We start from the raw sequence: 288358 nt of genomic DNA on the forward strand, positions 1-288358 counted from the left end.
AAAAGACAGAAACACCAGCAGCAGATCCTCACCCCCTATAGAGAGTCCAGGAGGTAGGGGCAGAAGCCCCCCTGGAGTCTGAAAAAAGGCACAAAGCTCTTTTAAAAAAAGATCACTGGATCTGTGATCACTCAGAGCCAACCAGCCTTAGTAATAATAGGAAATCTGTGGAAAGTCTTGAGACTATGGAGACACCTCGGACAAACTGGAAACAGACGAGGTCAAGATATGTAAGTATTTATTTTTAATTGCCTTTATTATAAATTTTAACACCACAACAAAATATTTTGGTCTATTTTGGCATAGGATTCCTCCCTTCCTTCCCCTGGGGTTCTACGCAGCCACTACTGGGTTAGTGGCTGCTGAGGTTCCACAGCTCCCCTGCTCTTAGGAGCCAGTGCCTCCTTGGATGCAAAACTGCCATGCCATGTTTAGCCTCAGTGCTCACTAAAACATGCCTCTGTTCCTGGATGAAGTCTGGAACTCAGACCAGCCGAATGGCCAGATATAGGAGCCATACTGCATGATGCATCAGAGTTGCATAAAATGGTGAGAACTGGCAAGTCTCATGATGTTAGTTGGTTTTCTCAAAGCTTCAGCTCACGGTGTCAGGTGATTATGTTAGAAACTCAGCTCTTTCTGTTTTGAAAGTAAGTTTCTAGATCTCTTGGGTGGAAAGGAAAGCTTGAGGCTGTGAACCTTAGAGGCTAAACATAAAACAACAATCGAACAAACAAAAACCCCAGAAGGCAAATAAAGAGAACTGCACATTTATTTAAAAAAAATACCTGACTGTTCAGCCAATCTCATGATTTTGGGGAGGCCTGATTCAGGATTTTGGAATGACTGCAACTGGAAGTGCTGTATACTGCTCATTTCATTGTTTAAGGTCTTCAACACTGGGGGCAGTGTCTTTCTGTTTGACTGACCATCGTTAAAGGAAAAGTAAAGGTGCTGGGCCACCCAGAGTCCCCTTCCTGTCTGAGAACTCCAGTATAGAGCTCAGCCAGTGAGAAGACAGGGGCACTGGGCGGGCAGGGACAGAGACAGAGGAGACAGCCCTCTACCATCAACAAATCCCCTCAGGATTGGGGAGGGGAGAGTCCCAAAAACTAGGGCAGAGAACCCAAACAGCATCACAGGAGTTAAGAGGCAGAATCCCTGTCCCCACCACTTATCTAAAGCTGTTGATAGTAGGAAAGACCCTCAGTCCCAAAGCACAAGGTAATTTTGAACAGATAATACAACAATTGCCATCCCTCTCTCCAGGAGCCACACAAGAATCTTACTGCAGCCTATGGGAGTAATTCTTGCAGCCCAACAGGGGTGCATGCATTGCATGCAAGGTGGAGAGAGAGACAAAGGTAACATTGGGCGTAGTAGGGTGTAGGAGGTAGAGGGCTCATTTACATGAGATCCTCATCAACCTATGAGCATGTCTGTAAATCCCAGCCACAGAGCTCTGGGGCTTTTTGCTGTTTTGATTTATTTGGGTAGTCAGCCAATCTTTCCTCAGGAGAGGCTGTCCTATGTTGCATGGCCTGAAGCATAAGGCCAAGTATATTTTTGGCTGCATAAGGCCCGAATATGTTAATTCAAACAGTTCCCCTGATGCAGTACTTCTATTTTCATGCCGGCACATTTCATTGCTCCCAGTGCACAGAGACTGGCTGTCCTTTTTCTACTTGTAGATTCCATTTGGATGCAATAAAGCTGGCTCTCAACCTTTGGACATTGGTAGGGTACCAGGCAGAAGCACTGTGACTGCGAATCTGTGAACAGACAGGTTTCAGCTTTAGTTGCAAATACCAGCAGGTGTGCGTGTATTTTAAAGTCTGGCAACATTTAAAAGAACTAGAAAGAGAAAATGAAATTGCAGATTGACAGATGACAATTCCAGACAGCCTTGGATATTAGTGCAGTGGGAATAGACACAACAGAAGTTTTAAGCATGTATTTTCACAACATTGGTCCATTCAAGAGCAAGTAAAATGGCAACCTCGCTGATCCATTTGTTTGTCTGGCCAGTTTTTATCAGCCCATGGATGTTTTGAACATAGACATTATGTTGACTGTATGCTTCCAATTACTTTCAAATGCAGCAATGCTGTGAAATGGATGCTTAAAACTTCTGTTGTGTCTGCTCATATTTCATTAAACCTTCTTTTATGTATCCTAGGCTCTCCACTACTGGCATACAAGTGACTGTGATTTCATTACTCATTTTTAACAGGAACATCTTCTAATTTCTGACATTCTACCCCAGAAATTTTCCATCTAAGAAAATAGTTCTCCCTTTCCTCACTTAAAAATGTAAATTTCATTTATTCCCATTTTATTTGTTTCTATATATTATTTACATATCCTCTGTCTCTGCAGTGATTCCCAATGCTCACCCTCAAGAATACCAAAGCTGGCCTCCATCCTATGTCTATTTAATGCTCCTTGGAACATGTGTGGGTAACACTCACCATCATGAAGGTTAAGTTACAGCTACTATTCAAAAACTAGTGGAATGAGAGAGCTGCACTATCATGAATACATAATACATTCTTAAGGATTTTAACCAAAATAATCTGTTTTAATGTCTCTACTGCATAGACAAGCCAAACTGGTTTGGAAATGTTTAAGTACAAAAGGTTTGAATATCAGAGTATCTATCTATCTCTGGAAAGTGAGGGTTTTTTGTGCCTATCCACAGCCAACCTATTAACCCAAATCAGTTTGAGATGTTCAGCCAAACCTATTCTGTATGAATTTATTGTGAAGAAATGATGGGCTGTCATGTTCTCATAGGACTTCTCCATAGTTTGCTTCTGTGGTCTTACTGAATATTCTTCTTTTACAAACAAGCTGTCCCCTCTGCTCTTTATGCTATCCAGAAAGTGAGGTTTTCTTCTTTACTCCATCTTCTTCATATTTCTTCCTTCTCTCTGCCCCTGCCCAGATCTCTTCTCCTTCCCTCATTTCCCAGTACCCTCAACCTTGCTTGGCGATCTTCCTCACTATATAAATCACTTCTTGGCTGGCCCTGCATTTCTAAGGTTCAGCTTCTCTATGGGTACATCTACACTGCAATCGGAGGTGTGATTGCAGCTTGTGTAGGCATAACCAAGCTTTGATCTAGCTAGTGTGGCTAGAAGCAGCAGGGAAGATGTGGTGGCATAGAGTGTGGTGTGGGCTAGGAATGCACGTAGAGGGGCCAGTGTTCTGGGCAGGCTTGTACAGCCCATGCTGAAGCCCATGGTGCTGTGTCCTCACAACTATTTTTAGAGACACTAGCTAGATTAAAGTATGTTATTCGAGTTGTACTCACACCTATGACTACAAAGTAGATATACCCTAAGATACAATGGACCAGACCAGAGGCACCAACTTCCCCAATTCCCAGGGGGTGCTCGAACCCCGCTCCACCCCTGCCCCCACTCCACCCCTTCCCCCAAACCCCCACCCCCACCCTGCTTCTTCCTGCCCCTGCTCAGCCCCCGTCCCACCTCTTCCTACCCCCGCTCGTCCTCCCTCCCCCACAGTGCCTCCCGGCCACCACAATCAGCTGTTCAGCAGCGGGCAAGAGACACTGGGAGGGAGAGGGAGCTGGTGATTGGTGGGGCCTGCCAGTGGGCGGGAGGGTTTGGGGGGGAGGGGGAGGAGCTGATCCACGGGGCTGCCAGTGGGTGCTGAGCACCCACTATGTTTTCCCCAGTGAGTGCTCAAGCCCTGGAGCACCCTCGGAGTCAGAGCCTATGGACCAGACTCCAATTTCTTTTACAAGACTGTAAATCCAAAGTAACTACATCGCAAATAATGAAATTACTCTTAATTTACATCAGTGGGATTGAGACCAGATTTTGGCTCAACAATTCTCGTTCCCCCTGATATTTCTGTTCCCTCACCCGACCCCAAACTCTCACCGACACACTGCCATTTTGTGGTCAGACTGGAAAGGGCAGCCTCAAATCTCTCACATGGGGAGAAGAGTTCCCAGCTGATTTCGGAACAGTTGCATTCCTTCATCCGGAGACATGTGACTCTCCAGAGAAGACGTAAATATGTATGTGATTTTTAATTTTGAAAATCTGGAACTTTAGTAACAGTGAGTAAAGGTTGAGGGTACTGGGAGATGAGGGAAGGGGAAGAGATCTGGGTGGGGGCAGAGAGAAGGAAGAAATATGAAGAAGAGGGAGTAAAGAAAAAACCTTGCATTCTGGATAGCATAAAGAGCAGAGGGGGCAGCTTTTTTAATCCAATTAAGCATTGCCTTGGATTTATTGAGCCCTTACAGTGGAAACAAACACTTTTTGATTAAATTTGTTTCTCTTCCAACCTTCTCCCCCTTCTTCGCTCTCTCATTCTGTGCTGGGCCTCTAAGAGGTGCAGCACACAGTTTATAGGCCGGGGGTAAGGGGTACTATGGGAACTTTAAGACACCTATGTGCCCTTCTGTCCTTGGGCTACTCTGAGTGAAGAGAAGGAGTGAAGAGGTGCCTTTAATAACTTATACAGTCATGGGGGCCTGTCTAAATTGTAGCAGCCTCTCTGGGCTGCAGTGATGCCTAGAACCCCTGCAGAACTGCGTGCTACAGCCTCACCCCTGACACACACAATGTGGCCTATAGTACTTCCCCTTGGCGGGGGTTTGCAAGAGGGTCCTCAGGAGGCAGCCTCCCAGCTGTTCTTCCCCTCCCCTAGCCAGTTATGGGGCTTTGGAGTCTCTTTTCTTTATAAAGCAACAGAGGGTCCTGTGGCACCTTTAAGACTAACAGAAGTTAGCTTCTGTTAGTCTTAAAGGTGCCACAGGACCCTCTGTTGCTTTTTACAGATTCAGACTAACACGGCTACCCCTCTTTTCTTTATGCCACTCCAGCTCTTTGACCCTGCAAAAAGGAGCTGGAGCACCCGGTCTCCGAAAGCGAGTGGAGGAATGAATGTGGCTGCCACCCATCCCTTTTCTGGCAAGGCTGCTCTGTGTGCTGTGTCAGCCAACAAACATTTCACAAATTTACTGGAAAATCACTACTACTATCGCCTCATTACTCAGTAAATAGCAGAGTTGTGCAATAATGTTTAGTATCAGAGGGGTAGCCATGTTAGTCTGGATCTGTAAAAAGCAACAGAGAGTCCTGTGGCACCTTTAAGACTAACAGATGTATTGGAGCATAAGCTTTCGTGGGTGAATGCCCACTTCATCAGAGTATTCATCCACGAAAGCTAATGCTTCAATACATCTGTTAGTCTTTAAGGTGCCACAGGACTCTCTGTTGCAATAATGTTTGTACACTAATCCTCATAGGGATTTCACAACAAACTCTGACTCTGTTCATTAAAGCTCTTAATAAACGCGGATTTCAAGTAAGTTATTTTTAAATTGTACCATTAAGAAGCCATTATGTAAAACAACAATACAGTCATGACTAAGAGAAACATTGCTGCCTAAACCTATGCTACTCAGTAGTACAGTGATTTAATGTAGCTATTCTGAAAGATTGTATAATATTGCTTACATGGCATGAAACACAACACTAGAGGTTATGTTATCATAAGAACAAACAGAGGATCATATTGGTGGCTTAATTTCCATTATTAATGCTACAGGTATGAATTGCCTTAAAGGGTCAAGTTCCTGTAGGTCATCTTGTACCCCTGTTTGGTGACCAATGGGAAATGAATTTGGTGATCTCAGTTTGAGGTTCGCACACACCCCCAATCAGCATAAATTACACTGAGCCAGATTCTGATCTTAGTTCCACAGAACTCTATTGATTACCAAACCTCAAAATTATGGAATAAGGCAAGCAAAGCCAAGACAGTTACTCTGGATTACACCGGGACAATAGAACGGCACCCACTGTCTTTATGATGTACTGAAGTATATCCATAAACATTGCATTTAAAAACAGTGATTAAAAGTAAATACACAGTAGTTAAAAATGTTTTCATTGACAAGAACCAGGGGCAGGATTCTCTTTGCCCAGCAACTTGAGTAGCCATTCACAACAATGCAGAATGAGTGTAAAATAATCAGCATGGTTTTACTCCCACTTTGCACTGGCTTAAATGACCACACAAGTTGCAGTGAACAGAGAATTAAGCTAGGGTTACCATACGTCCGGATTTTCCCGGACATGTCCGGCTTTTTGGGCCTCAAATCCCCGTCCGGGGGGAAATCCCAAAAAGCCGGACATGTCCGGGAAAATAGGGAGGTAGGGCCCGGCGGTGCGGGGTCGGGGGCCGGCGCGGTGCTCGGCAGGGGCTGGGGTCGGGGGCGTGGGGCCGGCGCGGTGCTGGGCCGGGGGTGCGGGCACTTGGCCGGGGGCCGGCGCGGTGCTCGGCCGGGGTGCGGGCACTTGGCCGGGGGCCGGGGGCCCAGCCGGGCGGGAGACGCCGGGGCCAGAGCCTCTTGGCCTGGGCCGGCCGGCCGCCGAAGGGAGCCGCTCGGCCAGGGGGGCTGGACTGAGCCGCGCCGCACCCCGCCCCAGCTTACCTGCTGCCTCCCTGTTTCAGGCTTCCCGCGAACATTTGATTCGCGGGAAGCAGGGGAGGGGGCGGAGTTGGGCCGGGGCCGGGGCCCCATGGAGTGTCCTCCTTTTTAACAATTAAAATATGGTAACCCTAATTAAGCCCTAAATGTCTAGGTTATATGGCACCCTTCACTGTGTACCTGACCACCACTGGAAAGGAGTTAATTTGCTAACCTTTTATTGCTGGAGACCCGGGCTCATACCTAGTTTAGGGATGCAGGAAAATAAAAGTGACCAAATTTAGCTTTGGAGTAACCAGCTGGATCTCCTGTGGGTGTTATGGGACTTACCTTATTGATCCTTCATGATGCTTGGATACAAGGTACTATGTAAATAATAAATACGTACAGTTTCCAAATCATTTGACCCATCTGTATGCAATATTCAGAGCCTTGTAGTCTTTAATCACACAGGAACAGATCCTGTTACTCTATCTGTTTCCTTTGTTGTGGCAGCACAAAGGGGATAGAAAACTGACTCAGCTTGGGAGTCCCTTTGGATTGGGGGTTCCCCAAATGGCATACAGCTGGTGTGGTCAGCTCTACACTCCCTTCAAGTGGGAGAAGTGCTGAGGAACAGACCTGAGTCTGCTCTAATTCACGCCAGGGACAGGAAGCTGCCTGTGCCTCCCTGCTCTTCTCAACTCGGAGTAGCTCAGATACACCTTAGAATGTGGACCAGAATGACTGTGACTCTCACTCTCAGAGCAGTGATGTGGATGTCAAATGTTCTATTCAGAGTTTAAGATCTCAATAAAGCACAGTCATACCTGAACACATTTCCCAGTCGTAGCATGTGTCATATCCACAGAGCTCTTTCTTTGAGCTACTTGTCGAAAGCTTTGCCCTTTCAATGGCCCAGTTCAGGTTGGTGTCACCATGACAGGGGCCAGAATGCAAGAAATGGAGTGGCTGCTCGTTAAGGCATTTTTCAGCTAAATACTGACAGCTGGGCTTTGTAGAGGGACTTTCAGAAACTGCATGTAGTACGCAGACATCTTCAGAGTAGTGGCTGCCAAGAGACAAAAACAAAAATGTTACAGGAGGCTGGAGAAAATGAAGGAGGCATACGTCAAACCCTAGATATTCCAGCAGCATAGAATACATTGACATTGCTACTGTGCAGTTAAGTCAGGGCCATCATTATAACAAACAGCTGCATGTCTATCTTAGGTACTTATACAGCCCCCTATCCCAAAGTATCCGAGCACATCACAGTCTTTGATGTAGTTACTCCCAACAACACTCCTGTGAGGTAGGGAAGTGCTAGTCTCCCCATTTTACAGATGGGAAACTGAGGCACAGAGAGTCTTGGCCCAAGATCACACAAGACATCTGTGGCAAAGCAGGAATTGAACCCATGGTCTTCCATGGCTCTAACACTGGTCAATCCTTCCTCTCTCAAGTGTCTCCATGCCAGTCCACCACACAGACATCCTTATTCTAGCTTGCAAATAATTAGATGCTAAAAATTCTTCAAGATAACAATTTGTTCCCTTGGTGCCTCAGGGGCCTGGACAGCTGATGTTGTGTAAACAGACAGCATTTCTTTCTAAATCTAAACCAGCAGTGTTCTTGGCTTACTTTAAGCCTGGTGCTCTTCTATGCTTTTTGTGGTATGGTGATGTTCCAAAAATTAAAGTTTAGGTCTAGAGTTCAGGGGAATCCATTTTTTCCCCATTTCTTTTCTAAAGTGGCTTGCTCTCCACACCATCATTCCCTGATTTGTGATTCCTCTTTGGAGCTGGTAGAGGCTCCCTGTTCCTGTTTGTCCTCTCTTCCTACAGATGGCTTAACAAGCCCACAGTTATTTATATCTGGGATGGCAGCACAAGTGATTTCCTCCAAATGCAAACAAATGTGGCATCAGAGTAGTTTATAAAAGGGCCAGTAAGTAAAAAAACTCCTGTGACCAAACACATCTGTCTAACAAAGTTCGAGGTGGTTGCTGTTTTTTTTAGCCAGTTAGAATAAGCCAAACTGGATAATTAGTTACACTCAAATTAATCAGTCTGGCAGAAGTGAGCCATCATCACTGGGCCAGTTTCTCAGCTGCTGCAAATCAGTACATCTCCCCAGACCTCAGGGGAGCCATGTCAATTCACACCAAATATGTTTGGGAAAATCCAGAAGGAATACAGGTATTGTATTCATATAATTGACCATAGGAAAATGGGGCAAACTGGTTTGGAAAAAAAAGAAAATCAATCACCAGAAGACCCTTCACTTATCCCTGCAAAAATTCACAGGAGTTCAGCAAGTCTGGCTGCTGACTTCAAATGTGGCACAACCCAGGACTTCCCTGGAGTCTGAGGCCTTCATCAGGTGAGTGTGGGGCAGAATACACTAGAAGTCCCAAACACAAGAGGCATAAAACCAAAGAGCTGACCCAATGGCAACTATCAAAACCAGACCTGGTGAGACTCCACATGGGTAACACAGGCTAATAGGAAAGCTAGGTGTCTGACCTCTTAGAAGTCAGTGGCTGGAAAGAAGTTAGGTGAGGGGGAGGGAAGAAGGGAAGCCTGCGGGTCCAGATGGTGGGAGATGGCATTGTGGCATGCTGACCGCCGGATGCCATTGATGATCTGCAGGAAAACAGCTGCTAGCTCATGGATTTTATAGGCTATAAAAATGGCTGTATTTTGGACACCGTCTTGTGGCTGTTTTGCTAAGGTCTGGAACAGGCTGCAAGAATGCCATGGCTATTCTCATTTTTAACTTTCCCTGTTTGTTCACAATGAATCACTCCACCGTAGAGTGACTGTGGCTTTATATCCAAATACTGTATATACCTTACCTACAATCCTGTGCGGGAGACATGCAAACGCATTGAGATCCAACCTGTTTTTGTCCTGGGCTGCAGTTACCTCTAGCTTTAGTTTGCTCATCTGAAAAAGAAAGACGGTATCGTCAAAGCTACTCCCTGAAATAACTAATAAAAAGATTAACAGAAACTAGAAATCTGCTGTCAAAGCTAGAGTGGGTTTATTTTAATTTAGCCTGACCTCCCATAACAAGAGGTGATACACATTGTTCTTCAGTTAGCAGGGACACCCAGGTGTAATTCCAACATTTAAAAACAATCTTAAAAAACAATGCAAGTGTGAATAGAAATCACGCCACACAAAGGACAGAATTTCAAAAAGTTGAAAGGTGAAGGGGATGGGACATGGGGGGGCTCTGTAGTCAGCACCTACACAGAAAACATAAAAGAGCTTTTCCACACCTAGTTGTAAAGCACAAAGTCAGTTCAGCCAAAAGAGTCTTCCCCTGAGCTGAAATAGTACCCAAATTGTGGTGCCATTTTCCCTTGCTGTTATTATCTATTGGCTTATTTTACAAGACTTACGGTTATTTTTGAATATATTTATTTACATTGTTCTCATCACTGTGGTATTTTTGGAGAATTACAGAAATTAACATGCATGACTGTTGCCAACAACTTGCACAAACCAAACTGCCTCTACCACTCTCACCACTGAACAGATAAAGAAAGCAAAAGTTGGAGTGAACAAGCACGTCTCACAAAAAATCCTCAGACTCAGACTCTGATGGACTGTAGGATAGAGCAAATTCTGAAATGAAAGGCTATCCACTGAAAACGCCCTGCTGCCCATATGCCAGAATTCCCCTCTGGAGAGACACAGGGAAGGGCATTCCAGTGAAACCCAGCTGGCATAAAAAGATATAGGCAGTCCCCAAGATGGCCATGCCTTCAGGTCTTTATAGAAGATAAAATCTTTGAGCTGTACCTAGAAGTTGTCTGGGAACAATTTCAATTCAAAGAATGCAGGTGTCATGCATCTACTCTAGTCTGCACTTCTGAAGAGGTAGGCAGCAGATTTCTGCTGAGTTCAAGATGCTTCCAAGTGGGTTCTTAAGTAGATTCCAAGGTAAAGAGCACATTACAATGGTCTGTCTTGGTAGTGCTGTGAGCTCGATGGATGGAAGTTGGTTAACCTTGGGGAAGGTCTTGAAAGCTTGTTTCATGGGATTTTTTCAAAATGTTCAGGCCATGTCTTGACAAAGGGATAGTTAACCGTGGTGAAGCTCGCAGACAGGAAAAGTTGAAATTTTGGGGCCAGCTCTGCTGTCTGAGAACTACAACTAGGTATGTGCAATAGTCTTCTCCTGTTTTTCTGAACACTGTAGAGCAAGAAATGTGAGGAAGAAGCTGAAAAGTAAAGGGAAAGATCCAGTTCATTTAACCGCTTACTTTCAGAACCTTTGCTACAGCTTCTTTGAAGCCACAGGCAACAGCAACAGTAAGTGCAGATGTTCCTTTGGAATGGAAAGAAACCATTATTCATGGCAGGCTTCCAGTTAACCATATAACTTGCCATGTGACATCTTCCATAATTGCCATTTGGGGTGGCTCACTCTTAGACCATTTTGCAAGAACAGGATGTGGGCCAGGGCTAGGCTTAACTTTCAAGGCTTTAACTTGATTGGAAACAAGTTTGGAAAAAAAACAAATGCACAACTACAAAATGTAGAATAAGTAGCGAGGTGTAGTACTAGTGGAAAAGGATATTGGATTTAGAGTGGATCACACAGTGAATATGAGCCAACAAGGAAATTCAGTTGTTAAAAAGGTTAATATCATTCTGGGGTGTATTAACAGGAGCGTCATATGTAAGATACGGGAGGTAATTGTCCCACTCTACTTGGTGCTGGTGAGGCCTTCGCTGGAGTTCTATGTCCAATTTTGGGTGCCGCGCTTCAGGAAAAATGTGAACAAACTGGAGAGAGTCCGTAGGGGTACAACAGAAATGATAAAAAGTTTAGAAAACCTAATCTATGAGGAAAGGTTAACGAACTGGGCATGTTTAGTCTTGAGAAAAGAAGACTGAGGGGGGACATAATAACAGTTATCAAATACGTTAACGGCTGTTATGAAGAGGACTGTGATCAATTGCTCTCCATGTCCTCCTGAGGTAGGACAAGTAGTAATGGGCTAATCTGCAGCAAGGGAGACTTAGATTAGATATTAAGAAAAACTTTCTAACTATATGGGTAGTTAAGTTCTGGAATTGGCTTCCAAAGGAGATTGTGGAATTGCCATCATTGGAGGTTTTTCAGAACAGGTTAGACAAACATCTGTCAGCGATGGTCTAGGTTTACTTGATCCTGCCTCAGAGCAAGGGGGTGGACTTGATGACTTCTCGAGGTCCCTTCCAGCCCTACATTTCTATGTTTCTATAATTACAGGCCTTATTTCTTCTCCTTTAAAAAAATGCACTTCTAAATATTAGATGTCACATGAAATACCACCCACATTAAATATTAAGAAGTTCAAGGCTCCTCAGCCTGCAAGGATCTGGGTTAGATGTAAAAGAACATATCCTTACAACAGGGTCAGTGGTGATGACGTTCCCTGTTTAAGAAAATAGACAAGTGCCCTTGAAGAGATCGGAAGAGCAAAATGGCGTGAAATAAAATTCAGTAACACAACCCTGTTGGAGAGCACTAAGCACCTGGCAAAGGAATTTGCCTGGCTGAGAAGAAAAGTTGCTGCATGTAAAGAAAATGATGAGCAGTCTGGTGTAGCCAGAGAGACAAAACATAATGTGCAGCAGAGAATGGTGAACCAGACAGTAAGCAATCAGCTTCATAGCACGTTTGCTTTCCAGACTAGGCAAGCTCCATAAGAACACTTCTGGGGATGGGTGAGGATTAGGGGAGTACCACACACCATAATATATGAAATAGGTCAGACAATACTAATGAAAGTATTGCATGGTGCTGGAGACCTTGTAAGCTACGGCCCAGTCTCTAATCTCCCTTTACAAGCAAGCTAATGGAAAAGGTAGCCAAAACGGTGTCAGCTGCCAGTAACCTGTACTCCTCTCAGTCAGGCTTCAGGGCAAGGCATGGTATTTAAAGAATGCGTTGCTGTGGTGGATGATCTCCTCTTGTCCACAGAAGCAGTGGAAGCATGTCTTTGTGGCATTTGATATGGGTGATCGCCACATATGCCTGTACTTCCTCCAAAAAGCTGCAAGGGTGAACCCCAAAATGGCTCAGGTGCTTCCTCTCATCAAAAGCAGAGGGCCATTATGGACAACTGTTCCTTCATCTCCAAAGCCTGCATGTGCACAGTCTCACAAGGGCGAATTGATCTATATGAAGCTACGGGGAGAGCTGGTAAGATAACACAAGCTGAGGTTTCAGCACCATGCAGGTGACATCCAGTTCTACATTTCCTTTGCATCAAACATAAATACCACCATCTCCTAGCTTTCACAATGCCTAGTAGGTACAGTTGAAGAAAAAAAGTCCATCTGCAGCCTAACAACTTCACTGCTAACAAGTGATAGGTTATAACTCAGTCATAAGTATGAACTCGATGTAGGAATAACCGTATGAAATTCTATGGCCTGGTTATGCAGGAGGTCAGACTGGATGATTAGAATGATCCTTTCTGGCTTTAAAATTTGCCACACATCATGCAATGCTCCACAGTTAGTTAAATCTGATCTGAGTTACACTGTTAAAAAAGTTATTGATCCCACCCTGTTATCTGAAATGAAAATATACTAGTCACAGGCAGAACTGGGGTACTAACCTTTTTCACAGGTAAGTGATCTCAATATAGGAGGTGTCCATGATACCTCTTTCCTACAAGTGTACTGCTTTTCACCAGTGACAATGAAGCCAGCTGGGCAGCGTAGCTGGATGGTTTCCCCAACCTTGTATTCATTTTTAAATGGGGAGATTGTGACGCCCTCAGATACTGATGGTTTAGGGCACATTGATGCTATAGTAAAGAGACAATTCAAATAAGTATATCATTTTGTGATAATAAACACGGTAATTAAAGTCGGTAAAATGGATCTATTTAAAAAATGTTGTGACCATTTTCACAATAACGCTGACCTCTCATTTGATATTCTAAAATTTGGCTCTTTTTTTTTTTTTTTTTTTTTTTTTTTACACACAATTTTGAGTTTTGAAAAATTTTGACTTGCTCTCATGGTAACATTCCATATATTACATTTGTCTATCAGTTACTAAAAAGGAACAATCAAGTGTTTATAAAGTATGCCTAATGGCTTAATAAAACTTGTAGAATGCTGGTACAGCATGTTACAAATATTAAAAACAGGCAATTTGAGAATCTTATCAAACTATTTACAATATGTAATTATTAATAAAGTGAATGGTGCTAGAAAGGTTGTAAATCTATTCAATAAGAAATTCATGCTGAAATGTACAACCTGAAGATTCAAATCAATGCAAATGCATTGGGTTCTTGCCAACTATTTGAATCTCTCTCATTGATAGATTCAGAATAAGTTTTAGCTTTACTTGTTGATTACACTGTAAGCACGTCAGGATATGGATTTTATGGCGGAGATTTCCAAAACAGTCTAGGGGTTTAGACACACATCTTCCATAGAAATTAATGGAAAAGGTATATGTAAGTCCCCTAGAGACTGCTTTGGAAATCTCATCCTATGTAACTTGTGTGTCTGTCCAATCCAGAGAATGCTAGTTTGTTCAATCTGATTGTTATAAAATTTACAGCTCACTTGGATAGGTCTGGAAGTGAAATGCAAGTACTGTTGCTGAAGACATTTAAAATCAGACTAGAAAAGGAACTAGAAAGTATCTGTCTTCAGGCTTTCTATAGTACCCGGCAGGATAGTATCTTATTGTTTATAGAATATGCTATAGGAACATTGGAAAGGGAACAAATATGGTGAACCAGTAGGTTTTTGCAATTTCTAACTTCTATCAATCATTAATTTCTTCTTAAGACACAATTACAGATTATTTTATTAAAAATGGAACCATTCTATTGCTTATTACATATATTCTCCTCCTGAGTTTTGTTGTTGAGCCTAACTGTTCTCCTTTTTCTTACATTGGCACTCAACAGGCTGCTGTGCCCAGGTATGATCTGGTAGACACCTGAGGAACTGATAGCCAATGAGATCATATCCAGTCATGCAGGCGATTTCAGCTTCTTCCCCAAATGCATAATGATTCTTTTCATTCTACAATTAAATCAAATCCTTTGTAAGTGGAATACTCACTGACATAAGAAACAGATTCTCAGGACCATAGTACTGCAATTGTCATAATTTTTTTCCCCTTTCTCTGACGCGAAAGCCATGCATCCCATTTGTCTGTCCATCCAGGCGCTAATATTGTCCTGCATTCACCCCATTAGTATCGGCACATTGGTTACAAAACTAGGGTTCACAAAAAATGCTGTGTGAATTGGGTCCTATATCCTTCACCCATCCTTTGTTTTAGTTGTTGCTGAGATCTTTTACAGATCTGTGATTGGGAGAAAGCCCCTACACAAAGGGGAGCCTTGTAGCTTGCCCTCTATTCAGCAGTATGATTGCTAACACAGCAGGTATGCAAGATACAGTAGATCTATCTCTATGTTTATGGTAAAAGGTCTACTGAAGAAACTGTCAGTCAACATAAAAATATTGATCCCAGAAATGTAAATACAATTTTTAGTGCTGCATATGCATGATTTTCTACTACCCATTTGTGGCACATACATGGACATGCATCAGTATTTCAGCAATAGTGCTTCCCTTGCCTTTTAAATCTCTCTCAATTTTTCTCTTTGCAGTAGATTTGTATATTCAATCTCTTCTGTTAAGCTCTTACTGGAGGAAGCAGTAAGTTCTCATCAATCACTCCAACACCTAGCTGATAGTATTCTGCTTCTTGTCCTATCGCTTCCATGTAGCCAAAACCCAACAAGTCCAAAGTGAAGATGAAATATGAATTTAGTTATTGAGAGACAGGGGAAGGGATTTTTAGGAGCAGAAAGAAAACATGGAAAAGAAAATCAGTAGGAAAAAAGCCTCCAAATATAGAAGACTTTGGTGAAAAAAAGGAGTAAAGTTGGTAAGAAAGAAAATTTAAATAAAAAACTATATTTAAAAGTGCACCCACTAATGCCAGCCTAGCTTTTGTGATGTTTTATATCCCAAACAGTGGTACATAATATCAGCTTCTAATCAGTTAAAAAAATGTATTTATTAAATAAAGTGGAATCAAGTTGTTCAAGCTGGTGTCATGTACTAATATTTGGATACAATTAAAGGAAACAAAGTTTTGTAGAATGTGAATTAGTTCTGTGAACCCAGCAAGGAGTTTGTGAGGCTTGTCAAACCTGGAGCTTCTTGAAGCTCTCCATTCCTGCACATCACCCCTTATCCCGGGAGTTACAACCCTCTCACCCTGAGAAATCCATTTTCTGGTGGGGATGGCTTAAGACATCCAGACTCTGGTTCACCAATGAAAACGTCCACTTCCTTTCTTGCTTCATTGTCATTTACACATGGAGCCCCTCTGAAAAATAAGAGTTTGTAGTTAAGGATGCAAACTAAAGAGTGGTTAAAGTAGATTGAAACAGTAGGGAGAGTTCTCCCAACATAAGCCAAGAGGGAGGAGAAGCTGGCAGGGAATACTGCTCCCGCAAACCAGGGAAAGCAAGGGGGAGCTGGGCATTCTTTCCTCCTCCACTCCCCTACTATAACCCATTGAAACTAAGGGAAAGAGTACCATGTGCTGACAAGGGCCAGATTAGCAGAAAGCAGCCCAGGAAACAGAGGAGCAGATACTGGGCCAAATTCTCTGTTGACATCATAACTTCCCTGGACTAGCAGAGAATTTTACCCATTTAATTTTCTTGAATTAGGAGAAACAGGGCAAGGAGGACAGAAGATGGTGCTGAACTGCTAAGAAGTGACTGTGAGCTCAAGTTGTTTGGTCAGTGTTAGGGTTCATCATCAGTTGGTTGGGTCATACGGAAGGTAGTCAAAAGTCTATTCCCTGACTACCTAGTTCAGGCAAGGACTTAGGCTAGGTCTACACTACTGGGGGGGGGGGGGGTCAACCTAAGATACGCAACTTCAGCTACGTGAATAGCGTAGCTGAAGTTGCGTATTTTAGGTCGACTTACCTGGCTGTGAGGACGGCGGCGAGTCGACCGCTGCCGCGCCGCCGTCGACTCCGCTTCCGCCTCTTGCCGCGGTGGATTTCCGGAGTCGATGGCAGAGCCATCGGGGATCGATTTCATCGCGTCTAGTGAAGACGCGATAAGTCGATCCCCAATAGATCGATTGCTACCCGCCGATCCGGCGGGTAGTGAAGACGTGCCCTAAGGAGGCCCCCAGTGCGTGGATATGAGTAGGCTTGGCAGAACTAGATTTTAAATATTTTTTACAATTTGGTGAATATCGATGTTTATTTTAAGCACTTTTTAGTTTTTATTGACTAAATTTTCATAGTTGTGGAAAACTATGTGGGGGAGGAGGGGACACACCTGATGACTATTTAATGGCAGCCATTGAGATTTAAAATGTAAAGCTTTATAACTGTTAAAACACAAACTGTCAGCATCACATTTCAAAATAAATATCCTTAAATCAAACTCTAATAAGTTCTCACATAGAACTTTACTTTGCCTAAGTGTAAATTTTGATTATCACTGATGGGAATTTTTATGTCGGTTTGGGTGTATACGGTGAAATTGACCTTTACTGACATTTACTAATACAAATCTAATCCCTCCAAGCCTAGCTATGAGGAAGCACATGCTATGTTACCTTACTTAGTGATGGAGCTAGGTAGCCAAGGGAGTCTGTATGTGTCCAACAGCCTCAGTAAAGGATCTCCTATATAGTCATTACAACAGAGACAGTACAACTCCCAGTCCCACCTCTGCAGCTTCCACTGATTGCTACCAGTGTTATGACCACCAGAGAAGATGCACCAGTGGTGAACTATGGTTATGAAGTTTGCTCTTCAAGACTCAGCCTTTGAATGAGAAACTAAACCCAGGCTGGGGTTGTATTTATGATTTTACATTGAAACCTTGCAAAATTCATGTTTCAAAGCAGAACCAGGTGGACCACAGTAGTTTTGGTCACATTTCTCTTTGAGATTTTGAATTCAAACCTAAAAGCAAGCAAACAAACAAAGCAAGCAAACAAAAACTTGTGGGAAGAAGAGGCAACATCCAAATTCATGTAGCTCAGAAGACAGGAATGTGTTTGCATAAAGACCCATGAAAAGAAACTGCTGAGTTCTGTATGACGTCAGACAGAGTCATACAAAACATTTAAAAATAACATATTGGTAATGCTATTGGAATTCTCTGGGAAGAAACAACAAAACCAAACCAAATTTGCATCAATTTTCAGACATTTTCCTCTAACAGACCCATCCACAGAAACACAGGCAGGAGATTCCTCTCCACTATTCCCTATCCTTACTAGTCACCAAACAGGCATCTTCAATCCCAACCCATCAGGAAGTGGAAATTCCAGTATACCATCTTCTTACTTGTCCACAAACATTGAGATGTAACAGTCCTCCTCCTGCTCACGTTCACCCTGGCACGGCTTCCCTCTATTCAGTGGTGCGGGGTTATTACACTCCCGGGTCCTTCTTCTCTTGAAAGCAGCATCGCAGGAGCTCCAGGCAGACCAGCAACTCCAGTAACCATCTACTGCAACTAGAACAGATGAAAGGAAACTCCAGCCACTTGACAAATCCACTCTACCTGCATTATTTTCCTTACTCTGTATACAACAGGAAGTCTGGCTGATTAACAGTCACAATTTAAAAGTATTTGCATTGTTTCCTAGCAGAGAAACATGTTATTTATGGGGTTACATTTTAAACAGAGATGGGCCAAACCCAAATTTGAACTTTTAATTTCAGGGGAGTCTAAATATTCCTTTCTTTACACAGTTTTGGTCCCAGGTCATATCCAAAACCAGATGATGCCTATTTTCTAGTTCCACCATATATGCAGCCATTTGGTGATTCCATGAGGCTAGAAATCTTTTCAGACAGCTCATGAGATGTTAGTGCCTTGAAATCCAACTCCTAACCTGAATTCCAGAGCCAAGATATCCCTAATCCCAAATTTACTCCAGATCCAAATCGGAATTAAATTGCCATCACCTTCGCCCATCTTCTGTTTAATTCTTTTAGTTTGCTTTTCCTTGAAACATGTTTTATATGAATTATTAAATCTACAGATGATATCTCTGCAGGCAGTACATGGGGTTAGTGTCTTTTGGCTTCTGTATACCTAGCTTCTAATCCTCATGTGGTCATGAATGAAAAATAAATACAGTAGTACCTTGCTAAACTCTTGTACGCATTTGTCCTTGTCACAAACCCCAAACCCAATTTAGCCCTGCCCAAAAAGGCTGAGTATTGGAATAGCAGAGTTGCAATCAGCACTAAACTGAATTTGCAGGTGGGGTTCGTAAGCAGTAATTCTTAGATCTAGCCAGGGATCTTAAACTTTCACTTGTACAGGGACCACATTTTAAAAATATTATAAATACAGATTCATGTTGGACACCAGATTATTAGATGCTATTATAAACAGGAGTTTGCACACTTATATACACATTTACATATATGTCATAATATAGATTTTCACTTTCAAAATGCATCTTCACAATATGGATATGATTAAATCAGGACATTGATAGAAGCACTTTCCACTAGCGCTGGTAGAAAATTTCCCGTTGGAATAGTTTTCTACTAGAAAACGCTGATTTGATACAATCAAAACATTTCACTTCTGATGGAAGCCAGGCAAGAAGACAGGCTAGCAGGCTGCCTGCTTGATTTCCTACCTGTCCACCCACCCACCTGCGATGGGGGTGGGGGTGGGTGGGAGGAGAAGGTTGTCCACATGCCCACCTAGTAGGGTCCTTGGCTAGCCAGCTGCCAGGCTGACAAATTCCTGGGCAGCAAACTCCATGGTAAGCAGCCTCCCTGGGTGGCTGGCTCCCTGGCGGCTGGCTCCCTGGGCTTCCCGGCTTCCCAAATGGTTGGCTCCCCGGACTGCCCTAGCTGCCCACCCAGCTCCCATGGTTCCCTGGGCTCCCCACCTGGCTCCCTGGCTGGCTTGCCACTGGCCAGCTGGCTTGCCACTGGCTGACTGCCTGTCTTGCCTGATTTATTTTTATTTTTAAATTGGTATTCTAATTAGTTTTGTAATTGGTGGAGTAACCGGTCATTTGTAATGGTCTAGTAATTGGCAACTTCCTATTGTAATACGTATAATAAAAATACAGAATAAAAAATAAACTGTGTATTTTTTTTATTATACACATTACATTAGGAAATACCAAACCACTTCAACACTTTTCATTAAGATTATCACTTACTAATTAAAGAATGCCAATTTATATTCAATTGCCAATTTACAAAATAAAATACAAATATAATTTAATAATATAAAAGTTGAAATGTTCATGAAATGGCATGAAAAGTGTAACATGAAATTATGAAATGTCTCAACTTTCATAATTTATAATATAACATAAAAGTCAAGCCAACAAAGTCCAAACAAAATGTTTTAATCTTATCAAAATGAAACTACTTCCACCTATCGAAATTAAACATTTCATAAAGGTCAAAACTAATTATCATTTTGATTTGTTTGAAATGAAATTGTGGAATTTTCCTCGGTGGGAAACTTTGAAATTTCAATATTTTGTTCTGATGGAATGGAAATGTGAAAGTTTGGAATTTCATGGACTGTGAACTCCAGATTCCAACCAGCTTTAACTTTTAACATTAAATTGTGCAGCTAGAAAGGAGCATATTTGCATCATTATGGTATTACTGTAAATACCTGATTTGTAATCTGGTGCACGCTTCTCACAGTTATCCCCATAGGTTCCAGCCTGACACACACACAGACACTCTGTTCCAGACAACACAGGTCTACCATTATTGGGACAGGGGGCACATTTACAAGGGTCAAATATGTCCATGTATTCAATAAGAGCTCTTCTGAGGTTGCGCCGTTTAGTCACTGCACAGGGGAAGTTCTTCACCAAATCCAGGATGGGGGCCAGCTAAAAGACAAGCACATAGCAGAGGATCATATAATGAACGATAAAGTGAAAATTTCCTTGCAGTACAGAGTTAGCTGTATTGACTTCTTGCTATGGATAGCTGCAGGGCATCAACATATCCCAAATAGCTAAAAAAAAAAAAATGCATCTTTTTTAAAGACATCAGAGCCTACAAAGCTATGTGCATAAGATACTGGGAGTGTGGTTCATGGTGCAATTTCTTGGTATTTAACAGGACATGAAAACTCCATGCATATAGATCACCCATATCTATATTTTCCTCTTCACACGGGTGAGGGCCTAATGGGCAAGTGGCAAAGAATTAGCAATATACACTTTAAAATCATACCAGGTAAGATGGTGTAAACAAAGTCATGGTGATCATGTACGCTCGCAGGAGATGCAGTAATATACAGGGGTGAGCAATGTGATGGGACCAATATTACATTTACTGTTTAGTTACAGTCTATGTTTTCCAAACTAGGAGTGGTTGTGGAGTTTGCACAATGAGGAAGTCAGCTAACTTTCTGCACACAGCTAGTGCATTGCTTTCCTTCTTTCCCAAAACAACCACTTCCTACTACCAAGCTCCAGGGGACTCCTCCTTCCCAATGAGGTCTGAAAATAGGCCCAGTGACTCCCCTCACTCCCTGTGGCTGTCCAGCGCCCTTCAATTTGGACACCTAGTACTAAGAGTTAATTTAACAGGCTGAGGGATACAAAAAGTAGTTCTAGCAAATGTTTACAAAACTCTCTCAAATATTTTGTATATGTGAAATAATCCTCAGTCTCATTCCAGGGAACAAGATGAAAAAGAATGAAGGGCCTTAGTCCAGCGGTTCGCAAACTGTGGGTCGCAGGGCTGGCTTACACTTGCTGGGGCCTGGGGCCGCAGCCCGTGCCCCACCACCCAGGGCCGAAGTCTGAGGGGCGGCGGGAGTCAGGTTACAGGCCTCCTGCCTGGGGCTGAAACCCTTGGGCTTTGGCCCCCACTCCTGGGGTGGTGGAGCTCAGGCTTTGGTTTTGCCCCTGATCCCCTCAGGGCAGCAGGGCTTGGGCGGGCTCAGGCTTGGGTCCCCCACTCCTGGGGTCCTATTGTAATTTTTGTTGTCAGAAGGGATCACGGTGCAATGAAGTTTGAGAACCCCGATCTAGTCTTTGATCCCCTAAAGGATGATGGCCTTTATTTTCTTGCTAGTATTTTTCTTTCTTTTCTTACCTCAAAATCAATCACAATAGGATTGTCCTTTGTTGATTCCACCCAGTCTGTGAATACTGTATGCTCTGGGAAAGACCCCTTTTTCTCCCAGGCCAAAGCTGCAGCATATTCTGCCCTTCCACCTTTTACCAGTGAAATAGACCGTTCAGATGACTGCAAAAATGATCCTAAAATGAGATTAAAATTAAGGTTTTTCAAAACATAACCACAACTTTTCTATTGCATACAATGCAAACTCCAAGGATTGGGGTTTTTTTAAGAAGAGCCAATAGGATTTGCTGGTGACACAGGGGTGCCAAATTATAGGGTAGGGAGATGGTCATCCTTCTTGCTCTCTCTCCCATCCCACTCCCACTGAAGTCAATGGAAAGTTTGCTACTGACAGTGGTAGTCCGATTAGCATTTATGTGACTCTGGCAAGAATGACCAAGGGATCCTTCGTAATTTTCTACTAATACTTGAAGGTGTAAACAACTCAGTGCAGAGAAACTACTCATACAGATCCAAGGAGCATAGCTGGAGTAATGTTATGAAATTAAGAAAGAAAAATGTAATCTGAACACAAAGAAAATATCCCAATGGGGAAATTTAGTAGACTGTGGAATAATCTCGAGGACTTCTCATAAAAGAAGGGGATGAAAGCCTCATCCCTGGAGACATTTAAAACTAGATAGGACATAGTACAATATGAGTAGAAAATATATCATATGGAACAATCCATGCTGGCTAGAGAATGGGCTAGGACAGGATTGTCAACTCTTGCTTTCTTTACACATCTCAATAGTTTGGTTGTCTTTCATATGGCACTACTCACATGAGAGAGGGAAGGCATATTTGGCCTGAGATGATCAAAGAGTTCTTTCCATTTATGCTGGATGCATGACTACCTGACACTTTGAAGAAAATAAACTGTTCTTTTAATATACCTGAAGTACACTAAAAGCACAGGGTAGAGTCTCTGTTGCACCAGAGAAGAGGGGGGATGTTGAGGAGTTAGTTATGGATTCCTGATTCTCTGTCTGATTCTGTGCCACCTTCAGCCATGGAAAAGTTGAGAGCAGCTTGGGGGCTGCTTTAATCTCTGCCAGCTGGTAATAGTCCTCAAATGATCATACACCAGGCGGGCTTGCCAGAGCAGTCCTGACATGTCACCTTCCCACCTCCAGCATGGCCTTACATTGAAAATGTGGAGAGAGGTAGCATAGGAGATGGCTATACTAGTTTTGTGAGAGAGGATTCCTCAGCTGGGAAAATGTGCCAGGATGGAACAAGGGAGAGGATCTGGGCCACAATGCTCATAATGCTTGACTTGGGAGAGACAAGGTGAAAAACTGGCTCCACTGAAATTGATGGGAGTTTTGCCATTGACTCCAATGAAGTTAGGGTTTCACCCTAATAACTGTCAGATACTATCCCCCATGGTAAATAACAGTACACAGTGCTTAGTTCTCATCACAATGACCTTCATGGCGTTCAGTCAGTTTATTTGTGGTGCACGTCGTATGTACTTTCTTTTTCTTTCTGAAAAACACACGCCTAGTTGTTTCTACCCGGACACATTCCGTCGATTCTTGCTGTGTCAAGCCTGGGAAATATTAAACAGCAATGATGGCATTAAGTGCCAAATATTAAACACAAAACACTAAACAGCATCCCTAGTTTCCACATGGCGCCCCTTTTGTCTACATCTATTTAATGGCATTCCTCACCTAGAACACCTCACTAGTTTCCTCCATGTCTGAGATTCTCATCCCGACCAGTTACATCCTGAAGACGACTTAGGTGTTGTGGATTACTTCCTTCACCTCATTGTTGTTTCATGAGACATCCGGCTATTCCCCCATATACCAACAATGTTAGACAGAGCCATATTTACCATACCTGTCTAAGTATGTACTGATGTTGCTGGTATTTCCTTGACGCACCCGACTATACTTTGTTTTATTAACCAGCAGTGGCCACGCAAGTTAACAGTACCATAACTCAGGAGCACAGCCTTTAACCTGAGAAGTTAGGTTTTCAGCTTTTGTAGAATGCTCTCTCCATTTTAATGATTTGATTATCTTTCTAAGGAATTTACTGCCAACAGTAATTGCTAATAATTTTCATAGGTTTATAGCTTTTAGGGCTAGAAGGAACCATTAGTTCATCTGGTCTGACCTGTAGCACACAAGCCACAGAATTTCACCCATTTACCCCTGCATGGAGAACAATAAGTTGGGTTTGACTAAAGCATCTGTTCTAGAAGACATCAAGAGAAGGAGAATCCATCACTTCCCTTGGTAAAGCCTAGACCTACGTAAGTTTGTGAGGTTAGACATTATTTTATGTGAGAGCCATATAGGATTACTGAGTTGTGTACGCTAAAACATGAAAATATGGGGCAGTGCTTTTCTCACAGGCACTATTAGCAGAATGATAGGAATATATATATATACTAAATAGATCATATGGGTTTTTTTCTCACCAAAGTTACATACCTGAATTCTTCAGTTCTTCAGCACTGTATTGATAAAGAAGGTCATATGTGCCACCCATTGATCCAGAAGCGTAGTAATGAGTCCCAAAGTCATCAAAAATTCTGCTATATAAAGCATAGTTGTACTCCAAAGGCAGGTGGTTAAGTGCCTTTAGAAAGATATTTGAAAGCTGCAGATCTGACTGTTTCATTGTGAAGTTTGAAACTGCAATCACTTTATGGACCCTAATAAAGTTGGAATTCTAGAAAGAAAGAAAAAATGAGACACTAAATACCCTTATTCTCTGGTTCACAACAAGAAGCAAAAAGACTGAGAATATGTTCATTTCCCTTTGTATATTGTAAAAAGGGGCAAATACATTATGTTTCTTTGGTCATGGGTAAACTAGCACAAATGAAACCTGAGATCAATCCACTTGAGACTACAAGCACTTGGTTACATTCTAGAGGATATGTCTCATTGCATGATAGACAAATAGACAAAAAGTATTCTTATTAATTATTACTTGTATGATGTTAGTGTGTAGGGACCACAACTGAGCTCAGGACCCTTTCATTCATTCTGTACAAACACAGAATAAGTGACAGTCCCTGTTCTGAAGAATGTACAGCCCATAGACATGGCAAACAGAGCTGGGAGGAAGGAATGTAACATGCAAGCAGAGTGATAGGTGCCATGGTTTGCAACTATCATGTTAGTTCCGTGATTAATTTTAATTTTAATTTTTTCAGGGTGGTTTTGGGAGGTAGGGGATTTGGTCAGTGTTGCCAATTCCCATGATTTTATCATGAGTCTCACAGTATTTGGTGGTTTTTTTACAGCCACAGCTGGAATCAAGACATTGCGTCAGAATCTCGGCTTTTAAGTTTCTAGCCTGTAGGGTGGCAGAGAAAAGCTTGAAACCACAAAGCAAGTGCACCCATAGGGATCAGAAACCAGAAGGCAAAGAAAAAGAAAACAAAACTGGGTTTTGAAAATTTCATGATTCCAAAACCAGTCTCACGATTTCAGGGCACCTGACTCACAGTTTCTGCATGCTTGGGATTTTGTTAGCTAAATAGAAAGACAAAGGTAGGGAGGGAGAGGAAAGCAGGTGCATGAAGCTGAAAAGAAGAGACTTTGAGGGAGGGCGCAGGATGGTGTTGGAGCCAACAACAAATCAGTAGATGGGAGAGAATGTCCAGAGTAAAAAAAAAAACATGAAAAGTGGCACTGATGACATAATCAGAAGCTGCAGCTTCCTGCTTCAGCTGCTTCCCTTTGCTGCTAATTTTCCTCTCAGTAGTTTCTTTTGTCCCTGAGCTCACAAGGCTTGTGATGGGGGTTGTGGGGAAGGGAGATGCGTGGGCCCTGATGACTCCAGATTGGGTTTCCCCTGCACAGACCAAGAGATACTGGGAAACGAAGGGTAACCCCGGCTGGATCTCAGTTTCCCCTTTCCCACAGTTGTCCAGTCACAATTTTATTACAATATTAGCTCCTTTTATAGAGTTTGCATTGAATTCCAGGATGCTCATCTAATGTTTCACATCGCAGTCACAGGGAGATTTGAAATAAATGACCTAAGAGATACCACTTGTATTTCTGCTAAGGACATATTGAGATACTCAAACTGACCCTTGGTAGCACAAGTTCCTATTGAAGTTGGAACTGATCTTGTACCTACTGAATTCAACGGGAACTCATGTCAGCAACTCTGATAATAAGATGTCTCAAGCAGGGCACCCAAAATGAGTGGCCACTTCTGAAAATATTTGCCTAAATGCTGTCAGGCCAAATGTGCATTAATTTCAATGGGAATTTTGCATGATTTAGAACATCAGGATTTAGCCAAAAATTTCATTTCCCTAGTATTTCTTAGGACTTTTCTTGGACTTTCTCTATGGCTTTGTACTATCCACCCATGAATGGCATAGGTACTTTTCACACGTTTCCACTGAATGTTTGCATCTTTGTTCTTACCTTCACTTGGCTCAAAAAGCATATTTTTTCTAATTGTGTCCAATTCAGCTGTCTTTTGTATTGTACATGTGTATCACATATCTGCATTTTCTACTGGTAAATGTATTTCTAAATGCCTGTGACAAGCAATTCTTTGCAGAACAATTTCCCAGAAATTTAATATCTGCCCAATAATTACTACATTCAAACATAGAAAGGCTCAGAATTTTTGGCACTATAAGATATTTAATCATTCTAGCAACTTGGAAATCTTAAATCTAATTATCTTTGGGCAGATGCTTCCCCTATAAAACTGTAGAGATCCTCATGACATCAGTAAAACCTACTTATGCCAGTAGTAAACTTATCCCTTAGAGTACTAAATATCAGCACTAAATATTATTACAAATATTTGTCTTGGTTGGGGTAGACTATTTAATAAGATATTGTGCCAAATTCTGCTCAGTTACATGAATAAAACTTCAATGACTTCAATTAAAGTATACATAATCTACTTACTTGACTGTGGTGTAACCCCAGGCAAGCACAATTGGCCAGTGTGAAACTTGGCAGTTTTGATTGAGAAGGGGATATACAATTTACATGTGGATATTTTCTCTGATTTCAAGCAATACTGTTTCATCCCCCTGAGTTTTAAATAAGGACAAACTCAAAGTGAAGTCAAAACGACTGCGTTTCACCTGTTTGTACATTGAACCCATGAGTTTCACATGATTTCAGCCAGAGACTCCAGCCGGTAGGAGCAGAAGCAACCAAAGCAGGGACTGTTGCCCTGGTGGGGAGGGGGGAAAATGGGTCCAAGTTGGGGCCACCGCTGTCCCCATTACTTGCTTTGGATCAACAATAGTGCAGAGGTGACCCCCTGCACTCTGGGGGCACTAGGACCCAGGTGGTGCCTCTCCCTCCCCCCCATTCCCAGTTTGGGCATAGGAGAAAACTGCAGAGAGGAGCTGGCCAGAGACTCCAGCTGGTAGGAGCAGAAGCAGCCAAAGCAGGGACCTTCAGACATCCAGAGAACTTTCTACAGTTTTGACTGGGCTTTCTGTGTCCTGTATCTGACGGGCTGTTTGCTCCAACCCCCCTGCTCCCCTTCATCACTCCAAATCTTCTGCTCCCCTCCCAGTCTATTTACCAGAGCTTCACTCCACTCCTGCCCCTCATATGCTCTTCTCCCCTGCCCTGTTGCCCTAATTCCTTCCCTTTCCATTTAGCTGCTCCCCTCTTAAGTAACCCCCCTCCCAAATATCCTGGAATTAACATGACACAGTTGCCACCATCACATTGTTCACTGTGCTTGTGTGTTTTACCCCTTTCCTCCCCCTATGTCTGTCTTATCTATTAGACTGCAAGCTTCTTGGGACGGGGACTGTCTACTGCTCTGTACAATGAGGCCCCACTCTTGACCGACCCTTAGGAACTACCATACTACACATGTTAAATTAAAAAAAAAAAAAAAAAAAAAGATTCCATTGTGAAAGAAACTGGCTAGGATTTCTCAAACTAGGTTAAATTTTAAAACTTATGTTAACACTCATGAATCTTAGACAATCTTCTGACAATCTTGTAAGGAAACCAGAAAGCCAGGTAGGTTTCTGGATCCATTGCTAGCATTTTGCACCACTCTAATCATGATTAGAAGCAGCAACTACTGTAGCATATTTAACTATGCTCTCTGTTTTCTCTGTTGTGTACTGTCCTGTTAAATTTCTAAGGTGTCTCTGATCTGCAGAGGCCAGCAGTCATTTTGCATTCAGTTCAATACAGACTGTCAGAGATGGCAAACACACACTGTGTACTCTCTGGTGGGGACTTTACTTCTGTTCTTTCTTGGTCTGTGGTTCTTAACCTAAGATTACAGACATTCTGGCTGAAAAGAAGTGCCTGTTTACTCTTTATGCATGAAAAACCATACAGATACATTCTTATTAAACTCTTCCCTCTCCACTCAATAAGATTGTTGGCAGCTGTTAAGTTATGAAAAAATAATAGTTTTTGGAAGAAGCTTATCACTTCACTGCAGACATTAAAAACAACTATGAATATTTTTTTTCATTTTGGGGGGGGAAATTATCCTTTTATTTAAAACATCATAAGCCACATGTTTTATTTGATATGCTAATGTCAGCATTTTTGTGATTTTGTGTTCATTCATTTTGGATTCAAATACATATATAAGTAGCAAAGAAAAGTGCTACACATTGATAACTACCCTGTATTTGTGGAGAATGGTTTCTTGAATTAAGTAGTTCAAACTCAATCTTAACCAGTTAACGGCTGCCCAGTGTACCAGGATCACCTGTCAAAGCAAATGGGCTTAATCCAAAATCCATTAAAATCAGAACGAGTCTCTCTGTTGATTTCAATGGACTTTAGAACAGGCAGTTATTGACCTGCCAAATACTTCTGGTACATCCTGACAATCAATTGGTCTCAAAGCAATGTTCCTTTTCATTGGCAGGGTAGGAGTTCAGTGATAAAAAATAATGGAAATACTTAGCATTGTATAGCATTTTGAACATGCAAAGAGCTGTGCAGTTATTAACCAATTAATTCACAAGGAATGGTCTTAAAGATATTCTGCTTTTGCCTTTGAAAGCTAGATAACTTTGTCACGGCTCTCCCTAAATTTAACATACAGAATAGGACAAGTAATAAATGTTATGTAATTTGAGAGGGGTCAGAGAAGAGTCATGAATATGATTAAAAGATTTGAAAAATGCTTTATAGAAAGACCCTCAGGGAGCTTAATCTAGTTAATTTTATCAACAAGAAGGTCAAGGGGTGACTTTATTGCTGTCTATAAGTGTATTCACAGGAAATAGAAATTTGATAGTAGCAGGCTCTTCAGTTTAGCCAACAAATATATAACACGATCCACTTGCTAGAAACTGAAGCTAGACAAATTCAGATTAGATATAAGGTGCTATTTTTAAAAAAACAGTGAGGGTAATTAACCATTGGACAATTTACCAGGGATTCTGTATCACTGGAAATCTTTGAATCAAGGTATGCTCTAGTTCAATAACTATTGGATAGACTACCAATAACTTGACAGTTCCAAGACTCTGGTATTATAAGGCGAGAGTAACCAGAGGTGAAAAATAATGTGGATTTATTCCCATATTTTCAAACAGGATTTGTGATTTTATACTTTATTTCCTCTGGGCCATTTTCTCAACCGACTGTGCGGGCTTGGAGTGAGGGGTTGGGTTACCTGACCTGTTAGTCTCAACTCTGATATACTCTTAGAAGAGAGGTATCCTACGATGTTTGACATGGTACTTTTCCACACAGTTATATGTGTTTAAAGGTATATTATAGGTATCTCTTGTGGCATAAGGAAGAAAAAATTCTTATTTATATGTAAGTCCAATGGAATTTTTTGGGTATAAAATGTGGATCTATCTCCTAGAAGTCATTTAAAGGGCAAGGTGATAACCCATGTGTGAAAAAACAATGTTTATATTTCACTCAAGTGAACAAAATTGCCTATTCTTAAACTAAGAGGTAATCTGGGTTTGACAATCATTTCATCCCTGAGTACCCATTTTCCTTTCTCTGATTAGCATAGAAAAGTATTTTGTGCTAGCTTGATTATAAAATGTAATCTTTTGAAGATCTGCCAATCCTGGAATTGAACAGATGGAGAGTGAAATAAATAATAGAATATGAGATCTAGTTTATTATACCTTTTTATATGAGGCTTCAATGGCTTCCCTGAAGGAGGAAGATGATGTGATTTTTACACGTCTCTTTCTTGAGAAGAGACCTGGGATCCCAGAAGAGCTTCTTCCAGAGCCAGTGGATGAACTATCACTAGCAGATTCAGTGTGCAGGGGAATTATATCCTGATAGAAATCCGATGCCACATCATCCTCTTCATTTTCCACCTAGAGAGGCAGAAATGCAAAACAAGCTCACCCAAAGGGTTGTTCATTAGATTATTATTAAATCATGAAGTTCTAAAATTTTCTGGGAGCAACACATTTGAATGTTTAACAATTGACAAAATGACAAAAAAAAGTCCATTCATTACACCAGGGACTGCTTTTAGAAGTTGATGGTTAAAATGTGCAAAAGGTATATGCACAGAAAGGCATTTGGATATGAAAATAGGTCAAATGGGTGTTTTTGCATGCAGTTATTCATTTATATATCAAATACATATTTGAATGTACAAAGTTTCAAGTGCAACTGACGTGTCAGACTTTGAAAATGTGTCTGAAAAGCCTTAACTATTTCCCACTTTCAATATGCTTTTCAAAGCTGTTGCTATTCAAAGGAGCTCAGACCTTCTGCAGTTGCAAGTCACTTCGTACATACAAGGGATGAGACAACTGATTTGCGTAAAATAAGAAATGATCCGCATTTTCAGCCCAAACACAAGCAAATCCAAAATAAAACATTTTGGGAAATGGGAAAAAGTTCAGTTCACGTTAGTTTGGTTGGGTTTTTGTCCATTTCTTGTTCTGCACACTGCTCCGCTCTCTGATTTAAGCGGGGAGCAGGAGGGAAAGAACTGGAGTACTATGGGCAAGGTTATTCTCATAGAATCTCTAGCCTATTTCAAACTACAAAGCACTGGAACCTAAGAGGGAGATTCTGGTCCAATGACCTTTCCAGCCCAAAGCATGTTGTATACGTGTATATATAGATCCAGATATACATACAGCACAAACCTCGAAACCTTCTCTAATTTGCTAATCTCTATTGGTGGATGAAAACTCACTATGTCATGAGGACAGCTTTGCAGAGACATGGAGCAAAACAATTTGCTTCTCCCATAATTAAACATTTCTGCACTCTTCTACACTTGAACCTGGATGGCTACTAAATCTACAAGCTGTGTACATGCAAATCCAGTTAAACTCTTTACATAGCGCCTTTGGAAGTGTGGTCTTTGTGCAATCACACCTCTTGTGTCACTGATAAAAGATATGGCCGCAGTTAGGACAAAATCTGCAATGTGGATCTCATCCATCGCGTGGACCTTGTTGCACACTTTGCCCTTATTCCATCGACAGAGCTGCCATTGATATCAATAAAGATCTGTAGTGATCTGTCTCCAAAGTGATGTAAAGTAACTCCTCACTTAGGGCAGGTCCACACTGGGGCGGGGGATCGATATAGGAAACGCAACTTCAGCTACGAGAATAGCGTAGCTGAAGTCGACTTTTCCTATATCAAACTAAATTTACTTACTTCGGGTCCATGCGGCGCAGGCAGGCTCCCCCGTCGACAGCGCTTCCTCCTCTCGGCGAGCAGGAGTTCCGCAGTTGACGGGGGAGCGCTTCTGGGATCGATCTATCGCGTCCAGATGAGACGCGATAAATCGATCCCAGAAGATCGATCTCTACCCGCTGAATTGGGCAGGTAGTGTGGACCAGCCCTTAACGTCCTCCTGCTTAACGTTGTTTCAAAGTTACATCGCTGCTCAATTAGGGAACATGCTCGTTTAAAGTTGTGCAATGCTCCCTTATAACGTTGTTTGGCTGCCTGCTCTGTCTACTGCTTGTAAGATTCTGTGGAAGAGCAGTGACTTTACAAGGGAACATTGCACAAGTTCCTCTTCTCTGCCTCCTCCGCCTCCTTCCCAGCGCTTCCCCCACTTAGGACTTTCTGGGAGGGAGGGGGAGGAGTGGAGACGCGGCACTTCCCCGCTCCTCCCCCTCCCTCCCAGAAAGTCCTAAGCACCGCCAAACAGCTGTTTGACGGTGCTTAGGACTTTTTTGGGGGTAAGGAGTGGGGATGCGGCTGTTCCGGAGAGGAGGTGGAGTGGGGGTGGGAAGAGGTGGGCCAGGAGTGGAGCGGGGACAGGAAGAGGCAGGCCTGGAGCATCCCCCGGCAAAGTCGGCGCCTGTTCTTCTCCGGGGAAGCTGCCGCTGTGAAGGTGCTTCCTAGTGTCCTTGCCTGTAGCGAGCTGTGCCTGTGTGGAGTAAGCCAGGGACACTTCCCAACAGTACTGTAAAGTATATAATGCCTTTTGTCTGCCCCCCAAAATTTTCCTTGGAACCTGACCCCCTGCATTTACATTAAATATTAAGGGAAAATTGGATTTGTTTAACATTGTTTCACTTAAAGTTGCATTTTTCAGGAACATAACTACAACGTTAAGTGAGGAGTTACTGTACCCTGGTCATAGCCCTTAGGTACTTTTCTTGAGTCATAATCTAGAATATATCACTGCTTAACACACCCATATATCTCATATGGACATCTCATAGCAGAGCTGTTTAGTGGCTTTACTCCTCAGACAGTACCTGAAAGCGGATAGTCTCAAGATTTGCAGGAACACGAAATGATTTCCTTGTGTCATTGCCTTTTACAGTCGTGCATTTTCCTCCGTTGAATGAGTTATCAAGGATTTCTCCTCGGCTCTCTCCAGCCAGAAGATGAAAACTAGAAAGAAAGTAATATTCAGAAGTTAAAAAGACATGGAAAAATAATAGGGCTAAAACCTGGTGTAAATCAACACAGCTGAAGAGAATGTAGGTTTACATCAACTAAGGATCTAATTAATGGATTTTATGTTGATGCTTTGAAAGAAATTCTTCCTACAAGAGTTCCGAACTCATGAAGAATGCATCTCAAAAATGCACCTATACTTTCCCACTTTTCTCTCTGTATTGATCCAGGACCCTATGTCACACCCATCACTGGGGAACTGGAATACCTAGGGCTGTAATGTTTGAAGAGGCTGCACATATATCCCCTCTGTGCTATGCTCTGGGTCTTTGGATTCAATTCTGGATTAGAAGCACTCTATGGCAGAAGAGCGAGTTGCATACAGTCACCCAGCAAAATTGTTCTTTTCAGCTGACAGTAGCAAACAAAACATAACTTTAAATGATGTTGGGTAAAAATCTAATCAAAGAAATTCACATGTAGTGCAGAACAAGAGATGTTTAGGGAAACATTCTCCAACCGACAGAAGGGCTCAGACACAATGTAACTGCACATTTCTGATGTGAGGAGACCAGGCTGCCAAGAGGACCCATGGGGGGGCCCCGACCCCCCAGAGACTAGTGCTTGGATGGCTCTCTCTATTGCATCCTGTTTAGGAAACAAGGCAATGCTGTGCCTCTGTGCTTAATTACATTCTTATAATTTTTTGATATTCTTAATAAAAAGATACCAGGTATTTGGTGCAGTTGGATTCACTAATGTACCAGTGCAGCCTTCAGATAGTAACTACCTCATTTACGTAAATGTTAATGAGATAAAAACCACCATAACCTGAAAAAGGCAAGCAAAAGCAATATACCCATTGCCCATTAACTGTACACTGGGGATGCTCTCATATCTCCTGTTGCACACCGTCTTTATCCGCCGACAGTCCCTTTCATCTGAGTTGTCCCCGCAGTCGTTCTCTCCATTGCACTCCAAACTTTTGGCAATGCAGCGACCTGTTCCAGAGAAACCGCAGAAGCAAAAATATTTTTCATACGATAGCTCTGTCCATTAGAATGAGGGTAAGACAGAGAGGTTTCTAATGCTTCAATAATTAGGGGGTATGAGTCTGCAGGGAGAAAAGAACTCTAAGGAAATAACAGAAATGCCTTCGTTGTTCTAGTTGGGAGCAGCTTCTCTTGTTCTAATGGTCGTCCACATGCAGAATTGCCCTGGTTTAACTTAAGATTTGCCAAAAGCCTATGTGAACATACTTTCTTTGGTTTAACTCGGGCTTATTTTAATTGAGGAACAGGCCAAAGCTAAACCTACATAAGCCACCTTTAAATCTACTTAAGAGTGTCCACCCAGAACTTTGCACTAGTTTAGTTAAACTGGTACAAAACAAGTCCTAAAACTCTAAAGAGCCATGTACACATACAGAGGAACCCATGCAAAGAATCTCTTCTTGTTAGAGCATTGCTGTTCTTCAGTAAACAGAGCTCACGCCCACAATCTGCCCTGGCTCAAGTTTCTTGCAGACACAATGAAGACAGAAGGAAGCAGCACAAAGATATAAAGCTCCTATTTTGCACATAAATGCCTTGGCAATCCGTTCTCTTTAACTTCTTTCCAAAAATCCACAAATGCATATAAAGGATTTGGAGAGTACATACAGCATGTCATTTTTCAAATAAGTAGCCTATTACCTTTATTATTTTGATTGAACATCTGATTTAGTGGTTATGGAGTGAATAGCACCATTACCATTTTCACACTGGAACTTAGTCCTGCAGTCAACTTCCTCTATGTTGCAAAGTTTAGTTGGGAAGCATCTCCGGGAATCCACCAATTGTTCAGTACAGGCCTGTCCCCTGAACTGAGATGGGCGCCGCAAGGACCTCACACGAAACTGAAAGGAAACAGAGGAAAAACAAAGGGTTATTTTTGTGTTTACCTGTTCACTAGCTAGATAGTATTAATGAGCAGTGGGCAGAGCTATACACAGCTGGTTGCTGCTGACTAGAACTGGAGTTGCATGGGTGTAACTCCAAGGTTAGGCAGAGCAGAATCAGACCCACTATGTGTCTTTGTCTGCAGTCAAGATTATGTTTCCTTCTAGGCTTCATTGTTTGTGATTATTTGTGATCCATAACTGCATTACTATATTAACTATGCTGAGTTCTATGCACCATCTCTCAGCCCAAGTCATCCTTTCCAATCATTTGGAATTTATTTAGTCTCATCTTTGTATTTGTTTTGGAAATCACACCCTTCTGTCTTTAAGGTCATTTATATAAAGCTGCCAAGCATCATCCAGAGACCAGAGAGAGATTTGTACAAGGCTGGAGGGGAACGTGTATGAGGGTGGGGTGGAGTAGATTATCAAGGCAAGCCAATTTTTTAGCTTGAAACAGAAAAATACACTGCGTCAATATCTATGTGATTAAAAACAAGGCAGTATTTCATATACATGTTTCTACACAAAAACTGAGTAAACAAGAGAGGCTGAGGGTTCTGTACCATAGGTGCTGGAACTAGGGATACTAGGGGTGCTGCTGCACCCCCTGGCTTGAAGTGGTTTCCAACATATACAGGCTTTACAGCTTGGTTCAGTGGTTCTGAACACCCCCACGCTACAAATTATTCCAGTACCCCTTTTCTGTACAGTTTAAAAAAATGCACAGTGAAGATATGAGTTATTGCTCCCTGAAGCTCCTGGTGTTTGTATGTGGGGCTGCTGCTGTGTTTCTCGATTCCTGCTGTCCCTCTCTGTACCAGCTCTGCCTGGCTCTAGAGAGAAGATGGGGCAGACTGATGGCAGAGCACCTTCTCCACACAAATGCCACTTGAGCTAAATCATCTCCTAAGGAAAACATCCCTGCTTCCCCACACATCCCAATGGGTGGAGCAGTTTGGTAGCCTGAGGAGCTGCAGGAAGCATGACTATCTAAGCACATAGATGTCTGAAGTTCCATAGAGCATACCAATTGCCTAACTGGATCAGCCCCATGGCCCATCTAACCCAATATCCTGTCTCAGACAATGGCAGCACCAGATACTTCAGAGGAAGGTGTAAAATGCCACAATGAGATAATCTGCCCTCCGTGAGGGAAATCCCACATGGCTCAGGGCATCCATGAGATGGGCAAGCCATTATATGCTTTCTGGACTCATGCTGCATTTCAGCAGCATGGCTCTCTTAAAAATTAGCTACCTGGATTGGTCTCATCGGATTCTGAAATACCTTTGAAAATCTGACCTTAAAGATTTAATTAAGTGCCTAAATACTTTTGAAAATCTTGCCTTTAGAAGCAGAGTTGGAATGAATGTTGAAAGAAGCAGTCTTAATTCCCACTGCCAGACTAGGATAGTATTTGCACTCTTTTTATCTTTTTTTAAAATCCCATTAGAGTGGATGATCTGACCCCATCAATGTAATTATTCCCCACTTTAGAATGTATTGACAAATACTGTGGAATATTCATACAGCTCTGCCATTTTGGGGTGACCCAAAGAGACTTGTTAATTTGATGGCAGAATTTACAAAATCTATGGGAGACTTGTTCCTAATAATGACACTACCCCTTGAGAAAGGAGACTTGGCAGATTTGATGCCTTTTTGTATCAACATGTGTGTGACAATGATTTGTGGTATCCCAACATGTTACCTCTCTCTCTATTCTAAGCTGTTTCTTTTAACTGACTCCCTCCTATTCCTGCCCTGATGCCAATTTATTATTGATTTCCCCTGTTCCCTTGGACTGTGCAAATCAGTTTGCCATGTGGTTCAGTATCTGAAATGCAAATATAACAGTCACATTTCCTCACACTCACCCATCAAATTTATTTTTCACCTACTTGTTTTTTAACACACGGGTCACATTCCGACCAAGGACCAAAGTCTCCAAGCTGACAGTTGATAGGACATGCCTGCTCGTTACATGCCCGGGATTCCTGCTTTGTGCACACTTGGTCACAGAAGTTTTTTCTATAATAATCATCCACTTTTATTTGCCTAAAATGTAAAAAGTTAAAATGATTAATTTAGTTAGAGCCCTTTTTAAAAGTGGGAACTGGCTTCAAAGTTTGGATCCAGGGTCGAGCTTCTTCCAACTTTGGGGTGGGAGATATTCACATCTGAAGTTTTTGGGTTCCGATCACTATAATGATTAGGGACAGTTGTGAATTTGGATCCAACCCATCCAAACTTCCTCAGTGTTCAGGGGTTTAATGGAACAGGGGTCTTGATTCGGGTCCATCTCTATGGCAAGGTGCCAGCAGATGCGAACAGAAAAAGATCAGATTTTAATACCCAGAGATAAGGAGCGGCTTCTGTGTAGGAAAGAAAGAGAAGAATCCAGTTGGATGATATACCAATGTAACAAGGAAACCTGTACCTCTGAAGTTAGGCACGATTTACCTTCTGTTGCAGAATTAAAACACTGATGCAGAATTCAATATTTACGGGACAAGCTTTTTTGAGACTGCCAAGTTTGACTCCTTTATACCTGTTCAAAGGCAGTGCATTGCAATGGCCGGACCTTCCAGCCAAGGAGTGCAGTACTCTGTGAAGCTCATCAGTATCACTCCGGAGTTGGCTTGGATGATGGTGTGTCAGTCATATATATACTGCTTACTGGAGCAATGCAGGACTGAACCCATCATTACCAGAATAAATTAATATTGGGCTGTTCTATGTCCTCACTACAAGGTTCGTGAGCAAGAAAGATTCACTTGGAGACATCTCAATTTTTTAAATGTACTTTGTGATGAGATTTTAAACTTTTCATATCTAAAGATATTCATCATCTAAAGACTGGGACAGGCCAACTGTTCTTTTTTCCTTATAGGTTATGGATGCAACAACTTCCAAAAGAAAAATAAGGATTTTTTTACACAGCATACTGCAAGTCCTTGGGTATTTTTAGCTTTGCCAACCCCAAAGTGATATTTTCCTAACAGTCTACCTGAAACAGAAAAGTGAAGAGGTAAAATCAATATGGTAGTTCACACCTACCTTTGCCTGGTCTGGGTTCCATAATTGCAAGTTTTTGAACAGCTTGACCATGATCCCCAGGGGTAATGTTCACAGTAGCATCCCTGGCTGCTCTGAATCGCCGTGCCCAGGAGGATAAAGCACACGAATATACTCTTGTCCATAGTTTGAAGGTGTCCAGCTACACAAAAATGAACATACAGCGCAAGAGCAACATACATTGGAACATACACATTTTTGTGCCCATCTCTTAATAAGAATTTGTTTTTCATTATCTTAATTTTGAAAGTACAGTAAGCGCGAGATCTCATTCAAAATACCATGTAACTGACTGAGACTTCTGGAAAGCGATTATTGTTCAAGGGATTTATCTGTTAATATTTTAAGAACCAATCCTGTGTCACACAAGTCAATAGGAGTTTTGCCATTGACTAGAATGGGAGTAGGATTGAGCCCTAAATGAATATTTATAACACCATTTCTGATTAAGAAATTGTCTAAATCTTCATGTATGTGACCAATAATAATTTGATCCTGCTATCCTTACTCAGGGGTATTCCCAATCGGTATTTTGCTTGAATAAAAACAGGATTAGGAACAATAGTTGTTTCAAATTAAGCCTGAAACAATAGAACACTATCCCCTAACGAACCAAGATCAGATACATTTTGACCCTAATCCTTGGATGGAACTAGTCACAGGCTTAAAATGAACCATTGTGCTTAAGTGCTTTGCTGTATGGGGCCACTGTTTCTACAGCTTTTCCTTGCTACCTTGAGCACCATCAGATACATTTCAATTCCTGTTTTATTTCACTGGGCTGCCTATCTAAGCTACAAACTCCCACTATCCCAGGCTCAGCAGAGAAGGAAGCCAGGGATGAATGCTGGCCCATTACTAATTCCTACATATCAATTAATATGTATTTGATGAGTGATCAGATTACAGAATGGTCCTTGGAAAATAATATTTAGAAAATATACAAAGCTCTTCAACGTGTTACATCAACGACTAAGCCCTGGAAGGAAGGTTGATTTTTGATAAAAGTATTATTCACATTTAACAGATGGAACAACTGAACACAGAAGTTAAGTGATTTGCTAGTGCGTAAGTAGCAGAGCAGAGATTAGAAATTCTGGCTTTCCTGGAGTCCCTGCTTCCCAGTCCCCTACTAAATCCAGTTATGGTACTTCCCACCTAAAAACGACCAAACTACTGAAATTCTTTTCATGTTACTTTGTTCATGCCTTACCTGTGTGCAGATAAAGGCTTGCTTGTTCTGATCTGCTAGAGTATCTATAATAAATACGCTGACAATTACCAAAGTTATATACAGTTTATGCACACTATAAAAGTGAATTAATCCATTTAAAAGAAGTAGACTTACCCTGGTGCTTCACATACACTGAAATCAAAAGCAAAAAAGCCCACTTGGCTAATTTACCACAAGATGGTTGGCTGCAAAGTCGGTCAGTTTCAGTTTTATGTAACCTCAGCCTGGTTTGAAAGGTTTTTCAAAGCCTTTTCAAGAGGTGCAGAGGTTCTGTTTGTTGTAGTTACATTTTAATCAAAGATCCGCTAGTGGTATTATAGCTTTCAGACAAGCCAGCTGACTGTCAGCACCTCTGTGATTACCTTTAAAAATGTATCTTATGCTTTGGTGTTGTGCTAGGAATTCCTCTTTATACTATGTAGACCTTCGGGAATATGCAATTATTTTAAAGTGGTTGTTCAGAAACACACATATGCCCATGGATACACACACACACACACTTTTCCTACAATGTAGGAGGCTGAGTAATGCTTATTTGCATAACACTGTGCGTATACAGAAAGGAATGAACTTTATCTTGCAGTATTGATACATGACCATGGCTGTGGGAAGGCTGATGGGGCATGGCCATCTTTAATATTAGTAGCAAAACCCAGGGAAAAGCAGACATAGGATGATTTATTTAAACAAACAGATAGTCAGACATAACAAGGAAGAAAATATGGCCACATGTCAATATATATATTTTCCTTTAAAGAATCACTTCAAACCTGTCTGGTTAGGTTCTCAGCTGCTCTAAACAGGCATAAGCCTAATACCAATTATGCCAGTTTACACCAGCTGAGAATCTGGCCCTTCATTGTTTATAGTGAGATATTTTTAGGCGGATTTGGTAAAACTGTTATATTTCACCAGTGGCAAAATAAAGCCTACTGTGTGCACTCTTCTCTGGATTTTGATAAAGAAGCATTGAATATTAAAGTTAGCAAGACACATCCTTCCCCATCCCTCTTCCCATAAAGAGACTGTCATCCATTAAATAAACACGGTGACAGCATGACTGGAAGTTAAAGTCTGCTCTTTTCTTTACCCAGAGTTATGCAATGAAACAATCAGCCTCCACATCTCAGAAAAATATCCCACTGTATAGGAACGGGGCAGCAACTAATGCTCCTGCCCATACATGACAGAATAGCTACTACTCTTCTTTGGTATTCCTGGACTGCCACTTCTGTCGTGAGGATGTCAGTTCCTGATTCCTACTTAAGTCAAATTAATGCCAAGTGTTGCAGATCTCCTTGATATGCCTGATGATATCTCAATACAATTCGGCCCCCAATTTGAGAACAATTGGTTTAGGTAGAAAGCTAGTGAAATTCCACTAAGGTGTGACAAGTTCCATAATAAATTGTATTAGTAAACACAAACTATAATACATAAGGGTCCAATCCAACACAGAATATCAAATCCTGTATATTCTCCAGAAGGCCTTGGAGGGAAAGTTGATCTCCCAAAGAAGCCAAAGACCAAACAGGCAGACTACTCCAGGATTGAGATTATTTAAACTGCCTCTTTGCATCTGGTCTTGAACTGCTTCCACTGGACCTTCGGTGGACACAAAGACTAATGAGGGAAGTACGAGGCATGGGTAATTCTCCTTCATGACTACATCCAAGGGAAGGGTAGACTGATGAGTTTTGCGATGGAGCTCTCTATCTGGTTTGTTTAAAGCACAATTTCCTGAGGGAGGGTGTGATGGCTGCTCTGAACACACTGAAGAGATAGGGATTGCTGCTAGTGAACTACCAATAACCTTCATTCCAGACACCACAAACAATAGCTACGTCCTCCCTAGTAGAACCATCACACTCTAGCAGTCATTTAGGGCCAGATTTACAAAGGCACCGAAAGATGCACACATACCTAGTGGGATTTTCAATAGCTGCCCTAGGTGCTTAATGCCCATGACTTTAGGTGCTTAACCTGTTTAGGCACTTTTGTAAATCCCATTGAGTGCCTATCTGCATCTTTAGGGGCCTTAGTACCTTTGTAATCCTGGTTATCACAGACTAGCTCATTCCAGGTCCTAGGACTGCACTAGATTGTAAACAATTTTGGGCAGGGACAGTCCTTTTGTCCTGTATTGTACAGCACATGGGGTCCCGGTTCATGACTGGGGCTCATAGGTGCCTGGATAATAGAACTAATAATATAGAAGAGGTGTTGAATAGTTGAGGTGAGTGTGTCCCATCACCACCAATTGCTCATTTTTCATGGCTCCCTTTCTTGTCAACCCAAGTTAATCTCTGGAATTGAGCGGTTAGCTAGAGAAAAGTGTAATTTTATTGCTACAACCCCTTTGTTGTTTTTTTATATTACAGTAGTGCCTAGATGCCCTAGTTGAGATTGAGGCTCCATTGTGTTAGGCACTATACGAACATAGTTACAGACAGCCCCTACCCTGAAGAACTGTCTGTATGAACAGACAAACAGGCAAAGGATGGGAAGGGAAACAGGGGTACAGAGATGCAGCTTGCCCAAGATCGCTAAGAAAAGTGAGGAAGAGAAATGAAATCTCTCAACTCCCACTCCGGTGCCCTACCAATGAGAGAATGCTGCCATCCAAGCTTCCTTCACTCCCAGCTGAGTGGCAAGAATCTCCCCTCACATTAAAGATTACAGGGCCCCTGACACACATTTCCAAGAAACTGGCAAAATTAAACCCCAAGTCACACATGTATTTGAAAAAACAAAAACAAACCCCACTTGGACAGTTTGCTGCATTTCATTATTTTTCAGTTATGGTTACAGCTTTTTTTTGTTTTGCCTCGGGTCTGGAGCAGTCTTGTTACAGAATTCGAGGATACAATTAGCAAACTGATGTTCTGTTGCCTTTTACCATATCATTATTGCACTGAATAAACTGTCATAAGAAATCAGAATAATTACCAGTCAGCCTGACTGATGACTGGGTGGGAATTGTGAAGTTCTCTGGAAAACACTTGCCTATTCATTTCACAGTGTTTCCTTGACTGATACCAGTTAACTGATAAATATTTGGGTGGCCTACACTCAGGGCCGGCTCTAACTTTTTTGCCGCCCCAAGTAGCAAAAAAAAAGCACCGCCCCACCGTAACACCACCCCCCCCAGCGCCGCCCCGCCCCAACACCCCCCCCATCGAGCGCTGCACCGCCTAAACCCCCCTGCCGAGCGCCGCACCGCCGAACAGCCGCCATCCCCGCCGTGCTGCCGAACACCCCCCGCCCCCCGCCGAGCGCCGCACCGCTGAACACCCCCCGCCGAGCGCTGCACCGCCGAAACCCCTCCCAACACCCCCCGCCGCACGCCATGCCGCTGAAACCCCGCCGAGCGCCACGCCACCGAACACCTCCACCCCCCGTGGAGCGCCGCACTGCTGAAGCCCCCCCCCCGCCGAGCGCCACGCCGCCGAACCCCCCCCCCACACACGGAGCACCGCCGAACACCCCTCGCCGAGCGCTGCGCTGCCGAATCCCTCCCCGCGGAGCGCCGCGCCGCCGAACACCCTCCGCCAAGCGCTGCGCCACTGGAACCCCCCCCTGCGCCGAGCACCGCGCCGCCCCCCGCCACCCCAAGATTGGCCGCCCCTTACCAGGTGCCGCTCCAAGCATGTGCTTGGTTGCCTGAAGCCGGCCCTACCTACACTGCATTGTAAATATATTCTAAGTGTACAACATTAGGTATAGGTAAAACCCCACAAATTGTGAGTCTTGGTTATAACAGCATAATATTTGATGGATAAACCAACACTTTTCATGACTGACTGAGAAACTGCTTTTTGTGTTCTTTTATAATATGAGAACAAGGAGTCACTCCAGATCTAATTTAAAATAACTGAAAGGAAATACCACCTCAGGCAGTCATCTAAATACCTTTAAAACTCTGGGCCATAGTCAATAGAGATGGGACTATGCAGCAGGCCATCTAGTCCACCTCCTGTCATTGAAAGATTGTTCCTTGCAGTGTATTTTCTAGTACTTTAGATTAGAATCTTTTTGTCTTAATTTTAATAATTGTGATGGATTGGACCCCCCTTCTGCGGTGCCACCTGATGTGCTGGGGTCCCACTGATCCCAACCGTTCCACCAGCCTGGGCTCCCTCACCCTGTTCCGCTGTGCCAGGCTCACAAGCCTTCTCCAGCACACAGACACACACACACACACACACACACACACACACACACACACACACACACCCAGCTGCAAATGGACACAGAGATCTGATTCTTCCCATGCAGAGCTGCTTGGTGATTGCCTAGCACTCAAGTGCACACCTCCTTTGGGATGCAAACCCAAAATTATATTGTCTTGCACTGTATAGAGATCTATATAGCATAAGGTCATAAAAATCCCCCCCTCCCTCAATGTGCAGGAAGATATACACAGCTTCCCCCCCCCCTCGTTATGAATTGCACAAACTGGGTTTTGGAATAAACAAAGAACAAGTTTATTAACTGCAAAAGGTAAATTTTAAGTGACTATAAGAGATAGCAAACAGAACAAAGCAGATTACTGAGCAAATGAAACAAAAACATGCAAACTAGGCTGGATACATTAAAGAAATTGGCTACAAAAAGTAATTTCTCACCCTAAATGTTGTTTCAAGCAGGTTGCAGAGTTTCTTGAAGTGAAGCTGCAAGCAGTTCAGTTTACATCTTCAGGGATTCCTTTTACAGGCTGTCCTTTCTTGCCTGGACTCAGTTTCTGTCTCCCCCAGCTTAGTTCCTTTGTTTCTTCGGGTGTTTTCAGCAGTCTTCCTTCTTCAGCAGGGAGGCAGTGGAAAAGATCCAAGATTAACTTACTCCCCAGCCTTAAATAGGCTATACATATGGCGGGAATTTTTTGTTTCCTAGCCCACCCTCTTCCAGTGGAAAAATACCAGCTCAAGATGGGACCCTGTACCAGGTGACATGATCACATGACCTTGCAGTGTCAAAGAAGCATCCCAGGAAGCTTCTCAGAAAGGTAGGAGATTAGTATCTTCAAAGTTCTATTGTCCTTCTTAATGGCCCATCCAGGCTGATGGGGGAATGCCCACCAGACAGTAGGCATTCCCCCAAGTGTACACAGTTGTAATTGTTACATAGTTAATATTCTTAACTTCAGATACAGAAATGATACATGCATACAAATTGGATATTCACATTCAGTAAATCATAACCTTTCCAATGATACCTCACATGACCCATCTTGCATAACATCTTAGTTATGCCATATTAATATTATAACAATATTTTTATGAAGAATATGGGGTGCAGCATCACAATATTCCTTTAATGAACTTCCCCAGTCATTTGGTTTTTCATCCAGAAATGACAAAAACAAACCCCATAATGCTCCCTAAATTCTGCAATAATGCTACTATAAGTAACTTTGCACCAAAGCTAGGGAAACGGTTTCCTGATTTTATTAAGAAAAACACTTCTCAAAGTTTACTAAGAAATGAAGTGATTCTTTGGGCAAATCTAGGAGAGTTTCAGGGTAGTCCTAAATGCAGTGTGGCTGAGAGCTCCTCTCAACAGGCTCTCACCTCTTCTCTCCCACCCTTCATCTCGTTCCACCTACTCAGAGGAGACAGTGTCCTGATACCTCTTACCCTCACCCTGATAGCCAGCTGGCTTGGTCCCCTCATCCTACATGTTCAGGGGGAGGGGATTTGTAAGGTCAGTCTCCTCCTTCTCCCCAAACCCTTCTAGCCCACTCGCCTGCCACAAAATGCTTGAAGCAGGGAAAAGAGAGACTCTTCCAGTCCCACTATCGCTGGCCTTTACATAAACCTGGGATTGAGAGATAGGACAATTTCCTGTGGACTAACAAGGTGTTCCTGGAACATTGCTCTGTCTCTTTCATCCTTTTGCATTAAGACCAGCCAAAATAGCGACAGTGAGAACTTTCCCCAGCTATTTATTGAGAAGACTGGTGTTTGAGAAGCTGGGAGGTAGTGGGAACCCTTTTCTCCAATCTGAGCTTTATGTTCTAGGAGTCGGGCCATATAGCCCAAATGGATACACTGCCAACTCAAGTAGCCTTTCAGTTGAAATGACACACCCTTTTTGACTTCCAAATGCTTTAACCGCCAGAACAGAAACTGTGACTGGAGTTTTTTCTTTTTTTAAATACAGTTGCCAACACTTTTCTTAGTTGGTAGCGGACTACTAAGCGTATCTGATCAGCTATACAATTTAATGGCAATACAATTTATTGTACAATCATGCAAGTCAGTCATCTGTGCAATCTTTATATAAATGACTAATTTAATTTTCCATTTGTACATTGAATATTAGAAAACTGGACTTTTTAAAGCTTAAATCAATAAAACTTTTTAGACTAAGCAGAATTTTTTTAAATGAAGGAAAAGAAAAGAACTCTAATGCCCATCTGGTCAGTTGGAGTTTAAATTTACTATACCATGCATTGTACTTGACAATTTAGTGGGTCTTTTCCCCATTTTTAAATCCTTATGATCCTATGTCCTCCCATCATAAAGTGTGTTGAAATAGAAATGTGAAGGCACCTTTAAGCATGAAAGGCTTTCTGACAGCCTCCAATATTGAAATGTTTTGACATATCCTATAACAGGAAAAGTGAACCATAAAATATCTTATTTATTCTATCCATCACCGGGTCTTCTGCTGACAAGGGTGACATTCTCCCCCGGGCACTGAGAAGGCCAACTTCATACTCTGTCATACTCTAGTCAGTTATATTTTCATGAATTTGGACACACATGCTGCTTTCTCCATGAGATCCTCAGTACCTACAACTGAGCAGAAAGACAATTCATAGCTAATAGAAGGAGGTGAGGGGGAAGCATACATTAGCACTGTCCCCAAGTTATTCATTTGGGGAGGGAAATTTTTATTAAAGGTTTATTCTGCAGGATTCAGATGTTGTATTGTGGAATTCAAAAGCTTCAGAATATAATTGGTGTAACCCAGCCTGGAGGTGTGGCTGCAGTCTTCTCCCTTTTCTCCTCAAGGTTATAGGTCCTGGGTTCAAGGGCACCTGGTGCCTCCATCCAAGGAAACCCCTCTATCACCATGCCTCCATGGGTCACAACTGAGAATACCAAATTCAGGACAAGCTGCTGGGAAAAAAGGGAAGACACACCCCAAAACTGGTGGTTATTCTCCCATGAGAAATACCAAACCAGCAACAAAAGAAAATCTCTGTCTCACCACACTGGCTAACAAGAAGTCAGAAATGCAGATTCCTTAGGTATTCCAGTTCTGGATTCAACACGCAGACACTAGATTTAACGAGGAGTGGTTATTTAAAACCAATTTCATTTAAACAAAAGGGTTCTTCTCATCCCAAAGGACCAGCCACATATCCAGGTCAAGCAAACTATCTTTTGATGGAGTCTCTTCCCTCCCTATGGGGCTGGCCTCTGGACGGTTCTTTGGGTCTCCATTTTGTGATAATCTTTGTATCTCTGTAGTCTGTCCCTGGGTGTTGTGTCTGCCAGCTCATAAGGGCTCCTGTTCCATCAGATCACTTGTCCCTCTGGTGCAGTCACCTTGCATGACCTGATTACCACTGCACCCATCATGATTCCTTTAGTCCACTCCTTCTGCTGTCTCTCTAATGGCTGGATCCTCACAGGGCTGAAAGGTCCTTGGCTGACCTGTCATACTCTAGTGCGTGGTTTCTTTGATTGTTGATCATCTCCTTTTGGCAGAATCTCCATCCTTCTCACTGCAACAAGTGTCCCCTCCTTGGTAGCAGGGCTTTGGTCCTTTGCCCCATCAATGTCCATACTGGACTGTTTTGGTACCCCTGTAAGGGGGTTATGCTGTGTGCTAAAAAAAATGGTAACAAGGGGTCTGATCCACAAGAAACAACCTTGTGTAACAGTCTCTTGGAATCAGAGCGGATTTCACCTTACCATCACTCTGTGGGTATGCTGGGGAGGAGGTCTGATGGTCAAATTCCTGTTTCCATGCATGAAAATTCCTTGAATTCTTCTGAGGCAAATTGGGGTCCATTGTCAGTGAATAAAATGTCTGGAATGACATCTCTGAAAGTGGACCTTCAGTTTGCCAGACACTGTCTTGCTTCTTATATCAGGCAGGGCATCAACCTCCCAAAATTTGAACAGTAGTCCACTATAATCAAGTATTGTTTTCCATTGAGGTAAATGACTCCACTCCCACCTATTCCTATGGTTGGGTGGGCAGCCCATGGTGGTTACATAGTCTCTTTCTGCTGGTTAGTCTTTCTGACTAACACATGACTGGCAGGAATCACACCCTTCTATCAAGGAGTACAGTTGTGTATTCAGTACTGGTCAGTAAACACAAACTGGAACTCCTCCAAGGCAGCTATCAATGCCCAGGTGCGAAACGTATTTTTTGCACGACATCCTTATGTAATGAGGTGGGGACAACAGCTCTCTGTCCTTGAAATACAATTCCATCCTGCACACATTTGAAAATATTGTTTGCTCCTACCAGTACTTGCCTTCTGGCCATGTACTAGTATCACTCTCTTGACAGCCTATAGTTAGATGTCTCCCTGTTGAAACTGGGAGATGAATCCATTAACATGCTGCACTAATGTCCTGACCCCCCCCTCCACCAACTCCCTGATACTAGGTATAAATGCCTTGCTCAGGGTGTCAGCTAATACCAGTAGTTGTCCTAGACAATATCCAATGTCTACCTGGAGGCATGTCAACGTGCACTGCAATCTCTTTCGAGCACTATGATGGGGTTTTGCCATGGTTGTCTCTAGGAGTTTGTGGGCTGATTGCACCATGACTGGGTGGCTATAGATGTACTGATGGAATTGCTCCACTCCAGATACCACAACCATAAGCTCTTTTTCTATTTGGGTATACCCCTGCCTGCTGCTCCTGCAAAAGAGCTACACCCATTCCTTTCTCCAATGCATTACACTGGTGTGTCAGCTTCAATCCTGGCTGGTAGTGCTTCAGGACAGAGGCTTCTGTAATATCATTTGTTTCAGCACATCAACGGCTTGCTGTTGGGAACCTGCCCAGTTCCACTTCACATCCTGCCTTGTGAGCTGACAGATGACTTGGCCTGATGACTTCTTTACCATCACCCTTTTGCTTACCCGGGCTGTACTGGCTTCTGCAGGTGCTATGATACCCCTGTGGTGCAGACTTTTAAGCTCCTTCATATTGGATTATGTAGTACCACTGGAATTCTCTTTCATGGTAAGCATACAGGTTCCACTGTGGGGTCTCCTTCCAGCCACAGCTTTCCTTTGAGGCACTCATTGCCTTTGAAAATATTCCCATGTGCTTTTAAAATGGTCTCTATTGGCCATGGGACTCCATCTTCTGCTTCCTGCACTGCAGCTATACAGTTCTGATGCTGTGCCTTGATCAGATTCAGATGCTTGTATGGTCTGCGGTGCCTACCATACACCACCACAAACTTCCGTTGGTACAGTCTGTTATTTTCGGGTGAGTTACTATGAGGTCACATTTTCTTATGGGCTGCATTATGCCATCATTGCACATTGTGCCAGCGGTTTGTAATGGGTGTATTCAAGTCCAATTCACTCACAGAATCTCATTGCAGGATCAGATCTCATGCCCACTATCCAGCTGAAATTGCATGGGACATTTTCCTATTAACAGTGTCATATGCATGGAGGTTGGAATTGTCCCTTGTTACTTTCCTGTCCTGACAGCCTGAACCTGCTCTTGGACTCAAGGAGAGAGTCATGATGTCATTGCTCTTGTCTGATGTGCCCTCCCCCTCTTGTACAAGACTCACTTAATCTTTCAAATCTTCTGCTCTTGCACACACAGCTAACATGGTTCAACTTGCCACATTTCTTGCAGTGCTGTCCTAGCTTTAGTCATTTCTCCTTTACCCACTCATGCGGTCTCCCTCAGCAAATGCATTTCACTTTAGGTATGGAATCCTGCCACCTGCTCTCCTTCGCTGTAGTCTCACTGCGTGTACTTCTGGAGTTGTTGTGCCGTCTAGAACGTGCATCCTTTCTCTTTATGTTTCCACTGCATGCCTGTGAGAAGGTGCTCGGAGGGCTGGGTGGCCTACAGGTTAGCGCACCCAAACCTCTCCCCCGCCTACGTTAGGGCAGTAGAGGTGCCTGTTCCTGAACCTAAGCCAGGAATCATCTGCTCTCCTCCTGCATCTGAGCCTCAGCCCTTAAGGCTGACTCATTGGCAAAATACTTTCACTGGTCCTACAGCCACAGCTGTGCACACTGGCCATGCTTCAGGAAAAAACACTGCTTCCCTGAATAGGGAAAGTCTTAAGAATGTGCTTAAAGTTAAATATGTGCTTAAGTGCTTTCCTGAAGACCAGAGGGGTAGAAGCAAGGGGGAAATAAAGAAGCTGAAGAGTGCAAATTAATTTTTCAAGGAGCAACATTGACATCTGCAACAGAGAAACAATTGCCCTTAGTCTGTAGCATGGAGCAAAATAAGAAGAGTTAGGTGTTATCTTCAGGATTCCATTAGGAAAAGGGTGTGCGGGGAATAGCCTGCTATGGAAATTCAGAAGACAAGGAAAATTTTCAAAGCAGAATGTCTTTATTCTCTAAAAATATGCCCTCAGGTCACTTGCCCAAGGAGGTCAATGCCAGACCTGGGGAGAGAACTCAGATCTCTTGACACTCAGCCCTGTGCCCTACTGTGTCCCTGGGCAACACTACTTTAAATTAAATGCAGTTAAATTCAAAGTGGCTAAATTGAGCAAAAACAAACTACTCCTCTCCCCACATTCAGGAACTATCAAAGAGAGGCAGGTCTTGATTTGAATATACACAATGCAATTTGTAGCACTGAGAAGCAGACTCATAGATTTTACGATCAGGTGGAGTCATGGTCATGTACATTGACCTTCAGCATAACACAGGCCATAGAACTTTACCCAATAATTCCTGTATTAAGGCCATATCTTGTGGCTGACCTAGAGCATTTTGTTTTGGAAAGACATTCAATCTTGATGGAGAATTCATATCCCTTGCTAAGTTTTTCCAATAATTAATTACCCTCACTGTTAAAGAAAAAAAAAGAAAAGAAAAAGTAGTGTCTTATTTCTCATGTGAACTTATCTAGCTTCAGCTTCCAGACATTGAATCTTAGAAGTGAACATTTTCAAACACTTTCTAAAAAAAGTATTTTCTCCCCCCCCCCCCTCTTTTTTACACCACAACTAAAGGAGGCCTTCCCCCCCCCTCTCCCCAGTACTCTGTGAAATCCTACATCTACTTCACTTTGCAGGTTTAGTGCTCCGATCATTCAAGCTTCAGAGAAAAGAAATACAAAGAGAATGAGACTCCAGCTTTAAGTCTTCCTTAATCTGTAATACTTTCAGTCTCTTATTTTATCCCTTCTTCATTTCACAGATCAAATGGAGTTCAAATTATCTCCCTTCACTTTCAGTCATTTAACTAGATTGTGTCACCACTAATGCCCACTGACAAACCAGCTCAGGGATGAACAGGGGATGGATCAAACTGTAAACAAAGCACTGTGACTTTTCCTGAGACAGGTAAACACATCTAATCTGCCATGGACTGAAGTTCTGAGAAATCTAATTTATCTACAGCAAAGCGAGAAAAATAAAAGTTATGGCAAACCTCAAATTCAATTTACCTGTATTTGTAGGACATTTTACTAATAGATGTTGATGGCCCAATGTTTCTTCAGCTTTCCTTGAAAAGTTTTGATTTTTTCCCCCTCAAAAACCTAAAATTTTGGGTGAGACTGGCTGAATTTTTCAGGTTTGGGGTTTTTTGTTTTGTTTTCTTTAAACAGCAAGTTAAATTTCAACTGAAATATTCTAGTGACAGATTTGATTCCCCATTTTTTGCCACTATTTTCACCTCTCCCTTCGCATCCATTTTCACATAAAACTGGAGGCCACAGTAAAAACCTGGTAGTACTAATCTATTCAGCAGAGATATATGCTAGTAAGGGCAGTGATACAGAATGGGGCTGAAAATTTGGGGGTCAGTACATAAGACTCCCATAAAGGATCAGTAGGTGGGACCAATCCTCTTCATTAGGTGGGGAACAGTGTTTTGGTAAATACCCCAAATGCCGTGCTCTGAGCAAGAGAGGCCAAGCAGTGTAAGAGAGCCAGTGGTTCAGAATGCTGTGATACACCCCTTGTTGTGAGGCAGTGTGTGTGGGAGGACACTCTGAACAAAGGACAAGTGATGCAACTAATCATTTCCTGTAATGGACAACCCTGCAACAGTTTTATCGCTCGGTGCAGAGGCAGCTCTGGAGAGAGAGAGAGAGAGAGACACTATCCTGTGCAGCTGCATAAGAGTGTTATTGAAGTAAGAAATTACAAGCTGCCAGTCACATCTTATCTCTGGGGGGGGGAGGGGGGAGCTGAATTGGAGGGGTGGGGTGGAACATGCCCCCTACCATCTGCTGTGGGTTTATATTAAAGGATTGTGGGTTGGAATCAAAACATGATTTCAGATTTTTTCCCACCATACCTAGAAGCATTTCACAGGCAGTGAACTACCCTTATTGCCCACAAGCCAGCAAGATGCCTATTCATTCTATAGTCTCTGAAAGCCTAAAGCTCACAGAAATAGTGACATGGTTTTTCCCTGACAAACACTCCTGCCAAAGGAAATCACATCCTCTACATTAGTGGTTTTCAATCTTGTTTCATTTGCAAACCCCTAAAAAAAACCCCTTTGAGTGGAGGTGCAGAGCCCTTTTGAAATCTTAGACAGTTTGTGGACACCCGGGGTCTTTGGACCACAGGTTGAAAACCAGAGCTCTACATACTCCATGCAAAGAGATGCAGCTGGGACACTGGGGGCACCTGCCAGGGACAGCAGACATCCTCTTAGTGCTGGATGGTGCGTGCACACACACACACACACACACACACACACACAACAAATATATGTCTAAGAGGAGGGCTGAGTCTCCCCTGTGCATTTATAGAAACAAAAAGGGAGCTCACTTTGCAGCCCTCGCTGCAGATATGGCAACAGTAGATGTGCCTCAGGGAGGACAGGGCATTTTGAACAACCAGAGCTGGCCTTAGAATTTTGGGGAATATTTTCTCCAGCCTCTTTTCCAATATAACCACTTACTGGCCACAATTGCCACATCATGATGTGCATGGCCAGCTTAAGGTTTTTGGAGAGAGTCAGTGAGATGATTCTGGGAGTGATGCTCCAAGCTTTAACCAAGCATTTAAAAGGAAGGGGACAGATCTTTCCCAGTTTCTGGCAGCTGAAGTGGAACCTAGTTGCACGATTTTACAACTTAATCAGTTTCGGCTTTCGAGACTATTTCACAAGGAAAAAGACTGGGAACATATTTTACAAAACAGAAGCTGACATTCTCCTTTGCAGGGCCCAAAGGCTGGCTCTGTTAACAAGGGACTCCCATGAGCTTTCTCCAGCCAGCTCATTAGTAGTAGGATTGGTCTCAGCTTCCTGGAGACAAGCTGGCACCTCTATCTAAAGCAGAGAAGGAAAAGCCCTTTCCTGCTACAAAAGAGGACTCAAAAAAACATCTAATGGAGGACAAAGCATTCAGAACTGATATGCACTCTAAGTTGTTGGCTGTACAAATGGCTGTGGCTGACCCAGTTCAGGGAGTCAGCCTCTCTAAAATTGGAGGAGGAAAGAATGCTGATGCTGTATTGAGTCTGCAGAACAGAATCAAGCTCTTGGAGAGAAGAAGAGTAGTAGTTAGGGTCTCTAAAAATTCATGGGGTGAGGCCCAAACCTGCTCCCACAAAAGTTAATGGGAGTTTTGACATTGCTTTCAATGGGAGCAGGACTGGGACCATGGAGAATTGTGAAAGAAGGAGCAATGTGAAAATAAAAAATAAAAAAATCCCTGAGACTTTAGGGAAAGATATTCTGCACTAACAGTCAGATTATCAGTTAAGGTGCTTAAAGTCTGAATGGACTAGAGGATTTAGTAACAGAGATATAGTTTGTGGGCCCTTTCTCCCCTCTTCAGGGCGGGGACACCACACTAAGAGCCTAGTTATAACATTACATCACTGCCAGCTGTTGAAATGAATGCCCAAACAAACACTTAAAAGGAGATTTTTTTGTATGTATGTGAGAGAAGATCAATCACATAACACCACAGAAGGAAGGTACATACTTTCTATTATATTTACCAAGGGCAAAATCATCAGCTGCTCTCACTGGTTCTCTGCTGAGCTTGGGGAAAATAATTCTGGGTGGAAGACTGTGGAACTGCTCACCGGCTGCTGTTGCTATCCTGAGCCTCAGGCGGCATGAAAGCTAATGCAAACACCACTTGAGTCGCAAGAGATGGGAAGGGGGGCAATGACTAGTGGATACCCTCAAACAAGTGGAGCGTTGAATTCAAGGGTAATCTGCTTTCAAGGGATTTCAGGATCAGGAACTTCGGTAACATTATTGTAAGTTGAAGGGTTTTGAACCCATAGTGTAGAATGTTTTAGGTCTAGTCTACAGTGGAAACGCTACATTGGCAATGAGTCTGGTGAAGATGCACTATGCTGATGGGAGGGAGCTCTCCCGTTGGCATAATAAATCCACCTCAGTGAGAGGCAGTAGTGACGTCGGAGGGAGAAGCTGGAAACAGTTTAGCTCATCTCTAATAACTCCTGCTATATGAACTCACACCCATTTGTGTACAACTGAATGTGTTTGTGAGAAGCACACAGAAAAAGCAGAAGTAGTGGTACAGGTCACATGTCCTCTGCTCTGACACTTCTCACCTCTGCTGAGGTGAACTTGAACTTGCTGGAAAGGTTGCCTCTCAGTGTCTGCGCATGTCATTAAGTGACTCCTTCATGAGCCTATCTTGCAGCACATTTCTGATGGAGAGATCCCAATGTCTGTGCAGAGTCCTTTTCTAATTAGTGGGGTTCCATGTGGGTTTCAAGGTCTGTCTGCCGATCTTGTTGCAGGACTGAGGCCTGTAGGTAAACGTGACTACAGACAAGTGTATTTATTTCACATCTATGGTTAAAGGGATTAATTCATCTCATACTCACCTAAGCCATCCTCCAGCAAGCTGGATCAAGGTATTATGGTTGGAAACTTTGCAGCTAAGAAATATGATCCAAAAGTCTTTCACAAAGTAACAAAAACTAATTTCTAGATATGGCAACCTTCTCATTCAAGCCCAGAACAGCTGCTATAGTCCACTTCCTCTTCCGTATAGAAATTGCATGTGTACATTTAATAGTCTTCAGTCAAACCATTTATTTAAAACATTCAGTTGGGCCTGAAGGAGTTACATACCAATTTATATTGAATTTTAGTAGAATGTGGGTGCCTAATTCTCTTAGGTTCCTCTGAAAATCCCAGCCTTTAAGAACAGAGTTTGTGATTATCTAGGAGTAGCAAAGTTGCAAGTCAGAACCAACGCCTAATGAGGGGAAAGTGCTCTATAAAAATGCCTTTAGCACCATTATTATTTTCCAAAGGAAAATAAATTTGGTGTTTATAACAAATGGAAAAATCTGTATTAACCCCTTTCAGTACTGATCACTACTGCAGCTTCTGTGCCGTGGAAGCATTCAACAGCATAGTTTTGGGCTTAGTTGTGCCTGAGCTGGCTTTTATGAATGTTTCCCCCCTTGCAGATCCAACCTCTACCTTCTTATTAGCACTTACTCAAAAGAGAGCTTACAAGACCCACTTCTTGTGGCAGTCTGGGTGAGTCTGCAAAGCAGCTCCATCTTCATACTGCTTTGAGGCTGTAGAAAGGCAGATCATTCCTCTCCTAGAAATGGAACAGTCTGTCACAACCTGCTTGTTGTATTTGCAGTGGTATCACTATCAGTTAAGCAAATATGCATTGTTAAGAGGCACTGGAGTTCAGGGAACAATTTTGGTCTCACTAACAAACAACTGAAAATATTTGGTTTCTACTCCAGGCTCTGCCAGTGCCTGTATGACATTGGGTAAGTCACATGGAGTTCATTTTCAATCTTCAGCCTACCATATTTGGATATGAAAGACTGTGCACGCCCCTACATCTGCCCATATTGTGCAGGTGAAGGAACTGTACATGCACTTTTAATAAACATACTGCTGTGCAAAATGCTTAGAATTTGTACCCACCAAAATGAGTTTTGCTCACTGTGACATGCCCAGGTACAATCCAGACTAACGATCCACCCCTGCCCTCTAACCTGGAGTGCCCTTTACACTGCTTTGCTGCTGCAGCCTCCAGTCTGGAATCCTCGCAGCCTCCAGCATGCATGGCGCTCCCAGCTATGTCTGTGTGCACTCTACAGCTAGCCAGCCATACCTTGACTCTTACCAGCCTTGGTTATATCCCCAAACACACAACCAGTCCTAGATTTCCCCCCAGAAATGTATTTCCTGTACTGCCCAGCCCTCTCCTGAAAAATACAAATTTGTATAAAGTCTCTATTTCTTTAATAAAAAATTATATGCATACCCTGTTACTGCAAATGGAGTTCCCCAGACACTTCACTTTAAACCCACTTGATTCGATAAAATAAATCACGTTTAGTAACTACAGAGAGAGTAGTCGTCATGTAGCTGAAGTGGGTTTTTCACCCAGGAAAGCTTATGCCCAAATAAATCTGTTAGTCTTTAAGGTGCCACCGGACTCCTCGCCGTTTTTTTTTTTTTTCAACAGAGAAAGATTTTTAAGTGAATAAAAGTAATGAGTAATAAAAATCAACTATGGCATCAATTCTCTTCTTCGAAAACATTTCCAGCTGAGATTGAGGAGACAGAGTCTCTATAGGAAAGGATGTTTCCTGCTGTTTTTCCTCACCCGTTGGAGCTTCTTTTTGTTTCCCTTCCTGCTTGATGACCCTATTTACTGCTTAAATTCAAATTAAACAAAGGAATGTGTGCTCTGCTTGAGACAGACCTGTTTGCCAATTTCAGTTTGGAACATATATTGAGATCACCATACAGGGGAATCTTATAAAACCACAGATAATGTTGCACATATTTTATCAGGGTAATAGTGAACAGCAAGCTATGAGTTTTCAGATGATACCTTACAAAGATTACTACAACAGTGTGTAAGATGTGGACACAGGAGAACATTCTGTCAGACTCACTGCATGCATAAAACCATCTGTGCAACATACTGTCTCCTTGTGCCTAATTTTGTGCGGCCAGATGTGGCAGCTGTGTAAAGGACCTTTTTAAAATACACCTCTATCTCTCAGTGCCTCAGTGTTTGCTACCTGATATAAGGACAATAATGGTAATTCATAGGGTTGTTGTGAGGTTTAAATCAATTACCATTTGTAAAATGCTTTGAGATTTTCAGATGAAAGGTGCTAAAGAATTGCAAAAATTATAATGAATCAAACCTGTCAATGACAGAAAAATATACAAACTGAAAGCAATTCTGGCGTATATAGCATGAAGAATATGCATCTGTAAAGATAATTAACACTGCTAAAATCAGTGTTATTTCAAGTATAATTATACAAAACATTCTGTAAAGCTTCCCCCCCCCTCCACTTAAGCCAAACATTTACACAATTAGCCCTTATAAATCAACTTCCCTCTAGCAATATTCTAGTGCTATTGTAGCTTTAGGTTCAGTGATCATGTAGTATCAGCTCCCTTAAAAAATAAAATGGTAAATCTTTGTCAGAGAAATACCATTTTTTCAATCAGGCATTTGGAGAGTTCATACTGCAGACTGCTGTGCTGTCAGATTAAAGGCTCTTTTAAATGTGGCTTGGGGGAATAAATCTTTAAAAAGCTCTATGAAAACTGTATTGCTTAACACAAACTGCTAAGCCCCTCTCAACTACTTTCTCACCATCATCAGTAATTAAAATCCAAAAAAGCAAAGAGTTGATGAGATTACCATTAGTCACTGGGAGCTTTGCAGAGAGCTTCCTTCACACAGAGCAGAAGTTGAGCTTTAAACTTTACTGAACAAGTATTTGCTGACTGTATTTCAGATTTTCCCTGTACTGCAGCCTGTATTCTTCGCTCCCTAAAATACATCTAACACCAACTCATTGATACTAATTGTCTAACAAGTGGCTCTGGGCTCCATATGGCTGTTTTGTGTATGTCAAATCCATTTCACTTACTAACTTGAATTATTTGTATTTGCCATTTCAAAAATATTAAGTTTCCCCCCAGCAACTATATTTTTGACCAATCAAAAGCTTATCAAGTTCTTCTGTTCTGAGAATAAAATTAAAAGAGTTTGCTTTAAGAGAAATAGATAGTTACCACTTACAGAAGAGTTAAATTTACCCCAGGGTAGAGGGCCCAGAGAATGGGCCCCAACACACCAAATGAGCCCCTGAAAGATGGCCTTCAAAGGAAAAAAAAACCACGGATGTGCCCTTTTTTGTGACTTCTTTCTGCTATTTGCAGAAGGATGGGTGTTCCTCCTCTCCTTGTTTTTTTACATTAAGTTTAGGTCCTGTCTAATGACGGTCATCTATAGAGTCCCAGGTTAAAGAATGAAAATTCAGAGGGGAAGGGATTTCTAGTCAGACTGCTTCAAACTCAATGGTTTTTGTTAATACTTATTTCACTCAAATGCATGAGAAACACCCGGGAAAAAAAGAGAGGGTCCCTCATCATGTCTACACTATGGAAGTTTATCAAAGATTTCTACTGTTGCTAACACCAGTTCGGTTCCACCAGACTTCAGCTTCCTCCCCATGCTCCAGCATTCATAGTGGGGTTGGTGGCCAGTAGGGTTGCCAACTGTCTAATCGCACAAACCCAAAACATCCTTGCCCCGCCCCCTGCCCTGCCACTTGAGGCCCCGCCCCTTCTCCAAGCCCCCCCACTCACTCCATCCCCTCCCTCCATTGCTTGCTCTCCCCTACCTTCACTCACTTTCACTGGGCTGGGGGTTGGAGTGCAGGAGGGAGTGCGGACTCTGGGCTGGGGGGTTCAGAGTGTGGCATGGGCTCCGGGCTGAGCCTGGGGCAGGGGTGCAGAATGGGTGTGGGAGGGGGATCTGGGCTGGGGCAGAGGATTGGGGATGAGGGGTTTGCGGTGCAGGTGAGGGCTCCAGGCTGCAGGGTGGGGCCGAGAGGTTCGGAGTGCAGGAGGGGGCTCAGGGCTGGGGTAGGGGGTTGGGGCTGGGCAGCGGTTACCTCAGGCGGCTCCCAGAAGCGGCCAGCATGTCCGGCTCCTAGGCTCAGGGGTGGCCAGGCGGCTCTGTGCGCTGCCCCTGCCTGCAGGCACTGCCCCTGCAGCTCCCATTGGCCACGATTCCCAGCCAATGGGAGCAGCAGAGTCGGCGCTCAGAGCGAGGACAGCATGCTGAGATCTATTCCGGGAGCTGTGTGGAGCCAGGGCAGGTAGGGAGCCTGCATTAGCCCCGCTGCATTGCCAACCAGACTTTTAGCGGCTTATTAAAATCTCCCAGATTGGTTTCAGTAGCTTTCGGGAGATTGATTCCAGGAGACTCCCAGCCAACCCGGGATGGTCAGCAACCCTAGTGGCCAGTGATGTTGCGGGGGAGGTAGGGCCAACCCCTGACAGCCTGGGAGTGCTGAGGTCTCTGGCTATAAAATCACCCACAATGACTGTGGGGAACCGATGCGGGGCGGATAAAGCACACGACCAATGTGTGCTGAATCGAATCCTGTTTATTACAAGCTTTCTTTTATAGTTTTTCTCAACATTACATAACACAATTAGGCTATAATCACACATCTACCGATTGGACAAGAAGGAGAATCATGTGTTTATCACATGTATAGCCCCACACCGATTGGTTCAACCGTTCCTTACATAAGGCCATGATTTATTACCTTGTTTACCTCATCTTATATAATCCCTAGACCACCAGGGGGCACCTTTGTTTTACAAGGCCATGAGCCATTGCCTGGCAAGTGTCCCATCGTGACCCTTACCTTCTCATGGAACTTTCCATTAGGTTGGCGTAAGGATGATACATCCCCACAAATGACAGTGAGCGTTGAGCAGCCCCCTTCCTTCCCAATACCACAACTGGACAACCCCTGAGAAAAAAATCCTTGGGCAGGAGCTCATATGCCCAAAGACACACCCATCCTGAGGTAAAATCGGCTGAGTCCCTGTGCCCTTCCACTAAACTTCCCTCCCACAAGCACTGTTTTCAGACAGACTGATAGGATTCCAGTGATGGAGGAGGCTGGCTTTCTCCCCCATGCAGATTATGTCACAGGGGCTACTGCAACCCCAGAGGATGCAGCATGTTATAGAAGAGATGCATGCTGTGCTTTCGCATGGAGACTTTACTTTTGTTCCTTCTTGTTTTGTTGTTTCCCTTAGTCTCCGTCCATTTAATTCCGACTTAAATCATAAGAATAACAGGAGTACTTGTGGCACCTTAGAGACTAACAAATTTATTAGAGCATAAGCTTTCGTGGGCTACAACCCACTTCTTCGGATGCATATATCATATATATATTTGTTAGTCTCTAAGGTGCCACAAGTACTCCTGTTATTTTTGAGGATACAGACTAACACGGCTGCTACTCTGAAACCTAACATTAAATCATAAGGTTGCTCTTTATTTAGGGACAAACTCTGCAGTACTCTCTCTGAAGCAGGATATCAAGTGTCACATATGATGGCAGTTTTCTGCAAATGGTTGCCCCCAGCAATACTTTGAGAATGCCAATTGTAAATACAAAATGAAATGTCACTGTCTACATTGGCTGACAAACTTTTTGCAGTTTATGAATGCCAGTGAAACTGTGTTGTGTTAAATATGGCTACTGTTTTCCTTTAAACCATTTAAAATGTATATAATTCTAGACCGAGACAGACTAAATTTAGCCAAGATTTAGCTTGATATAAATTTCGGGGCTGACCTTGCGTGGTGCTATGTGCCTCCAGCTCTCACTGACACCAGGCCCCTATACAACCAAGCTTCAATAACAACAAGATAGGGCTTATAAGGAAACAGGAGCTCCAGTCAATGCAGCGCTGTAATACTGAGACATCTAAATGAAAAATGTCTACACTGTCAGAGTCTTCCTAGTGATCTCGTGTAACAAGTGAGATGGTACTGTAAGAATGCATTTTCATGCTTATACTAACAGCATAAATATTATTCCATTTTTAGTGATACAAATGGAGGTAAGTTAACTGCAGGGCTGTTACCCCATAACATTCAGACAGGAAATGGGAAGCATTTACAAAGAGTAAGACATCTTGCTGTGGAAGTAGGGAAAAGGAATGGGTGAGTGGGGAGGCAGAGAGAACATACTGTTCTCTTGGGTGCAGCTGAGGTTTTCAGTATCTTTATTGTTTAGAGTATATTAAAGGTTTCTGGTAATTCCTTTGCTAGGGTAATTGGTTAAGGTTAATCAGAAGAGATTCATGTGAAGTTCCATTGACAAACCCTTGCCTGATTCTGCTAAAGATGCCTATGTAGCATTTTGATCAGTCATTATCGGTTTGATATTGGGACTCACAGGGCTGTCCTTACCCATACGCAAAGCTCGCAGCTGCATAGGGCACCAGGAAACTTGGGGCACCAAATTTCCTGGTGCCTTGCGCAGCTGCGTGCTGCTCCAGCCCCTGCTCCGCCTCTTCCCCAGGCCCCCCACCCCTGCTCCGCCCCAGCCCTGCCTCTTTCCCATGGCCTCCGCCCCTGCTCTGCCCCAGCCCCACCTCTTCCTGCCCTGAGGACTGCAGCAGGGCCGGGCCTGCACTCACTGGCAGCAGGAAGTGCAGGGACCCGGCCCCAGCCACACCGCCAGTGAGTGCTCCGGGGGTGGTTCCCCACGCTAGCCCCCCAACCCCCATGGAGGCCTGGGGCCTCATCGCCCCCCGCCCCCCGGCCAGGGGGCTGCGTAGGGCCCCAGAATAGCTAGGGACGGCCGTGGGGACTCACTTCTGTTTGAGTTATAGCCTCTCTTTTAAAAAGAGATCCAGTCTTGATTTAAAGACTTCACTTCAGTCCTCAATAAGTTGTTCCAATGGTCATTACCCTCACTTAAAAATTTGCACCTGATTTCTAGTAGAATTTGTCTACCTTCAGCTTCCAGCTGTTGGAACTCATTATGCTTTTTTCTGCTAGATGTAAGAACCATCTACTGTCAGAAATCTTTTCCTCAGGTAGGTATTTGTAGATGTGATGAAGTCATCTCTCAAATTTCTCTTAGATAAACTAAATATATTGAGCTTCTTTAGTCATTCACTATAAACAGGGCCGGTGCAACCACTGCGAACTAGGCAGTGGCCTAGGGCGCCCCGACCGTCCTCAGGCATAGGCAGCTGGGTAGGGCACCTGAAAATTTGGGGCACCACTGGGTCTTAGTGTCCACCCTACTGGTTTTCCTATCCCTGTTCTGACCCTTCCTGCAGGCTCTGAGTCTTCGTGGGAAGGGGATCTAGTAGTTAAAAGAGAAAAAGTCTCCAGCCTGCCAGACCTATTAGCACAACACTGAAACTGTTAAAGAGCCATTCAAGGGGTAATGAAGACGTTTAACAGGCATTTGCCAACCCCCAGGTATCTACTGTCAGTTTCTGAATGTACTGACAAAAACAGTTGTGCATTACTGTAATATTTACTCAGAACAGGTCAGTCTACAGGACCTTAGTTTAAAATTTGCTTTAAAAATATTTCATTAGTGAGTTGGTGAAGATTATAAAATCACATCTCTAAAAAAATCCTTGCATAGATTTTTAGATGCACCATCATCTTTAGCCTTAAATGCTTGGATCTTCAGACATATGGTTTTTTAAATAAATTCTTCGAGAGACCACTCTTATCTAAAATACAAATTTTAATTACTATAGTAAAAAAACAACAACAACCACTTACTTCCAAAGTCTTCCTGTCCTTCCCCCCCCCCCTCCTTTCCTCCCCCCACTGAAGGAAGCAACAGCCCTTTGCTTCCAGATAGCTGGACAAAGAGTTTCCCTTTCTTTGCTTCTGATTATCTGATGAACTAGTTTTAAGCAAAATCAGTACCTTAGAAAGACATAAAATCCTTTGTTATGCCTAAAATCTTTGGAAACTTTTTTAAAGTTGGTGAAATTTCATAAACATGTGTATTGTTATGGAGATCACACAGTAAATTAGTGTTCCCTTTTTCTAAAAGCAATGAACATTGTTATGAACACACTAAACCTCTGTGACTGATTAATTTAAAATAATGTCTGTTTCAGTGAGTTAAATATGTAGTAATCTGGAATGAGCACATTTAAGAGTAAATTTAAAATATAAAATCAGCTTAGAAATATTGATTAAGAAAACGTAAAACAGAAGAGCTGCATCATGTATTCCATAATATTTAATGTTGTATTCAGCAAGACAGCTGACTCACCCTTACTACAAAGTTTTTGCATAAATGTCTGACAAACTTCAGGGCATATCAAAAAACCTGTGACTAACATTTTTTATTCCCAAGTTTGGCCCCATAAATCCTAAGGACGGCCCTGGGGGTGCCAAAAAGCGGTACCCTGGCTCGGCAGGGAGGAGCCGCCTTTCGGAGGCACCGGAGAGCCAGAGCGTCCTGCTTGTGGCGGCGGCAAGCCCCAGCCATGGAGGAGCTGGCGCGGCGCAGGGGGGCAGGAGCCCTGCAAAGGCGGCGGCACTGCTAACGGGGAGCAGCTACGCCCCCCGCCCCTCCTGCCCAGGCTGCGGCCTGGCGCCTCAGGGGACTCCTGCAGGCTGCAGCAGATGCATGCGGGCAGAGGCCCCCTGTGCGCTCCCTGGCTCCCCCCTTGCCGCGCTCGGGCTCTGCAACTCCCGGGCATGTGAGCTGCCGCTGGGGCGCGGGGCCCTGAGCCTACTCCAGGAGGGGCAGCGGCGGCTTACACTCCCGGGAGCCGCAGAGCCTGAGCATGGCGAGGGGGGAGCTGGGGGGCGCACGGGGGCCTCTGCTCGCATGCATCTGCTGCAGGAGCCCCCAGAAGGCAGCTTCCCTGCCGAGCTGCTGCAGCGGCCCAAGTCCGGCAAAGCCAGTGAGTGGACTCGGGGTGGGGACCGCCGGGGTGGGGAGGGCTCACGGGGGGGAGGGGGGGGGCTGTGCACCCTCCAGGGGAGTTCAGGGGGCGGGGAGGGGGGAACCTGGTCTGGGGAGCAGCCCCTGGGCACGGCTGGCCCCTGGGCAGGCTGGCCCCTGGGGTCTATAAAGGCTCATTGGGATTTGCCCCTCAATGAACCGATGTTACGGGGGGCCGGAGAGACACAAGGTCGAAGTTTTGCCTAGGGTGCAAAATATCCTTGCACCGGCTCTGACTATAAAGGCATGTATTTTAACATGCACATTCTTATGCCTTATTAGTTATTTATCATACTATATTGAGCTCCTCTGACCCTTCAAAATGAGAGTGAAAACAGCCTGGATTCACTCAGACTCCCCCACTCACACAATGAGCAAAATGCAGAGATGTTGTGTGTAAGTTACATAGTGATGAGTGGGTATCAGTCTGAGTGTAAATAAGTCTAAGGACTTGTCTGCATTAAAATAATTTATGTACATCAGTGAAAATTAGTTACACTGCTGAAAATTCCCAACAGAGGCTGGATGCACCAACAGAAAGTGGGCTTCATTCCGGCATAGCTTAATTCAGCCCGTTACCAAGTTCAGTGACACTTGGATAAGCCCACTTTATGCTGGTGGCACCCATCTACATTAGGGATTTGCACTCGTGGGGTTAAGTCAATGTAGTTACAACACTGGAAATTTTCTTAATGTAAACAAGGCCTAGGTAAATCAAGAGGGACTGTGGTGGTGATGTAATTTTCGCCTTCCTTCAGTCCCCTCACCATGTGTGTTATACTAACTAAGGGTACGTCTACACTTACCTCCGGGTCCGACGGCAGGCAATCGATGTTCTGGGATCGATTTATCGCGTCTTGTCTAGACGCGATAAATCGATCCCGGAAGTGCTCGCCGTCGACGCCGGTACTCCAGCTCGGCGAGAGGAGTACGCGGCATAGACGAGGGAGCCTGCCTGCAGCGTCTGGACCCGCGGTAAGTTCGGACTAACGTACTTCGAATTGAATTTGCGTACCTTAGTCCGAAGTGGGGGGGGGGGGGTAGTGTGGACCAGGCCTTAGTGTCACCTTTAAATCTGGCCCCGTGTATTTAAGAAGTATGTACAGTTATGTTATAAATTAGAGTGCCCTATTCCCTAAGCTTTGCCTCCTCTCTCAATTATTTCTTGATTTAATAGTGCTCAGTTCAAGGGATAAGCAAAGTTTAAATAAAATAAGAACTGACATTAAGATCTTTTGGTCAATCTCTAATAATGTACTTTTCTGGTCTACCGTGACAACAATTTGTAGTGAGCCACTGAACTCAGCTTTTGACAGGATATTGCTAGGTCACTGGCAAGCCTTTCTACAAAAGGCATATCCAGAGAGATTTTTTTTTAAAACAGAAACATTCTTACTGCATGTGTGTAATACTGAATGAGGAAAAGAAATGGGATTCTCATGTAATAAACTCTCCTAAATCAGCAGAAAGTCATCAGGTTATTATTTACGACACAAGAGAGATGAAACAATTGCCATGTAAATCTTCATGTCTTACACACAATGCTTTATAGAACATATCTATAGTGCTGTAAAGGGCCTGAGGCTTACAAACATACACTTGAATAACTTTATGTCTTATTGAGGAGGTTTAAATGCCTGTTAATTATTAACATATTGGTTGCATAATTCATACAAGGTTATTTAATACAAACTTCACCACTAGGGAGCACCAGCATACAAACAATTTTAGACTTCCCATAACAAAAGCAAAAAAAAAAAAAATTAATATACATCTTGCAAAACCAATATTTTTAAGGTAATTTTAAAAATTATTCATATGGGGACTAGGTGATTCAGGACTCAGTGGACTAGAAATGCCTGTTTATTTGAGGTCGTAAATTCTGTCCAACCAAGAGCTGTGCTGTAGCATCTGTGAAATTAGCTGAAGTTTTCTGCCCAGGTCCTACTGGAGTGGCATCTTTATTACTCTCAGCAAAGAGCCAAGAGTATTGGAAATTGAACTACACTTTCTACCCTACATGTGGTCCTTCTAGGACAGCACAGGACTAAACAGTATATCTGATCTGTAGCTATAGAGAATTTCAGGTCGTTAACCTGGCACTTTTCACGAACAATAAATTCATTTTTAATACAGTTGCTTTTAAATCAAAGCTTGTAGCACTAACTACCTAGTCAATGCACTACATCTCACTGACACCATATATTACAAAATATTTGATCTGGGCAATACAGGACTTTTAAAAAGCCATATAGAGAGCTCAGTGCTAACGCCTTCAGCACCTTGTACGAGATTGTATGGTGAAAATCCTTGTTATTGATAAATATAACTTATACACACTTCCAATATGGTTTGTGTACAATATGCACACTCAGAGTGATTAGCATCTCCAGTAAACGTACCGGTACATTAAGAATATCATGCAAATCTCAGCTAGACCTGATCCATTAGTTTTAAAAGTAGAAGCTATACCCACCCCTTCCTCTTTCTCCTCTATGCTGGAGGAGATTCAGATGGTGATGGTACACCAGGAAAATGTTAAGACTTAACTTTGGAGGATAGGATTATAATTCAAAATGATCTGGACAAGCTGGAGAAATGGTCTGAAGTAAATAGGATGAAATTCAATACGGATAAATGCAAAGTACTCCACTTGGGAAGGAACAATCAGTTGCACACATACAAAATGGGAAATGACTGCTTAGGAAGGAGTACTGTGGAAAGGGATTTGGAGGTCATAATGGCCCACAAACTAAATATGAGTCAACAGTGTAACACTGTTGCAAACAAAACAAAACAAAAAAGCGCAAACATTCTGGGATGTATTAGCAGGAGTGTTGTAAGCAAGACACGAGAAGTAGTGTATATACTTGTTCATAAGCCAAATATTTTTGGTAGTAAAGTGACGCATCAAAGAGTGGGGGTCGGCTTATAAACTGGTCTACACCAAAATTTGATGATTTTAAACTCTATGGAATCATTGAATATCTAATACATAGTCATTTTGTTTACCTGGAGCGTCTGCAGGCATGGAGCCCCTCAGCTCCTTGTGGCCGCGGTTCATTGTTCCCAGCCAATGGGAGCTGCGGGAAGTGGCTGGGAACGGCGAACCACGGCCACAGGGAGCTGAGGGGCTCCATGCCTGCAGACGCTCCAAGTAAACAAAACAGCCAGGCCTGCTAGCGGCTTACCCTAACGGGCCAGGAGCCAAGTTTGCCAACCCCTGAAATATACGGTCGGCTTATGAAAGGGTCATACAGTTTTTGCTATTTTTACCTAACCATCTTGGGGGGTCGGCTTATAAACGAACAAGTATATACGGTAATTCTTCTGCTCTACTCCACGTTAATTAGGCCTCAACTGGAGTATTGTGTCCCGTTCTGGGTGCCACATTTCAGGAAAGATGTGGACAGATTGGAGAAAGTCCAGAGAAGAGTAACAAATATGATTAAAGGTATAGAAAATATGACCTATGAAGGAAGATTGAAAAAATTGGGTTTGTTTAGTCTGGAAAAGAGAAGACTGAGAGGGGACATAACAGTTTTCAAGTACATAAAAGGTTATTATAAGGAGGAGGGAGAAAAATTGTTTTTCTTAACCTCTGAGGATAGGACAAGAAGCAACGGGGTTAAATTGCAGCAAGGGAGGTTTAGGTTGGACATTAGGAAAAACTTCCTAACTGTCAGGGTGGTTAAGCACCGGAATAAATTGCCTAGGGAGGTTGCGGAATCTCCATCATTGGAGATTTTTAAGATCAGGTTAGACAACACCTGTCCTGGATGGTCTAGATAATACTTAGACCTGCCATGAGTTCAGAGGACTGGACTAGATGACCTCTCAAGGTCTCTTCCAGTTCTATGATTCTAATGCCACAAAACTGAGAAAATGCAAAGCTGTGGGTGAAACTCAGTCTTTATCCCACCATTGACCAGATATGTTTATCCAACCCATGTTCAACTGAAACTTCCTCTTATCTGAATCATGGTTACAGCCTCCAACATGAATCCCTTCCCAATCATTCCCCAGTTATCCAAAGCCTGCTTAACCATTTTTGATGTCCCTGAAGCATGTAAATGAAATGAGGCTGTACAAGGTATATCATAATTGCTGTAATACCTAGGCAGAGTGGGATAGAGTTGAAGACAGTTACAGGCTCAAGTCTGAATTTCTTGGGTCATACACATTTTAACTATAACATACATTGTGTGTAGCCAACAGATATAAATCAGATATTTTAAAAATCTCAGATTCTGCTTCCAATAACTCAGAGCAGAATTTAGCCATAACATTTTAGTCCAATGGGACACACATTAGTTGCTACGCTTCATATTCCTTGTTTTCTCTGTCAAGATGGATTTGCAAACAAGACAGTTTTCACATGGAACTCTTTGTAAAGCATCCCCCAAACATACCCTGTGCTAATCCTCACTTTGTGGTTTGACGGTATACCACTCTACATATAATGTTCATGGATATTATTGTCTGTAGCCAATTTCACAAACATTTATTTGATCGAAGCAAATGAAATTCTTGAGGTAAACAGACACTCAATGAGCTGTCAAAATGAGCAGGCTGCAGGAACCAGCAGAATTGATTCTGTTGATATTATATTGAACAGAGTTCTGCTGGCATGAAGATTAGCAGTATCCATGCTTGTTATCATAATGAGCACGTACGGATACAAACAATTCCACTGGCAGCATCAGCAGGACATCTTCTTGTCTCTTCCCAGGGCATGTGGTGTTACAACCTGAGAAATGCTAGCATACAAAGCCACCACTTTATCAGTGGATCCTATGGCAGGACCAATAGCAGCAGAAAGGACAGAGTGGGTGGCTAAAGATATATGGCCTGAAGAGGGCACCACATTAAGGTTGAGTCTGGCTTTCTCTGTCTGTGATGAACAACAAAATAATTTAGTGTCTAGTCTGTGGTGCATAGTTAGAATAAAACACTTCAGTTTCCACACAATAAATGAAAACCAACATCTTGCACAGCATGGTGGAACCAATACAATTAGGTCAACGATGATGATGCCTCTTAAAGGCATGATGATTCAGATTACGCTTCCTCCAATACTCCTCCTATTACTATAATAAATGTGTTCTTTGGAACCAGAAAATGCATAATGGGCAGGGGCACCAGCAAAGCAAGCACGTGCTTGGGGCAGCCCATTTGCAGGGTCGGCAGGGATCCAGCATGGGAGCTGAGAACCAACAGGGGGCCCTGGGAGCTGTAGTTCCTTGGTTAGCTCCCTGCCTATAGAGCCAGCCCTGGAGCAGGGAAAGAACTACATTTCCCAGCATTCCCTTGGCCACTACAAACAGGAAAGAGGGGGAGGGAGTGAGGTAGCTGAGACCTCATGCTGCAGCCCGCTGTGAATGGAGAGCTGCGCTTTGAGTAGGGGTTCCATATTTTAACATTCAAAAAATAGGACACTCCACAGGGAGGGAGGGTAGCCCCACCCTGCCACCATCCACTCCCTCTGACTGCCCCCCACAGAAACCCCAACCCATCCAACCCCCCCTGCTCCTTGTCCCCTGATCACCCCTGCCCCTAACTGCCCCCCAGGACCCTACCCCCTATCTAAGCGCCGCTGCTCCTTGTCCCCTGATTGCCCCCTCCCGGGACCCCACCCCCTATCTAAGCCTCCCTTCTCCTTGTCCCCAACTGCCCCCTCCTGAGACCCCCCCCAACTTCTGCCCTAGGACCCCACCCCCTACCTGTCCCCTGACAAACCCCCGGGACTCCCATGCCTATCCAACAACTGTCTGTCCCCTGACTGCCCCCCCAACCCCCTGACCCATCTAACCCCCCCTTCTCCCTGCCCCTGACTGCCCCCCCAAACCTCCGCCCCATCCAACCCCCCAGCCCTCTTACCATGCCACTCAGACCAGCGTGTCTGTCTCCGCGCAGCGCCAGACACACTGCTGCATACATGCTGCCGTGCTCCCCCGCAGCGCCACAGGCCCCCCCCCCCCAGCACCTGCCTTCCAGATTTGAACACCTCAAAATTCAGGAGTGCTCAAGCTCAGTTTGGGCAGCTGTTACTTCATTTCTCCCAAATCAAATATACTGATCCACTGTAACTTGCTGTAGAAAAAGTAGGATAAAATTGAGCAAGAAATGCTTCCCAGTGGTTATTAGGACTGGAATTGTTATTTTCAACAGCCATTGCCTGTTTGTTTGTTTGTTTGTTTAAAAGGAAGACAGTGATATTGCATTGGCAAATTCCCCATAGAAAGAAAGAGTGGAACAAAAGAATAATAAAGGCACCTCAAGTTTTCCTCATTTATGTAGGACAGTCTTATAACATGCATCCAGATATCCTCCAATCACACAAGCTGAAAATTGTTTCACTTTACTGCAGTTCTGTAACCATATGGGAACCAATCCTGTCTGTGTTCTGTGCACATCTAAAATTCATGCTGAACGACCTGCCGTGGGAGTGAGTTACCAGTGACCCAGGGCTGTGGCAGAAGGAGGGTGCAGGTGGGGGTGGGGGGAGAGAGCCCAGCGCTGGGGTGGCAGGGGGGGGTGCGGCGAGGAGCCCAGGGCTGGGACGGGGGGGCAGCCAACATTTTTTTTGCTTGGGGCGGCAAAAAACCTAGAGCCGGCCCTGATAATGGGATATAAGCCGCCGCCTCTGGATTGGTTGTGGATTATGTTCACTTGTAAAATTACATCTATCATCCCTGAACACACACTAAGGGCCAGATTCAGTGTCGTACTACATACAGCTCGGCTGGGCAAAGGGGCTATTGATGCAGAGACACTATCCTGGGCACTGAGCTGCCTCTGCAGCAGATCTAGAATCAGGAGTATTCTTGGGTGGACCAAGATGGAGCAGTAGGTGGGGAGGGGTGGGATAGAAAAGGGACAGACAGTGCTGGAGGCAGGAAGGGGCATGTTTGAGCTTTGCAAAGTTACATAAGGGCCATTGCAACAGAGGATCAAGCCCTGAGGGCTGTCCTACCCTATGCTGTGGGTGGGTGGGAGCACTGCACCAGTTTCCTGTAGCCCCTGAATAATACTCCCTAGGACAAACATGCTACCCCTCCCCCCCGGACCCCTTTGTTCCAGAGCCAGCACTGGGGTGAACCTGCCTCTAAATGTCATGGCTCAAAGAGTCTGATTCTGATCTCACTTACACTGGTGTAACTCCACTGAATTCAATGGAGATCTTCCTGATTTACACTGTTGTGAGCACAGAACCAGGTCCAGGATGTTTAACTTCAATGTGTATGTGGTGACTGGTTGGTTCAGGGGTTAGTTGTAGACCATCCAGCTATTTACTTAAAGCACCCGTTTGACTCTAATCCTGGTTCACAGTAATTGACAGTTGTTCTGATTCCTGTCCAAGGGCTTACTGAGTGTAGTGGCCCCGGTCCATTTTCCAGCTGACAAATGCCCACATTCAAAATTAACCACCACGGTTACCAATCCTATTGGCAGCCATATCAGGGAGATTAAGGATTGAATAGACATAGAGACAGAACCGAATTTTAGGTTCTCACCCCTTGAGCTGGTACCTCCAGGGAAAACTGACAATGAGGTGGTTTATTTGGTACCTCTTCTGTAGATAAACATGGGACTTCAAATATTTCCATAACCACTGGGGTCCCCACCTGTGGTAGCACTGGCAAATCCACAGGGGTGTTTCCATAATGCAACCCATTGAAGGAAACTAAACAGACATCTTCTTAGAGCTCCATTAGCTTTTCTTGAACTGTGAATTACTTGGCAACAGCTGGGAGAGAAGAAAACAATGCTGGCTGCCAAAGGAAGGTATGAATGTCATGGCCACTTCAACCCCTTCAGATTTTATGATCTGCAAAGTTATAGCCTACTTGAATACTCGGCTTTTGTAATTATAGAACTCATTAGTGGAAATCAGCATATTTGTGCTGCATTTAAGTACATACTAGACTATTGTAAAAATACATTAAAGTGCTTTATAAGAGCTGTAACCATTTTACACCACAGTGTACTGTTTTACACCACTGTGTAACACTAACTTTAGTACTTTACAAAGTAGTCCAGCTTTTGTTCTGTTTATTTTTCTTCACTTAGTAAACAGAAGAGGAAAAGTAAGAATGCATTTTAGTGGCTTTTTAATGCACTTAAACATGTATTTGAAGTTTTCTGAAGGTAAGGGGAGTACGAACAACACTTCATTCACTCTCCCCCTCTATTTCCAGCCAGCTAGTCCACCTACAGCTGTTAGGCATAAGAGTAAATTGGAAGGAGACTAACAACAGTAGTAAGCAAGTGGCAGTATCAGGAATCATCAAGTGATAGTGGCATCTGGAGTATCATAAGCAGCATACTTGCATGTAATTACATTAATTGTATTTAATTACACTGTGACCTGAACATGCTGCTTCTGAGGGATAACACATAATACAGTATCACAGTTTTAAAAAGGAACTTGCAAGTGCATGATTAGCAGTTTATTATCATGGATATGCTCTGAAATACACAAGGTATCTGTGTGTGCCATGAATCACCCATAGGAGAGACAGAGGGACAAGTAGGAGATCCTTCACCACATTAGCTGAAACCTCTTAAAACATGTTTCCCTTTGGTACAAGGGAAAGTTTGTTATTTGACTGCAATCTATGTACCCTCCCCACCTGTAGCATGAAGGCCTGATAACCACCTAGCCTGGATGCCTTACAGTTTCAGCCAGTATAATCATCCCAAAGGGAACCCTGGGTGCAGCCTCACTCACCCCCTTCATGCTCCAGTTGCTCCTCCAGAGTTTAATCACTATGGGGGGAGGAAAGGGGAAGAGAAGCAAAGCAAAAAAACCCAGGCCCTCCCACTCCACCAGGTTCCCAACCTACGGGTTTATCGAAGTGTCCAGCCCAGTTACTGAGCTCCCCCAAATTATGTTTTGCTCACATCACTTCCTACCAGCCTGAAGTACCTCAGTTTGGGGCGTGGTCACCAGCTTAGCAGACTCTCCTCAGTCTCCTAGGATTTGCAATTCCCAAAGCAGTGAATGGAGGGGAAAAGGGGGAATCCAAGTCCCTGCTGCTAGAGCAGCTTTCACAAAGCTGTTGCCATCCTAGCACAGCTCTCAGCATCAGCTTTGCTTCCTAGTGCCACATACAGCATGTTCCCTCTTCTCCTCGGCTCCTTTTTAACTGTTCCTCCACTGGGAACATGCCTTGCACCTGCTGAGGGGAAGGCCCTCCTTAGCCCAGTATTGCTCTACTCTCAGCTAGGGCTGCCAATTTTGGTTGGGCGTATTCCTGGAGGTTTCATCACATGACATAATCTTTAATTAAAGATTAATCTTTAATTCCTGGAGACTCCAGGGTAATCCTGGAGGGTTGGCAACCCTACTCCCAGCCCTGGTTCTGTGTGGGGTCTGGAGATCCCATCACACCACCCACTTCATCTCCATCTCCAGACTTCCCTGTCCTTATAGAAAGATTTCTAGAGGCTATAGACTCTTAGAAGTTAGTGATGTGGTTTATGCCATGGCCTCAGGGAAGGTTCCAAATACAGCTGGTCAGAAAACAGAGTTTTAGTTTTGCAGAAATGTTTTGGGTTCAACAAACTTCCATCAAATTACAGGAAAGCAATGGAAACCTGCCTGTCAGGCTGCTGGGGAGCCGAGGGCTTACAGGATCCATGGCACCGAGACAGCCCAGCCATGCAGACTGCCCCAGGGCTGCAGACCCTGGGTTTCCAGGGTCTATAGCAGCCTTGCTATGCCAGGGCTTCCAGACTCCTTGCTGTGGACCTGGGAGGCCTGGCTCTAGCTGTGGCTCTCAGAACTTCCTGCTATGGAGATGGGAACCTGAAAGTCCTGACAACTATTGGTCTAGAGAGAGTATGAGAATGAGTCCATAGCCTACTGCTTAGCACATCCACCTGAAAGATCCCTTCCAGTCCCTGTTCCAATGACTATTTAAGTATTTTATACAAAGTGGAAATGTTTCAACAGGCAAGACTGAGAGAGACCCACTCCAGAATACTCCATAGCTTGGTGGTTAGATTACTCAACTGGGAGGTGGTAGACCCAGTTGGGTTCAAGTCACAGCTCCATATTAGGCAGAATAGGGATTTGAACCCAGGTCACTCACATCCTGAATGAGTGTTCTAGCTACAGGGCTATTGGCAGAGCCATCCCTTGGGTACGGCGAATTGGGGTGACCACTCCAGGCCCTGCGCTTTGGGGGCCCCCACAGGCCAGACTGATGTGTGGTCAGTCCCGGAAGTGATGGGTCGGTCCTGGAAGTGACGGATTAGTCACTTCTGCCCTGGGCCCCGCACCCCCCTAGGGACGGCCGTAGATTGAATACTGGGGACGGGAACCACCTCATCCTTGGTTTGTCTTGAGAAAAGGATGATCTGTCTTAGGCACCTAACTCCAGGAAAGGGTTCATGGCTATGAATCCTGAGCAGAAATAGGTGCCACTCTTTGGCCCAGTTAGACACCTTACTTCCTTTGAGCGGCAAGGTTTAGGCCACACCCATTTCCTTGGCATTTCTTACTGACTAACTTAGACAGCTCAGAGCACTGGTATAAATCTGGATTTGCACCAGCACAACTGAGATTGGAATCTGACCCCTACAAGCAGCCAGGATGTCTGCCTCACTGCTTACATCCGAGACGACTGTCATTTGGGCATTAATTAAACAGAATTAAAACGAAGTTTGCCCTTCCCATCATAATGTCCACGTCCTTTCTCCACCTGACTACCTAAAGACAGCAATTTATTCACTAATTAAAATAATGATATCCATTCCAGTCTGACTTTGACCATGACACCAGAAACCACCATTTGGCATTCATCAACTAAAGATACACAATTTCATCTCTTCCCTATAACCCATTACATGTTATTTGCTATTAGGAGAAGTGATACTAAAAACCAGGCATGACTCAGTGGCTTGTATAACAGCAACAACTTCATTATAATAATTGGAGTTTGTGGATGGCTGCCATCTTGGCCAACACAGCAGGGATTGGACCCGGGACCTCCTGAGCTAAAAGCATGAGCTACTGCAGCTTGGCTGCCTGTGGCTTAAACAGACTCTCATCCTCAGCAGATCAGGCACAGTGGGAGACCTGTAACACAATGACCAATGGGCTACACTGACCTAGCACTTTTCACCTTCAAAGCGCTTTACAAAACAGCAAAGAACCATCACAATGCCCCTGTGATTTAGCACCATAGAGCAGAGGCAGCAGAAGCTCACTTTGAATGTGGGGTGGGAAGTGGGGTGTCAAGGGCAGCAGGAGGTAGTCAGGGCATCTCTCTTGCCAGAGGTAGTTGCACCCAGCCCCAGCCCGACCACTCTGGTTTTTACCTGCTGCTTAGCCAGGACTCAGAGGCCGCTTGAGTCAAGGGCGGGGCTCAGGGTTAGAGGGTGGTGTTGGGGCATGGCTCAAAGGCAGCTGGAGTGGGGGTGCAGCTCAGGGTTAGAGGACAGGGTGTGTCGTGCGTAGGGCAGAAACATAGGTCAGCTCCCACTCCCACAGAATTCCCATTGCCCCCGCTACCATGCTGGTTCCACCACCCCGGCCTTATAGAAAGGAAAACGGAGGGGAAAAAGTTAAGAATCTTTCTTGAGGCCAAAGTTAGTCATTGATTAGTGCATAACACAAGTATTTCTGGCCTCCAGGCCTGTGCTCAAATCAGCAGTCCACACCGCTGTGTCTAATAAAGACCTAAGCAGCACACTCTGCTCTCGATCCATATTCATTGTGCCATTAAGAGTGACCCGCTGGAGACAAGGACCCAGTTGTTGTGGCTGGGAATTATTGAGCTATACAGCATCATCAACATGATGAATGAGGGGTAATTGCTTCCTGATTAACTCTGCAGACAAGGACAGCCTAATTAGCATTCCAACAGCCCTCAAAAGCCCTGTCATGCTAATTAAGAATTAGATATTCACCTATTTGCTGTTACTACCGTTTTTGGGGAGGTTGTCTTATTGGGCTAAAGCCATCCCAGGTATAACTCAGCTGAAGCCAATGGAGTTATACTAGGGATGAATTTGGCACAGACTAGTGTTATTTTATACACACACGTTATACACATTTATATGCTTTTGATGTAAGAAAGCAACTTCCATTTTCAATTAAAAGGAACAAACCTCGCTTTCTATCTCGCCTTTCCTCTGTCTCGGCAGCGCTGTAAGTGCCTGCTGCTCAGTCAGTCTCCACATATGGAGTTGTGGAAAGCAGGCAGACTCCTAAGGCAGTTGTGCCGACAGCTCTGAGCTGACTTTGACTCTGTCACATCCTTGAGTGCCACAGTGAGATGGGACAGGCTGTGTTGCCTTGTCATCCTCAGTGAAAGTTTTCTATAGCTCACCTTTGATTGTGAAAAATATGCCATTCTTCATGTCTCAGACAATTTTATGCAAGAGCCAGTTATGGTAAGAAGGGGCACAGCTGAGTTTGCTGGCTATCCCCTGTTCTCCAGGGATACCATATTTCTGCACTGAAGTTCACTTGCATACTGAAGGCCTGGTTTTCAGACGTAATTGTGCACACCTAATTTTCATGCACAAATTTGATATTTGCATATACTAATGCCCAGTTACATGCACAACTGGCCACAGACATGTGATCCTTTAACTGATTTGCAAGTGCAGTTATATGATTTAAGTATGAAAACGGGACATGCAAATAAGTGTTTGTGTGTATGTGCAACTGCTGCCGTGTGTGTGAGAGAGAGTGTAAATTCACCCTTTCTTATCCAGGGAAAAACAAATTGTGGGTTATATACATTGCTTTTGACATACAAGGCATTAGTGATGTGCATCAATGCACATAATATGAAATTCAGAATGATTTTGAAAGCCAATTGTTAGAGACACACAAATGATGGGTGCAGAGCAGTGGCAGCTTTAGCAGCAGTTCATGGGTTCATTTGCACCCACAGAAATCATGAAACCAATGGTGCAAAGCCAGGCAAACATACACTTCTCCTGGCCTGATGCAGAGGGAAGACCCTGGAGGGGGGGGGTGCAGTTTGGAGAGTGAGCCCACTCCGCATTCATCTCAGCAACAGCTCCTGTCCCATGGGGCAGGGCCCAGCTCCCACTCTGGACATTGAAACCTGGCACGCACAGTCAGCACCACTCAGGTTTGGCCTGACCACCTCACAGCAGCAGCTCCTGTCCCATGGGGCTGGGCCTGGCTCCCCATTTTGGATGTTGCAATCTGGGGCAGCGGCTTTCAATGCCACTCAGGGAGGGGTGGCCTGGTTGCAATGCCCAGAATGGGATCTGAGCCCAGCTTCACGGAACAGGAACCACTGCTGTATGTGCACTCTGAGGTGGGTTCAGTCGCCAGCTCCTCTCCAACCTCCACACCAGGCCAGGATTAGGGTTGTGGTGCCAGGGCGGAGGGTACTGCTGGGGGTAATTGGTGCCCCCTCAACAGTTTAGTATAATGCGCCCATGGAATCAGGAGGCTACCTCCACCCTGGTTATGGAGGAAGAGTGGCCTTGTGGCTGAGGCATTGCACTCAAAGTCAGGAGACTTGGGTTCATTTCTTGGTTCTGTCACAACCTTCCTGAATGACCTTTGGCAAGTCAGTTAGGGTACGTCTGCACAGCAATTAAACACCCGTGGCTGGGTCAGGTGACTCAGGCTCAAAGGGCTCAGGCTGCAGGGCTGTAAAACTGCTATGTAATCATTTGGGCTTGGGCTAGATGGGGGAGAGCTCCAGCCCGAGCCTGAATGTCAACACAGCAATTTTTAGCCCTGCAGCTTGAGCCCCACAAGGCGAATCAGCTCTCAGCTGCGCTGAGAGTCTTTTATTCCAGTGTAGACGTACCCTTAGTCTTTCTGTGTCTTACTTTCCCACCCGTGAAAGGGGGCTAATGGTACTTCTTTTCTCCCATGCTTTGTCGGTCTTGTCTCTTTACACTGAAACCTTTTCAAGAGCGGGACTCTCTCTTACTCTGCCCATGTACAGCACCTAGCACACTGGAGCGCTGCTCTTAGGTGTGGCTTAGAGCAGGGGTTCTCAGAACAATTTTTTGAGGGGCCTCAAAGTGTGGACACCAGCCCTTGCTGGTGGCTGCTGTGACAATTTTTCCAAGCCCAGCTACCCAGGGCTGAAGCCCAGAACCGGAGCTCAGGGGCTGAAGCCCGAAGCCTGCTGAGTGCACACACTGACCCCATGTATCTGCAGAGGCACTGCCTGAAGCCCCCAGGAGGCTGCATGGTGCAGGGCACTGATCCCTTGTTGGTGGTGCCAGCAAACACCAAGGTAGCCAGGAGTAACAGTAGGGCGCTGAAGGGAGACGCTGCTGCTTTGCCCATCCCTCCCTCCCACCCTGTGGTGGCCACAGAAAAATCCCCTGGTAGCCACATGTGGCCACAGTGGCCGCTTTTAAAAAACACTGGTAGAGGCACTACTCTAATGCAAATAACCTATTCCCAGCAAACCTCTTCCTAAGATTAACCCAGATTCCACGTACCGCAACACTGAGACAGGAAACTGGCCAGCAGATACATCCTGACATTGTGACAGATGCTCAGACACGGTGGGGCTGGGTGGCTGCAAGCAGATGTCTACAAGCTGCTGGATCAGCTGTACATTACGTGTATTAGCTGCTTTGTATAGCCTTTGCCTTGTAAAGATAATCCTAGTGGGAGCTTTTCTAATACTGTTAATGATAGCAAACCGTGTAAAGGAAACTGAATTTAGCACTCTGGCAGCTAGGTCACAGGGTGCCTGCGAAAGCAAATTAAGAATCAACTACAGCAAGTCTCACAGATTTGCTTTCCCATTTTGCCCCCATTCACCCCATTCAAGAAGGTCGTTTAGTGTCTCCTGAAGAATACCCTCTCATTTAATTAAAGGGAATTTAAATCGTTATGTCCAACTGACATTATGGGTTAAATTTTGTGCTCTTAACAAGTGGGAGAATAGCTACTTATTTTAATGATACAGCACTGTAGGAATTGTGCTGTATCATTAAAATACAAAAGGATTGACTTGTTCCATCTCCATAAATTATCAGCCCATTCCTTTGGCCATAAAATTTTTAAAAAGTCAAACCTCATGGCAAGGTCAAATACAGAACATTTTTAAGAAGAGTGGTGAACGCTTCATTTTGAAATGCTTGTGATATTTTTGCAAGGATTGTGTCTGATTCTGCTTTCTTTCCTTCTTTGCATTAAAAGCAAGTCAAGTGAGACGTTTCTCTTTAGATGATTATGACAGAAGACCTGTATGAAGAAAACAGTATGCTGATAAGAGCTGAAATTTTCAATATGAAAAAAGGGATGTGTGACCAAATAAGGGCATCTTTTATAAGCTTAGACCAATATATGAAGCATGTTTAATTGCTCTTTAAAGGGGTGTCTAAAAAATTACGTTTTAGATGTTGCTACGGTTAGTTTACTCTTTTTTCCAGATGAATGAGTGAGCTAAGAATCTGCTACCCTGATCAGATTTAGGACTTTGTGTTTTGAATTTCCAAAGAAAACTCTAATTTTCTCATGGAAGAACACGGACAGCTGAGGAAAAGCAGGACCAATTGTATGAAAAGAAATTAATTATCCAGAGTGTATGCTATCTAATTACACCCATTCCAGTGGATATATCATAGCGGCGGGGAGTACAGGCGTCTCACTTCCAGAGCTCTCACTATCTGATTAGAAAATGTAGAGACCTAGAGCCAGATTTCCGGGGATCTTTTGTTAATAATAGGAATGAAACTGTTTAAAGTTGGTGCCTGGATTCTACAGCAATGTATTTATACTGGTACATATATAATTATTTATGGAGAGAAAGAAAAAGATGAGCCTTAATAACAATGTATTATGGCTCTAGTGTGATATATTCAACAGTGTCACAAATATACCACAGTAAACATTATTTAACACCAATATCAGTAAGTGACTAATTATATATATAAAAGCAGCTTGGCATGCTGGTTTTACTATCTTCTGCCTCACACAGAGCAAGAATGCTGAAGAAGTGCTACTAAAATATTGGTTAAATGTTTAAATATTACTTGCAGCCTAATTGCACTGATTGCTTGGGAATTTATGAAGGTGAACAATGAACAGTCTGTTTCTAATCCTTGGCGAGAACTATAAAACCTGGGTTTTCATTAATTTAGTTGCCGCAGAACATTGTTAGCAACGTTCAGGTACCTGATTTGCATGCAGCACCATCATCCGTGCTATGATAAGGAGGAGCTAGCACTGCAGTTTTATTAGTTAGTCGTCACTGTTCCTTACCAGGCCTAATTTACCCTGAGATTGTTTGGATCAATGATGCAGTATAAATTACTGTGTCCTATAATGCATAACAATATACATTTTAAGTCATAAAAAGACTGAATTGAGTAGCACATTGTCAAAGAGCAAGCCCCATCACCTTTACCAATGGCAGGCAATGGAAACAGTCACATGAAACCTTACATGAGTAGTTAGACAAAAGAAAATAAATAAAATAAAACTATGGGTTAAAAAATCTAAGTGGATTTAGCACTGCATGCATTTGGCTTTTTAGTGCAGGTTCTTTTATAGCTTGCTAAGCTTGACAACTTAAAGTTTTCATCTCAATTTAAATATGAAGCTGTGGAAAGTATTACAAGCCTAAGCTTGATTGATTGAAGAAACTGAAGTAAATTCTATCATTGGCAATCTACTGGGCTACAGATTCATTTTCTGGCTTTTTGGGGCAGTTTCTCATGTTTTGGTACTTGAGCTGTTGCCTCTAAACCCTGCTGAGATTTGGGGTTGCAAAATCCAGATTTGGATTTTATAGACACGAGCCTATTTCTAGAATTTTCTTTTCCTCCATGATTTGCACATGAAAGGGATCTGGGTTTGAAAATGAAGTGACTGTTGGGAAGAGACTTCTCTATGAGCCAGTTATTCCATAATTGTCCAGTGCAAGATTTCTTGCACTTTCCTCTGAATCATTTCCTTCTGACCACTGTCACAAACAGGATACTGGACTCGATGGATTATTGGTCTGATCCAGTCTGGCAATTGCTAAGTCTCTAAGAACTGGGCTAGAGGCACAGGGATAAAAAGGAATGGGCATCATTTTTATTAGCAGTCTCTTGCCAGCTGAATCATAAGATAGTATTGGTGCCAGTTTCAGAAAAGATCACTGGACTGTGCTTTTGGCTAGAAGAGTTAGAAGGCATCTCTTATAAGAATGGGACTAGAGGCGGGCTTGAGTGGCAAATTTCAAACCCACATCCCGATTTTGAACATCCTAGAATTCGGATTCAGTGTTTTGCTTCAACAGAGCACTGGTAACAGCAACATGAGGGCCTGATATGGAGTTGGTGTAAATAGTGTACCTCCAGTAACTAAAATGGAACTACGTTGATTTAAACTAGCCAAGAATGTGGCCCAGAATACCTTGAATTTGGGTAGGTCCCAAATCTGAGTCACCTGGAAGTTTGCTAGTTTCCAAAAGGGTTACAGCTGTCTTCTAATCTTCAGAAAATATTAAAAAATGCAATACTAAAAAACTATGCAGTCTGTCACCCCCTAAGCAGTAGGATTACTGCAAACTCCACATGGGTAGCTTGCAGATGATGTTCAATGGAAAGTGTGCCTTAGCTCCATTTAGATATACAGCTGCAGTATTAAGGCGTCTGTGTGCTTTATCGAACCTTGCTAAGAGCCTGGCAGTCCTAGGAGCTCTGGAGTAGATGTTATCCATAGAGAACAGCTGACTGCACCTGCAAATGAGAAACAATTGTTTAGAAAAGAAAAGGTCATTCCCCTAAAAGATGCAACTAATGTGATTCAAAATGTCATAGTGTAGATGGAATAGCAAAATTCCCAGACTCAATCAGCCAAAGGTAACAGTGGGGCGAGGTAATATCTTTTATCTTTCAACATTTGGTGAAAGAGGCAAACGTTCAAGTTTGCACAGAGTTGTGCAAGCTCAAAAGCTTGTCTCTCTCGCCAACAGAAGTTGGGCCAGTAAAAGATACTGTATTACCTCACCCACCTTGTCTCTCTAATATCCTGGGACTAACACAGCTATAACAATGCTGCAAAAGGTAACTGTTATTGAAGAGCGATTTGAAGGCTTACAAGCTGACAAGAGTATTGTTTGTTTGTTTGAGAGAGGAAAAAAACCTTCCCAGTGTATCTTTTTGGTGTGGCAGGTTTTTCCTCCCTGAAAGGTGGGTATGTGGGTCTCCAGAGGTGCAGAGTATCTAATCTTAGAAAGAGCTGCATTTTAGCATTTCTCATGCACTTCGCATATCCGTAAATAGGGCCAGATTTAGGGGCAGGCAACCCTGGTGACTGCCTGGGGTACCAGTTTTGGGGGGTGCTGAGCTCAGGGTGCTGTACATGAATAAATACAGACGTACAGATCCTAGTGTGCAAATGTATCATCTTAAATGACAGGATAAATCATGTATGCAAATCATGCATCAAAGTCATGAAATGGGCTACAAATGCAATAAAAAATAAGATATTCAAAGGTTTAACAAATGGGGGGGGGGTGGTACCAAAGATGCTCCTCGCCTGGGGCACCATTTGGTCTAGGACTGGCCCTGTCTGTAAATGGCCATACAAGGTGCAAGGCAGCAGAGACCCAGTCATTCATTTTGCATTTGAAAGGTCAGTGGATGCAGGGGATGACAATGTGCAGTAATTTGAGGAATGACAGCATGTGGAGTAATAGTTTTGGGTTCCTGCTCCTCCTCTTCTCAGCTAGCGGCTTCCCAGCCTGTGTAGAATCATAAAACTTAGACATAGAACAAAGACCTATGAAGTCACTTAGCCCATCCCCCTGCCAAAGCTGGGTGATTTTACTATCGTCATTATGTTAGTGCCAAGAGGCCTCATTACTTCCCACTACAATGGTGCACAGATCTCTTTTTGGCAGTGCACGGACCAAGAGAATAGACTGAGGGATGGTCGGGAGCTGGAGGTTAGAAAGTCCCTGAGAGAATCTCCAATTAAAAGTTATCCACAGATTTAGAGTTGGAAAGTTGCGGTCCTAGGATAACTTTTCCTAGCCCTTTTGTCCAGCAGGTCTTTTTTCCTTGCCTCTCAACATAGCAGCTGCACATAGCATATTTTCAACAAAGTCATAAAGCAGAGGACACATCCCCATCTGTGGCCATAGATCTCATTTAGATTTTGCTTTGGCAAAGTTCTTGTTCTTAAATATGTCTGAAAGTATTTATAAGTAGAATAGAGATAAATTTGAAAAGGCATTATACCTAATAATGCAAGGTCCAATGTCTACATTTCAACTGCAGCAACAATGTATGGGCTTCTTCTTTGTTTTGTACGATTTCCTTATTAAAACCTCAGAATCCAGCTCTCCTTTCTTCTATATGTAAGTAAAAATAAAATACTGTAAATATTTTGTGTGTTTTTGAAACTTTAATATTTTGGTATCTGAATAAGAGAATTTACCTGAAATTTCATAAATTTCTCCCATGTAATTTTATATAATATCATCTGTATCTGCCAGTCAAAAATCCATTCTTCCATTGGGATTAATAAGTGCAGACTCTACAGGGCCAACTCTATGGTGTATTTAAACCTGTATTACGATTGTAAACTGTCACTTTAAATCTTCAGGGGTTTCCTGCTTGCAGGCTAGGGATCTCTATAGAGAAGTGTGCAATCTGGGTCTAAGCAGCAAAGAGCCACCCTAGAGCCAGGTGGGGTGAGCAGTGCCTCTTTGCCTCAGGGAGCAGCCTGCTTTCTCTCTCTCTCTCTCTCAGTTCTTGTGTGCTGAGGTTGTGGATTTTTAAACACTAAAGTAGTGTTATGCTGCAACATTCAAGAAAGAGTATTTTAAGTTTTTATTTAACTTCTGCATTTGTATGTCATGAACATAAAAATCTTCAGCGATGTAAATTGGCATTGCTCCATTGACGTAACTGAAGCTACACTGATTTTCACCAGCCAAGAGCCTGACCAACAGTTGGTTGGAATGATTGGCTTGGACACTTATCTTCCATTCCATAGTTCTTATTTGTCTCTTTTCTACAGTTCTCCAGAGGGGCAGTAGAATAGCCTGAAGGCTACTATACATGCAGTCAGAGCTGTGGTCCAAGCGCAATCTGGAGACCAGCAACTCTTAGTCCTGGTCATGCCACTGAATTTTAAACAGAACTGCATCCGACAACATTCTGTCTGTAGCCTTAGGGGCAAGTCAGTTAGAGTTCTATGCTCCCGTTTGTTGGGCGGTGTGAAGGGGAGAACAAAAAGAGTAAAATGGAGCCGAAGGTGTGTTAAGGGGAGGAAGTGATGTTGAGATGAGATGTCATGTCTCTGGGGGATGCTGCTTCTTTCCTAGGACTCCACAGAGGCTTCTCCACACCAACTATGTGCAGCTAAGGCTGTGAAGCTCTGAGGCATATTTTGTACTAACATTTGATTTAGAACTGGTAAAACCAGAGCTGTCAGTGAGAATCTGCCTTAATAAATGCTTAAAACCAGCGTAACTGTTGTTTGGCTGTCTGTTACTTTGCTACATTTGGTTCGATGAGCTAAAGATCTAGCTCAGCAATGCTGAAGCTCTCTCTATAGTATCACCATCATCCGTGGGCTATTTTTTCTTTGGTACAAGATAGGATGGGAAAGGGGGCTTATTTTCAAAACCAATCTACCTTACAGGAGAGAAGACCTTGTATGTCAAATGTAAGAACCGTAAGATGGTGAACTGCTACCCACGGACATCTCATTTTTCACATGGTGCTTGTTATACATGTAGGACTCGCAGCAATAATGGTAGTCTTGATTCACCTTTCATTCACTTCTCATACAATGGTATCTGTGCATTTTCTTTTGTTTTGGTTTTGTTTGGGTATGCCAGCACTATACTTAGAGTCCCTGCCCCATTCTGGTGTGCCAAGAATGTGTCTCTTCATTCAGTTCCCTGCTTAAGAATAGCTTCTTCCATCATAGCCGTAGGGTGAATCAATGACTATATTTCTTCAAAAACTGCACTGTCAGATTATGCACATGCCTAAACTGAGTAACTGAGTTTGTGTGATTTGTCTAACTGCCAGCCTCATAGATTTCTTCATCCTTTCTCCCCTATGCATAGTGTCACATATAATATAAGATTGAATTCTCCAGGGATGATTTTTAAATGTGCTAATTACCCATTGATTTAAATAGATTGTGTGGGTAGCCAAAATCTCTGGGGGGAAAAGAGGCCCTTATTTATTCTACAATGTGGTTAGCACACATCTGGGTGCTATTACTGTATTCTAAAACCAGATTGAGACTAATTCAGATTGGGTGGGAAGTAGTTAAAAGGGGGTGACAGAGTTAGATGGGTTGTATGACAAGGTCATTAATAGCACTGGAACTAGCTACTTGGAAGAATATGGTAATTGACTAGAATTTTGCCCTCAAGTGGTTAAACAGTCAGGTAGCTCTATAACAGAATGGGATGCTACACAATGGTTATCTTCAATTCTATGTCAGCACTGGGTTTTTACACTACATATTTTATAATTTATATCTTAAATGATTCACCCATATTTTTGACCCTGTTAAAATTTGTCTTTTCTTCTAGCATTTTTTCCCCAAGTGACTGAGAGAACCTTTTTTTCATTTTGTTCTGGGTTTTGCGTGTTGAATAGTGTAGCACCAGAAAGGGCAAATTCTGATCTCATTTATATTTGTGTAAATCTAGAGTAGCTCCACCGAAGTTTGCCTTTACTCCAGTGTAACATTAGAATTTGTCAGAGTCTAGGAAATAATCCTCTTCTCAGAGATAAAAAGTTTACTTTATCTATGAGATTATTCAGGCTCATGTCAGAATAGTGCATAATCCTTCTAGATTTGAACTCAGGGATATGAGTTTATTTTATCTTTGTTCTGTGCAACCAGAAAAGTAAAGCCAGAGGGGCTCAACCAATGGGATGGAAGTTTGATTATAATAATGCTCTTTTATGTTCCAAAACAGCATTTTCTCCTACCAGTTCCTGGGTATTGTACCTAAAGCACAACTGAGAGACTGTGAAATGTACAGCAATAGAACAGAAATCCAGTTCTCTTGTGTTTGACCGCAAATATGTAGTTTCTTTTTTAAGCTTTCTAGAAGGCATGGAAAGGTGATTCTGCTTGGCTATTAATATACATAATGAGAAGTGATTTGGTCAGAACAATGGCTTCAATAACAAATACTAAGATTTCTTGACTGCATAAACAATATGGGAGAGAGGAAATGGAATATATTTTGCTGGTGTGCACTAATTAAAACTGTGCTCATTGTCCAATACAAGCCACATAAGTAATTTAAAGCAGCCTTGATTTGAATCTGAACTGTGTGTGACTGAACAATGCAGTACTCACTGCCTGACAGAAACAGGGTCATTTTAAATGTGCACTTCTTCTTCACGGAGCAGATAGCAGACCCAGTCACTGGTGGCACCTTCAGAAGAAACCCTTCTGGTGGGGACGAAGGGCCTCTCTTGTTCTGAAGTTCCCCTCTTTCTTTTGACCTCCCCTACCTCAAAATTTTTCCTGTGCCCCATCTTTCTAAATTCCTCCTCACCAAGGTCTCATTGACCCCCCTTCCCTTTCAGTGGCATCCTGGGAAGTTCATTCTGGTCTCACTTGGAGTCTGGCTACCTCCTTTCTCCTGTTCTCAAAAACCTCTGCAGAGCTGTCCCCTCTCTCCAGCCTGGCTTCCCCCAGCTTCCTCTCTTGCTGGGCCAGCCAGGTCTTGGTACCAAAAACCAGATGAGTGGACTAGAAGCTGAGTGGTTAGCTAGTAGGGTGGTAACTGAGATTCTACCATTGCTCACACTGTACACTCACTCTCCCTCAAACTCTGTGACTAGAAGTCTGGCCCCACTGAAGTCAATAGGCCTTTTGCATGGCATTAGAATTTCACCTTGTGTCTCTGTTGGAAAAGGAAGAGCAAAGGAGGAGGACTGTGCTGAATGCTTGATACCAGCCTCATCCCCCTGCAAAGATTTCCCCCCCTAAAATTTCCAGTTGCTGTGAATAAAAAATAATAATTAAAAAGCCTGAGACTTCAGCTGGAAGGCTGAGGAGCAGGTAACTAGACAGAAAACTGGAGGGCTTGTTTATCTGCCTTGATTCCTGTACTGAGCTGCTCACCACAGTCATGTTATTTCTAGAAAAGCCATTTCTGGTTGATGTCTGACACTAGACAGGAGTTGTGTTTTAATTGAGCTCTCCGATCTAGCTAAAAAAATCCAGGAAAAAATCCTGTTTTATCCATTTCCCCGAGCTATTTTGTCTAGTGACCTAATACATTATCTTCTGGAATTTCTAACATCTGCCTGAGAACTACCTCCTCTGATATTAGGGTTACAATAATATAGGTATTTTTAAAGATTTCTCTGATAGCTGAGCTCTCTCATGCCATCAGACTAGTATATTATTCTTGAACAGAGATATACACACATCCCACATTTATAGTGAGCTAAGGTAGCTGTTGCCACGGCAGGTCCAAGCTGGCCTGGCCTGATGCTCCTTTTACTAGAGTAGCCAAGAAAACAACTGCCCCCCTTTGTAATTAGGAAAATACTCCAGTCGTTCATTTCCTCTCTATAGTGAAGACATAGTGTAGGAATACTGACTCTTGGAGTTAGGGTCGCTCACTCAGACTTGAGAAATTCCAGCAAACAGAGAGGCTGATAGGATAAAAGCAGTGGATTAGTAGCTAACAATGAACCATCTGCACCTGGAGACTCTCTCATTCCCTCACTAGTTTCTGGAGGGAGAGCAAAAACACCTGCTCAGAGATTTAACCCTTTTGTCCTGGCAATACAAGTTTGCAGAATCTTTCTTATTGGAGAGCATGAGACAAACAGGAAAGCCCACAGCATGATGGCTGAGACTGCAAGATTGGCAGCTAACACACCTGTTTGCTCCTAAGACTGTGATTTTGATTCAGTGAGAGACAAGAAGCATAGACCATCACCATGGCATTGTTTACAGTCACTTCTTAGAGTAGAACGGCACTTTCAAGGTATAGTCCCTCCCATTTCTTCCAAATTATAAACTTGTTCAAACAGTGCAGTTGTACAGTCTGCTGAATGAGAGCCATATTCTGGCCTCCAATATACCCAGTGTACCCCACTGATATAACTCAAAGCAGGATCCTGCATGCTTACTATCAAACCACCAAATTTCAAGCTAAATTCTCTCCTCCACTCTACACGGCAAATAGATCCCTTCTAAGTTGCTCTCCCTCAACACAGGTGAGCTCCATACTACCATCAGTGAGAATTCCATGTACATAGGGAGTAAAGACAAAATAATAAGAGATCCTCTGTACAGATGGGAGAGGAAAACAGCTTCTTGTTACATTCCATCACTGTGGAGCCTGTGAGCCCATTTGTCCTCTCATTTACAGTGGTGCTACTCCATTTAATGCATTGGAGACGCACAGAATAACTTACAAGAGAATTTGGCCTGAGATGTGTCTTTCCCCACAGGCTGCTGCAGTGTGGCTTTGACAAGAGGCTCCCACTTCCCTTTTGTTGTGCTGATGTTGGTTTGCCAGGCAATGCACAATGGGGCGGAGAGCGGTGCACAGCCCCAAGTTGGGGGGGAGGGAGGGCTCTAGTGGCTCCCCCGGCTCCCAGTGCTTTTAGTCAGGGAGTGTAACGAATTCCAGCAAGCCACCTTCTCCATACAGGTGTATATGAGGGAGGACAAGGCTCATCCGCTCAGGGGAGCCAGAATGGGCTCTAACCCATTTCACAGAAGTGCCCTGAAGAAGGTTCCATTGTATAATGTCTTTGGTCAGTTCTTTTTGGAAGTTCTTTGTTGCATCTAGACATTGAACTTGTGAACTGCAATGAAACCACAGCATAAGAGTCCGGGTACTAGGGCTTTATTAGACATTTCACTGAATACAAAGAAACTGGGTTTTATGCTTTTTACATTAAATACACATTCTTGTCATAAAAAAATCACATTTGCTATACAGAACTATAGGCAATTTTTTTTTTACACAACATTTATTAAAGTACCATTGACTAGATCCTAAAAAGAGAAGGTACAGCCCTGTGAACCGCTGGTGCACAATGCACAAGGAGCTATATGTCACCAGTGTGACACAGTCACATGTCTCACAAAATGGAATAATGTCATTCCAATGCATTAGCAATCATTTGGAATAGTAAGGCTTCTAGAAAGAGAATTTTAATGGTGTCCGAGGCATTATGGCAATATTGTCAGAATAACTACCTTGCACGCTTCTAAAACTACTCATCTCCGAGGCGGTCAATAACCCAACACCTGCCATGGATTTATCTTCAAGTACATTTCCCCCCAATTTTTATGACACTTAAAACTAGTGCATTCTGTTTTATGTATCCCAGCTTCCCAGGTGGTGTAACACTAATCAAAACAGATTTGTTAATGTAAATACAAGTCACAGAATCTAGATATCTTTGCAGATCCAATTGACTTTGGTGGGACTCTACATGGGTGAAAAAAGTTTGCCCATGTGGCTTCAACTGCAGGATTGAGAACTACGGGCTCAATTCCATCTTGTTGCTAGCATAGGATTGCCCCCACAGATACATTTACTAGTTAGTTATTCATTCGAGTTTTAAATGTGGAGTTACAAAGTTTAGGGCTAAATTATCTTCAACCAAGGAAGGTATCAAAGGGGTAGCCGTGTTAGTCTGGATCTGTAAAAGCAGCAAAGAGTCCTGTGGCACCTTATAGACTAACAGACATATAGGAGCATGAGCTTTCGTGTGTGAATACCCACTTCTTCTTCATGCATCCGAAGAAGTGGGTATTCACCCACGAAAGCTCATGCTCCTATATGTCTGTTAGTCTGTAAGGTGCCACAGGACTCTTTGCTGCTTTAACCAAGGAAGGGTGTACCTAATAGGTCAAGTGTGTGGGTATGCATGGGGACTGGGTGGTGGAGGTGGGGGAAACCTACCTGTGACAGGAGACATGGGTCTCTCTCTGCCTTCTCCTAGCCCTGTGTCCCTTCATGGAAGTTCTTGAACAAAGCTGGAAGCTGTGCATTGAAACCAGCAACCTTCCTGTATCCAGCATGGATGTGGGTTTGTTCACCTCTGCTAGTGATGCTGGGAGGGAGATGAGGTTGACAGTAGGATAAGGCATATTAGTACACATTGAAGGGAGGGGAGGGATGATGGACAGAGGGTAGAGAGATTGCAGAAGGGTGCTGAAATTAGGTAAACAGCACTTTTGCTCAGTGCTTAATTTGTAATGAAAGAGGTGCTGGGACTCAAGCAATTGTTTTACTTTCATAACTGATGCAGCAAGCCCAGAGGTGCTAGGGCTATGAACTGCCAAGCCCGGAGGTGCTGGAGCTCAAGCAATGATTTACTTTCATAACTGATGTGGCAAGCCTAGAGTACTGGGGCTCAGCCCTGGCACAAATTAAGCACTGCGGCTGCTTCTTTCCAAACCAGCAGGGTGGATTCTCACTGGGTTTCACCTCAAAACCCCAAATCTGTTATCTGTTACTTAAGCAGGTTTGACTCTGAAGCTTCCCCCCCACATACACACATACAATAGCGGTGTATCATCTGACTGAGCAGGCCAGCACGCAGCTGTCTGGCTGGGCAGATTTGGAGTTGGACCTGCCTTGTGTCACATATTGGGTGTTGAGGACACAGTCACCCTTAACATCAAGTAGAGGTGCTGCAGGCAGAAACAGGAAGGGGGAACTGTATTTGATTGGTGAGGAGACATGGTTGGCTGATTCATCATATTTCTGTGTAATAGAAAGTACTGATGCTCCCCTTCTTTCTTAGAGCATAAAGCCTTTCAACTCTGGCCTGTTGGACGTTATATCCCTTCTTAGTGAAAGCTGTAATCACTCAAGACAGTAGAATGCTGTCAATGGGCGGGACTGGCCTGAGTACCTCCTTGTCCCTAACCTCCCTCTTCAACGTGTGGAATGAACCTGGATCCCGGGGCAGGTTTCGAACTGTGAACTCACAGTCATATTCCACCAGAGGACATTCTCAGTATTATCCAACACCCAGGTATTTCCCCACCCACAGCTGAAGTACCTTGGAAAATTTTGTCCTTAGTGTCATAGCTACATTAAAATACAGTGCAAATTACATGCTCTCCATTAGATGTGCCCAATTCCCCTTGACATAAATAGGAGTTGTGAGTGTATATCTGAGGGAATGATCTGGCCAATATATGTAACACTTGGTCTTGAAATTTGTGTGCAGTTAATTTGATCATAAAAATGTGCTAATCCTTATTAGCTTTTAAATGAGCTCCGAGTAAGTTCAAGTTTAACTCCCTCTAAAAAGTAAAACAACCCAGTCCTAGAAAAAGCATTCAGAAACCACACAACTTGTTTTGAAATCTGAACTCATAACTATGGGGCTTAACAAAATAATGTAGCTACATTAAGGCAGGTACCATGACTGCCCTTTTCCTTTAGGATAAGTTATTTCTCACATTTTGTACACAACCCCCACCCCCACACACGCATACATACACACACACACACGTAGCCAGTACCTATAAAACAGCAGCACAGTTATAAACAAATAAATAATAATAGAGAAAAATCACTGAACTCCAAGAAACTGGTCATCAATACATTTTACATACTCTACAGCATATTTTATCCTTGTCAGTGGGTAAACGTACAATTCAGAACAATGTTGACAACTGTATATAACACAGAAGCTACCAGTGAAATATGGCAAACACATCATATAAACTATTAGCTTTTGCTTCACTGAAAAGGAGTTTAGCTGTCTAAAATGGTGTTAGCCGAACTCTTGAATCTGCATATAGCCCATTAAGATGGCAATGCTCATCACTCCATGCATTGTATTCAGAATGAAAACCACTAGAGAGATGTTCTCAGTAGACGTCTCTTTTTTGATATTTCTCAGCTAGTCTTCAGAATTTTTTATTTCGTTTCATACCATATACCACACACTGGTCAATTTCTGCTCTCGATTACGCCAGTGTAAATCTGCAGTCACTCCTCTGAAGCTAATAGAGTTGTTTTGACAGCAGGATTTGACTCTGCATTCAGGAGGTACACACACATATTGTACATTCTTTTACAGAAATGAACACTATGATAATTTTAAATGGCAGAATGTAGGTATAAATTACACCTATAAAAATACTGGGGCAAATTCTACTTGCAGTTACACCAGTTGCAATATCATTGATTTCATTACTATTGATACTTCAGTTGGCTTCCATGGGGGTTCACTGGTGAAAACTGAACAGAATTTGGACCTTTGGGCTGATTCTGATCTCACATACACTGGTGTAAGTCAGAAATAACTTCACTGAAGCCAATGAGTATACTGGTATGAAATCAGTGGGCCAAATCCTCATGAGGTGTAAATCAAGATAGCCCCAAGAAAATGATTGGAGCTATACTGATTTACACCAGCTGAGCATCTGGTGCCTTTAAGCTCTTTAATTTATGTGGTGCTCTGTTGTGATAGGTAATTTTTGAAGATCTGACTGAAAGAAAACATGAAGTAGCCATGTCATAACACCCGAAAGATTCATATTACTTGACATGTACACACTAGACTAGAGCCATGAGTGGTTAAATGTGTACAAGAGGAGAAAAAAGACAATGTGTTGGTAGCCGACGAATTAACATTGCTAGCTCCAAAAGACAGTGAAGGCTGCAAAATGCAACAGACGGAAAAATTATGATGCCCAGTATCTTAGGTGGGGTTTTTGCTCTTATGAGTAGATTACAGTCATTATTTCCCATATAGGATTCCATGTGGTATGTGTGCAGAAAAAACAAAGCAGGGTATGTCAAACAACGGAACGTACTAGGACCCAATTCTGGAGTTCTTAAGCAGACAAATTTAATGTTCAAGTCAATTTTGCCTACATACAGATGGCGAGATTGGGCTCTAAGGACTTGTCTACACATGAAAATTAATACAGAGTAAGTGAAGGTGAGAATTTAAAGCAGATTAACTATTCCTGATTAATTCCATGGGTAGTCGCTCTTATTCTGGAATAAGAGTGCTGTATGGATTAAGCTATTGTGGAATAAGGCTAGGTCTACACTACAGCGGGGGGTCGACCTAAGATACGCAACTTCAGCTACGTGAATAGCGTAGCTGAAGTGGCGTATTTTAGGTCGACTTACCTGGCTGTGAGGACGGCGGCAAGTCGACTACTGCCGCGCCGCCGTCGACTCCGCTGCCGCCTCTTGCCGCGGTGGATTTCCGGAGTCGACGGCAGAGCGATCAGGGATCGATTTTATCGCGTCTTCACTAGACGCGATAAGTCGATCCCCGATAGACCGATTGCTACCCGCCGATCCGGCGGGTAGTGAAGACGTGCCCTAAGACACTCATGCTGGAATATAAGCATCCACACATGGAGTTAATTGGGAATAGCTATTCTGAAATAACTCCCTGTGTAGACAAGCCCTAAAACGATCCAGTTGTGTTGCACACTTCCTTTCTGGTTTGTTTGGGTTTTTGGCAGGCATCCCACAAGAACAACAATGGAAACTTTGCCTGTTAGGATGGCAGGATTAAGATTTTTGTCCATCACAGACTAGCAAACTGAACATGTTACTCTATTCCCTCCCCGACAACAGTTAAAGCAAGTTTGTTTATCCACAGCCCTTGCCATTAAATTCTGTTCTTCTTCATTGGGAAGGAGATTAACAGCTGAATGAAAATGTCATTTATCTGACAAAGTTTTTTTGTGCATTTAGCTAACAGTATAAAGATCCCTTCCCTCCCCCACCCTAATGGAGAAACTACATAATTTGTTTATTACCCTATCTTTGCAGAGGACTTTTTTGCTTTGCTTTTATTTTCCAGCACCCAAACAACAAATAGGACACAACTGACAGTAAGCAAACATTTTAACAATGCCAATAAGCTCAAGATACAATGTAGTTATATTTATATATACTTTTTTTCTTAAATACATCGAAACACCTGTTTTCAGTACATATTTATATAAATGAAACCCTTGTGGCATTTTGTGTGTGCTTGACTCAGGGTTTCCAAGAGGAAATCAACATTGTGCCTCTCAGTGGGTTATAACAGAAACCCAATCACAAAATAAAAGCAAATTAGTCTTTTTTCTTTGCTCACCCTAAAGATGTTTGCAATGCTCAGATTGTTAATTTTTTTTAACATATAATATTTATATGCAGTTAAAATGCTTTGGCCACATTTAAATAACTGAAAAATGACAGAAGACATTGAGAGAAAAAAAAGCAATCTGGCTCACTGAAATAATTATGAAAATAGCTTCTTAAACTATATCTCCAATAAGTAAGCAAACAAGTTGTAGATTTATATCACCAGACACACTGTTCAAAGGAAAGGCACTGCCTTGAGAACTGTGCAAAATGTGGCAGTTTCAGTTTGCACGGGATTCGGCAAAACTTACTTTTACATTTCAACTCATGTAGCTCTCATCTGTTGAATTTTCCTTTGAGAGAATCTGGAAACTGAAAACTACGTTCATCAGAACCTACTGAGTTTTGTCTGGCTTTGTGTGAAAACCATATCTTCCTCCATCTCCTATGGGAAAAGACAGTGTTTGTGAACCTCAGCAAATGTTTTGGTCAAGTTTTGGGTTAGTAAAGAAACCAAACTGGCCTGGTTTTGCAGTTCCATTGTGACTGGTTCTCATAGCCCTAACTGACACACAGGAATCGTTAATGAAGGAGTTGTAAATTTACTTTCTACATTCTTTAACCTGTATATATACCTATAGCTAAAAACGAGGGCACAGTTCTGTGTGTGCATGTCTCTGTATTGTGTACATACAGACAATTATACATATAATGTGCCTTTACTGCACACATACATGCATAGACACACACTGGCACATCATCTAAATATAAAATACCAGTGTGTATATCTTTTATTCCACTACTTTGTTAATGAAAAAATATCCCTTCCTGGTGACACCATTTTCATTTTTGTAACCTCAGAACATTGCATTTGCAGTTTCTATTCCTCATGTTTTATTACTTAATGGAAATTAGTAAGGCCCAAATAAAACCATCCTTAGGCCTTACTCAAGCAACTTCCATTGATATCAAGGGGACTTCGACTGAATAAAGATGCCACCTTAACCCTCACCCTTTCAAATTTAAACTATGATATTTCAATTAGTAATTTCCCCTTGTACTACTTTGAAGTCCACATGATTTGTAGAAATTTTACTAAATGTTCTGCTTTCCTCCATTGTCTGAATGCACATCAGTATATATGATTAACTCTAGTAATTTCCAATTGTGAGTTGTTGAAACCATATGACTCTGCTCTCATTTTATTTTATACCTCACCAACTTTTTCACTTATTAGAGTGATATATGTTTCATTAAGAGTAGGGGGACTGGAGGATCTGCTGTTGTAATAGCAGATATTCTAAACTTCTTGTCATGATTTCTTATTTCACATGAATGAAAGGACCATAGGTTAATGTTATTTGCTACTCACTGAACTGTTCCACTCTTTAATAGAGCAATTTTTCACTGTTGAATTGGCACCAATTTTTTCATCAGCAGAAAACTGTTGTTCTGTGTTTATAGCTGCCTTAAAGAGAACTTGATACTGCACCTTCATATTAAACAAGTCAATGTTGCGTCTGTATCGACTTATTACTGCAGAAAGCAAATTTCTATAGATGAGGTCAAATCCTGCTCATCCTACTCACATGAGTAATTCTACTGAATTAGGGCCTGGTCCAAAGCTGATGAATGGAAAGCCTCCCATTGACTTCAATGGGCTTTGCATCAGACCCGTGAGTGGGATTTTTAAAAGTGCTCAGCATTGCCTTAACTCTGCTCCTACTGAAGTCCATGGTAAAACTCCCACTGGCTTTGATGGGATTAGAGTTAGGCCAATGCTGCATACTTTTTGACTTCAGCAAGTGCACAGCACTTCTGATAATCCTACCCCAGGTGAGCCAGGTGATCAGGATTTGGCCCATATTCTGCACAGGCTACAGCCTATGGTTCTGAATATTTGCTGTCTGCTGATGATACAAGAGTTGCAGGCATGACTTTATATTGAATTTATTCCCCAAAGGCCAATACACTGATGACCGCCAATGAATGCAATCAGTTAAGCCACTTAACAGATTAAGTGCATTGAATTAAAACGTTAGGGTCATATACTGCCCTCAGTCTGCAGCAAAACATTCACGTCAGTGGGAATTCCCTGTGCAGACAGAGGGCATTATATGTCCTTCCAGTCTGCATACAGCAAATTGCTTGGCACTATTAATAACCTTAGAAGTAAGACACAGAAATTATATTTGGTACTTTGTGGAAAATGTGCAAGTGGCTTTCTCTAGTCGACCACTAAAGAAATCCTGTTTTGCTCTTCAAATGAAAAACATGAGGGTTTATTAACATAGAAAATTATAATAACCAATGAAAACATTTCCCTTTGCCCACCCACTACTGCCCTAAACACCTCCGTGATTCAGTGTTATAGGAAGATTTGTATGTTACAATATATTTTTTTCTAATACAATTGGGTTTTCTTTTTAAATCTACTCAATGAACAACAAATATATTGCAGTAGTATCAAGTAGTATCAGCTTCGCCTTCATCCAGGATATAGTTGAGTTTTATGACAGTGCTGATAAAGTCACCAAGTTCTACAAAATCAGCAGTTATAATATTGATACCACTTTCTCCTGGTTTCTGAGTTCGGACCCAATGCATCATTGCAGGAAGAGCCCTGAGGAGGAAAAGGAAGAAAAGTTATTTATAAAGAAGCAAGACAAGTATTTTGGGTGGAGTTTTATAAAGCACTTAGCATTGACTTCACTTTGCTCCCCATGGTAAAATGCCCACTGACTTCAATTAGGCCACTGCTGAGCACTTTTGAAATGTCCACCCTTTCCTCCTTTAATTCCCTGTGTAGAATACATCTTGATTATATTTCAGTTTCTTAAGGATTAATGCAAACATTTAATACAGGGGTCGGCAACCTCTGGCACGCGGCTCGCCAGGGTAAGCACCCTGGCGGGCCGGGCCAGTTTGTTTACCTGCCGCGTCTGCAGGTTCGGCCGATCGCGGCTCCCACTGGCCGCGGTTCGCCGCTCCAGGCCAATGGGGGTGGCGGGAAGCTGCGGACAGCACCTCCCTAGGCCGCGCCGCTTCTTGCAGCCCCCATTGGCCTGGAGCGGTGAACCGCGGCCAGTGGGAGCCGCAATTGGCTGAACCTGCGGATGTGGCAGGTAAACAAACTGGCCCGGCCCGCCAGGGTGCTTACCCTGGCGAGCTGTGTACCAGAGGTTGCTGACTCCTGATTTAATAGAAACATGTCATGCAATCCCACAGCAACTGGTTAGGAAGGAGAAATAACAGAGAAAACAAGTCATTGTACATGCTAGGTTGACACATCATAGAAAGCTTTGAGAAACATTCTGCTTACATAGTGGATGTTGTCTATTGTTCTCACACTTCATTCTTCATTGTTTCACTTCACAAAAACAAGACCTTTGTTTCCCAAAAGTTCCATTGCTCCTGATAGTTATTTCCCATCAAGATTTAGAGTTATATTAAATTTTAGTTTGGGACACTGGAACACTGTGCTGAATATCCCTTTCTTTACAAAACTGTATATCACACATTCAATAGTCAAGTCATGGGTTATGTTCCATCATGAGTTTGTGTCTTTATGATTAGTTAGTGGAAGAAAATAAGTGCAGACTTACTGGTTGTTTTTGAGACAGGGTGGAGTTATTAGGTCAGGCACCCAGAGGTGGGATATTGGACTGCAAAATGTATCTCTGTGTGTATCTTTATAGCCTAGAGCTCTCTGTGAAGCCATGAAGGCTATACCACGATCTCTAATAACCTATATATGGAGAAGATTTCTGATACCAGATGACTCTTTAATCCTACAGATAAAGGCATAACAAGATCCAATGGCTGGAAGTTGAAGTTAGCGAAGTTCAAATTAAATAAATGTGCACATGTTTAACATTGAAGGTAATCGATCATTGAACCAAATTACCAAATTCTCCAGTATTTGGAGTCTTAAAATCAAGATTAAATGTCTTTCTAAAAATATGCTCTAGTTCAACCACACATTACTGGGCTAAAAGGAGGAATTCACTGAGTGAAATCTATGGCCTATGTTATGCAGGAGCTCAGACTAGATCCCTCTGGCCTTAAAATCTACAAATCTGTGACTCCCTCCTGGATTGCACCTGAGGTAGTAATTTTCCCCTATGCAAAGCAAGTGTAAAATTCTGATCTGGTAGCAATACCAATCAGGCCCAATGTTTTGAATGTAAATTAATCTATTCCTGACCAATGGCGTTAGGCAAAATAGTAAGAAAGCAAGCAGAATGGGTGAAGGATACAGATTTTACTTATAAGTGACTTAATGACTTTAATTATAAAAGTATTCACTGTTGACACAAAGGTTAATCTGGATCCTATAAAATATTACAAAGAGAAAAGCATAGCACTCCCAGGCCTTGATTCAGATCAGAAAAGCACTTAAACACATGCGAAGTCCACCTCTATTCTTCTTCACACAGTGCACAGTCAACCTGTGGAACTCCTTGCCTGAGGAGGTTGTGAAGGCTAGGACTAATACAGGGTTTAAAAGAGAACTAGATAAATTCATCGAGGTTAAGGACATTAATGGCTATTAGCCAAGACGGGTAAGAAATGGTGTCCCTAGCCTCTGTTTGTCAGAGGGTGGAGATGGATGGCAGGAGAGAGATCATTTGATCATTGCCTGTTGGGTTCACTCCCTCTGGGGCACCTGGCATTGGCCACTGTTGGCAGACAGGATGCTGGGCTGGATGGACCCTTGGTCTGACCCAGTATGGCCGTTCTTATGTTCTTATTCATCAAAGCATAAAATTTTATTGTATTGATTCCAATAGGACTTAAGCAGGTGCTTAAAGTTAAGCATGTGTTCAAGTGCTTTGCTGAATCCAGACCTAATGGAGTATCTTCGTAATTTTATTATGTATAAATCTGAAGAATTTTACTTGGTATTGTTGCATGAAGAACCATGAGAGAGAAACTGTGAAACTGGAGAGAGACCATATTGTGATTCCAGGAACCAACATTTGAAAGGAATTTACACTAATCATAGGTGCCGACTCCATGTGTGCTCCAGGGCTGGAGCACCCATGGAAAAAAATTAGTGGGTGCTTAGCACCCATTGGCAGCCAGTTCCCCCCTCACCCCCGAGCGCCTCCCACCCACCACAATCAGCTGTTTTGCGGTGGTGCAGGAGACTCTGGGAGGAAGGAGGAGGAGCGGGAACGGGGCACGCTCAGGGGAGGGGGAGGAACTGGGCGGGAAGAGGTGGGGAAGAGGCGGGGCAGGGGCAGGGCTTGGGGGAAGGGGTCAGGTGGGCGGGACCTGGGGCAGAGCAGGGGGTTGAGCACTCCCAGGGCCCGGAGGAAACCGGCGCCTATGACACCAACCAGCTTTTCAGGAACTGGACAAATCATAACCAGAGTGACATAGATGAACCAGAGCATGAGGAAACTGATTAAGGGTGGCTCAAAGGGGTTGAAAGCACTCAAAATGTAGTGCCGTATTGAAATGTAAATGATTTTGCTGACCACTGGAGAACTACATTGGGCAGAATTCCCATGGAGGGCATTAAATGGCCTTTCCTTTTAATTCTAGCTTCCTATTTGAGCTCAGAAAGTCTTTTAGATTTAAAAGTGAGGGACCTGATTCTATCTCTAACTAGTTTGATATAGGTTCTTTATTTCTTAAGTACCATCTGCCTTTGATATTTATTTCCACTTGAGGCATAACATCTTCTCTTTGTGGCATACAGACTAACACGGCTGCAACTCTGAAACCTGATGATAATTTTGTAATTCTGTTCCCAACCCAAGAGTTTTCTTATCGTCTAATCCAGTGGTTCTCAAACATATTTGATCATACCCCCCCCCTTTGTTTTGTCTGTAGTAGTTTACGCCCCAGCCACACAGATACATATACTGATAAAAAAAAATCAACATGCAATTGTCACTAAATATTACAAACAGAAATGCATTGATTCAAAACAGAGCCAATAATCCACTGTAATAAGAGCAAAAACAAAATTGCGACTGTGGTTGATACTTACAATTAAATATGCACACCGTGACGTAGCAAACGGATTAACGTACAGATGGCAACGGCTTTGTATAATACTGTGCAAGGTTAACGGAAATCTGTCAAAATGCACAGTACCATCTAGAGTCAAATGCACAGTGCTATCTCAGGACCTGATATGTCTGGAGGAATCAGCTTTGCTAGGTTTCAGAGTAGCAGCCGTGTTAGTCTGTATCCGCAAAAAGAACAGGAGTACTTGTGGCACCTTAGAGACTAACAAATTTATTAGAGCATAAGCTTTCGTGGGCTACAACCCACTTCTTCGGATGCATATAGAGTGAAACATATATTGAGGAGATATATATTCACACACATACAGAGAGCATGAACAGGTGGGAGTTGTCTTACCAACTCTGAGAGGCCAATTAAGTAAGAGAAAAAAAACTTTTGAAGTGATAATCAAGATGGCTCAGTACAGACAGTTTGATAAGAAGCAAGTGTGAAAATACTTACAAGGGGAGATAGATTCAATGTTTGTAATGGCTCAGCCATTCCCAGTCTTTATTTAATCCTGTGTTGATTGTGTCTAGTTTGCATATCAATTCCAGCTCAGCAGTCTCTCGTTGGAGTCTGTTTTTGAAGTTTTTCTGTTTTAAGATAGCCACCCGCAGGTCTGTCATAGAATGGCATCATCATAGGGCCTAATCACATCAGCCATACCATCAGGGGCTCGTTCACCTGCACATCTACCAATGTGATATATGCCATCATGTGCCAGCAATGCCCCTCTGCCATGTACATTGGCCAAACCGGACAGTCTCTACGCAAAAGAATTAATGGACACAAATCTGACATCAGGAATCATAATACTCAAAAACCAGTGGGAGAACACTTTAACCTGTCTGGCCATTCTATGACAGACCTGCGGGTGGCTATCTTAAAACAGAAAAACTTCAAAAACAGACTCCAACGAGAGACTGCTGAGCTGGAATTGATATGCAAACTAGACACAATCAACACAGGATTAAATAAAGACTGGGAATGGCTGAGCCATTACAAACATTGAATCTATCTCCCCTTGTAAGTATTTTCACACTTGCTTCTTATCAAACTGTCTGTACTGAGCCATCTTGATTATCACTTCAAAAGTTTTTTTTCTCTTACTTAATTGGCCTCTCAGAGTTGGTAAGACAACTCCCACCTGTTCATGCTCTCTGTATGTGTGTGTATATATATCTCCTCAATATATGTTTCACTCTATATGCATCCGAAGAAGTGGGTTGTAGCCCACGAAAGCTTATGCTCTAATAAATTTGTTAGTCTCTAAGGTGCCACAAGTACTCCTGTTCTTTCAGCTTTGCTAGTAATTTATTGCTGTGAGTAAAATGTGTGCCGTAAGATTTTTTTCTAAAGCTTCTCACGCCCCGCCTCCTCCTGTGAATACATTCAGTGCCCCCCCCCGGGGGGCCTGTGCCTCAGTTTGAGAACCTGTGATGTAATCTATGTAATAAGGTGCCTATCACCTTGATATTTATAATCAGTGTTCTTTTTCTCTTCCTAGGTTCAAATCAATCTAACATTTACTAAACTGGTATGCTTCTTACTTTTGGTTAGTATTCTATTTCAGGTTCACCTGAGCTGGTGTGCCTTGACATGAGACCCTTTCAGGTTAAGTGCTGGTAGCTAGCTGATTTCATTTAATATTTCAGACTGAACTTGACTGCACCATCCCCAGTCACATACTGTCAGATAAATTGATAAGGATCTTTTGTTGATGGATCTAGAGCAGTGGTTCTCAACTTATTTATGCGGCCCACAATGTGTTACCTGGGCCACAGGGGACAGATGGCAGGGCAGCGGCAACCCGGACCCCCGCTGTGCGGGGCCGGCCGGCTGTCCACTCCGGACCCCAGTTGCACATCTGCCCCGGACCCTACGGGGCCAGCTGTGAGCCCCGGACCTTGCAGGGTGGGCCAGCAGCCCCAGACCCACGACCCCATGGGGCCAGCCAGTGTCCCGGACCCGTGACCCTGCGGGGCCGGCTGGCTGCCCCGGACCCCGCGGGACCACACGCAGCCCCAGACTCCAGACCCCCAACACCTCAGGGCCGGCCAGCAGCCTCAACCCCTGGATCCAGCCATGCGGGGTGGGCCGGCAGCCCCAACCCCACCAGGCTGGGCAGCTGGGAACCCAGACCCCACCACGCTGTGTGCTAATTGGGCCGTGGGTTGAGAACCGCTGATCTAGAGAGCTTGCAAACATTAATCATATGTAGATTAGACTAGACAGCAAATAAAATAAAATAAAATAAATCTTTGCCTAGCAAAGCACAAGACATCTCCATATTAATGCACAGAAAAAAATAAAAGTAGCAAAATACATGGGGCCCAAATTCCGTGCTGGTGTAACTCCACTGACCTCAAGGATTAGGCTCGGGGTATTTTACAAAAGTCTCTTTCGTTAACACTGCATATGATGAGAAGTTCACAGAAAGGGCATTACATTTCCCTCTTCCCATAATGCCACCTTGAAAATGGCTCTACATCAGTGGTTGCAAGAAACTGTGTGCATTGTTTCGCTTTAGTTCAAACACTCACACATGCTAACAGCAATTACACTGCTCTACAGCCAAAATGCTTCTGAAATAAATGTAGTCAAACTTTACTAATTCTGCGTCACTGAGAACGAAAATGATGCTTAAAATTGTTGATTGGCTCTAGTTTTCAAGATATGCTATTGGGTCAGTATATACGACCCTTGACTTGGGAATGGCGGAAGATAAGTGAGTTATAAAGAGAAGGGATCTCAATTTAAACCAGAAATGACTATCCATCTTTGACTGGATCTCAATTTAAACCAGAAATGACTATCCATCTTTGACTGGATCTATGAATAAATCTATGACTGGGTTTGGACAGTACTTGCTTTTTAGGCAAAACAATGAATGATGCAATCTGAAGCTGGTATTGCGTCATACATGATATGAATTGCATCATGTTATTCCTAGAAGTCATGGATGATGCAATCATAACGAAGCTTACATCACTCTGCTGAACAAATTGCCCTATATCAGCTCTAGAAATCATACAGTATCGTGCTCTCTTATTTGTCAGTGTTTGATTTTGCAAAGGGACACATTTCTTTTTAGCCAAAGTGAGCAGAGATGCCTCGTACTTGTGTGAAGAGTGCAGATAACTTCTGCTATGTTTGTGGTGAAGTGACTTTTGCATCACAAAAGCGCAGTATAACCACTATGGTTAAGAAAGCCTATCACCTTTATTTTGGCTGCAAAATTGGAGATCAGGACAAGAGGTGGGCCCCACACATATGCTGCAACACTTGTGCAACAAATCTTCGCCAGTGGTTGAACAGGAAAAGGAAATCTATGCCTTTTGCAGTGCCAATGATTTGAAGAGAGCCAACAGATCATACCAGCAATTGTTACTTCTGCATGGTGCCTCCAGTTGGGAAAGGTGTGTCAAAGAAGAAAAAGTGGACTGTGCATTATCCAAACATTCCATCAGCTATACGCCCAGTACCCCATGGAGAAGGACTGCTGGTTCCTGATGCACCAGAATCACTCTCACTTGAGTCAGATGAGGAAGAGGAAGAGGATGAAACTTCTGGTCCTGAACCATCAAAATGCATCAATCTCCTGGCAGGTGATGTTAGGGTTTCCATGTTCCATGACCGTCAAAAGGATCTTGTCCCATTCTTCTTCATGGAAGGTGATCTTGTAGCCTGCAACAACATCGATGGTGTGATGGCAGCCCTCAACATCGTTCACGATCCAGATGAGTGGAGACTGTTCATTGATTCATCGAAGACGAGTCTTAAAGCTGTTTTACTGCATAATGGCAATGTTTTGCCATCAATTCCAGTTGGTCATGCAGTCCATATGAAGGAAACCTATGACAACATGAAACAACTTTTGAGGTGCATAAACTATGACCAACATCAGTGGCAGCTTTGTGGTGATTTGAAGGTTGTTGCTCTCTTGCTTGGTCTGCAGACTGGATACACAAAGTACTGCTGTTTTCTCTGCGAATGGGATAGTCGTGCAAGAGATTCCCACTACATCAAGAAAGATTGGCCACTCCGACAGTCATTGGAGCCTGGGAGGAAAAGTGTTCAGCATCCACCACTTGTTGAATCAAGGAAGATTTTGTTACCACCCTTACACATCAAGCTGGGTCTGATGAAGAACTTTGTCAAGGCCATTGACAAAACACAAGCAGCTTTCAAGTACCTCCGTGGAAAATTTCCAAGGTTAAGTGAAGCTAAGATAAAGGAAGGTGTCTTTGTTGGTCCTCAGATTCGTGAACTTCTTCGAGATGATGCATTTGACCATGCACTGCGTGGCAAGGAAAAGACGGCATGGAAAGCCTTCCAGTTAGTGGCAATCAATTTTCTCGGAAACAACAAGGCAGACAACTACGGGTTGTTGGTGGAAAACCTCCTCAAGGCATACAAAAGCCTTGGTTGCAACATGTCACTAAAGATACATTTTTTGCACTCTCATCTAGATTTTTTTCCACCGAACTGCGGAGCAGTGAGCGACGAGCACGGCGAGCGATTTCACCAGGACATTGCAACAATGGAGAAACGCTATCAGGGCAAATGGAGCCCATCAATGCTTGCAGACTATTGCTGGACAGTGACAAGAGATGCTCCATTTAATGAATACAAGAGACAAGCCAAGAAGCGCCGAGTAGACACTGAATAGGACTAAACTATGTACATAATAGTTTTTTGCCTTTTGTTTCATAATAAATGGGGGGAGGGATAGCTTAGTGGTTTGAGCATTGGCCTGCTAAACCCAGGGTTGTGAGTTCAATCCTTGAGGGGGCCACTTAGGGATCTGGGGCAAAATCAGTACTTGGTCCTGCTAGTGAAGGCAGGGGGCTGGACTCAATGACCTTTAAGGTCCCTTCCAGCTCTAGGAGATAGGATATCTCCATTAACTATAAAACTATTTATATAACCCTTTTGCTGATTTTTAAAGTGTTACATAAACAGGACAGGTGAAATATTATCATGTAAAGCAACCATAAACACATGAAAAGACCTAGGTTTACAATTTATGATTAAAACTACTATCTACACAATATACATAGACATAAAATGTAAAAACTTAAATATCTTAGAAACAGTAGCCAATCAGTTGTTTTAATTGTCATATTTGAATTCAGCACATCAAAATACATAATAAATAGCACATTTTATCTCTGAAGCAGACGACTTCTCAAAAATTGTAGACCAGTGTTATGGGAATAATCCTGGTTTAATGTTCCTCGGGGTCTCTTTGTGATGGCAATACAAAACTTGTTTACCCTTCATTGTAATTTCCAGGCTCTGCATGCCTCAAACTAGTAATTGTCCTCATTAAGGGTTTTAGTCAGGAAAATGCAGACCATGCTGTGTGGCAGCCACCCACATGTTTTTATGCTCACAGAAACCCAGTAGATACCATAGCATTAGTGTATATTCTCTTAGGCTATGCTACACTACGCACCTTTTAGTGACACAGCTGTGCCACTACAGATGTGTGGCTAAAAGGTGAGCAGCGTAGCCGCTCTTTGGCAGCAGGAGAGACCTCTCCCGCCGACAAAAACCTTCCATCCCCAATGAGCGGCAGTAGTTTTGTTGGCAGGAGACTCTCCCGCTGCCAAAGCGCTGTTCCCACCAGCGCTTTTTGTCAGTAAAACTTTTGTTGTTCAGGGGTGTGTTTTTTTCACACCCCTGAACGACAAAAGTTTTACCGATGAAAATCCAGCGTAGACAAAGCCTTAATCTCTCTAACAAAGTGGATTTTGTGTATGGGCACATGCAATTCTCTCTCCCTATAAACGCACTGCAGCCAACCATGGACCTCACCCTCCTGCAGTTGCATCTATGTAAGCAGATCCCTGTGGCCACCGGGAGTCTGCCTCAAGGGCTTAAATGTCATCCACCTACAGTATCAGGGCCAAGGATTCCTAACCTTAAACTGGAAAGAGTGACAGAATGGTCTGAGAACAGGTCTCAGCACCCAAAATTCACAAGTACTGATCTCAGCTCTGACACAGGCCTTGTTGACACACAAAAGTTGTACTGCTTAAACTATATTGGTACAGTTAAGGTGGTACAACCATTATGGACACAGCTATATCAGTACCACACAGGAAGTGGAATCAGATATACTGGTACAAGTAAAACTGTGTCTACCCTGGGGGTTGTACTGGTATTACTATTTAGGTAAAAAAGAATCACACCACTACTTAAAATAGTTATACTGGTACCAAAACTACGTAGACCAGACCAGTGCTACCTCTCCATAGCCTTGGGACACCTTAAATCTCTTAAACTCACTTCGCCTCAGTTTCCCTATTTGTAAAATGCTGCCATGACAACCAATAATACTACTTGATGAGTAAATTAGAATGCTTGCTTGCTTGCTTGCCTGACAGGACTGTTGTGCGATTTAATTAATAGCAGTAAACGTTCTGAAGTGCTTAGAAGATGAAAAGCCCCATGTGAGTTTGATTGCTGCTGCAAATTAATGGCCAAGTAGTTGAAAGTTCTGACACATGCAAATAAGTTATCGGCACATTTCAAAAAGTTTGGCGGTGCATTTCTATTTGGATAAGCCTTGAAAAGTTTGCATGAATATCTGCAAATTATCTGTATATTATGTCTCCTTTTTTAAATGATCTATTAAGAATAATTAGCTGAGTCTTGCTGACTTAGTGGCTGAGGAATTTGCTATGGAATCCACTCCTTGCAATGGAGTTATGGTGCAGAATTTCAATTTCCTATTTTATTTTTTTTTAAAAAGAAGCTTCTGGGCCTTATGGTTGCAAAAATAACCTTAAAAACATGGGCCACGTGAACAAACTGATGCACTGTTGCCTGCCTTACACTACATACAGCCAGCTGAAATAATAGCTCCGAGAGAGACTGTGCTGCACGATCCAGTAATAGGGTTGCCAACATTCCGAATGCAGAAAACCGAACACCCTTGCCCAGCCTCTGCCCCTACTGTACCCCTTTTCCAAGGCCCTGCCCCCTGCTCACTCCATCTTCCCTCCTTCCGTTGCTCGCTCTCCCCCACCCTCACTCGCTCATTTTCACCAGGCTGGGGAGGGGGTTGGGGTGTGGGTGGGGGTGAGGACTCTGGCTGGGGGTGCGGGCTCTGGGCTGGGGCCATAAATGAGGGGTTTTGAGTGTAGGAGGGGGCTCTGGGCTGGGGCAGGGGGATAGGGTGTGGGAGGGGGTATGGGCTCTAGGCTGGGGGTGCAGGCTCCGGGGTGGGGCCAGAAATGAGGGGCTCAGGGTGCGGGGGGACTCTGGGGGGGGTTGGGGTGCAGAGGGGGTGCGGGCTCCGGCTGGGGGTGCGGGCTCTGGGGTGGGCTGGGGATGATGGGTGTGGGGGGAGGGTTCTGGGCTGGGAATAAGGGGGTCAGAGTGCGGGAAGGGGTGTGGGCTCTGGGAGGGAGTTTGGGTGCGGGAGGGGGCTCAGGGTGCAGGCTCTGGGCCACGCTTACCTCAGGAGGCTCCTGGAAGTGGCCGGTATTTCCCTCTGGCTCCTAGGCTGAGGTGCGGCCAGGCGGCTCTGTGTGCTGCCCTCATCCGCAAAGGCTGCCCCTGCAGCTCCTGTTGGCTGCAGTTCCCAGCCAATGGGAGCTGCGGAGATGGCACTTGGGGTGGGGGCAGTGCACAGTGCCCCTGTGGCCGCGCCTTTGTCTAGGAGCTGGAGGGAAATGCCGGCCACCTCCAGGAGCTGTGCAGAACCAGGGCAGGCAGGGAGCCTTGCCTTAGCCCCGCTGCATCGCCGACTGGACTTTTAACGGCCTGGTTAGCAGTACTGACTGGAGCCGCCAGGATCCCTTTTCGACCAGGTGTTCTGGTCGAAAACCGGACACCTGGCAACCCTATCCAATAAGTGAACAGGAAAGAGAAGTACTTTCCTTCAGTCCCATAAATCTTATGCACTAGACCTCATTCTGACCTGACTCATGCCTCTTTTGCATTGGTGTAACTCCATTGGGATTATGCCTGAGTTGCACCACTGTGAGATCAAAATCAGTTCCTGTAGCAGGGTGCCATGTTGTTTGGTGAACAAAGATGAAATACAACCCAGCTTCCCCAGTACAGGTCTATATTGGTGTTCCAAGAAACAGAAAGAAGGATGCCTACAGGAAGGAAGAGCTCCAGGCTCAAAGGCTATCGTATTGTGTTGAACACCTGCCTGTGAGAGTGTCTATTACTTTGTGTGGTCTGTTCCCTTGTTTTGATTTCAAATTATGATCATTATCCTTAGAGAAAAACCCTTGCTGAATGTTCCACTGTATTATTTCTGCTGAGTCATTCCACCAGCTCAAAAGTCTGCTATAAATAAACACATGCTGCTACATGTCTGTGGTCACTCACTTCTCTCCTGAAAGAGGGAAAACCATTTCTTCAAGTTCCACGCTTCCTGAGAGCTGACAAACAATGCTTCGATTCTCCTTTTGCTTTCACCCATGTAAATCAGGAGTAGCTGGTCTGAAGGCAATGGAGTTAGACTGGTATGAAAGCAAGAGGAGAATCGGGTCAAATCAAATCATTCATAGGCAGTTTTTCAAAGCCGAAGAACATTGCGTAACTTTAAAAAAAACAGAATGGACTAGCATCATGTCAAATCTTATTAAAAAAAATCTCATGTAACTTCAGTTAAGGGAGCAAAACTAAAAGCCCCTGGTACTGCCTTTCAGAACTAAAATACGACAAAGCTAATTGCATTACAATTTGGTAAAAAGAAAATTTGCTTTTGGCCTGTTTTAGCTCAGAGTGAATTTTTATGCCTGAGTCATAGAACCCTGACGATGTGACAGAATGTTAATGATGGCAGTGCTCTATCATGGGGCCTCCTGTGGCGAAACATCCATTCCTCTCAGCACAGCTTTTAAGGGAGGAGAGGGGGAAAAGCAGCACTGTAAACACAAAACAAAAGAGCTGTTCATGCTATTAATGAGAGTTTCATTGCTAAAGGGCAGACACTAGGTTTTCTTTCAGATTATATGGAACCACTACAATAACTAATCCAGAAAGGGAGAAGTGGTTTCATGTACAGATTGCAAAACAGTCTATCAGTAAGTGCCCCGGTTACCAATAGGTCACTCTGAACCTTGAAGCTATTCCATTTGCTCAGGACAAAAATGATATTTACATATTGTGATAGAATTTTCAGTGTCTTTCTTCCCTCTCCAATCCCCATTTCCTACAGGAAATGCTCATTTGCAAGGCAATAATTGATCCTTTGCATCATTGCCTAGTGATAAGAGCACAGGAACTGCTGTTAAGAACTCCTTAGTTCAAATAATTGGACTGTCTGGACAGATTTGCCATGTGAGTTTTAGGCCAGTTTGTAAAAATATCCACTAGTTTTCGGTGCCAAATTGACACACACTGGGTCTAATTTTCAGTGGTTCCAAGCACATGCAATTCAGTTGACTTCAGTGGCATCTGGGGGTGCTCTGTGCATCTCCACCCCATGAATCTCAAATTGGGCACCCAAAAATGGGCACACCCAGAATTAGCAGAATAGTTAGGCCTTAAACTGTGTGGGTGGGATTTTCAAGAATGCTCAGTGTTAGCCGAACTTTGGACCCACTGACGTCAGTGGAGGTTTGCTGGGGCCACAGAGTAGTGTTGCCAACCCTCTAGGATTGTCCTGGAGTCTCCAGAAATTAAAGATTTATCTTTAATTAAAGTTTATGTCATGTGAGGAAACCTCCAGGAATACATCCAACTGAAATTGGCAACCCTACCACAGACGGGGCTCTGCATTGGCCAGTAGGACTCATGCTGTACCTGGTAAACAGATACACCACCAGCAATGCTCTGCAGTACTGCAGGAAGTACTCTCTCAATGCTCCCATTTGGGCAATACCCCTCCACACTCACCCACCCCTACTTCAGGCTTTGGCTTAAAGCTACATTTGAACCCTTCGTATTCATACAGTGCTTTGAAGTGCTATCTATAAAGGCCAATTATCATTGCTATGTACATTTGATTTGTTGTTCCTTCTCTTCTACTGATCTCAGTGTGCAGGGCTAACAGTGGAAGGTCAATTTAATAAAATAATAACTATTTCCACAGTCTGCCTGATCTGTGCAGTGCTATGTAATTTATTTGCTAATATAATTTTCCTGACCAGTACTACTTTGATATGTCTGGAAATCCCTCTATGAACCTTTTGGAGCGGCAAGCACATATATCCTCAGAAGCATTCACTGGGGTGGTAGTCATGAAAATGTCAGCATGCAAAGGGTTAATCTCAGTTCCCCAGCATCTCAGATTCCATAGTTTTTCCTTTGTCATTTGGTAGTACCATGCAAGTCTGCCTAGGACTCCATGAGAAGGGACTGAAAGGGTTACAAAGCTATCTGAAACATGTTAATGGACTGTGCCAATCCTTCTGGGCACTGAGGTGCATTGTATTTTTAGAACACTGGCTGAAATGAATTTGGTACATTATTCAATCAATCTCACAGGACCCTGGTGGGAGTCAGTTTTTCAGGATCTTGAATGAAAGTGTTACACTGTTCATGAGATGGCAGGATGCAGGCGCTGGCTGTACTAACATCCAATAGCCTGTGCATTTATTCCACTGAAAAGCTTATCTATAATTCAGTGGTTTCCAATTGCTGTACACATTTGGTTTCCAATTGCTGTACACATCCAATTGGAAACACATTTAACTAGACTGTGCAGACTAAAATTTTGGGGCCAGATGAATATTTTAATATGATTGATCACAGCACTATAGTCTCTCCAGAATCAATGGGGCCAGTTTTCTTTGTACTTCAGACCAGTTTTTGGTTTTGAAACGAACAGTGTGAACTTAAAAGCCAGCTTTCTGTCTCCACCTGCAAAGGCAGGAAATGGCAACATTTTAGTACACCTCTACCCCGATATAACGCAACCCAATATAACACGAATTCGGATAGAACACGGTAAAGCAGCGCTCCGGGGGGGTGGGGCTGTGCACTCAGGTGGATCAAAGCAAGTTCGATATAACGCAGTTTCACCTATAACGCGGTAAGATTTTTTGGCTCCCAAGGACAGCGTTATATCGGGGTAGAGGTGTAGTATTTACTGAACCAATATCCTTACTCTTGCAAAAAGTGCAATGGGATATTTAATAGCAACAAATGTTGACCCTCTAGGCTAGTGGCTTGTTCTCAGTATCTTGCTTTTATTCCTGATTCTGTTTTTGGAATGTTGAGCTTTTAGAGCAACAGGGAGGCAAGCTGTGTATCTCAGGGTGTTAGCAATTTGCACAGCTAGGAAAGGTTTCAATAAGCCTGGGGCTATGATCATAGAAACACTCATTAAAGCAGCAACTCTAGCCTCAACAAATAAACTCAATTTTTGGTGAAGGACCAAGCATTAATCGTTAGGCCACAGAGCTTGTGTCAGGGGTTCTGTGTTCCAAACCTGGCTCTTCCAATGACTCTCTGTATCATTTTGGACAAGTTGCTTAACTGCTCTGTGTCTTAGTTTTCCCCATCTTTTCCTCAAATGAGGACAGTACATCCCTTCCAGCAGTGTAATGAGGCTTAATTCATTAACTTGTTTGCAATTATTTCATAATTAGCCATTCAGTTAAGAGAGCTGACCGTGAATCAGTTCAGATTCCTCCCATCCCACTCATGGCTCTTTAAACATTCCCTGCAGAGGTATCACTGCACACCTTTGCTCAGGTAATAGTACCTGGTAATTGTTGAGGTGCTTGAGATAGTGATGTGCTCTGGATGCAGTACCTACCTAACTGCTGAAGGAATGTTGATTTTTTTGTTATTAGCAGCAATAATTCACAGAATAGTGGTTATTTTTGGAATCAGGAGTCGTTCTGTCATATTTTACATGGATTTTCACACTCTTTGCTGAGGAAATCTCTATCAGCAGTAAAGAAAATATTTAACTTTTTTTAGTCTCAGTCTTACATTTTCTCTTTCTACTATTTGAAAAATGTTATTAAGGTTCAGTTAAAAACTCAAGCTTTGGAGTTTACTGCAATATGGGAAGTGCTTTGTTGAAGGTGTACAGTTGATTTATTAAATGCAGAAATAAGAACATAAGAATGGCCATACTGGGTCAGACCAAGGGTCCATCTAGCCCAGTAACATGTCTTCCAACAGTGACCAATGCCAGGTGCCCCAGAGGGAATGAGCAGAACAGGTAATCATCAGCTTCTGGCAAACAGAGGCTAGGGACACCATCCCTGCACATCCTGGCTAATAGCCATTGATGGACCTATCCTCCATGAACTTGTCTAGTTCTTTTTTTAACCCTGTTATAGTCTTGGACTTCACAACATCCTCTGGCAAAGAGTTCCACAGGTTGACTGTGCGTTGTGTGAAGAAATACTTCCTTTTGTTTGTTTTAAACCTGGTGCCTATTAATTTAATTTGATGACCCCTAGCTCTTGTGTTAAGAGAAGGAGGAAATAATACTTCCTTATTTATTTTCTCCACACCGGTCATGATTTTATAGACCTCAATCATATTTCCCCTTAGTTGTCTCATTTCCAAACTGAAAAGTCCCAGTCTTATTAATCTCACCTCATAAAAGACAATTCATGTTCTCTTTACTGGACCTTTCACAAACCTGCATTCAACACCATCAATCATAGTACTCTTTTCACATCACAGTGTGAGTTGTCAGGCAGGGCTTTGGCTTAGTAATTTGTATCCTATTTAATGTGTAGGCTGCTGACTGTGGGTTGGTTTACCTTCACTCAACTTTTCTTGGCTGTGTTCTGCCTCAGAGACTTGTGTTAGCACTAGAGAGGGTATCCCCCTGAAGAATTCAGACCTAGATTTAAAAATCCCTGCAGTTTAGTGGTGTTTGGATTCTGGGTTTTGGTTTGGGCCCATCTGTTAATAAGTACCTTTCTCTTTCTACAATTTCATGGTACTATTTGCACAAGGTTTGGAAACAGATTTATCTAATTTTTGCAACAAATCATTAAGATGAAATTTCCAGCTCTACTGTTACGCAGAACCAGTCAGCAAAAAAGGACAGGAGTACTTGTGGCACCTTAGAGACTAACAAATTTATTAGAGCATAAGCTTTCGTGGGCTACAGCCCACTTCTTCGGCTGTAGCCCACGAAAGCTTATGCTCTAATAAATTTGTTAGTCTCTAAGGTGCCACAAGTACTCCTGTTCTTTTTGCGGATACAGACTAACACGGCTGCTACTCTAGAACCAGTCAGAGATCCTGTAGGGCTCCCCCTGCTGGTTGCCAACGAGACTGCTGTGAGAGGAATCTAGTCTCTGGATTCCTGGGTGCTTTAAGCTTCCCTGGGACTCAGCAGGCTGCAGCACTGTTTCATCTCATGGCCTCTCTGGCACATTTCCTGGGCACTGACCACGAGTCTGCTAGCCCTTCAGAGAAATGGAGCCCCTCAGCCCATCTGTCTTGTTCCCAGGACCAGTGTTGACCCCCGAGACACCCCAGTTGCATAAACACACCCTGCTCCTAGAACCGTACCAAAAGAGTGAGCCTTCTGGTTTACCGTTTAACTCTCTCAGGAGACAAGTGGCAGTTGGGAAGCATATAACACACGCAGACACACTTTTCATAGCTTCTAACACAGATCATATAGAATGCACCAAACATCCCAACCACAATGCCCCTCAGTAGCTCACCATTTCCTTGGGGGACCATCTGTGTCAGGAAGGTGAATGGCACCCAGAAGAGCAGCTCCAGGCCTTTTTTACAACTTTTAGCCCCCTTTGTCAACAAGTGACTACACAATCCCACCAGTTGACTTCCTTGCAAAGGCAACTTCTCCCCTGCTAAACCAGCTTTCTTGGGTGAGAGTCAGTCTATTATTCCGAACTATTCCATATTCCACTGCATTAACCCAATGGAGCAGATACTCATTTTGGAGCTGACCTTTCAGCATGAGATGGAGCCAGACACAAACCCACAACCTTCAGGAGTGTAGTTGAGGGTCCCTGAACAGCCACACCCCAGACTGGTGGGAGTTCTTAATGGTATCATATCTAGAGTTCCTCTTACACAGTGCCTCATAGCTTTACTATTTGAATTTTAAAATCTTGAATGTATAAACAACCCAGAAACAATATCTGTAAAGCACAAGAAAATGGTTACAGCAATATAGCATGTAATGTAGACAGACAGTTAGGCTGTGATAGTGAGCCACTGGTCTGAGTTAGGGGTAGCATGGAGCTCCTTAGATACGTCTACACAGAGACAAAAAAAACATAGCTGGCCCAGATCAGCTGACTCAGGCTTGTGGGGCTTGGACTGCAGGGCTTAGAATTGCTGTGTAGACTGTTCAGGTTCATTGGAACCTGAGCTCTGGGACCGTAATTTTTAGCTGACCCGGGCCAGCTACGGTCATGCTGCGGGTCTTTTATCCCTGTGTAGATTCTTACTCCAGGGGGAATTCTGTGCTACTGTGCATGTGCATAATTAATGAGCCCAGCAGATTTTATTTTTTTGCACTGAAAAAAGCTTCTGCCGAAATGTTGCTACAGTTCCGCCTTTTGCCCACCAGAGGGTGCTGTGGCGCAAGAATAGCAGCAGCTCCCAGCAGAAAAAAACTTCTGCAGTTCCACCTTTTTCCCACCAGAGGGCACTGTGGGGATAGAACAAAGCAGCAGCTCCAGGCCAGCTAAGGAAGAGAAAGCCTGCCTTCTTCACAGCACCTGTCAGGCCAGGTCAGGAGACAGGGTCTATGGGGAGATAGATAGCGTGTGATGCTGGGGGGGTCAGACAGGGGCTCATAAGGGCTAGTGGGGGAGGACTGACTGGGACAGGGGCTGAATGGGAGGGCCACAGGAGGGAGGAAGTGCGGGACCACATGGTGATGGGGGAGGGGGTGCAGAGCTACATAGCGACAGGGGAGTGGCTGAATGGGGGTAGAGACACATAGGGACAGGGGGAGGGGTACAGGGACACATAGGGACAGGGGAGTGGTTGGGTGGGGGCACCGAGAGACATAAGAACATAAGAACGGCGATACTGGGTCAGACCAAAGGTCCATCAAGCCCAGTATCCTGTCCTCTGACAGTGGCCAATGGCAGGTGCCGCAAAGGGAATGAACAGACAGGTTATCATCAAGTGATCCATGCCCCGTCACCCAATCCCAGCTTCTGGCAAACAGAGGCTAGGGACCCACCATGGGGTTGGGGTATAGGAACATGAAGGGACAGGGGGAGTGTCTGGGTGGGGACACAGAGACACATGGGGACAGAGGGAGGGGGTACAGGGCCACATGGGATGGGGGAAGTGGGTGTCTGAGTGGGGGTGGATGGACACATGTGGACAGGGGGTGCAAGGACACATGGGGGTTCAAGAACACATGGGGACAGGGGCAGATGTGCCTGACTGAATGGGAGAGTCTAGGGGAAAGCTAACAATCCCTCCCTGCACCCCCAAAAAAACTGTTTCATACTTTCCCCACCCTCCAACAACCCTCCAAGTTCACACCCAGGCTCCTTCCCAGCAATTTACTTCCCTCTCCCTCAGCTCCTCCTTTACTCCTGGCTTCCCCAAGCTTTTGCACTGCTTCTGAGGAGTGTGGAAAATACGGTTCTGTATTATAGTTTAAATGAATTATTGCTCAGAGTGCTGTATTAATATGCCTAGTAAGGAATCTATTTGTCAAAAAACATTTCCTGAATCTTTTTTGTTGTCTGTATTGTTACAGACATACTTGCTGACAGGCATTTTGAAATAAATGACCAAAAATAATAGAAACTGGTGTGATTATATTGTGTTATTTTGACAAATAAACAGGGTGGATAAAAATCAATGTTTTTTTTTTTAATCAAAAAATTTTTTTTTTTTTTATTAAATCAGATTTTTGATAAAATGCTTTTTGAAGAAAAAAAACTATCTAAAGATAGTTTTAATTAAGATACATTATAACTCAAAGATATCTCATCATGGAATAGGGATGATAAATTCTAATTCTGTAGTATGAGACAATATATTCATGTAACGTTTAAGAAAAAATTTGTAAATGAGTCCCAATAGTTCATGGATTAGGGACCCAATCTTATGGGGTTCTAGGGGCTTCTGTATAGATTATTTAGGTTAATCTTTCTATCTACCCAAGGGGACTCAGTGCTCAGTCTAGAAGATACCATCAGAAATGCTTAGTTTTGCAGTTCTCAAACTGTGGATTTGTGTCTCCAGGGATAACATGCTTGTTAACAGCAAAAATGTTTTTCAATAAACTAAACTAACTAACTAAATAAATAAATAATGTATAGCGGTGAGAAATAACAGACCTCAACCCTATTGTCCCTCTGCAAATTTTCGTACACAGAGTCAATCCCTTATCTCTCTCTAAAAGCTCAAAGTTTCCAAAAATTCAATGATTAGAAGATTGTTGGGGGCAGAATAGATCTGGACAAGGAGAAGTCTGCAGATAAATGTGAGAAGGGAGGGACAGGCAGTAGAAACAAAAGTGAAACTGTTTGAGCAGCATATTCCAGAAGTCTTGAGGTCTTTCTGAGTGTAGCCTTCATTGATTTGAGATCTACCATACCGTTCTCTCACTAAAAGGGAAAACCTATAATGGCAGCAGGCTGTAAAAGAGACCCAGCTTTGGGAATATTTTAATGAAGTTCCTCTACCTGTGGGTAAGACAGGCATGTGTGCAAAATGCAAACAGTGCAACAAAGAAATGCAAAGACTGCTTGCCCGAATGAAACACCATCATGAGAAGTGTTCCTTCTCAGGAGGAAGCTGCGTTGAAGATGATGAAAGGAACATGTCTGAACATGCAGGATCTTCAGGTTGGTAAACTTTTTTATTTCATACTTCTTTCTTAAGGACGGCCTGTCTTCCTTCTGGACTATTCTTGAATTCTCATGTTTGAGCGAAAAATATAGTTGTTACTCCATGATACTATCATTTTAGATGCAGTTGTGATAAAAATAAATAGCTGAAGTAGGCAGATCTTCCTTTTACAATTTCATCTTTAAAGTAGTACTGAGTGTTAGTGAATGCAATGAGTAATACTAAATGAGCAGTATGATAATAATAATTAAATAACTGTATTGACTTATTTTGTTTAGGAGAATCCATTCTCAACATACAGGATTCTGAATACTATCCACCTTCAAGATCACCATCATTTTCTATAGTTTCAGAGTTATCTGCCAATGATAGTGTTTCAGTCACATCATGTATGTGTCACAGCCCCAGTATATCACTGTAGCAAAAAGAAAAAAAAATTACCATCATCTAGAAACAACCATAGATAAGTTTGTGATAAGAACCAGCAGATTACAAAAAGAGATAACTGATGAAAAAATTGCCCCGTTTGTTTACACAACAAACTCTCCTTTCCGTATGATTGAGAACCCACACTTCATTAACATGGTTCAGTCATTAAGACCAGGATACAGTCCACCCAACAGAGCAGATGTCGCAGGCAAACTGCTGGATAAAGCGTATGAAAGAGAAATTGAGCTGTGTGCAAAAGGTCTAGAGGGTCAAATTGTTAACCTGAGTCTTGATGAGTGGAGCAATGTCCACAACAATCCTGTTGTATGTGCTTGTGTGACAACAGAAGAAGGGAATGTCTTCCTAACAGAAACAATTGATACATCAGGAAATGCACACACAGCAGAATAGTTACAAGAAGTAGCAGTAAAAGCTATTAAAAGCTATAACAAACTGTGAAAAAAAATTCAAATGTCTAGTACGCAGCTTGGTCACAGACAGTGCTACAAATGTATCCAAGATGAAAAGAAATTATTTAGAAGACAGTGAAGAGTCCCAAGCTCATAACATACGGTTGCAGTGCTCATTTGATGCACCTCCTAGCCAAAGACTTCAGTGTTCCAGAAATAAAGGCTAATGTTGTTGAAATTGCAAAATACTTCTGTAACAACCACTTTGCAGCAGCTGCTCTGAAAAAAGTGGGAGGAACCAAGCTAACTCTCCCACAAGACATGCAATGGAACTCAGTAGTGGACTGTTTTGAGCACTATATCAAGAATTGGCCTATTCTGATGACAGTTTGTGAACAAAATCGTGAAAAAATAGATGGCACTATCACAGCCAAAGTTCTCAACATTGGCTTAGGAGAAATGTTGAACACATGCTGAGTACCCTGAAGCCTATTTCTGTAGCCTTGAACAAAATGCAGGGAAATAGCTGTTTTATTGTTGACGCTGTTGAAATTTGGAAGGAACTGAGTGAGATCTTAAAAAGAGAACTATGCAAAGACAGAGTTAAATTACAAGCATTAAAAAAACGAATGGGACAAGCACTATCTCCAGCTCATTTTCTTGTAAATATTCTCAATACTCGGTATCAGGGTCAAACCTTAACTGCTGAAGAAGAGGAGTTGGCTATGACATGGACATCCAGCAATCATCCCTCCATAATGCCAACTATAATCAACTTCACAGCTAAGGGTGAACCATTCAAGAAATAGATGCTTGCTGATGATGTTTTAAAGAAAGTCACACCAGTGAACTGTTGGAAGTCACTGAAGCACTTGGATTCAGAGACTGTTGAAGTGATAATCTCACTTTTAACAGCAATAGCTTCTTCTGCCGGTGTAGAAAGAATATTTTCTTCCTTTGGACTAATTCATTCCAAATTGAGAAATCGTTTGGGACCTGAAAAAGCAGGAAAGCTTGTTTTTCTTTTCCAGATTATGAACAAACAGGAAAATGAAGGTGAAGATGACCGAGTTAGCTGCAGAAGCCAATATTTAAAGTTTCTCATGCTGACCTGGCTGACATAGTCGATTTAATTTTTTTTTAAAATATTTCATTTAACTATTTTAGTTAAAAACAATTTTAACAAAAACAAACCTGATTTTAAAAAGCTTCAATGTTTAACTAAATTCAAAAATTCATGCTTGTTTTGTTAAAATATTATATGTTTGCAGTTAAAAAAAAATCCAGAATACATAATATCGTTGTTTTAGTTAAAACAAATTTAAATATCTGTCTGGTGATGTTCTCCTCCTAATACAGCCTGGCAAGAAAATCCTACAAATATTAATGATTAACCTGTTGAATTGGAGATATTTATGAAGTCACTGGGAGGTGAACTATCTGCTTCAATTACCTTTGGTAAATGAAATAACCAAACAATCATTCATTTTCTGATATAGCTGTAAACCTAATCTGAAAAGTTTTCAAAATAAACCACTTAAAAAATAACAGAGGGTCCTGTGGCACCTTTAAGACTAACAGAAGTATTGGGAGCATAAGCTTTCGTGGGTAAGAACCTCACTTCTTCAGATGCAAGAAGTGAGGTTCTTACCCACGAAAGCTTATGCTCCCAATACTTCTGTTAGTCTTAAAGGTGCCACAGGACCCTCTGTTGCTTTTTACAGATTCAGACTAACACGGCTACCCCTCTGATACTTGACACTTAAAAAATGTATAGTGTGTACCTTCTAAAAATGAACCCTACATCTATCTTGAAGTTGTGAAGAATATGTATTAAGGTTATAACAACCAATAAGAATGCACTTTTATGTAGGAATCCATAATTAAATAGAGTCTTCTTGACTAGTGATTTAAATCAAATCCACCCTGCAAATAAAATATGCAGAATTTTAAAATATTGTGTGCAGAATTTTTATCTTTTTGTTGCAGAATTTTTAATTTTTTAGCGCAGAATTCCACCAGGAGTAGTAGATGTAGACCCTTGAAGCACATTCTCTCCCTAAGCACCTTGCTGCATAGGGGTATTATACAGAGTGCATCATCCTGTAGACTGATGTAGCCTGTGCCCTTTGGTGTGTGATGGGGAAAAGAGCCAGACACTTTCCTCCCCTCCAATCTCCTCTAAATCCCTAGCAGCCCATGGAGGGAACACTGCTTGAGTACATGGGTGGCTCTTACACATGTGTTGTGCAAGGAGGGGTGGGAAAGGTTTCTTGCACTCTTCTTCCACACTACTACCCCAGCAGCATAAGGGTCATGCACAATCTGGCTGGCCCAAAAAAATGGACAGTACATGATTGACATTGACAGATCTAGGAAACAAGATTAAGTGGCCTCACTAAGAGGTCTACAGTTTCATTCTGAATGGAAAATTTGTTTAGTTTTTCCAAAACTGGGAAAAAAAACAAAAAAAACCCTGGGAAGCTGAATTCTTTCCCCCCTTTCTCTTCCTTTTTTCTTTTTCAGAGTGGCAAAGTTGTAGTATTTTCATAGATTCATAGATTCTAGGACTGGAAGGGACCTCGAGAGGTCATCGAGTCCAGTCCCCTGCCCTGCGTCTCCTTTTGCTATTGTGTAACTTTTCCAAAGGTGGAGAAGTTTTGAAAAGTTAGAGTAGAAAGAAAGAAAGAAAGAAAAATCTCTAGTCATCACTGATTCTATTGTGTTCAGTGGGGTGGGGGAGAAATAGAATGGGGGAGAAAAAAAACCTCAATATTTTTTTTTGTTTTCAAACCCAAACATAAGAATTTAAATTAAAAATGAAACTAAACAGAAATTTTCATTTTGAATTTTCCCATTTATTATAAAATTTTTTTGGAAAAAATGGAATTTTCCTGATACAAATGTTCATTTTTGACAAATTGCATTTTTTTAATAGGAAAATTTCTCAGTTGGAAAATTTCAACTATGGAGCAAGTTGCACTGATGCATTCTGGCAAGATGGCTCTAGATAAGGAGAAAGGAGTGACCCTTCGTGCCCAGCATCTGTAACAGAGAGGTCTCTTCAAGCAAACCCTTGGAAAGGTAAAGAGGGACCCAAAATAGAGCTAGGTGAATAAGTCATTTTTCAGTTCAGTGGCAATTTCAAATAACTGGAAAAAAAATTGTTCAGGTCAAACCAAATGTGAAATGTTTCAATTTTTTTGGTGAAATGAAAGAGTCCTTTTCACATGTGTTCCAGAGGGAGATTTCAATCCTGGTTCCCCCACATCCCATATAGGTGCTTTAACCACTGGGCTAAAAGTTATGGCGGAGGCAGTAGTGGCATTGGCACTGGCACCTCTTCCTTCTCCGGCCATTTTGTGAATTGCTGAAACTATCTGAGTCAAATCTGCAACTAGTTTTTGGGTCAACCGAAACCACATTTTTCATCATATAAACTATTTGTCTGAAAAAATGTGCCTAGTTCTAGTCCACACTAGGAGAAAAGGTGGATTTTTACTATGTGTTAGCTAACACAGAGAAGAATCCTAGTGAAGACAAAGCAGTTTGTAGTATTCACATGTGGTGGCAAGCCAAGGTAAACAATAGCATGAAAGCTAGAAACAGCCTTGTCTTTACTAGGATTTTAGAATGTGTTAGCTAGCATGTGGTAAAGGACACCCCTTTCCCCCTAATTAACAGAAGGTCCTAGTGTGGGGAGAACGCTTAGGCTGAGTTTTATGCTGTTTTGACTACCAATAAAGAAAGCCAAAGGCCAGACAGAGATTAAGCTTGAACTGTGCACTGATTGCATTGTGTTCAGGGCAGGGTGGGAACCTCAACTGTTCACAGCACACATTCCTTAGTACCAAATTCCCAACCTCAATTCCTGCAGCTGCTGGGTATCCACTGGAGCTTTCCCAACCAATTACTGATCATGCTCAACGCTGCTTAGTTTATGAGAACTGACAACACTGCTGCATGAGATGGTACAGCTGCAGGCAGTAATAGATCTGAGTGCCTTTGTGTCTGTTATTTTCTTCCCCTTCCTCCGCCCCTCTTCCTCCAAAACCCCCCACAACACCACCACACACAGAATATGAAGGTTCTCCGGCTTCTCCCTTTCACTGAGAATTAAAAATGCATTGATATCCTCCTGCTCTGAGGTATGTGCATTTGCCTTGATGGACTAGTCAGTGGAAAATTGAGAGCAGGAACAAACTGACATGGCTAACCATATGGGTGCAAAACAGAGCACTGATGTGAGAATTAATAAAACTGAAACTAGCTAGCCCTGGGCTCAGAATGAACATATGTCACTGAGCAATCAAGAGACACGCAAAAGAAACAGCACAGGTGTTTGACATTAGTATACAGAATGGCAATGTAAATGATATGCAAGAAGAGAACAGAGTGACAGTGATAGTAGATAGGATGGTTTATATCACATGATCATGGTCTGACACTGACCTGAAAAGGCCATTTTGACAAGTCATTATCATCATTTTCAAAACACTTATTTTCTCACTGTTTAAAATAATTGTCTGGAACTTAAGACTAAAAAGCTTCCTTATGAAAGTGCTTAGATATTTTGTAACCGCAGCCTTTAAAATCTTACTTCTCTGGTGAAGCACCTCCTCTTTGATAGGAGAATAAAACACCTCCTCATCATGATAAGCGGGAGGGGGATTGCAGTTTGCATATTTTGTGGCCGGGCTGGAAAATCTTCATGACAGCTTTGCACAGCCTTCATTGCAGTATTGCCTGCTCCTGAAATTGTATTGAGAGTCTCCTGATTTTTGGTGCTTTTCTTAAAGCTTCTCAGTTTTCATTAAAAGGGGAAGGTGGGTGTTAGCCCTCGTGGTCCTGGAGACAAGCAGGAAAAGGTGAAGCCTAAAAGGCTCAAGACCCAGGAGGCAAATAAAAAAGACACTCATATCATTTTTATTTAAATCTCATGATTGGGGGGGGGAGGTAATTCATAATTTTTGAATGTTTGAAGTTGGCAAAACCATTACTGTGAATTATTTGTTTTGTTCCATATAGAAAAAAAAATTACAAGGATGTTACAAACACCTATAAGAGGGAAACATAAAAAGATACTTTTGGGTGACATCTAGGTCTCTGCGTATTGATTTCACTTTAACATAATAAATAGACAACCATGGAGGAGCACAGCAGCATGTGTTAGATGTAATGTGGCTGCTCTTTATACTGCATTTCAAGCAGCGCAAGTGGTTCCCTGGCAGGCATTTAGAACCGTAAAGGGAATCAAACAATTGTTTAATTTCTTTTCTGATCCCTCATGAAGAGGGAAGAGAGTCTTACACCTGTATACACATCTACGCTCACATGCCCACAAACACACGCATTGATTTTTCTGGGTGAGGGGCAAAATCCTTGCTAGCTGCTTTGGCAAGTTACCTAATTAGTATCTACAGAACAGATTCCAGGAATGTCACTCTGTGGGTCACACTGAAGCCTAAAATTTCTATTGAATCAGTGTGAAGTGATAGCAACAGCGAATAGCATGTTTGGGAGCTCTTTGTGTTTAGAATATCACCAGGTTCATTAAATAACAAACCAGTGAACGAGAAAGGAATAAAACTTTAATAAAACAAACTTAAGAGTGTCTCTGGCGAACTGCTGCACGTAGCCATGCTGTGTTCCCAACACCACCTTCAGGGCACATCTCCAAATTCCTATGTTCATAAATACTGTCCCTTATGCAGGAGCATCTTGAAATTATAATCTTCTACAAACATCTCTCTATATTGACTTTATGAATTACACCTGTGCCGTGTACAGCAACAGCAAGGCATGTATCTATGCCATGCCAAGAATTCTAGACCATTGTGATATCAGAAGTAACTCAACCAGTCACCATATTTACTGCACAGTTAATTAGTATGCAACAATTTCATTGGTTGTATGAGGGAGACTGAACAAATGGTGGATTACTTTGCCCAACTACCACACCTATGCACCCAACACCCACCCACACAAATCAACACAGCTCTCCCAGAAGAAGCCCCCAGACACAAATCAACACAACCACTCACATAACAACACAACCAGCAGATACAATAACCCCCAAATCCCTTTAGCTGAGAGGATAGTTAAAAAGCACGGAAGGAAGTGTAAGGAAGAGGCTAGCAGAATTCAGGGAAAGTATGATCTCTCCCTGTCCCTGGAGGAATGGCTGAGGACAAAGGAAAACTGTAGATAGAGTTACTGAAAGGGGATTGGGACGGTGATTTGGTGAAGGTAATATAAATAAAACTCATGGAGGAGCCAGCAAACAGAAGGTGTCCAATGCTGTTTGTATGGGATCTCAGGACAGGAGTGGAGTCCTGCTACACTGCTACAGTGTCCTACAGTGCAAGAGAGTATCCTAGCCAGTAGGCTATAGGATATTGTGGTATGGGCTTTCTCAATCTCCCCTGTTGAAACTGTTCTATTGTGTATAAATAATTAAAGCATCATTGGAACAGGGAATTGAACCTGGGTGAGTGTCCTAATCACTGGGCTATAGAGTCACTCTCTTTCCTTACCCCAGTGAATGACTGTGGTGGAAGGAGGGGTCCCTGGGAGATCACAAGGAAAGGAGTTATTTATCTGCTCTAGTCCCATCCAGTCTTGGAACGTAACTCAGCTAACAGTGAAATGTTGAGTGTATTCCTCATTAGTACTATTTTTTCCTTTTTACTGTTATGTTCCACCACCAGTAAAGTGCAGCAGCTAATGGGGAGGCAGACTTTATTTGGGAAACTTCTGGCTGTCTGAAATATTCAATTGCACTGGCTATAACAGCATTTCACATGCGGCTGTGCATAGTTTTCCCTAAAAGAGATATTACAATAATGCTAAGTGACTTAATTAGATAAACTATGGTTTTGTCAATCTCATACAGTGTGCAGACTGCAAAATAAATGAGTTTCACCAGCTACCTGCAGATCAGTTGAAAATGCTTCAGTCTCACCCATATTTGATTTCTTTGCTATGGAAAATGGAGCAAAGCAACCTTTTACCCCCTCCACATAAAACTGCTTGAAGTGGTTTTAATTCCACAAAATGGAGTTAGTTGAGCTTTTGTTTGCAGCATTACAAGATGGGAGACAAAGAAAGAAACATGCCAAGATAAGTTGAAACATTCAGTACTTAAGGCCCTTGGTTATTTCTATTGACTGAATTTACCCAAAAACGTCCATTTTTTTAAAAGGTAGTATTTAGGTTTTACTGATTTTAACCCAAATTTTGGCTTTTGTAGGACCCAGGAATTTTTCGCAGGGGAAAAAGACAGGGCCGTGCTGACGGGCTGGCAGGGTCAGGAGGGGCTCTGCAGCAGAAGGTCCAGTACTTATGTGTTGCGGCCTTCTGCCCCTCACCTGCTCCAGGCCCTTCAGCATGGCTTTGTTTGTTTCTTCTGTGCAATGGGGAAGCAAGACAGGCTGGGAGCTGAGTCCTGGCAGCTGAGACTGCCCGACTGATGCAGCGACAGGCCCACAGGGAGTGGAAGGGTTCCACCCATGAATACTGGCCCCTGCTGGGTGGAGCCTGCCCCTACAGCACAGCCTCATCTGCTGCGTGTGTGTGTGTGGGGAGCTCCTGTAAGTTGAAACTGTCTAGAAGGCTTCTTCATTTGCTTTGTGGTGAATAGTCCCCTGGGGGCACAAGAGGCAACCCTCCATCCTGTGCCCTTCATTTTTGGTTTTTACCGATTCTCCCTCTCCCCCACGCATTTTTAAAATTTTTAAATAAAACCAAATAAATTCCTGGGAAATTAAAACAAACAACTGAAACAGACTTTCAGCAAACAGGCCTTACCAATGCTGCATACAGCAGCTTACTATGGCAGCATGCCTGGGTTTTTAATTTACTTTTTTAAAGCAATATATAGCAACCATCCGATTCCCCTAGGCACACAACAATTTAAACAATTAAAAACAGATACAAATGTAACAATCCACATGGGCAAATTGACACTAAAAAGCACTCCTATCCCCTCAAGGGAAAACAAACAAACCCAAACCCTTCCAGCTCAACCATCTCTTCAGAGAAAGCATCAGTAAATAGATGGGTATTGCAATGTTCCCCAAAGGCCAACAAACACTAGCTCTGTTAGACTAAAGGAGAAAAGCAAATTCCAGAACTGAGAGAATTCCTAGCCTCCAAGGTAGGGCCCGTCAGCCCTAACTTTCCAGTGGATTTCAACAGTCAGGGCAAAGTACTGGGGCAACCTCCGAGAGCCTCAGAACTCAACCACAAAGGGCTTTTTAGATGAAGAATCAGCACTTTGAATGACACTGGGAGCAAGTGCAGATTTTGGAGTACAGATGAAATGTGCTCCATATGTAAAATACCACTAAGCAGAAGACAACAAAGTAAACCAACTTGGAGGTGAAGTTAGTCTGGAAAACTATGGCAAGAATCATCAGCCAAAAGAAAAAGGTAGATGGAAAAAACTGCCCTTGATAACTGCTGCTATCTGGACATCCCGAAGAAGTAGAGAATGTAAAAGCCACTCATGTTACACGCTTGAGTAACAAAAGGTGGGCATAACCCCTCAGCTGAGGGGCTAGATATCCACCTCTGCCATTTCCATTTGCTGTTTTCCTCCATTTCACCAATATCAGCTCTTTCTTACGTGGATTGAATATCTTCCACTTCCTTCTGATCCAAGCCCCTACATCTCAGCTAGACACTGGAGAAACTAGCTGAGTGCAAGGTCAAGGTCTGATGAGACACATGTAGAGAGATGAGGACCATCATTATACTGTCACCCATAGCATCTCCAGTCTCCCTTTAGGCCTTATGTACAACCTGAACAATAGGGAGGAACGGCCACTCAGCACCAATAGTGAGCCCAGGGTGTCTCCACCGCATTTTACTAAGCCAGGGGTGTATTTGCAGGTCACAGCCCAAAGCTCTCAAGCACTCCCGACAAGAATTTGACATCATTGAGGTGGCTAATCTGAGCCATATCTCTAAATAGAAAACTACTCACAGTGAAGGTCATGGTTGTGGGGCTAGCACCTCTGTCCCCTTCCTGGTGTCACTCAGGGTCTCCTCCAGTGTCCTCTCCTCTGGTTGAGTCCCACAATTTGCCCACTCTTAGACCAGGTGCTGGCCTACAGTACTCTATGGATCAAATATGCTTACACAGCAGATCTGACTGGGTTTGGATATCTGCAGTTCTTTCCTTTGGAAGCTTGTGACCAGTAATGAATACAGAGACCAGACAACCTTCGTATCCCCCAAAGTATTGTTTAATCTTAGCTGTAGGAACAAAGCATTTAGAGAAAAGGATTTTAAAACAACAAACTGTCCATGTGCATGTCTACCTTCCCTAAAGCCCTACCACCCTGAACAGCTCCCCATGAACAACTATCTCAGCTCTTGATAGAGGGAGACATTTTAACTGATTGTAGTTCATTTAATCTGATGGCTCCCAGCATTGACTTTGTGTGGCCAAACCGTTTTGTAATTTCACTAGATCCTGGAGGTCAGGGCTTAAATTCAGCTGGAGCTGTCTGGAGCAGAGCTCCAGTAAATATTTTCAACCCCCCTGGAGTTTTCATAGCATGTTGAGGTGGAGGGTATGGGGGGCTCCAGGAAATACTCTATGAGAATTTAAGCCCTCCTGGAGGTAGAATCTTCATAGCTAATCGCCTGAGCACTGTCTCAATCACCTGAAGTGTTTACCAGGGATAGCTTAGTGGGGGCAGGGATAGCTCAGTGGTTTGAGCATTGGCCTTCTAAATCCAGGGTTGTGAGTTCAATCCTTGAGGAGGCCACTTGGGGATCTGGGGCAAAATCAGTACTTGGTCCTGCTAGTGAAGGAAGGGGGCTGGACTCAATGACCTTTCAAGGTCCCTTCCAGTTCTACGAGATGGGATATCTCCATTTATTATAATTATAACCAGGGGAGATGGCTTATGTTAAGCAATTCTCTATTCTTCCTACTTTTTTCTTTTAGCCCATTACATTAAACCAACACATTCATACCATAAATATTGTGATAACTAGGTCATATTCATAAATTATTACAGAACAGCCTCACATCTGTCACAGAGGAAAACGCTTGATTCTGTATCCAAGTGGGGAACCCTGGACTCACTAGGCTGCCTACCTCCCAGAATAGTCCAGCTAGTCAGGACTTACAGGGAAAAAGTCTCCTAGTACTGGAAAGATCAACGGCGTGTGTGTCAAATTGTAATAATAGCAAGAATTCTTTTACTAGCTGATGCAGAATCAAATTTGATGGAAAAATGTTAATGTTAATTCCAGATCTTGCTTTGTCTCATAATTTCATGTTAGTGGCTAACACAAGTCTTCTGTTCAGCTGCATTATGAAATGCTTATGTCCTCTGCACAAGTTCTTGGTTTAACTTGCTCCCCAGATAGCACCCATGATCTCGCTTTGGATTGATCCTCTAATCCTGCAAACATACTGGGCACATGACTCAGTTGCTAACAATATAAGCAAAAATGAGATGGTATGTAAGGTGATTAAAAAATATCTTACATAATTTAAAGACTAAACGCTGTATAATTCTACAAATTATGCTCAGTTCTGAGAATGAGAGAGCACATTTATAGAAATACATGGGCAAGTAGGGAACATTAAGGAATGTCTGTGGTTGCCCCTAGAAATTCTAGTGGGACATATATAAACATTGGTTTTGTTGTTGTTGTTTGTTTGTTTGTTTTTCTGTTAAAGAATGTCTGATGATACTTTTGAAATGCCTGTATTCCCACAGACAAATCAACCTGAAATGGGAGAAATGGCAATCTTCCTTTGCTCCCAACATCTCCCTCTTCCTCTCCTTCTTAAATGCAACGATTTATAAAGCAAAAGGTTCTCCTTCCTCAAATACTGATATTGCTTAACACTTTCCATTCTCGAAGCATTTTACAATCATTAAGAAATTAATCCTCACAAAATACCTGAGAAGTATGCCCACCTGTTTTACAGATGGGAAACAGAAACACAGAGGTTAAGGGCCTAACCTTGCAGATAATCTGCATGCTTAACTCCCGACGAAGGCATTGGGAGTGCCGCGTGTGGATCAGAACCAAAGTGACTTGCTCAAGGCCGAGAGAGAGTCAGTATAGGAATTAGGGATAGAGATCAGAAGTCCTGTACTCAGACAACAAAACACTAGTTCCCCTTTTGTATTCCTTGATAAGGTATTTCCTGGAAAGACCTCTTGGGGTACATCAACACTGCAGCTGGGAGCGGGCCTCCCAGCCCAAGTAGACAGACGTGCACTAGCTCTGCCCTAGCTAGTGCACTAAAAGTAAGTGTGGACTTTGTGGCACAGGTAGCACCACAGCCTAGCTGCCCAACTACAAGCCCACCTGACCTCCTGGATCTGTTCTCTAATGGCTACTCTGAGCTGCCATCCATCCCACAACATCTGCACTGCTATTTTTAGCGCACTAGCTGGAGCAGAGATAACTTGTGTCTGTTTGCCTGGGCTGGGAGGCTCGCTCCCACGCAGTGTGGACATTGCCTTGGTCAAATCATTCTGTAGCCCTCTTGGCCACATTAATCTGGCCAAATTCTTTCATTTTAAAAAACAAATAAGTACATATTCATGGCCATTCTGGGCCATGAATATGTCCATTTAGCCCAGTATTTTGTCTCTGACAGTAGCCAGTGCCAGATGCTTCAGAGAGAATGAACGGGGCAATTTCAAGTGATCCATCCCCTGTCATCCAGTCCCACCTTCTGGAAGTTCGAGGTTTAGGGACACCCGCAGCATGCGGTTGCGTCATTGATGATCTGGCCTCTTAGCCATTGATGGAACTGTCCTCCATGAACGTAACTAATTCTTTTTTGAATCCAGTTATACTTTTGGCCTTCACAACATCCCCCGGCAACAAGTTCCACAAGTTGACTGTGTGTTGTGTGTAGGAGTACTTTGTTTGTTTTAAACCAGCTGTCTATGAATTTAATTTGGTGACCCCTACTTCTTGTGGTAGGTGAAAGGGTAAATAACATTTCCCTAATCACTTTCTCCACACCATTCATGATTTTATAGACCACTACGATATCCCCCTTAATAGTCTCTTTTCTAAAATGAGCAGTCTCAGAGTTTTTAATCTCTCCTCATACAGAAGCTGTTTCATCCCTTAATCATTTTTGTTGCCCTTCTTTGCACCTTTTCCAATTCTAATGTATCTTTTTTCAGATGGGTCAGCCAGAACTGCATGCAGTATTCAAGATTTGGGCGTACCATGGATTTATATAATGACATTATGATATTTTCTGTTTTATTATCTATCCCTTTCCTAATGGTTCCTAACAGTCTGCTAGCCCTTTTTTGACTGCTGCTGCACATTGAGCAGATGTTTTCAAAGAATTATCCGTGATGACTCCAATATCTCTTTCTTGAGTGGTAACAGCTAATTTAGAACTCATCATTTTGTATGCATAGTTGGGATTATTTTTTCCAATGTGCATTATTTTGAATTTATCAACATTGAATTTCATCAACCATTTTGTTACCCAGTCACCCACTTTGTGAAATCCCTTTGTAACTTGTTGCAGTCAGTTTTGGACTTAACTATCTTAAGTAATTTTGAATTGTCTGCAAATTTTGCCACCTCACTGTTCACCCCCTTTTCCAGATCATTTATGAATATGTTAAACACACTAGTCCCAGTACAGATCCTTGGGGGCATCCTGCTATTTGCCTCTTTCTACTGTGAAAACTGACCATTTATTCCTATCCTTTGTCCCCTTTTAGCCAGTTACTGATCCATGAGAGGAGCTTGCCTCTTATCCCATGACTGCTTAGTTTGCTTAAAAGTGTTTGGTGAGGGTGTGACATTCTATACCTCGGGGGAGTGCCCTGTATCCCCCATATTCCTTATTGATATATAATTGTGATATTGCATATAAAGCATGCCTTGTGAGGTATCAGGGGAAAGGTTATGATCTGCTGAAAGACACTGTCCTTTCTAAATATGTATATCAAATTATAAGAATTGTGTTGTATGGTTTTCACTAAAATATGCTGTGGGTTTGGGAAGTGCCCAGATACTAGCTCTCCAGAGACAATGAAAAGGGAAGAGGTAACCAATGCCCAGGTGAGTGCTGAACAGACATCACCAGCCATTGCCCAGCAGAGGAGTTACAATTCAATGACTCACTCACAGGAGACACACCAAGGTATTGCTTCACCTTGTAACTCAGCAATGCCCACCAGACATGCCTGGACTTGTGTTCTCCAAGCACATGGATTAAGGGTATAAAACAGAACACAGGGGCCCAGTGCTTGGCCTTTCTCCTTCCCCCACTTACAATGCAAGAAACAAAGGCACTCAGAAGACTGAAGACTCAAAGGGGACTGGTCCAGGTTTCAAGGGTGAAACCTGTGTACTATGAACTGCAATATCCAGTGGGGTGAGAAAAACTGCTTAATCTAGTTGTTGCCCAGTCTAATAGGGTTAAGAGTTTAGATTGTGTGCTTATATTTTCTTTTCTTTTGGTAACCACTCTGACTTTTTGCCTATCACTTACAATCACTTAAAATCTCTCTTTTGTAGTCAATAAACTTGTTTTACTGCTCATCTTTACCAGTGAGTTTGCCTGAAGTGTTTGGTAAATCTGCTCAGGTTTACAAAGGCTGGTGTATATCCCCTTTCCATTGACAAAGTGGTGAACCAATAAATAAACTTGCACTGCTCGTCTTGAGCAGTGCAAGATGGTATATTCCTGAGATACAAGGCTGGAAACTGGGGGGATTTGGCGGGTGCCTTTCTGTGTGTGATTCATGAGTGGCTCTCGGAGCATTCATGCAATCTAGCTGGGTGTGGGGCTTCACATGCGGTTGTGCTGAGTGATAGAAGCGCTTGAAGGGGTTTGTTTCTTGTCACTAGAAAATCATTGTGTGAGACAGCCCAGGCTGGAGAGTTAAGGGGGCACAGAGGTCCCACAATCCCAGTCTGCACCCCGGGGATCCTGTTACAGAGGGACCTTGTCAAAGTCTTTCTGAAACTAAATCCACTGGATTACCCTTATCCACATGCTTGTTGACTCCCTCAGGAATTCTAATAGATTGGTGAGGCATGATTTCCCCTCAAAAAAGCTGCGTTGACTCTTCCCCAACATATTGTGTTTATCTATGCGTCTGATAATTTTGTTCTTTACTATAGTTTCAACCAATTTGCCAGGTACTGAAGTTAGGCTTACTGGCCTGTAATTGCCAGGATCACCTCTGGAGCCTTTTTAAAATATTGACATTAATTAGCTATCCTCCAGTCATCTGGTACAGAGGCTGATTGAAGTGATAGATTACATACCAAAGTTAGTAGTTCTGCAATTTCATATCTGAGTGCTTTCAGAACTCCTGGGTGAATACCATCTGGTCCTGATGACTTATTACTGTATAACTTATCAATTTGTTCCAAAACCTCCACTGCTGACATTTAGATTTGGTTCATCTTCCTTTTGCCTTTTCCCCTGTGGGGTTGGGAGTGAAGTATGTTCTGTCAATGGTGCATTAATGTCTCAAGGATTCTGAAACTGCTTCTTTCCCTTCTTGGTTTTGCAAATCATAAGCAATTGCCTCAGTTTGCCCTTCTACCCTCAGTGCAGAGTCTCTTTTGTCTCAGATTAAAGATTTACTGGTCTTTTCCCAGCTCATTTATTTCCAGACTTGAGTCTTGGGTTATTTTCATATATATTAATATGAGAGGCAGACTGATTGGATGCTGTGCAGGTATGCCTCTCCCCTCTTTTGCCCCGTAAAAAGGGCTGGCTGCATTGTGGCTGGACAGCAAGGCTCTGTTCTCTCTGCACGCTCCTGCAAACTGCCTGAAAGGAGACAAGGAAGAATAGGGCTAGTTCGCTGCCTTGCTCACTTGTTTACCGGCAGCAGCAGAACTAGCTGGGTGGAAGAGAAAGCACAGGGCAGCATTCTCAAAGGTAGGGTAGCTGCTATACCACTCTTTCTAGCCAGGCTTTTATACTGTGCCTGTCACCATAATATCTGGGCTCCCAGGGTTCTCTGCATGGAAGCCCCCAGGAGGAATTGTGGCCAATTCAGACTCTGGGGAGCTCTGGCTGCCCTGTGACTACTCCTCACACCCTTCCCGAATGTCTAAATGCCCACTCTTACCTTCAAGGAGCTAGGGTTCATTCAGTCCAACAGAGATAATCATCTGAAAAGCTTGGATAAGAATAGATAGATTACTCAGAGAGGAGAGCTTAATGAAATGGTGGCCTCTATGATTTGGTTTAATAAATGTTTACATGTAATTTTACACCCCATTATGGGTGAAAAATGAGCCTTGGAGAATCAGACTAGGAGAAAAAAATAAATACTTCTCCCAATATCAATAATAATATAATAATAAAAAAACCCTACTTCTCCCAAAATAATAATCCTTTCAGAACAGGGGTATTCACGCAATAGTACCACATATTATTCACTGCAACCACCTGAAGTCACAGGATCTCATTGACAGATATGAGATCAGCGTGTGTCACCCAGGATATCTTTGTTGACCTTCTTATCTGTCCTGTTAAAAGATTAATTAACAGCAGACTTTAAAATCAAATGTTAAGAGCCATTACTCCTAACTTTTCATTCATCCTTACAGTCAGCAATAATGAAATGTCTAGATGACATCTGAATTGAAGACAGTATAGTATGATTGACGAGCAATTTTTAGATCTCTTATAAAGCCAAGTAATCTCCACCAGGCTCTTTCATGTTGCATGTCTCTAAAATTATTGCATCTAAATTACATCTACAATCATGTTGACTTCCCTGATTTCAAATAATTGTAAATTTTAACAGGGCATTTGGGTTGAATTACTTTCAACAACAAAGACGAGTTGAACTGGAATAAAAAAATTACAAGAATTGGTATTAAGTTTTGACTTATTTTTCCTGGTTTAAAGAGTCTGGAAAATGTGCTTCTGTGTGAAACTTATATTAAAGTCTCTCACCCTCAGACCTTATTTGTTATTTCTCTGCTGTTTATTATGTGTTCACAAGATGAAGTATTTTTGTTAATAATCAGGTTTAGTTGCTGAAGATGGTCATATTTTCCCTGTTTCAACTAGACAGTCACTTTGGTATTAAATAGAGATAGTTGGAAACCAGAATTTCAGTTTTGAAATGCCAACATTTCAAAGTTTGTTTTTCTGAATTGAACTATACAATGGAAACCTCTCAGAGATAGCACGTATACAAGGGAGGCTGCTTGACTCACATCACAGCAAAGGATCTTTCCAGCAAGCTGGAAGAAGCTATAAAAGAGCAAAGTGACATCATCACTTGGCCTCACTCCCTCCACAACTCAACACGTGGAAGCACGTCCGGAGGGAAATGACTTTGAATGGGGGAGGGTTGTCCCAGGCCGGAAAGGAGTTCCAACCTGTGTATGGAGGATCTGTAAGCTGCTTGTACTATCAGGGTGAGACACTGCTTAATTCAAATCCAGTCTAGTTAATAGAACTCAGATTGCAAATTTGTTTTATTTCTTAGGTAACCAACTTTGATCTGTATGCTATTACTTATAATCACTTAAAATCTATCTTTCTGTGGTTAATAAATCTGTTTTATCTAAAACAGTGTGTTGTTTGAAGTGCAAAGGGAAATCTGCTCAGGAACAGGGGCTGGTGCATGTCCTCTCCACATTGAGGGAGGGGCAGACTGGGTAATAAACTTACACTGGTTAGACTTCTGACCGGCAGGATGGTACAGCTCTGAGATGCTAGGCTGGGGAAAATTGGCTGGAGCCTCTCTATTGTTGGTTCATGAGTGGCTGGCGAAAGCGTTCATGTAACTCAGCTAGATGTGTCCCTGCCTGCGAATGGCTGTGTGAGTGCAGGACCTGGAGGGGTCTGTAGCGTGTCACAATATCACAGTGTGAGAGAGAGCCCAGATTGGTCGGAGAGAGGGATTAGCGGTACCCCAGTTCCAGGTTGCACCCTGGTGAACCCATCACAGTCATCCAGTCCCAGCTTTTGGAAGCTGGAGGTTTAGGGACACCCACAGCATAGGGTTGCGTCCTTGATGATCTTGTCTAATAGCCATCAATGGACCTATCCTCCATGAACTTATTTATTTTATTTTTGAACCCACTTATACTTCTGGCCTTCACAACATCCCATAGCAACCTATTCCACAGGCTGATTGTGTGTTGTGTGTAGGAGTACTTCCTTTTGTTTGTTTTAAACCTATTGCCTATTAAAAATACATTATACTCCCAAACAATAAAGCGGGAGTGGGGTTGAGCGAGAACACGATATTACACAGGAGACAACCAAAATTACAACTGAAATCTGATTAGAACAAAACAGAGTTGGATGGCTGGGAGCTGCGACAGCAAAGGTGTCATCACCTGTTCTCTCAAAGTGTGCTGGCAGAGATGGCAAGTGCGGTCACAGCATAGATACCCATCAACACAAAGCTCAGGGAGGAGGTCTCAGCCATAGCCAGTGCCTGAGCCATTCAGGACTTGAAAAGCCAGCCAGGCCACCTTAAAAAAAAAAAAATCAAACTTTTACTTTATAGGTAAATCAGTGGAAAAAAAGTAGGGTGGACATAATATGATTACAGCTGCTCAGTCCTGTGAACAGGCACTCTGCGTTCTACACTAGCTGCAAGCAGCAGAGAAGTCCTGCTGAGAGCTTTATTAAGAGGGAATTACAATACTGAGCTTGGTGATCAGGAGGGCATGTGCTGCTTTTCAAGGTCATTTCAGGATAAGGAAAAGTGATGCCTGCGCTGGAAAATACAGATTCACGTCACCGCAACATGTAGCTCTCATTAGAAATAGCAAGGAAAAAATAATACAAAAGGTGCATCAATTGCCTTGCTACTTCCAGCAGTGTTCCCTCCGTCTGTGGGGACACAATAAAGAGAATCTCCTTGTCTTGACAGATCCCTCTCAACAGCTGGACGTAATGTCTTTCAGATCCAATGCAGCCAGAGATCAGTATCATTCAAACACTTTGCCAGTGTAGAGAAAGGTCATGGAGCAAGAGATGTACAATTAAGTATCATTAGCCTATTAATATATTCTCATCTGTGGTTAGAAATGACCTCACCAAGAAGCTTAGGCCTGGTCTACACTAGGCGTTTATGTCGAATTTAGCGCCGTTACATCGAATTAACCCTGCACCTGTCCACACCACGAGGCTATTTAGTTCGACATAGAGGTCTCTTAAATTCGACTTCTGTACTCCTCCCCAACGAGGGGAGTAGCGCTAAATTCGACATGGCCATATCGAATTAGGCTTGGTGTGGATGGAAATCGACGCTAATAGCTCCGGGAGCTATCCCACAGTGCACCACTCTGTTGACGCTCTGGACAGCAGTCCGAGCTCGGATGCTCTGACCAGCCACACAGGAAAAGCCCCGGGAAAATTTGAATTCCTTTTCCTGTCTGGCCAGTTTGAATCTCATTTCCTGTTTGGACAGCGTGGCGAGCTCAGCAGCACTGGCAACGATGCAGAGCTCTCCAGCAGAGATGGCCGTGCAATCCCAGAATAGAAAGAGGGCCCCAGCATGGACTGATCGGGAAGTCTTGGATCTCATCGCTGTGTGGGGCGATGAGTCCGTGCTTTCCGAGCTGCGCTCCAAAAGACGGAACGCAAAGATCTATGAGAAGATCTCTAAAGCCATGGCAGAGAGAGGATACAGCCTGGATGCAACGCAGTGCCGCGTGAAAATCAAGGAGCTGAGACAAGGCTATCAGAAGACCAAACAGGCAAACGGACGCTCCGGATCCCAGCCCCACACATCCCGTTTCTACGAGGCACTGCATTCCATCCTTGGTGCGGCCGCCACCACTACCCCACCACTGACCGTGGACTCTGAGGATGGGATATTGTCCACGGCTGGTTCCTCGGACATGTTAGCGGACGGGGAAGATGAGGAAGGAGATGAGGAGGACGAGGCAGTCGACAGCGCTTACCAAGCTGATTTCCCCGACAGCCAGGAGCGATTCATCACCCTTACAGAGATCCCCTACCAACCCTCCCCAGCATGTAACCTGGACACAGATTCAGGGGAAGGATCAAGCGGTAAGTGCTTTAAACATCTAAACATTTATTTTTTATAAAACTGGAATATTAACAATAAGAACAAGGTGTGCTTCATGATTTCTTTACCCTGGGCGCTTAAGTAATCAGTTCCAACTATTTAAAAAAAATCAAACAGTGTCCGGTTGTGCATGATTCTGCTGCCCAAGCTGCTCCACTCTATAGTCCCTGCAACTGCAGCTATATGAAAATCCGGTCTATATGTCCGGGGATAGAGCAATAGTCCTCCACTGACATCTCAACGAAGCTCTCCTGCAGGTAATGGGAAAGCCTGTTCATCAGGTTCCTGGGGAGAGCGGCCTTACTGGGTCCTCCGAAGTAGGAGACATTCCCGCGCCAGGAGACGAGCAAGTACTCCGGTATCATTGCCTTGCACAGCATGGCGGCATAGGGCCCTGGTCTTTGCAGGCTTTCTCGAAGCATCCTTTCCTTCTCAGTGTCCGAGATCCTCAGGATAGTTATGTCGCTCATGATGACCTGCTTTGAATTAGGTAGGGGACTGTTAGTATTGGGACTGCTTGCAAGTTCCTTTACAGAACTGTAACCGCTGGTTTGCAGCCACGCGGTGGATGCGGGAGAGGGGCAGCATACAGGGATCTTTCCCTGGGACATCCGCGAGGGGGTGGAACAGGGACAGAGTTCATGCTTGGCCGATTGCTGGCAGCAGAGACTGGCATTGCTTTCAATGTGAAAGGAGGCCAGTGGTACTACTAAAGTTTTAAGCAGCCACAAGTCTACGGCTTACCATCTTTGCCTGCTACAGAGATTACGGTGTCCTGCCACGCTTCCCAGATCTGCAGTGCAAAACCCCAGGCACTGAAGGCGAGGTCCGAAAATTCGACCTTGTCCTGAGTGCGCATGTGATAGGTGCGGTGCATGGTCTTGTTCACAGAGAAAGACTATGTTCTTTGTTCACAACCACATTTATGTTTCGGAGGAATTCACTACCTTTTCCTCATTCCCACAGCCACATCTGCGACTGTCTCCCAACCCAGACTGGCATCACACTCCCAGAGGCTAGCGCACATTAGGCGGAGGAAGAAGAAGACGCGAGAGGACATGTTCTCAGAACTAATGGGCTGCTCCTGAGCCCAGGCAGCACAGCAGAACCAGTGGAGGGAGAATTTGTCCCAAATGCACCCGACACACATGGACCGTGAGGAGAGGTGGCAGCAGGAAGACCAGCAGGCGACTCAAACGCTGCTTGGACTTCTGAGGGAGCAAACGGACACGCTCCGGCGCCTTGTTGATGTTCTGCAGGAACGGAGGCAGGAGGACAGAGCCCCGCTGCAGTCTATCAGCAACCGCACTCCCCCGCCACCAAGTCCCATACCCCCCTCGCCCAAAGTCCAAAGAAGGAGGGGCGGCAGAGTCCGTGAAAACTCTCACTCGACCCCTGCAGACTGCTCAAGCACCAGAAGGCTGTCATTCCCCAAAATTTGAAAAGTCCTTTCCTGCTCGCCTCACCCAAGCCCCCGTCCAAGTTTCACCCCCCAGTTTCATGTGTGGTTGTTAATAAAAAACACGTTTCTGTTCATTAGTGTTTCAATCATGTTCTTTTGTGGGACAGTCTGTCTGAAGGGGGGGAAGGGGCTTGGTAATTGGACAGGACAGTCACCTTTAGCAGGGTACAGAGGCGGGGGCAGGTCCAGCAGCAGGGCACATACACAGTGCAGTGAGTAGTTACCCTGGTCAGTCCGGGAGGTGGTTTTCATGTTCTGTGCGTGGGGGGGTGGGTTGCTCTGTGACTTTGTGGCGGGGGAGGGCAGTTACAGATCTTATGCAGCGGTCCTTGTCCTAGATCACAGAGCCATGCAGCAGGGGATCTGTAACCCTCCTCCCCCTGCCATAAAGTCACATAGCCCCCACATACACGCAGTCCCGCTCCGGAGGGCTGGCAGGCTCCGTTGAAACAACCAGTCCGCCACTGCGAATCCTGTCATTCCTGGAGTTTAGAAGGATCATTTGCATCAGTACACTACACCCGCTCCCCACCACAGTCTGCGTCCCAGGTTTAAAACATTCCCGCGAAAACAGTAATAAAGACAACGGTGTTCATTAACAAAATAAAACTAAATTTATTTTTTTGGAAGGGGGTGGAGGGGGTCTGTAACTGGAGAGGATAGTCAACAGTAACTGGGTAAAGAAACGGGGGCAGGTTCAGCTTCTCTGTACAGAAACTTAAAAGTCACTGGTTACCCTGCTCACTGTGGAACCTAGCTGTCAAAGCCTCCCGGATGCACAGCGCGTCCCGCTGGGCTCTTCTAATCACCCGGCTGTCTGGCTGGGCGTAATCAGATGCCAGGCTATTTGCCTCAACCTCCCACCCCGCCATAAAGGTCTCCCCCTTGCTCTCACAGAGATTATGGAGCACACAGCAAGCTGCTATAACAATGGGGATATTGGTTTCGCTGAGATCAGAGCGAGTCAGTAAGCTTCTCCATCTCCCCTTGAGACGGCCAAAAGCACACTCCACAACCATTCTGCACTTGCTCAGCCGGTAGTTGAACAGTTCTTTTTCAGTGTCCAGGGCGCCAGTATAGGGCTTCATGAGCCAGGGCATTAGCGGGTACGCTGGGTCCCCAAGGATCACTGTAGGCATCTCCACATCCCCAAGAGTTATTTTGTGGTCCGGGAAGTAAATACCTTCCTGCAGCCGTCTAAACAGACCAGAGTTCCTGAAGACGCGAGCGTCATGAACCTTGCCCGGCCATCCGACGTTGATGTTGGTAAAACGTCCCCTGTGGTCCACCAGTGCTTGCAGCACCATTGAAAAGTAGCCCTTTCGGTTGATGTACTGGCTGGCCTGGTGGTCCGGTCCCAGGATAGGGATGTGAGTTCCATCTATAGCCCCACCGCAGTTTGGGAATCCCATCGCGGCGAAGCCATCTATGATGACCTCCATGTTTCCCAGGGTCACTACCTTTGAGAGCAGTACCTTAACGATTGCGTTGGCTACTTGCATCACAACAACCCCCACGGTAGATTTGCCTACGCCAAACTGGTTCGCGACAGACCGGTAGCTGTCTGACGTTGCAAGCTTCCAGAGGGCTATGGCCACTCGCTTCTGGACAGTCAGGGCTGCTCGCATCCGGGTGTCATTGCGCTTCAGGGCAGGGGACAGCAACTCACAAAGTTCCATGAAAGTCCCCTTCCGCATGCGAAAGTTTCGCAGCCACTGGGATTCATCCCAGACCTGCAGCACTATGCGGTCCCACCAGTCCGTGCTTGTTTCCCGTGCCCAGAATCGCCGTTCCACAACATCCACATGACCCATTGTCACCGTGATGTCCTCGGTGCTGGGTCCCGTGCTTTCTGACAGGTCTGTGCCAGTCTCAGACTTCAGGCCCTCACCGCGGTGCCGTAGCCTCCTCGCCTGGTTCATCTGCATCTGCCTCTGGGAAAGGTGGATGATAAGCTGCGAGGCGTTGACAACGGCCACAACTGCAGCGATGGTCGCAGCGGGATCCATGCTCGCAGTGCTGTGGCGTCCGCGCTGTCACTGACCGGAAAAGTGCGCGAACTGATTTCCCGCCGGCGCTTTCAGGGAGGGAGGGAGGGCGGTAGTGACGGACGGATGACGACAATTACCCAAAAGCACCCTCGACCCTTTTTTTTTTTACCCAGAAGGCATTGGTGGCTCGACCCAGAATTCCAATGGGCAGCGGGGACTGCGGGAACTGTGGGATAGCTGCCCACAGTGCACCGCTTCCAATGTCGACGCTTTCCCCGTTAGTGTGGACTCACAAAGTCGAATTACTGTCCTTAGTGTGGACACACACGTTCGACTTTGCAATATCGATTCCACAAATTCGATTTAAGAGAAATCGAACTACCCTCGTAGTGTAGACATACCCTTAGTGTATACATTGAAAATGGGAGATAAGATAGAAGCTTTAAGGTCACCATGTTTCAAATTCTTCAGTGATGGCCCATAATCATCCATTGCCACCAACTGATTTCAGTTTTCTTTAACCTCTAGACCATGGGTGTCAAACATGCAGGCTGCAAATGGCTCATATGATATATTTATTATGCCTGCATGTCTGTAATGCTCCCCAGGGATACTCCGGGCATGAAGCACCTCACCTCCACCTGCCCTTCGCATGAAGCAGTCATGTCTGTGCCTGCTGTGAATCAGCTCCCTGAAACTACCAGCCTCTGGCAGCACATATCGTGCCTTCCAGACCTCGTTCACTCTGTGTAGGTAGCAATAGGCTCACACCAACCCCCAGTCCTCAGAGCATTCCCTGCAGCCTCCAGCCCCTTGTCCACTAACACTCATAGAATTATATTACAGCATATACCAGCTTGCAAGATTCAGCTAAGGACCATCACTTTGCTTAACACCACAGCACTTAGATATATTCATAGTGAAAATAAGGATAAGTCTATTATCAAAGAATAGAGATTCAAGTGACAGTGAGTAAGAATACTGGAAACAAAGTTACATATAAAACAAAATCATATTACACTTTCCAGAGACTAAACTTAACTGACAGGTTAACATCCTGTCTAGATCAAAGCTAGCTCAAGTAACAGCAGCAGTGAAGCTGGGGCAGCATAGGCAGTGACTGCTTGAATATGCACTTAGGGTGGTACATAGTATCAGGTGTACATGGGTGGGCAGAGCTAGCTTTTGCAGATACCCTTGCATTGTTACTCAAGCTAGCTTTAGCTAGCTCTCGTATGTCTACACATGTTGCAATCACACCTCTCAATTGCAGTGTAGAGCAGGTGGGAAACAGGCACTAAGACGTGAAGTGACTTGCCCGAGGTCACACAGCAATCTGTAACACAGCTTGAAATCCACAGCTCCTAAATGCTAGTCCAGTGCCTGATCTACTGGACAACCATATCTCAACATAAGCATGAACGCTAAATAGCAGAGCTATTGTACTATTTAGAACTACGTCTGAAACACAAATGGCATCAGAGCTTAATGCCTTACTGCGTGTATTACAATATCAGTAATCTTAAACTTCCCAGAGTATAACACTCCTTGTGATGTGGCTCTATAAACAAATTTTTTTTGGTGGGATGGTGCTTGCATATCACCATGGCTTGCAACTGCTTCTGACCAATCAGTCTGCTTCATTTCTTATTGCCATATTATATGATATGATATATTCTAGATGACAGTTGCTTGGTTACTAAAACTCTTATATCAACAGCTACAATATTAAAATCCTGCCAAAGGTCAAATCTCACTGAATGATCAGGAAGTGTCTTAATATATATTATTTGTCTTAACATCTGATATAAACACTGAAAGTCATTTCACGGTAATCGCTTGTACATCTGTTACAGCCATAGTGTAATACAGTATCATATGTGAAATATATCATTATAATTGTGGAAGCATTTCCATTATAAACTCTTAATGCAGTTTATATCTTGGCCATAAAATTCATTCCTAGCAGATAACGGAATAACAAAGCTTTTGCCTAGGAGTAAATTTGTTGAGAAAAATTCAATAAAATCAGGTTAGCTATTTCTGAGATCTAAGCGGGAAGAAATCACCGTAAGCTTTATGTTCACATAAAGAATGATACTTAATGAATTCAGCCTCACAATACCCCGGTGAGGGAAGTATTATTGTCTCTGACCTAATGGAAGAAAATATTGCACAAATGACGGCATTCTGCTGGCTGTTGTGTGTGCAAGATTCATATATAATGATGCAACATCAAGCTCTCCTGCATGACTCATCTGCATGGTTGCCTGTGCTATTTACCAGTTCATTTATTGCTACGGTGACCAGACGTCCCATTTTTAAAGGGACAGTCCTGTATTTAAGCTTTCCCAACTTTTTCTTAAAAATGGGCAAACTGTCCCGTATTTTCAGTCTCTCTGCCATCAGTACTGGTGGGTCCTGCTGCTGGCTAGATCCCTGCTCACCAACCGACTGCCAACCAGTGGTGAGTGGGGGGGTCCAGTGGCCGACTATGGGGGTGGGTGTGCAAGGCTGGTGGCGGAACAAAGCTGCAGCGCGTGGGGCCAGCCGCTCCCACTGATGGTCCGTCAGCGCAGGCTCTGCTGTGTGCTGGCTCTCGGCAAGCAGGACTCAGTCCTGTTTCCGGCTGGCACTGGCTACATGCTGAAGCGGTTGGCAAGCGCAGGCAGCCACTTTACAGCCACTGGATGGTGGCGGGTTGTGTGTCGCCTCCGCTGCCCCTTTACGTGCTCCCCCTCTCGCTCTCTTCCCCTACCTTTCCCTCCCTCCTCCACCCCACAGCTGGAAGTAGCTCCCATCCCTTCCCTCTCACACAGTGCCGAAAGGCTGCTGCTGACCACATTGTGGTGTGAACCCTGGCAGAAATCTGGGACGGGGGGCAAGTGACCATGCATGCCCCCACCCACGTGTTGCCACAGGAAGACATGGTACCAGGAGAGAGGGGTCCGTCCCGGGGATCCAGCCAGGCATGGAGGGCGAAGAACACCAGGCAGGGAGGGTTGGGTCAGTTGGTCACATTCCCTTCCCCCCACCATGAGAGAGGTGTACCAAAACGTGCGTGTGTGTGTGAGAGACCCCTCCCCATGTGAACCCTAAAGCCTTAAAGATAAAAAGGTAAATAAAAAAAATACTGTGTAGTTGGATTATTTTTAAACAGGCTCAGTCAACTTGATGTTAATTTGAAAGTTTGTACTGCATAGTTGATTGATTGCCATTGAACTCGCTTGAATAAGAGTCATTTTACCAGGTGTCCCGTATTCAGCATACGGAAATATGGTGACCCTATGTATTGCACCAAATACTGGCTTGCCTTTCTTCTATTAGATAACAGTGGTCTGCCAGTCCCTGTGTCACTTCCTGTGAACATCATGTATTTCCTAACTCCAAGTGTATTCTGCGTAATTAACAGCTTACTCAGGATATGTACATAGGTTGTTAGAAAGGATGTGGGAGCCTTTCACGGGCAAAACTGGTTTCAGGTTTGGATATGGCCCCAAACGTCAGAGAAGACTTAAGCCAGCTTGAAGCATATAACTAGAGGCCTCAGAGCGTACTTCATATAATCCTCCTCATCTTTAGCGGTCTTCTGATCAGACAGTCTAGCAGCTATTTAGCTCCATTCTCCTCCCAACTTCAGAGATGGCTTCAGTGCTTCAAGTGAGACAATACTGATCAGTAAGATGTACCAACCGTTTTTCGTAGCCTAGCATATTGCCACATAGCAGTGCCCCAGCACCCCTTGTATATCAGCATTTCTCTTTCTCTCTCCCCCCGCCCCCATTCTCCTTTGGGCTCTGTTCAGCATGCATTATCATGGCACATGCTTAGCCAGGAGTGGTGAAACTCAAAGGTTTGTGTGAAAAAGAGGGTGTCTCTCTTTCTCTCCCCGCACCTCAGATGTTGGCTGCATCCTACCATCCAGTGGCTTATTTACTAGGCGAATCTACAGCCTGCTCTGTTCCCTGGAGAAAGAAAAGAGGAAAGCAACACTCAAACAAGCCACCTTCCCTTGGCACAGTCAAAGAGGGTGAGAAGAAACTCCAGTCCTTCTGTATGAACTGTGCATAAGGTCCTCGTTTCCACAATGTTGACCTGGGGAGAGGCTATAAACAACCCTGGTTCCGCCATGGGCAGTGAAGGAAGAAATCTTGGCTCCTGCTCCTTTGGCATGGAAGAGAGAGAGAACCTCCCTTAGTTCCACTGTAGAGGAGGCAAGAATCTGTGGATAAATAGCTATGTTTTGTGGACTGAAAAGGGGAAGAGACTCCCACCAGCATGCCTTTCTCAATCTCCAGAAAGCACCGGGTCTTGGTGGCTGCTGAGAGTCTCCCATTCCATCGGGAAGGAGAGACCATGGGTAATGGGGTTGTAGGAGTCAAAAAGAAAGGAAGGAATGGCTGATTTGGTTGGTGATGCAAAAGAAGCAAACTTGTGATTGAGGGATGAACAGGGAAGACAAGAGCGGATAACACTGTGGGGAGAGGGGAGGAAAATAGCTCCACCAGCTTTATGGCACCAAAGGAATTCTCTGTTTGCCAATTCTGGCCAGTTTCCATCCATTTCATACCACTCAAGCAGCATAGAGGGCATGAAGGAAACCAGAGAATCCAATCCACTGAATTTTTTTCGACTGGGTGCTAGTAAGTCTAGAAGTAAACAAGCCCACTGGTCAGAAAATGGTAATGACACTTTTATGTATCCAGTTAATTACATGGCCCTGTAGCATCTGTGTCACTTCTTGTGGGCCTGTACCAAAGTAGCATTGTGGGTCCTCAAAGTCATATGATCCCTTATTATTACAGTGGTGTGGCATCACAACTTCTTTTTAAAGGCCAATATTTTAAAGTTTAAAATCAATATGCTTAATCGGATTACTTGAAATTTGGTGTGCCTCAGCAGGGTACAGGGTAGGGTTAGTGAGCCAAATTTGGAGTATTGTGGAGGATTGTGGAGATATAAGCCCTGAAAAAATAGCCATTTTTCTAAGAGTTTCTAGGGTTGTGAGGGGTTGTTTTTGTTGTTGTTTTCTGAGGAGCTAGAGATCAAACTTGATGTGATGCGGGTCAAAATTGCCTCACTCTGAGTTTTACCCAAGGTGGTGCATGGCCCCCCAAAGTCTTTGAGGGGACCCAAACTGAGAATGGCATTGAAGAAAATGTACATTTTTTATAGTGCACATTCACCAATACACAAAAACGGCAGGAGGGTTTCCATTCTCGCCATTTAATATGCTTTAAAGCTCAACTCTTGTAAGTGCTCTAAAATGCAAATAGTTAATCGGATTGCTTTGAAATTTGGTGTCCCTTAAGGGGGCATGCAGGAGATTAGTAACCCAAATTTGGGGTTCCCGAGTTACAGGTGCAACAAAACCAGTTTTCTTCTACTGCCTTGTACTGTTAAACTGAGAGGTATCATGACCAGATGAATCATAATCACAGACCTCACTGAAACTGATGGCTGTGAACTTGCTCTGCAGTTTATATAACTAAGTATACGGTAACAACAAGTCCCCATCTTAGATAAAAGGAGTTCTGGACTGAGCAGCTGGAGGTTGCTACAATTCTGGGGAGAAATGTAATCAAAGTCTTTGGGGGAAAATAGACACGTGAAGGCTTCTGAGGAGGGGAGGCGTATTAGGGGGTAGAGGAGTGGGGGAATACAGGGAGAAGAGTTTGAGGCTGCAGTGAGGGGAGGAGGTTTATAAGGAGGGGGATAAATGAAATTGGATGATAGGGATACAATTAGAAAGGCCAAGGCAAAAAAAGATATTAAACTAGCTAGAGACAAAGGGTAACAAGAAAACATTCTACAAATACATTAAAAGCAAGAGGAAGACCAAGGACAGGGTAGGTTCATTACTCAATAAGGGGAAGGAACAACAACAGAAAATGTGGAAGTAGCACTAGTGCTAAATGACTTTTTTGTTTCGGTTTTAACCAAAAAGATTAGTAGCGATTGGATGTCTAACATAGTGAATGCCAGTGAAAATGAGGTAGGATCAGAGGCTAAAATAGGGAAAGAACAAGTTAAAACTTATTTAGACAAGTTAGATGTCTTCAAGTCACCAGCGCCTGATGAAATGCATCCTAGAATATGCAAGGAGCTGATTGAGGAGATATCTGAACCATTAGTGACTATCTTTGAGTAGTCATGGAAGATGGGACAGATTCCAGAAGACTGGACTGTTGTTTCCTTTAAATGCTTGAAGATCACCTTTGAACTTTGACTCTAACCCATCATAGCAGAGAAAAAAGAAATGCATCTGCTAAATCTTCCATAATAGGAGCGATAAAAACAGAGTTAATGACACATAGAACACAATCAATCTGAACACACAGTGCCTTCCAGACACTTACCTTTCTGTGATTGTTTCTCTGAGTCCACTAGTAACACCCTTAACCACAGTACTAGCTTTGGGGGTCAGCACCACTTGAGATATAAAAAAGGAGCCCTTCTTTCTTCTCTCAATGATTGATGCCTGAAGAAACTGAATCAGTTTTTCTGGGTCTGTTGTGTTTGCCCAAGGAGCTGGCATCATCTGCCCTGGCCAAAGAAATGGTACCTCAAGAGCGACTGGACTGTGATAAAATACCAACACTTGGTAATCCTTCTCCCACAGGTACTGGAGACTTACTTCTTGGGCAAATATAGCAGGGCACATTTTATTTCCAAAGGTGCCTTTGAGCATTTGGACCAGGTTCTCATGATGATATTTCTGCATCCCATAGAAATGATTGAAGTCCAAGAAGACCACTTCTTTATGGTGGTCAGTCAGAAATGCATTGATCTCTTCAAGGCCCTCATTGACTTTGGCACTGAATAAACCATGAGCAAAGTAAAGTTCATTGTCAGGATCTCTGGGTTTGGTGGAAATTCTGAGATCAAAATATCGTATACCTGCACCCAGCTGGCTAGTAAAGTTCATCGTCTGTGTTGCCAACCACTTTCTCATCAACTTTTTAGCCACAGTCCCAAATACGGAGACAAAATTCTGGACAGTTTCTGGTTGTTCAGGTCCAACTGGAGAGGCTTCGTCGATGTAGAAGCTAAAGGAGTCGTGAGACCCTACAAATATAACAAAGAAAAATCAATGTTGCATTCATACACAAAGTTATAAATACTCCTCTTTCAGGATAATCTAATTTTCTGGTCAGCACACAGATACTCTAAAATTGGCCTTTTCCTACCAACCCTCCCACCCCCATCCCACCCCATACATTATTTTCATGGAATCAATATTCACATGTGTTGAAAGTGAATGAATTTAAGGGAGCTAAATGAAATGTGTATTACTTTCATTAGTACCCCTTACTTATGCCCTTAGTACTACTGAAGTCAATGGGCCTGATTATTAGTGTAAGGCAGGAGTAACTCCACAAGTCAGTCAACTTGCAGAAGTGTGTAATACCTATGTAAATGAGAAGAGAATTAGGCCCAATCAGTATGTTCACATGACTAATGGTTAGCTGGATCAGGACCTTTGTGATGAGCAAAAATACATATCCTTGAAATTTTACAAAAGCAAAAGTTTTCAATAGCCCTTAAGTATCAGGGGGTAGCCGTGTTAGTCTGTATCTACAAAAACAACAAGGAGTCTGGTGGCACCTTAAAGACTAACAGATTTATTTGAGCATAAGCTTTCGTGCCACGAAAGCTTATGCCCAAATAAATCTCTTAATAGCCCTTAAGTGACTTAGGAGCACAGATACTATTTTCAAAAACACCTAAGTCCCACTGACTTTCAATCAGGATCCTAAACCAGTTACTTTTGAAAATTATATCCCAAATCTTTGTACTCATGGGAGAAACAGTGTATCTTGCATTGCAAGGAGAAGCACGTGATCTAATAGGTCTTTTTCATCCTTAAGTACTGTGATGCAGTCTAAAGGGAAAGGTGAAAGTCTACACTAATATGGTCACCACTGTTACAAAATTGTGAAATATTGTATAAAGTCTGCCTTGTGAGGTATCATTGGAAAAGTTGTAATCTGCTAAATATGATCATCTTGTTACAATGTGTATATTGATGCTGTGTGTGGAGTTATGAAATTTTGCTCTGAGTTTGTAACTCAAACATGTTGTGGGTCTGAGAAACATCCACAGGCTAGCTCTTTAGAAATAATAAAGGAGGTGTAAACAAGGATGTCTGCATGTCATCCCTTAAGACCCCTCAGACAGCATGTAGGCAAAGGTGCAAACTAGAATCTACAATTCAGATAAAGGACGGATGGCAGAGCACACATGTCATGGAACTGCCTGACCTGTAACTAGGGTGACCAGATGTCCCGATTTTATCGGGACTGTCCCGATATTTGCTTCTTTGTCCCGCGTCCCGACCGATGTTTGGTTGGGACACTGGACAAACAAGAAATTTTGTCCTCCCGGAGGGACTCTCGCCCCCCCCCCCCCCACACCCCGGCTCCGTCCCCTCCTTCCCCCATTGGCTCCCTCCCCAAATCCCCACCCTGGCCCCGCCTCTTCCCCAACCACGCGGCATTCCTCCTCCCTCCCAGGCTTGCAGCTGCATGGCGGCGCAAGCCTGGAGGGAGGGAGGGGGGTGGTGAGTCAGCTCCGGCACCCGGGCACCGGGCGGGCAAAGGGGGGCTGGCAAGGGAGGGAGGGAGACGGGGTGGTTCAGCTCTGAGCCCCCCGCCGTGCCAGAGGGCTCCTGCCGGGGGCAGCGTGGTGGGTCCGGAAGGGGGCAGCGCGGAGCGGGCAGGGACCGGGTGGGCGGCACGGGGGCGTGGGCCGAATCCCCGCTGCTGCCGGGGAGCCCCGTGCCTCTCCCTCCCGCTCGCGGCTGCAGCTCCTTCCCAGCGGGACGCGCCGCCCGCCCCGCGCCTCTCTCGCTCGGCTGCGCTCCAGCGGCTCCTTCCCAGTGGGAGGGAGACTAGGCGCGGGCGCCGCATGTGCCCGGGGCGGCGGAAGGAGCGTCCCGCTGGGAAGGAGCTGCAGCCACAAGCGGGGGTTCGGCCCGCTCCGACCACCTGGTCCCTGCCCGCTAATGCCCGGCACCTTTTTTTTTTTTTTTTTGCTCAGCTGGGCCCCCCGCGTCTCTGATCTGGTCACCCTACCTGTAACACTGCCAAGATTTTTTCCAGCCAAAAGGGTCAAGGTATAAAAAGGGGAAACAAAGGCCTCTGGCCACCTTCTTTCTACCCCATCTCGGAACTGTTAATTCTGACAAGGGAAGTTTTGAACAAAAGGACTGAAGTCCCCAAAGCTCCTTGGGCAACCCAGAGAGACATATAGAAAACTAGATTTAACATTCCTGCTAACATTTTGGACCACATACTCTGATACAACTGAAATGTGTTTTACCTGCCTTAACCTTTTCATAACGCTCATTTCTTTTCTTAGTTAATAAATCTTTAGTTAGTTTACTAAAGGATTGGCTACAATGTTGTTTTTGGTGTAAGGTCCTTAGGATCCATTGACTTGGGTGAGTGACTGGTGTCTTGGGGCTGGAAGAACCTAATGTGTGGTGATTTTTAGTTTTAATAACCTTTCATCACAGAAGTCCAGTTTGTCAGAGTGGTAATATGGGCTGCTGGAGGGTCGAAAGGGACTGCTTGGGGCTCCATATTAAGCTAGTATAGTGATCCAGGAGCACACATTTGTTGCTGTTTTGGTTAAATCCTATTACAGAATAAAACACCAGTGTGGGAGCATCTGCCCAGTTTTTGTCAGTCTGACCTGAAATTGGCTCTCTCAGCTGTGATCCACACCAGGTACAGTAATAGGGTTGCCAGGTGTCCCATTTTTGACTAGAATGTCTGGTCGAAAAGGGACACTGGTGGCTCCAGTCAGCACCACAGTTAAAAGTCCAGTTGGTGGGGCTGGCAGGCTCCCTACCTGGCTCTGCATGGCTCCCAGAAGCCTTGATATGTCCCTCAGGCTCCTAGGCGGAGGAACGGCCAGGAGGGTTCCGTGCACACTGACCCCGCCCTATGCGCCAACTCTGCAGCTCCCATTGGCCAGGGAGCTGCAGGGGCGGCACCTGTGGGTGGAAGCAGGGTGCATCGCGCAGAGCCTCCTGGCTGCCCCTACACCTACGGAGATGTTGCCACTTCCAGGGAGCCCCCCAAGGTAAGCGCTGCCCAGAGCCTGCTCCCCGCACCCCCTCCCACATCCCAACCCCCTGCCTCATCCCTGAGCCCCCTCCAGCACCCAAACTCCCTCCCAGAGCCCACTCCCCACACCCTCTCCCACACCCAAACCCCTACCCAACCCGGAGCCCCCTCCTGCACCTTGAACCCCTCATTTCTCGCCCCTAGCCCAGAGCCCATACCCCCTCCCACATCTCAACCCCCTGCCTCAGCCCAGAACCCCCTCCCATACTCCAAACCCCTTGGCTCTACCCCCCAGCCTGAAGCCCCCTCCTGCATCCCAAATCCCTCAGACCCAGACCCACCCCAGAGCCCACACCCCAATCCCCTGCCCCAGCCCAGAGCACCTTCCTGCACCCTGAACCCCTCATTTCTGGGCCCACCCCGGAGCCTGCACCCCCAGCCAGAGCCCTCACTTCCTCCTGCATCCCAACCCCTTCCCAGCCCACTGAAAATGAGTGAGCGAGTGAGTGAGGGTGGGGGAGAGCAGGGCTTTGGAGCTGTGCTCTGACTTTGCTCCAGCTCCAGGCAAAAACCTGCAGCTCCACTGCTCCGGAGCTGCTCCGCGCTCCAGCTCCGGGCTCCGCTCCAAAGCCCTGGGGGAGTGACAGAGGGAGGGGGGGAGGCACTGAGCAGGGGACAGGGCCTCAGAGAAGAGGCAGGGCAGGGGCGAGGCAAGGGTGTTTGGTTTTGTGAGATTAGAAAGTTGGCAACCCTATACGGTGACAACTACCATTAGCTTTTGGTTCTTCATCACAAAATGAACAAAAATTTACCCCTCTTTCCTACTGTCATACTGCATCCCATTACCTTGCCTGGGATGGGTTTACGGAGCCCAAGCACAACAGGCAACTCTGTGGGTGAAATTCATCAGAGTGAAAAGGGCTTGTACCCAGACCTATCCTGCATTTTGTGCAAATCTCTTTGAAGTCAATGGGACTTTTGTGCCTGGAATGGGCTGCAGCACCAGAGTCATAAAGTTTCAGGGCAGAAGAGGCCACCAGATCAACTAGCCTGTAGTTGGACCGCCTTATATCACAGGCCACCAACTCCACCCAACAACTGCACACTGGACCCAACAACTGAAATGAGACCAAAGTATTACAGCCCACAGAAGACTGGAGTTATGTGCCACAGACAGAGAATCAATCAGAGGGACCAAGGTGCACCAGTGCCTGAGGTTCCCACAATGGCAGGGAAAAGAATCAGTGAGATATACCCAGATAATCCCGGCAAGTGAACTGCAGCCATGCACTGGAGATGAAACTGAAAAATCCCCAGGGTCACTGCCAATCTGACCTAGGGGGAAATTCCTTCCTGACCCCGCACATGGTGATCAGTTAAATCCTGGACATGTGAGCAAGAACCAGCCAGCCAACCACCTGAGAGAGAGAGAATGCTCAATGCCACCTCTGGACCTCCCCATCCAATGTCCCATCTCCAGCTGTGGCTATCTTCCATGTTTCAGAGGAAAGAGATACAAAACAAAACAAAAAACCTCCTTGAAAGTCCCATTGTTTTTCCTTATTATCTTAACTGCCTCCTTCAACTGCATTTTATTTTAAATAAATTGCGAGCTGTGATTAACTTTTTTCTGACAAGTGCCTTGATACCATATTCCTTACACAGCTGGTTAGATCATAGAAATGTATGTGGTTACACAGAGATACCCTAATAGACTAGATCTGCATACAGAATTTTAATGCTAAATCGAGTGGGTACCACCAATTTGAGCAGTGACTCGTGTTTCAACATATTACAGGAAAAATAAATGGAATACATTAAAGATTCTGCTCAGGTTAGCAAACCTCTTATTTAAGACTAGGCTTAGGTTATTGATATTATCCTGGAATGGATCATGTGAACATTTACTACCATGTATATTCTTAATCTAAAAAAAAGTCCCTTTGATTTCAGTAGGATTCTGTATGGAAGTAAGGATATCTACAGTAGCAGCTGATTGCAGGATTAAGCCCCAAATTTGTGGGAAGATAGGAACAGACCAATGGTCTAGTTCAGTGGTTTTCAAACTTTTTTTCTGGCGATCCAGTTGAAGAAAATTGTTGATGCCCGCGACCCAACGGAGTGGGGATGAGGGGCTCGGGGTGTGGGAGGGGCTCAGGGCTGGGGCAGAGGGCTGCGGGGTGGGGCCATGAATGAGGGGTTCAGGGTGTGGGAGGGGGTCAGGGCTCTGGGCTGGGGTTGCAGGCTCTGGGGTGGGGGCTGGGATGAGGGGTTTGGGGTGCAAGAAGGGGGTCTGGTTTTGGGGGGGCTCATGGCTGGGGCAGGGGATCGGGGCGCAGGATTGGGCCGCGGACTTACCTCGGGCGGCTCCCGATCAGCGGCGCAGCAGGAGTGCTAAGGCAGGCTTCCAGCCTGTCCTGGCACCACGGACCACGCTGCACCCCAGAAGTGGCCAGCAGCAAGTCCAGCTCCTAGGCGGAGGTGCGCAAGCAGCTCCATGTGGCTCTTGCCCGCAGGCACTGCCCCCCCCCACCTCCCATTGGCCAATGGGAGTGCGGAGTCAGTGCTCGAGGCAGAGGCAGTGCGTGGAGCCCCATGCCCCCCCCACATAGGAGCCGGACCTGCTGCTGGCCACTTCTGGGTCGCAGCGCAGTGTTGGGATAAGTACGGACTAGCCTGCCTTAGCTAGGCAGCACCACTGACGGGACTCTTAACAGCCCGGTCGGTGATGCTGACCGGAGCCGCCACAACCCAGTGCCTTACATTCCGCGACCCACAGTTTGAAAACCACTGGTCTAGTTAGTCTGCTAGGTTGCCTCCAGTAGCCTGATGTTTTAGAGGAAGGCATACAACTCCCCAAATACACCTGGTCATGGAATCATAGAATCATAGAATATTAGGGTTGGAAGAGACCTCAGGAGGTCATCTAGTCCAGCCCCCTGCTCAAAGCAAGACCAACACCAACTAAATCATCCCAGCCAGGGCTTTGTCAATCTGGGCCTTAAAAACCTCTAAGGATGGAGATTCCACCACCACCTGAGGAAACCCATTCCAGTGTTTCACCACCCTCCTAGTGAAATAGTGTTTCCTAATGTCCAACCTAGACCTCCCCCACTGCAACTTGAGCCCATTGCTTCTTGTTCTGTCATCTACCTCCACTGAGACCAGCTTAGATCCATCCTCTTTGGAACCCCCTTTCAGGTAGTTGAAGGCTGCTATCAAATCCCCCCTCACTCTTCTCTTCTTCAGACTAAATAACCCCAGTTCCCTCAGCTTCTCCTTGTAAGTTATGTGCCCCAGCCCCCTAATTGTTTTTCTTGCCCCCCGCTGGACTCTCTCCAATTTGTCCACATCCCTTCTGTAGTGGGGGGACCAAAACTGGACACAATACTCCAGGTGTGGCCTCACCAGTGCCGAATAGAGGGGAATAATCACTTGCCTCGATCTGCTGGCAATGCTCCTACTAATACAGCCCAATATGCCGTTGGCCTTCTTGGCAACAAGGGCACACTGCTGACTCATATCCAGCTTCTCATCCACTGTAATCCCCAGGACCTTTTCTGCAGAACTGCTGCTTAGCCAGTCAGTCCCCAGCCTGTAGCGGTGCATGGGAGTCTTCCTTCCTAAGTGCAGGACTCTGCACTTGTCCTTGTTGAACCCCATCAGATTTCTTTTGGCCCAATCCTCCAATTTGTCTAGGTCACTCTGGATCCTATCCCTACCCTCCAGCGTATCTACCTCTCCCCCCAGCTGAGTGTCATCTGCGAACTTGCTGAGGCTGCAATTAATCCCATCATCCAGATCATTAATAAAGATGTTGAACAAAACCGACCCCAGGACCGACCCCTGGGGCACTCCACTTGATACCGGCTGCCAACTAGACATCGAGCTGTTGATCACTACCTGTTGAGCCCAGCAATCTAGCCAGGTTTTTAATCCACTTTATAGTTCATTCATCCCAATCCATACTTCTTTAGTATAAAACAGTCATTATTGGTCAGTATAAAACAGTCATTATTTAAATTACTAGAGTCAAGAGGAACAGCACAAAAGTCTCATCGCAGAGGACTAAGCTTGTCAATATACACAATTTAACTTTTGTAAAGTAACCACAGACAATACAGAGGAGGAGGGGGAGATTCATTTAACGTCTGGCAAGCTTCTGAATATTTTCAGCCAGGGAAATTTAGAAAAATAATTTTTGTAATTTTAGTATCTTTATGCACAGGCCGGAGTCCAGTGAGCTGGGACTTTTGGGGGCAGGGACAACAGGAGAGGAGAGTGCCATAAGTTTAGAGACACTATGTCATGTTGTGCAGATTGGACAGGAGGAATTCATTAAAACGTATCAAAAGACAAATGAAATCAAACTACTGTTTGGTTTGCTGATTGACACTATGTATTGAACAGATGTGATCATATCTGTAGCTGACCATGATGATATAAAAATTCTTCCTAGTTGGAGATTATAACTGACTCATAACATCCATAGGTATAAGTAATTTGAACAGTTCCTTCCAATATGATTTATCATGCACTTGTCAACATCAAAATTTCTCTGTCTTCATCTTGGCCTGTTACCTTTACAAATCTACTCATATGACTTTGAGATTCCAACATCTTTGCACCTGGTAGAAAAGTTATCTTATGGTCCTCGTGCCATCACATCTAATTGTCAATATTCCTGATGATGAGAGGATCTCTTACAACCATCACCTTTATTATATAGCAAACTGGGTTCCGTTCTATTGTAAAGCTTATGGTGGGTGAGGAATCCGCCTCCCCCTCCTTCCACTAGAAAGTGGGTCTTTAGGGACAACTGTCTGTCAGTGTTCTTTCTATCAACTGTGACACTGGCTTCCATAACTGAAGGAAGGATGCCATTTCTGAGGTAAGGTTTCTCTGGGGTACATTAGTTGAAACAATGATAGATTTAAAAATACAATCTTTCTCTGTCTTGCTCATCCTCCCCTTTAGTGTCCCATGCTTCAAGGAAGTGTATTTGCATTCCCGGAGGCAGAATGTGGAAGCACAGTTCAACGGACAGAGCACAGGACTGGAAACCTGCCACTCCCTGAGTTCTAATCCTTGTTCTACCACTGACTTGCTGTGTGGTCTTGGACTAGTCACCTATTCTTCAACTGCACTTTAAGGACCAGAAATCCCCAGGCTTGCTACAGGTTCTCTGAGACGCTCCAGTTTCCTTTCAAGACCTTTGGGATGTATTATGTTCATGTAGTTAGATTAGTAACTGCAAGAGCCCTGAAGACAACTTCCTGCACATGGAAGGCTGCTGATCTGCACCCTTATAATTTGTATCACAATAGTGCCTAGAGGCCCCAACCAATATTGAGCCCCATTATATAGGTAAGTAACAGCTAGCAAGAGAATCTCTGCTCCAAAGAGCTTACAATTTAAACCGACAAGATGGACCGCGGGCGGGAGGCAGAGAAGCAAAGTGACTTGCCCAGAGTCACACAGCAGGAGACCCAGGAACAGAAACCACATCCTATTGCTAGCCCACTATCATATCCATTAGACCATATCGCAATTTTCCTGCAACATATATTCTGCCACAGGCTGCCTCCAAGAAGGGTTAGGTGATGGAGTGGCAGCAGGTCAGTGCAGTGCTCACTGGTAGGCTTTTTAAGTTGCAAAGGAGAAGATCTGACACTCACTCTTTATCTTTCACTCAGAACAAACTCTTTTTTTATATTGATTCACCCTATTTCCATCTCAATCTTTTCTCTCTCTCTCTCTCTCTCTCTCTCGTGTGCACACACACACACACACACACACACACACAGCTTCTCACTGCTCTGCCAACTTTTTATACCTTTTTTCACTACAATCACTCAGTTCCCCCGCAATCAGTCTCGTCAAGGATTGGCTTCCGTTCCTACATTTACAGCTCTTAATCAGTCACTCCAATTTTATGTACTCAGCAGTGGTAACATGTTTTCATAATTCTCATTCCAAAATAGCTAGTCAGAAAGAAACTTGAAAAATAAAATGCTTACTCACTGGATTTCCACTCAGCCAAACTCCTTTTTAGCATGGAGTCACCCTGTGTATGTTTTTGTTGCTGGCCTCTCAGCTTTAGAAGTAATTGCAAATGATGCTTAAAGTGTCTGCAGCATGCACAGTTAAAAAATTAAAGTGGTCAATTTCAACCACTAAGACATTAAGCTTTGATGTACTTACAGGTAGTCAAGCATTATTTAGATATTCAAGAGTAGAATGTACAGTAACATCTAGCTTGCAGGCAAAAAGCTTCTGGTACTTTCATTAAGGAAATGGTCTTAGCTTTCTATAGTGAATTCTTTTAACAGGACAACTGGGAATATGCAGCCTAGTTATCAACATATTTATAGAATCCCTGGAGGGCTATACTCCCCCATTTAAAAAATAATTGGACTCAATGGTGGAAAAAGGACCCTAAGGGAGAATGTATTTCAGTTTAGAAGTTGTTTCTTTAGTTCCCTAGAGATTTACTGAAATATTGCCAACCTACTGTTTCCTGGCTCCCAGCATTGTCCCGTCATCCATAAAAAGGGCAAGCATAAATGGACTTTGGTAGGTCTCTCTCCCATTACTGTCCCTCGGCAAATGCTTAGATCCTCTTGCTTAATGGGGGTCTGGTGACTGCCTCCTACAATAGTTATCCTGAAATGAAATACTTCTTCAAAGCAATGACAGACTCCATCACATCCTCAGTAGCGTTCTCAAGATTCACAAGCCATAGCAAGGCACAAGTAGGATACACAGGTCTGACGCATTTTCTGACACCATAACCCCCAAATCTTTTTCAGAGTCACTGCTTCCCAGGATAGGGTCTCCCCATGGGCGATGTGTGAACCCCCCATTTGGGGAAGCTCGCCCCTAGCCTCGGCCCTGCCCCTTCCACCCAAGGCCCCGCCCCTCCCCTGCCGTAGCCCCTGAGCTCCCCACCACGGCTGGAGGAGCCCTGCCCCAGCCAGCTCAAGTCCCAGCTGCCCCGTCCTAGCCCCGGGCTGGATGGGCAGCCCCAGCACTGGCCCAAGTCACGCCGAGTCCTGGGCAGGTGGCAGGCCCACCCTAGCCTCAGCCTCCACCCACTTTAGGCGAGAGGCTGAGTAAGGGTGGCAAGAAGAGCAGGGACACCATGGGGAAGAGCAGGATGCAGGAGAAGGCCTTGGCGTGGAGCATGGGCAGGGCTATGCCTGGCTGTTTGGAGAGGCTTAGCCTCCCCTGGCCTGCAATACTTGCTGTCCATGGGTCTCCTATCCTGTAAACTTGGCCTACATTCTTTATTCCTAGATGTTAAAGTTAAAAATTGGGACGAGTGTCTTTAGGTCTGTCCCAATTCCTACTGCAGAAGCAAAGTTCAGTTACTTGTTTCCTTGAACCCTAAATCAGCTTACATCACATTTCACATTTTCAAGGTTACCTTTGTAAAGAAGAGGGCTAGAAACTTCCTTTTTAAACAAGTTAATAAATAAAAGAGAGCAAGCTGAGATTCTCCTTTGTATTTATAGCTCTCCAAATAGGGTGCACGTGCTACAGCTATGGGTTTCATGAGCCAACTGCTGAGGCAGTTTTTTAAAAAAAGGCAATATAACCACATACAGCCCTCCTAACAGCAGGTTTCCCCTTCTCCTTTGATAATTTTGTTAGTCTCTTGTAATTATTTGTGTAGGAGGAAGTGTTGCAATGTTTTCTATGAAATTTTACAAAGTTAAAAGGACATCACTGAGTGTACATACCCTCCCACCTCTTCCCAGTCAACCCACCACCCCCAGACAGATTTCAGTTTAGAACTTGTACAGATAAATGAAAGCATGATGGGAGATTATTTCAGAGGCAAGCCCTTGTTGGGTGCTTCAGCACAGAATGGTAATTTCACCAAATGTGGGCTCCACATTAAGAACCCTATTCTACATTCTTTACTCAGGCGAATGTCCTTTAACGTCAGTTAACTGACCAAGGACAGCAGGATTAGGCCTTAACACAGAATCAATGTGGAACTGACTAATCGGCATGTTGAATCAGCTCATTAGAGATTGCATGCTGTGCTAGTACATTAACAAAGCAGGTGCTCCTTATGAGGGAACAAGATAGAAGCCTAATTCCCAGAGGAGTTTAACGCCTATTTATGCCACTGAAAAGTGCCCCACACTTGTAAAAGACAAGTAGATTTTCCATGAAGGACTGCAAGCTGAAGCTAGAGAAATTCAGATTAGAAACAATGCTCAAATTTCTAACACAGAGTAGTTAACCATTGGAATAATTTACAGTAGAACCTCAATTACAAACACCTCGGGAATGGAGGTTGTTTGTGACTCTGAACAAAACGTTATGGTTGTTCTTTCAAAAGTCTACAACTGAACATTGACTTAATACTGCTTTGAATGTGTGTGTGTGTGCGTGCGTGCGGGTGGGTGGGTGCGTGCACGCGCATACGCGTGGCCTGAGTGCATACTTCTGGTTCCAAATGAGGTGTGTGGTTGACTGGTCAGTTTGTAACTCTGGTGTTCATAACTCTGAGGTTCTATTGTACCAATGGATGTGGTGGATTCTCCTTCACCAGAAGCCTTTAAATTAAGATTGTCTATCTTTCTAAAAGATGATCTAGTGTCAACCAAAAGTCATGGGCTTGATACAGGAAATAACTGGGTGAAATTCCATCGCTTGCGTTATGAAGGTCAGATAGGAGATCATAATGGCCCCTTCTAGCCTAAAATATCAAAATTTCAGCACAGCATATGAAGATTTAACTGAATGTTTGATATGAAAATTAAAGTGCATCACATTCCTTAATACTTTTTTTCAGTGCATTACAGATTACCCAGATCTGAATTTAGGGGCCCAAATACAACTCTCCTTCAAAATTAACCACAAGGGGCCAGATCCTCAGCAGGCACAAATCAGCATAGCTCCTTTAATGAGGATCTTTCCCAAATCTTTGCGAACCTTGTGGCATGTGTCCTTTTTGAGAAGAGCAAACAAACCTGAGCTTGTTATTTTTCCTTTCTCTGTTAAAGCTCAATGCTGCTTGTTTAGATGTATCAGGGGGAAAAAATCTTTATCAGATTTGACAGTCTGGTTAAGTAGTAGTATCACACAGCAAAGTACCATATTAGTTATTTTCTTTTCTTTTAGTACAAGGAATAGCATATAAAATATGACTGGTCTGTGGCAGGGAAAAAATAGCAAGGAGGATATCCACTGGTAAGCATAAAATTCATGAGCCAGCAACCATTTAGGGTATGTTTTACTGTAGCACCAGCGCACCCAGGCCAAAAATATCATCAGCACCCATGTTATACTTCTTGGGGCAATCAGCAGTGCTTGCGTTTTGAGCTTATACCTTCAAGAGTAGCATTAAGCTATGATGACCCAAAGTAGCTTTGTTCTGCTGAGCATAAGAAATGGCATCTCACCAATCCTAGTGCCTTCCTATCATAATTCTTGTTCAGAACCCTGATGCTACCCACTGACAAGACAGCCTTGAAGGGCAGAATGTCATGTGATAGAATTTTCCTCTTAAAGCCTCTATTGATTTGTTACTATCCTCCCTTCTTCACACAGATACACATAAAACCCTATTTAAGATATGACCCAGGATGACAGCCTTTGTACTCTTAAAAATATCAAATCAAAGACACCCCCTTAGCCGTGAGCTGCTATTTGTTTGATTTCCTTTAATGAATAGCAACAGTCCTTACTAGTGTTTGTACTATGGAGAGAAATTTCCCTTAAAATACATTGCTTCGGATTATACGGTTTCCTCACAAAACTTCCTTTCTTGCCAATTACTGGATCTATTGTTGCAAAGGGACATTTCGCATCCATGGATTATGCATCCCATTTTACCTCTATTACAGACAGTACAGTCCTTTCCTAATCCAGGGCTGTCTTGGATGTATATTTTTAGCTTCACTATGGACTTTATTGAATTAGGCCTCTTTCCTTTTCTACCACTGTAACATATTCTATTAAATCTTTAAATGACCTTAAGGATATAACTCACATTGCTCCCTACTACAATACAGTACCGATATTATGCTGTGGACTACAGTACAGTGGGCACTTTTAAGAGCTGGATATTTGATTGCCACAGTAACTTTAAACTAACATATTTTACATTCTGAATAAAGGGAATATGGCAAATACTCTTATAAACTGACCTCTATGGGTTTTTTTAAGCACGATGCACAATTTCAAATAGATAAATGAAATTATTTAAAAAAATAAAACTAGGTTAAATGTATTCACATTTTTGGTAGAACCACATGTTCTTTAATTGACTTTCAGTGGAGCTGCAGGTGCTCTAGAACCTCTGGAAATTATGCTTGGTGTTTTGGTGGGCTTAAGTTAAATCTGAGATTTACATGCCCACTTAACATGGATAGTAGTTTGTGGGGGTTTTTTTAAGCTAGTTCAAATCCCTTGTAAAAAAGATGAGGTTTGCAGAATTCAGGATGACAACTGGCCAATAATGAACCCAAGTAGAAGCTGTTAAGTTTTCACATTTTTATCCGTTAGATTGCCTACCATCTTGTTTATCTAGGTTGCATGAATGGATTAAATGAGTTTGTATGAAATGCATCAAATCCCTCTTTCACTGGCTTTAAAAGTGGATTTTCCATGACTCTTAGTGTATCGCCACACTGTAATTGAGGCAGGTGATTGTAGCATGTGTAGACATATCCAAGACAGCTTTAACCTAGTTAGCTCCTGTACTGATAGCTGTGAAGCCCCAACAGCAAGGGCTTCCTAAAGGTGCAAGCCCACTAAGGATCCTGAGTGATTTCTTGGGTGGGTACTTCACCGCTATTAGTACATGAGCTTGCTAGATTAACACTATCTTGGGTATGTCTGCATGTGCTGACATCACACACCCCAACTGCAGTGAAAATATACCATTTATGTCTCTGTAAGAAAGCCACTGCAGTCTGAAATTCATCTCCAGGAGATTTTTAAAGGTACGATTTTTAGATTGTTTGTATAAGTTTCAAACTTCTGCAAGGAAGCCTTCGATGCAAAGAATAAGGATTCCTGCAGCACCTTAATGCTCATACTGGTCTAAGTGCATGAAGTCGGCGGACCGCGTCCACAGTACCGAGGCTAGCGTCTACTTCCGGCGCATTGCACTATGGGTACCTATCCCACAGTTCCCGCAGTCTCCGGCGCCCATTGGAATTATGGGTTGAGATCGCAATGCCCGAATGATGCAAAACAGTGCCGCAGGGGGTTCTGGGTACATTGCGTCAGGCCCCTCCCCCTCCGTCACAGCAACGGCAGACAATAGATTCGCGCCTTTTTACCTGGGTTACCTGTGCAGACAACATACCACGGCAAGCATGGAGCCCGCTCAGCTCAGCTCACCGTCACCATATGTCTTCCGGGTGCCGGCAGACGTGGGACTGCATTGCTACACAGCAGCAGCAGCTAACTGCCTTTTGGCGGTAGACGGTGCAGCATGACTGGTAGCCTTCATCGGCGATTGGGATGCTGGTAACCGTAGGGCTGCATTGCACCAGCCCCTTGCCTTTTGGCAGTAGATGGTTTATTACGACTGGTAACTGTCCTCGTCGGACAATCATGGATATCAGTCATAGTATATTATTTTCTGCCAAGTATTGTCTGCTGAGCACCCAGAAGAGGCCGAGGGCGATCTGGGTGCTGGCAGACATATGGCTGGCACACGTGGGGCTACATTGCTACACAGCAGCAACCCCTTGCCTTTAACCGTCCTCGTCGGACAATGATGGCTATCAGTCGTAGTATACTATTTTCTGCCAAGTATTGTCTGCTAAGCACCCAGAAAAGGCCGAGGGCGATCTGGGTGCTGGCAGACATGTGGCTGGCACACGTAGGGCTACATTGCTACACAGCAGCAACCCCTTGCCTTTTGGCAATAAATAGTATATTATGATTGGTATCCGTCATCATCATACTGGTAAGCGCCCAGTATTTGCTGCCAAGCACCCAGAAAATGCCGAGGGCTATCAGTCATGCTGCACTGTCGTCTTAAGATGTAAAAAATAGATTTGTTCTGTATTCATTTCCTTCCCCCCTCCCTCCGTCAAATCAACGGCCCGCTAAACCCAGGCTTAGGAGTTCAATCTCTCGGGGGGGGGGGGGGGGGGGGTTTGCATTCTGTGTGACAGTTGTTTGTATTTCTCCCTGATGCACAGCCACCTTTCTTGATTTTAATTCCCTGTACCTGTACGCCATGTCGTCACTCGCCCCTCCCTCCCTCCCTCCTTCCCCTGGTCTTTCAGATACTAGTTTCGCGCCTTTTTTCAGACCAGACGCCATAGCTATCACTGGGATCATGGAGCCCGCTCAGATCACCGCGGCAATTATGAGCACTATGAACACCACGCGCATTGTCCTGGAGTATATGCAGAGCCAGGACATGCCAGCACATCCCTCGGCCCACGCCGCTTCCCGCAGCCCCCATTGGCCTGGAGCGGCGAACCGCGGCCACTGGCAGCCGCAATCAGCCGAACCTGCGGACGCGGCAGATAAACAAACCAGCCCGGACCGCCAGGGGCTTTCCCTGAACAAGCGACTTTGAGAAGCACTGCTGTAGGGGGGATGCGGTATTGCCACCCTTACTTCTGCAATGCTGCTGGGAGCGGTGCTGCCTTCAGAGCTGGACCTTTAGACAGCAGCCATGGAGCTTCCTGCAGCCAGGGGAGGTTCCTGGAGGTGGGTCTGACTGGCCCTGGGAGCAGCCGGTGCTGGGAAGAAGGAAGTCTTATCCCTCCCCAGCGCAGCTGGGACTAGCAGCTAAAGCCTGGCGCAAGGTAGGAGCCCCTGGCTGGGACATCCCCATTCTTGCCCCTCCTTAAGGGCTAAAGGGGCCTAGGGCTGGCTGTTACAGCACCCTGGGTGGTTGCTCACATCGCCCACCCTTAAAGCCAGCCCTGCCCCTTGCAAAAAGTGATGACCCCCCCCATACCATGCCACCCTCACTTCTGTGCTACTGCTGGCAGTGGCACTGCCTTCAGAGCTAGGTGCACAGCCAGTAGCTGCCATACTATCCTCTCCAGCCATGCAACTCTGAAGGCAGTGCTGAAGGAAGGCTGGCAATACCTCAACCCCACTACGATAGCCAGATTTCAGGGTGGAGAACAGATTTCACGGTCTGTGACGCATTCTTCACGGCCGTGAATTTGGTAGGGCCCTAGCTATAGAGCAAGTCTTCCAGTGATGCCACACTTCTTGTACAGTTTTGAGGCAGACTTTGTTTCACTATGGCACATTTCTTGCTGGGGCAAAAACAAAGAAGCGCAGGTCTGGGCATTTGCAGGCTGCAGCTACACAGAATAGTAGAAAGTTTTGTTACCCGATTGTTGTACGTAGCTACTGTTCATAATAAAGGGTTTATCTTGACAGCACTCTGCTCATCAGTAAGATACTACAGGGAATAATTCCCCTTTCTGAAGTTGGTTCCCAAAGGTTCCATGAATAAATCCTTCCTATAGATCCATTTCTATCATGAAACCTGCACAAAACTAGCTGACAGACAATGGCAAGGTTGATAGGAAACTGCGGTTAATTCATCTAGGGGGGAAAACAAATTAAAATATTGTATTGTGAAGACATGGCCAATCACCACCTTGACCACTTCACAAGTATGTTGTACCCTTTACCTTTATTTACCTGGTGTTTTTACACTGGAAGGTCTTCTACCACGAACTAGGTCTTATTTTAAGGTTTGCTCCATGCCTAGCACATTTTAGGTGTTATCCGAAACAAAATAGCCTCTAGCTATCATACTTATATTAGAAACATCTCTAGTGGTGATGTACCACAAAAGGATGCTCTCATACAGGGTCATCTCAGTTAGAAGGAAGGTCACTGCAACATTTGGGCTCCATGTGAATGAGTGGGAATGGATTAAATCAGACCCTGAGATGTACATGGAAAAGAATTCTGCTTTCCCTATACCTGGAAATCAAGTGCCTTAGGAAGAGAGTAAAGAATTAATCCTAGATACTCCATGCCTGATTCCCCACTCCCTTGCACTTTGTGGCGTCATTTACGCCTTTGCAAAGTGGGTGTAAAAAGCTCACACTCATGAGAGGACTCTGATTTGTTAATATTTTACAATTAGTTTAGTAAGCAGCTACACCAGGTGCAAGGCAGCAGAGAACCAAGTCCTATGTATTCACTCTTAGCTGCTGTAAATAAGCTTAAAGGCATTTCTCATTGATCTGGATTACTGCCATCAAGCTGAGACTGACGGCGGAAAGCATACCACTGACATTCTGCTGTCTAGTGCCAGAGATCAGAGCATCTAGTGCTGCTGTGCCTTACAGTATGCACCTACTGTTTGCACAGCCACCTGGTGTGAAAGCACTGCAGATTAGGAACCCTTTCCAGGAGGCCTCCATTCAGCTCCTCCATGGGAAGGTAAACAGGATCATCAGTATTTGATTTTTAGCTGTGCCTGTAGAATAAGGCTAACAATCTCATTCAAAGATTTGACAAGTCATGTTTCAAGATTGGCATGGCATCATTAGGTGCTATACAGAGATTTCCTAACCCATCAGAGGATGTCATCCTCCGATGTTCTTTACTTGGCACTGTAAATCAGATGTCATAAAATGGTACCATGTCCTCCTGCTATATGACATTTCATCAGCAACATCTCTTGCACAACATTTTAATGTTCCAAATCTCATGTGACCTTATTAGTTACTGTAAATTGTCCTTCTTAACAGTATGTACAGGGGTAGAAATTGTAAAACCGGGACTGTATATGTATGTTGCAGGAGGAAAAGGATTAAGACAGGGGTAATCAATAGGCAGACTGCTGGCCAAATCCAGACTAGCAGTTGCTTTTGAACAGACCCCCCAAAATTTTTATTTACTTATCTTTATTATTTTCTCTGGAATCTGGACCTTGATTATACCTTGACCAAGAAATTTAAACCTTGACTAAAAAAATTGACTACCCTGGGTTAAGATAACCCTGGAACATCACATGACAGGATCTTTACCATAAAATACTCATCTGCAACCTGCTGTTACCAGGACTAGAAGACAATGGGCAAAAGGTCTATTGCAAGTGGCGTGCCATGGATTTGTGAAGGACAGCAGTGGAGTAATGCATACAATATGAAAAGGAAATTTTGAGTACAAACAAAAAACAAGCCAAACCATTTGATGACTACTCAATGGGAACAAGTGATAGGTGACTTGTGCTACTTCTTAATTTTCCATAATTGAGGTGTGGGTAGTGGTGAAAGTAGATTGAAACAGAAAGGGGAATGCTCACTGCACATCGAAAGGGGGAGACATGGGGAGCACTGCTTAGCCAGCCAGGGAGGAGTGAATGAGCTCCTCTCTGCTTTTATTTCAGCCTCTGGACATGGAGAAATCAGGACAACGGAGCACAGGAATTATCAAACTGGATCAGACCTGAAGACCATCTAGCCCAGTGTCCAGTCTCTGACAATGACTGGAATCAGATGTTTCAGAGGAAGGTGCAGGAACAGCAGGCAGATGAGGGATAATCTGCCTCCATATTAGGTCTCATCCAGATCTCTAATAGTTAGAGATTGGCTTAAGCCCTGAAGCATGAGGTTTAATATTCCTTCCAAAATTTTCATCATCATTAATTATAACTCTGGATATTCTTGATAGCTATATAAATATCCAATTACTTTTGAGCCTGAAGGCCCAGGATTTGACAAAGAATGGAAGAAAAAAAATGTATCAAACTACAAAAGATCTCATGAGATGTTTCTCAAACAATATTCTGTGAACAGAAGAATAGCTTTGATGCTATTTCAACTAGCCCATTAAAATAAAAACCACCTTGTAAAATAGTTAAAATGTTGAGAAAGCGAGTGACAGAGAAATAATAGGTAGGATTGTAAAACAAGTCAAGCAGTGAGTTTCATCGCTTGGTGTACATCCTCTGTGCCCCAAGGAATATGAGGAAAACAATCATAATTCCATTTTGAAAAACAGGAGTGCAACAAGAAAAGATTCACAAAATGTAAAAGGACTGACTTCAACTGAGTAAGGCTAATTTACACTAGCTGAAGATCAGGTCAATAACGTTTAATAAGCAGTCAAGTACAAAGAGCGCTCCATTCAATTAATCTTAGCACTCAGCTGACTGAGTTTGCTCAGGTTTCTGAAAACATGTAGTTCACACTGGGTATGTGCATGGCTTAAATACAAGCATTACCTCAGTTGCTTCCTGCTAAAATTACATCAACATATCATTTGCATAGTCAGAAATATACATGTCCAGGGGTGCTAGAACAATTTGTAAAGTGTGTGTGGAGGGGATGAGGGGGTGGGGGTGCTGAGAGCCATTGGAACCAAACTGTAAACCCTGTATATGATGGAAACCACTTCAAACCAGGGGGTGTTGATGCACCCCCAGCATCTATGTACATGTAATTTGATGCCTATCCTTATCCTTCCACCACATCAATTTTAGCTACTTAATTCCTGTGTCCACTGTTAATATATAAACTGGTAAATATATTTTAAACACTTTTCAAAGCAACTGAATCACTTACATTCAAGACTGAAATAAACAATATCCCACAGGTTTTCTCTGGTCACACCTGCTAACACGTCTCTCTCCAGCAGGAGTATGTTGTGGCTGTAATATGATGCTGCCTGGGCTTGGAAACCTTGACAATGCTGATGTCTGCAATAATCCTGCAACTGGCAACTTTGGGGGATCTGATATTTGGTAGGATTTTGCTGACACCAATGCAAATTCTTTTATTGTTCCTTGCTAATCGAGCTGTCACCTTTTCCTTTGGCATTAATAAGCATAGATCACCATAGTATCTCAGCAGAATTATCACAGCCAAAACTAGCTTGGGGTCTTCTTTCCCGTATAGCTCTCCAAGGCAAGCTCAGATATTTCAGGTCAAGTCACTGGCAGGGATCTGCCCACACCCCAGACTGTCAGTTTGTTACCCTGTTGCAACAGTAAAGACTCTGGCTGTTTTCTAATTATTCTGCTGTTCTTATTAAGGCGAGGTGACCTTGTACTTAACAATTAAGTTATTTTTATTAACATCATATTGTGGTGTAAGCTGCAGCCTGCCACTTACTCTGTTCTATCCCTTGCAGTCCAGAAACCTCCCTTGCAAAATGGTGGATGACCTTTGGCATCTGCAGCCACACTCCAGATCTTTACAGAACAATAGCAGCTGCTTCACACAGTTCTGTTCTGAGCTGGTTCACGCTGAAAAGTTACATCAGCATAGCTACGTCTCTCAGGGGTGTGAAAAATCCACACCCAAGAGATGTAGTAAAGCCAGCCTAAGCCCTGGTGTAGACAGCACTAGATTGACAGAAGAATTCTTCCATTGACCTAGCTGCCACCTCTTGGGAAGGTGGATTACCTATGCTGAGGGGAGCACCCCTCCCATTGCTGTAGTGTCTATGCTGAAGTGTTACAGCTGTGCCACTGTAGCATTTTAAATATAGACATAGCATCAGGTGCCAGACTGGAGAATGTCTGTCATAGTTGATTTTTTTCCTGTTTGTCTTTCTTCCAGTTGGTTCACAGTAAGTCAGGGATTTGCTTCATTTTGAGTAACTTTTAGGTTTTGTGAAAAATAAAGCCCTTGTTGGTCTGCCCATAAATATTTGTCCTGTAGAAGCCAATCACATTATTTGTAAACTTCTAAAATCTAACATGTCCAGATACTAATCCTTATTGTCAAGTTTAGCTTTCTCTGCAAAGATTTTTCACTGCTAGAATAACTCTTAGACATTCCATTATGTTCTGTGCATAGACAGGATTGGAACTAGGCCCCTGGTCTTGCTTTTGCAGGAGGGGCCTCGTTCTGAAAACCTTTACTCATCCAACTACCGTATTCTTGTGAAAGTAGTCTCACTAGCTTCAAGAATGAGAGCTTCATGCGTAGCTCTTGTGCTCATTGTATGGTTAACATCTGTACTTAACACTGGTCTCTTTTACAGAGTTGCCAGGAATAAAACTTAGTAAAATAGGATCTAAAACTGTAAATGTCAAAATAAGCTCAGCAGCAGTCAAATCATATGGAAATCCCATCATGTGTTAGTTAAAGTGACTTTGAGACTCTCTCAGATTTCCTCTGGTTTTACAAAACTGAGTTTGAGAGGGAAGCATTGGAGAGATACTTCTGACCCTAATAAGCCTGGTTAATGAAAAAGAGCTTGCCGAACAAACTATGGGGAAATCAATGGGATTGCTTGTGTAAGTAAGGATTTGCAGTATCAGTTATATCTGCAGTAACTATTTCCTCAATGTCCTCAAAAAGCTGTATGGATTAAGCATCACAGCTGTGAATATTTACACAGCAGTAAGATAGCGGATGCCTGTTTCTGAGAATTTCAGTGGTGAATCCATTTTAAGTTAGGGTTTGTTTTGCAAACAGGTTTCTCTACTATCTAGTGAGTACACTTGAAGAGTTAAACTACAGTATCAGCTTTTGATCTCACGTTGGTTTAAATCCAGAGTAACTCCATGGAGTTACCCTCCTCCAGACTTACTAGTGTAAGTGAGATCAGAATTTGCTCCCCTGGCTATAAGAGAAATTTTCTGAATGTTTATTAAGTGGTATGCAAATGAACATTTGGTTTAAGGCACATTGGGTAAAATTTTCAAAAGCATCGAGGGTCCAGATCCACAGCAGTACTTTGGTATTGCTCCATTCACCATTGCAATGCCTCACCCCTAGGCGTCATGCTGCCTAATGTAACCCTCAGCCCTAGGCCAGGTGCCCAGGCTCCTCCAGCAATGCCTGGGGACAGCGGGGCACCTATGAAAGGGATCCTTAGAGGCCTGCATGATGAGTGGGGAGCTGTCTAAACCAGCCAGGAGTGAAATGCAGAGGAAAGAGGAGGGGCCTCGGGGCAGGGAACTTAGGCACCAAAGTGACTGACCTGGTGCCTGAGATAGACACATTCCTCCACTCAGGATCCTCAGCTGTGAACCCCTTCCTGGAGTTAGGAGCCTAAGCCAGGTCAGCCACTAAGGTAGCATATGCCCAGTTTTCCCATCCCATTAATAAAAAAAACAGAGGCAGAGACACTCCACAATATCCCAGGGCACTCACCTGGGACGAGAGATTCAAATCTCTACTCTGCCAGGCCTGGAGCAGGGAGTTGAACCCAAGTCTCTCATAGGCCAGGTGAGACTCATCCACACGCTCTCCCCCACCCAAAAAAAGTTTTGAAAAATTCCCCATCTGCTCATGTTGGCCGCCATCCTCCCCCCTCCCCCAGCTGTCTTATGTGCAGGTGTTGGGCTGCCTCCCTTCACGCCCCCTCCTCCATCCAGCCCTTATGATGCAGAGTGAAATAGGCGTCAGGCCCTAGGCATGCTTAGGCATTCCACCACCTGGTTTGAGAATCCCGCTTCTGGGCCATCAGGACTTCAACTTGAGCTAGGGCTCCGAGCAACTTGTTAGCTAAGGGGTGGCATCAGAACTTAGGTGGCTTTGCAAATGGTGACCAGCAGGGACTTAGGCAGCAGCTGAGCATCACTTTTGAGACTGTCGGTGGTGCCCAACAGTGAGACAAAGATACGTAAAAGGGCAGTTAGGCATCTAAGTACCTTTGTGAATCTGGACCTAAGTGACTTAGGAGCACTCAAAAGTGACTTAAGCACTTCAGAGCCTAAATCTCATGGACTTCAATAAGACAGTTTCCCAAAGGCCATATTTTCAAAGATACTTAGGAGCCTGAAGATGTAAATGGACACACAAAAATGCAAATAGGTACCCAATAGGATTTTCTAAATCACCAAAGCAGGCTAGGTGCCTAACTCCCATTGAAATGATCATTATGTATAAGGAATGATGTACATTTTTGCCTTAATGTTTTCTTCTTTAAAGCTGGTATTCAGTGCAAATAGATGTAAATCATTCTTTCTGATTATAAAGTGCAGACAGGAAGAAAGCACTTCGTAAGACTACAAAAAGCATGTAATAAATAATGTGATTTCACACTATATGGAGAGCTTCTGCTGCAATAACGACTTTTGTACCATACAAACGCACACATAAAGATGCAAGCCTGCTTCATAACAAGCGCATCACAAATTTTCTAAACCATGATTATAAAATATGAATGATAGCTAATTAAAGTATGTCACTAACTCAATGTCCATAATGGCTGATTGCCAACTGAGATGCAGAATTAGTGTCTTCCTGTATATTTTATTTTTTTATTAATATGCTGGGAGTTTTCAAAATATTCTTTATGGTAAAACACATGTTCCTGTTTGTTTATATTTCATTGCTGTTGTTATTAACAAAAGATTACAGGTTAGCTGGTTCTAAAGGCGGGAACTGTCTTCCCACCGAATTATTTTGATCTTGTCTTTTTAAAATGTTCAAACATCCCCACTGCCAGTAAGGCTCCATATTCTAGTCAGATTAGCACAGCACAGCCTCCTAAACCAAAATCCTACAACAAGGCCCTCTCGCAGTGTATGCTTCATTCTGGGCCAAACTGACAATTACACAGCAATGTTAATGGATTATTTAAATCATTGAATAACCTTCAGTTTAATGCCAATAGTAATAAAAAATACATCACAATGTGAAAATCTAATCAGTGCTTGTTAGTTACAGCTGTGCAGCTTTTCTGCTGTGTAATAGGTGTTGGGGTCTTTGGAGCCTGGGATGGCAGTTGCCTTGCCCTCGCAGATTTCCCATGTTCCCTCAACATCCATTCGCTTTGCTGCAGCCCTACCCATGGTTCAGAGAAATTTAGCTCGTCACCCATAGCCCCCAATTGCCAAAGCGATGCCTCTCTGCCTCCCTGCAAGGGAATTTCATTTGGGCAATGGGATTGCTCACAGTGCAGAGGTTCAGGGCTAGTCTGCAGAATCTCAGAAGGATCCTGTTAAAGGCAGAAGCCAGCATCATAGGAACAAGCATAGGAAAACCACTGAAGCACAGAATTACTCTTGTGCGTGAGGTATAGCACAATATGCAGATGCTGGCAAAATGACAGCTGGATGAGTTGAAGATGGCAGCAAAATGGCCATTTTTGTGGATAAAAATCACCATAAATAGATTTTATTTTTTAAAAGTGTACTATAGAGCCTCTTAAATGAGCACATGTGCATTATACACATTGCCCTGACTGTACCATGAATTTCAGCACTACTACCGGCTAGCTCTTACATAGCACTTTTCATCTGTAGGTCTCACAGCACTTTACAAACAGGAAAAAAATGGCAGCGTAGAGAGGTGAAGTGATCTGCCCAAAGTCACCCAGCAGACAAGTGGCAGAGGTGGGAGTAAACCCCGGTCTCAGGTCCAGTCCAATGCACTACTCACTGGCCAAACCGCCTCTCAGCCTAGAACTACTGTAGTCAGTTCCCAGAAAAGTAAGAATCCCAACTAAACGAAAACCTCAGACTCTGGCGAAGTTCAGAGGTGGATATGAATTGTGAGGCTTGCACCCATTTTTAAACATTGGGTCAGATAAGCTTCCATATACTGAGATGTTTATATGAGCATTAGAACTGCAACTCTGGGAAATGTTCCCAATAAAGCTCAAAAATAAATTAAACAAAAGTCAACTGGTTTCATGTTATGCTGCAACCTCAACAAAACTCAGACCATGTTCACGGAAAGATTTGCTGAGATCAAATCACAAGAAAGCGCTCTTTCAAGTGCTTCTGAGTCCAAATAAGAACATCTCTGGGTTGACTTCTGGGTTTGGAGTGAAATCAGGCAAAAGACAAATTTGCATTGTTTTGTCACAAAACCAGGTGAAACTCAATGGATTTGACTGAGTAGTTTCTCTTTAAGATTTTGCATTCGTCTGAATCCAAGCCAAAAGTGAAACTTTGGAGGTGCATGAAACCCTGTGAATAGAGACTACTGAATTTTGAAGGCTCTCAGTCTAAACCAGGGATGGGCAAACTTCTTGGCCTGAGGGCCGCATTGGGTTTCATAAATTGTATGGAGGGCTGGTTAGGGGAGGGGGTCGTGGCCCGGCACCCACCTCCTATCTGCCCCCCCTCCCCCGGGACTCCTGCCCCATCCAACCCCCCCTGTTCCCTGACAGCCCCCACCCAGGACCCCTGCCCCATCCACACACCCCTGCTCCCTGTTCCCTGACTGCCCCTAGACCCCCGCCGCCCCATCCAACCCCTCCTCTCATTCCTGACTGTCCCCCAGGGACCCCTGCCCCCATTCAACCCCCTGTTCCTCCCCGACCCCTATCCACACCCCTGCCCCCTGACCACCACCCCGAACTCCCCTGCCCTCTATCCAACCCCCCCTGCTCCGTGCCCCCTTACCGCGCTGCCTGGAGCACCAGTGGCTGGCAGTGCTACAGCCGCGCCACCTGGCTGGAGCCGGGCCACGCCACCACCACGCAACTCAGAGCACTGAGTCAGGCTGCGGCTCTGCAGCTGCACTGCCCCAGGAGCTTGTGCAGCAAAACAGCACTGGTTCTCTGCCAAGGGAGCCTCTAGAGGTGGCAGGGGCAGGATTTGCCCCTCAGTGTAGGCAGAGGAAGAAGAGTGAACAAAATAGCCATAACACCTACACCCACCACAGAACAGCTTCACCAATATGTGAACTTTGGTTTCCTATCAAATCATCACTCTGTCAAATCATCTGTTCCAGCCATTCATCAGCTCATTCCAATCATCTGTTCACATAAGCAAAGGCTGTTTTGAACCTTCCCTGACCTCTACTGTGGCAGTCCAATGCCCAATAAAGGTAGCTCCCCTCTGGAAAGGAGACAACTGCAGAGTACAGTGCTGGAGGGAGAAAATTAGAGTCTAGAGGCCTCAATGTAATGTCCTCCCCTTTCTGTGCGTCATAAAGAATAATGCTCAGAATAACTACTACAATAGGGATGTTAAAATGTTAATTTGTACAGTAGTCTATGGCGCATGTAGTTTTGATTGACATTTTGGCTAGAAAGTGAATCTTACTTAGCAATCTCTGTTTGCTGAATTAAAGTACTTATAAAGGCAGTTTGATAAAGTGATGTCTCCCTGTTTGAAAATGAGCCAAAGGAAACAAATGTTCTTATGACTTTGCTCCTGCGACTACAAAATGGTATTTAGATAGATAAGATTTCATGGTTCTCAGTGTGGGTGGATTTGAATCTTTAGCACTAGAAGATAAATATAATGATTAGGAAGTCTTTATAAAATGTAAGCTGTGTAATAGTCCTCAGTTAGAAACCTTCAAGATCTGCAATATACTGGATGCTCCATCTCCTTATGTTGATCTGCACTTCTATGACCACTATCATTGAAGTATATGAGTACCTCAAAAATTAATGAATATATCCAGATGGGGAAGGGAAGTATTATCACCATTACACAGACGGGGAACTCAGGTACAGAGAGGCTAAGTGACTTGCCCAAGGTCAGAGAGGAAATGTGTCGATGAGCCAGGAATTGAACCCAAGATTTCAGAGTCTTAGTCTTGTACTTTAACCACAAGTTATGGTTGCTAGTTACTTCAACTAAAATTTTCACGGGTGGCCACTATTTCTGCATTCCTAGTTTTTGGGGGTGTTCAATTTGAGTCACCTGGAGCATGAATTTTAGAAGTGCTGAACACTCAACTGCAAATGAAGTAAAAAGGTGCGGAGGATGCTCAGTAGCTCTGGAAATAAGGCTATGAAGTCTAGAAGAAGGAGCATATGGCTAGGAGTCAGCAAGTCTTGTGTCCTAATCCCAGCCCTGCCAAGAATTAGCTGTGTGGCCTTGACCAGGTCACTTTGCCTTTCTTCTCAGTTTCCACATCTATAGAATGGGAATAAATATCACAAACTTACCTACCTCTCAAGAACATTGACACCATTAAGTAATGTCTGTCCAGTACTACATTAAAAAAAAAAAAAAAATCACACCCCAAACCTAATCTGAAAATTCAGGCCCAGGAAGTCTCTAATTGCGCACCCAAAATTAGTGGAGACTTTTTGAAAATATTGTCCTAAATTTCTCTGTGCCTCAGTTCCCTACCTGTAAAAACCTTATAGGGTTGTCATTATTTAAAAAAAAAAAAAAAAAAAAAGGATGCAGTTGTTAAGGTTTGTTATTTTTTCTATTGTAATAGTGCCAAGAAGTCCCAGTCAAATGGGCAGGATGCTAAGCACTGTACAGACATATAATGAAAAGCCCATACTTTTGTGACACGGTGCAACTTGGACTGTGGTTCCATTGAGACCTCTCTCCCACCAACCTGGGCTCTCTCTCACACTGTGATGCTGTTGGCAAGCTACAAATCGCTGGCAGGTACTGCATTTACAAAGACATCCACAGGCAGGGACACACCCAACTGAGTTACATGAATGCTTCTCCCAGCCACTCATGAACCAACAACTGAGAGGTTAATGTTCAACAGATTAAGACTTTCAAAATGATACCTCACAAAGCGTACTTTGTACAAAGCATATCATAATTATATGACAGTGGTGAATATGGTGGTTCCAGGGCGCTGCTTTGAGGTACAGAGTGCCACAACTTTCCTCTAAGATCCTGCAATCCAAGTATAAAATGAAAGACAACAGGTGAACCCCAAGAGAACAGTAAGACAATTACAAACAGTACAACAAACAAACAATGCTCATCAGCTGCTTAACCATTTTTGAGTTGTGTAGCTCTGCTTCATGGCATAGGCAAGTTTGAAGAAAGAGAATGTTGTGGCTTTGCTGATTTGAAGGTGCTCCTCTCACACAAAAAGAGAGCAGCATGAGAGAAAGGGTGACAGTATTTGTGGGAAAATTTGAATAATATACAATAGAGGCAGCCATTGTTGATGGAAAGGAGGCAGAGATCGATGGCTCAATAGCACATTAGAGATAATAAGTAGAGCTAGGCTAAACCACGAAGAGTCTTAAAAGTGAAGACGAGCAGTTTGTGTTTGATGTGGGGGGAAAGGAGAAGAGTGCAAAGATGTGGTTGGTGCATGGTTGGTAAAGCTCAGATACCATAGTGATGAGCACCATAGAAAAGCCATAGGAAATTAATTCCCTATTCAGTGTAGGGTTTGTATGGCATATGGCCACACGTTGAATGGAAGATAAAAAGAAATACTGAAGAACTGCCTTATTTCTTAAGCACTGTCCTTTTTGTGCACTGAATAAGGTAGGGATATTGTGAGAGAAAAATAATATGTGATCATGTAATTAAAGACTGTATCATAATGCACAAGGGAGCAAATTAAATTTTCACAGGCAACCTCTCGCAAGCGTCCCCTGGCCAAGTGCGTGTGCCTGCATTCACTCCCGTAGTTTGTGGTGGGTCTTCAGTGACTCAGTCTTCCGGCCAAGTTACACACAGTCTGTGCAAAATACAAGTCAAACCCTTTCTGGGGTAAACACTCCAACAGGGGCCTATCCCAGTACCCCTCAGTTGGAAAGTCTTTGTAGCCCTCCCCGGGCTCAGCTCACAATCAGTTTAATAGTCCCCCAACCCTGGTATGGGGCCATGCCCCCAGGACTTCCTCCCTGCAGACTCTTTGCCCCCTCTGGGCCTTTCTGACCCCAGCTCTCCAGCCAGGCCACTAAACAGTTCAGTTCCCATCTGGGGGGGTGGGGGGAGGGAGGAGGGAAGGAGAGGGGAGGCAGGATGTATCAAAGTCCAATATAATCCAATGTCACTGACCCTCTTTGGGGGTCTTCAATCCCCTCTCCTGGGCCTGGTCCAGGGCTTAAGTCACTTCCCCAGTGGCTGGTTGGGGGGACCCATGCCTGCCCACTACTCCAGGTCCCAATCCAGGGACTCTATGAATAGTAGTCACTGGCTGCATCCCTTTGACTACTCACGATGCTACTACATTTCCCGGACCACTTCCCTGCAGCCCCTTCACCTTCTTTGCTCTTACCTTAAGGCTTACAGTTGCTAAGTCCCAGCAGCCAGCCAAGAACTCCTCTGCTCCCTCAGTCCTTGCCAGAAACAGCTCTGTCCATGGTCCTGTAGCTTCTTCAATCATCCAGGAACCCCATCGACACTCCTCCAGCTCTAGGCAGCAACTGACCTCTGAGCTGCACTGCAGCTCCTCTTATATGGGCCTGCTGGGCCTGGAATGGCTGCATGAGACGCAGCCACTCTAGGCTGCTTGGGGGATTCACCTCCACTTCTCCTTTCTGGGACAGGGTGTGGTAGGACCATGAAGCCTTCTGTAGGGGGGTCACACTGGCATTTTTGAATTTCTGAGTGCTTGCTTTGCGATCTTAACATTCTTTTAATGAAGGTTTTTTTCCATGCAATAATATCCTGTTATCAAGTGATTAAAAATACCAGGCTATTGATCACTCTAGTTCTCCTAGATCCTTGCTAGGCTGACTCTTCAAGAGCCAGGGGGAACCATCTCTGTGGCACTTTCCTCACAACCAACGGTGAGTAACAGTCATGTTCCACTGATTGAGCTACTCAGGTTTTGTTTATTTCTAGAGGATGTTGCTATTAGATTGATGTCAGGTTCTAATTCCATAGCTTCTTTCTCTATCACTGTAATTCAGATTGCCTTCACCCCTTTCCTCCTCAGAAAGGATTCTCCTAAGATGTCCTTGTCTTTGCCTTCACCCTTAAAGACATTAAAGCATTATTTACACATCCCCCAGTATCCTGGATTTATGAGTGGTCTTTTCATTAAGGTGTTCCCATTAACTCTTTATCAACAGGAAACAAATCCAGCTGCCAGACCCCTACTGGGTTAGGAAATACCACCTGGCACCTGCTATTGTTTATTACCCTCCCATCTGCCAACTACATACCCATTAATCTCAGACTACACTCTGGATGCAGCCCTAAATATTAGAGGAAAGCCTTTTCTACTGGTATAAGAGGCAAAGAATCTCTCTCCATAGTGTTCCAAAGACCACCAGGAGGAATGCTGAGGCTCGAGCTCTGGTTCACACACCATGGCAAGCAAGAGGCATGCCCTCCCAGTCGCCTCACACATATGCTGCTGGAGGCACATGCAGCTTGTGATCAAAGAAGCAGCAAATCATAGTCAGCAGCCCTCTGAGCCATCTTGTTCTGCATTTGCAAGATGGCTCTTGTTTGGAGCCCAAGGCCAGCACTGTTCTGTTCTTACCCCCCTTCAGCCTGCTCTTGACAGGAGTGAAAAATTCTTCCCTTTGAATTTTTGTGAGGCTTTTGTGGTGATGACACCATGTGTTAGTGGACTGGCTTTTTGTTGTTCGGCTTTTTTTTGTTTTGTTTTATTTAAATAAAACAAGGGGGAGGGAATAGTTTTTACTAGGAAAACAGTGTGTGCCTATATATATATTATTTTCTCTCTGTCTCTCATGTGTATGTGCACGCATGCGCACACGCACACGTGCACAAATGTCCAGACTTTGCTTGAACAGACTTCTCGTTTTCCCCCAGCACGGTGCTGCAGACACATTTTTAGTCTCAATTCTAAGAAATTCAAGGAAGGTCAGTTGTGACTTGTGCCTTCTGTAGGCTGAATTAATAACAAGACTAGCTTATTGCCTTGTAAAGAATAATTCTTGGTGGCAGAGTATTTTCAAATAGAAGTTTATTTCTATCCAGTTTGCAGTCTTTCATTAAAGGGCTGCACACAAATCTGCTCGTCCTGGTTCCCAACATAAAGATGTTTACTGGTACATTCCAAACATACACTCCCTTTCCCTATCCCTACCTCCTGGTAAATGCGGAGAAAGGGAGCAGACGCCTTAAATCAAGGACATTCTGAGTAGAGCTGGTTGAAAATTTTCAGATGGACACTTTTTCAGAAAAATGCTGATCTTCTGTGGGAATGTGTCAATTCTGTCAAAACTTTCAATAGTTTCTAGGCAGCCAGCTAACCTGGCTCCCCCACTAGCTGCCTCATAGAAATGTAGGACTAGAATGGACCTCGATAGGTCATCTAGTCCAATCCCCTGCACTGAGGCAGGGCTAAATATTATCTAGAGTTCTAGGCCATCCCTGACAGGTGTTTGTCTAACCTGTTCTTAGAAACCTCCAATGATGCCGGTTCCACAACTTCCCTAGGCAATTTCTTCCAGTGTTTAACTACCCGGACAATTAAGTCTTTCCTAATGTCTAACCTAAATCTCCCTTGCTGCAATTTAAGCCCATGATTTCTTGTCCTGTCCTCAGTGGTTAAGGAGAACAATTTATCGCCTTTCTCTTTACAAAAGCTACCTGACTCCCTGAGTAGTCAGCAACTTGGAAAAGTTGGACAACATGGGGAGACAGCTTCTCAGGGAGCCTCTTCCCCAACAACCCAGGGAGGGGGCAAGCCCCTGGAGGCAGCGACCCATGCAGTCAGGCAGCCATGAGCAAGCCCAAAAGTTCTGTTTTCATTCTCCTGAAACAAAATTTTTCAGAAATTTTCCTCCCACAAAAAGTTTCTAATTTTTGACTTTTCATCCTGATTTGGGACAAAGTCTTTAAGGTGACTAATTCTCCATCAGAAATAATGCACAAGGATAGAAACTATTCCAGTAACTAATAATATAACCTGTACCCTATTGCAATATACTCCCTCTTATTCCGTTAATGCTAATGCCTCTCGGAAATATATAAAGGTGTTCAACCAACAGCTGTGGTATAGTACTACACCAAAGAGAGATGTATTAGGATATCGATGGACTGTGATTAATACTACACTAGGGACTGTCAAATTTACATCGCCCTTATCCAGTTTCCAGATCACCTCTACATATCCAAACTGCTCAAAGGGGGCTGCCATTAGATTAGCACAGCAGAGGGCCTGGGTTATTTCCTCTAGAAAGAAGAGGGACTTGACCAGATCCCTATGGGATGGTGCCAATAGTGCAGCAGCAATTTGGAATATTTTTAAAAGCCAAGAACATGATGAGAAATTAGGACAATTGGAAAAAGCCACAGGCCTTATTACTGGAGCACAGCTAATCCAAGTACAAGCTGGAGTTGGTGAGTTACATGTTATTTCTGCCCTTAGTTCAATGACCCAGAAGTTGTTGACACAGATGGTATTGAATATCACTGAGGCTGGGAAGGCATTGCAGTGGGATTTGGCATGTTCAGAAATTCAAGATTTCCTGAATGACCAGCTAATGGCCATTCGGAGTGATCTGAAGCACCAGGTGTGGCCCACTGCCCTTACAGACACTTCAGGAGTACCATCTGATCTGTGGCCATGGAGACATACTTGGAGATTTTCTGGGTGGAAGTGCGGATGTTCACAGTGCTTCTTCCAAGCATACAGACCGGTTGGAGGGGTGTGGGCTCCCACATACCGAATCCTGCCGGGTCCGTGGGGAGGATGCATGTGGGACTGGGTAATTCACCGAGACATTTGGGAAATTAGACTACCTGGTATGCCTAATCGATTTTTAGTCAGTGCTCCTGGAATAACACCCAACATTTGGATGGGGATAGGGAGTCAATGGACATTTTGGTTGTTAGAACCTCATAAGAACATAACATAAGAACATAAGAATGGCCGTACTGGGTCAGACCAAAGGTCCATCTAGCCCAGTATCCTGTCTAATGACAGTGGCCAATGTTAGGTTCACTCCCTCTGGAGCACCTAACAGGTAATGATCAAGTGATCTCTCTCCTGCCATCCATCTCCACCCTCTGACAAACAGAGTCTAGGGACACCATTCCTTACCCATCGTGGCTAATAGCCATTAATGGACTTAACCTCCATGAATTTATCCAGTTCTTTTAAACGCTGTTATAGTCCTAGCCTTCACAACCTCCTCAGGTAAGGAGTTCCACAAGTTGACTGTGCGCTGTGTGAAGAAGAACTTCCTTTTATTTGTTTTAAACCTGCTGCCTATTAATTTCATTTGGTGACCCCTAGTTCTTGTATTATGGGAATAAGTAAATAACTTTTCCTTACCTACTTTCTCTACATCACTCATAATTTTATATACCTCTATCATATTCCCCCTTAGTCTCCTCTTTTCCAAGCTGAAAAGTCCTAGCCTCTTTAATCTCTCCTCACATGGGACCCTCTCCAAACCCCTAATCATTTTAGTTGCCCTTCTCTGAACCTTTTCTAGTGCCAGTATATCTTTTTTTGAGATGAGGAGACCACATCTGTACGCAGTATTCAAGATGTGGGCGTACCACTGATTTATATAAGCGCAATAATATATTCTCCGTCTTATTCTCTATCCCCTTTTTAATGATTCCTAACATCCTGTTTGCTTTTTTGACCGCCTCTGCACACTGTGTGGACATCTTCAGAGAACTATCGACAATGACTCCAAGATTTTTTTCCTGATTTGTTGTAGCTAAATTAGCCCCCATCATATTGTATGTATAGTTGGGGTTATTTTTTCCCAATGTGCATTACTTTACATTTATCCACATTAAATTTCATTTGCCATTTTGTTGCCCAATCACTTAGTTTTGTGAGATCTTTTTGAAGTTCTTCACAGTCTGCTTTGGTCTTAAGTATCTTGAGCAGTTTAGTATCATCTGCAAACTTTGCCACCTCACTTTTTACCCCTTTTTCCAGATCATTTATGAATAAGTTGAATAGGATTGGTCCTAGGACTGACCCTTGGGGAACACCACTAATTACCCCTCTCCATTCTGAGAATTTACCATTAATTCCTACCCTTTGTTCCCTGTCTTTTAACCAGTTCTCAATCGATGAAAGGACCTTCCCTTTTATCCCATGACAGCTTAATTTACGTAAGAGTCTTTGGTGAGGGACCTTGTCAAAGGCTTTCTGGAAATCTAAGTACACTATGTCCACTGGATCCCCCTTGTCCACATGTTTGTTGACCCCTTCAAAGAACTCTAATAGATTAGTAAGACACGATTTCCCTTTAGAGAAACCATGTTGACTTTTGCCCAACAATTTATGTTCTTCTATGTGTCTGACAATTTTATTCTTTACTAACCTCCACAGCTTCAATGTATACGTAAACTGAAGCCAGGAGAAGTTGTTACTGTACATGACAGCGTTTGCTGGGAGGGTAGGGGGCAAGGAACTACCCTGAGAGGACACCTACTTCTTCAAGCTAATGATAGCTGTGTGCATGTTGAAGCCACCACGTTGCGAGATATACATTTTAATCTTACTACTGCTGCAGGCAATCATATTATTTACTGGCCTGCGGATAGAGTTTTACAAGTAACCCTTAGGTTTCAGATATCCTTTAATTGGACTAGTTTAGTATCTGATCGGTTTCAAAATTTGCTTTCACAATTACCAGAGGTTCAAAGAATCTCTGAATTACAAGGGCAAATTCACATGCTACAAAATATATATCAAGTTGAAAAGTATGCCTTTCATACAGGTTATAGAGTGTCTACTTTATGTACTAAGTATGATGTATTGTGCTTTGTGACTAAAACTGTACAACAACCCCATCGTATTATTACTATGGGAATGTTACTGCTTTTATTGTTGTTGTTTAGTTTAGGATTATGTTATTATTGTTGTAAAGGACGTAATAATAGTAATACTTTTCATGTCCATGCTAATCATGCATTGTCATTGCATCCAATCAAAATGCCTAAGGTTGAAGCATTTGATGTAGAATCTGAAATCTAAGGCTTGATGCAAATGGAGGTTTAAGAATGTTAGTTGTGCTAGAAACACAAAAGAGGGGGGTGTGGAAGTAGAGAAAGAACTGACAGGGATTTGAAGGGGATTTCAAATTCAAACAGTCCCTTATGTGAGCAAGAGTCAGGCTAGCTGTAACCCTAATAACGCGAGATTTGTAGAAGCGAGGATTGTGTGAGGCGAGTGGGAAAGAACTGTATGAGAAGTTGTTGTGACCTTGGGTTAGATAAGTATGGAATGTAGACTATAAACAAAATGCAGCTGTCGCCCATTATTGTATGTAACAAAAGGTATACATACTTGCTGTAATTGTTTACCTGTAGAGAGACCTGTTCTGCTCTCTCCCTCCACACAATTGCTAGAGAAAATAAAGTATCTGACTTGCTGCACCCAACCTGAGAGCGAGAACTCTGTTTTTCTCCGACAACTGACACAAGCCAGGTTTAAATTGATGGAAGAGTGTCCACACACAAAGTTGTACCTGTTTAATTAAATCGGTTTTAAAAACTCACTTTTAGGCCTGGTCCCCACTAAGCCCCCACTTCGGACTAAGGTACGCAAATTCAGCTACGTTAATAACGTAGCTGAATTCGAAGTACCTTAGTCCGAACTTACCGCGGGTCCAGACGCGGCAGGCAGGCTCCCCCGTCGATGCCGCGTACTCCTCTCGCCGAGCTGGAGTACCGGCGTCGACGGCGAGCACTTCCGGGATCGATCCGGGATCGATTTATCGCGTCTAAACCAGACGCGATAAATCGATCCCAGAACATCGATTGCCTGCCGCCGGACCCTCCGGTAAGTGTAGACGTACCCTCAGTTAAAGTGGCACTACTTTCCATGTAAACTAGGCCTAGGAGTGAAGTGTCCTGTCAGTGTCCCCCTCCCGCCACTCCTAAAGTGGGGAAGGTGTGGCTATAACAAGTGGTGGTGTTTAACAATATTCTGTAATGTTGGCTGAATGAGCCTGCTGACAGCTTTTAGTGCCTGTTGCGATGATACACAGTTCCAGGTTAATATGCACGGTAATGCACCTAAATTTGTGTTAATGAAAAGACAGCAAGTTTCTTAAGGATATACTAACAAGTTGCTGGGAAAGAACTCACCACTGTTAAAAACCTGAGTAGTAAATTCAGTCAACCACACCAACTCTGATAACTATCTGCAATGGAAACATAGCCACTGGAGTTTGAAAATTAAGTGAGGCCAAATGTTCTTTGGGATTTTTCAGCCACCTCTAGGGAAAACTGAGATTCACATTTCCTATTCTAGGATGGCCGCATTTTTCTGCATAAAAACCCCAAATGCAAGCATCAGTGAAAAGAAGGATATGTAAGACAGAGAGAAATGCAGATCTAAAAATACAGGGAAATTTTAAGTAAGCAACACTTGTGAGCCAGAACTCTGACAGGGACATATTGTTAACTGCAGAGATTATAGAAAAAAAAAATTGATGTTCCAAAATAGGAAAAGCTACTACTTAATTACTTCACTGACTTGTCTTCAGGCAAAAGCATTTACTAAGTAAATAAAATATTTCAGTGTAGAGCTATGAATTCTTATGGCTCTCGCTTCGGTCAGGTTGACAAATAAAACTAGCACAAACCTCAAAACCTGGGAGGCAAACAGTTCTCTCATTAAAGCACACTATATTAACTTGCAGCCATCAACCCTGCTGCATGCTATGCTATGAATAAATTAAATGTGAATTCAGAAGCATTCTGGCTGGCTGTGTATGACAAGCAATAGAACTGTACAACTTCACCAATCATTTCAGCTTGTGTAACAGAGTCACAGGGAAGACAGGAGGGAGGCAAAAACAACAGAGTTGATTTCTATCCTTGGGCATTGGTATAGCTGTAACTCAAAACACATGAAATAGCTTTGTATTAATATGATGTTGAACATACAAAGCTGAACTGATCTCTGGTACAATAACCAATAATAAAACAGATATTTCAGTGAATTACCATGATCAGTGTCTTTTTCTGGTTGAACATAACATGCCCACTTCAGAGGAAATGTGATTTGGGACATGAAATGTACTAAATCTGGCCCTGTAACAGCTCAGACAGACAGCGGAATCAGATCACACACTGGATAATGGACTTCCCCATCATCTTAAATTCATTGGGTCGGATTCTTATCTTCACCAAGCCCCTTTACTCCACCCTGACATTAAGGAGGCTTTGAAGGGGGCATAAATTATATTTTGCCTACTTGCATCGAAATTACTTTCCAACAATTATAAGGCCCATCCTTGGTGTACAGCAGATACACTACCTGAGTGGAGTAAAGGGCTTAATGTAAATGACAGTCAGGTTTTGGGTCCAGTTCTATCATCTGATATACAGGCATAACTCTTACTGATGTCAACAGGAGTGAATGGCACCCACTTATATCAACAGAAGTTGCACCTCGGGGCAGAACTAGTCCCTCAGTGTTATCTATGAACACATTTCTGAATACATACATACACTCTTGAATTTGTGAATTTCAGTTGGGTTAAACCCAGTTTAACTGGATAGCTTCTCTTTCCTTCATCATAATAAAAACAAGAATGAGCAGGCAACTGTGACAGCCACCATCTTGGTGAACACCAGGGATTGAACTGGAAACCTCCAAAGCTAAAAGCGCAAGTCAGCTTGAACTAAAGTGGGTTACACAAGGATAATATTGTTCTAATGCACTCATGATAAATATAAGAAATACAATATCAATGGAGTAATGCCAAGACTGACAAGTTCACAGGAGACAGATCTTGCTGGCTGCCTGGCCAGTTTGGTACACTGGCAGGAGCATTATGGAAAGATAGTCAATGAATAAATAAGAATCAAAATGTAAAAAGAGAAGATAGTTTAAAAAGAGGTGTAATTATGCCTAGAACTACACAAAGCCCTTTTCTTTTAATAAATCTAGTGTGTTGGCTTGTGGCAAAATAAGATTCCATGGCATCATATTTATTTCAATGTGCAGGCACATTAAGTCACATGCTGTCAGAAGGTTTCTGGGATAAAAGCATGCTAAATTCTAATTAGCAAGTTTAAATTGATGGGAAATTAAAAATTAACCTTTTATTCATCAATATTTTAAAACCATATTAGGCTCCATTCAGTAGAGAATGCCCTAAGGAGGCACACAAGGCTGTCTTACAGAACAATTGAAGAGAAACCGGGATGGATGAGATGCATCAACTTTAATGCGAAGAAAGTACTGTAGCACACAGCTAAACTCAGGCCTGTTGTGTAAATGGTTCCAAAATTAGAGCTATTCTGCACCTGTATTCCACAGCTAGAGAACTCCATTTGCCTACTTGCCATGGGAAGCATTCCCAGGCAAGTAAGGGGCCCATTCATATCTCCAGAATGAAAGCTTTATTTCAAAAGCATTTAAGAGATTTCCAAAGCAGTATCAGAGGGAAATTAACAAAACTCTCATGCTGTGGACAGTTGCGAAACTATCTGGACATGTACATTTCACAGTGATCTCACAACAGGAAAGAAAAGTATCAACCCATCACTCCAGCTCTCTGCTATCTGCACTGGCTCCTAATTAGATCAGAGTCTAGGTCAAGATTTCTGTCCTGATACTTAAATCTCTCCAGGGGATTGTCCTTACTGAGATCACCTTTCCTTCCACAACTAGAACCTCCCAGAAGTCCTTCCAGTCCACCAGAACAATAGAAAGAGGTTTATACATGCAGAAGACAGATCTTTCACAGGAGCTGGACACAGACTATGAAGCTTATGACTATATGAACTTATGAATTCCCGTTTGATTTTATGAACTCTGTATGGTTATACCCTTACTGAAGTATTTCACTATAGATTGACATCCTCCCTCTTGTGTTAAGAGGAGGGGGTATGGTACTTGGTGTCTGTCCTTGAATGGAAGAGACCTTAATGACCATCAACAATTGACTAATCTTGCCCTAGCAGGACAGTGGAGCCACTTGTTAATGACTCATAACTATTGTAACAAACACAGGAGGAGGCTTTCAGCCACAACCCACAGAGGATTAGAGAATGGAAAAACCCCAGGGGAAGGACAGAAAGAGACAATGTGTTTGAATCCACTGTTAAAAGGAGGATCAATACAGTGGCCTAGTGTGCCCATCCACAAGGGGGTGCTCAGCCAGAGATGTAATGGAGCTAACTCCTGCCTAAAATGAGAATGGCCATGGAACTAAGCACAAATCTTATTTCTTCAATTTTGCTTTATCTCATTAATTCCTTCAGACATAGCTGGATTTGTTTACAGGTTTGTCTGGAAAGCAAAAAAGAAAATTTATCTCTATTTTTAAATACTTGGGAGGTGTCTAGATATTACGATAATGGGGTTATACAAGTAACAGAGATGGATGTCAGACTTCAATGCGAAAACAATGGGTTTGATTATGATACCGAGTGCAGAGAGCCCTTAACACAGGGTTTAAATGGTGCATAGGGCCTTGCATGGACCCTCTACTACAATGGAATTGCACTTAGTAAGAGGAAGGGCATTTGACCAACTAAGAAGAGTGGGTATGTTTACACAACAGGTCAAAAACATACATTTCTGGCCACAGAAGGATGATCTCTCTTCTCTACACTGGCTGCAGTTCATTAAGTTACTTTTCTAGAATTTAGCTCTACCCCCTGAGCAGCATGAGCACCAAGAACACAAAAGTAGCAGCTACTCACCCATCACACACAAACGTAACCCTCAGCCTTTGCTATCTTTGCCCTTGCAACTAAACTTAATTCTTCAGAAAAGAGACACAAAAAGTCTGAGAGACCAATTGCTTGGGAAGAGGAGGTTACTCACCTTGTTCAGTAACGGTGGTTCAAGATATGCATTCCTATAGGTGCGCCGCTTCAATTGTTCAGGTGTACATGCACCTCTCAAGCCTTTGATTCGAGGTTTTCCATTAGCAGTGCATGAGCACCAAGTTCCATTTGGCCTGTGCATGAATGCTATACAACCTTGTGACACACACACACACACACACACACACCCCTCAGTGCTTTCTCTAGCCAAATGTCCAACAAAGAACAGTCCAAAGCAGAGGGGAAGGAGAGTGGGTAGTGGAGCACCCAGAGAGGGGCATATCTCAAAGACCCACAGTTACAGCCAGGGATGAAAGTAACTCCAGACACTTACCGGTACGGGGACAGCTCCAGCATCCCCCAGCCAGCCCTTCCAAGCCACCTGACCCACACCGCCCGGGGCTCCAGTGGCGATTTAAAGGGCCCGGGGCTCCGGACGCTGCTGCCGCTACTGAGTAACCTCTTCTTCTTCTTCTTCGAGTAGTGTCCCTGTGGGTGTCCCACTTTAGGTGATTCCTGAGCAGTATCCCCACAGGGAGGAGGGACCTTCACAATTGAGTCTAAGACGACAGTATAGCAGAACCAAGCACCACATCAGATCTGCCAGTGTGGACCAAGGCAAAGTGTTTAGAACAAGTATCCACTGAGGCCCATGTAGCAGCTCTGCATATCTCAGACACTGGAATGTTCTTGATTAAAGCTGTAGAAGTTGCCTGTGATCTGGTAGTGTGTGCTATAATCCTTTGGGGAGGTAAAGCACCAGCTGCATTGTAGCGAGCAATGATATACTCAGACTGTGGACCCCTTGGACTTTTCTGCAACGGAGGCAAACAGCATAGATGATTTATCTAGATAGGACAAAGAAATTTCAGAAAAGGCCAATGCCCATCTCACATCTAAAGTATCATGCTGATATTTATGTGGTTTAGGAAAAAATACCGATAGGTGAATGGCCTGGTTAAAATGAAAATCTGACAGCACTTCAGTTAAGAATTTAGGGTGAGGCCGTAAAAAGATTTGTTCTTGAAAAATACCAAAAATGGAGGGTTTGCCATCAAGGGCCCAATCTCCCCAGCCCTGCAAGCTGACATGATAGTTACTAGAAAGGCTACCTTCATAGAGAAGTGAAGCAAGGAGCACTTGCCATAGGTTCAAATGGAAGTCCCCTGGAGGCATCTAAGTACAAAGCGGAGATCCCAAGAAGTAGGGGGATCCTTAACCGGGGGTAGAGGTTCCCGATACCCTTAACAAATCTTGAGGACATAGGGTGAGCAAAGATAGAAAACCCTTCTAGTGCAGGATGAAATGCTGCTACTGCGGCCACATAAACCTTAACAGAGCTAGAGGATACCCCGGATTTCTTCATGTCCAGCAGGTAATCAAAGATGGCTGAAAGCAAAGAGGATTCTGCCACTCAACAGTGACGGTGACACCAGAGATTGAACTCTTTCTATTTCAGAAGGTAAGTAATTCAAGTAAACTCCCTTCTACTATTTAGTAATACTTTTTGAGCAGGTGGATTCTAATCCTGGGAACCAAATAAAACAATGCTTGGAAGTGGAGGACTCCTAGGCTGGGCTGAAGCATGCAGCCTGTGTTCTGGGAGAGGAGATGAGGGATGGTCAGAAGCTTAAATGCCAGGTGGACACCCAGGTGAAGGAGGTAAGGATACGATGTCTGTCTCAGTCAGGGCAGTACTATAAGGATCACCCAGGTCTTGTCCTGTCTGATCTTGTTTATCACAGTTAGTATTAGTGGTGTTGGAGGGAATGCATAGAAGAGACCCTTCGTCCAGGGAAAGGGAAAACCATTCCCTAAAAAGAGTGGTGACCTATGCCTCCTCTTGAGCAGAGTAGGGGAGCACTTCTTGTTGCAGAATATGGCAAATAGGTTCATCTGTGGAAGTCCCCACCTTTGCAATATCCCATGGAGAATTTGAGAGTTCAACTCCCATTCGTAGTCCTGGGAGAAATATCTGCTGACCATAGCAGCGGTGTCATTCTGGACTCCAGGAAGATAAATGATGGAGATACGACTCTAGTGGGCTATACACCAGTTCCATAACTTTATAGCTTTGGCACCAAGGGAGAGGGATCTTCTTCCTCCCTATTTGTTGATACAGAACGTGAAAGCAACATAATCCATCGTGACCCTGAATGGACTTGCCCTTGATGCGGGTAAGAACTGAAAGCAGACACATTCCTGACTGCCCTGAGTTCCAATGGGTTGATATGGAGACCAGTTTCCTGAGGTGCCTAGCTGCCCTGAGTTGTGAGGGCATTGATGTATGCTCCCCACCATAACAGTGATGCATCTGTTGTCACACAGTCATTGTTCGAGCTGGGCCAATAAAAGGGACACACAAGCAGACATTGACGGAAAAAATCAACTCAAATTAGGGAGTTTTTATGCACTTATTTGTCACCCCTCACCACTCTGATAACCCTTTAGACTGCTGAAAAAAGCTGCAGGATAGGTCTTCTGTTCTAAGGCCTTATTCCAGAGGTCCCCAAACTGTGGGGCGCGCCCCCCTAAGGAGGCACAGAGAAACATTTGTGGAGGCGTGGCAGAGCCCGAGCCAGCCCCCCTGGGGGTGGGGAGGAAGCACCACCCAGCCCCGCTCTGCTCTGACTCTGCCCCCAGCCACAGCCACAGCTCCCAGCTCCAACCCACAGTTCCACACCCAGCCCTGCCCCCAGCCTCGGCCTCCTTACCCCTGTCTGCCTTCCCTCCCAGAGAGGTTGGGGAGGCACAACCCTGAAAAGTTTGCGGGCCACTACCTTATGCAGAGTGTTCTTCCAGCCTTGCCTCTAGAGAGACCCCCAGTGTTCTATCCAGCTATTGGGGCTGAGTTTTGGAAAGAGGATTTGATCTACAGTGGCCTGCCTAAATTACTAGGTCCCTAACAAAATGCGATCTGACCTTTCCCCCCCCCTCTGATCAGAGCTCATCACTGGTTAACTTGAACATGTAATCATGGAAATAAGCACAGATGGTAAGCCTGATATAGTTGGTGCCATTCTAGAGGAGTGTACGTCTTGGGCATCCCGGTCCTTCATAGATGGCATTGGGGGCCTGCTGGAGCCATGCTTCCCCAAAGTGCTCCAGGATCTCCTGACCCCGCTGTCCCAGAGGAAGAGTTGTTTGCTTCCACAGTACCAAGCTGAGCGGTTGAAGCCTCCGACACTGTAGACTCAGTGGGAGATTGGGGCCTTTTGGGAGCTGGCTTCTTGTGATGGGAGACCGAGCTCCACTTCTTCGCAGCTTTCCCTGAGTCCTCCTGCTCTTAGGCAAGACATTGGCCAAGGTCGAATGGGTGCCGGATCTGCCCAGAGACAGATGTATGGGGGGGGTTGTCCTGACCGACTCTGAAGAAGGTCGAAGAGAGTGCTCTGTCATCAAAACCCTCAGTTTGGTCTCTCAACTCTTCTGTGCTCTAGATTTGAGAGCTAGGCAAAAAGTGTTACACTTTGGGTTGATATGAGACTCTCACAAGTAACGGATACACTTAGAGTGGCTGTCGCTGACTGGGATAGCCTCCAGACAAGAGAGACCGCGTTTGAAGTTTGGCGAGCCAGGCATGCCCAGAAAGGCCAAATAAGTGCCCCAGAAAAAAAAGGGGGGGGAAAGGAAAGGGAAAAAAACAAGCCTTTCACGAACTAATTCTATGCTAGCAACAAAAATACTCTTAGAACACGCTGAGGCACGCACAAGGTGGACATGCGAGAGCTCCGTCTCGGGCCGAGGCAGTAGAGAAGGAACTGAGGGCAGTTTGCCTGCACAGCTCTATATACCCTCAGTGTGCAGCATGAGGTTGTATAGAACACATGCACAGGCCAAATGGACACTGGTAATGAAAAATCTCCTATCAAGGGCTTGAAATAATTGAAGTGGAGCACCCACAGGGATACTACTCAAAGAAGAATATAAAGAGTTTGGTATATTGCTACATTAGTTATATTTCCTCTGAGAAAAAAGGTGTTTGGTGGTGTGGAAATATTTCCTTTCAAAGAGTAAAAATACTTATTACATATTAGTGTGCTTCTTACCTGCACCTGGATCTCAGAGGTACTAAATTTACAGCAGGGTTCTTAGATTGCTATGGTAAATATTCCTTTTTTATTGAACAGCAAAGTAACCACCACCATAAAGTTCCTGAGCAGATATCACTTGTGCACACTCATGTTTTTAAAAAAAGTTCCCAAAGGAGGCTATTTATCAGAGCAAGACACATCACTGCCTAATGGCCTACACACCACTTGATGGCACAATGGAGAATGAAACCTGTGTTGGTAGAATAAGAGAATAGAGACTAAAGGAGAGGGAGAAAAAGGAGGCAATGACAACTAGTTTTGAATAGGACCATTTATTCTGAGTAAATGCTACATAAGAGCCATGTAACCAGACGACATCTTTATAGCAATTAAACCTTCCTCTTGTATTGTCTGTCTCTTCTGGCACTTGACTTGTCATACAGAAAATATATTCATTACAATCAGAATTACTGTATCACAGCCATAGCTTGTGCAAATTATAAATTAAATTCACTCCAGCTTCATCCATCACAATCTTTCAGTATAACAGTTACCTGTAAGGGCAAAGCCAAGGGAAAGAACATTTGACAGTCACCACTGTTAACAGTGAGGCCACAAAACAATTGTAAGATCCCTACTGTACGAGGCCATCAATAGAGTGACAGCACAGTGTCCTTCCCTATTGTCATCGGCAAGCAAACTTTTTTCATTATTCTCCAACGGTGATGGTCCTGATAGGAAAGATTTGTCTTGACCTCAAAGAAAATAATGGTTGGCAAGGAAAGCCTTTCTCCTACCGCTAATGCCAGTCCAAGAACGGTCTCAGAGTACGGCCAGCTTCTTGCTGAAGGAAATCATTCATCCTGCCCTTGTTCTAAGGAATTTATTCTCTCATTGCGAGTGCTTGTAGGGGAAATGTACACTGATAACTCCTGTTACTGTTTATGTGGGTTTCATCCATTAATTTCCTGTACATAGTTATTAGAAGTATCATTAGGTGTCCACTGCTATGTTATTTGGATGCCCTCAAATGGGGGATTCAATCCCCAAAGTAACATTATATTGCACGGTTACTTTTTCCAGCAGTTGCTAAAAAAATAATTAAACTGTCAAAATTCAGAGAGAGAGTTTAAAATAACTTGACTCTAACACGCACTGCAGTGCATGCTCTGTATGCCTGGGAATTGCAGGTATAGCTATAGTGCAGTACAAGAGGCAGGTTCCCTTTCATCCCTCTGTCCCTTAGGAATTCACAGCAGGAGGATGTACAAGTTTGACCTGCTTGCCACAAGGAGTCCTTTCTGAACAAGAGATTTCAAAGAATTTTTAATGTTTTTTTTTAATCCAAGTTGCTGGCAGACAGAACATTTTGGGGGCCAGAAAAGGACCCACAGATTTGTCCTGACCATAAAATGCTACCGATACTTGCACTCAGAGTTGAGAAGATATTATAAGGCTCTATTTTCAGGTGGATAAACACATTTTTGGGAGTGGAAAAGGGAGAAGTTAGTCTTTCAGCTGATATTTTTCCATGCTTATTCTCAGCTCAAAAAGGTGAAAGCTCCTACTATATGAGCTAGTGTAGAAATCAGAGCGAAGCACATTGAATCCATCTGTGCTTATTTCCATGATTACATGTTCATGTTAACCAGTGATAAACTGCAATAAAAAAAAGTTAGATCACATTTTGTTAGGGACCTATGCATAGGACAAAAGTAATTTAGGCAGGCCACTGTGGATCAAAATCTTCTTTCCAAAACACAATCCCAGTAGCTACACAGGGCTTTGGGAGGGTCTCTCCGGGGGCAAGGGTGGAAGAATATTTCTACATGAGGTCTTAGAACAGAAGATCCTTCTACAGCAGTCTAAAGAGTTACCACAGTGGTGGTGGTCGGGGATGGGGAAGGACAGATAAGCGGATCCACCTAGTGGCAATTTATTCCCTTCAGTCCCCACCCCCAGCTTTCCCCCAAAGAGTGACGGGGTGTGGCTGTGCTGGGAGACCTCGCTGAACTGGGCTGTGGCCAGAAAAGGAGACAGGATTCTGGCCTGAGTTAGATAAGTGGCAATTATCACACATAAGATCCTATCATGAGCTGCACGCAAAATGCCTTACAAACCTGAAACCAAGATCTGCCCAGATAAGCATGTACACCTCGCATTTAAGATCCCCAACTCAGCAGATCACTTAAGCACATACTTAATTTTGAAGTCACTGGATGTTAAGCACATGCTTAAGTGCTCTGCTGAATCAAGATTTAAGTCAATGGGAATTGTACTTGCTTATCAGGGAGCAAACCCTGACTCAAATTCCTGCCTAGATTGAGAGAAATATCAATTGCTGAACACTAGTTCAACACAACCAGCATCAGCAACACAGAGACCTAGTGTAGACAGGGCTTAAATATCTGGGCTAAAAAAATCTAATAATCAGCCATTGATAAAAAGTCATTACACAAGAGGGGCCTCCACACTATACAAAGCCTGTGTCCGCAGAAGAGAGGATCACAAGAGATACAAATAACTATAGGGCCAGATGTCTCTTCTGAGTGCACGAGGTTTCCTCACGGAACTCTTAGTGCCAGTCCTCCAATCCTCCCAGAAGGCCAATGTCACTTATGCCACCAGGAACCCGCCCCCCCAAAACTCCGGCCCCACTTGCCTAAGGCTCTGGGACGGAGTTTGGGTGGGGAAGGAGGTCTGGGGTAGAGGATTGGGGTGCAGGCTCTGGGAGGGGGTCTGGGGTGCAGGCTCTGGGAGGGAGTTTGGGGGTTGGAGGGGTGGGGATGGGGCACAGGCTCTGGAAGGGAGTTTGGGGGCGGGAGGGGAAGGTATGAAGGGGAAGGGGGTGCAGGCTCTGGGATGGAGTTTGGGGGCAGGAGGGGATATGTGGGGTGGGGGTGCAGGCTCTGGGAGGGGGGTGAGGGGTGCGGTGCTTACCTGGGGCTCCAAGGCAGGGCGGGCACCTCCCCCGCGGTGTCCCATTGGCTGCAGGGGCGCTCGGGGCGGGGGCAGCGCTTGGGGCGGGGGCAGCGCACGGAGGCACAGCCCCCCCCCGCCCCTGGGCCACAGGGAGGGGCCGGCAGCCACTGGAGCGAGCAGGCAGACGCTGCTCAGCTCCGCTGCGCTGCCAGGGTCCCTGAGGGGGGAGCGCCTGGGGGCAGCAGGTGGGGCCAAGGGAGAGACTCTGCCCCAAAACTGCTGGAGCCCCACGGGCCACATTGGTGGGCTCGCGGGCCGCAGATGGCCCGCGGGCCAGGAGTTTGAGATCCCTGATTTACACGCTCATATGAAAATAGACCCTCATGGCTCTGAAACCTGAACAAGAACCAGCAGACAAACAGACAGACAGACAGACAGACAGACACACACACACACACACACTCACTCTTGTGCTGATTACTGTTAAGTAGCAGAAAGGTTTAATGCTTTAAATGATGGCATTTATTTATTTACATTTGCATTACAAGAAAGTGCAATTGTTTATATTTTCAGTCAGTATACCCAATATATGTAAAAAACTTTAAGTGGTATAAATTCAACATTTTGGAATTAATAACATTCATCCTCATGAATATTTTAAGGTGTCTAAGTCATCCCTGAGTGTTTTGACTGATGCTTCAAAACTTGATAAATTTGATTGAAGCATTTACTGTTGGCTTCAAGGCTTCTGTATCTGATACAAGCTTAATTGATCAAGCTAGCAAAGTGAGTTCAGTGACATAGCCCTAACCACACAGGTTAGTTTTTCCATTTGATGTAATTTCAATACATATTTTAGCCTGAATGGAGGATGTTGTGTCTGCTTGGCTCACACTACTGTTTGGTGAATATGATCTGATTGATATATAGGGCCTTTTACTGCTGCCTTTTCTCCAGTGAGTAATCCTTACAGCAAGTATCTCTAAGTAGGCCCACTGAGACTATTTACATTAGCTCACAAATTACTCATGGAAGGAAAGGTTAAGATCATGTCCTTGAACGGAACAATTATGTCATTACAACCAATAAACCTTTTTTTCGCCTCTTATTTTTAAATTAATACTTTTCTGTTTCAAGTCATTTCCACTCATTGAGCTAGGATCATGGACTTACCTCTTTTCATCCTTTCCTTGCTCCTATTTTCAAAATAAAATGTCCAGGCATTGATATTTGAGCTATGTAGCATACCTTGAGCACATAGCCAGTCTGATCAGTCATGGTACCAGAAGGGTTAGTCCTTGACATCAGTTTTCCTTGCCAGCTTATATTTCTTTACACTGAATACAAGCTATTGCTAAATATATTCTTTAATTTTACAACCAATTTTTTTTTTTAAACTTCTTAATACACATATATGCTCACTCTAAATTGTCCACATTAGGTTAGCTGATGAGGATACCTAAGCAGACATGTTTCTCAGCCCTCTCCCTCCCTCCACCCGCCCCCCCCCCCAAAAGAGGAAAGCGAGGGAGGCTGCCTAACTCTAAGCTAGAAAATAATTTTAGTTAGTTTTTAAAGGCTGTAGATGAAATTTCAGTAAATACACAGTCAAAAGACAGCAAGAGTACGTAGAAAAGATAAGGGCTAAAAGTTAGGGGAAATTTATATTCATCAAATAGGAAAAGGAAAAATGAATAAAAGCTGGGGAAAAAAGAAAAGAATAAAGAAAAGCAGGTTATAAGAAAACAAGTGCAGAGATGAATTAAAAAAAGCTTGTTTTATTAAGTACTTTAAAAACAATCTCATCTTGATAAGTCTGGAAGTCACTAGGTCTACCCAGAAATTCTTCACTTCTCAATTAAGGCCACTATTTTCACAAATGGGTAGCTAAATGTAGACTCCTAAATCCAGTCTTGCACACCCAAATAAGTCATCTAAGGACCAGAAAATGTTAGAGAAGAAAATTCTCACTTTCCTGGGAGCATCTATGAAGAGATCAATTAGTATACATGCTGGTTTAAATCTTTATTGAAGGGAGCAGCAAAAAAATTGCTTCAGGATGCATACAGCCATCTCTTCTTTTATAACCCTGTTGCCAGTTCCCTCTTCTTTAGGTTTACAAGACATTATATGATACTGGTTTGAATTTTGACTGACTTACCTTGGAAGCCTACAAAGTGGCAGATGGCTGCCATACTACCCAGGTCTCAAGGACAGTGGAGAACAACATCCGCTTCTCTTTGATGGACCACTGAGTCAGCGAACAGATTATATAGTCTGTTCTATAAAGCATTTGCTGTTACGGAAAGCAGTAGATGGTAGAATTCATTTCTACATGTGATCACACATCATTCTAAGCACACACATTTTCTGGTGAAATAGCACCTGAAAAGCAGTAAGGTCTAGAGAGGAGAGAGTGGTGGAGGGAATGAGAATGCATGGGGGAAATTACCAGATTACACTTTTTTTTGTTGCAGATCCACAATAAGAAGTATACACACCATTGCACCACAATCTTAACAGGTTGATCTGGCAGTTACTGCCTAAAACAGCCTGACACAAAAACTCTATTTAAAAAAAAATCTAAAAGCAGTAAGTAATATTGATTTATATGCTATCCGGTAGCTAGTAAAGATGACAGATAGCCCTCCCCTCTGGCACCTTGTTAGTGGTTGGCAATGCCCTTCCAGTAGCCACACTTTCTGATTTTAAATCCATAGTTACATAAAACAGGGATATGACCCCAGAAGTGATTTGATACATTCCAGGTGCCCTGCAAAAGGGGCCTATCCCAAATCTAGTCATTTTGAAATAAAAAAATAACTTTGTTTTAAAAAGAGCCGTGGTTGAAAAAAAGTGTTGCAGTGGAGTCCAGTAACCTGCTCTTCCCAGTCCTCCAAAAGGTTACCCTTCCTTTACCAAAATTCTACAACTTCTAGAACAATCCAAAGACTAGCAAACCTAGAAGACACAGTTCCCTTCCTGGAGGGGTCTCATACAGCTGGAGGAAAAAGCTACTTCAAGCTTTAAACCTGGAGACTTATGAAATATAGTGGGTTGCCTGGGATTTAAACAGAATGGAATGTTGCCTTTATGATCTTAGTATGGGCTTCATTCAAAGCTCAATGAAGTCAACGTGACTCTTTCCAGTGGACTTTGGATCAGCCCCTATTCATAGGAGTTTAAGGCCAGAAATAAAACAATATCATCTAGTCTGACTTCTTCCATAAACACATGCCATAGAATAATTTCACCCAGAAATTCCTGCATCAGACCTAGAACATCTGGTTGTGCTAAAGCATATCTTTTATAAAGATGTCTAATCTTGATTTAAAGACTTCAAGTGATTGAGAATCCACCACTTCCCACAGTAAATTATTCTAATGGTTAATGAGCCTTGCTGTTAAAAGCTTATACTTTATTTCCACTTTGACTATATACGTGACTGAAGTGACATTTATTTTTCACTTCTCTGCTTCCCCACAGCATGCTGTGTTAGTTATTATCTTACTGGAACACCATCCTAATAAATATTGCTTATATTCTTTAATCAGATTCAGCAACACTTTTGTATTTTGTGAGGGAAAACAGTTTTCCAGCAATTCTAGCAGTATTCTGAACCTACAGTTCCTCTGTGAAAGCGATTCTCTTGCTTTTTGGTTTTGCTGTGCCAACTGACTGTGTTCAGATTTTATTGTTTTGATATTTTAAAAATAAGTTAAAGATTTAAAAGGCAGCAACTTAATACGTTATCCTATTGTGGAATCTCCATCTCTGGAGATATTTAAGAGTAGGTTAGATAAATGTCTATCAGGGATGGTCTAGACAGTATTTGGTCCTGCCATGCGGGCAGGGGACTGGACTCGATGACCTCTCGAGGTCCCTTCCAGTCCTAGAATCTATGAATCTATGAATACACATGGAATAAGTAAGTTAGAAAACTTCATGCACTACAGCAAAGCAACTTTCAAAGAGTAACATTGGTAGAAACAGTGCTAGAGCAAGCTTGTGGATATCTTCAATCAGTGTTGCAGATGGATTACGATACATTGGTCAGCCACAAAGCAAAGGAATCGTGGTCAAACACTTAGCGAATATTGGACCCTAAAAACAAATGAAAAATGGAAAGAGAAGGAAGGAAGAGCATGCCAGCTCTGTCATTGCAAAGACAACCATGTCAACAGTCTGTACTCAAGAACCGAGGTGTGGGGGGGGAAGTTATGTGATTAGAAAACACACACAGAACAGGGAACTACATGATGACCGTGAAGGATAAGACAGGTATTGGAACATGGAATATAAGAACGTACCATGCTGGAGCACTTGCAGTAATGACATACGAGTTGAAAAGATGTAGGGGGAAAAAAAAAAACTGGTCTATGTAAAATGGGATGGGAAGGCAAAGGAGAATTCTACCCTGATGAAAATAAGATATGGTGGACAGCAGGACAGAGTTGCATGATACTATAGCCAAAGCGAAGCCAGACTCTTAGGGCATCTAACTTGATATCATCTTGTATGCTGAAGGTGAGATTCCAAATCAAATCCAGTGAAGTTACAATAGTTCAAGTATATGTAACGACCTCAGCAGTGCACAAATAAGAAATTGACTAATTTTATAATGACCTACCAAAAAAACAAAAAACAAAAACCAATGCAAGCAGTTTCAAGAGAAGACCAGTTATTGATGATGGAAGTTTTTAAATGCGAAAGTAGGAACAGACTGAAATTCCTGGGCTGGAGCATAGGCAGATTTTGACTACATGAAGAAAACGAAAGAGGAGAAAGGTAGAAATTTAGTAGCCTACACATCAACCTGGCAATAACAAACATACTGTTTCAACTAAAAAAGATTCAGAGGAAGCAGACATGGATATCACCTGATGGGCAAATGAAGAACATGATAGACTTTACTTGTGAATCACAGATGGAAATCAAATGTGTTGTCATGCAGATCATTAGCAGCCAATATCAGATCAGATCATAAGTTAGTGCTGGCATCCATGAGGTTGAGGCTCAGAGCAATTGAGAAAGTGTCAAGCACTAAGATCTATGACATGGACAAATTGAAAGAGCTAGATATCAGGAGAGAATACAAAGAAGCGGTGCAGAAAAACCATCACAGAGCTGGTGGAAGAGGAAACACAATGTGTTATACCAAGTGGAGTTACTCAGACACTTCAGTTTGAACACACTGGATTAGGTAAAACAATAAAACAAGTTTATTAGCTACAAAGAGATAGATTGCAAGGGAGTACAAGTAACAGGCATAAAAGTCAGAAATGGTTACAAGGAAAAACGCTTACTGGTGCCTAACAAACTATATTAGAGTCAAAGCAAAAGTTTCTCACCACATGCTTTCAGCAGTCTTACTTGACCAAATTCTTTAGGTCAGGACCTCCCCCCAGGGTCCAATGGCGACTTCCTTTGTCTTCTTAGGTGTGATGTCAGAAACAGACAGGGAGAGAGAGAAGTGTCTGCCCTTACTTTTTATAGCCCTGTGTTCCCCCTTTGGTGATGGCAGGTGACATAGCCAATGGACTCACCACACGCCAAGAGAATGGCAGGCTTTAATCCCTTCCAGAAATTTTCATCATCATCAGCAGCAGCTGTAGGTATAGCGGCAATCCTCTCTTGGAGAGGCTGCTGAAGTTTCTCCCGAGTCACTACATCTTCAAGGGACTTGACGTTGAATTTCTTTCATACTGATTTTGCCTGCTTGCGATGCCTTGAGTCAATCAGGAAATTCATGATAGATCTAACAAGGTGATGCTCTACAAAAACAACAAGGAGTCTGGTGGCACCTTAAAGACTAACAGATTTATTTGGGCATAAGCTTTCGTGGGTAAAAACCTCACTTCTTCGGATGCATAGAGTGAAAGTTACAGATGCAGGCATTACATACTGACACATGGAGGTGATGCTCTGTCCAACAGTCATCGATTCCATGCATGGGCCTCGTGATGCGTACATCCTTCTGATCTCGAGCTCTAACAATAAGAGTCAAGAAGGTGCCAATGCCTGGAGCGAGTGTGCAAGTGCTTCCTTTGGGAAATTGCTCCCACGCGTTTTCACAGACCGTGACCTACAGCAGGACACCAAGATCCAGGTCTCTAAGACAGTTGTTATTCCTACACTTCTTTATGAATGCGAAACTTGGGTGACCTATCAACAACATCTCAAGAGTCTGGAAAGGCACCAACGATGCCTCTGGAAGATCCTTTGCATCAAATGGGAAGATCGCTGCACTAACACCAGCATCCTCACTGAAGCCAATGTCACCAACATTGAAGCAACGATCCTCATGCACCAACTCTACTGGGCTGGACATTGTGTGTAGATGCCAGACTCTCGCCTCCCAAAACAAGTCTTCTACTCTCAGCTCACCCATGGTCAGAGATCCTGTGGTGGTCAGAGGAAACAATACAAAGACACACTGAAAGCCTATCTTAAGAAAACTGACGTGGACATCACAAGTTGGGAGGAGCAAGCCACCAGCCGACCCCAATGGCACCACATTCTCCATCAGGCAGCGGCCCATTTCGAGGAGAAACGCCTCGCCCTTGAAGCTGAAAAGAGGGAGAGGAGGAAGGAAAAAGAAATAATGTTCTCCCAGCAGGCAGCGGGCCCTCCCAGAAATCTCTGTACCTACTGCGGGCGGATCTGTGGTTCCAGGGTTGGACTCCTGAGTCATCTCAGGACCCATATGTAAATCCGTGGTAGAGATCGTCCTCGAATCGAGGGATCACTGATGCTGATAGTCCTGTCCCCCCTTTGAGAAGCATTTCCAGCTGGGAGAAAGGCAACAGGAAATGCCATGTGGTTTCTTTTCTAAGATGTGATTTTTGACACTACCCCCTTTCTCGCCAAAGAATGACCATCATTTAGCAGCCTTGTTTACACCTGTTAAGGCATCAGCTTGCCCTTTGTCTCTGCAGAACTGGTTTGGTCACTCCCCAGACTTATCTGGAAAAATGTATTTTTAGTCATGATTTCAGTTTATTTTCATAACTATACATATGAGATGTTGCTATGTTCATTTTGCCACGATATTATTGATCAGCAAGTTACGAGTTTTTAAACAATACTTCACAAGGCATACCTTGTACAAACATTACTACACTCGTGTATAGGGTGTGAACACAGGGCTATATTCTGTCACAGGTAGCATTTGGCAGAATGGATTACAGCAAGTCCTGACAACATATGGCATCCCTGAAAAACTGATCAAGCTGATAGAGAACATGTACAGGAGGAGTCAATGAACATGGTGAGAGTAGACAAAAAGCTGATGGATGGATTCAGGACAGTTGTAGGAGAGAGACTGGAAGCAGTAATGGCTGTAGCACAGAGATGAAATGGGAAGAATGATGTTATGTGGTAGGACAGTGCATAATCTTAGATTCACAGACAATATTGACTTCACAGCATTGACCAAGGAGAATTTACAGAGAATAACTGACGAGGTAAATGAGGAAAGCAGAAAATTCAGATTGAAGATCAACAAGAATATTACAAAAAATTATGGCAATTGTGAAACAAGAGGTAAAGATCAAACTCTGAAACAAAGAACTAGAACAAGTGGAAAAATCTGAGTACATTGGAGGACTAGTATCAAAGAATGGGAACTGTGAAGATGACATTAAAAAAAAAAAAAAAAAAAGGCATGAGACTGGCCGCTACTGCATTCAGAAAATTTTGCAAGACCTGGAAGGCTAAAGACATTTAGATAAAACCAAGAGTCAGCATAAGACCACTGTCATGCCAATACTGCTGTATGGATTGGAATGCTGGAGTGTGAAGAAAAACGATGAACAAGAGATTTTGACTGCAGAAATGAACTGGCTGAGGGGAATACTGAGAGTTTCAAGACTGCAGAAAATAAGAAAATGACTAAAGCAAGATACAGTGCTGTTACAGAAGATTGAAGCAAAATAATTGTGATGGTTTGGACACATGTAAAGAATGACCAGGGAAAAGATACCCTACGTGGCAATACATACCAGTCTGCAAGGAACTAGAAACAGAGGATGCATTGGTGAAGAATGACAGAAAAAAAACGTTTAAAGATGAACGAAGCTGAGAAACTGGTACAAGAGAGAAAGTGGTGAAAAACACTTCATTTGGCCCCATCATTGCTGTTGAGCTGACAGACAGGAACCAAAGAGAAAAATTTAGTATACATCATCTTGAACTAAGTCGTGAACCTGGGAACATGTCACATGATAAACAATGTGCCATAACACGATGCACAGGGGTTGAAGTATAGGAAATCAATAGGGAATGCAGCTTCCCCATCTCTCCTAAAAGCAGAAGGAAGCTCTCCCTTCTCTGCCTGGATTAGCTAAGCAGTTCCTCACCACAGCTCCTCTCCCCCATTCTGGATGGTGCAATGGGAACTCCTTGTTTCTATCTACTTTAACCACAGATGGCACAAAGAGCATAACAACAATCTCCACTTGACCCGGAAGCACAGCAGCTACAAGGTCATATGTTCCACCACTGGCACTTCTGCAAGAGAAACACCAACCAGCCATGTCAGAATTGCCAGCACAGATCACCTAGACAGATTTCCTGATTGATCTACCAACACAAGATTCCCTGTCCGTTTACTTTGTTGTTGCTTTAATAGACTGATTTCTAGTGTGACACATTATACAGTAATGCACTATTCTTATGCAGAGAGATTATTATCGCTGTGGAGTGCAGAATAGTAAGAATCATCCATTTTAGACAGAGTGCCATTGCCATGTATAGAAGTGTCAAATTTCCAACGAAAGGCATAATGTGTTTTAACAACTGTAGGGTTTGGAATATATTAGGGATTGTATATCTGTGTAGGCAGTATGAACAGAATAGCAAATACACTGGCAATGGTTGGAGTTTTTTTCCTTTCTTTACAGATTTCACAAAAGCTCAGGAAACTACCATCACTGCATCAGAGACCTCTAAAAGAGAAGCGGGTAATGGGATACTGTACAATAATGACTTCCTGCCATGCCTCATAGCATTTTCATGTACGCGTTCAAGAATCGGTGTAAATTAAAATAGGATTTTTTCTTTAGCAGTGTATTTTTGCATAATCTGTATTAAAAAGATAGATGGATTCACCCTCCCTCCCTCCCCCCACCCAAATCTCTGGTTTCTCCTTAAGTTAGAGAGATTTTTATGTTATATTAAGGGGCAGAACACATTTCCTAGATCCATACATGGTGATTTCTCTGTTGAATCATCTTTTCTCTCGACCCTCTGGAGATCTCTCCATGTGGCCCAGGCGCTGGAGACAGGACAGGCAGAAAAATTATCTTTCCCCTCCCCGCCCCTTCCAATTCAGCTTGCTTAGACAAAAGTGATATTGCAGTCTGCATCATCTCAGGATCTCTAGGGAAAGGAGCCTCAAGCAGCCTGGTTCTGATGAAACTGCACTGCCAGTGTAGATGCTCTACCAGGAGGCAGAGCCAGTGCAGAGGCACAGGGCCAACATTCAGATGACCCTGGGATCTTACAATACCTGTTAAAAATGCTAAAATACATAAAGGTGGCATTGTATTTCTAAATAGACAGCATACAGTGTCTTTTTTTTTTTATAATGATACCACACTATTAACACATTTCCCCCAAATCCACTGCATATGCACAGAGAAGTTAGATAAAAACAAATACTCTTTCTGGAAGGTTGCAACGTAACTTTGTTTCTTAGAATTCAGAAGGATAACAAACAAGAGCCCCAAAACAGAGAGAAACAAAGCAGGCTGCTCCCTAAAACAGAGAAGCACAACTCAATCCACCTTACTCTAGGCTGGCTGTAGATTCACTGCTACTATGCCCAGATTGTTCACTTCCCAACAGAGCCCTGTAGCCTGCAAGTAGGACCAGGAAAACCTCTGAAATTTAAAGTGACAAGCTATAATTTCAGCAGTTTTTAAAATGGCTGTTTTAGCTTACACACTAAAGCCCTGATTCAGCAAAATATTAAAGTGTTTAAATGCTTTGCTCAATTAGGGCATTAATCATTTGGGGCCAGATTGTAAACTGTCAGCTCCTAGTGGTGGGTAGTTATTTGCCACATGAGTAGTCCCACCAATGGGATTACTCGTGTCATTAACTGCTCCCCAGTGGCAGTCATAGGTTTACAATCTGGCCCTTACTGAGCAAGAACAGCTGCATAATTATTGGCCTCTTATTCAATTAAGGCTCAACTCAGCACAGAATAGTCACAGCTTTGGGCCATGTAGAAAAACTCCAAGGTCACTAATCTTGGCCCTCAACGAGACTGAGTTACTCAGCACAAAACTTGACCTGGGAGCAGAATCACTTTCTGGCAGAAAGTAAGATGCCTCCTGCAGACAGCAGGTCTGTGCTGGACAAGTCATATTAAAGCGTTCTCTCTCACTCAGACTTTTTATACTGAGTGAGTAAGACAAAAATTCCCTTGCCTTCTGCACCATCAGGATGAGTTTTTTAAAGGGAATAGTTGCTGTAGTTCAATGATTTGCATTACCTATCCTCCACTCATGCAGATTTCTCTTTCTTAGTCAGAGACAGGCACAGAGTGGTCAATCTCTAAATTAATTCCTTAAAAGATTTTTTTGCCAGCAGGTGACCTCATTCTGACTGATGGTAATAGGACACTGAGCAACATTCTTCTTTTTTTTTTTTTAAACATTGTCTAAGAACATTCCAAGAAAAGTTTTCTTACTAATAAACCATCATTATTTTCCTGTCAGCCACATTTAAATAGTCTCCTTCCTGGAGGCAGACTGATGCTCAGTGGAGTCTGACATTGTCACAGATAATTATACTCCAGATTCAGGATAGCTAAACAGATCCATATGATCCAGAGAAGAGAAAGTCAGCTGGAGAAAACTGAAAGAGCATTGGAAGACTGACTAGGGTGAGGTTGATGTCAGGGAACAACTTCTAAAAGGCTGGATAAATTTAGTTGGGTTTCAGATAAGCATCCAAATGGAATACTTGGAATATATAGTTACTCTGAATGAGGTAGATTGAAGAATCACTAGGTATCAACTTGGATTTCTTAGAGTCAGAGATGCGAATTGAAAAAAACCTACCAAATGCGATAAGTCCTTATTTTGTGTTTACCAGTGTTGTGTGCTATCCAGTTTTACAGGAACTAAGCAATGCTGCTTCCACCACTTCTCTGGAGAGACTATTAAACCTAATACAGCTCCTTGTCGCATATTTTCCTGATCAGAGTAGAGTTTAACTGTCATTACTGAATAGAATTCTATTAAAAAGAAGTTTAAATAAAAAGTATGGTTGGGAGAATGGGCGACTCTCAGAAGTTCTTTTTAAATGTGATCTCACACTCTGGAAGGATATTCCTCCAAAATATAAAATATTGTAATGCTTTTATACCCACATTAGTGGGGGGCAGCACACAGGAGGAGAAGCAAGGGGGTTGTCTGTGCCAAACTGTAGAAAAAGCATAATGGAAAACAAACTAAAATGCATTCCAATTAGGTATTCCTTTCGTGTTTTAAGAATGCTGCTAGTTAGGGAAACTATGACATTTTTATTCAGATAAAAACAATTGGAAGGAAAAGGCATGCTCTTCATCTGTCTCAAGAAAAGTTTATTTTCCAATTTATTAAACTCCCCTATTGACACTTCCAGGGGAATGGTCAAAATATAAAAAACAGATACAATTAAATCTTCAAATGACAGTGTCAAACAAACACTCTTCCCATCAGACAAAAACCTGATAGATGACCTTCATGCTGCATTGCCAGACTAACAAACACTGGAGCAGCAAATTCCAAAGGAGAGGTAAAATCAGCAGCACAGTGCTAATATTGGCAGCTGGCTAGCACCCAAAGAGTCCTGGAAAAGGACAAGCTGGACTGAGAGGAGTCCAAAGAAGAAGTTCCTCTGGGCTGTGGCAGTGCTACAGAAGGCTGAGAAAATTACATTCTCCTTTTGAAGCAATGAAAGGATGATGGATATGAACAGGAGGTGGCTATTGGTGGAGCTGGGTTCCCACTACTTGACCAGGATGTCATGCATGTGGGGGAAACTAGGGCTTCAGTCTAGATAATTCTCATATGTCCTCTCCAAATATGTAGTTCCAGCTATGGACATCTGAATTAGACAGGCACAGTATTGCCAGCCGCCACCCCCAAGTATGCAAGAGTCCTGAGCGAGGCCCCTCAATCATGAGATTTAATAAAAAATAATACATATTGGCTCCTTTTTATTTGGTTTCTGGATTTTGAGTCTTTGGGGTTTACATTTTCAAGCTGTCCTCTGCAACCAGGAAGGATAGAAACTTAAAAAAAAAAAAATGGGAAAGCCAAAATTATCATGATTCCAGGAGCTGGAGCTTTAAAAAAAAAAAAAAAGACCAAATATCATGATGAATATCACAAGGGTTGGCAACACTGTCAGGAGCCAGTCACAGGCAAGCCGAGGTTCATGCAGGAGTCTACACAGGAAGAAGAAATGAAAACACCCGGGGCCTGTATGTTGATGGTGCTGTTTTTTCTGCCACAGGGAGTAGGTAAGGAAGACAGCAAATGACCAGCTTCTCCTGGCCACAAGATAAAAAAAAAAAAAAAAAAAAAATCAAGTGAAGAGTTGCATTTGGTCTGGGAACTACACCTTTTCCATTCTGTATTAGCAACCAAACAGGCAGCTCTGGCTGTAACTAGATTAGAACAGTATGTTAGCTCCCCTTCAAGATGGCTTGACTCAAGGTGAGGGGAAGCGGAAGAACAGGACAAGAAATTAGCTCTCAACTCTTACCTCTCTCCCTCTTAGCAATTCTAACTCATCTTAACCCTTTAGCAATACTGCACAGCTTGAAAACACCCTAAGAAGAACTGATTGCTCATGATTTGTGAGATGCATGATTAAAGTTCCCTGCTAGGCCATTTCATATGCTGGAGAAGCTGCACTACTAAGCAGACTGAAACTAACACCTTCAAAATTGACCAGCCTTGCCAATCCTCCCTTTGGTTCAGTGACTCACTCCAGTGGCACTACAGGGAATTAGGCCCACATGCACTTTCAGCGGCAACTAGCCATTCCTTCCCACTGCAGGGGGTCCCCGGTATACATCTCCCCCTTATCTGTCATTTCACATATCCATTGCTTATCAATAGGGGAACATATTCCGATTCACATCAGTCCTAATCCGCATATCTGTTGCTTCACTTTTTAAATGGCTTTTCTTTGGGTGCTTCCCCCAGCATTCAGGAGGTACTGGGAGGAGGGAGGAGCGGGGATGGGGCATGCTCAGAGTAGGGGGCGGAACTGGGTGGGAAGAGGCGGGGCAGGAGTGGATGGGGGGCGGGCCATTATTTCTTAGGTGGGGAAATTCCTCAGTATCCGTCATTTCAGTATTCGTTGCCCTTTTCAAGAATGGAACCCCGACCTATACTGGGGACCCCCTGTACCACGTACCTCACTGACCCCAGATTTGCAGCCCACCAATTTAGTATCTATTTACACCAATTAACATTCCCATCATGTTTGAAGACTGCCACATCAGAAACTGGCACATTGATATGGGCTGTGGAACTCCCTCCTTTAGCTGAAGAACTTTGACATTTTGAGAAAAAAGAAATTAAAACACTGTGTGGCCTTTGGTCACCACTTCACTCCATAGGCACTTTTTGTATTTGTAATACAGAATCTGAATATTTTCTGCCACTATTTAACTATAGAGATTATACTGAATTAAGGTTAACAGAGCCATTTTGTGTGACTGCCAGAACACCAGTTACATGCTAGAGCTATAATAAAAGAAAAAATATTGTCTTCTACTAAACATTAATTGATTGCAGATAAAAGCGGGCCAGCAATTTAAAACTAGAAAGTACATTACTTATTAAAGCTACACCTTGTTTTTACAAAACATATTACAGGAATTATTTAAAAGGTTAGAGTAGTTCAGTTGCCTCTAACCTCTCCTTTTTAAAATCACGAGTAATTTTTGTAATCCAATAAATCTCCTAGCCTCCCTAGCAACAACATCTCAGCTAATCTGCAGTGTCCTGTCTGAGTGTGATGTGCAGAGAGTAGTCAAGTCTGGAACCTGTCCAGTGGAAAATATTTATTCAACTTTCTGAAAAGATTTTATCTGATGGTTTACTCATCCAGGGAGTATGTAAACCAGTCAGATTTTACATTAGATGAGAAAAAGATTAAACATCTTTTATCACTAGTGGGGATATTAAACCAGCTGGCTAGGCATCTGAAAATTGTTCCATTAGTTGGCTTTAGGTTAGATTACCTGAAAACCATCATGTGATTTAAAGAAGACATAATTTGTACTTTTTAAAAGATTAAAAATATATTTAGTTTCATATTGAAATAATGTCAGCTCTTAAATGGATTTATCATTCTACTCCACTCCAGGAGAAGGGGCATTTAAGCAACAGTGACCCATTTAGGAAACTTTGGGCCTGATCTTATGAAATGAGTACCCTCAATTCCCACAGGAGCTGAGAGCACAGAGTATCTATCAGGAATGAGGCCTTTCATCTGTTGCACAATGATCTATTAGGGGAAAAATATCCTTAGCCTTTCCTCAAGTCCTAGAAGACAATTATCTGACAGGTAGAGAACATCTGAGAAAGGGATGATTATGCTATCATAAATGTAAAAGTTAGTTTGATTTAAATATCCTTCCATGTAACTAAACAAACAGAAATAATTATAGTTTCCTCATTTCATACAATCCACTGCTTTTTAGAGCACAGCATTTATTCTGCTACCTAGCTATACCCAATTATGAAATTGCATTCTTGCTATAAAAATCCTAACCATGACCTCGGTGATTTGGCATGAAAAGATTTGCAGCACCATTACAAAATTATGCCACCAGCACGTACACATTTGTACATGAAAATATATGCATGAGCTGTTCCTCACCAAAACCCCTGGAGGGCTTCAAACCTGGGTGGCAGGGCTCAGGTTACAGGCCCCCCTCATAAGGCTGAAGCTCTTGGGCTTTGACTCTGGCCCCCGCCCAGGGCAGTGGGGCTCAGGCTTTGGCTTTGCCCTGGGTGGGGGAAACCAGAGGGGCTCAGGCTTTGGTCCCCCTCCTGGGGTCATGTAGTAATTTTCATTGTCAGAAGGAGTTCACGGTGCAATGAAGTTTGAGAACTGCTGCGAGTAGTCATCATCTACCAATGATTCCAATTACTGACTTGCTACTTGGGGGGGGGGGGGGGGGGGAAGTGTTACATTGCATTTGTTTCCACTGCTTTATTCCTGTCATGACAATATTTCTATATAACTGATTGCTGAGTTCTTTGACACTATAGATGTATTCCAGCTAAAGATACACCCAAACCAAAATCCCTAATGATTGGTCAACAGATAATCCTGCTTCCAAACATGCCCTAAATACTAGGAAAGTTTAGACTGAAATCCAATCTTTACAACTTAGATTCATCTCTCTTTCAAAATATATTCCTGTGCAGAGACTCATGAATTTCAATGGGGCTCCAGGCTGGAATGAAGGACTGTACATGAGGATCTATTTGCAGGACAGGACTCTAAAATTATAACGCTTTTGAACACAGAACGAACTAGGATAGAGGTTATTCTCACTGGAACAGATGACCTATTAAATCTAAGCAGTGTATAATCAAAAGTGTCTTAAAAGCAGAAACCAAATTATATTTAATTAAAAGCAGGAAGACACCCCTCCTCCTCTGCCCCCCCCCCAGCCATTAGAGTGTTCAACATGATGAGTAAGACTTTTCAATAGAAACAGCTCTCTGCAAAGCCACGGTTGTAGTTCCCATAACCTTAACTTGTTTGCTTTGTATAAGTAGGATTTTATTATTGTTATTATATGGCACACTCATTTTGAGCTCTTAAATTATGCATGTGTGGCAAAAGAAATAAACATATTTTCTATGAAAGGTATGATACAAAGTTACAATACATAATTACAATTGCAGAGTTACATAGTAGCAGAGGAAAAGAGGCGTTTGGATGCACAGACAAAGGAGTAAAGATGTTTTCAGCCATGGTTTGGAAGGAGATGGGAAGTCAATGAGGTAGCAAGACAGGAATAATACCGGTCAACATTAGTGAGATTTTATGGAGGGTCAGAGAAGAAGCCAATTCGATTGGAACTAAGTCAGCAAGTAGGGACTGGACAGAGACAGAGATGCATTAAATAGGCAGCTCTTATTTAAAAGAAGTAAGGTAGTTCTGAATCAGCGCTGACAGTAGATGGGGAGCTAATGAAGGAGGCTAAGGTGGTTCTGCTTTTTTAGGAGGAGGTCTGAGGAGGCAGCAACATCATTCAGAGCATGCTGGAGTCTGGAGAGCTGGGACTCAGAGAGACCATTGAAAAGGGAGATTAATAGCGAAGGCAACAGAAAAATAAGCCCTGGCTCAGGATTTCTGCAAAGGTGGAAATTGAGGCAATGGAGAGAAGGAGAGGTGTTGACAGACTGTTTTACAAACAGGGCAGACGTGAGAAGAGTACAAGAACAGAGGAGAGAGAACAAGGTTACAGTTAGTAGAAACAAAGGGGGGGGAAGGGTCAAGGAAGCAGATAGAGTTATTTTTGAAGAAGATCATTCATTTATTGTCTTGAAACAAGAAAGCACTTCCCTGGGGCAAGAGGAAATTAAGACAAAGCCATAGCATGGACTGGAAATGAAGGAATGATTATAATATATCAGAAATATATGTATAGCTTTATCACCTCAGTGCAAGAATGGTAGTTAACATTAAAGGTAAGACTAAGAGGGGGAACTATGTACATGTCAAATTTAAGTTTCTAAAAATGTATGAACTATCTGCTATTCAAGCTCAAAGGGAAACAACATCTGAACAATATTTAGTAGCTGATTTCCCTCCCCTCCCTTCTTTGATAATCTCAAAAATGGCTCAACAATTTTTCTTAAATCTTTCCAAGAAGTTTCCTCACTTGGCTGAGAATAGGTATGAGAAATGTCCATCCAAGAGGTAATATTTTCCAACAGTTATAAGACACTAATATAAAGGACTGGAAGTAAAGTGTCATCTGAAACAGAGCTACAGTGCTGTTCATGCAATGCTACATAATGTATAAAACCAGGTAAAATACAGCTATAGTAATTCAAGAGGCCTGCTCAATGAAGAGCTGAATTAGGCATAACAGCTGCCATACTGGGTCAGACCAAAGGTTCATCTAGCCCAGTATCCTGTCTTCCGACAGTGGCCAATGCCAGGTGCCCCAGAGAGAATGAACAGAACAGGTAATCATCAAGTGATCCATCCCCTGTTGCCCATTCCCAGCTTCTGGCAAACAGAGACTAGGGACACCATCCCTGCCCATCCTGGCTAATAGCCATTGATGGACCTATCCTCCATGAACTTATCTAGTTTTTTTTTGAACCCTGTTATAATCTTGGCCTTCACAACATCCTCTGGCAAGGAGTTCCACAGATTGACAGTGCATTGTGTGAAAAAATACTTCCTTTTGTTCGTTTTAAACCTGCTGCCTATTAATTTCATTTGGTGACCCCTAGTTCTTGTGTTATGAGAAGGCGTAAATAACACTTCTTTATTTACTTTCTCCACACCAGTCATGATTTTATAGACCTCAATCATATCCCCCCTTAGTCGTCTCTTTTCCAAGCTGAAAAGTCACAGTCTTATTAATCTCGCCTCATATGGAAGCCATTCCATACCCCTAATCATTTTTGTTGCCCTTTTCTGAACCTTTTCCAATTCCAATATAACTTTTTTGAGAGGGGGCGACCACATCTGCATGCAGTATTCAAGATGTGGGCGTACCATGGATTTATATAGCGGCAATATGATATTTTTGTCTTATCATCTGTCCCTTTCTTAATGATTCCCAACGTTCTGTTCGCTTTTTTGACTGCCACTGCACATTGAGTGGATGTTTTCAGAGAACTATCCACAATGACTCCAAGGTCTCTTTTTTGAGTGGTAACTGCTAATTTAGACCCCATCATTTTAATATGCATAGTTGGAATTATGTTTTCCAATGTGCATTACTTTGCATTTATCAACATTGAATTTCATCTGCCATTTTGTTGTCCAGTCACCCAGTTTTGTGAGATCCTTTTGTAGCTCTTTGCAGTCTGTTTGAGACTTAAGTATCTTGAGTAGTTTCGTATCATCTGCAAATTTTGCCAATTACTGTTTACCCCTTTTTCCAGATCATTTATGAATAAGTTGAATAGGATTGGGCCCAGATCCCTGAAGAACACCACTATTTACCTCTCTCCATTCTGAAAACTGACCATTTATTCCTACCCTTTGTTTCCTATCTTTTAATCAATTACCGGTCCCTGAGATGACCTTCCTTCTCATCCCAAAAGAGCTTACTTTGCTTAAGAGCCTTTGGTGAGGGACCTTGTCAAAGGCTTTCTGAAAATCTAAGTACACTATGTCTACTGGATCCCCCTTGTCCACAAGCCTGTTGACCCCCTCAAAGAATTCTAGTAGATTGGTAAGGCATGATTTCCCTTTACAAAAACCCTGTTGACTCTTCCCCAACAAATTATGTTCATCTATATGTCTGACAATTTTGTTCTTTACTATAGTTTTAACCAGTTTGCCCAGTACTATAGTCAGGCTTACTGGCCTGTAATTGCTGGGATCACCTCTGGAACCCTTTTAAAAATTGGCACAACATCAGCTTCTATATCAAATGACTGGAGGATAGCTAATTTAAATGATAGGTTACAGACTACAGTTAGTAGTTCTGCAATTTCACATTGAGTTCCTTCAGAATTCTAGGGTAAATACCATCTGCTCCTGGTGATTTATTACTGTTTAATTTATCAATTTGCTCTAAAACCTCCTCTAATGACATCTCAATCTGGGACAGTTCCTCAGATTTGTCAACTAAAAAGAATGGCTCAGGTTTGGGAATCTCCCATACATCCACAGCCGTGAAGACTGATTCAAATAATTCATTTAGTTTCTCTGCAATGGTTTTATCATCCTTGAGTGCTCCTTCAGCATCTCGATCATCCAGTGGCCTCACTGGTTGTTTAGCAGGCTTGCTGCTTCTGATGTACTTAAAAAAATGTTTGCTATTACTTTTGAGTCTTTGGCTAGCTGTTCTTCAAATTCTTTTTTGGCCTTCCTAATTATATTTTTTACACTTCAATTACCAGAGATTATGCTCCTTTCTATTTTCCTCATGAGAATTTAACTTCCACTTTTTAAAGGCTGCCTTTTTGCCGCTCACTGCTTCTTTTACACAGAGACACTTTTTTAGTTCCCTTATGTTATTTAATTTGGGGTATACATTTAAGTTGAGCCTCTATTACGGTGTCTTAAGTTTCCATGCAGCTTGCAGGGATTTCACTTTTGGTGCTGTGCCTTTTAATTTCTGTTTAACTAACTTCCTCATTTTTGTGTAGTCTCCCTTTCTGAAATTAAATGCTACAGTGTTGGGCCACTGTGGTGTTTTCCCCACCCGCCAGAGGGATGTTAAATTTAATTATATTATGGTCACTATTACCAAGCGGTCCAGATATATTCACCTCTTGGACCAGATCCTGTGCATGGATCCACTTAGGACTAAATCAAGAAATGCCTCTCCTCTTGTGGGTTCCAGGTCTAACTACTCCAAGAAGCAGTCATTTAAGCATCTCGAGGTCCCAGTTTTATGTCTGTCATTATCCAAGCATTGTGACACCTGGCATAATATAAGCAAGAACCAAATAATCAGCAAATTATGGTGTATAGAGGCACGCCTCCCCGAACACCCCCCCCAAAACTGTTTGAAATTTACTTAGAACACATGGAACAAAAGGATGAAGGAATGGCTTCTAAAGAGGTATATCATTACTAGATGTTCAAAATGTAGGGTGTTCCTCAGTAAAAAGAATCTGAACTTCAAGCATCCCTATTATTCTTGGGGTCCCATTCATTTCCCACAAAGCATAAACACATAAAACAATGGAAACAAATTAAATCAGTAAAATAAGAGAAAGATTTTATTAGCAGGAGCTTGAAGTGGCTACACAGCTCACAAGCAATGACGTGGACATGAGTTATGCCAATCATACTGAACCAGTCCAGTAGAACTTTTTATATCTCACTCTTCTGTGTGTGTTTTGTGACAGACCCAGACCAGTGGGGTACAGGAGTCTGGTAGAGGGCAAATATACTGGTCACTGGATGAGTAGTTTTCTGTTCCCTGAGTGACTAGAGCAGGGCCTGCACTAGAGTAATCAAGAAGCTGCTAGAATCAGTTTAGGCAGGCTAATCAGGGCACCTGGGTTTTAAAAGGAGCTCACTTCAGTTTGTGGTGCGAGTGTGAGGAGCTGGGAGCAAGAGGTGCAAGGAGCGGAGAGTGAGAGGGTGTGCTGCTGGAGGACTGAGGAGCACAAGTGTTATCAGACACCAGGAGGAAAGTCCTGTGGTGAGAATAAGGAAGGTGTTTGGAGGAGGCCATGGGGAAGTAGCCCAGGGAGTTGTAGCTGTCATGCAGCTGTTACAGGAGGCACTATAGACAGCTGCAGTCCACAGGGCCCTGGGCTGGAACCCGGAGTAGAGGGCGGGCCCGGGTTCCCCCCAAACCTCCCAATTGACCTGGACTGTGGGTTCTTCCAGAGGGGAAGGTCTCTGGGCTGTTCCCCAACCCACATGGTGAATCTCTGAGGCAAGAAAATCCGCCAATAAGCGCAGGACCCACCAAGATAGAGGAGGAACTTTGTCACAGTTTCTATACAATGCTCATCTGACTGCCTTCCAGTAGTGCATTAAACAACATGACTATACCTCGGTCACGTTTGTTCTCTCATCCTCTCTCCAGAGGGAGCAGCATGTGCAGTGGAGTATGGTTTTGTTTGTTTATTATTACATAAATAAACACAGAGGAACAGGTCTATCTTCGAGAAAGCAATTTGCACTTGAAATGGAAAGTGGTGAGATTTGTGATGGTCATTAGGTTCTAGGGGTGTTCAGTCCAGGGTCTTGGACCACCTCAGAAGGTTCTGTATCCTTCACAGACAAGCTTTACTCATATTGTTGAGAGTTCCATTGTGCCAAAGGAGTGAAGTTGTTGACCACAGTCTTTGTTCTGGAGCTTTAGACAGTCTTTTAGGTATAATGGGCGTAGGCCATGGAGCGCTTTGAAGATAAGGACCAATACCTAGAATTTGATTCAAAGTTCTACAGGAAGCCAAGGTACAGCATGGAAGACAGATGTGATGTGTTCATGGTAGCTTGTGTTGCAAGAGAAGTGCTGTAGCATTTTATACTAGCTGGAGTTAGTTCTAAGTGCTGAACGTTTCACACCCAGGTATATCACATTGCTGTAGTCCACCAGAGAGGTGATGAATAATTGAGGCCAGGTATTTGTCAGCAAGAATGGGACAGAGTTTCCTAGCCACCTGGAGATGGTAGAAAGCATTACTCACAACTGTTACGATGTGAGAACTCAGCAGCAGCAAAGAATGTGTATTCCTAGACTATTGACTGAATTGACTAATTGTAGATGTAAACTTTCTATCAGAGGAGATTGAACTGTGGCTACAAAGTCCTCAGAATATTTCTCTCTGCACATCAGCATTACCTCTGTTTCGTTGGATTCAGCTTCAACCAGCTCTTCTCCATCCATGAGCTGATCTTGTTCAAGCACTGAGCCATCTTGCTGCTAGTTGTGGTGAAGGACAAGTATTGGCAGGGGCAAAGCTGACTCCGAGCCTGGTCACAACCCAGCAAGTTCAGCTGGACCAAATGAGCCCCCTCCAAATGCCCATGCTTCCTGATTGCACATGGGAGCCACCAGTTTGCTACTGGAGTCTTGCAGCAGCAGCTCAAGGTCTGCCACACCTACAGCTGCACTTGCCCTGCTCTCAGTTCTGGTTCTTGTCATTGCTCCAAGACCTGCTCCTGCTCCAGCCCCAGACTACATGCTCCATTCCAGGTTTCTGATTCCTGGCTACATCCCTGACCATGACTATGGCTTACCCTTAGGCTTTGATTCTAACTCTGGTTATAACCTTCAGTTTGGCACCTTGACCCTGACTCTGGCTTCGCCTTTGAATCCTGGATCTATGCTTGCCATTACCCTTACCCAATAGGAGCCTATATAAGAAAGAGACCCAAAAATCGGGACTGTCCCTATTAAAATCGGGACATCTGGTCATCCTAAGCCACATTGCTCCTGTCCCCTGCCTTGGAGCCCTTACAGGTCCTGGGCCCCTCCTGCTGGCTGTGCACAGCAGGGGTATTGAAGGAGGGTGCTGATGTCAGAGTGCAGAGCAGGTAGGGTGACCAGATGTCCCGATTTTATAGGGACAGTCCTGATTTTTGGGTCTTTTTCTTATGTAGGCTCTTATTACCCCCCACCGCCTATCCTGATTTTTCACACTTGCTGTCTGATCACCCTAAGAGCAGGAGAGGGGCTGAGGTCTGAATGAGCTTTCTGAGCAGTGAGTGAATACCTTAAAGAGACAGTGCATGGTCTCTCGGAGACCGCCCCAGCAGCCAACACACACAATCTCTCTCATACACACAGTCTCTCCTCCTCCCCCCTGCCTATGTACCCCATCTCCACAGAGTGGGGGAGGGGAAACATGGCTCAGGAGAGCTTTCAGTGAGTGCCTTACCGCACAGCATCTCTCAGAAATTTCCCCAGCGCGCACACACACTTTCACATTCACCTCCCAACACATACTTGTGTTATTGGTGTTACTTCTTGGTATTTCCTGCAATGCACATATACCCTTTGTAATTTCATTCTTTCAAAGTGTGTTTTTATTTTTTTGACTGGTCTATGCATTTCATAATTTTTATTTCTCTTACGCTTAAACTTAATTCTTTGAGTAGTGAGTTCTAAAATGCCTAACCTGTCCTGGCTGCAGGGCCGGTGCAAGGAAGTTTCGTGCCCTAGGCGAAACTTCCACCTTGTGCCCCGCCCCCCCCAGCCCTGCAGCAGCTCCCCCCCCCCACCCTGAGGCACCCCCCTCGCGGCAGCTCCCCCCCACGGGGAGCCGTGCAGCAGCTCCCCACCCCAGCTCACCTCTGCTCTGCCTCCTCCCCGAGCATGCCTCCCCCGCTCTAATTCTCCTCCCCTCCCAGGTTTGCAGCGCCAAACAGCTGATTGGCGCCGCAAGCCTGGGAGGCGGGATAAGTGGAGCGGCCGCTGCGCTGGGAGAGGGAGTCTGAGCCGCAAGTGTCAGCGCGCCGCCGGCAGCCCAGCCCAGGAACGCTGTAAAAAAAAAAATAAAAAAAAAAATTGGGGGCACCACTTTTTGGCACCCCCAAATCTTGGCACACTAGGCAACCACCTAGTTTGCCTTAATGGTAGCACCAGCCCTGCCTGGCTGGCATAATTATCCCTATGGTAACTTTTTAAAAATATGTATTATATCTAGGTTTTTTTTCTACTGGTGGCACACATCACCTCTGTGCACATAACAAAATTTATTCCACACATGGATGGAAAATATTAGAGGGAACATTGAATGTCTGTCTTTTATTCATTGACAGATGAAGATCATCCATCAGTGCTACTAAAGCAGTTTCAATTGTGTCCTGGCCCGAATCCAGATTGCTCTCTTCATTTAGATGAGCTTGTAGTTGCCCTGTGGCTAGCTTCTCCACAAGCATGCTCAGGCATGGGAGCTTGTTGAGATTCATAAGGCTTGGGTCAGGACTCCTCTATGGTATCCAGAACTTCTTGATGAGTGAAGGTATGTAGGCTATTGGTTGTTGGGTGCAGGCGGAGAAAATCCATACTGTTGGAGGAGGCTTCCCAAGTGTCTGTGATCTTTTCAGCAAAGCAGGATGACAGTTCTGATGAAGCAATTTACCACCCAGATTTACCAATGGAAGCTGCCAAATCCACATCACTATATTCAAAGCTTTCATTAGTGACTTGGATAATTGAGTGGAGAGCAAGCTTATAAAAATCTGTGAATGACACCAAGCTGGGAGGGGTTGCTAGCAGATTGGAGGAGAACAGGATTAGAATCTGAAAGGACTTTAACAAGTAAGAGAACTGGCCTGAAATCAACAAGATGAAATTCAATACAAGTTTGAAGTACAATACTTGGGAACGGGGAAAAAAAAAATCAAATGCACAAATACAAAATGGAGAATAACTGCCCAGGAATAATACTGGTGAACAGTATCTGAGAGTGACAGTATATCACATATTGAATATGATTCAACATGATACAGTTGCAAAAAAGGTTAATATAATCCAGAATTATATTTGCAGGGGTGTTGTATGTAAGATACGTGAAGTAATTGTCCCACTCTACCTCATGCTGGTGAAGACTCAGCTGGAGTACTGTGTCCAGTTCTGGGCACCACACTTTAGGAAAGATGTGGACAAATTGGAGAGAGTCCAGAGGAGAGCAACAAAAGTGATAAATGGTTTAGAAAACCTGATCTATAAGGAATGGTTAAAAAAACTGGGCATGTTTAATCTTCAGAAAAGACAACTTGAGGGCGGACCTGATAGTCTTCAAATATGTTAAAGGACTGTAATAAAGAGTACGGAGAACAATTGATCTCTCTCCTTGTGCCCTGAAGGTAGGACAAGTAGTAATCAGTTTAATCTGCAGCAAAAGATTTAAGCTGAACATTAGGGAAAAAAATCTTTTAACTATAAAGGATAGTTAAGCACTGGAACAGGTTTCCATGGGAGATTGTGGAATCCCTGTCAGAGGTTTTTAAGAACAGGTTAGACAAACACCTGTCAAGAATGGTCTTAGGTATACATGGTCCTGCCTCAGTGCAGGGGGCTGGACTAGATCAGTGGTTCTCAACAGGGGTACATGAACCCATCTAGATGTGTCTAGTTTTACAATGGCTACATAAAAAGCACTAGCAAGGTCAGTACAAACTAAAATTTCAAACCGACAACTTGTTTATTCTGCTCTAAGTATAATATTTATATTCCAATTGATTTATTTTATAAAATTATATGGTGAACATTAGAAAATAAGCAATTTGTCAGTAATAGTGTGCTGAGACACTTTTGTATTTTTATGTCTGATTTTGTAAGCAAGTAGTTTTTAAGTGAGGTGAAACTTGGAGTACACAAGACAGGTCAGACTCCTGAAAGGGGTACAGTCGTCTGGAAAGGTTGAGAGCCACTGGACTAGATGACCTCTCAAGGTACCTTCCAGCCTTACATTCTTATGATTCGGTAAATTCTGATGATGACAGATATTTTTAGAGCATTTTTATAAAGGACTGTTTCTTATCTCTCTCTACTTGTGAAGCCACAAATCTAACTGTGCAAGACTTGGAGTAGTGGAAAATGTAGCTCTGAAATTGAGGAGCTTTTGCTTTTCTGTGTACCGCACCTTTATTTTCTCTCAGCTCTTTCCTCCTGTGCCCCTGAACTCTAAATCCCATAGTTGCTGCCAAATTTCTCATGTTTCTCCTTTAGTAAGGAGCAAATGGATATTTTCTGAATAAAAACTAAGTCTCATCCAAAAGTGCACTGAGCTCTCAGGACAAAATGGCTACTAAACTAGGTACATAATGTTTGTATGCAGAAGTTTAAAAAGAGCGGGTCACAAAACAAAAAATAATGAAATTTCTCACACTTACAATTAAATACAGATGTTTAACACTACTCTAAAATAGCCGATTAAAAACATAATAGTGTCACAGCATTAAAGAGAAAGACTTTAAGGCTAGAAGGAACCATTGTAAGTATCTTGTCTGACCTCCAGCATAACACAGGCCAAGAGACTTCCCTAAATTAATTGATGCTTCAAGTTCAATTGCTGTGCTTGAACTAGAGCATATCTTTTAGAAATAGATCTAATGATAATGTAAAAAATTTCAATGATGGAGAATCCACTACAATCTTTGTTAAGTTTTTCCAGTGGTTAATTACCCTTACTATTAGAAATTTACCCCTTATTTCGAATTTCAATTTGTCTAGCTTCAGCTTCCAGCATTGCATCTTGTTATGCTTTTGTCTGCTACACTGAAGAGCCCTTAATTATCAAATTTCAGTTCCCCATGTAAGTATTTATAGACTGATCAAGATGCCTTTTAATCTTCTCTTTGATAAGCTAAATAGGTTGACCTCCTGGAGTCTCTCACTATAATTCATGTTTTCCAATCTTTTACTCATTCTTGTGGCTCTTCTCTGAACTCACTCCAATTTGTCAAAATCCTTCTTGAAAAGTAGCTACTTTTACTTCCCCTCTAAGCCAAGCTGGTCTTTTCAAGGTGGAATCATGTGTTGTGTGTGTTGCTCTCACTGGAAAGTTCCAAACTTCCCTTTTCCAGTGGTGCAAAATAGTTCCAAAGTATCCACCCCTGGCCTCATGTAGCCATCAACATATTATTAATACAAGTTTAGCAACACAATTCTACCCCCCCACAGCAAAAGCTTCATTAGTCAAAGTTAAAGATATAGTACCCTACCTTCTTCTAAAATTAACAACCCTAATCCCTCGAAAAAAGTTATGCAACTTTTCTTAAGATCAACTGATTTGGATATTTTTTTAAATAAGCAAAGGGATTGCAGAAGGGGTGGGAGAAGTGTAAATGTCAAAGCTCAGAACATCTCTAGCCATGTGCAGTCTTCAGAAATAGGTCATCTTTAAAAAAATAAATAAATAAATAAATAAATAAAAAAAATAAAAAAAAAAAACATCAAAGCCTAGACATGGCCACAGAGAACATGTTCCTCCTTACCCAGCAGTTCCTCCTTACCCAAACTGATGACGTTCCAGCTCTGCCTCCTATAATAATTGCAACTGTAACAATATGGCATAGAGAAGAGACAGGTCCTTTAGGTGGGTGGTTTCCACAGAATTTAGGGCTTTTCAGGTCAAATCAACTACTTGGAAACCAAAAGGCAGCCAGAGAAGATCACAGTGTGCTGGTCTCATGTGTTCCCAGTGAGAAGCCATGGTGACATATTCAGCACTATCCACATAGATTTAAGGTGTGAAGTGCATTACAGCTGGCTAATCTCAAGGTGACATGGATGAGGGTAGCAAAAGTCTGCACCTGCTAAAAAAAGGTTCAACCTCCAGGTGTGACAGAAGAAAAACAGAACAGTCCTGGCTACCCATGAGCCCCTATCATTCAAGAGCAGCTGAAGACCTCACACTGTGTATTTGAGTTACCAACATCAGGCACGCACTCTCAAAAGGGAGGTACACCTCTGGCCCGATATAACGCGGCCCAATATAACATGAATGTGATAAAGCAGTGCTCCTCTGCATTGTATGTGACTAGCACCTCTGCATTGTATGTGTACATGCAATACCTCAAGTCACATTAAAACTAGCTACACGTTCACTAATGGTATGTGCATATAATCAGTGGGTGATTTCTTAAGGGCATGCTTTCTATTGTTGAAAGCTTACTTTGTTGCATAACATTTGTATCCAGGACCCACATAACAAGCTTTAGGCACACTGATATTGTTGAATTAATAGGTACAATATTTAATCTACTCCTATTGGTTTGCAGACACAAAGATTCAAACCGCCACCACCACCTAGACTGGTTATCTAAAAGTATTCTTTACGCTGGCATTATCAAAGGCAGAGAAAGTGAGCTAAATTACTTTTTTTTAAAACCAGGTACAAAGTCAATTTTACTTTACCTTTACTACCAAACAAGACAGAGTTGTTTTGGAAACAGACTTATAACTTTAGCTGGGTGGATCTTCTAATATGAAAGGTAAATTAACAGTATCAGAGGAGGTATAAACTAGGACAGACTCAGAGGAATATATCCATTCAGTGTGCTCCATGCAGTTACCAACAGGAGATTAAATGTGCATCTGTTGCTTTCCAGTAGTTTGAGATTATTTCCCACCGTTATTACAAGTTGCAAGTTCCCTCTCCTGGGGATGACACTAGTGGAAAATTATAATTAGATATGTTAGCATAGAGCCTTTCAGAACAAAATAGATATAGACTTCACAGCAAAATGCTGGAAGAAATGCCATGGTTTAGGGGATCATCTTAATATTTGCTGGGATCATCCCAAATTGAAAGGTTTCTGGTTGTTAGAAAGTTGACACAACAGTTATTTCAGGGATATATCTCCCAGTTTATCATTACTATGGTGTTAGAGAAGTGTCCTGATTTTAGGAAATCAAACAGATACCCAGTTAGAATTATTGAGACTGCAGCCAGCTAATGTATTTAAACAAGGTAGTGGCAAAATCTAATACCGACTCTAGGAGTGTGATTGACAAGAATTTAAGTAGTGAAAAATTGAATGAATCACTCCATGTATTAGATTAACAAGTGACAGAGCAAATGTGATAACCTTGTAAAAGATAACTAATAAACAATTATTGTAACTTATACTATACTGCCTCAAATCTGATTGAATACATCTGTAAAATAGATTGAAGGGAAACAACTTTAAAACAAACAGTTATATACATGCCTATGCGATTAGCACATTGTCTCCAATTCCAAACACAGTATACAAGCAATGAGAAATTGTACTGATACTTGCTAATAAACAAACAGGTTTCCTGTTATACTGGAGCATCTTTTGTATTGGATAAGTTATTATAAATCTATTAGGAAAGTGAATATAATGTTAAACTAATACTTTGCTTCTTGTGACAATAGCATAGGAATAAATATTCAGGCTCTAAATTAAACTTTAATCTACTCTGCTGTTCAAAATCAATACTTGTCCAGCTGCCAAAGAAGTTTAGGTCCAATCGGAAAGAATAAAACCACCTCTATTTACCAGAAAATGAAGACAGGAGGGAAATAAATAGGAGTTGCAAGAGATATTACATTTTGATTTCCTAAGACTTAAGGATTCACAAGTTTAAAAACCAGGAAGATTTGTAGTTTTTGCATCTGCACATTTTCTTACATAGCGGAAGTACACCTGTCCAAATATTTAATAGACTAACAGTTATGTGCACTTAGATTTAAGTGTTAAAATGTATACGTACTGGGAAGAATTTGCCAGATGGCAATATGAGCTCCTGGAAGTTAATTTCTTCTCAATGAAGTCTTATGTTTGACTTTCAAGTAAAGCCTATGCAGTGTCATAGTAGCCATGTTGGTCCCAGGATATTAGAGAGACAAGGTGAGAGAAGTAATATCTTTGATTGGAGCAACTTCTGTTGGTGAGAGAAAACTTGTCTCTCACCAACAGATGTTGCTCCAATAAGAGATATTACCTCTTCCCCCCTTGGCTCTTTGAAGTCTGTCAATTATGGAAATAACTTCATGGAAATAAATGTTGGATACAATATCGGCAGCAGACATTATTATTACAGTTGTGGTAGTAGCTAAGCGTGCTAAACACAGGGCCGGCTCTGGCTTTTTGGCCGTCCCAAGCAAAAAACAAAAACAAAAACAAAAAAACAAAAAAGCTGCGGCGCGGCCAGAGCCAGGGTGCAGGGGGACTCCCTGCGCTGCAGATTTGCCCCGGCTAGTAGGGGGGAGGGGGAGGGAGCAGGAGGGAGAGAGAGAGAGAGAAGGGGGGCGTCCAGGACTTCAGCGGGGCGCTACCACGCAGCCCTGACCGGTGCGCCGCATGCCAGGAGGCTCCGCACCGCTCCGGTCGTCTGGGAGGGAAGGACGCAGACTGCCCTGCCGGGCTTGCTGCAGGGCGCTCCCATCCTCCTCACCGCCGCCCCCTACAGGGCGGCCGGAGCAGCACAACAAAACAAACAAACAAACAAAAAAAGTGGCCGTGCCGCCCTAGGATTGCCAATTTTGCTTGGATGTATTCCTGGAGGTTTCATCACATGACAAGCTTTAATTCCTGGAGACCCCAGGTCAATCCTAGAGGGCTGGCAACCTTGTTTTATGCTGCACTGCAATCCACAAAACTCCCACTCAGCTACCTCTAACTCTGTAGGTGCCTAAATTTTCAGGGTGAAAATTCCCTTGGTACCTAAGTTTCTGGCTCTGGACATGCACACTGCTGCCTCCCTGTAGCATCCAGATGCCTATCTCCCAGAGAGGGCCATGAACCAAGAGAAGATAGGCAGCCACAGGCCCATCTTGTTCACGGGGCCCCAATCTGGTAGGCATACAGAGGCTGCCTATCAGATTACATTGCATTCAAATTAGGGTAGTGCCCACATTATTACTTTTATCCTGGTGGTTAGAGCACTCACCTGCAATTTGGGAGACCTAAGTTCAATTCCCCCCTCTCTGCCTGAGGGGGGAGAAAGGAGGTGACCCCTCTTCAAAGCCTGTGTCTCTCAGGAGGTTGTGCTCCATGAATCTGTCCTGTTGCAGCTGTTTCACTATGGATCAGTAATTAGTCATTGGAGAAGGGAGACTGAACCCTGGGTCTCCGACCTTGAGATGGGTGCCCCACCTACTATGCTACAGATTCATTCTCTCTACGGCCTAATGACTAAGTCTTTATATAAAGTGGAACAACTTCAACAGGAAAGACTGTGGGAGGCCCACATCAGAACATCCCATAGCTCAGTGGCTAGTACACTCTCCTGAGAGGTAGGAGACCTGGATTCAAATCCTGTCTCCTCATCAGAGGAGGGAACTGAACTCACATCCCAGCTGACTTCTGTAACAACTGGCCTAAAAGATATAAAACGAGCAGCAGTGGCACCACCTCCAGCAGCTTTGCATGGCGTGAAGTAAGCATGAACTTGTTCTCACAAGAAATTACTTAAGCACCTAAGCTACCTGACTTCAAGAGAAGAGTTCCCACGTGTGGATTGCAAGCAGAAGTAGGTGCCTCCCGGCAGCCTGGACTTCCAAGCTAAACTCTGTGAGAGGGTGCTCCCTCAGCTCTCCGATATGTCACACAGCCTAGCCAGTTTCCATCATCTCAAAAACACACCCAAGCTGTTTGCCTTTCATAATATGTACCTTTTACCAAACAGTTCTTCTGCAAATCAGACACGATACAGGCATATTGCAGCGGAAGTTTTCCACATGCCTTCTCCCCTTCATACACCTTACCTTGTGAGCTCCTCCCTCTAGCTTCCTGTTTCTTCTACTTATATCCTCCCCATTCTATCATTAGCTCAGTAATTACCATCCTGGCACTCATAATCCCCCAACAGAAAGTGGCTAACTGCCTCCAGCTGGACCTACAACTTTCCTCATGCCACAGCTAGCCTGGTCACATTCCTCCTTCCCGACTTCAACTGAGACCCTTTCTTGCCTCCTAGGGGTCTTCTTCACTGCTTAAGCCCTACCCTCTTTATGGGGTTGGAGTTCTAATGGGACTTCTTCTGCCTTTTCAGACCTGCCTCCCATGGGCCACCGGTGAGGGTTTCTTGCCTTCCACCCACAAAAAGTACACTTTAAGGATGGATGTTTCCACCACAGCTTTGTCTCAGCCCGTAGGTCAGGGGTCGGCAACGTTCGGCACGCGGCTCGCCAGGGTAAGCACCCTGGCGGGCCGGGCCAGTTTTATTTACCTGCTGACGCGGCAGGTTCGGCCGATCGCGGCCCCCACTGGCCGCGGTTCGCCGTCCCGGGCCAATGGGGGCGGCGAGAAGCCGCGGCCAGCACATCGCTCGCCCGCGCCGCTTCTCGACGCCCCCATTGGCCCGGGACGGCGAACCGCGGCCAGTGGGGGCCGCGATCGGCCGAACCTGCCGCGTCAGCAGGTAAATAAAACTGGCCCGGCCCGCCAGGGTGCTTACCCTGGCGAGCCGCGTGCCGAACGTTGCCGACCCCTGCCGTAGGTCATAGCTAGTTACACCCCACTGACCTTAACTCTGCTTTCTTTTGCCTCTGGCTTGTAAACAACCAAGTAAGTCGCCCCTCCAGAGCTGCAATACTTTGGTCTCTGTCCTCCTCTGTCTTATCTTGTCCCTGACTCAGGACTATCAGAGTAAGTTCGCCCATGGAGGCCTCATTATTAGGACCCTTCTCCCTCTCTGCAGCATTCCCTCTTTCTCAGGCCCTGCCTACAGTTTGTTCCTCCTGGGAGTTGGCCAAGCCTCTGCCCTCCTTCTCCTCTAGGTCTCCCTGCTCTAGTACTTCCTGATCCACTGCCCCCTTCTCAAAATTTTTCTCCACCACCACCCAAGTCCTTGATAATATACGTTTAAGGTGCTTTTATACTATCCCTGGAGGGCTATTGGAGGGTCTTCACTCAGAATTACTCATTCAGACCCATTTATTGGGGTCTCCCCCTCCATCTTTTGTCCTTCTCAAGGGAAACTGAGCCCACTCCATGCCTATCATGACCGCACTGGATAATGACTTTATTACACCTACTCTCTGTCACTTAAGTTTTCCTTCCACCTCCACTGGGAGGACAGCCAGAGGGTAAGTTTTCTTTTCCCCCTGCACACAGTGGATGGTTATTGTCACCCCTCTCTGTTGCCACTGCAGTTTAACCAAGATGCTTAGCACTAGGGAACATGCACTTGCTGAGTCTACCACTCCCTTTGTGGTTCTCCAGCCTATTCAGATGGGAACAGTCTTTATCCCAGACCCACCTTGTACACTTGCCCACCCACAGAGCTCCATGAACGGGCAGTCCCTTTGTGTCCTTTGCCCCCACTCCCCCACCCCTCTGGTAAGACTACTATATGGGCAATTGGGGCACCCTTGTTCACCCCTTACATCTCCTTGCCAAGTTTTCATGAAGGAGGTTTCTCAACCTTCTTTCCCCTTCCCTGATTTTGGGGCAGGGGGGCAAAGAAAGGGATGGAGTTTTCTACATGGGAAGTCTGCTTCCACACACTCCTCCATTAGTTTAATCATAGCCTCTAATGATTCTGGCTGATGCCTCTGAACCTAGATTTGCATGGCCTCGGGGAAGCTCTATATAAAACTGTTTGTTCCAGGACAATAAAGTCCATTAGAGACTCTTTATCTTTCCTCTGCCTGCCTACCCAGGAGTGCTATTCTTTCCACCGACTGGGTCTTCTGCATCTCCATCTGTTGCTCGACTAGCCAGAGTAGCATTTCCTCCTAGCATCCAGATCCCACCACCCTCATGTGGGTCACATTCCCTCAACCAAGAGTGTTAAGGACCCTAGACTAACCCCCACTTGTCATGGTGCTCCCTGAGCTACCTGGTGTGTCACAGTGCCTAGCCAGTTTCCATCCCCTCACGGTCATGAACTCACCCAAGCTACTTGCCTTTCACCTCTTATACCTTTTATTGCACAGTTCTTCTGCAAACAGAACATGACACTAGCCTATTGCAGCAGGGGCTTTCCACAGTTTCTTTCCTTTGTACAGCTAACTTTCTGAGCTCTTCCTTCCTGTTCCTCCTACTTATATCCTTCCAATTACTTCATTAGCCTAGTAACTACAACCCAGGTGCTCATAACCTCCCCCCTTCCCCCAACAGAAAGTGGTTAACTGTCTCCAGCTGGGCCTGCAGCCTTCTTCCTGCTGCAGTATCATCAGTGATCAGGGTGCTGCTGCTAGCACTCTGTCACAGAGGGGCAAGGATTAGGACACAGCCCTTTCATCAGCATCTCCCATTGGCTAGTTTAGGTGGCTTCCTATCTAGTACGCTGGCTCTTGTTCTTAGGTACATATCTCTCCCCATTCATTGTACAGAAAGCCTAATCCAGACTTCATGGATCCCATTGTTGTTCCGGCGATTTCCAAGGTGCCTAAAAGTTACATCACAGTGCTTATGTCCCTTTGTGGATCTGGGCCACAGTCATGTCCCAGGCATCCTAAAGATACTCTTTGGGGGGGGGAAAAAGTATCATTAGCTAACACCAGCATTTAAGAATTAGAGATTTGGATAACCGGATGTGCTTTGGGATGGTTAATGGTTTATAGGAGCAAAGGGCCAAATATCAGAGGGTTTAATCTGGTGCCAATGAAGTCCATGGGAGTTTTGCATTAACTTTAATGAGAGCAGGATCAAGTACATAGTTCTTAAATGAGCAAGAACTCCTTTTGAAATCAATGGGAATTTTGCTCAATTTAAAGACCATAGAATTTGCTCCATAGTTAATAATAATATTGGTGCTGTCTGGAACTGTTAGCAGACTCAGCAAAGCAATCATAGATCAAACATACATGGAGACTGAAACACCCTCTCATTCCTAGAAATAGTTATTCCTGAAGAGTGTTGAGGTATGTTAGCAGGGCAGTGGGAGGAAACTTGCATTGTTACTGACGGTGCTGCACCTGATCTCTGGACAAAGCTACACTAGGAAAATTAGTACTGATTTTACTGCACCATTTCAGCTGCAGTTGCTGAAAAAATGGCATGAAATTTCTTAGCACAGATGCCCCCATTAAAATCTTAAGGCTCTTAGTGATGTCAGCCAAGCAACCAGTACACTTTATGAGTATCAAATGTAATTTAATATGTATGGAAATAAATGAATTTGATGATCTGCTCAAAACTGACACAAAAATCTCTTTAAAAAAACCCCCAAGCCCTGTATTTTGAAGGGAAACTTGGTCTGTAAGTGTCCCTATACATTTAAAGTTAACTTATTTGTCATTATACGCAACACACTTTGACAACAACAACATTTTGTTTGTTTTTAAATAAAAAGCTATTAACAAAAAATAATAAGCACGTTTTTTTTATAACACAAGCACAATCTGACCTAGCGATGGTCCTTCATAGATTCCTATAGCTGGATATTAACACCAATACCAAAAATGCTGCATAAGGTAAGCCATTTAATCATTTTGTATTGTGAAGACAGTGGGAGACTCAGACAAACACACCGCAAAAATAGAGGCACAAACTGTAAAGAAGAAGAAACTACTATGATGTTTAAAAACAAAAACAAAAGCAAAAGACAGAGGGACACTAGCAAACAACAGTTGCAATGATATCAGCTTGACGTACCTTTGACTGGTGATACAAATGTCATAGCACCGGCAGCTGGTGTTTAGGACTTGCAGGAAATGAGGTATGAAATGTTGACATTTATCATAAGTGTTTACTGGGACACCTAAGAGCCATTATAATTTACATTAGACTGTTAGAGCCCTGGTACAGTACAAAAGGACATATCAGAAAACTTCCCACAAACCAGGCTTCCCGTTAATCCCAGAACCATCAGGTTGATCTAGGTTTACTAACTTGATTAGCATTTCAGACTGCGACACCAATTTTGGCATCATTTTAGTGTATTGTTAAATAGAATCTTTTGATGAAAAAAAGAGAAGGAGGTGGAGAACAATTGCTTTAGTAATCATGGCAAATCAGGCATTGTGAGCTATCATTCTTTACCTTATTCGGTTCAGGGACTAGACTGACATTTTACATGAGATGTTTTCGAAATGCTACAGAAAATGAAGTCACATATTGAAACTCAGTATTTACTGTCTGTCTCTCTCTCTCTCTCTCAAAACACACACACACACAAGCCCACCATAACTCACAGTCAAAACTGGGATTTTCAGATATGCCCAGAGAAATGAATTTCCATCCATTGAAATTCAATGTAAATTGTGCACCTAACTCTCTTAAGCTCCTTTGAAATTCCTAGAATACAAGCTTACTTTACACCAGTAGTTTATCATGATTTTAAGTGATAGTGCATTTTACTCTTGTATTGTCCCTTTTACCCTGGCAAAGTAACCCAAGGAAATGATCTTGTGCATGTAAGAGAGAGTCAAATGCTATGAGTTTGTAATTCATTTTACCTACAAAGGTGCATACTGCTCACTTTGCATGAGTAAGAGAACTACCTCCACATACAGACAAAAAATGTATTTGTTTGGAATCAGCCATATACAGCAGTAGATAAATATTATGCAGCCAGTATTCTTGTCTGTATATAGGCAATGCGATGGAATAAGGTACTATAATTTAAGAGAAAGACAACAGTAGCACGGACTAGGCTAGTTTACCTCCTTAGTAACTCACCACCATTCATGTACTAGATAGAGAGAAGCGCTATTTTCAGAGTGCTTTACAATTTTCACTATTTCATCTCTTTAGCTGTGTTTAAAATCAGTGGATTTATGTCAGTCCATTTACAATGTAATTGTGGCATCAGAATGACTCATTTAGAGAAGACTATCCCCTGCTCTACACTACAGGGTTAGGTTGACCTAGCTATGGATGTGTCTTCACTTAAATTTGGCTGCCGCTGGCGTAAGTGCCTCTCTACACCAATTTAGTAACACCACCTCCCCAAGTGGCATACAGTCATGGTCGATGTAATTTGTCAACACAGTGTCAGCGTAAACACTATATTGCTTATGTCAACTGTTACTGGCCTCTAGGAGCCATCTCACAATGCCCCCACTCTGACGATACAATTGCTACAAGCACTCCTGGTGAGGATGTGCACTGCCGACACAAGGAGCCAAGCGTGCACACACATAAGCAATGTACAGCTATGGTGGCTGTAAACTGACATAAATTAGTTGACATAATTTTGTAGTGTAGACATGGCCTAACAGAAGAAGACATTTAGAACTAGTCAGTCCAACATATCCATTTATATTTTAATACCTTTACCTCCCCTGCACCACCATTTTTAATGACAGTGGGTTTTTAAAAGTTTGTCCGTTGGGGATACCAGCTGGGATAGGTGTGAGGAGAGGGATTCTTTCATGATCTTTTAAAGAACGGAAGCAAAAATTGTAATCAGACTGACAAGAGCATTTTGAACATGTGTGTATAGCAAACTAATTGCATGCCATATAAAGAAAGAGGGATACATGCTAAGTTACACTGAAATGTCTGACAAAAGCAGGCTATATCTATATGTGATATCACTTTCATAACAGAAATGCATACCACTTTGAATACCCATTAGTTGCTTAATCTCATTTGGTTTTCAAGCATCCAAGTCAATACAAAATCATGTAGTCATGTAACCACAAGGCACTCATTTCTGGTGTTATCCCTAAAGAGTCTATTTCTTTAGAAATCTTATAAGCATGAGCAGCACAGTGTTAAGTGACACACCCTGCAGACTATCATCTTCTGCTGCAGCAAATTTAGTTTGTCAGTTATTCCACATGTGCAGCCCTTTAATAAGACAAGTAGCCACAGGCATTGAAAGGCTGTGGTTGAACCATTGGTCAGGTACTTGAGGAACAGCTTCAAATACAGAGAAGAGGGGTGAGAGAGATTATTGGTTTTTTTTTTTTTAAATTCAGACTAATGCAACTGGCAAATAAACATGTCGCAGCCCAGTAAGCTGTTAACATTCTTATAGGACAATTAATTTATTAGCATTTAATAGTCACCAGTTAGCATCTGCTGAATACCAATGCTTTTTTTGTCATTGTTTTGGGTGGTATTGCTTTTCCCCCAGAACACTCTACCACACCAATCCATTTCAGTCACGTAATTATTGAGAGAACACATTAGCATTCTCAAAGATCTGTCTGATTTTTACCTTTGCTCTGTCTGGCTGCAAACCCCCACTGAACAATGGGAGTTCAGAAGCAGGCAAATGTGGCATATTCCTACTACAGCTCCTATAAAATGACAGCCCAGTACTTCTTACCAGCTCTTGTGGATTTTGAACAAGCACATCCCATATACTATCAAGCCCTTATGTGCTCTCACAAAACTGGTACACTGCATTTGACATTGCCTTGGCAGTAGAGAGGATGCAATAATGATACTGCTTTAATAGTCCTAAATAAGTTCTCTTTCAGTTTCCAAAGCTGAGATGCTTTGCTAATTACAGCTCATTGATCTGTTAGGAATGGGGTGGGAAGGAAATGCATTAAGGATCTCCAAACAGTTTAGCACTCCAGATTGTGCAGGTCATTTGAAAAGTTAAGACAAAGTAATTTCTCCTCTATCCTGGGCTGCATGAGTTTCCAATCATAGTGAATCTTTTATGGAAGAATGTTGTAAGCATGCAGTGTCTTTCTGTCCCTCAGTCAAACTGACCTGAAGAAGAGCTCTGTGTCAGCTCAGAAGCTTGTCTCTCTCACCAAACCCAAGCTGGTCCAGTAAAAGACCCACCTTGTCTCTCTAATATCCTGGGACTAGCATAGCTACAAGACTGCATATAGGAACCTTTACATATACTTCATGCAAGCATCAAGCACAGAATACGAGCTCACAGCAATTGCTGGCTCGCTCTCTCACAGCCATACAAACGCACACCCTTCTGCATTTCATTGAATAGCTAATTCCCTTGCACATCTGCACCAGATCACCCCAGTGCCAACACGTCAAGCAGCCCTGCAGGGAACAGGAGCTTTGCCGCTGCTGTGGCTGCCCCGAACTTTCCTCGCCTCTTCTCGCAGGGAGGGGCCTTGTCTCTTTAAGTGAGACTTGAGAAGAATATTAATGACTCTGGGAGGGTCTAGCAAAGAAATCAACAGATCCGTCCAATTCAATGTCAACAAGAAGGAGGTGAATGGCTGTGGTGGAGGCAGGACAGGGATCTGAGCTGCAAAACCATGGCGGGGGGGAATAAGGGCACGGAGAAGGGAAGCGAGGGGGAAATGAGGGGGGACAGACCGGGCTCCACACACACAAAGACAGCTCAGAAAAGCAGTCACCTTGCAAGCAGCTCTCCCCTAGAGATTTCACCCCTCAACCCACCGAGGCAAGAGATGGAAATGCAAGAGCTCGCCCCATTTCTCAGCGAATGAGGCTCTCCTTGGCACATGCTAGTTAATATCTCCATTTAATAAACATAACGGGGGAACAAACCACCCCGCTTAGCTGCAGTCTCCTACCTGGGATCGCTAGGTTGGTGAGGGGGAGGCTGTAGATGCTTTCTGGCAAAGTTGCCATCCAGTCTGCGAATTTCAGCTCACTCTTCCCTTGCGATGAAGCCATGCTGCTGCCTTGGTCGGCTCCTCACTCCTCTGCCGGGCAACCTCACTGCCTGTAATCCGACGTGCGCTCCTCCCGCCCGGCTAGAGTTTACACTCTGCTCTGCGCCACACCCACAGGATGGCGCAGACACATGCTCATTTTAATAATTATTCCAAACGCTCCCGCCACGCAGCCACCGGGCTCGGATGGAGCTTTTTGCTCCTGCCCACCACTAACCACTTTGCCTTGCATTTTAACTGGAGCCACGCTGCTCCCATATGCCTCACACTCTGTTCCCCCACCTTTGTTTGCTGTTTCGGGCTGACTCGCTGGAACCAATTTGCCATGCTTCTGATTGGGATTTTGCTCATTCATTTTTAATCAATGGCGTATAATACTTTCTACCTCAGGAGCGTGGTTATTTTTCTTGTCTGTTTCCCCCTGCTCCTCACAGGGGTCTCTGCTTCTGGGGCTGGCCCTCTCCAGAAGCATGATTTTCATCTCACTCAATCTGTCTCCTCACACAGGGCTTCTTCCTTTATTTAAAAAAAAAAAAATGCTGACATCATCCTCTTTTGTTCTTTGATCTTTTGGGCACAACTCAGGGTTGCCTCTTCTTCTGCACTTCATTCCCTGATTAAAAGGATGATCTAAGTGTCTGTTTTACATGGAGAGGGGTGGTGTATATTCATGAATGAACTTAAATACCCCTTTCAGTGTATTGATGTGTACAGCAGTTTAGGTGGCAGATGGAGACATAACTAGGACACCCCCTCTACACTGGGACACGGACACTAGTGGGGAGAGAGAATACCCTCCTGACCGTCCCCTGACCGCTCCCCGACAGCCCTGTGGGATGAGGAAGAAAGAATGTCTCCCCAAAGGGAGGTCACTCCAGGAGCCAGACGCATAGCAGCAGTAGTTGCAGTAGAATGGGATGGGGGTGGGTGGAGTGTTGAAGAGGAGCAGGCATGAAGCCATCAGCCCTTAAGAAACTCCATCTAAGACACATAGCAGGTCTCAGCAACACAGGCTATCCACAAGCACATAGAAATGCTGGAAAGGACCTTGAAAGGTCATCAACCTCAGTGAAGGGGGCTGGCAGGAGCATACATAGACCATCCCTGACAGGTGTTTGTCTAACCTGTTCTTAAAAACCTCCAATGATGGAATTTCCATAACTTCCCTTAGAAGCCTCTTCTAGAGCTTAACTCTTCAGTGCTCAGGTAGATCAGCCACATGGACTTCATCTTTTCTGTTCCTGGTGTTTTTCTTAGTGACTGGGGGTGCATGTATTAGTTCTGCCAGTACAAGAGCAAAGTCAGTTGACCTCTGTGTCCTTGTTTTTGTTTCAATGTCTTCTACTCCTCTAAGACACACTGTCAAGGAGAGTTATGACAGGTGGCTTTGGCACGCATGGTATATCTATTATCTTGGTAAACTGCCAGCCTCTTTTTGTTTGGATTTTAACTTTGTCTCCTACTTGCAATGGGAGTGAATTGTTGAGCATTTTTGTCATAGTATTTCTTCTGGTTCTAAATTCCTTTTGTAGCTACTGCCAAGTTAAGTGCCTTCACTTCAGGAAGATTATTAAACTTAGGCAGAATGACAAATGTCTGAATAGTGCCACTGAACTGGTACACCTATTAAAGCATTGTGAGACATGTTGCAATTTTTTTTGACAATTCTAAATATTGATCCCTTGAATGCATTATCACTTTTTATTTTTATCTAGTTCTTGATATTTGTTTTGACTTCTCTGCTAGCTCATTCAACTGTAATAATAATAGTAAAGGCTTGATGTGATGTGCTTGAACTAATAGGTGAAAGGAAATTATTGAAATGAACCACTTGGACCATTATGGGTTATCAACATCTCTGGAATCTGATGTTGAGCAAACTGTGATGTATAACGTGGCATTGCATTATTATTCAATGTGGCAGGCAAGAACTCAGTTTAAAAAAAAATCTGAGAAGTAGTTACTTGTTTAAGTCAAATTCACAATACAGATAAGACAAGCATCTCCCAGTCCAAAGAACAGTGGAGCGATTTCTTAGCATATGGAGCATTTAAAAAACATCTAAATAAAAAAAAGGATGCTTTTGTTTTAACACCCACAAAAAGGTATTCAATAGAAGTAGATCTCAAGGAGGGATTTGAATAAGGAGATAATATTGAACTGATGCTCCATCACAGGAAAGATGTTCGATCTGTAGTGAGCAGTATAGAAAAAAAGTGGGATGAGTGGGCAAACAGGCATCAAGGCTACCATGCTTTTCTCCAATATTAGCAATTCTTTACTCCCTGCCTGTTAGTGTGTAAATCCGTTCATTCCAAAGTAACTGGCCTTATTATACACCAGAAATGAACACAAAACAGGGCCGCCCGGGGGGGGGGGGGGGGGAAGTGGGTCAATTTGCCCCGGGCCCCACAGGGGCCCCCACGAGAGTTTTTCGGGGGCCCTGGAGTGGGGTCCTTCACTCGCTCCGGGGGCCCTGGAAAACTCTCGTGGGGCCCGGGCCCCCGGAGCTCCTTCTGCTCCGGATCTTCGGTGGCGGGGGGGGTCCTTCTGCTCCAGGACCCGCCACCGAAGCGCCGGGTCTTCGGCAGCAATTCAGCGGCGGGGGCCCCCCGCCTCCGAAGACCCCAGGCCCCCTGAATCCTCTGGGCGGCCCTGACACAAAAGTCCATATGGTCCATGCTGTGAAGCAAAACAACACACTGCACTCTAGAGCTAAAGACAAGGTATCATTTTGCATCATCTTAGAGTGACAGGAAAGAATATACAATATAATACTACACATTTTCAAACAAGTGCTTTAAGTTTTGTAATCAATACAATCCATGACAGAGGGGTGAGGGCTAAAGTTTTTATCCACACAGGTTTGGTCACATTACTCAAAAGTTACAAATGAATTGTGCTGGGCAACTGAAAAAGTACTGATAAATCTTTATACCACTCCATCGTGTATTCTGTAGATGATATTTTCTTACAGAAAAATGATTTTATAAAGCTTAAAGAAAAGTTAAATACAATTGGTACTATTGCTTGTATTTTTCCATCTGTACCCAGGAGACCATGAGTCAAACTGTATAGAACTCCGGGCAAGAAAAAAAAAATTAAAACACCTTCAGTAGCTTTTTTCTATATCTAAAAATGACAGAGTTTGTCTGTTATTTTGGACTTTCCAGGGCTGGAAGTCAATGTTTTCTGTCTCATTGGAGAGGTATGAATCTCCCCCTTTGCAGTGGTATAAAATTGCTGGCTAAAGCTTTCACAAGCAATTAGTGATTTGAGTGCCTCAATTTTTGGATGCCCAACTTAAGACACTTTAAAGGGGCCTGATTTTCAGACCATCAGTACTTGGCACTTTTTAAAAATCAGGTCCCTTGAAGGTGTCTCAAATTAGTCATCCTTGAAAATCTTTGTCTCTGTTTCTAGTACACTGCAACTCTTAAATCTGTCACTGTCTCAGAACTCAGAGTGGTAGCCGTGTTAGTCTGTATCAGCAAAAACAACGAGGAGTCCTTGTGGCACCTTAGAGTCTAACAAATTTATTTGGGTATAAGCTTTTGTGGGCTAGAACCCACTTCATCAGCTGCATGAAGTGGAAAATACAGGAGCAGTTATAAATACATGAAAGGATGGGAGTTGCCTTACCAAGTGTGAGGTCAATCTAACTAGACAATTCACTTAACAGCAGGATACCAAGGGAGGAAAGATAACTTTTGAAGTGGTAATGAGAGTGGTCCATTTCAGACAGTTGACAAGGAGGTGTGAGTAACAGTAGGGGGAAATTAGTATTGGGGAAAATAGGTTTAGGTTTTGTAATGACCCAACCACTCCCAGTCTTTATTCAGGCTTAATCTGATGGTGTCCAGTTTGCAAATTAATTAGTCTCTAAGGTGCCACAAGGATTCCTCCTTGTTTTTGTCTCAGGACTGAATATTTCCTGACCTGCACCGTGGATCAGTGTAATTTGGAGTGAGGGGGGAAGGAGAGGAATTCCACAAGTAGTAATCATTTGCCCGGTAGCTTGAAGAAATATTTCTGTGGAAGGTTGATTAGAAATAAAATAATGGCTGTTTGAAGCTGCTCAGAAATTTGGAATGTCAAAATAAGGACTTGTCTACACACTAACTTGCACCAGTGTAGTAACACCAAAGTGGACTCCTGTGTGGACATTCTTATTTCAATTTAAGAGTGACTTATTACTTAAGCCTGTACCTAACTAATTTAATATACACTGAAATAAGCCTGGTTTTCATGTGACAGAGTGCCAGCTAGCACCCAGGTCACTTAGGTAATTGTATAACAGAGAAGATTACAGACTTATTTGGAAGCAATTAACCTGTTATGGTGGAGATTATTGACACTTGGGGGCAATGGTTGGGCTAATGAGGCAATTAGCTCAATAAGGGGAAGATGTATATTGGCAGGTACAAGAAATAAGGGGAGGGGGAAACTCAGGGAGTGAGCTGGGTGTGATATAAAAAGCTGGGTGGAATGCTCCTCCCGACACATGCCTGTATTATGTTCTGTAATGATTGGAATCTAAAGATTAAAGGTACACATGGGAAAAAGCAACAGAGGGTCCTGTGGCACCTTTAAGACTAACAGAAGTATTGGGAGCATAAGCTTTCGTGGGTAAGAACCTCACTTCTTCAGATGCAAGGGAAAAAGAAGTGGAGTGTGTGTATGTTGTGAATGAAAGACCATGCAAATGGGCCAGGCAGCATGGCACATCATATAGTGAAGGGAGCACCGTGTGATATTGCATCTGTTTAACTAAATAGGTTTTAAAAAGCAATCAGACTTTCAGTTAAACAGATGAAGTCTACATGCAAACAAGCCTTGAGTCTCAAAGGAGGTGGATTCAGGGAGACAGCCATATAAAAATAGTACGGGTGATTGTGAAAAAGATATAAGTTAAAGGGAGTCTCCACATATCTAGAAATACAATCCCTGGTCAGTTAATACCAACTATGTTAGACTCAGATATGCCAAGGAATGAATGACCATGAAGACTGAACTACCCTTTCACTACTAGTAGCATTCCCTCCAAAACAGGGCTGTAAGCACGCTGGTTAGTACTAAGTACCCCTGCCTATTCTGGAGCAGTTGTGTAGAAAAATGGAATATTTCAAGCAGTAAAAATGTCAGTTTAGCACTTTTTAGCAGTAATACATGCATTTAATGAAAATGTTTCCTGTAGTTTTAGTTCTAGTAAAAGTAGCATTTTATACTAAAACTTCACTGATAAACTTTGTCATTTTAGCTACCAGAGATTGTCTTTTCACATGTCCTTGGGTTTAGGAAATGGCTTCTATTTTAGTCATGTGAAAAAACAGAAGTAACAAGATCCTTCGCTTTAACCACCTTAAAGTACAGTTCTACTCTGAAAAGTGACTCTGGAAAAATGGCCTTGTGGGGCATTGGCTCTCGATTGCCAAATTAAATGTGTTCAATTTTCAAATACAAATAGTTATCTAAATGCCAGTTCTACTCAAAACTGTTTTATGAGCACCACCGATCAGACCAAAAAAAAAAAATTTTTGGCTTTTTTTCTACTTTTTGTTGGAATTTCAGTGTTTGAATTTTTCTGACTCAAATTCTAAGAATCAGGTTGTTTTCTCTCCTTCTCACATCTCATGTCTATTAATAAAGGTCCTGCAGAACAAACTAAGTGCTTCTTTACACCTGTGTACCCCACTGCCTTCAAATTATTCCTCAGTGACACTCGGGCAATACCACTGCCTATAATTAATTGGAACTTAATTATCAATTATGTTGTTGCCACAAACACACACACACACAAATCCAAGTAACTGTCTCTCAGCTTCACTGCTCTGCACAGCAAACAGGAGTAAAATGCTATTTTCATCCCCAAAGTGAGAAAATATAACTCTGAATATAGTCACAGGAAGCAGACCTGCTGAGTAAGAAGGTGCCATTTTGAGAGTCACAATAAGGATGTGTAGGAGGGGCCACACAATCTTTTGACAGATCTCTTTATAGCCTTACCTTGCATTCGTTAAGAATGCAGCATTAACTAACATCACTTTTGTCCAAATAACATGCAGCATTTCTGAAGGAACAAAAAAATCCCAAAGCAATTAATCTTGTCTTCCTTCTATAAGGAAGATTTGTGCACAGCTTATATTTTCAGACAAAAACAAGTGACTGTGTCTCTTGCATTGTGATCTGAATACATAAACTTTGAAGTCAAGCAGCTGAGTTATACACTACACTACTGTGAAAAGGTGTCCACCTAGTTCCTGCTGAATTTGAAAAGATGCCACATCTGTCCTATACAGTGTTGTTGTAGCTGGGTTGATCCCAGGATGTTAAAGAAACAAGGTGGGTGAGGTAATATCTTTTTTTTGGACCAACTTCTGTTGGTGAGAGAGACAAGCTTTTGAGCTTGCACAACTCTGTACAAACTTGAAAGATGAAGGAGCTTCAATTATCGCCTAAATGTATTACTTTAATTGATGACTGGGAATGTGGCACTGCTGCTAAATGATTATATTTTTTTGGTTTTCCATGGGGAAAAAAGAAATCAGTAATGCAGGTACTTTTGCAAATAATGTAACTGAATTATTGACTGCAAAGATGGCAAATCACTCAGAGCCCTATTCTCCAATAAATTCTTTATATGGTCACATTAAAATATGGAATTGGGTGGGAAGGGTTTAGAAGAGGAGAGAAGTTTTGGAAGTTTGCCATGTGATCCTTCAACCTGAAAGTTAGTATAATACCAACAAATACATTTTCTTATAAATAAGAGCATCTGTGACTAAAAAGCCCCATGTATGGCTTGGTTAAAGAACTTGTCTAAAACCTTGTTTTCAAGCATGTTGATTTCAGCAAGTTCTCAAAAATTAAGGATGTCAAACAAAAATGAGATCTGGACTAGAAAATTGGTCAGCAGCTGAACTAGCCTTGGGCAGCTCAAACACAGATTCCATAGCCATCATCAAGGTAGCCAGCCTAAAAACTAGAGCTCTTCCCCCCCTGTAGAAAACGTCCACCTTTGTCCAAGAAGCCCTCCCCCCCCTCAAAACAATGCCCCCAATTTTTCAGTTTTGAAAAAAAAGATCAAACCGTTTCAAGGATAACATACATGGTTCCATACATTTTCTTTTTGACAAAATGACTTTTTGATTAATGGAAAATGTACCTAAGACACTAAAAACCATTCACAAAACACCAAACATGATCATAGGAAGTATAGTCCAGTGAAGGAATCTAAATTTTCTAGCAGCTATTCCCACCTGCTGGGATCCTACCATTGTGGATTTTATCTAGCAGCAGACAGAGTGGGAAAGATAAGAACAATTTTAAAAATGTTGAAAACATGAGAAGACAGCTTCAGGTCAAGAACAAAGTGATTCTCATTTGACAATATTTACTTTGTTATCACATTGTGGTTAGAAAAATCAATGAGAAGAGTAGGGCTGAGATGCAGAAGGTTATTAGACATGGATAACATAGATAGCACCAATGAATTATGAGCAATCAATCTGTAAATGTCATCAGTTTAAGATAGATAGCTCAGTCATTTTGGATACCTACACAATGTTAGGCAATTGTGAAAAAATGTCTCCACAGACTTCTTAATAATAGAGAGATTATTTTCTGCATAAACCAATTTAGTTAAAGTAGGAAAATTATACAAACATTCTGAACAATTATAAAAATGCAAGTCTTTGATATATGACAGCTGGTGTATTTTTCTTTTACCATCAAGACATTCTGCATAACACCTTGTAATTAATCTTAATTATGATTGAATGTCATATATGCAATATTGTGATTCTTTATGCAGTTCTGATTGTTTTAGTGTAGGATCATTGCAAAAATATAAAATAGCAAAAATATGCATGGGTTTTGTAAATATGAGTCAGGAGGTAGGATTAGCTAGACATGGCCTATAATATGTAATGATAATAAGGCTTTTCTTAGGACTTAAGGATTTAATTAAAGTCCCATTAATTTAGGGTTGATTTTACCTCATTGCCAGTTGCTCAGAGAAAACCAATTTGGTTTGTTATTACAATTTTTATTCAAGAGCACTAATAACTACAAAGTTAAAAAATGTCTTGTACTTCCCCAAATTATTAAACAATATGATCATTATTACTGATATTACAATATAAACAGAGTTAGTCCAATCAAGGAGTTAACAATAATGCAACTTAAAACTGGGTAATTATAAAGAGAACAACTTAAGACCAACAAATGCTGAAGTTATTGCATGAACACAACCAGTAATCAAATCACAAAGTTAACCTAACACAAACGATTAAATGACTTATTTAATCTTCCTATTTCTATGCAGTTTATACTTTCCCTTGTGGAAAGGATAGGTTAAGTTTAAAATCTTTATGTATCCCAAATGACTCTTAGAGACCTATGATAAGATTTGCTTTGAACCTATGCCAGTGAATACCCAATGGTAGTTTACACTATGGGCTTATATGCACATACGATTACTATTAATGGCCGTGTCATAACTATAAAGGGAAGGGTAACAGCCCTCCTGTGTACAATACTATAAAATCCCTCCTGGCCAGAGACTCCAAAATCCTTTTACCTGTAAAGGGTTAAGAAGCTCAGGTAACCTGTCTGACACCTGACCCAAAGGACCAATAAGGGGACAAGATACTTTCAAATCTTGGTGGGGGGAAGGCTTTTGTTTGTGCTCTTTGTTTTGCGGGGAGTTCGCTCTTGGGACTAAGAGGGACCAGACATCAATCCATGCTCTCCAAATCTTTCTGAACAAGTCTCTCATATTTCAAACTTGTAAGTACAGCTAGGCAAGGTGTGTTAGTTTTATCTTTGTTTTCTCAACTTGTAAATGTACCTTTTGCTAGGGTGTTTACCTCTGTTTGCTGTAACTTTGAACCTAAGGCTAGAGGGGGTTCCTCTGGGCTCTTTAAGTTTGATTACCCTGTAAAGTTATTTTCCATCCTGATTTTACAGAGATGATTTTTACCTTTTTCTTTAATTAAAAGCCTTCTTTTTAAGAACCTTATTGATTTTTTCCTTGTTCTAAGATCCAAGGGGATTGATCTGGACTCACCAGGAATTGGTGGGGGGAAAGGGAAGGGGGGTGAGAATGATTAATTCCTCCTTGTTTTAAGATCCAAGGGGTTTTGGATCAGTGTTCACCAGGGAGTTGGTGGAAGAGTCTCTCAAGGCTACCCAGGGAAGGGAGTTAGCCCATTGGGAGTGGTGGCAGCGGACCAGATCTAAGCTGGTAGTTAAGCTTAGAAGTTTTCATGCAGGCCCCCACATCTGTACCCTAAAGTTCAGAGTGGGGAAGGAGCCTTGACAGGCCACCTGCCCCCTCTCCCTTAAAAGGCTAGGACAGGAGTCTCCTGGTAGGTGTCACTGCATAGGTGTGTTCTATTAAGGAGACAAAAAGAATAAAGTTATTTAGAAAAAGTATCTGCTCTTTAGCTTGCTTGTCTTGTGGAGTGTCAAAGTCAGTCAGTAACTGGTTTGGAGAACTAGGCAAAGTCTTCGGGCTTAGGTACCATCACGCTAATGGGCATCATTCTTGGGTCAGCTGGCTGATCTGTGATATCTTTGTCTCTACTCCCCTTGGCAGAGGAAGGAATATCAGCCAAGTTGTCATTGTGGTGACACTTCTTCCTCGTTTACCTGGTCTTGTATGGGTGAAACGCAGGCTGGTATCATCCCACAAGACCTCCCCATAATCTTCTGATAGAATCAGGAGATCACAAGTTTCTCACCCCAACTGCTTTGTCCAGTCCTGGTGGTGTCATTCTGACTCTTGGTCCACTTTTGGGGTTCTCCGTTTAGGGTACTACTTCTTAGTCACCTCCACCACTCTGTTCCAAATAAGCAACACTGAGGGAATAATAGAAGGTGATGATTGTATCAATATGGTCTCTATCCCGTGCTTTAAGGTGAACTACTGAGACTCTTCAATTGCCTCTTGACTATTGAACCTGTTGTCTTCCTGGTCATAACTTATGACCCATTGCCCTTTGACTTACAAAACAACAAAAATACAAAAGTAGTTCCTTACCACTCATACATCTCATGCTTTACTTCCTCAAGATGGAGAGGGGCTCATAGATAAAATAAGAATTGGCAGAACTGTCACCACATCTGGGAGATTCGGTGAAAGGTCAACTCACTCTATCAAGGCTCAAAGTTAGTCTGCTTCAAAGCTACTTATTAAATCCATTAACATACACTTATTAAAATATAACAAATTAAAGTTTATACTCAGTGTCTACATGACTATAGGCCTATATATCCTGCAAATGGCTAATAGAAGGGACCTCTAAGGGGGACTTGAACAGAAAGTGCAAAAGATATTGAAAACAAAAAGATACTTAATGACTATTTAAACAATTAATGGGATAATTCATTATCACTTTTTCTTTGTCTTTTGAGGCATGATCCAAAGTCAGTTGAGGTCAATGAAAATATTTCCATTGACTTCAGTGGGATTTGGGTCAGTCCCTTGGTGAAGAGCACGTATCAGTTCCTAAGAGAAGATATCAGTTTAATTGCTTTCAAATCTCATCTATTTCCTAAACTTTCAAGGGATGGATTTGACAATATGATATAACTTTTCTAGCTCTAACGTCATTGATCCTAATTAAGAAGCACAATGGATTCCTGGCATATCAGATATGATCTGTACAGTACGGACTGTATTAATATTGGTCAATTTCATTCTTCGTGTCCTAGAATTATGCTTCATGACAGATATATTTCTGTATTCTGGATTAGGATCTCCAGAAGCAAAGAGCAGGTATCAATTTAATAGCAGATATCTACAATCTATAATCTAAGATTTCAAGGGACAGATTTGACAATCTGATATACCTTTTTGTAGAGGGTCAGTCTAATAGCCAGCTGGCCTAGTGGTCAGGCAGAGGCTCCAAAAGTTCTTTCCGGCCTGGTTATTGTAGAGGAGGTTCCGATTGGATCATATGTAGCAGGACTCAATCCATCCTTTAGCTTTTTTCTTAGTGATAACATGTACTGTATTAAGTTGGTGGTTCTTGAATCCTGTCCCTCCAGCATTTGGCAGATCAGGTCTAATATCCTGCTGGGCTGTCTCCTATATAGTAATTCAAATGGGGAAAATCCCATGGAGGATTGAGGAACTTCCCGGACAGCGAACAGCTGAGATGGTAGGAGCTGGTCCCAGTAATGAGGCCCCAAATTTCTTTAACATCCCTCTCAAGGTTTTATTAAAATGTTCCACCAACCCATTGTTCTGTGGGTGGTAGGCAGATGTTCTTAGAGCTTGCACCTTAATAAGCTGAACATCTCCCTCATGAACTATGACAAAATTGGTTACTTGGTCAGTGATTATTTCTTTAAGGATTCCTACCTGGGCAAATATTTTCATTAGCTCTGCAGCAATGACTGCTACCTTTGTGGACTGGAGGTATCACCTCAGGCTAGCGTTGGGCATAGTCCATGATCACCAAGATATATTGGTGTCCTGCCATGTTCATTTCCAGTGGGCCTATTAAATCTATTCGTGCCCTTTCAAATGGGGTCCCCACCACAGGGAGGGGCACAAGAGGAGCCTTCGGGATCTTCCTCAGGCTTGTCCATGGACATTCAGGGCATGAATTGCAATAATCCTGCATGGACACCAGGTCACACTTTCAAGCGTTTTTTGCTGCTTGAGGCATCCTCCACAGGGTGTCGCATGGGCCAGCTTCAGCACCTCCCTTCAGAATGCTTGGGACAAGGAGTTGCATCCTGACCTCCCGTCAGTGTTTGGTGTATCTCTTCCCCTTGTAATTTGAAGCGTGGCCATTGTTTTAATAGCTGCGGTTCTTTTACTTCATCGCTGATCTGGATGAATTGCTCATAGGCTCAGCTCAGTGTCAAATCATTTAATTGTTCCTCAGTGAAGTCAACTTGATTTGACAGCAAATCTATGTTGGGAGGTCTGGTATGCAGGTTCCTAGCTTGAATCCCTGTGGGCCCAGGACATCAGTAAAACCATTAAGTGGGGATGCAGAAGTCTCTTCCTCTGGGTCATTGTTATTGGTGTTGAGACCATTAACTGGGGATGCAGACATTCCATCCCCTTGGTCATCATTCCCTACCCCACCCCCAGTCAGACCATCCCCTCGGGGTCTTCTATTGTTTTGTCCTCAGCCTCCCCCTCTTCTTCCTCTGAGGACACCAGTCTCCCTGCTTCTAGCACTCCTGGAGAAGTTCCAGTCCTGCCCAATTATCACAGGCTAGGCTAGGTTTAGGGCCACTCCCATACGGGCTGTGTCCATGCAGTTAACTGGACTCATCTCGTGGGATACAGGCATACGTCCCCGTGAATGCTCTGAAGGAACAGGGTACCTGAAGGCTCTCCCTTGACCCTTGCCATGTAGTCTCTGACTATCATCTGACTACACAATGAGGCTATTAAACCTTGGACCCTGACCCCATTAACCTGTACTGAAACCATCAACTTTTCCAGGCCCTTCTTGTGGGCTCTGGATTCTGCTACCCAGACCTGACCCTAATTGGAGTCCACCTATGGGCAATCCCATCAGAAGTGGCACAGTTGCCTGCAAGGGAAGCAGTTGCCAGACAGTGGAGAGGCTTCAGCTGTTTGTACTCATGTTTGATTTGGGGAACCATCTTCCTGTCCCATCTCTCGGGGGGGGGGGGGGAGGGCAAACTCCTGAGGTCAATCTCTGCTTGATTGGCCACTTTGGATTGGGCAGCCAGCTTCCTTTAGCCCCTCCCTTTCTTGCTCCTCCTTTAGTTGTCTGAGTTGGGCTGGGTTCCCTCTTGGTATTTATCAAAAAGGCCTGGTGGTCAGCATGTAGTTGTTGGTCACTGCTTCTGACAGAGTTCCTAGTTGATATCATATCACCAACTCCCAAACTTCCGGCAGGAGGATCTGGAGGAATTATTTCAACAGTACCTTCTCTGCCACCTGTATTCCTGTCCTTTTTTCAGTCTGGAGCCACTGCCATCAATATTTCTTTAGGACCTGGGCCATCACCGTAGTTGGAGCTTTGGTTGAAAATCTCTCTCCCTGGAACGTGTGGCAGGTGAGTCTGGTCAGAGATGCCAAAAGCACCCAAGATGGCCACCTTGAGTAGGGAATAGACCTGTGAGGCTGTCACATCAAGGCTTTGGCATATAGTCAGTCATGTGGGGGATGATTAGGATCACCCAGCTCTCCATCCACTGCCAACAGGTCACTGTGGTGGCCCTCTCAAATGTCACCAGGTATGCTTTAGGCTCATTTTCTGGTCCTACTTTTGTCAGTTTCAGGGAGAGATTTGGAACTGGGTTGGATGGCATGTTTTGGGGTTGCAGCAGTATCACCACCTGTTGCACTAGCTGTTGCTCGCGACACTGTGTTATGTAGTCAGCTCCCTAATAAGCTGCTGTTGCTACAGAGCCTGTTGTTGCTGTTGTGTCATCAGTTGCTGCAGTAACTGGTTCTGTTGTTGTTGTTGCTGTTAATTCTCCATGAACCATTTTAACAACCTGTTGAGATCCATCTCTATGACCCTCTTTATTATTTTTTTTTAAATACCTCCAGTTTCCTTTAGGCCCGAGTGCCTGCTGCCCACATTCTCCTCCAATTTTTGGAGTCAGTCAGTCTGATAGCCAGCTGGCCTAGTGGTCAGGCAGTGGCTCCACTGTTCTTTCCAACCTGGTCATTTTAGAGGGAGCCCTGGTTGGGTCATATGCAGTGGGCCTCAATCCTTCCAGAATGTCGTTTGCAGGGTTCTGTCATGAGAGAGCAACGTAGGGGGACATGAGCCAACCCATGTCACTGGGTCCCAACCCAGGGCCTTAGAGGAGTGTTGGTATCCAGACCACTCATTAGTCCAGCCCAAGTTATACTGCCCCTTTGGTTGATTCCTACCAGGCTGTAGCTTCTCTGTTTTGTGCATGATAACAGACCTAGGAGTATCCACTTAGCAGGGCCGGCTCCAGGCACCAGCTTGCCAAGCAGGTGCTTGGGGAGGCCACTCCAGAGAGGGGCGGCATGTCCAGCTATTCGGCGGATGGTCCCTCACTCCTGCTTGGAGCGAAGGACCTCCCGCCGAATTGCCGCCGCAGATAGCAATCGCAGCTTATTTTTATTTTATTTTTTTGCACCGCTTGGGGCGGCAAAAACCCTGGAGCCGGCCCTGCCACTTAGTCTGCCAGTGGGACCATGTCCCATTCTTTGTAGTCTCTTGGGAGTTTCCGACTCTCAAGGTGGTAGGGGGAAGGGGGAGGGAAATCTAGGTCACTGCTCCCAGAGGATCCTTAACAATGCTGTAGCCACTCCTCTCACAGGTCCAGGCAACAGCATCACTTCCTGGTACAGACTATAGCTTCTTGCCCCCTTTCCCTGGGCTACCAGTGCCTTTTTAAACTATCCCTCCATCTGGAGCACACACTGCAGCTGTTGAGGGATAGGGCCTCCCTAGCCCAGTACTGCTCTATGACTTGCCCTGGTTTAGCATGGGGTCTTTGGTCCTAATTAAGGAGCGTTGTGGATAATATCTAGCCTATCAGATATGAACTGTACACTACCTTGTGTAGTAATATTGGTCAGTTTCATTCTTACTATCCTAGCTTCATGACAGATGTATTTTGATATCCTGCATTAGGATACCCAAAGGTTCTCTTTCTGTTTGCATGGTAATGAAGCAATGACAAAAGATGTTGAAAACAGTCAATGGGACTGATGAGATTATATGCAAACCACCTACATCAATATGCTGCTCACATTCCACAAGTGAAAGTGCATACTGGGAGTGACAATACCCTTTATATTAAATATACACCATAATCAATATGACCAGCTTCATTAGTTTAGTTTGCCTCCACTCAGTTGCAGAATGGATATAACAGAATGCAGGAGCACTGTCTGGTCCCTGGTGAAATAGATGATAACTCCAGCTTCACTTTCCCCACTCCTTATGCAGGTGCTTTGAAGAAGGTGTGAGCCAGGGAGAAAGGGCACAGGGGTGCATAAGGGTTACAGGGATCTCTGGGGTCTGGTATCTGTTATTCCTTCACCCTCTCCCTTCCCTGGTCCTTCTTGCATGAACAGAGAGCAACAATACCTGAAGTCAGAAGGTGCAAACAGTTCGATGTTTATTGGGGTGAACTTCCAGCAAGCTTAAATCCAAGTTCCTTTTTCCTTATTTTCGAATCCCAACTTATTTCCTGTTTGCCTCTAATTTATATAGTAATATTCTCAGCTATACCTTAACCAATCATTTTACTGAAATCTATCTAACCAATCCTAACATATTGTAATATAATTCTCTAACCAATTATATCCCACTAGCCTAATTAACTTACACCTAGCAAAATTAATTGTACAGCAGACAGAAACAATTAGAGAACCAGACAGATTAACAATAGAAAAGTGGGGACCATAAAGATAAAACATACAGAAATGCGGGTTTCACAACCACAACTATTGAGAAGTGATTTCTTGGCAGACAGGATGCTATCAAACTAAGTTTTCTTTAACCATCTTTATCTGGTGGTGATAGGCATTATCAGGACAGGATTGTATTCCTAACAGCCCTATAGCACCTTATTTCGATGTGACTGGTTTGGAATGTGAGGATGTGACCATATGCTTCCCAGCTTATGGCTGCCCCAGCTGCTTAGCCAAAGGCCTTAGCCTAAGAACAAGGCCTCAGACTATCCTAGTGAGAGAAGGCCCATACACAGGCGGACAGTGATTTTGATTCTTTTATACCTCTATAACTAGCTAAATGATAAACATATACCTAAATTCTTAAAGTATAGGTCTTTACAGGCAGGCCTGCATATCTATATCCTAACAGTATCTACACACTGTTCATCAAAGAGTGTCATGTAAGGTCTCTACTGAAAGTGTGTCACACTGGTCCTTGTAATCACAGTGAAATGTAAGTAAGGAGCTACATATATATACACTGAAAATTACATTCTTAAGGTCTATTACTTGGGGTTTGTCACCAAAGGGTGAGAAGCACATTTCTTTTAGGCAAGCAATGTTTATCTATCTGTCTGGCTACAGGTAAACTGAGTATTGTATGGTTCACAATGAACACTCATTTACAGTCTGAGCTGAATGCTAATGAAGGGATTGTGAGAACGTCCAGAAAGGGAAGAGAATTTACAAGACGAAATATACCAGCGGGAGGGGGTTCTGTTTACAAGGGAAAACAATGGCCTTTTGGACTATAACTGTAGATACAGAGCAACACTCGGGAACCTTTATGGAAGAGAAAAGCTGAGATCATGGCTTGTTTTATGAAAAAGGGACCACAGCCTACCTCGCTGAAAAACACTGGTGAGAAATACTAGGTGCTAGAATGAATGTTTATTTTATTTTATATGTAACCCTTTGTTTTCAATACTTCCATCTTCTTGCTTCTTCTTGAGTCTCTGTTCTTTGTTAAATAAACTTCTTCTTGTGTTGACTATCAACATATCTAAGTGTTGTGTGTTGAGTGGGGCAGTGATCCTGAGGTGTAACTGATAAGCGGGGCTGTACTATTCCTCTGCAAGGTGAAAATCTGAATTCTGTGAGTGTCCAATGGAACAGGGCCTGGAAACTCCAGGGGGATGCTTGGAGTGCTCAGAGCTTGGAGTGTGCTTATTGCCAACTGGTAGAGAGAGTGGGGCCTGCAGAGGTGTGTTTATATTGCTAGAGGCGGGTGTTGAGAAGCTGACCCATGGCAGGTGCAGATAAGGCTTCCTCACACCAAGGGTAGGTGGTAGCAAGGTGCCTCACAAGCCCGAGTACCCCCAGGATGCCTCACAGAAGGGTTATAAACATGGCTGCCTAGGAGGCAGAGGGGAGAATACCTTTGAAAAGACAGTGTGAAGGGGTTGCCTCACCACTGGCGCCTCCTTGTGGCCGGGCATGATGTGGCAGCTTTCTCTCCACTGGGGTCTGCTGCCACTGGCTGCTCCACCTCTGCAATGGCCTCACTGTTCCTGTGACTTGGCTCACCAGCCAGATCACTTTATAGCCTCTCCCCTTCCAGGGTAGTCTGTCAACAAAAAGCAAAGGGAGTTAACACAAACAAACTGAGTTAGTAGGAGAGAGAGGGGAACACCTCCCTCTCAGGGAGTATCAGGATCGGGCAATCCCTTCCCTATGGGAGAGTTTTCCAGGCAGCTGTCATCAGGGAAGTTCCTGCCTTCCCTTGGCCTGTCCTCAGGAGCTGAGGGTTACAGGTCTGTTCTCTTCCCTGCTCTGCCCACAGGTGAGTTGTTCTGCTTCCCTTTTTACTCCTTCTCCAGCCTATGCATGTCTTACAGATGTGGCGGAGTGGAGCTAGCTGAGCTCAGAGCAGCTCCTTAACCCCTGCTTGTCCAGTTTGGGTTTTGTGTATCTCATCACAACAGGGGTCACAGGAATGACCTGAACCCCAAGCTGGGTTGTTTCTCTGGTTAGTTTTGCAGTCTTCCTCCTACCCCAGCCTTGTGCTGCATCCCTTGCCTATGAGAAGTATTGCAAAGGATGAGCTAAGCAGTGAAGCCCTCTGCACCAGTATGTTAATTGGAACTGGAAATATTTGCTATTATAACCAAGGAGAACTGAGTGGGAAAGCGACCAAGCCAGAACAAACAAAGGAAGAACACGGTGGAACAGATTTTGGGAGGGAACAGAGAGAGGAAGAACATCCCTTATGGCAATGGAGAAAGCTTGTGGCCATGCTGATTCCTTTAGATCTGCCAGCTGGTGTTCTTAACATGCCTGCAGACCATTAGGAGGTCTGGCTGGAGTTGCTTGAATGACTCTGTTCCTTCCTCTCTGAAAGGCTTAAAGGGCAGTACTGAGCAATTGCTTTGCTGCACTGCGACGTCTCTCATGCAGGATGCCCTATGTGCAAAGGTGACCAGCAGGAATTTAGGGAGGGGGCAGGAGCTGGTGAGGGATGGGCATTGTCCCACAACTCATGGCAAATCTGATGAAGAGTTTACATAGCCTCAAGGCATAATAATAACTTAAATGAGTCCCCTTTGTGCTGGGGAATTCCCCTACAAGAAGAATTGCAGGGGCATCTGTGGGGAGAGGATTCCTTGGCAATGTGAGTTTGAGCAATGCTGCCCAGAAGCCAGAAGGGATTCAGAGGGCCTCTGATCCAATGAGGAAGATCAGGTCCTACACATACAGAAGGCTTTAATCTCCTGCAGATCCCCTGGCACCGGCACAGATTAGCAGTGATTTGTGAGTTTCTGGGGAAGAACCCATGTTGGTTGATCTGGGGAAAACTCCACAATGGGAATCTCTGTTTTCCTCCCTATCCAGGGCCCTTTCCCCATGGGTTTTCCTACAGGAAGGTATAATCTGGCCCTCTGCAACCTAAGGAATCATAAGTAAGTCTGTTCCCTCAGTTTGGCCACTGGGGCACCTTAAGGAGGCTAGGAGGGAAGTGTGTCCATGACAGAGCAGGACAGCTATAAAGGAAGGTGCAGATTGCCTAATCCCACTCTGTACTGCAATGCTCCAGGAAGGGCATGGAAGCCCTTCCCCATTCCACATGTCAGCAGTAGTGCTGGGAAGGTCAGCCCCACTCCTAGACCCCTGATTGGTTAGGGCATGGGCACAGAGGAGGAGCTTGACTAGCCACTCCCTCACAGAGGTTGTGCTATTCTGAGACACACCTCCCTTTCCAAGATTCCCATAGTAGAATACAGCTGTGCTTCATATCTGATGTGATCCACTGGCTAACCACTGGCCCATACTATAGATTAAGGTATCTGTTTAACAGTCTAATTAGTAACCAGCATTACTTCTCTGGTTCATAGTGACCTGGATGCATGCTCCCAAAGTTCATAACCATTTTATTCAAAATTCTGCAGCCCTAATGCAAACCAAACATTTCTGCCTACAGAATGTCCGAAATGCTGCATCTCATGCCTTACTTCTTGAGCAAAAAAAATAAATGGTAAAACATTAAATGCAGAGTAGTTTTGGATTTTAAAGATAATTAAATGTTGAAAATGTAATCATTCATCTGACATGGAGATAATAAAAGATCTGAAGAATTTCTAATAAAAATACAATCCCTACAGGATTTGAACTCATTATTTTGGCAATATAAGCTAGACACTTCAGCCATTGTGCTGCCCAGGACTTGCCTTCCACCCAATAGAAAGACAGGCATTACATTAGCCATAGGAGACTTCTCCTAATGTTTCCTGCAATCATTAGAAACCAGTTCAGAATAAAAAAAAACCCTCCCACAAAATATTAAAGCTACTGAGTTGAAACAAAGGAACAGCCCATGCTGCTCTTAAGGAGGAAGAGGCCCAAAGCCTGTTCCCAGTTCATGCCATGGTCTATATGCCTTCAGCATGTCATACAAGTTACAGTAGAGTTAATTTGCTAACTGTTTTTGCTGGAAGTCATTGCCTATGTACAGTATAAAATGGCCTGATTTTCAGATGCAGCCGATTGAGCACCTGCAGTTTCCATTGAAGCCATGGGCCTTAAGAATTTCACTCTCAGAGCCCAATCCTGGAAGTATTCCTTGCATGGAACTGTCACTGGGCTCCTGAATCAATAATAAGTAAAACTTTAATCAGGAGCTGCAGACACTCAACCAATTGGTTTGAAATGATCTTGAAGCACTTTTTTAGTTTTAATTGTATTTAAACCCACCCTCATTAGATGCACTAGTTTTGAGGCAGGTTAAAGGCCCAAGTGCAGCAAAGTACATCTGCATGATCTTGCATCCAACAGTGGGACTTAAGCATGTGTTTAAAGTAATCACATGCATGAGTACTTTGCTGAATCAGGGCCTAACAGCACAAAAAGGTTGAACTGATAAAGCTACCTTTAAATAGTACAGCTGCCTTTGCCACTTATTTTCTTAAGTGTTCGGTAGGTTAAATCATGATAGTACTATACTGGGTGCAACACTGTAATTTTCTCACATCCGCTTCAGGTACTGCAAAGGTCAAGAGTATAGCTAGGCTTGGCAGAATTAGATTTTTTAAAAATAATTTTGACAGATAGTATCAATGTTTATTTTAAGCACTTTATTTGCATCCGTTTAAATTTTCACAGTTGCAGGAAACTATTGGTGGGTCAGACAATTATTTAATGACAATGGACATTGAGATTCAAAAAGTTTAAAGCTTTTTAACCATGAAAAAGCAAATTGTCAACATCCCATGTCAAAATATACAAGTAACGGTCCTTAATTCAAACTCTAATAACTTCTCAGGCAGCATTTTACTTACCGTGCCTATCTGTAAGTTTTGATTTTTATCAATGGAAATATGTTTTCGTTGCTTTGTGTGTGTGCAGTAAAATTGACATTAACCAACATTTCCTGATAAAAGTTTAATCCTTCCAAGCCTGCTTATAGAGGAAGCACAGACAATTCAGCTACTAAAAGGCACTTCCATTGTCAGTGGTAGCAATTCACATAAAAAAAACCCCAAACCATAATTAAAACATGTCTTGTTTGTGGAAAGCAATAGAATATCAATTCCAATTGTTACGGAAAGCTCAAGTTTGATCAGGCTAGCTGTGCTGTTACATTTCAGACTAATAACTGTTTCTTGGTGTTTCCTGTCAGGGCCGGCTCCAGCTGTTTTGCCACCCCAAGCGGTGAAGAAAAAACAAAACCAAAAAAACATAAAGCCGATCGGCGGCACTTCGGCGGCAGCTCAACCACACTGCTTCATCCTTCATTCCCAATCTTCCACTTCGGCGGCAGCTCAAAGAGGAAGAGAAGGACTGAGGGTCCCGCCGTGGAATTGCTGCCGAAGACCTGGACGTGCCGCCCCTTTTCATTGGCCGCCCTAAGTACCTGCTTCCTTCGCTGATGCCTGGAGCCGGCCCTGTTTCCTGTTTAGTTAGGCAGGCTTAAATTCAAGTATATCTGTAAATCTTCTGTACCCAGAAGCCTCCTGCTACAAGACAAGCCCAAGAAAGAAACCAACAGAACTCCACTGGCCATCACCTACAGTCCTCAGCTTAAACCTCTCCAACGCATCATCAGTGATCTACAACCCATCCTGGACAATGATCCCTCTCTTTCACAGACCTTGGGAGGCAGGCAGTCCTCGCCCACAGACAACCTGCCAACCTTAAGCAACACACCGCACAATAACAACTCTAACTCAGGAACCAATCCATGCAACAAACCTCGATGCCAACTCTGCCCACATATCTACACCAACAACACCATCACAGGACCTAACCAGATCAGCTACAACATCACCGGTTCATTCACCTGCACATCCACCAATGTTATATATGCCATCATGTGCCAGCAATGCCCCTCTGCTATGTACATTGGCCAAACTGGACAGTCACTACGTAAAAGGATAAATGGACACAAGTCAGATATCCGGAATGGCAATATACAAAAACCTGTAGAAGAACACTTCAACCTCCCTGGCCACACAATAGCAGATGTAAAGGTAGCCATCTTACAGCAAAAAAACTTCAGGACCAGACTCCAAAGAGAAACTGCTGAGCTTCAGTTCATTTGCAAATTTGACACCATCAGATCAGGATTAAACAAAGACTGTGAATGGCTAGCCAACTACAGAAGCAGTTTCTCCACCCTTGGTGTTCATACTTCAACTGCTAGCAGAGGACCTCACCCTCCCTGATTGAACTAACCTCGTTATCTCCAGACTGATTCTTGCCAGCATATTTATACCTGCCCCTGGAAATTTCCATTACATGTATCCGATGAAGTGGGCATTCACCCACGAAAGCTTATGCTCCAATACATCTGTTAGTCTTAAAGGTGCCACAGGACTCTCTGTTGCTTTGTAAATCTCAGTTAGCTAAGGATGGAATGGCAAGATGTTGGATCGTAATCGGCAGGCATATTGCTGAGTGATTTAGTCGTTAGCACACAGCCTGCAAACTGAGGCTAGGTCTACACTACAGCGGGGGGTCGACCTAAGATACGCAACTTCAGCTACGTGAATAGCGTAGCTGAAGTGGCGTATTTTAGGTCGACTTACCTGGCTGTGAGGACGGCGGCAAGTCGACCGCTGCCGCGCCGCCGTCGACTCCGCTACTGCCTCTTGCCGCGGTGGATTTCCGGAGTCGACGGCAGAGCCATCGGGGTTAGATTTTATCGCGTCTTCACTAGACGCGATAAGTCGATCCCCGATAGACCGATTGCTACCCGCCGATCCGGCGGGTAGTGAAGACGTGCCCTAAGACTGCAGAGTCCTATTCCTGATTCTGACCCCCAATTCTGCAGCAGTTACTCATGCAGACAGGGCCAGCTCTACCATTTTTGCTGCCCCAAGCAAAAAAAAATAAAAATAAAAAATAAGCCGCCCAGACTGTGCTGCCCCAAGAATGGACGGAATGCCACCCCTTAGCATATGCTGCTCCAGGCACGTGCTTCCTCCACTGGTGCCTGGAGCCAGCCCTGCATGCACACTCGTGGTAACTCCAGCATGTATTTCTATTTTAGTTAAGTGTTGATGGTCATTTGCACTACATGTCTCACTTCCACATCACACTTGTGCATGCTGCCTTTTTAGGCTCTGCAAAAGGGTATTTACCAGTAAGAGCTACAGCAAATCTGCAACTGAAGAGACAGGAGGCAGATATGGACACAGAAAAGAAGAGGAACAGGAGAAAGGTATGGCCTGAACTATATTATTATTGCTTTCTAACCTACCTGTATAAACTAACCATGGCCCCAGAAAAGAAAAGTATTTAAAAATATTTCAGGATGTACTATATAAACAGTTCTGTCAGATAACTGAAATATTTTAAATTAGTCAGCTTTAAATAAATAAATAAATAAATCAAGTTGACAGTGTCTCTTTAAGATCCAAGACAATATATACTATTTCAGAGCTCTTATCTGCTTTAGCACTCTAGGTATCTTATAACATGGGAGTTGATAGCCATAATTCTAATATTTTACAGATTCAGACTAACACGGCTACCCCTCTGATAATTCTAATAGATTTTGATTAATCACAGTTAACTCACATGATTAACTAAAACAATTAATCACGATTAATTGCAGTTTTAATCACTCTGTTAAACGATACCAATAGAAATTTATTAAATTTTGAATGTTTTTCTACATTTTCATATATATTGTATTCTGTGTGGTAATTGAAATCAAAGAAGTAGGACTGAGTGGACTTGCAACCTCTAAAATTTTACATTGTTTTATTTTTGAGAGCAGGTTTTTTTGTACATAATTCTACATTTGTAAGTTGCACCTTCATGACAAAGAGATTGCACTACAGTACTCATATGAGGTGAATTGAAATACTATTTTTGTCTTTTTACAGTGCAAATACTTGTAATCAAAAATAAATATTAAGTGAGCACTGTACACTTTGTATTCTGTGTTGTAATTTAAATCAATATATTTGAAAATGTAGAAAACATCCAAAATATTTAAATAAATGGTATTTTATTATTGCTTAACAGTGCAATTAATCACAATTAACTTTTTAATCGCTTGACAGCCCTAATTAGAATGTATAACAAAATATACACACCTTACCTAAACACTGGTAAAACTTCTGAAAGATATTTCTCTCATTCTGCCATAGCTGTTTTCTACAGTACATGCAATTGGTGTCTTCCAGATACATAGAATGATGTTGATTATTTTAATGTTGCTGGTATATAATTCTAATTTTACAGTTCAATCAGTTTTACACGTTATCATGCCATCAATGTTCAAACAAACCCCCCTATTGATTTCAATGGTGAGTTTTGCTTAAAAATAGAGGGCACAATTGACTGGGACCTCTAGGCAGTCCTGAAATACAAATAAATAATAATAAATCCCAGATTTTATCACGGGGTTGAGGTCTCCCCTTTTACTCATTATTTCAATCAGACAACTAAATGAAGTATATTTTCTATTGTGCAAAAGATGTATTTCCAGAGCTCTTTATTAATAAAATAGCAGGTACCAGCTTGCCCCTTATGATTCAGCAAAATGGAAGTCTCAAAAGAATCTTTCCATGGCTCTGCCTAGCTGCAGTGTTAGATTAACGTAGTACCATAGTAGCATACCCAATTTGGTTTTATTCATGGACATACTTACACTGTAACAGCTTATTGGGCATGACTCCCCACGCGCTTTCGTTTGCTGTGATAAAATATCAACTAGATTTCCTTTTACATAAGAGGATCTATCTTACCTTATTTCAAGGCATTGTTCAGCCTTATTAATTAATAGCTAGGACAAGTTTACTCAAATTAGAGGCTCTGTCTCCAGCTGAGAATTACAACTCGAACACATTCGTTTTAGAAATCTCACTCCCATAGTCCCATTTCCTTTATTTCTCATTCTGAGCACGGAGATGGGGTACTGCTTACAGTTTCTTTCTGGGAGATTTTGCGTGATAGCATGAGCTACAACACGGTGTGTTGCTGAAATTGTAGTTCATAAGAGAGAATGAAACTCATAGCTACTGTCAGGGGGTTGAAGTCCAAACCTGGCAGCACCGCCTAGTGCTGGTGATCTGGGTCACATTGTTCCGTGGCAAGAGCCAGTGGTAGAGGAACCCGGCTCTCTCTATTCCACTGGGTTCCAATCCAGGACCCTGTGAATAATAGCTCAGATATGTGGCCTAGGGGCAGGCACCTTTATGCCTGTTCCCTGGGCCACTTCCTACCCTGGCTTTGGTTCCTCTGTCTGTGCCACTGGTTTGGTTTCTGCATTCCCCCTGGATCGCACTTCAGGGGGGCAGGGTGTCTTCCTCTATTAGCCATGGACCATCATTCTCAGCCTCCATGGGGTGAAGGGTCTGTGGTGGCTTGGCCATGCGGCATGGCCTGGCCTGCGTAGAGCCCCGGTGGCTTCTCTGCAGTAGCTTGCAGCACATGGCTGCTCCTCTGGTCTGTCCACCCAGACTGAGCTGAGATGCTCCCTTTTGAGGCCAGCCTCCTGAAAGTATGTCCAGCAGATGTGACTGGGTGGGGCCTTCTGGTCTCAGAGCGGTTCTTTAACACTTAGTTCACCAATGTGGGGCTCGTACACCCCATCACGGCAACTTAATAATAAAGTCAGGGTCCTGATATCTAGGGGGAATCTTGCCCTGTCACCTATACTGCCCAACAACCAGTCAGGTGTTTGGGTTTTCTTGGGGCTTACCCAATATGGGCCACCTCCACCCTTGGATAGTTGGTCAGTTTCCTTTTCCAGTGTATATGGAGTGGGTACTTCTGCATCAGAGGGCCCCCAGATGACTTGAGGAGCCATGTAGTCCTCTAAGGCAAGAGGCGTCTGCTAGGGTTACCAGTTGGTGTCTGGAAACCCAGTCTTGGCCTTGTCAGTGTGGAAGAATCTGTACAAAACTATTCTAGAAGAATGGATGCTGCTATCTGGGGTCCTGTTCGAGATACTGGCTTTAACCAGCACCTGCAGAAGTCCTTTAGCCTTTGGATAATCACTTGTGGCTGTGCTTTGGGGTTAGAACTTGTGGTGGAAATGCTGATGGTAGGTTTTGTCATCTGGACCTAGCGAGTCGAATATGGCAGACTTCACCTATTTAAAGTATTTGGCTGCTCAAGTCCCTGGCATGATGAGTGGGCTTTTCCAGTGAGGAGTGGAGTGAACTGGAAGACCCACTGGGATGGGGGACATTGAGAGGCTATGGCAACCCTTTCAAAAGTTACCAGGAATTACTCTGGGTCATCATCTATCATTATCTTGGGACAGCAGGTTGGAGTGGTTCCCTGAAGTGTCGGGGACCCATTTCCTGTAGTTTTGGGCTCCAGAAAAGTAGCAGCCGGTACCAGGTCCAACATCTATTGTAACAACTGTTGCTTGTGCGATGCCATCTGTTCAAACAGTTGCTGCTGTGCTTGCAAGTCAGCCAGCCATTGCAGGTGCTGATTCACCTCTGTAGCTCTTTTGCATATATATATCAGAAGAAAAGCGTGTGGGAGGGTTGGGGCTTGTTTGTTTGTTTTCTGAGCTTCCCTTTTTTGCAAGGACAGTTAAAGTCAACCCCACTTCTGGTACCACTTCTGGTACTGCTCTTGGAGCAGTCTTGAGGTGGTCTCAGCTTTCTCCTATCTGGTCTCCCTGTAGTCATCTCAAATTAGCCCAGTCCATCAGCCCTTAAACTGCAGAACTTGCAGTCTTCCATTGTCACCCTGTCAGTTTCTTAGACGCAGCCTGATGTGAAGCTGTTGCCCCTCCACTATTCCAGGCCATTCTGCATCCCCATCTCTCTCCATTCCCCTGCCTTTATAGCTGGGCTCATTTTCCTTATTGGTGCCAACTGTGGGTACTTGCCTCCATGATTAGTGGTCCTGACAGCTGTGCTGGGTGTGGTCAGCCTGGTTGCCTGGAAGTCAGGGAAGAATCTCCTTTCCCTATGCTCAATATGGGGTTTGTAAAGGCCATTATAAGGTAACTTTCTCAGTGAGCTACTTCTTAGTCCTCACTTCAACAAGGTTCTTAAGCACATACCTAACTGTAAGCATGTGAATAGTCCCCTTGAGTGGAACTTCTCATACATGAAGATAGGCGTGTGCTTAAGAATCTTGCTGAACTGGGCCATTCGTTCTCTTATTATCCCATCCTAAAATCAAGAAGTCCAGCTTTTTGGAACATTACCTTCTCTCTCAAGACCCTAGACAGGAAAAAAAATTGCAGGGCAAACAAGAAAAAATAAGCAGAAAAATGTGAAAGCAATGGCTTTCCAAAGTTACGCAGTGTGCCACCAATGGAAAGCTATTTTACAGACTGAGAAGTAATTACCAGACCTTGGGGGGGGAAAAAAAAGTGAAATCCTTGGTTAAATATGGTGACATAAAACAGATGATTCCTTTCATTGAGCATCCAATGTTTGGTAAAATGGAAGTCCTGTTAGCCATAGAAGGAATTTCTGATGCCCCTTGTATATTCAGTGCATTAAAGAAATGTTTAAAAAAATGTAAAAGTAAAAAGACAAAGTATGACTGCATTCTTTGCTAAAACCACATGTATTAATCAGAGAGAGAGAGAAAGAAGGCAACGGAATAACCTTTAAAATCTCTTCTTTTAATCTACCTATGCCATGATGCCTACAAAACACATGACAATGGTTAGGCAGCTGCTGTGCTGTGAGCACTAGCAATCATGTAATGTCTCACTGTTACCTTATGCTCTTCCTGTTTCTCATATTTACCAGCTGTCTATTGTCTTATACTAATGCCTGTAAACTCTTTGGAGTTTGGACTTTTCATTATATGTATGTTCAATGCATAGCACAAGAGAGTCCTGATTGGAAACTAAGTGCTACTGTAATACAAATAAATAATACAAATTGTAACAGGGTCCGCTCACCACTGTGGCACCTCCTGCTGGTCATCTTGGGAATTAGCTCTGCATGGTAGTGCGCCCTCTTCAGGTGATGCCTCACCACCATCACTCCTGCAGTAGGACCCATATCTCTCCAAGGACCACGGCATCCTCTTAAGCGACACAGTCCTCCAGCCATCCCATACTCTGTGCTTCCCCTTTCCAGGGGACCTGCAGTCCATTGTTCAGCCACTTCCCTTAATGGCTACTGCAGTGAATTGTCTGGCCATTTCCTCATGGCCCCAGCATCCTCTTTGCCCTTGCCTCAGGGTCTAAGTCTGCAAACCCCAGCAGCCAGCCAGGAGCTGTCTCTCGCGCCCCCAGATCCTGCTTATAGCACTGCTCTGTCCAGGGTGCTGGCAGTTCTCTCAGCCCTCCAGAGACACAGTCCTTCCTCCTTGACCTCCCAGCAGAGAATTGCCTTCCTCTGCCTAGCAGCTCCCTTTTTATATGGCCCTGATTGGCTGCTCCCTTCAGCCCTTCTCTGATTGGCTGCCCTCGGCACAGCTTCCCTAGGGATCCTTTTAACCGCTTTTCTGCCAGTGAGGGACAGCCTCCCCATCACAAAAATTAATAATAATTGTGCCTATTGTTTTCTAGGTGGTAAAATCTAGGGGTGAAATCTTGGCCCCATTGAAGTCAATGGGAGTTTTGCCACTGATTTCACAGGATTTCACCCTAACGAATACATTCTAAATAGCCTGGGACCTACCTATCTGAGAGACCATACTTCTCCCCATGCAATAACACTGCTGTAGCTGTAGATAACAGCAGCACTTGAGCTGGAATTCCCTCAGTATAATAGAAAGGGAACCACCAGCAGAACATTCTCCACAAGATTCCCTTTGTTCATCCCACAACATCCCCAATCTGTTGACCTTCCAATCATACTGCAAAAGCCATCTCTTCTCCCTGGAGTTTGAGAGGGTGAAGTCTCCTGATGGTGAGTAGCTGTAATTGTAGGAATTTGGAAGTATTTTTTAAAAATATGCATGGTTTCTTTTTTGTTGCCAGGGCTATTGTAGGCTATTAAGGGTAAAAGTTAGTCATTTTAGGACCGTATATTTAAAAATGTATCAGGAGTGCCTCGGGGCCTGGGATAGGTGCTCCTTTTTATTGGTTGTATAAATCAACCAAAATAATAAATGATGAAATTATTATGAGATCTGTAAATCAGCAACTGTATTGGATAAAATGTTAATGGACTCTAAAATTTAGGACACACCAAACTTGTGAAGAAAGAATTGTTTTCCATTTCCCTGTTGTGGAGAACATAAGAACAGCCATACTGGATCAGACCAAAGATCCATCTAGCCCAGTATCCTGTCTTCCGACAGTGGCCAATGCCATGTACCCCAGAGGGAATGAACAGAACAGGTAATCATCAAGTGATCCATCCCATCATTCATTCCCAGCTTCTGGCAAGCAGAGGCTAGGGACACCATCCCTGCCCATCCTGGCTAATAGCCATTGATGGGCCTATCCTCCATGAATTTATCTAGTTCTTTTTTGAACCCTGTTAGAGTCCACAGGTTGACTGTGTATGATGAAATACTTCCTTTTTTTGTATTAAACTTGCTGATGATTAATTTCATTTGGTGACCCCTAGTTCTTTTGTTATGAGAAGGAGTAAATTCTTTACATTCTCCACACCAGTCATGATTGTATAGACCTCTATCATATCCCCCCTTAGCTGTTTCCTTTCCACGCTTAAAAGTCCCAATCTTATTAATCTCTCCTCATATGGAAACTGTTCCATACCCCTAATCATTTTTGTTGCCCTTTTCTGAACCTTTTCCAATTCCAATATATCTTTTTTGAGATGAGGCGACCACATCTGCACACAGTTTTTAAGCTATGGGCGTACCATGGATTTATATAGAGGCAATATGATATTTTCTGTCTTGTTATCTATCCATTTCTTAATGATTCCCAACATTCTGTTCGCTTTTTTGACTGCCACTGCACATTGAGTTGATGTTTTCAGAGAACTATCCACAATGACTCCAAGATCTCTTTCTTGAGTGGTAACTGCTAATTTAGACCCCATCATTTTAATATGTATAGTTGGAATTATGTTTTCCAATGTGCATTACTTTGCGAGGACCTTCCTTCTCATCCCAAGAGAGCTTACTTTGCTTAAGAGCCTTTGGTGAGGGACCTTGTCAAAGGCTTTCTGAAAATCTAAGTACACTATGTCTACTGGATCCCCCTTGTCCACAAGCCTGTTGACCCTCTCAAAGAATTCTAGTAGATTGGTGAGACATGATTTCCCTTTACAAAAAACCCTGTTGACTCTTCCCAAACAAATTATGTTCATCTATGTATCTGACAATTCTGTTCTTTACTATAGTTTCAACCAGTTTCCCTGGTACTGAAGTCAGGCTTACCGGCCTGTAATTTCTGGGATCACCTCTGGAGCCCTTTTTAAAAATTGGTGTCACATTAGCTATCCTCCAGTCATTTGGTACAGAAGCTGATTTAAATGATAGGTTACAAACCACTGTTAGTAGTTCTGCAATTTCACATTTGAGTTCTTTCAGAACTCTAGGGTGAATACCATCTGATCCTGGTGATTTATTACTGTTTAATTTATTAATTTGTTCCAAAATCTCCTCTAATGACATCTCAATCTGGGACAGTTCCTCAGATTTGTCACCTAGAAAGAATGGCTCAAATTTGGGAATCTCCCTCACATCTTCAGCCATGAAGACTGATGCAAAGAATTCATTTAGTTTCTCCACAATGGCCTTATCGTCCTTGGGTGCTCCTTTAGCATCTCAATCGTCCAGTGGCCCCACGGGTTGTTTAGCAGGCTTCCTGTTTCTGACATACTTTAAAAAATTTTGCTATTACTTTTAGAGTCTTTGGCTAGCTGTTCTTCAAATTCTTTTTTGGCCTTCCTAATTATATTTTTATACACCTCTACCTCGATATAACGCTGTCCTCGGAAGCCAAAAAATCTTACTGTGTTACAGGTGAAACCACATTATATCGAACTTGGTTTGATCCACCGGAGTGCGCAGCCCCGCCCCCACAGAGCGCTGCATTATATCCGAATTCGTGTTATATCGGGTCGCCTTATATCAGGATAGAGGTTTACTTCAATTGCCAGAGTTTATGCTCCTTTCTATTTTCCTCACTAGGATTTAACTTCTACTTTTTAAAGGATGCCTTTTTGCCTTTCACTGCTTCTTTTACATGGTGGCATTTTTTTGGTTCCCTTACTTTTTTACTTTTTTTTTTTTTTTTTTTTTAAATTTGGGGTATACATTTAAGTTGAGCCTCTATTATGGTGTCTTTAAAAGGTTTCCATGCAGCTTGCAGAGATTTCACTTTTGGCGCTGTACCTTTTAATTTCTGTTTAACTAACCTCCTCATTTTTTTTGTAGTTCCCCTTTCTGAAATTAAATGCTGCCATGTTGGGCTGCAGTGGTGTTTTCCCCACCACAGGGATGTTAAATTTAATTATATTATGGTCACTATTACCACAGGGTCCAGCTATATTCACCTCTTGGACCAGATCCTGTGCTCCACTTAGGACTAAATCAAGAATTGCCTCTCCTCTTGTGGGTTCCAGGACTAGCTGCTCCAAGAAGCAGTCATTTAAGGTGTCAAGAAACTTTATCTCTGCATCTCGACATAGAGACTCACCAAGCTACACCAGCTGTTGGGCCTGCATGGAGTACTACAAGGACAGATGAGAAAGCTGCTGGAAGGAAATATTGAAAGTCATCTAAGTGTGTGCTCGGTGGTTCTACGCATAACACTGAAGCATAAATTCATTCAAGAAATTAAACACTTCCATGTTTCATACTGAAGATATAGTTTAAGTGGGACTGAAAAAGTCTCTTCTCCTCAAGTCCAATTCTTTTTTTTACAGAAGAGCTTTTGGTAGCAAAAATACTTGTTTCATAAAGCATTCTTCCTGTAAAGCTCCATAAACATTGAGGGTGAGCTCTAGGCACTGCCCCACATGTTCTGTTAAAAAAAAAAACAGAGTTGTTATGCCCTTAAATCCAGACTTTGCCTAATTGTTCTCTTCTGTCATATAACATGCAGTAATATTGTGCTTACAATAGTCACGCTTAGAAGGAAGGGACTGGGGTCTTTGTTCCCCAGAAAAGTTCTAAAAGATATACATAATGTAACTTCATTTCCGCATTTGTTAAATTAAATCAATATTTTAAATATCCTGAGTACAAAACACTTTGTTTCTCTCTATTATTACAAAGCCTGAAGGAAAAAGCCGGAAGCTGTCCTTATTTCCTTAGCAACAGAATCAGGTGTGATTTATAATACCATGCCTCCCAACAGCTGTCTCTAGGCAACAAACTGAAAACTGAAAAGCCAACTGTTGTACGCACAGTATGTGGATGTGGTTGAAGAAAGGCAATGGAACAAAAATACAGGTGGCATCAAACTGGAAACAAAAAATCTAAATAAGCAAGAGATGAAAATGAAATAATTCAGATAGTATAAACACCTCAGTTTAGTCTACCAAATGTTCCACCTCTGAAGAAAAAGGCACTCAAAATCAACCAGTCAGCATTTAGTTGACACACACAGATCCGAGTTCCTACTTTCCTAGGCTCTGTCCTAGTTCACCATGTGAATACTTCTGAACAGTAATTTAGAACATTCATATGAAAAAGGGGAATAGTGTCACATCAGAAAATAATTTCAGTAATGGGTCACCATTAAAAAGTCAGCATTTACCAAGAGTTGCCAAACTGCATACTTGAGATATCACAGTTATTTCCAATTCTAAGTGTAGAGTGTTACTTTTGCATCTCATATATCACAGTGTTGCAAATGTTGGTGAATGTTGGGTTTCTAACGGCAATTGTAACATTATTGAGGGTTTCCAGATGGTGCTATTCCAGGTAGTACTAGAATTTTGTTTAAAGGACAGCACAGACAACGAGTTATTGGAGAAATGTTCACTGTTAGTTGTGTTGCAATTCACTTTAGAAGCTGAACATATCAATGGTTAAGTCTATTCTTTCTGCTTTAGTCTCTCTAAGAGCTTGGCTAAATGGACATTTAGTTCACGGCACGCTGGGGTGTAAAACTATGTGCACTACCATACCACACACTAAGTACTGTATCCATGTGGACTCAGCTACTGCATTTAGTGCACTTTGATCTACCCTGCTTTGAAATGGGAATAGATTAAAGTGCATGAGGGAATTTAATTGTGCACCAGAAGGGTCCACATGTACACTTTATGTTCAGCATGCTATGTGAGTTAGCTTTACACCCCAGTTTGCCCTGAACTAAGCATTCATTTAGATATGTCCTAACAGAATCATTTTTGGGTAACGAGCTGCTGCCTGCAGATTATACCCACACAAGCAAACAAAACATTACAAGGTGTCAAAATATTACAGCCAACACTAACTTACCCCAGATTCACAAAAGTAATTTAAGTGTTGCAACACTGAGCATTGCAATGTGTAACTTTCAGGCACCCAGAAAAATCACTAGAACAATGGTGAGATCCACCAAGCCTGAATTAGGCACCTAGGCTCCCTATACAATGAATGGACCTTCACTGTCTCTGCCTGATGGCCAGGCTGGTCCAAGAACCAAATACGCATTCCTTTGTCTAGGGCAGACTAGTTTGCCAACTCTCCCTGATATGCCTGGTTTAAACACACTTCAGTTATAATTCCAGCATACATCCATAACTCTTAATACACTCCATGTGTATACATCATTCAATAATATTAATGATCAGTGAGATATTCATTTACAAGTGATACCTCCTCACAAAGTATATTTTGAGTTGTAAGATGTGGGAACACAAGGACCTTTGCTCCACTTGGTCCCTCCCTCCCAAGATGTTGGGAGGATTGCTCTCTCCTTTCACCTGTACAGACAGAAATAACCCAGTGGTGAGTGAGGAGGCAGGATCCCATGCTGTCCACATTCCCCAGCCCATGGAGCAGGCCAAGTGCTCTGCAAGGAGCAGGCAACACCATCCTAAAGGATGGTGTAGTGCTAGGGAGCTCCAGGAGGAAACTCCAGTGTCTACATATCAGAGGGGTAGCCGTGTTAGTCTGGATCTGTAAAAAGCAACAAAGAGTCCCGTGGCACCTTATAGACTAACAGACGTATTGGAGCATAAGCTTTCGTGGGTGAATACCCACTTCATTAGAGGCATGTCCCACGTCCCATGCGTCTGACGAAGTGGGTATTCACCCACAAAAGCTTATGCTCCAGTACGTCTGTTAGTCTATAAGGTGCCACAAGACTCTCTGTTGCTTTTTACAGTGTCTACATGGTTCTGTCTGGCTCTGAATGAACTTGCACTACACGAAACAAGTAGTTTGGGGAAGTGTTCTCTCAGCAGCAGCATCACCACACCAAACATCAATTATTATGGCAGAGTGACTTAAAGCAATTTACCTCAATAATGGGAATTATATTAGTCCAGTATATTCTCTCCCTGTCCTACTGGGATCTTTGCTGCTGAAGTGTCATTTTTAATTTGCAGAATATTTTTCTTTAAGTTCATTGTACTTCAAAGCCAGTAATTTTGAACATTAAAGAGTTGACTGCAGGAGACTTTGACCTTCCTTCTGAAGTATTTCTGCTCTGATAATGCTTAACGTCTGGAGGAAACTTGTCAGCAGCCAGTAGTCACGATGAAACCATTTTTTTAGAACACATAAAAAAGACAGGGTTCAGTCTATTGTTTAAAGTCAAAGATTCTTTGTCAGAATCTTTATTCAAAATGTGCAAGTCAGAATACATCATTTACCTTAGCTGTCAAATCATTCTTTCCTTCTTTAGACTATTCTTTCCTTTAGCTGGGGATTGGTCTGTGATTTTACTGCAATGCCAGTTTAGGTTTTTTGGAGGTCTGCAAAAAGCCAGGTAATTAGAATTACATTTATATCACTGATCCATCTGGCATCTGTCATGGCTTTATTCCATCCCAGCTAACCACTGTACATTTTTGTTAGCACAGCTGTGTTTACCATCACTTTCAAGCTTTCAACTTTTCACTACTATGGGTTCTATTTAAACAGCTTAACTATACAGTGGAGCTTTCTTTGTGGAATATGTCTTTAAATAAATTTGCACAACAGCAGGGCTGTCTCCTCCCACTTCTTTGCAAAGATTTTCAAATCACTTGGATCTTGTTCTCTTGCTTAGTGGTTGTCCACCTCCCCACCCATTGCAACATCACTGCAGGGTTAGTCCTTGGAAAAATGTATCACTGGGTGCTGATTGTGAAAAATTTCTTGTTTTATTGTGTATTCTCCCTTAAAACATTTATCACTGTGGGTTTTACCCTAATGAATGTCTCTCGTTGCTTCTTTTCTGAGAGAGCCTTCTCATTAAAAAATTCGCAACTCTGCTGCTGGGATTTTCATCCTTTTGATAGCCAACACTAGATTTTTTAAAAAACTATTGAAGATGATCCTGAAAGTTTTTTTCACTGTGGTACTTATTTATACATCTTTCTTTTTTTGAAGGAAAAAAAAAACCAAGCACAGGGTTGATCCAAAATATTGGAACCAAATGCTCCAGATCCAAATTTTTGCAAATGGCCCCTGCCATCTCTATACTGGGCTGAAACAAAACCTGGAATTTGACATCCCTGAACCATGGGATGTTTGAAGACCAGATTCAGACTCTGAAGCTTGGATCTGAGCATTTGTGAGTATCTAAAGGGAAAAGACATCTCCAGAAGTGGTCACCTTACAACTTTTGGCACAAATACAGGGCCTACTGTTGGCTTATTTTCCAACCAAGATTAAACACAGAGTTAGGTCCAAACCCAACACCAGATTCTAATCTCTCAAACTCTGAGTATGTTCAGATCTAAGGCCCTGATACAGCAAAGTATCAGTTTCAGTGGGCTTTAAGTATAGGATCAGTTTCGGTAGGCTTTGGATCAGGCCCTATATGTATAACTTTAAGGATGTGAACAGTTCCCTTAAGGTCAGTGGGACTACTTATTTGCTTAAACTTACATCCTTGCTTATGTACCTTGCTAATTCTGAATTCTGATCTGCACTTTGTGACTTGGGCCTGTCTTCAAATACCTGTAGCGATGTACGTTACTTACTGAAGACGGTGTCACAAAGAATTATAATAAAGAAGATAATCAAGGATCACCAGTGCCTTCCTCTACAAGTGAGGGAAATTTTACATGTGCCCACCTGATATTAATGGATGATTGCTGCTTAGCACTTCATGGGAAGTGTTGCAGGGCAGGTACACCTGTCACCCTTTCGGAAGGGCATTATAGCCCTGCAGCTGAGTCCAAATGATTGCCCTTAGCTTCAGGGCTGCATGGCCTAGTGGCCAGAGTCAATATAGTTGTCATCCCTTGCAGGGTTGCATGGTCAATATGGCTGCCTTCCTTGGTAGGGCTGTATGGCCTAGTGGCCAGGGGGGAAGTGGCCCTCCCTACTCCATTGGGTCCCAGCCCAGGGCCCTGTCAGCAGTGAATGGGTTCGCCAATAGGTCAGCGGGGATCCGTCCAAAACACGCTGCCTTTGTCCCAGTTCTGCAACCAGGTCAATGTCTAGTTCCCCTGGGTGACTGTTTTCCAGCGCTGCCGTCAGCAGGTCTCCTGGGCTCGGGGTCATTAGCAGGTGAAACTCCCGATGGTTCCATCTCCTCCTGGGCTTCCGCGGGAAGCTGGGTATCAGCCTGGGTCTCAGCGCGCCTGGCCTTTGGGGTCTGCGGCTCCAGCAGCTCCCAGAAGGGAGCCTGCAATGTGTGTCCTCCTTCCTCAGCAGTCAGGGCAGACTGAGCAAGGCTGCTCCCTTTTATACTGAGGCTCCAGTTGGAGCATGCCCAGCAGTGATGAGGGGGTGTGGCTTCCTCAGCCCACAATATGAGATTAACCCCTTCTTGTCCAGTGTGGGGCAGGTATACCCCTGGAATATAAAAAAATCAGACTTTTTTCACCCTTACACCAATGTAGATCAGGATAACGCCACTGAACCAATGGAATAAGAGGGATGGTCCTCTCATGGATTAGTAACTAGTTAAAACAGTGGTTCTCAACCAGGGGTACACTGAGTGTACGCAGTGGTCTTCCATGGGGTACCTCAACTCATCTAGCTATTTGCCTAGTTTTACAACAGGCTACATTAAAAAGCACTAGTGAAATCAGTACAAACTAAAATTTCATACAAAGACTTGTTTATACTGCTCTATATACCATACACTGAAATGTAAGTACAACATTTATATTCCAATTGATTGATTTTATAATTATATGGTTAAAATGAGAAAATAAGCAATTTTTCAGTAATCGTGTACTGTGACATGTTTATATTTTTATGTCTGATTTTGTAAGCAAGTAGTTTTTAAGAGAGGTGAAACTTGGAGGTACACAAGACAAATCAGACTCCTGAAAGAGGTACAGTAGTCTGGAAAGATTAAGAGCCACTGGGTTAAAAGATAGGAAAGAAAGCGTAGGACTAAAAGGTCACTTTTCACAGAGGAGAGAGGTCCACCAAAGATCTGTGCTGGGATCAGTGCTGTTCAACATATTCATAAATGATCTGGAAACAGGGGTAAATAGTGAGGTGGTGAAGTTTTCAGATGATACACAATTCCTCAAAAACAACTAGGAGTCTGGTGGCACCGTAAAGACTAACTAACTGCAGCCAATGGGAGCTGCGGGGGTGGCGCCTGTGGGCAGCAGTGCACAGAGACCCCCTGCTCCCGCAGGAACCACTGCCAGAGGGGTGTGTGTGCCGGTCGTTTTGGGAGCCGTGCTGCCCAAGGCAAGCGCTGCCCCCCCCGCACCCCAACCCCATACCCCAGCCCAGAGCCCGTACCCTGTACCCAAACTTCCTCCCAGAGCCTGACTCCTCACCCCTTCTGCACCCAACCCCCCTGCTCCAGCCCAGAGCCAGCTTCCTGCACCCAAACTTCCTCCCAGAGCCTGACTCCTCACCCCTTCTGCACCCAACCCCCCTGCTCCTGCCCAGAACCTGCACCTAGCACCCAAACTCCCTCCCAGAGCCCGACCCCCTCCTGTACCCAAACACCCTGCCTCAATCAAGGTACCTCACTTTATTTTCCTTTACTTCCCATTACTTATAATATAGAAGGAGCATGAAGAAAAAAAGAATGAAAAACAGGGGCGGGGGGGTTAAGAGAGAATGTTCTTTTTCTTGGCTGGATCCTGAGGTGGGGGAGGGAGGGTGAAAATGAAGCTGCGCACAGGGCCCCACTAACTCTAAATCCGCCACTGGCTGTATAAATCCATGGTATGCCCACAGTTTGAATATTGCATGAAGTTCTGGTTGCCAAATCTCAAAAGAGAGATATTAGAACTGGAAAAAATATAGAGAAGGGCAACAAACATGATTAAGAGTTTGGAACTGCTTCCATATGAGGAGAGACTAGAACAGTGGTTCTCAAACTGGGGGTTGGGACCTCTCAGGGTCACAAGGTCATTACATGGGGGGTCGCAAGCTGTCAACCTCCACCCCAAATCCCACTTGCTTCCAGCATTTATAATGGTGTTAAATATATTCAAAAGTGTGTTTAATTTATTAGGGGGGTCACACTCAGAGGCTTGTGATATGAAAGGGGTCGCCAGGAAAAAAGTTTGAGACCCACTGGACTAGAAAGACTGGGACTGTTCAGCTTGGAAAAGAGATGACTAAGGGGGGATATGATAGTGGTCTATAAAATCATGAATGGTGTGGAGAAAAAGTGTTATTTACCCCTTCACATAATACAAGGACCAGGGGTCACCCAGTGAAATTAATAGGCAGCAGGTTTAAAACAAACCTAAGGAAGTTCTTTACACAATACACAATCAAGCTGTGGCTCTCATTGCCAGGGAATGTTATGAAGGCCAAAAGTATAACTGGATTAAAAAAATTAGGTAATTTCATGGAGGATCAGTCCATCAATGGCTATTAGCCAGGATGGTCAGGGACACAACCCCATGCTCTGGATGTCCTTTAGCCTCTGACTGTGAGATGTTGGGACTGGATGACAGGGGATGGATCACTCAATAATTGCCCTGTTCTGTTCATTCCCTCTGAAGCATATGGCCTTGGCCACTGTCAGAAGACAGGATACCAAACTAGATGGACCATTGGTCTGATCCAGTATGGCCATTCTTATGTTCTTATGAGTTGCACTGGTGTAAAACCAATTTAAGAGGAAAATCCGACCCTAGTCACAACTAACAGAAGTAAAGAGTTAATTCTTTCATTGTTTCCTTCAATATTCAGCTCTCCCTGTGAGCAAGTTAGCTTTGTTTTATCTTAGAGAGAAACATGAGCAGACTTTAACATCTCAAGAGCGATCACCTAAAAGCGGCGCTCTTTTTCTCAATAAGGACTTTTAATAGCATCTAAAGAACTGCCATGCAGAATAAGAGAAAATGTTAAAATGAAGCTTTACTTATAAAGTTTCAAATGCTTTACCTGTTGTCTTCTTTTTGATATATATATTTAATAAAAGGTTTGGATAGTGGTCATTGACAATGGGAATAAGCCAGTGTAATTTATGGAACCCCTGAACCACACTGTTTAGGTTTGGAATAGTAAAATAAGACTTCTAAAACATCTTAACTCTCTCTGGGCCCAAACCCCTTCATTACGATGTTACCTTCCTTACTGCCTGCGTTGCAATTCTTTCATGAAGGTGTTATAAAAAGTATAAACTGCCATTATATTACTTGGCACCAGTCCCCCCTTTGTTAACAGTATTTCTACAACATAGAGCAAATGTTGCATTTCACTGTGGGGTTTGTGCTGAAAAGGGAATAATTTGTCCTTTTCCCCCCGGGAAATATTGCATGTTATTGTGCTCCATGTAAAGGACAATAATCACTTTCTAAGCATCTCTAGGATTGTGATTTGCATTTTAAACTACTCTACAATTAATTATGTAAATAAAATAAAATAAAAATCACAACATTCTGTGTCAGGAAAATATACAGACAGCTTGTGACTGCTTGGGGGTATCACACATGGGAACAACACATGGGAACAACATGTACAAGTTCTTTTTGGAAATGCAGCACGATCTCCTTCACCCCACCAGCACCAGGCTTAGATGGCCAGTCAGTATATGGCAGCAGTGGTGTGTATGTGGGGTGTGTGTGTGTGTGTGTGTGTGTGTGAGGGAAATAGCCCTGGATTGGATGGGATACTCCCACTTTTTGTGCTACTCCCAACCAGGAGCTTTGGTCTCCTGCTTTCGAGCCAAATGGAAAAGCTCCTTTGACTTCAATGGGCTTTGGGTAAGGTCCAGAGGGTGCTGTGGAGTGATGGATAAGTGCTCTAGGTCTCTATGGTTCAGATTTGCTATAGGTAGGCTCTCGGAGATTGGAATCCTCCAGGAGCATAGAACAGAGTATATGGCCATACAATTGCAGCTAGAGCAGCACTGGGCAATATGACGTAGGACAACATAATAACTAGATTTCTGTGGCCCTGGGCTGGTTGGGAACTACTCTCTACATGGGGTCTTAGCACCTCCAGGATACTAATCATAGAGAAGTGGCATAGAGAGGGCCTCCTGCCCAAAGTTGCTGAGCTCCAACAGATCACTAAGGTGAGGGAGATGCTCTCCAGAGTCACTGGGTGGCAGGGCACTTCCCCCAGGCAGGTCAGAATGTAATAGGTGCTGGGTGGTGAAGCCCATAGTTTCAGACTGAAGTGTGAGGCTGCTCTGGGGCCAGGCTCAGAGTATGGGGAACTGGTGGCATAATGTCTCCTTTGGCCCATTGAGTGCAGCCAACAGCCCACTGCACAGCATGTCCAATGGCTGCACTAGAGCCAACTAGGGAAACAAATCTGCTTGCGGTTCATGTTAATGTGCTCCTAATGGAGGCCAACCCTCAGAGTGCCTGTTCTGCTGAGGGGCAAGGTGAGTGGAAGGCCTGAATACCATTAGTGCCCTTAAGCAGTCAGACAGCAGGTGTGTTCTGTCACCTAAAATCTGATATTTAATTGTATGCCAGCTTTCAAAAGAGAAGAGGACAAAATTATGTGCATTGGCAGGACCAAAAAAAATCAACCAATCCAGCAACCATGCTCCAAAAAGGTCCCAAAGTTTACAGTTCTACCACATTCCCAACTAGAAATCCATAACTGGGAGGGGAGGGGAGCTCAATAATTACATTTTTCATCTGTCCATGAGTATGTTTTAGAACGCTTATTCCTCAGTTAAACCCACTGTAATGAGAGCTTAAAAAGCTTGAATTCATCTCACAAATACTGCATATATGATTGCTCCAGATGCTGGGGTTTTTTTTTCTGTAAACAAAACTTTTTAGCTATAAGTTCTGAAATTAATGTAACTGACCCAACTGCAGTATGTTGCTGCAAGTGGTGTGATACCAGTCCTAATAGTGTCAACCCCCTGCATTCAAAAATCATGAGTCAAACCCCAAAAGAATCATGACATTGGTTTAAAAATCATATGGTTTTTTTAAGAGTACATTTTTGGATTTTTTGGGGGGCCTCTGGTTGGTGAGCCTTTAGGGTGCACTGACATCATAGTTATGAGTTTTTCTCTGCACACATGACGGCTAGAATCATTCCCTCCCCGCCCCCCCCAAAAAGAAAGCTGAAATTCTCAAGTAATCAGTTGACTCCTGGAACTGGGACACAGATATGGGGGGAGGGATAGCTCAGTGGTTTGAGCATTGGCCTGCTAAACCCAGGGTTGTGAGTTCAATCCTTGAGGGGGCCACTTAGGGATCTGGGGCAAAATCAGTACTTGGTCCTGCTAGTGAAGGCAGGGGGCTGGACTCGATGACTTTCAGGGTCCCTTCCAGTTCTAGGAGATAGGTATATCTCCATATATTATTATTATATCGTGAGACACATGGTAAAATCCTGAGACTGACAAATCTGCAATCCCTTCGGATAGCTGATAGTGTTTCTCAGCATACCATATGCCCAAAGCCACATGCTGTAGGTGCTCTAGGCACTAGGTACACACACCCCTCTGGCAGTGGCTCCTAGGCGGGGGGCAGGGGGTCTCCGTGTGCCACTGCCAGCAGCTCCCATTGGCCGCAGTTCCCAGCCAATGGGAGCTGCGGAGTCAGCGCTTGGGGCGGGGGCAATGCGCGGAGACACCCCCACCCCCAGGGGCTGCAGGGACATGCCAGCCGCTTCCAGGAGCGGCACGGAGGGAGGGAGGCAGAGTGGGCAGGGAGCCACCTTAGCCCTCCTGCTGGCACATCTCTGCATGCCCCTTCGGGGGACAGGGGCAGCAGGTCTCCGTGCGTTGCCCAGGGCGGCGGCTTCCTGGGAGCCTGCCTGCCTGAGCCCTGCTGCACCGCTGGCCGAGACTCAGGGGCAGGTTGTCAGATGAGATTTGTCCTGCATTTTGGGGGGGGCCCTGTTGTTGCGGGCCCCGTGCCACTGCACGGTTTGTTTCATGGTAAATCCGCTTCTGGTATTGAGCTAATGCTTATTAACGCTTTATTTTAAGGGACATTTCCCTTAGTATATCATGTATTTTTCTCTTAAGTGTACATTTCTACTGCTCTCAGGTATACAATGTAATTATCATAAGCTTCAATTTAATGTTTAAAATGGTACTTATGATCAGTTTTAATACATTTCAAGACATCTGAAAATAAGGGGTAAATCAATGAAATAAGGGGTGGTTCCTTAAAATCAGGGATGGGTGGTCACCCTATGATAAACACACTTCAAATAGGAGAAAGGATTTCTTTGCCAGGGCTGCCAGAAACAGTGCAAATAGCCTAGGCACATTTTTTGTAAGTTATAAAGGTCAATACAGCAGTTCTCCTAAGGGCAGGGGTATGACAGTCAGAATCCCCCTCCATGCCCATGCTCCTGCCTGCTGCTCTGTATCCTCTGGTGCTGCTGATCTCAGTCAGCAATGGCATGTGAGTCAATGCTTGCCAAAAACAGCCATAAGAAAATAGCACAACACCCTGTCCAAAGCTTCAGTTCTCCTCTACAGGATGCGACTACATTGGAGGAGGAAGAGGAGAGAAACAGGAGCTACCAATGGGACTGCAACTGCCAGCAGGAGAAGCCAATAGCTGTTGAAGAGAAAGCTCCTGGTGAGCAGCAGAAAAGAAGGAAATCAGGGGGACTAGCCACTAGCCAGCATTTCCTGGGGAACAGACCAGATGAGAAACAAGCCACCAAGGAGCAAGTGCAGGGACCAAGTGGTAAGGAAATATGCAGTAGAAAGGAAGAAGCAGCAGCAGGGGGAGAGGAGGAGGAGGCAGGTGGCAGGGAAGAATGTGATGCAGATCGGGAGACAGAGAGTGGAACAGGACAGATGGGAGGGGGAGATGAAAGGAAGAGCTAGATGAGACAGGATGGTTGGCTTTTTTCCCCCCAAAGTAGAAAACACTCCATTGAAGACAGCTTAAAATACAAATAGTGGATTCATTTCCCTGCTCAAAACCCATAATATTCCTACAACCAGAATGAACTATTTAAGGGCACCCACTGTATTTTTCATGTAAGCAGCTACTGCAGTTGCCATGGGGATGATGTGCTATCACAAAGGGGACAATACTTGGGAGGGAAGCTCCCTCATGGGAAAGACCCACAGAATGTAAGAAAAAAGTGAGAATCTTTAAGTCATTTTTAAACTATCTTGTAGAATTTAATAGAAGATCATAATTGAATCTAGAGGATAGTTTAAAAAACTCATAGAAAGAATGGATTTCAGAGTACTTTCCATAGAACCTGTTGCTTTCACTTGTACTAAGTTCTATTTGACTTTTTTGTAAGGGGCAGATACATGAAATGGTCCCTCTATTAAGAGGTGATCCACACTATGACAAAGTTTGAGATTCACTGACTTAGTGCTGCATATCAGTTTAAAGCAATGCAATAGAAATACACAAATGAATGAGTCAGCTTGACCCTATCTCTTGGGGTTATGTACATGGCCTCTGTATGCCTGTTTTTGTCCTATGTAGACTTTGCTAGTTTCATTGATGACATAGTTTTCTTTAGATTGTGAGTTCATTTAACCTGAAGACAAACATAACTTCTTGGAGAGAAACATGGGCCAATACGTAGACACTGTGATATCTCCTCCCTCGCTTCTTTAACCTTTTCGAATCTGAGGGATGGGGAAATACCTGATAGAATACATTAGGGTGACCAGACAGCAAATGTGAAAAATCAGGATGGGGGATGGGGGGGTAATAGGAGCCTATATAAGAAAAAGACCCCAAAATTGGGACTGTCTCTATAAAATCGGGATATCTGGTCACCCTAGAATACATTCTGTAATACACAACATGACTCAGGATGGAATGGATCTTGAATGCCAAGGTGGCAGTTTGTGTGCAGAGGTGTCTCATGAAGGAAACAAGAACAGGATAGCTAAGCAGAAAAATTGCAGGAATCAGTTAAAGTGTAATATTTTGCATGCTAAAATCAAGATCAAGATGCTGTTATGTTTGTAACAACCTACTGCTATAATCTACCCCCTGAAGCACACCACACATCACTGCATAATTTAGAATTAGCAATACTGCACTTGTGTCATGCATCACGGATTAGCATTTGGTTCTAGAAATCAAAGGACCATATAGACTGTTTAATGTAAGAGATGCCAGGAAATCAGGGACGGCTCCAGGCACCAGCCTGGCAAGCAGGTGCTTGGGGCGGCCCCTCCGGAGAGGGGCGGCACGTCCAGGTATTCGGCGGCAATTCGGCGGACGGTCCCTCACTCCCGCTGGGAGCAAAGGACCTCCCGCCGAATTGCCGCCGCAGACCGCGATCGCGGCTTTTTTTTTTTTTTTTTTGGCTGCTTGGGGCGACCAAAACCCTGGAGCCGGCCCTGCAGGAAATGTAAAAGATATCTGAACCCATGAGTCATAGCTCTTATTTACTAACCCAATCTTTAGCCATTTTCACTTCAAGGCTCTCTAATATCCCTGGAGGATATTCTGCTTGTAGCTACACCAGTGTGAATTGAGAACCACTGCAGTGAATTCAGTGGAGTTATTCCAGGCAGACATCAGTGAAACTGAACAGAACCTGGCCCATCATGCTAATTCAAAGATTCACAGATTTTGTAAGGCCAGGAGATAGAATTAGATCTTCTAGTCTGACCTGTACAACACAGGCTATGGCCTGTTATTTTTATTCCTGTACTGAGCCCAGCACCTTGTGTCTGACTGGAAGCCAGGGTTGATCTGAAGACATCAAGAAATGGAAAATCCATCACTTCCTTTGGCAGCTTGTTCAGTGTTTAGAAACCCTCCTCAACTTTGTCTGCATCCTACTGATACTCTTGACTGTTACAGTTTTTGTTTTACTGTGGAGAGAGGGATTCATTTATACTATGAAGATTATGTGGAACACTCCAAGTGAAATATTTTGTCTGATTTTTTTTATTGTCAGTTTTCCAAGTTTTGATCCATATCCCTGGTTCTGGTTTGTTTTTTGACTTGCATACATTTTTTAAAAATGCAGGTCAGTGGGAACAAAGGGGGGGGCAGCATTAGGAGAAAGTCATTCTGATTTGTATATAGCATTTCACAGCATCCAGAGGCATGCTGGTTGCTTCACAGAGACAAAGAAAGACACAGTCTCTTCCCTGAAGAGCATACAGGGTAAATACTAGCTGTTGCATGATGTGTGAAGGTGAAGAACACTAAAGAGATGAAGGGAGACAGGCTAAGGGCTACAACAGCAGGATTCTTCACTTAGCTAGAAAAGACCTGTCAGATCAGAGAATTTAAGCTTTATCATTTGGAAATCATCAGGTTACTTGGCTAAGTAGCCTCTTAATTCTCCATACTTGGTTCAACTGCAGCCCCTTTATGCACCATTCAAGAGTTCGTAAAGCCAGCTGGCATATGGCTCTATGCTATCCCACCCGCATGGACCACCAAGAAAGGTGTGTGTTGGGGTGGGGCCAAGGGAGGGCATAGCTGGGTGCTAAGCTCCAGCTATTATTGGGTGCAAGAATAGCACCATGCGGACATTGCAGTCATTCATTGCTCTAGCTACATCAGGGGCCCTGCAGGTCCCAGGCAGGGCCAAGAAAACAAAGATGGCCCCAGTGTTCCTCTGCTGAATGAATCTGGCCCTACCAATTCAACATGCTCACAGTCTAAGATATGATGGTCAGGTATGGTGTCTAGGTCTAACGTATGGTGATCAGGACTACACACTGTAGAAGGTCTAACCATCCTCTCATTTCATTAGGATTTAAGTCTTTGCATATATAGAGACTCCAGGCCAAATGTTGAATCCTTACCCACTTTTTAACTTAGTCCTTACTCAATCAACCCTCACTTCCCAGTCTCTATAAATGAATAAGGGCTTCACATTTTGGCAAAGCAATCTGAGAACCCCAGCTTACTTGAGTGTGATGAAAAGCATTTAGATCTTATAACTCCCAAATGTCCCTACAGCACCTCTCTATTTAAAAGTTCATTCCTCTTTTTTTATCCTTCTTTCCGGGATTTACTTTATACATGCACGCTGCTTTTCTTAAATTAATTGTATATTTTATTTATTTGAAAAGCCCCATCTCTTGCTGCCATTCACTGTCAGTGGTTTAATACGTCTTGCTAGTGCCTTAAGCACTAGTATTAACCTCATTGCTAAGTAGTAGCTAATCTTTTTGCAACAAAAGAGTTAGCAGAACTTGTCATATGGTAAATCATATTCTACATGACACACTTCGATCTGAAATTTGCATCTTAAAGAAGGAGTTACTCAAACTATTGTATATTTGATTTTTTTGGTCCCCAGCTCTAAGTGATCAGACTAAATGGTACTGAATTAACAGTAAGCAATCTTAAAATGGAAAGGATGTATTTTAAAATTATGGTGTATATGGGTGATGCGGGAAGCCTGTTCACCAGATAGCTGATATCCAAATCCTGGGGTGGGGCAGCAGGGCTTTGTATCCTCAAAGTCTGGACTGTACAGTTCAAGAGAAAGAGACAGAAGGGAAATCAGCTAGTCCTCTTCCTTCTGGTGCTGCTTGTAGACACTGCATAGGCCCCCAGCTTCTCTTTAATTTCTTTTATGAGTATTATGCTTAAATCAGCTGTTACACTGGATTTACATCATTGTAACTGAGAGCAGAATTTGGCCCTTTGTCTTCTTGAGATTCCACATTACAATGTGGCTCAAGGTATGTCAGGAGGACACAACATCTGTCAGTCTTAAGTACCTATAAAATGTCAATCACTCTGCAGGCACCCCTTTTTAGATGTACATGAGGCCCTAACCTTACCATCCAGTTTTGCAGGCACTCAGGTATCATGGTGATGAACATGGTAAGAAGACCTAGATAACGGTAGCATAGAAATGTATTGCAAAGCTTTTCATGTGTGAACTTCCAGTACACATACAATAGCTCAGCTGCATGGGACATTTCTGCTTACCAGAGTTCTATGCAGCTTTAATAGGATTTTTAGTTTTAAAGAGTTAAGACAATATTATAACCTCAAGTTCATCCTCCTTTGTACTTTAATACCACATTAATACTTTGGCATTTTCTTGATTTGAAAATGCAAGTGGCGACCTTCCATTTGTGCTTGATACTTGCAAGAGACTCTCAGTGCCAACGCACAAATTAAAAAGCTGTATATTCTTAATCACACAGAGAGGGAGTTTAAGACTTCCCAGCAATTCTGTCCATTGACAGTGACAAATGAAAGAGGACTCCACATTCGAATAGAATGTATTACAACAACTGAGCTGGAAAGCAGTTAGCATCAAGAAAGGAAGTGGAGTGTTTTTGTTATCTAGTGTTACTTCGTACTATCAAGCCATGGCCTTTTAAATTCCTGCAAATAGGAAAAAATACAGTTCAGTTCAAACATGTGTAGCGTGCTGTTTTCTATTTGTTTATTTTTTCCTTCTTTTCTTATATTTTGTTCTGGTTCTGTGAGCATAAATGGTACTGTTGCTATTTTCTTCATTTCTGTTTGTTCAACTCATACTATTCTAATGCACATGCTTCTAAGGGTCATTATGGCAGCTGGGGTTTAGGGGTCATGTCTGGCACATGCTACAACTCCTTTGAACAGCTCCACTGCCACACAAAGGGCATAAAGGTGCCCTAACTAGGCTGAGGGCTTCCCTGGAGTAGGAGAATAGTTTGATTGTGTAAAAGCAGCATTAATCATAGAAATGTAGGGCTGAAAGGGACTTGGAGAGTGTGACGGGTTGGACCCCCCCCTTCTGGGATGCCACCTGATGTACTGGGATTTCACTGAGCCTCTCCAGCTCAACCAACCTGAGTTCCCTCTCCCTGCTTTTCTGAATTAGGCTCTCCGGCCTCTTGCAGCACACACACACAGGTAGGGTCACACCCCCCTGCAGGCACAGACTGAAGTCAGCTCTTTGTGAGAGGACCCTTCCAGCATTCACGTGCACACCCCTCTTGGGAGATAAACCCAAAACAATACTGTTGTGCACTGTATAGAAAAATCTGCACAGCGCAAACTCAAAAAAATCCACCCTCTTTCTCAATGTGAAGAGAGATGTGCATGACTTCTTGCTCCCTTCCCCCAGTTAGAAATTATATAAACTGGGTTTAATAATAAACAAGAAATAAGTTTATTAACTACAAAAGGTAGATTTTAAGTGGTTAAAGGGATAGCAAACGAAACAAAGCAGATTACCTTAGTAAATAAACAAAAGCCATAAACTGAGTTTAACACACTAGATAAGTAGGATACAAATTAGCAAATTCTGACCCTGAGTGATAAACAGGCTGGCAGATTCTTAAGGCACAAGTTGCCTTGGCTTTCCCAGATTTTTTTACACAGGCTAAAAGTCCTTCCAGCCTGGGACCATCACTTCCCACAGTTCAGTCTTTGTTCCTCGGGTGATTTCAGGTGTGTTGTTGTAGAGAGAGTGAGGTCCCCTCCTGTTGTCATTGTCCCTCTTTTATGTCTCCCCCCCACTTGCTGGAAAGCTTTTTTGCTGTGACCTGGGTCAAACAGTTCCTATTGCGTAGAGCTATCTCTGAGAGGTTTCTATTGCACATAGTTCCTGGGGTAATCCTTATGCTTGTGTGCATTTTTTCAATAAGCCACTAACATTGGCCTCATCCAACATAGCACATTTGAAATACAGAGACATGGTCAATATTCCCAGCTTCAGATACAAAAACGATACATGCATACAAATTGGATAAACACATTCAGTAAACCCTAACCTTTCCAATGATACCTCACATGAACCATCTTGCATAAAGTATATCTTAGTTATACTATATTCATATCATAACCATAATTCCATGAAGAATATGGGGTGTATCATCACAGAGAGGTCATCAAGTCCAGCCCCCAGCGTGGAGGCAGGACCAAGTAAGCCTTGACCATCCCTGACAAGTGTTTGTCAAACCTGTTCTTAAGAAGCTCTGATGGCGCAGATTCCACTATCTATTCCAGAGCATAATTACTCTTATAGTTAGAAATGTTTTCCTAATATCTACCCTTATTCTCCCTTTCTGCAGATTAAGCCAATTACTTCTTGTCTTACCTTCACTGGCCATGGAGAACAATTGATCAATCACTGACTTCTTTATTTGAAGACATATCAGGTTCCCCTTCAGTCTTCTTTTCACAATATGAAACATACCCAAGTTTTGGGTTTTTTAAAGTCAGTTTTTCTAAACCTTTAATCATTTTTGTTGCTCTCCTTGGGACTCTTTCCAATTTGTCTACATCTTTCCTAAAGTGTGGCATCCAGAATTTGACTTAGTATTCCAGCTGAGGCCTCACCAGTGCTCAGTAGAGTGGGCCAATTACTTCCCGTGTTTCACACACAACACCCCTGTTAATACACCCAGAGTATTGGTTCTACACCACCCACCTCTTGCCCTCCAGGTATAGAAGGATGGTCAGTGCATGCCCTGTGCAAGGAACCCCAGCTGTCAATGACCCTTAGCACATCAATTACCAGCCCTGTGGTTTAGAGTAGTGCTAGTTGAATAAACTGAAATGAAGAAAATATTTTTTCTGCCCCTGCAGAAGAGGCTATTCCTGTTAAAAGCTGGTTTATCACCTCAGCAAACTCTGGTACCAGGAGCTTAATCAGTGGCTACCAACAGTTCAGTGATTTGACTTCCTTTAAAACTTGGGCAGCGAACATAGGCTGCTGGAATATTATTTTATTTATTTAAATGATTTAACAGACTATTTTACGTTTAGGCCTTAAGCTAGTTGTCAATTTCAAATTAAATGGGTTTATTTTTAAAAAAATAAAATGGATTTAAAACTTTTAAAAAAACATATCAGATTTAGATATTAAAAAAGCATTGATTTTTATCCACACTGGTTTTTGTACTATTTCAGCGAATTTATGGAAATAAGCTATACTGATATAAGCATATTTATACTGGTATAACTGTCCACCCTAGACGGTTACACTGATTTCATTATATCCGTTTCTAAAGAGATATAGTTAAATCAATACAAAAAGGGTGCAGGCAACACTGAAGTCAGAACTGCACCCAGTAACTTGACACAAAACATCATAAGCCAGAAATGGTCAGTTTTAGGATTGTAGCTATACACTGATTTCTGTTTTATTAACAAGGAACTTATCTCAGCAAGAGAATGTTGGGTAAAAGGCAAAGGCAAGAATTAATGCTAGTGTCAGAAATTCTGCTCTCACACTGCTATCAATCAAATTACATTAGTGTAAAACCAGCATAGCTGAGATCAGAATCAGGCCCACAGTTGTTAATGAATTGCAAGTCACATATTTAGTTCCTGAATGCACACACTTCTTGGTGACATTGCAGGGCTCTCTCGCTCTAGTCTTTGGACCAAATTTTGACTCCAGCAGGCACCAGCCGTCCCAGCCAGAAGGGGATGGCCCTGCCCATCAAGACCTGAGTGCATGTGCAGATGGGAGCATGATGCACACTCCTTGGGGGTGGTGTAGCAGGTATACCCTCCCTGACCTGCTGTGATTTCTGAGAAGGATTGTGCCAATCAAGGTTTCTATACCACCCCACCCCAGCTTAGTACCTATGCAGAACAATCTGTCCCTAGGTGTAGTGTATCAATACAGCTGTTGGGTCAGGAATGTGCTGATGATATTGATGTATTCCCAGCCAAGCCATTAGGAGTCTTCACTTTTCTTAATAGCAGTTTTTGCACTGAAGGAGCACTGCCCCTGGATACACAAGTCACTATTGAAACCCCATTTTAATGCATTTCCTTGCTGTCAGTTTAAAATTCTCAGAGCTGTTGTTATAAGATTACTATACTGATGGATTGCAGTTCTCAAATGAAAACTGCCTAAGTGCTAGTCATCAACATAGTGCACATCCCCTTGATTTACATGCCAGCCACCAGTCCTGCCACTGCTAACTGGGTTTGGATTGCAATGTTGATCTGGTTTCATCCAGAAGTCCCTGCTCCTTCATTCACTGTAATTATTTGTCTGCCTTTTCCTTCGTTTTATCTTAGCCATTTTCACTCCTGTGCATTACAGTTTTTCACCTTAAAATTAGATCTGTTGGCAATGAGAGAGATACTTCTACTCAGATGGTGAGAGAGCTGCCTGCAGACCAACTGGACATAAAATTCTGGCTGAAGAAGCCCCACTGCAGCACACAGGTTAAAATCAGAAACCTGCCCTTTTTAGTCCAAATTTGCCTAGCACATTTTCTTGATCCCTCCCTTCCCTGATTTGCATACATTTCAAATCCCTTTATGACATCACATTACTAAGCCATGGCACATTCCCTCTAGTCCCCTGTTCATGGTGTATTACATACAATAAACATTAAACACAATGGCCAAATTCTTTATTGCCTTGCAACTGTATAGTAATTTTTACACTTTTTTGCACAGGTAAAGCATAAGGCATAAAGTACAGGGCAATGAGGAAGTAGACCCTCCATTGCTATTATAGACAATGGGCCAATGTTGTAAACTGGCAGTGTTGTAGGATCTGGACAAATAAACTCAAGCCTTGAATTTTCATAAGGCACACAAGGTGGTTGTGCTCCAGCACATGTTAGCAGAGGATACACATGGTCCCAAGTAAGGTTGAGCCCTTGGCATTATCCTCCCTGCTAAGGAGAAACATGTCTCAAGCTCCTTGAGTTTCTCTTTCTCGACCCAGGATTGCAGGGTTAAAAACAGAGGTTAGGCACAGAATATCTGAAAATGAAGGAACTTAGCTTGTAAATGAGAGTCTTAGTTCCCTCTTTGACCTCATTCCTGCTACTAGGCAGGACTACTTTGGTAGTCTTGCAGTACTGTGCAAACTAATGCAGATTTGGATTCCCCTTCTCTCCCTTTTCTTCCCCTCACGTTTAGCTGCCACTTCCCTATGCAATACTCTCTACCTGTGCTGTTCAGGACCATTCCTTATTTACTGGAACAACATTACTGTTATATCCATAATAATAATGAGCCCAAATCTGCCAGTGCTCTCATTTACCTGTATGCAGCTCAGAATCAACGAGAGCTGCACCAACGTGACTGAAAGCAAAATTTGGCTAGTATTGCTTAACGGTATTAGTGAGCAAACCTCCTTCATCCAAGTTAAGTCACCCTTATTATCTCAGTTCTATTCATATCCATTATTTACAGAAAATGATTGCAAAAAACAACACCAACCCTCTCCTCTGCCCCAGGTAGTACCAGTATGTTAACTGGTGGAACCATTCACACAACAGATTACTGTTTAGTCTCACACATACTGCATTTTAATCTAGCCTGCATCTTTGTGTTTGCCAATAGATAGCAGAGATATGTTCTACAGTTACATGGACAACAGCCCAAGGGGCGTTTTATGTACCACAAACTATAGGAAGAAAAACAGTTAGGAGAAAGTGGCTTTTTTATCTGCATCCAAACCAGTGGAGAAACTTCAACTGGGATCTTAAAGGGTTTTAAAATATCCTTTTACTATGTTAAGTTTAAGTGGAGGTCAGGCTTGGTCCTTGGTTAAAAGACACAAAACCCCTTAAATAGAAGGTTTGCAAATTGACTCCTCTCAAAATAAAGTCTCTTAGAATCAAGAGTTGTGTTCAGGACCCAACCAAAGCTGTGACAAAGGATAGCATTTCCCTTATATAGCCCAGTACCCAGTAGGGTTGAAATGTCCAGAAAACTTTCAAAACACTTTCTCCTAATCATGTCGTGAAACAAGTAATCTGATTCTCATCTGACTTGCATCAGTTTTATGCCAGTATAATGCTAGTGACTTCAGTGTAGTTACTTATGATTTACACTGTCACCAAGATGAGAATCTGGCCCAATGCTCCCAGAGTAATAGGAGTTTAGGGCAAATCCTCAGGTTGTAAATCGCCATAGCTCCATTAGTTTCAATGAAGCTATGCTGATTTACACCAATGAGGGATCGAGTCCTTAAAGCATATTGCTGCTGTTATAACATTGATTCATACGTTTTAAATATACAGTGTTGGTTACAAAATGCTTTAGTCTGTAAATCAGAAGTTTATGACATCAACAATACATGTGTAAGTATGATCTGTAGCAGCTGTCAGTACCTCATTCAGAGAGTTTAGGGGCAGAATGGACCATTAAATCAGCTAGTTTATCTTCCTGTATATCACTGGCCATTAAATGTCACCCAGTTACCCCGGTCTTGAGCCCAGTAACCTGCGTCTGGCTAATGCATGTCTTCCAGAAAGGTATCCAGTCTTGATTAGAAGACATCAAGAGATGGAGAACCCACCACTGTCAGTGGTAGTTTGTTCCAATGGTTAATCACCCTCACTATTAACGTGTGCCTTATTTCCTATTTGAATTTGGCTGGCTTCAGCTTCCTGCCATTGGTTCTTTTTCATCCTTTCTCCACTAGATTAAAAAGCCCTTTAGTACCCAGTATTTTTTCCCCATGAAGGTACTTACGCATTATAATCAAGTATCCTCCTAATCTTCTTTTTGTTAAGATAGAGATTGAGCTCTTTTAGTGTCTCACTATAAGGCATTTTCTCCAGCCCTTAATTTTTGTGGCTCTTTTCTGCACCACCCTCCAATTTTTCCAACATTCTTTTAAAAATGTAGACACCAGAACTAGATGCAACATTCCACTAGCAGTCTCACCCAATGCCACATACAGAGGTAAAATCCACTTCCTTACCTCTACTCCCCCATTTATACATCCAAGCATTGCATTAGCCCTTTTAGCCACAGCATCACACTGGGAAGTCATGTTGAGTTGATTGTCCACTATGACCTCTACCTACATCTTTTTCAGAGTCACTGCTTGCCTGGATACAGTCCCCCTTTCTGTAGGTATGGTCTGCATTCCTCCTTCCTAAATGTATAACTTTGCATTTGTTATATTAAAAATACATTTTGTTTGAAAGGGTCCAGCTTACCAAGCAATCCAGATTGCTCTGTGTGACTGCCTTGGCCTCATTATTTACTACTGTGTGTGTCATTTGTACATTTTATCCACAGTGATTTTATACTTACTTCCTGATCACTGATGAAAATGTTGAATAGCACTGGGCCTTGTACCAATCCCTGCAGAACCCCACTAGAAACACCCCTGTTAGACGAGTCCCCATTCTGTTTAGGGGTGGCTCTATACCTGGTATCAGATATGGACGACAAGGGAACAAGTGTTGTGATCTCCCTTGGATTTGCTATGTTTCCCTTTTTGCTTGAAGAGAGAGATTTCTAGTATATGAAATAATCTGTTCTATAGTCATTGATAACTCAACCATGAGATCTTGAATACATATGTTAGAGAGAACAGAATGAGTTAATTACGCCATAACCACCTGTCTCAGTAACGTGTAGAAAGAAAAATTGTGTAGTTATGGAGCACTTCAGTTTAGAAGACATATGCTGGAAGTCTCATGGAGTCAGTAGTAAAACATCATTAGAGTTTTAAAAATTATAGATGATGCTAACACAAAAAGGTATTGCACCCAACACAAAATGGTTGCCTAGGGATCAGTAATCATGACCTAATTACATTCAATACAGGGAAACAGGACAGTCCTGGCCAATAATATATATACACACTTGGTGCTCCAAAAAGGCTAGTTTCCCAAAACTGAGGAAAATTATGAGAGAAATTGATTGGGAGGAAAAATTTAGAAAGAAAAATGTGGACAGTTTATTAGATTGCCAAAAAGCCATGATCCCACACTCAATAAAGTGGACAATTTAGGCTAAAAGCCCATTCTGGTTCAGAGGCGATGTGAAGGCAGCAATTAGAAATAAAAAAGCAAATATATAACAAAGGGAAAAAAGGAAAAATAGACAGTAATTAGTATAAATTAGAAGCTGTGAAGTGTAGAAATTGATAAGGGATGCCAAATCCATCTGAGGAAAGTCCATGGCTGACATAACTAAAGACAATAAGGAGTTTTTAAAGTATTAGGAAAAAAGACATCCTAGTAATGATATAGTCGCATTACTAGATAGTGATGATAAAATTGTTGATACAGAAAAAGTGGAAGTGTTCTATCAATATTTCCATTCTATCCTATATTTGGAAAGAAGCAGGATGATGTATTTGTATCAAATGAGGATGATGCAGAAGTACTTTTCACTCCATTAGTACTAAGGGGGTGCAAAAACATCATATATTGGGGATAAACATTGAATCAGTAGACCTGGGTAATTTGTATGCAAGAGTTCTAAAAGAATTGGCTGAGATCTCTGGCCCTGATCTTAACTGTTGTTAGTTCTTTAATAAAATCTTGGAATTGTAGAGCAGTTTTTAAACTAGGAGATGGGGGAAAGCCGACCGCTGCAGAGGAGCGTGTGGATCGGACACAGACTTCTCTTAGGGGAGAGTCTGATGATAGAGAATCTCCAGGTTATAGTCAGGAGCAGAGGACTGAAAAGTATAATGTAAGGGCCGGATCAGATGATAAACAGCCACATAAAAAAGAATCTGGCACATCAGAAAAAGGCAGGCTAATAAACAGGGACAAGTTTTTAAAGTGCTTGTACACAAATGCCAGAAGTCTAAATAATAAGATGGGTGAACTAGAGTGCCTTGTGATAAAGGAGGATATAGATATAATAGGCATCACAGAAACCTGGTGGACTGAGAGCAATCAATGGGACACAATCATTCTGGGGTACAAAATATATCGGAAGGACAGAACAGGCCGTGCAGGGGGAGGAGTGGCACTATATGTTAAAGAAAGTGTAGATTCAAATGAAGTAAAAATCTTAAGCGAATCCACAGGTTCCATAGAGTCTCTATGGATAGAAATTTCATGCTCTAGTAAAAATATAACATTAGGGATCTATTATCGACCACCTGACCAGGACAGTAATAGTGATGATGAAATGCTAAGGGAAATTAGAGAGGCTATCAAAATTAAGAACCCAATAATAGTGGGGGATTTCAATTATCCCCATATTGACTGGGAACATTTCACTTCAGGACGAAATGCAGAGATAAAATTTCTCGATACTTTAAATGACTGCTTCATGGAGCAGCTGGTATGGGAACCCACAAGGGGAGAGGCGACTCTAGATTTAATCCTGAGTGGAGCGCAGGAGCTGGTCCAAGAGGTAACTATAGCGGGACCGCTTGGAAATAGTGACCATAATACAATAGCATTCAACATCCCTGTGGTGGGAAGAACACCTCAACTGCCCAACACTGTGGCCTTTAATTTCAAAAGGGGGAACTATACAAAAATGAGGGGGTTAGTTAGACAAAAGTTAAAAGGTTCAGTGACTAAAGTGAAATCCCTGCAAGTTGCGTGGGCCCTTTTTAAAGACACCATAATAGAGGCTCAACTTCAATGTATACCCCAAATTAAGAAAAACAGTAAAAGAACTAAAAAAGAGCCACCGTGGCTTAACAACCATGTAAAAGAAGCAGTGAGAGATAAAAAGACTTCCTTTAAAAAGTGGAAGTCAAATCCTAGTGAGGCAAATAGAAAGGAGCACAAACACTGCCAACTTAAGTGCAAGAGTGTAATAAGAAAAGCCAAAGAGGAGTTTGAAGAACGGCTAGCCAAAAACTCCAAAGGTAATAACAAAATGTTTTTTAAGTACATCAGAAGCAGGAAGCCTGCTAAACAACCAGTGGGGCCCCTTGACGATGAAAATACAAAAGGAGCGCTTAAAGATGATAAAGTCATTGCGGAGAAACTAAATGGATTCTTTGCTTCAGTCTTCACGGCTGAGGATGTTAGGGAGATTCCCAAACCTGAGCTGGCTTTTGTAGGTGACAAATCTGAGGAACTGTCACAGATTGAAGTATCACTAGAGGAGGTTTTGGAATTAATTGATAAACTCAACATTAACAAGTCACCGGGACCAGATGGCATTCACCCAAGAGTTCTGAAAGAACTCAAATGTGAAGTTGCGGAACTATTAACTAAGGTTTGTAACCTGTCCTTTAAATCGGCTTCGGTACCCAATGACTGGAAGTTAGCTAATGTAATGCCAATATTTAAAAAGGGCTCTAGGGGTGATCCCGGCAATTACAGACCGGTAAGTCTAACGTCGGTACCGGGCAAATTAGTTGAAACAATAGTAAAGAACAAAATTGTCAGACACATAGAAAAACATAAACTCTTGAGCAATAGTCAACATGGTTTCTGTAAAGGGAAATCGTGTCTTACTAATCTATTAGAGTTCTTTGAAGGGGTCAACAAACATGTGGACAAGGGGGATCCGGTGGACATAGTGTACTTAGATTTCCAGAAAGCCTTTGACAAGGTCCCTCACCAAAGGCTCTTACGTAAATTAAGCTGTCATGGGATAAAAGGGAAGGTCCTTTCATGGATTGAGAACTGGTTAAAGGACAGGGAACAAAGGGTAGGAATTAATGGTAAATTCTCAGAATGGAGAGGGGTAACTAGTGGTGTTCCCCAAGGGTCAGTCCTAGGACCTATCCTATTCAATTTATTCATAAATGATCTGGAGAAAGGGGTAAACAGTGAGGTGGCAAAGTTTGCAGATGATACTAAACTACTCAAGATAGTTAAGACCAAAGCAGATTGTGAAGAACTTCAAAAAGATCTCACAAAACTAAGTGATTGGGCAACAAAATGGCAAATGAAATTTAATGTGGATAAATGTAAAGTAATGCACATTGGAAAAAATAACCCCAACTATACATACAACATGATGGGGGCTAATTTAGCTACAACGAGTCAGGAAAAAGATCTTGGCGTCATCGTGGATAGTTCTCTAAAGATGTCCACGCAGTGTGCAGAGGCGGTCAAAAAAGCAA

At 43.3% G+C, this 288358-nt stretch overlaps 2 protein-coding genes across 2 annotated transcripts; both read right to left on the reverse strand.

Moving 5' to 3' along the window:
• Positions 1-1590: 1590 nt before the first annotated feature.
• On the reverse strand, positions 1591-37608 carry C6 (complement C6). Its single transcript, XM_065406812.1, has 17 exons — positions 37466-37608; positions 36307-36463; positions 34213-34357; positions 33320-33461; positions 32316-32454; positions 29745-29945; positions 24094-24334; positions 23076-23198; positions 21614-21780; positions 20169-20394; positions 17846-18017; positions 15736-15847; positions 14391-14523; positions 13089-13280; positions 9318-9408; positions 7288-7529; positions 1591-1772 (listed from the first exon to the last, which is right to left on the reverse strand). The coding sequence occupies exons 1-17, from the start codon at positions 37606-37608 to the stop codon at positions 1591-1593; spliced, it is 2808 nt and encodes a 935-aa protein (XP_065262884.1).
• A 57616-nt stretch (positions 37609-95224) lies between these two features.
• On the reverse strand, positions 95225-230896 carry PLCXD3 (phosphatidylinositol specific phospholipase C X domain containing 3). The gene is made up of 3 exons (XM_065406918.1): positions 230794-230896; positions 145256-145964; positions 95225-95381 (listed from the first exon to the last, which is right to left on the reverse strand). Exons 1-3 carry the CDS (start codon positions 230894-230896, stop codon positions 95225-95227), a joined length of 969 nt encoding a protein of 322 aa, XP_065262990.1.
• Between the last annotated feature and the right edge of the window lie 57462 nt (positions 230897-288358).

Source organism: Emys orbicularis, chromosome 6 (genome assembly GCF_028017835.1).
Source record: "Emys orbicularis isolate rEmyOrb1 chromosome 6, rEmyOrb1.hap1, whole genome shotgun sequence".
Lineage (NCBI taxonomy): Eukaryota > Metazoa > Chordata > Testudines > Emydidae > Emys > Emys orbicularis.

What these genes read in the sequence shown, in the direction of transcription:
- C6 (XM_065406812.1), bottom strand. Translation starts at nt 37,608, where the DNA reads ATGGACAAGAGTATATTCGTGTGCTTTATCCTCCTGGGCACGGCGATT. An exon ending in TAAGTTCCAGTGTGAAAATG is followed by an intron (nt 33,462 to 34,212) that starts GTAATGGTGCTA and finishes TCTCTGGAACAG; the next exon opens with GTCGCTGCATTGCCAAAAGT. An exon ending in ACTGACTGAACGCCATGAAG is followed by an intron (nt 21,781 to 23,075) that starts GTCATTGTGATG and finishes ATCTCATTTTAG; the next exon opens with GATCATTTTTGCAGTCATCT.
- PLCXD3 (XM_065406918.1), bottom strand. Translation starts at nt 230,896, where the DNA reads ATGGCTTCATCGCAAGGGAAGAGTGAGCTGAAATTCGCAGACTGGATG. An exon ending in CACCAACCTAGCGATCCCAG is followed by an intron (nt 145,965 to 230,793) that starts GTAGGAGACTGC and finishes TTATATTTGTAG; the next exon opens with GGTCTCACGACTCCTTTAGC. An exon ending in AGAGAAACAATCACAGAAAG is followed by an intron (nt 95,382 to 145,255) that starts GTAAGTGTCTGG and finishes TTTCCTCCTCAG; the next exon opens with GGCTCTTCCTGCAATGATGC.